At 49.0% G+C, this 288,358-nt stretch overlaps 2 protein-coding genes and 1 pseudogene across 2 annotated transcripts; all 3 read left to right on the top strand.

Moving 5' to 3' along the window:
- The first annotated feature begins 61,541 nt into the window (after positions 1-61,541).
- Add2 (adducin 2) lies at positions 61,542-93,880 on the top strand. Its single transcript, XM_051154855.1, has 14 exons — positions 61,542-61,777; positions 63,453-63,591; positions 66,687-66,838; positions 67,267-67,347; positions 70,394-70,543; positions 72,297-72,440; positions 75,152-75,250; positions 79,578-79,754; positions 80,981-81,238; positions 82,280-82,399; positions 82,795-82,884; positions 84,648-84,812; positions 85,887-86,004; positions 93,569-93,880. The coding sequence occupies exons 1-14, from the start codon at positions 61,595-61,597 to the stop codon at positions 93,874-93,876; spliced, it is 2,184 nt and encodes a 727-aa protein (XP_051010812.1). The 5' UTR covers positions 61,542-61,594; the 3' UTR covers positions 93,877-93,880.
- Positions 93,881-118,431: 24,551 nt separating this feature from the next.
- Tgfa (transforming growth factor alpha) lies at positions 118,432-254,546 on the top strand. Its single transcript, XM_051154664.1, has 7 exons — positions 118,432-118,460; positions 166,912-167,117; positions 202,307-202,360; positions 242,782-242,899; positions 252,412-252,561; positions 253,839-253,948; positions 254,274-254,546. Exons 1-7 carry the CDS (start codon positions 118,432-118,434, stop codon positions 254,279-254,281), a joined length of 675 nt encoding a protein of 224 aa, XP_051010621.1. The 3' UTR covers positions 254,282-254,546.
- A 29,937-nt stretch (positions 254,547-284,483) lies between these two features.
- Positions 284,484-285,467, top strand: LOC127196966 (60S ribosomal protein L6-like; annotated as a pseudogene).
- The last annotated feature ends 2,891 nt before the right edge of the window (positions 285,468-288,358 follow it).

Raw genomic sequence — 288,358 nt, 5'->3', positions numbered from 1 at the left:
ATTTTTATGGTTGGGGGTCACCACAACATGGAGAAGCATGTTAAAGGGTGGCGGCATTAGGAAGGTTGAGAACCACTGCTCTCGACTGTGTCAAAGCTCACTGGGACAGTAGGTAGGTGAGACGCTTGCGGAGCAAGCATAAGTACCTGAGTTCTGACCCGCAGCACCAATGTAAGAGCCAAGCGTGGCAGGCAGCATACAGCAATTTCCAAACTCAATGAAAGATGCTGTAAAAAAAACATGGAATGTGATAGAAAACACCAGAGGTCAACTTCTGGCCTCTATGCATTCACGTACACACACATACACACACACACACACACACACACACACACACACACACACACATACATGAACATGTACACAAATGTCCATTCCTGGGCCACTTTCAGAGATTTGAGTCTTGCCAACGTGTGTTGGAATCTAGAAAGTTGCTGTCAGGAATGCCAGAAGAGCAGGGCTGTCCTAGTCTGGTTTGACATCAGTGGCCAGTGGCTGTTCTGGAGGCTGATAGGCACATAGAACTCTGGGAGTGGCTAACATTTGGTGGTGGGGAGCGGGAAGGGGGAGGAGGAAGCAGGGTAGAGGTATAAGGTCCGGACTGCTTGCAGCATCCTATGGTCCAAGGGCTAGGCCTTAAAGAATCCTGCCACAAGCCTTAGAAAAGGCTCATGGGACAGATACATTAGATTCAGGTCACATGCCTGGCCCGTATTGGCAGGTCTGAAGGTAGCTCCCCACTCAGCCACTGGGGTCTCTCCAGGGAGGAGGGGATAGGGGAGGTACAAGGGGCCAGAGGAAGCAGAGGCAGTATAGGTTGCAGAAGTGAGCCCTCACCCTAGTTGAAGAATTACAATCAGGATCAATCTCTTGTTTGGAATTCAGTCATCCAATTGTCACTAGTTAGCAACACTGAAAGTTACCTCCCAAAGGCAAGATGTCTGAGACACTAAATAAAATAAAACATATCCCGAATGTAAGACCTTTCTAAACTCGGAGTGCAGTATGTCTTGCTGGGGCGTCTCCTGAGGTGCTGGTCCTGCCTTGGGCCCAGGCTGCTGCAGGGCGCGGGCGGGGACGCTGCAGCGAGCCGGGCTCTGGAGGGGGCGCTGCGCACTCGCCCGGCCCTTTGTCAGCACGCACTGCCGGGAGCTCACACATCTTCCAGTCTCCCGCAGGCTCTGGACTTGACTCTGACTGCAGCGCTGGCCTCGGGGACGAGGATCTAGGGCCTTTGTCCCGAGCTGCGGGATGCGCGGGAAGCGCCACGCAGCAGAGTAGCTGTGCGCCAAGGAAGCAGGTCCTACAGCGGAGGAGCGCCGCCCAGTCGTGCTGGGGGCATCTGGGGATGGATGCGAGATCGCCGCATGCAAGGTAGGGCACCAAAAAAGCAGTGTGGGCTCACGCAGGCGGATCCCCCAGGGTGCTGGAGCTGCAAAATGACGGCGAGCTCAGCTTCAGCCTGGGAGTGGCTGCGCCCGCGCAAGAGCGCAGCTGCCTGGGTACACCTGCGGCTATGCGGATCTGTCACACTGAGCTGTGGAGATGGGCCTGCACAAGGACATGGGGACATTCCTGGGTCCGTGATGCCTGCTGCTTTAGCCTTCTCAGAGGGCCTCCCGGGCCGCCGCCCTGTGGGATCCACGCTGGGTGTGCGCTTGCCCAGCTGAGCGCTCTGGGGTCCAGATTCACAAGATTCTCCAACCTGGCTGAGTGCAAAGTGGCTGCAGGGCAGATGCGGGAGGACGAGACACCGGGGGTGGGGGGGCGCACCCAGGGGTTGAGTATTTACGTTGTCTCAAAGCTTAGGAGGAGGATTTGGGGCGGCCGCTGTCCCTGAGGATGTGTTACCAGCTAGCTCATCTGTAGTGCCCACCTTTTCTTTCTCTTGTGCCTCCTCTCCTCTCCTTCTGCACCCCAGGGAGAAGCAGAGAAGGCCACTCTGGGTCCAGGGTCCAGGAGGCTGGGGGTCCAGTACTTGTTTTGAAACCACAACCACAGGCAGCCAGGTGTTGGGGGAAGGGAGGGCAGGGCAGGGCAGGCTGCTTTAGGATGCCAATCAGGTCCGGAACTGGCCTATTGTCTGGCTTTTCAGGCTGCTTTCTTTTCTACCCTCCATCTCCATCCCCTGCCAAAAGTGAATAGATAAACATTTTTTAAAAAAATCCAAGTCTCACCCACACTGTCAAATTCTTTTAAAAATTGTCTTTACGGCTCACAGATCATTACCACCCCCACCCCCCTTCTTCATTCCCACTTCTCCTCTGGCAATTTGTCATCAAGAGCTAAGTGTCTCGAATGAGTTATAAAGCATAGAAATCAAATCTCTGGTTTCTGTGTGGAGATTTCTGACTAACAGGAGGAAGGGATGGCACGGGGAGAGAGTGGCTCAGCTCCTTTCACTGCACTAGGGCTGCTTGGGACTGTCATGTGTTTAGCTTGTGCCATGAGAGGCAACTGCACAAACAGTATTTAAAAGTTATATTTCCCTTACGGAAAGAATACCCGGCCAGCACTTGGAGTAAAAGCGCCTGGACTGAATATGGATGTGGAAGGCAACTGAACTGTCAGACTTGCAGCGCCCCTTCCCATTATCATGAGGATAGCATGCCAGAAATTGTTGCTTGGAGATAGGAGGCTGGATTATGGGATATTTTTGCTCTTTTCAAAATATTACTTGGTGGTGTTGGGGATGGAACCCGTTGAGCACAGTGAGCAGGTGCTCTGCCACCCCCAGCCCAGCCTGTTAGCCTTCAGTGCTTCATTGTGTAAAGCAGACAGACCTTGCCTAGCACTCTCTCTCCTCCCTACCTAAGGTGCTTGTCACTGTGAAGGCAGCCCACACGTTTTGAAAACCTACAGGCTAATCAATCTTTGATCCAAAATCTACAACAGTTTCATGGAAACCCCATGTTCTTTTTTGTCCATCAAATCACTGACTAGCAGCGGGCTTGTCCCATACATTACTGAACTGTGTGTGGATGCTGCTATGTTCACAGGTCCTGGGCATGGGGTAGAACTCACTTTAAACACTATTATATTATTGGAGATAGCAAAGCTCAGCTTCTTAAATTTTTTTTTTGATAAGTTCTCAATATATATCCTATGCTGGCCTCAAACTCATCATCCTCCTGCCTCAGTTTTCTGAGTGACAGGATGTCAGGCTTGCACCACAAGGCTCAGATAAACTGCAGCTGTTTTTATACAGATGGTCGTGTGTGTGTGTGTGTTGGCAGAGGATTTATGTTAAGATTTTAAATATATGTGACATTGGAAAGTATATTTGTTTAATGCCTACCTTGTTTCACAAGGGATTTGAGACAGTTTACAGGGATTCATAAAAATATAACAAGGTGTCCTAGTGTAGAAAAAAGGAAACAGGATAGAATTAAAGGCAGCTGAGGAATCTACCAGAAACTTGGGGAAGGTAGCTGACCAACCCACATGTCTGTGTTTTATTTGTAAACATATCTACTCATTGTTTATTCAGTGAAAATTTATAAGAAGCTACTAGACACTTGGTTTGGTAAGAAGTTCTGGAAACAAAGAGGTGACAGAGGTGGCCATGGACTCCACCCTGGTAGCATTTCACGGCAAAAGCACAGTCACAAAGGAATCTCTCAAATGCATCATCATTGCAAGTGGTGATAAGCATTGTCCTAGGGAAAAAAAACACAAAACATCACTCATCTGGAATATAAAACAGGACAGCTTGTAAAGAGAAGCAGGGAGCAGAGAAGTCCTTGTATTCCAGGACCAGAAGACCCTATTCTCAGACATAGCATGTGGGGCGAGGCTTGATCGGACCTCACAGTCTCTCACATCCCCTGGTGTTCTGAGGTTATACACATTTCCGGGGACCTGTGTGTTCTCTAAAATGAGTCACTTTACCCTACTGATAATCTTGGCTAATTAATAATGAAAAATGTGTTCCAGATTGTCTAGGGCTGGACTTTGGTTCTTCATCACCCAGTTAGAGCAGGGCATAGGCCTGATGAGTCCGTCACAGCGTGGGTGAACGGAGGGGAGTTTGAATAGAGCACTCCGGGGAGAAAGAGGCTGGTCTGCACAGGGCAGTGGTTAGCCAGGCTTAGAGGTAAGGAATGAGAGGGTCAAGCCAACCGCGCCTCCCCATGGACGACTTGGAGCTATTTGTTAGTAGCAGCTGCTGCAGTAGAAGTGTGATGTAGAAGGCGCACCTGTTGACTCTTGAATGCCTGGACTAGATTCCCATTACCGTGATGGACTGGCTCCCACTAAGTACCTTACATCCAGGCAAGTGGGTGCAATGGTGAAGCGGAGCCAGGCACCCAGTCAGTGCTTGTACTTACTAGCTGTGAGAGTTTGGGGCAGTTAATCTGCCTGTTTTCTAGAACCCTCAGGTGGCAACAAGAGACTAAGCACACGATCTCACTTTCCTAAGAACTGATGGGCTTTACACAGGGAAGTCTTGGGACACAGACCGACACTCCTTAGACATTAGCAGTGACTATTTTTATTACTGTAAAATGAAACAGCAACCTGTTTATGTAGGCACTCCAGGGGTGGCTTGGTGGCAGAATTGTAAATTATATCTGATTATCTTCAAGTGGCTGTGTGTTCTGGGGCTATTAGCATTGTTTTGCAGGCGTGCTGTGAGCCATGTCTGTAGTACCGTTGTCAAAGTCAAGTGCAGAAAATGACAGGGAGGTGAAAAATGACCAGAGACATCATTTTTCCATTGTTTTGCATTTTGAGACATTTCATAGCACTAGCTCATACCTGATGCTGGCCTGGAATCACTGTGTGGCCCAGGTTGGCCTCAAACAACCCTTCTGCAATCTGAGGTCACAGGCTTGAGCCACCCCGCCCACTTTTCTATTGTTAAAATCAGAATAGTGTTTTCATTTTTACCAAGATTCTATTCCTTGTTTTAGTAAACCAGATTGTATGTGGGACTGTTTAAAATTTAATTATTGTATTGTTTGGATTATTTATTTATTTATTTATTTATTTATTTATTTATTTATTTATTCTTGAGGCACAGTTCCCCAACATTGTGCCCTAGGCTGGCCTGAAACTCACTGACATGGGCAGCGGCAGGATGATCTCAAACTCATGGCAATCCTCCTGCTTCAGCTCCTGAAATGTGGGGATTACCATGAATGATCACACCTAGCTTGTTTGGCATTAGCGTTTTTATTACACATGTTTAGTGTGTCCATGTGTTTGTGTGTGTGTGTGTGCACAGTGTGCATGTCTAGGTCAGAGAACAACTAAAGGGGTTAGTTCTTCTCTTCCAGCATGTGGGCCCAAGGGTGGAATTCAGATCATCACACTTGTTGCTTGGCAAGTGCCCTTACCTATCGGGCCATCTCACTGGCCCTGTGAGCATTTTAGTGACTTACGAATTACGAGAACACACACATTCAAGGTACATGTTACTGAAGACACCAATGTTCAGCTGGGCTTCGCAATCCCCAGGAAGTGTTGTTTCCCCTCGTGAGGGATCTCTTTCCTATTGAAGCTTTCTGGACTGTGTTCCGGGGCACAGCTGGCATGGTTGAGGTACAATTCTGAATCTCTAAAGGAAATTGCAATGCTGGTATTTGACCTGCCCAAAGGATTAGTCTGAAAGAGTTTTAAGGCCATAGCACCAAACATGACTTCCGTCTTCAACCACCGCACCTAAGTCCCTCACACTCGGATGGTATCCATGGAATGGCAGGAAAGGCCACCTACCCTGGCCTCAATTCTCAGGTGAACCCCTTGGGAATGGCTTGCAGAAGGTATTGAACGAACTGCAAACAACAGGCAAACTTCAGTGGTATCAATTAAAATTAATCTATTGACAGTCTTATTCTTATCTCTCTAGTTTTAAAAAGATCATTATTTCAGTTAGATTAAGTTATGGGTTATGGTGCAGTGACTTGCTCTTACATGGAGTGAGTCACCAGTCAATCAAGATAGTTTGTGTGTTTAGCTCCTGAGATACCTTTTGATTTTGACCACCATGCACTAGCGTGCGTCTTTGTGGGCTCGATATGGCATTCCCACATGTGTCTATGATGAGTTTTGGCAAAACAGAAGCAAGTAATGTTTCCACCCTCTCATGACCACGTGTTTGCAGCCTCCCAGTACCTACCTTTTAACTACTTGTGCACTTGGAATAGGTTATTGCAAGCTGTCATCTCCTCATGGTGCCATGGAAACCGAAACCTGCTTTCTAACCTCCTTCTAACCCTCTGTAATTCACGCATTCCAGATTCTGAAAGTCACTATTGCACAGTTGCATTGTCTTTTTGAAGAGGCACCCGGGCCAGGGGAAGTGACTCAGCTGACGGAGTCCTCGCCTAGGATGCATGGAGCTCTGTGTTTGATTGTCAGAGCTGCGGGCACCGGGTGTGGAGTGGCAGGGACATGCCTATAGTCCCAGCACTGGGCAGATGGAGGCCGAGGGATCAGAGCAGCACTTCACTATATAGTGAGTCTAGACTGAGGCCAGTTTGGGCCACATAAGCTGCCATCTCAATATAAGAAAAGAAAAACAGAAGGAAAAAGAAATGAAGACATCCACACGAAGCACGTGAGAGAGAACACACGGGCTTTTCTGAGTTTTGTAGATTGAGGGTACAGGGTGGCTTTTTGATATAATGGACATGACAGTGCTATTTCCTTTGAATCTGCACCCAGAGCAAGACAATTGGGCCACATGGTAGGGGCACAATTTTTAATTTAATTATTTATTTATGTGTGTGTGCCTACATGAGTTTATGTGCACCATATGTATGCAAATGCCCTGGGAGGCCAGAAGAGGGTTTTAGATTTTCTGGAGCTGGAGTTAAAGAAGGTATGAGCTGCCTAATATGTGGGTGCTGGGAACCAAACCTGGGTCCTCCATAAAATCAAGTGCTCTTAACCGTTGTGCCATTTCTCTGGCCCTAGTTCTTTTAAACAAAATATTTTTAGTGTGAGGTTGGTTGAATCTGGATGCAGAACCTACTGAGACAGTAGGCTAGTGGGTCATCCTGAACAAAACACCCAGAGGTGTCAACAAACATTGCTGGTATTGTGCTGTGTGGGGCACTGGCTGCCCAGCATGGGGTGCTGTGAGGGGCACTGGCTGCCCAGCCTGGGGTGCTGTGTGGGGCACTGGCTGCCCAGCGTGGGGTGCTGTGTGGGGCACTGGCTGCTCAGCATGGGGTGCTGTGTGGGGCACTGGCCGCCCAGCGTGGGGTGCTGTATGGGGCACTGGCTGCCCAATGTGGGGTACTGTGTGGGGCACTGGCCGCCCAGCGTGGGGTGCTGTGCAGGGCACTGGCCGCCCAGCCGGGGGTACTGTGAGGGGCACTGGCTGCCCAGCGTGGGGTGCTGTGTGGGGCACTGGCCGCCCAGCCAGGGGCACTGTGAGGGGCACTGGCTGCCCAGCGTGGGGTGCTGTGCGGGGCACTGGCCACCCAGCCGGGGGTACTGTGAGGGGCACTGGCCGCCCAGCGTGGGGTGCTGTGTGGGGCACTGGCCTCCCAGTGTAGAGTGCTGTGTGGGGCACTGGCCGCCCAGCATGGGGTGCTGTGTGGTGCACTGGCTACCCAGTCTGGGGTGCTGTGTGGGGCACTGGCTACCCAGTCTGGGGTGCTGTGTGGGGCACTGGCCGCCCAGCCTGGGGTTTCCTGGAAGAAGTCTTTCAGGACTAAGTCTGGGACAGCTCCCGGGACATATGCGTCTTGACCCAGAACTTGTGATTCCCGTGTCTTCATTGTAGGCTGAATCTTTATCCCAAGTGATCTTGTTCCCTTGTATGCTTTGTTCTGTCTTAAATTTTACTATGTGATAATGAAAACAAGACCCTTCCTTAAAAAACTTATCTCCCCAGTATGGTGCTTATTATTGTAAATTTTAAATCTTTCTTCTTCCATGTCATTTTTGGGGTTGTTTCAGTGTTGTTAGCTCAGGCTGGCTCTGAGCTAGCATGCCTCCCACCTTAGCCTTCTGAGTGCTGGATGACAGGTGTGAGCCAGCACATCTGACTCTTCCATGTCATATTGATTTTTTGCCTTTTGTGTTTTCCTCCATGCTCAGCAGTGAGCCCTCGGGCCTCATCCAAGTTCCTTACATACACTGGCACTGAGCTAGCTGTACCTTTGCTCTTCTCTATTTTGAAACAACAGAATTGAATTTCTAGTCAATATTAATAATAATAATAATAAAATTAATATTAATTTGTTGTATAGGACAGATTTATTGTCCTAAATGTTTAATTTACATTAAAAAGTTGCAGACTCATTTTCTCACTATTTTTTCCTAAATGCAGCCTAAGGTTTCCTTGTTCTTGGAATCAAAGAGGTTGGGTCTCTGCACTTATTTTGTTACTAGTCTTACTTGATATATATTAATATATTCTTTACGAAATAATGAAAGACTTACTACTTTATTTCTTTTCTGCTTCCCTCACACCCACTTAACTTCTCACCTGAGTAGGCCAGTTGGTGTCTGTTTGACTTTTAACACCACGTGCTTCTATCCATGTTGGTCTCCCAGCTGTGCTCACAGTGGTCAGACTCTGAGTTACACAGGCTTCTCTGCTCACGCTCTTTCCTGTACTCAGTCTTTACTTTTACTTCATTTTCTTTTTGTATTTTTTTCCCTGAGAATATGATGTATGGCTGGTTCCCACTTCTATAAGAATTAATGTTCTGTTCAGAAAACAGTACTTTTATAATTCCTCATCAAATTCTTTCCCCCTTAATACCCTACATACTATTTTTCATATTCTAATGTTCTAGAGACTTTCAGGTTATGGAAGACATATCTCTTATCTGCATCAAAATATAGCTCAGGGTTGAGGCAGCAGTTTGGTGGGTAGAGCACTTCCCACATAAGCATGAGGATTGGGGTTTGCACCCTGAGAATCCACAAAAATGCCAGGTGGATGTGACCCACCCATAAACCCAGAACTGGGGGAGGGGTCTAGAAGGCACACTGGTAAGCTGGACCAGCTGGACTGGAAAACTCCGCCTTCAAATGAAAGCCCACGCCTCAGTGAACAAGGCAGGGAGCTGAGGAAGAGGTCGCAACGTTAGTCTTGTGCACACAAAGCTGCACACACATGTGCACCCACACATGAAAACACTCATGCACACTACATGCTCACCTGCCAAAGGAAAGAAAAAAACACTACTAGAAAGGCCAGGAAATTGTTAGCTCTCCCTCCATGGAGTGGCTAATTAGCTGATTACTTTTGCAGTGTGGGGCCTTGCACATGCTAGGCAAATGTTCTGCCACTGCTACAGCCCTAGTTCTCTGGTGATTATTTATTCTTCAAAAAACTTAAGATTAGAAAACACGAGGGCTGGTAAGAGTGTACACTGTTCTTGCAGAAGACCTGAGTTCAGTTCCCAGCACCAGCAAAAAGGGTGGATCACATCCATCTGCGGCCCCAGCGCCAGGGCGTCGTCTGACACTCTCTTCTGGCCCCCATGGACATGATTCCTACACGCACATGCCCGCATGCATGCCCACACTCATACACATAGTTATAAAATAAAAAACAAACCTTGGAAAATAGAAAATATGGAAAAGTACAACTTATAGGAGTCATAAAATGTGCCTGGGTGACCACTATGCAGAACAACCAGCATCAAAGGGCATTGCTAGCCATGAGCACTGTCTTTCTACTGACCCCATTTTCTCCTCCTGCCTAGAGGTAACCACTTAGCTGACTTCTATAGGAATTACTTACTTGCTTTCTTCTTTAAACTGGGATCATCCCCAAGCAAAGCAGGTCAAATGTACAGCCTTACGCGGTCACAGCTGCACCATTTTTGTCTTCCTACACTGTACTATGTCTAACATCACTGGGGTGGATTCGCCTTTGTAAATTTTTGTTTTATTTATTTATTTTTATTTTATGTGCATTGGTGTTTTACCTGCATGTATGTCTATGTGAGCGTGACAGATCTTGGAGTTACAGACAGTTGTAAGCTGCAATGTGGGTGCTGGGAATTGAACCCAGGTCCTCAGGAAAAGCAGTTAGTGCTCTTGACCTCTGAGCCATCTCTCCAGCCCTGGGATGGATGCTTTTTATATTGTCATATGAGGTTACTAGTCTCTAGCCCTTGAGCAAGTGCTCTTACACTGAGGGATTCCTTCAGTTCTGTGTGTGTGTGTGTGTGTGTGTGTGTGTGTGTGTGTGTGTGTGTGTGTGTGCGCCTGCCTGCGCGCGTGTGCGCGTGCATGTGCATGTTCAGAATGTGTGTGCTCAGCCATGTGGAGGCTAGGAGTCAACCTGAGATGCTGTTTGGAAGCTTCTCACCTTTTCTTTTGAGACAAGACGTGTTCTTGGCCTAGAGCTCTCACCAAGTAGTCTAGGCTGACTGTCCTGAGAGCCTTCAGCACCATCCTCCTGTCTCTGCCTCCCGCGTGCAGGGGTTACGAGCATGCTTCACCATACCCAGCTTTCATGTGGCCTTGGGGGCTTTGGCTCGGGTCCTCTTGCTTGCATGGGAGAAGTCTAGTTGAGTTCTAGAGTGATAAGCCACAGGCTTGGTGCTCCGTGTGGCACAGTCAGTGAGTCTCAGGTGAGGGTGGAAGCCAATGAAATGCGTTTGAGTGGAGTGGTGGACCGGTGTTTTGATGAGCAAAGACTTGCAGCATGCTGGGTTGTAACCTAGCAGCTGTGAGCAAGGTCATCGCTTCAGATGGGGAAGCTGAAAATAGCAATGTTCATTAACAAAGGCTGCTTGGTGCAGGAGTAAATATGGCTGACATACTGGGTCTGACGCAGGCTTTTGTTCCCTGAGCTTCAGGCTTCCCACCACGTTTAGAATGTGTCTGCCCCAAACCAAATTTCACTCGATTTTTTTTTTTTTTTTTTTTTTTGCGACAGGATTTCTTCATGTAGCCTTTGGCTGTCCTGGACTCTCTTTGTAGACCAGGCTGGCCTCGAGCTCACAGCGATCCGCCTGCCTCTGCCTCCCCGAGAGCTGGGCCAAATTTCACTTAATACTCAGATGGTCTTAACCTGGGCCCATCCTTTTATCAGGCTGGGTAATGAATCCCCCTGGCTCTTCTCAGTGGCCGTTCTGCGGACTATGTGACATCCTCTGTGCTCACAGAAGGCCAGTCAGGGCTCGTAGTCATCTTGGGCCTTGCACAAAGAGGGAACAATTCAAATGAGAAGAGAGGACATGTTGTAGCCTGGACAGAGAGATCACAGGGTTCCTTCCTCCCCCATGGGAAGCCTCAGCTCCCAGAAGCGACGCATTAGGTCTAGCTTCCAGGAAACCAAGTTAGACTCTAGTTTCTATGCCAACAAGGCTGCCTGCATCTCTCTTGGCATGCTGGCTGGGCTCTCTTGGGTCTGGTTGGCTCATCTGCTCTTAGCTGGAGCATGGAATGCTGAGGGTGTTGTTCTCCTCCTAATCTCGCCCCCAAGTCCAGCTCAACCTCCCTGGGTCCACACTTGCTCATCGGGAACAGAATTGGACTCTCTTCATTACAGTGTCCAGGGGATGTACCCGGCTGCCTTCCCCCACTTCCACACCCACACCTACACCTTTCCTGAGTTCCACCTGCCTCCTCCTCCTCCTCCTCCTCACAGCCCCTCCCCCACTTTGTGTCCAGCAAGTTCTTTTGGAAAGTCTGTAAAACAGACAAACTTCCGGCTAGGCTAATTAAGACAAAAAGGTGCAAATTTGGAACGCTGGAGGCAGCATATGGAACAATAGGGAGAAGATTTAAAATAGCAGGCGCGTTGAGTTATCTGGTCCCACGTGTGCGAGCTCTTGACAAAATGGGCAATTTTCACAGAAAATGTGAACTACCAATATTGACTTAGGAAATAGAATGTGGTATTTGTGGATGGGAGGAACCACACTGCAAAGATGTCAGTCCCCCACAGTTCCTGCTGTGCTTCCTGGTAGCCCGAAGGGATGTGAAGCTGTTCCTATTTTTACATTCCTTTGGCAATTTTCTGTGGTGCTCAGAAAGGGGAGTTAAATGCCTATGCTCAATTGTGACTCTATATTGAAGGGGGAAATCCATTTGAATGTCACCAATAAATTGTTTTTCTCAAAGAACAGAGTTCTTAAACATTAAGGTGTATGGAGACTTCATGAAGATAATTTCATTTAACTGTGGGTGTGTTTTCCCACTTGTTGTTTTATGACTTTAATTTTCAGCACTCTTGCACTCTTTATTCAGCATGAGACCCCAAAAGATCTGGTTTTCTATAAAAAAAAAAATCTGCAGTGATTCTGGGTGTATAACCAAAGGACTCTATAACCACCACAGAGACACTTGCATATCCATGTCCATTGCTGTTCTAATCACAACAGCCAGGAAAAGGAACCATCTCTGATGTCCATCATGTGCTTCATGTATACAGTGGAACATTATTCAGCAGGGAAGAAAAGTAAAGTATGCAGGAAAATGGATGGATCTAAAAAGTATAATATTAAGCAAGGTGACGCAAACTCAGAAAGGCAAAAACTACTTTCCCTCACCTGTGGATCTTAGCCTTTAATGTACACACACACACACACTCTCTCTCTTTCTCTCTCTCTCTCTTACACGCGCGCGCACACACACACACACACACACACACACACACACACACACACACACACACGTAAACAAGTATAAATGTAAGGAAAGTCTAAAAACCTAGAAGGGAGACCAAGAGTGCAGAAGGATGGGGTGCAGCGGCAAAGGAGCACAGAGAACATGACAGAGGAAAATAATATGCCTCTGTGTGTGTGTGTGTGTGTGTGTGTGTGTGTGTGTGTGTGTGTGTGTGTGTGACAAGCAGGGAACAGTAGCAGGGCATTGCAGAGGTGGGAGAGACCCATAAAAGTACTTGCCTCAACAGTGTCACAATTATTAAAAAATAAAAATAAAAATAGTTTAAATATCTGAAGCTGGGCATGGTAGCACACACCTTTAATCACGGCACTCAGAAGACGGAAGCCAATAGTTCTCGGTGAGTTTGAGGCCAGTCTGGTCTACACAGCAAGTTCCAGACCAGCATGAGTTACACAGTGAAACCCTGTCTTTAAAAAAGGAAAACTTGAAAAAACACTACAGTGAAAGACTCCAGGACCCTCCAGGTGGCTGGGCTATTTCCTCCACACTGTGGGGATGACAGAGCACCTATGTTGGTGACCTCAGCAGCCCTTTATTTGGAATCTGTTCATCTTTTCTTCTGACAGCACATCTCTCTTGGTTCTCCTGCTCTTTTCCCTTATGTGGGTGCTAAGTCAGCCACATGCGTTACCATAGCTACACGATGTGCCTTAACCCTTCCATGCCAGGCTTCCTTTCTGTCACTTTGAATCTAGACATTGCCCTTTCTTTTTCGCCTGCCCTCTCAATGTTTTGTTTTGTCTTTAGACATGGAGTCTCACTCTGCAGATCAGGCTGGCCTCAAACTCCCGATCCTCCGACCTCCCGAGGGCTGATATTACAGGCCTACCTTACTGTACCTGACACACATGCATGAGTCGGACAGGAGTAATGGGGCTGGAGTGGACCACCTGCCCCTGATCATCCCAAACCTTAAGCCAAAAAACAGTTAGCTAGTGCTTTTTGTCTTCTGTCAGTCTCTTCAAGCAAGCCACACATGCCTCTACTTTTAAATTCCCCCTCCCACAACTATAGAGTCGCCTCTGCCATGACTGTCCGGAATGAAGTTTATCTGTGCCTCTCCTCAGATCCGTATGACTGTAGACAAGTACGTAGGGAATTTTCTTAACTAGTTATTGATGGTGGAGGACCCATCCCATTGGGTTGCTGGTCCTGGGTTCTATAAGACAGCAGGCTGAGCAAGCCACGGGGAGCAAGCCAGTAAGCAGCACCCCTCCACGGCCTCTGCATCAGCTCCTGGTCCCAGGTTCCTGCCCTTTTTTGAGTTTCTGTCATGACTTTCCTGTGAAGGTGAAAGCCAAAGCAAAACAAAACAAAACCCCCCAAAACCGCTTTCCTCTCCAACTTTCCTCTCCAGCTTGCTTTTGTTCATGGTGTTTCATTGCAACAGTAGGAATCCAACTAGGACAGTGCATTAGATCTGCTTTGCAATTTTATGTCACTCTATTCAGAACCAACTGAAATTTTAAAAAACATAATAAACCCGGTGAGGATGTGGGGAAGGAGGGACCCTTATTCAACTACTGGTGGGATGCAAACTCTTGTAGCCATTGGGGAAACCTGCCTACCATAAGACCTTGCTATACCGCCTGTGTGTAAACCCAAAGGACTTGATATCCTAGCACAGAGCCACATGCTCAGTTTGCTCTATTTGAAGTCCCTTGCAAGTGGAAGCAGCCTAGATATCCATCAGCTGAAATTATGTTACACAACACAGCTGTATGTGGTGGCACACTCCTATAATCCCAGCACTCGGGAGGCAGAGGCAGGCAGATCTCTATGAGTTCGAGGCCAGCCTGGTCTACAAAGTGAGTCCAGGCTACACAGAGAAACCCTGTCTCAAAAAAAAAAAAAAAAAAAGGAATGATGAAACTTTCAGGAAAATGAATGGATCTGAAAGTGTTATATTAATCAAGATGACCCAGACTAAGACAAAAATAACACATGCCCTCTCATATGCATATTCTACCTGCTAATGTTTGTGTGCATGTGGATAAAGGTGTGTGAGACTCTGCAGACTATGAAACTGGATGGGAGACTCGGGAGGGAAGCTTGCGGTGCTGAGAAGAGTGGATGGGTGTCAAAAGGTCATATGTGACATGAAAATGAAAGGACTGGGGTGACAGGGCACAAGGGGAAGAGAAGAGGAGGAAAATTTTCACTGTGAAATCTATGTATGCTAACAAAAAATAATTTTATCTGGGTATGGTCATGCATACCCCAAATCCCAGCGTTTGGATGGCAGAGATAGTCAGATGTTTATGAGTTCAAAGGATAGCCTGGTCTACATAGTTCCAGACCAGCCAAGGCTACCCAGAGCATACCCTGTCTTTAAAAAAAAATTTTTTTCTTTAATCTTAAATCTGCATTTTGAATATATTAGCCAAGTTCTTAAGGCTGGACACAAGCTTCAGAATTCCAATGCACAGCTTGACTCTGCTAAAGTCTCAGGCTGCGAGACCATTCTGTACTTTTTACGCTTGGTTTCAGGCCATGAATGTATCAGGATTGAGGATATGAAGGAATTGAAACTCGACCTAACATGTCTATTATATCTATGGATGAAGTGGTGTGGCATAATATCTAGGATTTTTTTCAAAGCAATATTTTGCATGAGTTGAAAGGTGAATTACAGTGGACCGTGAGTTGCTGGAACTGAATATATTCCATTATCTACACTCATACACTGTCACGGGGAAGGAGGTACAGTTCATAAGGACATCAGGGCAGGGGCCATGAATGGAACTTAGGGTAAGTGGCCATCTTCTGAAGATGCTACGTGACCGGTCTTTGCGGTCCATTAGAGTCATTCTTTAATTTTGTCTATTTTCTAAAATGTTAAAGACGTCTACTGTCTTACTTCATTTTCTGTTTTATAAACACGAGCTTTTGACATTAACCGGTGATGCTCAGCATTGCCAGCTTTAAACACAACGAGAAAACAACTGGAGAATGTCATCAGAGGATAAACCTATCAAGATGATTTATAATGGGGTATAAATCCATAGATTCTGCAGCCAAGGCATGCAGCAAGCAATGCTCAGTTAAGTCAGTGACTTGGGGGTCCAAGAGCTGTAGCCCATGCAGGAGAAACGCTGTCTCTGCTGGGAACTTGGGTCCTGGGGTGTTACAGATGAACAGAGGCACCCTGAAAAAGACCACGTCCGTTGGGAAATGAGCAGGACTGGGGGCGGGCGTCCCGCTTCAGAGGCGGAGAAGCGGCTATCTCTGTCTGTCTTGGCCATGTGTCCCCAGCTTGGGACTCTGCAGCACTTCTCTGGGATCTGGTGGGATGTCCCTTTAAGAGTGATTCTGGCCTCGAAAAAGGAAGATTGTGTTCCCACTGTGTAAGTTCCATGTTGCAGGGTAAAGTCGTGGAGGGTGCACTAGGATGGGGGCTACAGGAATGTGGCCTGCCTTTTCAAGATGTCAGTCCTTTGGTTCTACCAATCAAAGGGCCCAGGTGGCTGTGGGCCTGGCGTGCAGTTTTGTGAGTGCTATTCAAGGTGGAGCTCTGGGTGGCAGGGATACATAGATGGCTCACATGACTCCTGGACTTGAGGCTGGGCTGCCAGCTGGGTTCTGTAGCACTTGTGGGTTCTGTTGGTTCTCCAGATGCAGGGTGCAGCTACTGTGGGGGTGTAGCTGCTACGGGCCCGGATGCCTGTACTCCTAAGGCAGTTTGCTCCTCCGCTCTATGGCCAACTGTCGCCCCATATCATAGAAACCTGCTGTGTAATCTCCATGCCTGGGTTTAATGTGCCTACCTCAGATTTTATCGTCCCCAGATGTGCAGCTCTGTGGATTTTACAAACACATAGGACCACATAACTGCCATTTCAGTCCAGCTTCAGGGACCCTTCTGTCTCCTCCACCCATCTCATCAGCACTGGGATTGCATTCGTAACCACTGCATGTAGCTTTATGTAGGTCCTGGGGACCTGAACTCAGGCCTCAGGTTTTTGTGCCTGCTCTGCCGTCTCCTTAGCCCACTCGTAGTTACTGACTGTTCTGCAGTGTCTTTCGAAGCAACACCGCAACTCTTTAGATATGTGCCCAATAAGGTCACATGGCCTGGGCAGAGAGCTGTACACCCATAATTCCAGCACTGTGAGGCTGAAGCAGGAAGAATGTTCATTTCAGAGCAGCTTGGGCTACACAATGAGAGACTATCTCAAAAACAGAACGATGAATGACATTTGGGTCATCTTCATTTCAGGGTGGGTATGAAGCTGTTGTTTATGTAGGTATACATGTGAACCTGCGATTTGAGCTGTCTGGGTAAATACCTTGAGGGAAGCATGCGTATTCTTACTGCCATTGGACATACCTACCAACCACCGCCATGTGCCTCTGTATTTGGTATTGTTCTCTGCCTCTGTCTCTGTCTCTCTCTGTCTCTCTGTCTCTGTCTCTCTCTGCCTCTGTCTTTCTGTCTCTGTCTCTCTCTGTCTCTCTCTGTCTCTCTGTTTCTTTCTCTGTCTCTCTCTCTCTCTGTGTGTGTGTGTGTGTGTGAATTTTAACTATCACAGGAGGTATAGAGCTGTCTCTCAATGCAGCTTTAGTTCATGTCCTAATAGTCAGCAATGTTGAGTGTCTTTCTGAATGTTTAAACAATATACTATCCCTCTGTGGTTTACTTGACTTTGATGGGTCACCAGGTTCTACCATTCTCAGGTTAGCAGGTGTGTTCCTTGGTTTCAAAGGGGCTTGACAGGAGGTGCCAAGGGAGAATGCTGGGCATAGCTCCAGAGGAAAGTGGCACACAGACCAAGTCGGGAGCTGGCCCAGGATCTCTGGCCCCTTCCTCTGCGCAGGCTGCTGGTAGCAGGTCCTCACTCTGTTGGCACTGGACTCTGCTTTATTTGTTTACTACAAGTTCTGTTTTATAGTTTAGCTAAGTGAGTATCTTCTGAAATATGTACTGTGGCTGGGTATGGTGGCACATGCCTTTAATGCCGTCTCTGGATTTGGGCTCAGCCTGGTCTGCATAGCTCACTAGTTAAAGAGCACTGGCTGCTCTTGCAGAGGATCCAGGTTCTGCTCCCAGAACACACTGGCTCACAACAGTCTGTAACTCCAGCTACTGGGGATTAGATTTCATCTTCTGACCTCCAAGGGCACCACACACACATGTGGTACATATACACATGTGCAGGAATTCACACATACTCATAAAAATAAATATTAAGAAAAAAGGTGAAAAATAAATATATCTTTGGCTCTAACAGCAGCAGCCCTTGATTGATCTTTTGATTTTGCAGAGAGAGGAAAGGAGGGACACACAAAAGACATCCAAGAAAAGGAACGTTAATTTCACTTGAGATGGGCTGACAACAATAAATGACTTGTCACTATGGCTAGGCTGTGCATACCCATCAGCCAGATAGTGTATGTTCACTGGACCCTGGTGTGTAGCTGTTGCCCCAGGTGTGGGATTGTCTGGCAGAACCAGGCTTCACACTCCAGTCAGGAGAGAGAGAGAGAGGGCTGAGTCTGGAAATAGCAGCTGAGCAGTGCTTGCAGTGCACCTGTGCTGAGAAAACATTGAGGCAGAACAGGGGAGTGACAAGAGGAGGCTGTTCCTGGCTAAGTAGCCAGGATGCTCCATGCTGAGGGAACAAGGGGCTTGCACAGGTAGTTGGTGGGACAAGGTTGGCCCTAGGCATTTTTATTGTTCCATTTGGGTGACTTCATGGGCTGATAATGGCGTGAGGAAGGTGTGCGGACCCAGGGAGATAAGCAGGGGAAACTATTTTTCAGAGAGTCTATACTGGAAAGACAGGCTGCATGGAGTGATTTAAGCAACATCAGAGAGGGATGGAGGGGGTTCTGAAGCCAGCCTCCTCTGGGCAGTTGGGGACAAAGGTCAGCTGCTCAGGGAAAGGTCGGGAGGAAGGTCATAGAAGACTTAGCCAAGGACAGGGTTATTCCAGGTGAGAAGAATAGCCATTAGAGGTGCTGTGCCAGGGGGGCTGGCCCAGCTAGAGAGGAGCAGGGGAAAAAAAGGGCAGTGGCAGTCAGGGAAAGGGACAGTGGCATGCATGTTGAATGGTCTTAGAGGAGACGTGAGATGCGGGTTCCCATGAAAGGGAGGAAAAAAGGGGGACTCAGACACTGGAGATAGGAGGCAGTGTGGGGTGGCTCACTCTGTGAGTGTCAAAGTCATCAAAGCCTACACCCAGTGGGCACACTTCCTCCAGGAAGGCCACACCTCCTTGTCCTTTCTAAACATCACCAACAACTGGGGACCAAGTATTCAAATATCAGAGCGTATGGGGGTGGCATCTCATTCAAACACCATAGTCTCACTTTGCCCAAGCCGGTTTCAAATTTGTTCTATAGGTAAGAATTACCTTGGATCTCTGATCCTCCTGCCTCTACATCCTGAGTGCTAGGAGTCAAATCCAGAGCTGTGCGCACCAGGCAGTCTCTCTGCCAACTGAGTTGCATCTCCGGCATGCAATAGGGCATTTAAAGGAATGGAAACAGAGGGAGGTGGCTGTCCGGTGCAAAGTGATGGCCAAACATCTCCCCCAAACCTCCTTGTGCTGCCCGGCAGTCCGCGGCCTTCACTCTCCCCCTTCCACGGGTGGCAGGTGCATTCTTCTTTTCTCCAGAGCCTCCTCTCCCCTCCCCCACCTGCCTCTGGGTGCCCCTGACTTCATTTTGAACTAGAGCTCCAGGCTCTTCCCCCACCCTGCCTACTGCTGTGGTTGGGTAGCCCTGCAAGTAGGCCTGCCCTTCCTTCTGAGCCAGACCCCCTTCTCTCACCTCAAAAGCACCCCCATAGCAGCTCTTCCTCCCAGTAACATTTCTTTCCACCATCTCCCTTCATGGCAGCACCCCGTTTTCCTCTATGTTCTCCATGTCTCCCTAACCATACCTTTATTTGCACTGACCGGTCTTCTCTATGTCATCGAGGCCGCTCGTATTGAGAGTACCATGGGGGATGATGCCCACATTAACCAGCACAGTGGAAACTCTCTGCTTTATCTTACTGGCCCGGTTGGCAGCACTGCTACAGCTGCCACCAGGACAGATGCTCCCTAGGTTCCCCTTCAAACTTCAGTGGACGTCCCTGTGCAGCCAGCCCCACCTTCCTGAGAGAGTTTAAATGTGAGCGGGTGATAGCGATGTGCATAGTGCTTTGTGTTCCCTGCCAAGAGCTCATCCAGGTCTTGGCTTTAGGCTCTATCTACAAGGCCGTGAGGTCCACGGTCTTCATCTCCTCTGAACTCTAGCCCACTGTTGCCTATGGATCACCTGAGGAAATTATCTAATGCAGATTCTGGTCCCCTAAGTCTGAGTGTGGTCTGAGGCTCCCTATGTCCTGAGGCTCTCATGTGGCTCGATGCTTTGGATCCTTCACAGTGGTTCATATAAGGCAGTAGCACTGTGCGCCAGCCCCTTCCTGGACCAACCTTGCCAGCACTGCTGTGGCCTCAGTCCTCCCAAATGTACTCAGAGTCCTCCCACTCACCCCATGATGACAGCAGAGGCTGGAGCTTTCCTGAGGTCCTCCCACACACCGGGCTCTGTTCACACCATGTGCTCACATTTATATGCATTGAGAACGGAATCACAGCACAGCTCCTTACAGGGAACATCTTATTCTCCGGGTCCGCAGCTGGGTAAATGAGGAAACTCTGTAGCTAAGGAGCTTCATGTAGACCTTCAAGTCTATAACTTTAGAGACCAAATTCAGGCTGAGGAGAAAGTTCTGGGGGGGGAAGGCACTTGCTGCCAAGCCTGGCAACCCAAGTTCAATTCCCCTGAAGCTGTGCAGAGGAAGACAAGAACTGACCCCCACGAGTTGTCATCCAATCTCCACATGTGTGTTGAGGTGCATGCATACATGCACCCCATGCCCCAAATCTTTAAAAAAAACAACAACCAACCCAAATCATTGTTTTCTTTCTCTCACTGTAGCAGTCAATAGCACTATTGGTATACTTAGGAAATCATGGAGACAGTATGTTATTGTAAGGATTCTGTGTCCTTTCTGGGCACAAATTACATTGCAAATGCTCACAGGTGCATGACTAAGGGATTTGCTCAGCACAGAACTGGTAGTATATTTGGCTTTTGACAAGGGCTGCATGTTTTCAAGGCTTCAGAGCTATTTGTGTGATAATTGTTGTGAGGCCTGGGGCCTCAGGCATCTTTGGGAGAAATGGGGAGCAGGGGTGGGGGTGGGAGTGTAACACCTGACCCCCAGAACACTGCTCCTTCCCTCAGTTTCCTTCCTACAGATCAGTTTGAGAACTGCTTGCTCTGTGGTGTTCAGCAGGGTTTCAGTTTCCTGGTTTGGCCTTTGGTGCTGTGATCCCATAATCAAAAGCAACTTGGGTTGGAAAGGACTGACATCATTGTTCACTTTACAGACCATTATAGAGGGAAGCCAAGGTGGAAATGGAAGCAGAAGCCATGGAAGCACATGCTTTCCATGCTCAGCCTACTTTTGTATACAACCCAGGACACCTGCCGTGGGTGGGTCTGCTTGCAGTGGGCTGGGATCTCCCACACAATTAGCAATTAAGAAAATGCCTCACAGGCACATTCACAGGCCGATCTGGTGGGCCAATTCGTAAATTGCAGCCCCCCCTTCTTAGGTATGTCTAAGTTTGTGTCATGTTGACAGCTGATGCTAACTAGGACACAGAGCATGTCAGGAAATGGTTAGGTTCAAACCAAAGCAACCGACACAGTCATAGCACAGGGCCCAATCAGACCCAGGAACCATCTCAACGAACTTGGGTTATTCAGATTGGAGAACTTGCTCTACAAGAAATCATTAGTAAATGTGTCCCTAAGATACAGATATCTTACAAATATAAAGAAACCCTTGGTTTTTATAAGGGACCATTTTCTTAAGATTGGAAAAAAGAGAGACACATTTAGTTTTGCCCTGCCTGTAGGGTGCTCTGCAAATGGTCAAACCCCTCTCAGACCTTTCATTATGTCTCAGTGAATACATCTGCACATACCCCCACAGTCTTTCCTCCAGTGTAATTGTAACATTGGTCCCAAGAAGCAGGACTCTATGACCTGACAGCAAGTCGGTGTGACTTTTTAAACTTAACAATACTGAAGTTTGGCAGGAAACCATACTTTCAATTTTGATCTTTCCCCAAGGTAGAGATATTGGGACATTCTCCCAAGATGTTGGTCAGTGGCAGTGAGCTGCAGTTCCTCAGAGCAGCCTACAGCCCACTCTGCCCTCCAATGTCTGAGGGCCAGTTAATGACACCCAACTGGCCAATACTCTATCATAAAATGGAACTCATGTATGAAGGTACTGCTCCAACCATGGCCTACTATAAGTGTCCTGAGCTCACCATGGGAGGGTGATGCTGAGCTGTGTCAAAGCATTTTCACCTCAGGGACATTTTTGAGTCAGAATGGGCCTGTCAGGGAACACCAGGCAAGCCCATGCAAGTGAATTTAGTGGAGCCCCAAGCATTGCCCAAGGATGGCTACATCTGCTGTTTCATCACGGCCAGTCCTAACCCTCTTTGTGGCCAAAGCAACATGTGTCAGTTGTCATACACATGGCACATTCCCACTAGGACTCTGTGATGTCAAAGTGAGAGGAACCACAGCGGGGCCATTCCAACCCTTACCAAGGGTGGCTCGCGAGAGCAAGGAGGCCCTGGCCACGGCAAACAAGACGCAGTATTCACACCATCTATTTGAATAATAAGCTTTCCCTCCTCATCCTCCCTCACCCATCCATCTCTCCCCGACCTTCTTCCCTTCCCCTTCCATACCTCCTCTCCTGCTCCCCTGTACTCCCATCTCTTTCTCCCCACACCCTTTCTTTCTGACAGATTCTCACTGTGTTGCCCTGGCTAACCTGGACTTTCTATGTAGACCAGGCTCACTTCAAAGTCTCATAGTTCTTCTGCTTCTTCCTGCCAGGTGCTGGGCTCAAAGGTGTGCCCACCATGCCTGCCCAACTTCCCCTTTCTTAATATGAGTCCTTGAGATGCTATTTGAGCTCAAGGAAAACTGACAGGAAGAGTATACAGACACTTCTTACAAGAAGCCAAACTGCAGTGGAGGAGCCTGGGGTGGGGAGGGGTGGGCCCTTTAGTCGGCCAGGCCTTCATGCTGACTCTCAGTGCTCCTCCCTGGAAACAGGAAAATGTTGTAGTGATTTAGCCCTGGTGGTTGTGCTGTTGCCAGGGTAACTTGTTTCCCAGAGTCGCCTCAGCTGGGTACCACAGATGGACAGGCTTAAGATGAGAGCAGCTTGTTGGCTTCCTGGTCTGAGGTCAAGTTGTTAGAGAGCCGGGCTCTCCCATGGGCTCTGGGGTGGGGGATGGGGAGCCTCCCCTGTCTTTTCCTGCTTTGCTACCTGGCCAGTGATCCTTGACTTTTCTCACCTTATCCTTGAGTCATACCAGTCTCTGCCACCATCAGCACACGTTCTTCTTCCTCTGTGGACATCTCCTCTGCGACTTCGGCCATTTGATTTTGCACTTACTCTTACCCACTATGGCCTTGCCTTACCTTGAGTGTGTATGAACCTTATTTCTAAGGAAAGACACATTTGAAAGTTTCAGACAGACATGGATTCTTGATAGACATGAGTCAAGCTAGAATGCGTCCTTGTTTAAACTTTTGCTAAGGATTTATGTTTGTATCCCCTAGGAGGGTGTGCTGTTCCTGCAGTTCAGGATTGGGGTATGTGTGTCAAGAATACCTTTGGGACATTGGGACACATTGGTCAAGCACTGTTCCCCACAGAGGATGTGAGGAATTAAAAGAAAAAAAAAAAAAGGTTCTGTGGTCATCAGAATTTGAGAGGCCACACTCTGCCCTCCTCTGCCATGCAGCTAGAGCAGACACAGTTCAGTGTGGCTCTGTGTTTGCTCTGCAGATCCCAGAGCTGTTGGGCTGGCAACTGTTAACATGTACTGTGCTCTGTATTGACTAAGATTTCTCTCCAACCATGGGAAACAAAAACTCAGCCACAGAGGCTTAGCCAAATAAGGGTTTCTTCTCTGACCTAGGAGGCTAGAACTTAGGAAACAGGCCCATCACCTCACAAGGGCACTAACATGCCAGGCCCGCCTCTGCCTTGATTAGCATGTAACGGCCTTTACTCCCTACTCCATCAAATTAAGCCATCTCCAGCCTTTTATCTGCCTTCCAGACATGGAGGAGAGACCACGTGAGAGAAAGCCAGTGCTATTTCCATTAGGAAATTAGACTCTCACAGTTCTGTTTGCACATTATTGAGCCAATAGCATAGCAAGTAGTTGCTTCTGGCCTTAGGATACGTGGGCATGTGCAGCTTCTAAGTGGGTACATTTGTCTCTGGTTTGACAAGACAGATTCTGCTGGAGAGGCAGAAGTCGAGGTGAACACCACGGAGGTAACAGCACAAAGGCAGTACTAGCCACCCTTCTCAGGATCATGAATCCTCTGTGTCTTATGGATTCCTAGCATTAGCTGCTGGGTTTGACCCCGGTGAACATTTTAGCTGCGCGCGCAACTCAGGCAGTTGGGCTCTTCTCTGAGAGCTCTCTGAATTATTCAGTGGGTTGATGTGTGCTTGTGCTCTGTAGTGTTTCTAATGTGCTCTAATGGAATTTGGAACTTACCTCTCCAGACACCATCCCCCCACCCCCACCCCCTGCCAAAGCTCTTGGACATACTGTCACCATGTTGAACGTGGTCATCTCATAGTAAATCTGAGGAGCCAGGCTGTCTATTCGGGTCAGCATTCAAGACAGTGAAAAGGCATTGACGACACTTGCTCAGACAACAGATGCTGCAGTGTGGCTTTCAGATCTTTGGCTGTCAGTCACCCCAAAGGAGCAAATCTTTATTCCTAGGCAGGAAATGTCCTGTCTTGTATCCAAGGTGGCCTATCACAAGAGCCTGTTGTAGTAAGGGCAGTGGATAGGAAACTCCCTGGCTTTTGGTCTCCTCTCCATTGTTTAACACACACACACACACACACACACACACACACACACACACACACACACACTGTAATGCACCAGCTAAGAGGACAGAAAATGCCATGAGTGACTACTTAAATAGCGTGACTTTGAAGGAACGCAGGCTCAGTATTCCCTAGGATGCTGTCTTATTTAAGGTCACTATTGCTGTGATGAAACACCACGACCAAAAGCAGCTTGGGAAGCAAAGGGTTTGTCTCACTCACAGTTTCATATAACAGTTCGTCATCAAAACCAGTAAGGGCAGGAACCTGGAGGAAGGAGCTGATACAGAGGCCATGGAGGGTGCTGCTTACAGCTTTGCTCTACCTGGCTTACTGGTGCACCCACCATTGGCCGGGCCCTCCCCCATCAATCACTACTTAAGAAAATGCCCTACAGGCTTGTGTGGAGCTTGAACTCATGGAGGTATTTTCTTAATTAAGGTTTTCTCCTCTCGGATGATTTTAGCTTGTGTCAAGTTGACATAAAGCTATCCAGCACAAATGCCTATAGACATATAATTCAGGAGAGGGGAGACAGGCCCTATGAAACGCATCTGGTTCTGACTTGAAATGCTCATATTCCTCAAAATCCCCTGCTCTGACTGTCTTGTTCCTGGTGTCCACATTCGGCGGAGACAAATCACCTACAACTCCAGCTCCAGTGGGACCTGAGTGCTCTGGCCTCCAGGGGCACCAGGATGCACGTGCACATGTCCACACATAGACCTCCACATAACTAAAAATAGAATAAAATTAAAAACAAAATAAACATCACTTAGAAGCCTTCCTAATAGGTGAGAATACAAAGAATCTCCCAAATGGTCCAGGAAACTCCGGTTAGGATGGGGTCTGGATGACCCACCCCTCACACATACAAAATTTTCAGTCAAAACTCAATGTCAGCTCACACACTGAAAGCAGAGCTCAAGGGAACTGCAAGGATCAGGTCTGGTGTGTACCTCAGAGCCACTGGCAAACAAAGGATGCTACCACCAGACACACTAGATGGAAGGAGGGGACGGAAGGAGGGGCAGGAAGAGCATCTGAAAAAGCACTCCTCTTTCTTCACTCAGCAAAGACAGCTCCCAGCTGGAAGGTGGAAGGGAGAGCCTTCTTCTCCCCGACTCCACCCTGACCCGCAGCCAGCCTCCCTCCCAGTTCAAGCAAAGCCTCCACTGTCAGAAAGCTAGCCCACCTTCCCACCATGCAGAGGCAGCTGTTCCTTCAAAAGCCAGAGCATTGCGTGCCATATGATGTCCGAGCCCATCACTCACGCCCATTCCTCACCAGGACACAGCGCCACAGCATTGAAAACACTGATGAGAACAGGCTATGCCAAGAGGGATGTGAGAGGCAGAAAGAGCTCACACGGAGCACAATGAGGTCATAGAACGTGGTGACAATGATCAGCTGGACGAACAGGAAGCTAAACCTTTGCAACACTTATATCAGACAATACAGCTCAAGGTGCACAGCTTAGACCCTGTGGCTGGATGTGGTGGTACATGCCTGTCCCTCCCCCAGCACTGGGAGACACAGGCAGCAGTTCTGGTTCAAAATCATTCTTTTTCAAAACAAAACAAAAGGAGCCAGATGGTTCAGGCCTCTAATCCTTGGACTAGGGAGGTTGAGGCAGTAGGACTGCTGTAGTTCAAGGCTAATCTGTGCTTCAAAGTGTAACCCTGCCCCCCAAGCAAATTCTATCATAAAAAATTGAATAATTGCATACTAAATAACTTAGTGTTGGCCTGTGTTGGAATAATCAGGGAGAAAATAAAATCGCGGATAATGGGCCAACATTAATATGCTTGTCAGTCCCTCAAACATTCCAGGTCTTGGGGCAAAAAGACAGTAAGGAACCTGAACAGCCTGATAAATAGGCCTAAAACCACTCCCCATTACCTCCAGTCTCACAGGACAAGGCCAGCTGACAGACTGCTTAGCAAGATGCCTAGTGAGTATTGACATTACAGTAAGAAATTTCAAAACGCAGCTGAGCAAAATGCCAGCTAAAACAAAAGGCTTTATTAATGCTTTTTCATTTTAGAAAAAGTATTTGTCTAGGGGGAAGGATGGAAATTTAGTTTTGACCTCTTTTTACCTAAGGTTTGTTTGTTTATGGGTAATTTGTTTGGTTGTTTGCCTTTAAATATGAACACAGTGAGTCCCCGCCTCCTTTGTAAGCCACCACCAGCATTTACATAGAAGGTATTAAACAAAGGGAAGGGTTCCATCCCAGCACTGCAGAAACCAGGTGTGCTGGGCAAACCTGGAATCCCAGCATTTGGGAGGTAGACGCCAAAGAGCAGAGTTCAAGGTCACCATAGACTACATAGCACGAGAAACCTGCCTCAGACAACAGTTGCAAAGGTAACAAGAAAAGTTAAGTGATGACCTAAGTGCAGACAAGAAAGCAACAGGAGATGTGAGGGCAGGCAGGAGCACCAAGGAAGCTCCTTGGGCACAGAAAGAAAGCCGGTGCCACCACTCTCCTGGAACAGAGAGAAAAGAGCCAAGTTCTAGACTGAAGGTATTTGGCATTGAATTTAAACACTATGGTTTAAATTTGTGAGTAAGTTAGAAGAATTAGTTAGAAATTTCAACACACTGCTGAGCAAAATGCCAGCCAAAACAAGTGTTTTATTAATGCTCTTTTATTATAGAAGAAGTCTTTGTCCAGGGCAGGAGGATGGTTTTGGTTTTGTTTTTTGTTTGTTTGTTTGTTTTTGTTTGGTCTAAGGTTTTTTTGTTTTCCTTTAAATATGAATGCAGAGAGTCCCTGCACCCTTAGCATCTTCTGAGATGCCCAGGGCTTTGACTAAAATTCTTTTTTTTTGTTGTTGTTTTTTGTTTGTTTGTTTGTTTGTTTCGAGACAGGGTTTCTCTGTGTAGCCTTGGCTGTCCTGGACTCGCTTTGTAGACCAGGCTGGCCTCGAACTCACAGCGATCCGCCTGCCTCTGCCTCCCAAGTGCTGGGATTAAAGGTGTGCGCCACCACGCCCGGCTTGACTAAAATTCTTGCATGCAGAAGAACCAAGCTGAGGAGGAGGAAGGACAGTGCTCAGTGCACGGGTGAGGAGAGTGGCTCAGCGCACCACGTGTTCCCAGTGCACATCCATCCACCTTCTCCTGCAGGAGAGGATCAAAGTCCCCATCCTTTCCAGTTTATGACCAATAAAACATAAATGCAAAGGAACAGAGGGATCTGCTCCTCCAGAGGACTGGTTCCCAGCACCCACAGGGCAGCTCACAGCCATTGCAGAGGTTCTAATGCCTCGTCTGACCCCTGTGGGCTCTGCACACACATGATGCACATACATGTGCCAGAAACGAATGGATAAATAAATCTTTATCCCCACCCTCACTTGCTGAACCCAAGCACCATGAAGATCCCAGGGTGGCCTGAGTGGGGTTACAGTTAGCAGGAGCGATTACTCACGGTAAGGTACACAGGCCAGGTATCCTGTACATTTGTAGTCTCAGCTAGTCAGCCACTGGGAGGCTGAGGTAGGGAGGACTATCTAAACTCAGGAATTCAAGGCCAGGCTGGGGCAGCATCATGAGACTCTGTCTCAAAATTAAAAAGTAAAACGAGGCCTGGGGACTTAGCTTAGTGGTATAACTCTTGCCTAACATACACAAAACCCTGGTTCAATCCCCAGTACTGAAAAAAAAAAAAAGTCTAAAAGTACTTTAAATACTAGAAAGAATAGAAGAAACCTAAGGAGAGAAGAAATGAATTAGAATCATATAAACCAATGAAAAATGGTGATCATGGTGCCTTACATCTCTGCACTCAAGAGATCAAGGCAGGAGGAGTGCACCCTCAAGTGCAGCCTGGGCAACAGAGTCAGTTCCAGGCCAGACTGTGGTCCAAAATGAAATCAGGTCTCAAAACAACACCAAAAAAAAAAAAAAAGAAAAAAGAAAAGAAAAGCCAAAATAGAAAACTAGGGAACCCAAGAGTTGGTTTAAATACAGAGTTGGCTACTGTGGTGGTGAGCATTACCTGTCAACTTGATAGAATCTAGAAGCCCATCGATGATGGGCCTCTGGGATGGGTGGACCGGAAGCCCCACCCACTGTGGACCGGAAGACCCACCCGCCATGGGCGGCACCATCCTCTAGCTGAGATTCTGACTATGTAAGTAGAGAAATGGAGCTGGGCAGCCCCTTGCGTTCATCCCGCTCTGCTTCTGACTGTGAATGGGATGTGACTGCTGCCTCACGCTCTTCCTTTCTCTGTTAAGTTGCTTTGTCATGGTATTTTACCAGTGCAACAGGAAGAGTAGTGAATACAGACACATCTTAGCAACAGTAACGGAGCAGAGAACATAAAATACGGAAGTGGGAATCCCTCTCCAGCTGTAGGAGCTAAAACCACCCCCACCCCATCCCACCTCCACCCTCTCAGTGTGCCTCTCCGACTTCAACTCCTTCCAGCCAGTAAACACACTGCAGCCTTGTGACCAAGGAAGCCACGCCCCATATGATGGCTCATAACTATTGATAACCCAGTTCCAGGGGGATCCAACAGGTACACACATAGTCACATACACGCACGCAGGCAAAACGTTCATACATATAAGGTGAAACAAATAAATCTGTAAAAAAAAAATTTTTTTTTTTTAAAGAAGCAAACTGCTGAAATACTATGACTGCTTTTGGGTAGCACGGCTCACCCAAGACCCCAGGGCTGTGGCTCTGCTCATTTACAGCTAACCAGATCAAAACGTCACAGCAAAGTCACACCTGAGACAAGGTAGAGACCTACTGCCCGCAGAACAGCCCGAACTATCTTTTGACTGTCTCAGCAAGGTGGACAGTGGGCATGAGTGCCTGACACATGGAAGGCCCTGTGCCAGAAAATCTGCACCTGCGTTTTTTATTCCTTCTTGCTGAATTTTACAGCAACTTAACAGCTTCCAGTGAACAAAGATAACTTGCTTAGGCCTTTAATCTCAGCACTCGGGCGGCAGAGGCAGGCGGATTGCTGTGAGTTCGAGGCCAGCCTGGTCTACAAAGTGAGTCCAGGACAGCCAAGGCTACACAGAGAAACCCTGTCTCGGGGGGGGGGGGGGGAAGAAAGTGGCTTCAAAATACTGAAGCTGACACAAGAAGAGAAGACAGTGGCTAGTCCCTTCTCAGTAAGTACATGTCATCTTTTTAAAGCTGTTAAATCTCTGAAAGATTAGCAGAATTTAAAGAAGTTGTGTCTGCATGCCACTTAGGATAAAGGTGGACTCTCAAGAGGTCTGTAGGCTCTTCAAAGCAAGGATTGATTTGCCAAGCAAGTTGAGATATTGGTTTTAAAGGCGCATCCTACTTTGGGCAGTGAATTCTAGAATTTGGGGATTTTGTTGTTTGTTTTTTATAGAGCAGGCCTCTTTTATATGCATGAATACATATATATTTATTCTGTGTGTGTATGCGTATGCAGATGTGTGTATACAATGATGCACATATGTGGAGGTCAGAGGTCAATTTGCAGGGCTTGGTTTTTCTCCTGCCACCAAGTGGGTCCCTTTGGACTCACTTCATCAGCCTTGGCAGCAGGTGGCTTTAAGCTTTGAGCCATCTTGACAGCCTCAATCTCTGTTTTGTTTGTTTGTTTGTTTGTTTTGGTTTGGTTTATTTTGTTGTTGTTGCTGTTTTGTTTTGTTTTTTTACTATAAATTTATTGGCTGTTTCAAGGCAAAGTGTTCAGAGAGTTTGCTTCATTAAGACAAGCGGACTCTCTTGTTTTTCTGATGAGAAACTTTGAACTAAAAACCTATGGGGCATAACAAGAGTGACCTAGTTTGTATATCTTTGGGGTATTTTTAATACATCAAATAATCCCTAATTTGGCAATTTAGGATCATAATATTCATGCTCATAAACTCATGGAGCATTGAAAATTAAAACATTTACACTTAACAGTCCAAGCAAAAATACTTTGGGTAATTATAAAGCCCCGGTGGGTGACAGAGGCGAAAGCTGAGGAAAGATCTAACACTACTGTTGAACACTTGAATAGTATCAAAAGTACATTGAGAAGAATTTTCTTCCAAATATCATTTAATTGGCAAAGAAGCTTGTTCAATCTACAACAATACACGTGTATTAAAGAAACGAACTCTGTTGCCAGATGTTGGCACTTACTTACTGAGAGGGGAAAAGCAGCTGGCAAAACTACCGTAGTTGCAGGCAGTAGTAACCCAGCAAATGTGGGAGTTCATTTAGTTTGGGCAACAGTGCTTAGAACGACAGCATAGTTATATAAGCATCAACAAAACAGGTATGTTCCTTGTTCTCCCCCCCCCTGCTTCCCGTGTGTGTGTGTGTGTGTGTGTGTGTGTGTGTGTGTACATGTACTGTGACTATGCCATGGTGCACATGTGGAGGTCAGAGGACAACTTATAGCAGTTGGTTCCCTTGTTCCACCATGTAAGTCTTGGGACTCAAACTCAGACTGTAGGGCTTGGTGCCAAGTGCCTTTACCTGCTGAGCCATCTCACTGCCCTTGCTTTGGGTTCTTGAAGGAGATTCTCAGCACTTAGCTCAGGTTGGCCTCAAACTCATGGGTTGGGGCCAGCAGGCGTGTGCTACCATGCCTGAATCCTGGAGTGGGGCATGGTCCAAGAAGGGTGCCTCTGGGTGATTACATCACTGTTCATACACGACAGAGTGTCTAAACACGAACTCAATAATGTGAGCTGCTGCACACCCAGGCCTTGTCCCAGCTCATGGGCTATCCACTGGTTAAAGTGTTGCTGTCAGGTGGAGAATATGGCCTCTTCATCAAAGCAGGTAGACGGCCTCCTTGAGGACGTGGCAGGTGAGCTGACCTTGTAGGAAGAGTAAGTAGTGAAGCCGGGGAAAGTGCTGCCCAAAACACTAGGATGTGCAAAGGCCCTGTGAGAGGGTGGAGCATGGTGGACATAGCATCCAAAGAAGGTGACGGGGCAGCATTCACTCTTCACTTGGCACAGCCTAGAGTCACCTGAGAGGAAAACCTCTACTGAGGAGTTACCCAGACCAGGTTGGCTTGTGGACATGTCTGTTGGGGATGGTTTTGGTTGTTCATTGATACAGGAGGGCCCAGCCTGCCATGGATGGCACTATTCTGTTGGCAGATGTCTCTGAGCTGCATGAGAAAGCTAGCTAAGCACGCACTTTAGAGTGAGCTGTTGAGCAGCCTTCAAGTTCCTCCGTGACTTTCTCAGTAATGAACTGTGAGCTGGAAGCGTAAACCAAATGAACCCTTCCTCCCCTAAGTTGCTTTTGGTCAGAGTGTCTTAGCACAGTGACAGAAGTCCAACTATTACAGAAAGCTAGTGCAGTGACACAGAACAAGAAGCCTGGAGAGGCCAGCTGTGGTGGCACAGGGAGCCGAGAGTGCTGGACCACTCTCAGCCATGCCCTCACCAATACCCTGTGTGTCCAGCCCTGTGGGTGCTAGCAGGAAACATTATCAGTCTGAGCCAGAAGAAGCCTTAAAGCCTTAAAGTTCCCTAGATCTCACCTCCAAATTGGGATAAACATCTCTTGCTTAAAAGCTTGGAGGGAACCAAGTGTGGGAGTACATATCTTTAATCCCAGGAGGCAGAGACAGACAGATCTCTCTGAGTTTGAAACCAGTCTGGTTTGAATAGCCAATACCAGGCCAGCAAGGGCTACATAGTGAGACTGTGTCAATCAATCAATAGCAAAATGGGGGGGGGGGTGAGCCTCAAAGGTGGGATTTCAAAGTGAACTGCCTGAGACATATCACCCTACCCCCACCCCACCCCTGATGTGTGTAAGGTTGTGGGATTTGTTCTTATGTTTTTCTTTGCTTCACAAAAAACAGAACTAGAGACCTGTGCCTTATGTGAGGGAGGGGCTTCGTTTCTAAGTCCCAGTCCCAGCACAAAGCCCCATACTGGGGTGAAGGAGGGGAAGCCAGACAGCCTCCCAACCCCCCAGGGAGATCAGCTGTGAGAGCTGCCCTTGTCTGAGAAAGCACAACAAACTCTCCCCATAGAGAGACTGCACTTTTCATGCATGTCTCTCCGGTAGATTTCTGTTGTTAAGAGCGGTCTGGTTTTTCGTTTTGTTTTGTTTTGTTGTTTTTGTCTTTTTGTGTGTGTGATACAAATGTAAATGTTGAAGCGGGGGGGGGGGGGGGGGGGGGGAACCTGTAACTAAGACACATTCCCTTGTCAAATTATAATGAGCTGGTGAGCATGCAGGTATGACAGTCACCTGTCGTGTCTCACCAATTAAAATAAAGGCTTTTGCACTTGAAAGGAGTCTTTGGAGTAGAAATAGAAAGGAGAAGGTTTTTCTGGCCCTGTTTCTGTGCCCTCCCTCCCTTTTGAGGCATTTTCTCTGATCATCAGGGTAGAATTAATAAGCCCCTCCCCTGTGGTCTGCAGCCCTGGATCGCAGGAACACTTTAGAGAGGTGATTTTGGTGGGTGTCTTGGTTTCAGCATCCCCAGGCTCCTCGGCTCAGCTCCCGTTCACTCTGGAGTTTATGGAGGATGTTGTGCATTGGTGGGGCTGCACCAGCAGCTGCTGACACTCAAACCTGGGAAAGGGGAGGGCACGCCAAATGTGGACTATTAATCCTCACCATCCCTTTGAGAAAGTAGGTCACTAAGAGGAGAAAGGAACTCAAGAGAGCCAAGAACACTGTCCAGTCACACCACTAGTAACCAGGGACAACACAGATTCTGACTCAAGTGGCCTGGCTCTGTTGAGAAGGATGAGACCAGTGGCTAGTCAGGTCTCTATTTGGTAGCTGATTCCCCTAAGACACTTGCCAAATCTTCTGGCCTTTAATGTTCTCGTGCCTCACCAGAGCCCTGCCCTTACCCACGCTCACTGATGGGATGGTCCCCTCCTGGGCTCCCAGCCACTGCTCACAACTGTCCACAAAACTTTTAGATAGACTTGTGTGGGCATCTTGCTCTCTCATCCTGCCTTTGTCTTGAACTAAGCCACCATCTTCCTTGTCTATCTTTGTACACATTTTGGGTTCCAGGGTCAGTATGTTTCCGTGGGTCAGTGCCTTGGGAATGATTCACAATTTCAGACTGATCTGTACAAATACTAGTCGGTGATGATGTTTCCTTTGAGTTAGTGCCATTTGATGGGCAGGGACAGCTCCTTACAACAGCTTCCTTTAGAAGCAAGTCTGAGCGTCCTGTGCTTTCTTGGAGATGTGTAATGACACAGATTGAAATGGCTCTTTAACAATCTTAACATGATATTCCTGACTGAGAAACCATTGTTTTCTTGTCTCTTGGTCTTAAGAAGAGCTTGTGTTTAATCCCAGCAGCCATGGAAAATGGCATCAGGTTTTACTTGTAAAGACTATTCCTGGTCTTGCTCGATGGCGTAGTGTTCTTATCAACATGGATCCAGCCCTTCTCTTCACCCCACGTCTCCAGAGGGGAGACTTAAAGCATCACCTGGTCAAATACGGATCAAAGGGGGCCTTTCTGGGAATCTGTGACATCTCCATGTGATCCTGGCCCTATGGCTTGTCATAGTATAGTGAGCTACATTGCAGTCACCGCTGTCCTCCCTCCTGGTCGTGTGTGTGTGTGTGTGTGTGTGTGTGTGTGTGTGTGTAGGCCACAGGTTCACACCAGGGGTTTTCTCAGTCACTCTCTACTTTTTTAGTGTAACAGGGTCTCTTGCTGAATCTGGAGCCCCCTCCCCCAATTGCAGCTAGTGTAGCTAGCTAGTTTTTCCTGGAATCGAACCCCTGTCTCTGCTTCGCAAGTCCTGGGATTAAAGAGGCTAACATGGGACATATCCCTTGGGCTAGTGTCCAGATATAAGTGAGTATATACATCCAGTTAACTTCGAACCCCTACCTAGATCTAGCCAATGGACAGGACATTCTCCACAGTTGAGTGGAGAGTGGGGTCTGACTTTCACACAAACTCTGGTGTCCCATATTTGACCACGTCTCCTGGATGGGGAGGGCTGGTGGCACTCAGAGGAAGGACAGCAGGTTACCAAGAAGAGACTTGATACCCTATGAGCATATACAGGGGGAGGAGGTCCCCCTCAGTCACAGTCATAGGGGAGGGGAATGAGGAGAAAATGGGAAGGAGGGAGGAATGGGAGGATACAAGGAATGGGCTAACAATTGAGATGTAATATGAATAAATTAATAAAATATATTTTTTAAAAAAGAAGCTAGCATAGTTCCGGGAGCTGAAGTCCAGTCCTCATGCTTGTGGTGCTAATCCTTTGTCTACAGTGACATCCCCAGCTCTCACTTTAAAAACAAGCTAAGAATATAGCAGAGTAGATTTTTCTAAAATAAGGAATGTGTTAGTAAGATTTTCAGAGCTGGGCAGCTTCTAGAAGTTATACAATGGGCTAACTAACTGATCTGTCTGTGTAATGGTCTTTAGAAGTGTGGTATGAATGTAGTGATGGACTTCAGAAAACTACCATCATAAAGCCAGGGGGACATTTTACAAAGATGCTTAAAGATGCTCAGCTGGCCCAGGCAAGTGACACTTTCTGTCCTCTTGGCTGGTGCAATACATAAAGTAGTGTGTGAGTGGCCTCCAGGGAAATTGCTGTGGTTTCATTTATTCCACTACTCAGCCCCACACCAGGCCAGCTCTCGCTGGGCGTGTGCCCTCTGGTTCTCTGTTCACTCTTTCAGACTGGTCCACTTCGTTCCCCTCAGAGCTCCTCAGCATCTGTTGGACCATCCTCTGCTTCGACACTCAGTACCCTGGCTGTTTCGATGCCCACTTGGCTTTGTGCACTGTGCCCTGTGCTCTGCGCAGGTCCAACCTCCTAGAGGAGAAGAGCCACGCCTGTCTTGTGTGGTGGAAGGTGGAGGAGGGGGAAGAAGGCAGGGAGGGGAGGTGGTTAGGGAAGGGAGCAACTAGATGAGTTCTTAACACTTGCTTCCCTATGTTGCGGTTACCAGGAGGAGAAGGAAAATAGGGACAGGCCCCAGCGTAGACAGAGGGCTTGAAAGAGGGTTAAAGTTTGGGGAAAGGTCTGTGCGTAGCTGCCTCATGTGGGAAATGGAAAACGACATTTTCAAAAGCCCCGCCTGTCTACTATTCCTTGGGGGCTATTTTAACTGTTCTAGCAAAAGATTCAAGCTTTTAAATTTGGGGTTTGCAGGAACTGTGTTCCCATGACAACGGCATCCTCTCAGGACTGATCCAGGTGCATGTCTGCCTAATTAAAGTCTAGTCCTACTAGACTAAGAGTCATTTTCTTTTCCATTAATCATTATGCAAATTTCTTCCCAAAACCCTGCTGCCAGCAGGAAGACCCCTCCCTTCCCTGCTCAGGTGTCTCCTGGCTTCTTGGTGCTGACAGAAAAAAACAAAAAACAAAACAAAACAAAACAAAAACCCATCATTATCTTTATTAGGAAGAATAGCAGAGCAGCCACATATGAGATGCTACTGGGAGAACAGAATAGTGCACTGAAGAAACCCAGATGAATCTGTTTGGGATTCCAGAGATGACTGTTGCTGAGCATCACTGCAAATCCTGCATCAACTCTCCCTTCTTCCCTTCCTTTTCTTAGTATCTCTTGGAGCCCAGGCTGGCTTCTTTTTTATTTTTATTTATTTTTGTTTGCTTGTTTGTAGTTTTTTTTTTTTTTTTTTTTGAGATATAGTGTTTCTATGTAGCCTAGGCTGGTCTAGAACGCATAGAGATCCTCCTGCCTCTGCCTCTGGGGTGCTGGGAATAGAGGCACGTGTCACCGTACCAGGCTATGCCTAAACTGTTTTGGTGTAGAGGATAGTGATCTTGAACTTCTGATCCTCCTGCCTCTGCTTCTCTGGTGCTGGGATTACAGACCTGGGCCACCACACCCAGCTTGTGTGCAGTGCTGGGGATTGAAGCCCGAGCTTCATGCATGTTAGGCAAGCACTCTACCAACTGAGCTGCACACCCCAACTCCAAATTCTGAACACGTCTGCAGGCAGTTTCTCATTGTCTAGAGTAAGAGATGACCTACTCATAAGCCTCGGCAAACCCAGTCATCCCCCAGTGCTTAACACAGGCCGTTCTTCCAAGGCTGTGTCGTGTGGAAAGATGGGCTAACATGGGATTCTTCAGAGCTCTTGGCTTAAAAGGATAGATGTGACATGTATCAGAATGGGCCTGATGCAGGGCTGAGAGGGCCTGGACGGGAGAGCGACAAACACTGGCTTAGGATGTTCAGAGGGTCAAGCACAGGCATATGCCACTTGATGATGGGGGTGTTCCGAGAAATGTGTGTTTGATGTTTTCATCATGGGCCAGCATCATGCAGCACAGATATGCACACATGGGCACTCTGCTAGGTGGTGCCTGGGCTCTCGGGCAGCCAACCTGCACAACATGGAGATGCTACCATACCAAACACACTGTGCTGAATATCTGTTGTGTCTAGAACACAGCGTAGACTCCACTCCTGCGCTTTGTCACTGGGGAAAATATGGCTATAAAGTACACCACCGTGGATGTCCCCTAGAGAGCCGTACCAAGCAAAGACCTTAATAGGCACCCTCTCGCAGCCTCCTTTACTGTCCCCCCTGAACCTGCATTGCAGGAGCACATTCCCTGTCCTAGCTGCCAGCAGCCATCTTACCGCTACCGTGTGCTGCCCACATCCACCTCCGATTACTTCCATCCTGCCTCTCCCTAAGTTGTTATTAGTAACACTGGGTTTTCTCTCTCTTTCCTCTTATATCTCCCACTACTCCGGAGTCTCTGATAACCTCTCATGGGGCAGTGTTTTGATCCCAGACATCCCTCCCGCCCACACCTTGCCCTCCCAGGAAGCAGTGGGTTCAGCCCATTGGTGGATGCTGTGGCTAAGGCTCAGCAGGGGTTTTGGAGAGAGAAATGTGGGCCAGCACTGAGTGGTAAATCAGTGTTTCTTTAGGTTTTTCTTGGTAATTCAGGTCCTTGGTCTTGCATTGGTAAAGCTGTTGTCCTTGGTCCCAGACTCTTGCCTTTCTGTGTAAAGACATTCATTTCCCCGTGGGCTTATCTGTGTACATGCCTGCTGGGCTGTCACAGGAGTTCCCGTTCCTGCAAAATGCTAGGGATTTTTGCTAGAGAAAGGGTCTCGGAGTGCAGGGGTGTAGTGGCGGAGAGATGGCAGGCTCCATCGGGAGGGGTGGGCAGCGGAGGCTTGGTGGAGCCAAACCCAGGCTTTCTAATTCTAGAGCTAAGAGCAGACTGGTTTCCTTGACAACGGAGCTAAAGTCTGCTCATCTACTGCTTGGGATGGGCTTTTGTGTGTCTACAGAAAGCTCTGGGACTTGGGGACAAGAAAGGCAGCCATTTCTGGAGATGTGCCAAGCCTTTTGTATTAATAATATTTAAAACCTTCCCAGGTGGCCAAAGGACATCAGTTACATAATCTGCACATTAGGAATCTAGGCATAGAATCTTGTTTCTTTCCACCACATTGCCTCTGCTCCTTAAAGGTTTTTGTTTGTTTGCCTTTTTTTGTTGTTTTTTATTTTGTTTTTACCTTGCCAGCCATACTTTTTTGATACTATGGTTTTACAATGTCACTGAAATGAACTAAGCCCTCCCTACCACTCTCAAAGCTAAACCCAAAGCATCTTTCTTTTTCTCAGCTGACAACAGTGTGTGTGATAACCAGCATTTGGCAAGCTGGGCTAGGCTCACACCTGCACTTGTCAGGTGGCATCCTCAGACAAGGCTTAAGGGGCTAATCCCTCCGTCTTGATGCAAACCAGAAGTTGCAGGCATAATGCTGGCCGGTTAGCTTAGCGCGGAAGCAGGGCACCGTGGAGGCGGCACGTCTTGGGTAGTGGCTTGGCGTTGAATTCATGGGTGCTTTCCCTTCCTATGCATTATTACAGCCTCTTTCAGAAGCATTCAGGGATCATGAGAGGAGGCAGCCAGTGGAGGTTTCATATTGTCTGCAGGAGCAGCATCTGCTTCGGGGAAATAATCTAGTGACTTGGAGCCTGTGGCAACTCTCAAGGAGCTGGCCCCAGACCTCAGGCTCAGAGGTATATGGATGTCATATTTCTTTATGTCTGTGTCAGCGTACTGGGTGTTTGAGTGCTAAACAACACAGATGGGGACTGTGGACGAGAGTGGCTGCGATGAGATGGGAAATAATTAGCAGGAGACGGTGGCTTCAGACAAATGTATCAATGGCAAAAAATGCATACCAGACCGGCACCTTCTCCACCAGGCCTCTCAGGGAGCCTGGCTTCTTGTGACAGTCAGAGCTCCAGGGCTCAAGTGTATCTCAGGCATTACTGGGTGGGTGGGTGGGGGGTTTGGATGAACTGAGCAATCTAAAACCTTTTACACAATTCCTTTGTTTCCCTCACCTTTCAGAGAGCCTCTGACTTTCTCAGGCAAATGCTGGGCTTATTAGCCTAGAGGGGGCTTGAGCTGCCAGCATTCTTTGTCTGAAGGAGACCCTTTCCCCTGGGGCTCTGCTCCTCTGACTAGACAGGATCCAGCTCCCTATCCCACCTCCCACCTCCCTGAGGGCCGTCTGAGTTTGGCTCTTTCAGGGAATCGGGGACCTGGCTCCCAGTTGTCTGTCTGCCCCATATTCCTTTCCCCTAGACACGGAGCCCCCTGTTACCCACTTGGCACCCTGGATCAATGAGCCAGAAGTACACCCAGGGAGCAGTGCTTCCTGTTCATGAGGGTGAGCTCTGCATTGGTTCTGCTCCCTGTCAAATCCCGTGCCTCTCAGTTGGGCAGAAGTTAATCATTATCACCCATAGTAGTGTTGGGAAGCTGTGTGGATTTGGGTGCTGGTGGTCCCCGGCTAAACCTGCAGAACAAATGCCTTTGCAAACTGTAAAAACCCAAAGGCCTCACTTTGGGTTTGGGGGATTTTGTTTTTTTTGTTTGTTTGTTTGTTTCGTTTGTTTTTTCGAGACAGGGTTTCTCTGAGTAACAGAGCCTTGGCTATCCTGGATTCGATTTGTAGACCAGGCTGGCCTCAAACTCACAGAAATCCTACCTGCCTCTGCCTCCCGAGGGCTGGGATTAAAGGTGTGCACCACTATGCCTAGCTAGGTCCCACTGTGTGTGCATGCGCGCGCAAGTGTGTGTGTGTGTGTGTGTGTGTGTGTTTACTGCTTCACAACAAGGTTACATGTAGAACCTTGTTCCCTAATCCTGCAGTACAGTAGCTGCCTCTTACTGCATCTTGCCAAGCTCTGAGCCCTGTGTGATAAAGAGGGGAATATAACAGAAAATACCACCTCGGGGATATTGGGTCTAACAGAACATTAGCAGTTTCATTTTGTCTATGGTGATTCAGAAGTGAGGAGTTGAGAACTTCCTAAGGAGGCTCGTGCTGTGCCTTCCGGTGCAGAATCTCTGACGGCGCCTAGGGAAGGTGTTCTCACATTGCCCCCCCCAGGACACGTCGATCAAGTCGATCAAGCACTGCCTAATTAAGAGAGCCACTCAGAGCAGCAGCAGCAGCTCAGCAGAGCCTGTCTGTGGGGTCTTCCTGCAAAGGCCTGTCCATAACTCTGGTGAGAGTGCAAATGCTTGAATGCACAGACGGGAGGTCTAGTGTGCAGCAATGCACTTAGAGGGGCTTGAGGCATCCCCTCTTGGAACTGCACAGTTCCCAGTGAGAACACTCTCGGTGCCTATATGCCTGAAGACACTGTGGGGGTCAATGTCAGGTGAGCTCTGTCCCTTGAGAACCTCTAGTCTAGCATTAGTGACAGCTTGGTCTAGTCTCAGCGGCTTTACGAGTTTCAGTGCAGACGTTTCTGCCGAATTCTCACAGTTCTGTTTGTCTCCTGCCTTCTGCCCACATCTCCTCCCGCAACGAGGAACCCTGTTGAATTGAGAGTAGGTGTGGATGATTGCAGCCTGTTCTAGTAGGTGGACCGCAAAGGCCTTTCATCTTTGGTGCTCATCAGTTTTTCTAATAAGCCCATTGTCCCCAGGGTCCCCTGTGCCATTACAGTAAGGAGGCCTGTGTCCACCTCCATGTGTCTCTCTAGCTGTGGCATGCTGCCCGTGAGTCCCCTGTAACCCTGACGTCATCGGAATGTTAGGAAGAACACCATCTTATCGGGTCACATTGATGTCAGATGGATGAGCAGATGTCTGGCCAAGTCTCCCGAGGACACTGGCTGCCAAACAGACATCTCGTGCTCGAAGCCCAGGGAGAGGGAGGAGGGGTGGGGCAGGTGGCTTGATGATGTCCACGGTAATAGAGCCTGAGACGACATAGCTCCATGCTTCACCCACTGCCTCTAGGGGATTTCGTTCAGGGACTTTCACTCTGGTGCAGTGGGCACGTTTGGCCCTGCCTTGGTGCCAAAAAAAGAACTTCAGGAGGAGTCAGCATGAAGCAAAATTGTATCTCATTAAAAAGAGATTTTAACAGGAATTTAAGCATAGGGGTAAGCCCAGGAAAGGATAAGCCATGCCCCAGTAGACAGTTTTGGTGGCTTCCAGTGTGACATAGTTCAAAGTGTTGTCTCGGGAGTTTTTCTCCACCACCACCTCTTTTAACTCCACCTCCTCCCACCTCCTCCTTCTCCTCCTCCCCTGACTCCTCCACCTCCTCCTCCACCTCATGCACCTCCTCCTCCTCCACCCCCTGCACCTCCTCCTTCTCCACCTCCCCTGTCTCCTCCACCTCCTCCCACCTCCTTCTTCTCCTCCTCCCCTGGCTCCTCCACCTCCTCCACCATCTCCTGCACCTCCTCCTTCTCCTCCTCCCCTGCCTCCTCCACCTCCTCCCACCTCCTCCTTCTCAACCTCCCCTGCCTCCTCCACCTCCTCCCACCTCCTTCTTCTCCTCCTCCCCTGCCTCCTCCACCTCCTCCCACCTCCTCCTTCTCAACCTCCCCTGCCTCCTCCACCTCCTCCCACCTCCTTCTTCTCCTCCTCCCCTGCCTCCTCCACCTCTTCCACCACCTCCTGCCCCTCCTGCACCTGGACTTCCTTCCTTTGGTAGATGATCTCATAGGGTGGGTTTCTGAAGTGTCTTTACAGGATTCTAATCTGAGAAGGTAAAATCATGGGTCACAGGGGCCGCACTGGGGTCTTCCACTATAAATAGAGATTCTCATCTTGCTTGTGAGACTCCTAGAAAATCATAGATTGCCACCTGGCAGAGGAGCAGGCTACACTGAAGGTCATAGATGCTCAGGCCTTAAGCATGGCTCACCGCTGTTTTAAAGTTCTTGTCTAAAATATCTTCCTATAAAAGGAATGTGGAGGAGCCCTTCAGAGCACAGCCTCTCCCATGTCACCTCTCTTTCCCTGCCTTTACTCCTGCCTCAGGGTAGTGATCGGATGAGAAATGTCCCCTGTGGGCACAAGTATCTGAACACTTGGTCCCCAGTTGGTGGTGTTGTTTGTGTGGACTCAGGAGGTGCTGACCCCTTCCTGGAGGATGTATGTCAGTGGTGGCCTTGAGATCTCCTTCCCGTTCGCTCTCTGCTTATGTGTGCATCTGAAGATGTGAATAGTCAGGTTCTGCTCCAGCCGTCATGCCTGCTGCTCGCTGCCATGCTCCCCTACCGTGATGGACTCTTAGCCCCCTGAATTGTAAGCCCAAATAAACCTTTCCTCCTGTGGGCAGCCTTTGGTCATGGTGTTTTATCACACCAATAGGAAAATAACTAAGTTACTCAGTGAGTGTGGAAAGAATGCCCACTACTGTCTTCTATACCAGTGGTCAGCTTGCCTGGCTGAGCCATGATGCCTTCTGCCCTCAGTGCATATGTGTGTGCATGCCTGTGCACGTGTGTGTGTGTGTGTGTGTGTGTGTGTGTGTGTGTGTGTGTGTCAGTGTCAGTGGCTGTTTGGCTTTCTTGCACTATTGTGACTGTCTTGACCGTGTGGCCACAGTGGGGTCTCTGTCTTGAACAGCATCAGTGGCCAAGGACCTGATATGGTGTTGTGCTTTCATGTCACCCCTAATTTCACACGACTTTTCACACGACTTCATTCACACAGTAGGGAACACTGAAATAGTTCACATTTTCCATCCCAGGACAACTATTCAGAAAAGAAATAGAATTTTTTTGACACTATCTTGCACTGGTTACAAATGGTAGCAGTTGCCTGTGGGACTCTTGAGAAATTATGAAGTGTTAATTAGCAGAAGCACTGCGTATTTAAAATGCACGGCATGTTTAAATAACTGTGGAATCAAACCTACTTTGCAATGTTGTAAAACCATCTGGTCTGAAAAATCTGAGCACTTAAATTTTGGTGCATATATTAAGAAACATGTTAAGGCCTTCTGGACGTGGTTGTTTTATAGCTTTTTTTTTTTTTAGTTCCCTAGATGTGGAAGCAGGCCATGAGCTGGTGACAGTTGTGGCCTGGCAAGCTTGCATTGCTCCCTGTGCTGTCAGCCTGGCTAGAGGACTAAATGACAAGGCTCATGGCTGTGATGGGGTATGATGGATTAACATGATGCTGGCACAGGAGGTTATGCCCTATGAGGTTACACTGACAGCACGTCGTGGCCTTAAAGATGGGCACCAGTGGCCAGAGAAACTCATGGTGGCAAGTTGAGGTCTTGTCTTTCTCAACTATGAGATGGGGGAACATGTGGACCACAGCAAGATGACTTATACAACTGCTTTCTTTGTAATTTTCAAAATGTATTAAATGAATGAACTATATCTTGATTATATCCACCCACATTCCCTTCCTCCAGCTCCCTTCAGCCCCCCACCAAATATCGCTCACAACTTCATGTCTTTTTTATAACCCACTGCATCTTATTAGTTGCTGCTCATATGCACATGGGTGTGGGCTTATCCACTGGGGCATGGGCAACCTACCAGTGACCACCCCCCAGTGACAAGTGACTCCCCCTCCCCAGGAACCAATAGCTTCTCAGCTAGTGGCAGGGCCTTGTGAGCCCTTCCCTGGTCTGTGTTGAATTTTTAACTGGGTTGATCGCGTGCAGGTGGCCACAGCTGCTGTGAGTTGGCATGTATAGCATCCATGTCGTGAATAGGAGCCGTCATCTCACAGCTCTCCTCCTTGCTCCCTGGTCTCCCTGCCTCCCTGCCCCCCCGCACCACCACATGTGAGTGAGCCACGGTGGCAGCTGAGGTGATATCCTGTCTGTGCCTGAGCCCTTAGCAGTCTCTTGTGCTCAGCAGTCTTGACAACCATGAGTCTCTGCATCGACCACTGCCCACTGCAACAAGAAGTTCCTCTGACCTGGAAGATCATAGATGCATAAGCCATAATACTTAGAAGGCAGTTTGACATTGTTAGTCTTTAGGCAAAGACACCAATAGGTTCTGTCCCATGGCTTCCCCTAGCTGTGGTTTTGGCCATATTTAAAGCCAAGGCATGAATTCCCTCGCTTTAGGATGGTGGTTCCTAGGGGATGAGGGCTGGTACCTGATGGCTACGGACAGTGCAACTGTCACGGATGACTGTTGTGAAGCATTTTAGAGATGTCACCATGTGTATGAATGGCCTGGGAGGATGGGAGGATACAGTCTGAGGGAAAGCAAGCCACGAGCATCTATCTGTACCATCTGCGTGTCTCTCTTTGAGAGAGTAGAGCACAGGCCATGACAGGGCTGAAGACACTCACTCCATCTCAACCTGCAGCCTTACATCAATGGTTCTTCTCCCACCCAGCACACTTAGAGCCCACTGCCCAGGTGCCTGGGAGCCCAAGTACAGCTCTAGTTTTCTTGGATCAACTTGGATCTTCTTTCTTTTTGGTTGTTTTTCAAGACAGGGTCTCCCTGTGTAGCCTTGGCTGTCCTGGACTCGCTTTGTAGACCAGGCTGGCCTCAAACTCACTTCCTCTGCATCCCCAAATGCTGGGATTACAGGTGTGCACCACCACGCCCAGCTTGCTTTGCTTATTTTTTTAAAGCTATATTTGTTTATTTGTGTGTGTCCATGGTGGTGTGTGGGACCAGAGGACAACTTGCTGGAATCAGTTTTCTCCTTCCACCATATGGGTCCTGGGGACTGAACTCAGGTCATCAGGCTCTGTGTGACCTGCTGTGCCATCTCAGTGGCACAGGTGCTTTCACTTTACAAAAACATCAAGATAAGTGATGATTTATGGGTCAGATCAAACTCATCAAATTAGGGACATAGGATCCTGTCCTTCCAGGAATTCCCCAGGCCTCCAAAAGCCAGAGACACAGAAGTTCTTTTAAATTTTCTTCCTATCAAAACCAGAAACAATCCTCATGGAAATATAAAAGCCCAAACTGAGTGCCACAAGTGCCGTGGCTTCAAGACGGCCATTCTAACTGTACAAACACTTGCTGAGACGTATAGAGTTAGGGACAGCCATTCTAACTGTACAGATACTTGCTGAGATGTATAGCATTAGGGACAGCCATTCTAACTGTACAGACACTTGGTGACATGTATAGCATTAGGGATGGGCAAGTGTTTGAGAGAATTCCTTCTAGCCGTATAATGTTTTCATTTGTGAGTTCATTACAATAGTGTGATTTTTATATAAAAGAAAGTAAAAGAACAAGCTGGCTTTTGATTGACTTGCTCAAGGGAGATGAACTAGAGCCATCAGGACCCATCAGCACTGCCCGGCTGAGCTGCTGTTCAGTTCAGAAACAGGAACAAGTGCCAGGAAGGTCAGTGACTTTCACGCACTGCTAAAGGTAGAGCTTCCACACACTGAAACCCTGGCCTGGTATCTTGGCGGACTGGGTCCCCAGCTCCTGAGTCTTAATATCCTCTGCCACAGGGCACTTCCGGTTCCTTTGTTTCTCTGGTACTAGGCCGGGCACCCAGAGCTCTGCAGCCGCACATGCCACTCTAGCACTCTACCACCATGGTTGTTCACTTTCCCCTTTGCTGTGACAAAAGCAACCTAGGGAAGGTGGAGTTTATCTTGACTCAGTCCATCATGGTTGAGGGAAGCCATGGTGGCAGGAACTCGAGACTGCTGGTCATACTGTGTTCACAGTCGGAGCAGAGAACTGAGTGCTGGTGTTCACCTGCTCTCTCCTTTGTGTTCAACCCAGGGCATAGAATGGTGCTACTCACAGCTAGCATGCCTCTTCCCAGCTCAGTTAACCTAATCTAAGACACCCACAGAGGTCTTTCCCCTTAGTGATCATAAAGTCAGTCAAGGTGACGTGGCCTCCGTGGGCTCATGAGCTTTTCCTCTCAGTGTAAAACAGCTCTCGCTAATATGGTGATGGTATTTTTAGAGTCCAGCTCAGTAATCCAGGATAATCTCATCATGAGATCCTTAACTTAATTACACCTGCTAAGACTCACAACCCTGGAAAGCCCGCAAATGATGTGCGTGGATGAAAGAGCCAGGGAGGGGGCAGACACAGATGCCTCAACTGGGCATGGCATTGCTGGGAGAGTGGTGGCTAATTGCCCTGTTCTTTATAAAGAGGTCACCTGGAAACATTCTTGAGCATTTCTCCTTCGATAGCTGCCATGTTGAGATGAGACCCACAGTGATAGAGGACTTGGCCAAGGTCCCACAACTTCTGGCTCCCTTGTGTCCACAGAGTGGGAGAGCTGGAACAGGGCTCAGCTCTTGGTGGAGCAGGTACCCGGAGCATATACATGCTTATTCCGTTCCAATTACTTTCAGTTCCCACCATATGTGCACACCGTCCCACCAACCCCGTTGACGGCGTGAAGCCATGCACTTGATGCCTGCTACGTGGGCATCTGACGTCTGTCTGTCTCTCCGCTAATTCTTTCCATCTATGCTGCGCCTCATCCTAACACAGTTCTTCTGTGTCTTCCCCTGCATGTGACCCCTCCCTGAATTCACCTCACAAGCTCTCCCCTCCTTTTGTGCAGTGAGAGATGAGGTCCCCTACCCTTGGTCCTCTCTTTTTACCTTGCATAAACCTCAGACTTTGCTTACCATTTGAACTTTTTGGTTTTCTCACACTTAAAAATCTCATCCCTCACTTGTGTGTTCCATTCTTGACTCCCAAGAAAAGCCAGGAGTCCCAGAACACAAATGTGCCAGGAGCTGGTAGAACATAGCCTTTTATACCTATAATAAGTGTTCAGGCCAGGGACATGGAGGATGGGCTGGAAGACCCACAGCCCAGCCTAGAGTACTCAGCAGCAAACAGCATTGCAGCTGGCCCCAGTTTCAGCGACTGTAACAGAATTCCAGAGACTGAGTCATTTATAAGGAATAGAGGTTGTGATATTTAATACTGATTGTCAGCTTGGCTGGGTCTAGACAAGCCTCGGGGCATGCCTGTGTAGGTGTGTCTGGATTGGCTTAACTGAAGTGGGAAGACTCAACCTAAAAGTGGTGATAACTTTCCTGGACTGGATTTTCTACACTGTGTAAAGACAGAAAGCTCAAGCTGAGCACCAGCGTTGGTTGCTCCCTGCTTCCTAAGTTCGGGTGCCATGTGACCAGCTGCCTCAAGCCCCTGCCCCTGCCACTGTGCCTTCCCTGTCATGGTGGGCTGTACCCTCACACTGTGAATCAAAGTAGACCCACCCCTTCTTCAGCACCAGGAAAAGTAGCTATAGCACAGGCTTACATAGCTGTAGTTCTGGAGGCGAAGTCTGTGGACATCCTGCACCAAGGAAGCAGACACAGGCGGAGAGGTCAGCCAACCGCATCCATCCTTTGGATAAGAGCTGGCTCTGGAGACTATGACCTAATCTAAGCCAGTCACGAGCATCTTGCCCTTCTGATCCGACAGTCTCCCGAAGGCCAACCCTCTTAATACCACTGCCATGGAAATTAAGTCTTAACATGAGGAAGGAACATTCTGACAGCAACACATCTCAGAAGGGAAGGTATGGTCTGAAATCTGCCCCCTTAGTACAGAAATCCAGCTGCAGACACTGCCTTTCTAATTTCGTTGATCTCAGACTCAGAATCATTAACTTTCCCTCGGAGGACGGGGGATGAGGCAGCCAGTTCAGACGCGTGCTCACTGGCAGGATGGAGTGTGGACAGTGGTTTGTTTTTATATTTTAAACTGTTAGATTGTCAGTAAGCTACACTAGGCGTGATTAAACAGTAGCCCCCTGGCTTGGGTGAGTCCGTAGTTGTCAGGCCCTGCGCAAGGCCAGAGCTTTCTATATGGTACCTCGGATAATTGTACTTGTGTCCTGTCCACAGTATATGAATGAATAAGCTGAAGTTAGAAAAAGGAAGCTGTCAGGGCCAATGAGTTGTCTCAGTAGGTACAGGCTTTCGACACCAAGTCTATAGCCCAACTTTGACCCTCAGAATCCATATGATGGAAGGATATGGCTCTTCCACTCCAGTTTCCTCTGACGGTCACATGTGGCCCTGACACACATGCACATGCAGAGGCACAGACACACAGAGCGAGGTGGGGAGAACTGAGATCCAAGCCTGAGCTCTTATTTCCAGGGTTCCTGGGGTTAGTGCTTGGGCCCTGGTAGCCCTAACAAGCCAGACTCGGCCACCTGGCCCCAGGAGGCCAGTGGAAGAGACAACAGTGTAAAGCAGAAAGCAGAGATGTGTTCAATGTGACCACACGGGGAAACGTGAAGAGGCCCAGTGACCCCACCCCAGCCAAGGCTGTCTTCAGGTTACTGACAGGAGGTTTAGATTTAAATAGAGGCCACAAGGCTGATAAGTAACCAGCGTTAGACAAGTTGTAGTCCACCCCAATATTGACCTATCACAGCTTCTGCCTCAGTTTCTCCCCCAAGGTAGTCTGGCAAATTCTAAAAAAAAAAAACGGCAAACTCTCTTTCTAGATGATAAACTCTGCCTCAGGCTGGCATTCAGCCTTTTTATCTCTCAGCATGAGATTCCAGGAAAAAGTGCTCATTCCCTGGGGACCATTGTTCCAACAGTCTGTTAGCCAGAGGGGCGCTCAAGAATACCCTCAGCATGGCCACACCCTGACACTGGTAGGTAGACCCAGGCTCTATGGAGTTTTGTAGAAAGACAATTTTGGAGTACTCTAGAAAATGAGGGCTCCTCATTTTTTTCCCCCGTTCTTCCTCCAAAGTTGGAAGTATGTAGTCCAGAAATGAATGGCAGACCCCAGAGGGATTTGGTACGGTCACTGCGCCCAGTGGAGCATCTGCTACACGCTGGGCTCCTCCCCTCCCCTCTCCTTCTCTTCCTCTCCCCCACACTCCTGTGTGTGTGTGTGTGTGTGTGTGTGTGTGTGTGTGTGTGTGTGTGTGTGTGTGTGTCTGGAATCAAACCCAGGGCCCTGTGCATCCCAGGGAGCCGTGTCTCTAGGTCCTCTTGTGTTTTCCTCAGCTCAGCAAATCTGAGTTCCGGGTGGTGGGTAAGTCTCCTCTTCCATCTTGTACTAGGCTCTCCTCACTTATGACCTTGCGCTGCTGTTTCACAGAAGAGAAGTGGCTTCCTCATCAGAAAACAGACAAACAAAAGCTGTGTGAGATCCTAAGCCTGCCCTTGTCCTGGACCTCAGGACGTAGCATGAGGGAGAAGCAGACACTGACAGACAGGCAACATGGTCTGTTTCTCTCGGGGCGTCTCTTAGCCCCTTCACCTGGTAATGACACGCTCCCTACCATGGGAATGTGATGACACCATTTTCTTTTTCCTGTGTGAGCGTGCACGTGTCTAGATCCGTGTGGGCACGCTCTGAGACCCGAGGCTGGTGTTGGAAACTATCCATGGCCACTTTTCCACCTCACTCATTGGGTTAGGGTCTCTCAGTGAAATGGGGGGGGCTCCCTAACGTGGTTGTCTCTGGGGATCTTGTCTCTGCATGTGGATTGCTACCCCCCCCACACACACACAGAACCTTTATTGGGATCTTGGGGTTCAGACATTGGCCTTCATGCTTGGGAGGCAAAGGCTGTAACTGCTGAGCCATCTCCACAGCTCCAGTGACACTGACTTATAACCCGGGTTCCTGTGTTTTATTCCTCCACACCTAAATGATCTCTGAGACTGGGATGTGTCTTCTAACCAAAGGTAACTTATAACCGAGGTGGGGTGGTTTCCTCCTTCAAGCTGTGATTTAGATGAACGTGGTGGGGCTGATGGTTATTTTTGCAGCTTACTCTCATACCAGATTTGATGCCTCCCCTACATCTACCCCGGCTTCTGAGACGAGCATCCATGCTGGCCCCGTGTGACTCACCTCCTGTGTCATTTTCTCAAACAGGAGAGATACCGAAAGTGAGGCTGACTTGAGTCACAGTATCTGTTCTCAACCTTCAACCTGGCCTCCCTAATTTGACTTCTCATTTCTTCCTTCTTTATTTATCAATACTGTGACGGCCTCTTGGGAGTTAAGATGGAAGACCATATTCTAAGGACTGCCTATTTATCTCCTTGTTCCCTCTTGTCTGCTGTTAGGAGCCCAGGCCCCCCATCACTACAGATGAGCTCGGCTAAATTTAGTTTTCCACAAGTGGAACCCCCGTTTCTAAGCTGGGGGTAGGGTGGCCTGGCTCCTTCAACCTTATTCTTTCACGTCTCTACCCTGAGATGGACTGGTCGTGAAGTGATTGCTAGAGCAGACATTGTCCGGAGCTATGGAAGGTTGAGATAATTATGTAAACATTGTTGTCATCCCTGGAGAGCATGTGGCTTCCTGAAAACTTTTGCTAGAAGCTATTTTCCATCAAGGTTGTACCTCAGGGGATTTGATTTCACCTTATCTGAAATTATAGTAAAAGAAAAACAAAAGTTGTGAGGGGCAGTGAGATGGTAAGGAAAATGCCAATGCCACAGCCGGGGAGAGGAAAACTAAGGCCAGAGATTCCACACTTGGATGCCTAGATCCTAAAGGGACTCCCACATCAGTGGAGGGAAGCAGAAGCCTAGAGTTCATAGGCGATTGTCTCAGAGAAAGAGAGAGTGTGTGTGAGAACATTGCTAAGGAAGGATGCCAGCGGAATCAGGCCCAGAAAGTCCAACCAGCCGCTCCATGGTCTGCCCGGCTGCTCCGTGGTCTGCCTTCCATTTGCTGGTTGCATCCATTGCCCAGACTGTTTCATCTGGTCCTCTGCATCCTGCAAGGAAGATACCATTGGAGGAAACATGGGGATAAGGCCCCTGGACTCCCAGTAACTGTTAGCCTGCATCTGTAACTGTGACTTAAACACTTGAGTTCAACCAGCTTAAAAAGAAGAAAAGTCTATTTTGGCCACAGGTGTCAAGAATTCAGCCCATGGCTGAATATTCCCATTGCTCTGGGTCTGCCACTGCTTGCATCATGGCTGGGTACAAAAGAGAGGATCTGACTGCATCCCCCAGTCCCCTTTAAGAACTCACTTCCATGATCTGAAAACCTCTCACCTCTTAAAGGTGTTTTTACAATTTTCTCTTGTGCTCATTTTGTGAAAAACAAAACAAAGACACTACCTATCACAAACCTTGATAAAAAACAACTAAAACATTTTGACCTCCATGTATTACAAGAGTGTTTCTTTCCAGCTGTGATGGTCAGCGGTGTTTGCTCTGTTAGTGGCAGAAGGCATCATGGGCAGCTGCTCCCTAGAGCTCTTGGCTGGGAGCATGGAGGGGTAGACAAGACCTCAAGCAGCACTGTCACCCTGGGCCAAACATAAAAACACTGTGATGTTTGCACTTGGCCAGGGTTTCAAGGTGTGTTTCACTGGGCTTTAGCACTCTTGCCTGAAGGCAAAGGGTAGACAGGGTGACTGCCTCCTAAGGCCTGGATGGATTGCCGATGAGACATGGTGACTCAGGGGAGACTCAGCCTCTGTAGTTATCTGCACAGGTCCTAAGGTCACAGACCCTTTCCCTGGAGGGACCATGGTGGAAAGCTAGTTCCTCCCAATCTCTGCAAACCCAGAGCTTCCCACATGCCCGCCTCCCTCCTCACAAAGGCATGAAAGCCATTTGGTTTTGGGGATCCATAGCAGAAGTACCTATTGTGTGGGTTAAAGCCCAGTGTTGGAGCCTCAACATTGGGAACTGCAAAGCTTCCATGCTGAGAACTGTCCACTTCGACACCACCGCCAAAGATGTAATGGCCCCACCCTTGAGCAAGCCTCTTGAGAGCAGGGGTTGGGGCTATGCTACTAACATCTCCAGCAGCTGGGCAGGGCCTAGCACAGGCTGAGTGTTTCATGAGAAGACTGTTTTTGAGCCCAGGTCTAGTGGAGCCCAGAGCTGACTCCATCTAACTTTGTGAGTCAGCAGACATGGCCACTGGCACCCTGCAGCCCACCGTGTTAGTGTGAGCACCAGAAGTGCCTCCCTGACCCCTGCCTCCTAAGCCAGAGCCAGCTCAGTTCTCAGCCTGTTTGTCAGGAGCAGGAGCCAGACTCCCCCTTCCCAGGCTGAATGCTGGGGCTTCTGTCATGGATACAAAGACTGGGCTTTGGGCTTGCTCTGGCCATTGGCTAATTTCCTTATTCCTTTTATACCACCACCATGACCACCACCACCACCATGACCACCACCACCACCACCACCATCACCACCACCACTACCATCACCACCACCACCACCATCATGACCACCACCATCATGACCACCACCACCACCACCACCACCACCACCATCACCACCACCACCATCATCACCATCACCACCACCACCACCATCAGCACCACCACCATCATCACCACCACCATCATCACCACCACCACCACCACCACCATCAGCACCACCACCACCACCACCATCACCACCACCACCATCATCACCATCACCACCACCACCACCACCACCACCACCACCATCATCACCACCACCATCATCACCACCACCACCACCACCACCATCACCACCACCACCATCATCACCATCACCACCACCACCACCATCACCACCACCACCATCATCACCATCACCACCACCACCACCACCACCACCACCATCATCAACCACCACCATCATCACCACCACCACCACCACCACCATCACCACCACACCATCATCACCATCACCACCACCACCACCATCACCACCACCACCATCATCACCACCACCATCATCACCACCACCACCACCACCACCATCAGCACCACCACCACCACCACCACCACCACCACCACCACCACCACCTCCACCACTCTTGTTGGTCTTTGGCATCTATCCACATTCATTTGAGGGGGAGGTGGATCGGGGAACAAAGAAACAACAAGCTGACGGTCAGTCAGGTGTGTTCAAATCCAGGCCTTCTATGAACCAGTTCAGCGCCCCAGATCTAGTCACTGAGGCTCCCAAGGCTTCAGCTCCTTAACTGGAAAGCCAAGGTTCTGGCTCTTCGTGGTAAGGCAGCTTCTGGGGTTCACAGCTCTGTGCACTGAATAATATCCGTGATTAAGATCTGGGTCTAGACGTTGATTCTCATAAATGTGGACCCAAAGACTCCAGCACTCCGTCCCTAGAAGCCCTGAGCGAAGTATGTTTCAGATCAGGTCTGGCCTTCATTTCCAGACCCCGTATGAGATGACCAGTTAACGTGTCTACATACGTGTTTCTGTGTTTCTGTATGTTATACGCACCCTCATTTTCAATTAACACAGCCTGACTATGGCTCTCTGGAGGGCTGGGAGATGTCTGTCTCTTCTGGGTGTCTTGCTCTGGTATCCAATGTCAGTTCCTGTTTACTCCTGGCTTCTGAGGCTCCTGACCAGTCCCATTGCTTCACAGTGAGAGGAAGCAGACTGAGTCCAGCCCCATGGGAAGAAGAGCTGGCTGTCGTCCACGGCAAGAGGTGGATGGGGGAACTTGTCTACTAGCCCCTCGGGGTGTGAGGCCCTTAGCCAGATGCTCTTAACACTCCTCTGGTCCTCTCCAGAAGAGCATGCCCCAGGAGTGCCGAAAAGTCAGTACTCAGGGGCACCCAAGGCAGGCAGCAGTGATGAGCATCTTTCGGCCAGCAGGGTTTCAGGAGACCGGCGAGGGTTTTGCTATCTCTTTCCTTCATCCTCCTTCCTTCTTTTTTAAGTACTTTGGTCCTAAATGACCACAATGGTTATTATATGCGGGGGAACAGGGAAGAAAGTAGAACCATGTGGTGTGAGAGACTGATAAGTGTCCCCTGGGGTCCTGCCTTTATCTGAACATGGCAGGCAGGGTGTGGCCGAGTCTCTTATTCAACTGCCCACATCCATTCTGAGTAACAGTGGTAAAGCCACTGCCTCTTGCACTTGTGGGAGTCTACAAGGATGGGGGATAGGTGAGTGAGTGTGGGTTCTGATGCTATGCACAAGGCCTGCAGCAAGTGCCTGTGGCTAGCCTTGTCTATAACTGACCTGGGAGGGGACAGGGCTGAGCGTTCAGGCAGCTGAGCCTGTGGTAGTGGTGACCTGCAGGGTGAGGGCAGCTTATGGCTGTTCAAGCTTTGTGTGCCAAGCATACAACTGTCTATTCTGATGCGGAGACACCCCAGTGAAGTGGTCGGAGACAGCCACCCACCTCTTAAGCTACACAGAGCTTAATCTTTAGATTTTTAGCAATGTCTGGCTATATGGGCTCCTCTCTGTTCTTTCTTGTATCTGTTCAGTTCTTTCCAGCCTCAGGGAGCCAGTGCACCTTCCGAGGACCACAAGGGACTTGCTGTTAGTGAGACAGGGAGGAAAATGCCCTTGGCAGTGACTTGCAGCCCAGCTTACCTGTGCCTCCAGCTTACCTGGAATTGTGGAGGGCAGAACAAAGTCCTGGCCACACTGGGAGGGGCATCCAGGGGTCCAGGGCTTCCTGAGCCAACAGCAAAGGGTCCTGTGGGAGACAAAGTTGGGGTAGCGGGCTTTTGGAAAGTGAGAGGGTTGTGGGGTGTGGTTGGACATTTCCTGTTTCTTAGACCCCTGGGGTCTGTGTTGCATGTGAACTTGGACTTGTTTGGCAAGACCAAGGATGAGTGAATGTGGGCTGTGATGCCATGTCTGAGACCTTGAGCAAGTGTCTGTGGCCGGCACGGCTTGCCTCCCAGCATCATTAGTCATATGTTTGCTTAGTCAGCATTTGTCCAGCACCTGCCTTACACCAGCCCTGCACAACACCCAGAGCAGAGACACACCGAGAACTCCTTCCACTTGCTAGGAACTCTGGGTCATAGCTGTTGCCGTCAGGTTACAAGAACAATGAAAAGAGTAAAGGAAAGTGAATGACTGCTGAAGGTTGGACAGACTCCCCAGAGAGAAGGCACCTGAGTGTCAGGAGGCAGTAAATAGGAAAAGGTATTCCTGGACGACCCCACCCTCCTCAGAGAGTCTGCCCATGAATTACGAGAAGCCTCAGAGCATGATGGGAAGTGGGATGGGGCAGGTACTAAGTGTCACATCAGGGTATGATTTCATTTTCTATGTGGCCTCTGCAAGGGGAAGGGGGAGGGGAAGGAGGAAGTGGGAGAGGGAGAGAGACCATGTGAGCACAGACACCATGGCTCCCTTAGTGTGTGTGTCCGGCAGGGGTGGGGAGGGCGGTCAATGAGTTTGAATTCAACACAGGGGAAGCATGCATTTGTTTTTTTAAAAGCAAATTCATAATTGCAGTTTTGTATTTAGCAAAGGCAAAAGGAGGGAACACCTGCTCTTTTTGTAACAGGCCTCAGTTTGGCTAAGTTTTGACTGAAAGAGCAGGAATTAAAGACACCAGCTTGGGGACCCTGTCCAAGGGCACTGGGACTCAGCAGGACCACAACAGGCAGGGGCTAGGTTGCGATTCTGGGACAGTGACTCCAGCAACCAGTTGGACAGCAGTCAGGAGACAAGAAAGGTCACACAGGTCACCTCCCATTGAAAGACAGAGACAGAGGGACATAAAACTAGATCTCTGTGGCTGAAACCCACAGGGCAAAGAGAGGGGAGAGTCATGGCTGGCTTTCTGGTTTGTTTGGGGGCAGTTGCTGGTGGGACAGAGAGGTGGGCCCAGTGCAGGCACAGCCAGGCCATGGCATGCACTGGCCAAAGCCAAGGTCCACTGCTTGTGCTGACATCAAGGCTGTCATTAAAACTGGGAAAACTAGCATTTTTGTGTCTTGGGTGCACCGTCTCTTGTCCAGCCACGGGCTGGAATCTCCTGTGAGACTTTTGGTGCCTCCGTGCCAGCCTGGCAGCATACCTAGACTGGGTGGTCCTGGAGCGCCATGTGTTTGGCCTTCTGAGGCACCTAGCAGTGTCAGGTGTCAAGTGTCTCTTCCCTCCAATTTGAGTGTTATAGCCCACTCTCTCCTTTGCTTCCCAGCTCTTTGGGGTGCTGGAAGCTAAATGTAGAGGTTTTGGGGTTAGTTTTATGTCTGTTGAACACAAGCTAGAGTCACTTACTAAGAAGGGTTCACCACTGAGAAAATACTCCCATTGAGATTGCCTGTAGGCAAGTCTGTATGATATTTTCTTGATTAGTGATTGACGTGGGAGGGCCTAGCCCACTGTGGGTGTTTCTAACCCTGGGCTGGTAGTCTTGGGTGGTATAATAAGCAGGCTGAGCAAGCCACTAAGCAAGCTAATAAGCAGAATCCTTCTATGGTCCCTGTGTCAGTTCCTGCCTCCAGGTTCCTGCCTTGAGTTCCTGTCCTGACTTCCTCCAGTTGTTTTTGGACATGGTGTTTTATCACAGCAGTAGGAATCCCAGCTAAGACAGGGGAGCTCTTGAGGCATGTACTGGGAAGCCACAGGAGCTGGTGCTGCTGGGAGTGCTTTGGCCCATGCTAAGCCATCTTTACACTGTGTGGATCTCCTGCCTGCTCCAGCCCAGTGCAGCCTGAGTTGAAGCTTAAGTTGAATTGTCACCCCAGGATGGTGGGTTACAGATAATGAGAAAGAACTGAAGGAATATTTCACTTTAGTCAGGGGAGACACCATGACCCCAGGCACAGAGCTCTGGGTCACTGAGACAGGTCATGGGAGACAGATGTCTGCCCCCTTGTCACTTCTTGGGTGAATTCTTTACTGTACAATTTAGTAAAGGTTATAGAAACTGTTCAGACTCCAGCAGTTCAAATCTTAGTGGGTCTTAACCTCTGAGGCAGGACTAATTCTTAGGAACAGCTTCAGCAACGGATATCAGCAGCTCCATCATGAGGTCAAGTAATGAAGACAAGGCTCTGGAGGGTGTGACAATGGCTATGACCCTGTTGTAGATAAAATAGTTAATAAATAAAATCCCTGTTCGCTGGTCACCAGTGGGTGCTAGACATGCACATATAGGCCTGGCTCTTAGAAGCATTTCCAGTTCCTGAGGTAGCAGAGTGAACCTTAGGGCTGGCCTTGATTGCAGGGTACCGAGATGTTAAGCTTTAGGCCCACTGGATGGGCTGCAGAGGGGGCTGCCTTGGTGAGCACAGGCATGTGTACCCCCAAATCCATTCTCCTTGCTCCTCACTGAGAGGCCAAGCTCCAGATGGCCCCTTCTCCAGTGTCAGGACAGGGAAGAGTAGAGCCAAGCCACAGCCATGGGTGGGGCACATAGGGGAGGCTGGCCCTGGGTGAGTCGCCAAAACACCTAGGGCCTGGGCAACAAGTCATCCAAGTGAAAATAAAGGCTATTCACACACACACACACACGTATGTGTGTGTGTGTGTGTGTGTGTGTGTGTGTGTGTGTGCGCACGCATGTGTGTGCCACCCATTAATCTTTGAGGATCTTTGGTCCCTGGGTTTTTGCAGGGGTGACTTCCTGTGTCTGTTGAATATCAGTGACTTTCCCTGTTTGATGACACACCCACTCAGTCTTAGCCGGGTCCTTTCCTCCCCTACACTCTATGTGAAGTTATTTGCAGTCGGGGCTCTCCCTCTTTCCTGGGGTGTGGTATCCTTCAGGCTGTTTCTGTCTCTGGGGAGTGATCCTCAAATTCTTTACCCTAGTACCTGTGAGTCCAGTGGCTGTTAGTAAAGTATTTTGGGGACTTGGGCAAGAGGCCTATCTCCTGGCTCCATACTCTGCTTCTCCCACTCTCAGAGCAACTGTAGTGGCTTCTCCCTCCTCCTCTCCCTCTCTCTCCTCCTCTCCCTCCTCCTCTCCCTCCTCTTCTCCTCCTTCTCCTCCCTCCTCTCCTCCTCCTCCCCTCTCTCCTCCTCCTCCTCCTCTTCTCTCCTCTCCTCGCCTCTCTCTCTCCTCTCTCCCTCTCTTCTTCCTCTCCTCCTCTCCCTCCTCTTCTCCTCCCTCCTCCTCTCTCTCCTCTTCTCCCTCCTCTCCTCCTCTCTCTCCTCCTCTCCCTCCTCTTCCTCTCCTCTTCCTCTCTCCTCCTCTCCTCCCCCTCCCCTGCTGTCCCCTCCTTTCTTTTTTTACCTCTTCTCTTTCTCTTCCTCCTGTCTTCCTTATCTCTTCCTCCTCCCCACTTCCTTCTCCCTCCCACCTCTCTTCCTGTCTTCCTCCTCAGGCCTTCCCTGTTCCCCTTCCTCCCTTACCCTCCTTTCTCCTTCCTTTTGTCACTCCTCCCTCAGCATGCACCCAGGAAATGGGGTTTTCAAGGAAGTTTGATTCCAGCTATATAAGTGACCGAGTCTTCTTAACCTGTCAATAGTCATGGTAGCTTTTAAACACCCATTTCCAGATCATTTCTAAGTGGGCCCCAGTATCTGTGCCTAACTCAGGTGAAGATTCTTGGTGGGGATCAATGTGTGCCCGAGTTCCTGACACCTGCACTTTTGTTGGCAGTTCCCACCTGGCTGCGTGAAGTGTGGCTGTGCCAGCCGTCCTGGTCGTGAAGACCTGGCACTGAAGACGGAGACTAGACAGGCCTGGTTCAACCCACTGGTAAGTGGTCATGGCTTTTGGAGACTGTAGGGGAAGTTGACTAAGGGGGATGTTCTAGACACTCAAATCTTTGCTCTGTACTCCCCTATCTGACTGGGAGCTACATAGAATATTGTTAGCACTCCATACCTGGTCCCATCCTTAGGTGCACAGCACCCAGAGACACTGAGTCCAGGAAAACAATCTGCCAGCAGCCCCCCACTCTGCCCAGCCAGCTCCCAGACCAGGAAGCTAGCCTATGCTCTCTGCTCACAAGGTGGCTTAACGGGTGTTGGGGGCACAGTAGGAAGGAGTAGAGGAGTAAAGGCCTGGCCTAGGCGGGGTCCTGTGTAAATAAATGCTGCCTGTGAAACCTCTTAGTGGTGGCTTGTTTCTTTCTGAAAACGAGGACAGTGGCACTCAACACATGGAGAGGGCCTGAGTATAAAAACCACGATGGGAAATAGAGGTTTCCTGGACCCACAATCCCATTTTGGCAAAGGATCCTATGCCTGAGATAACTAGACCACCTTCCGGGTACCAGAGATGGAGGCCCTACCCACTCTCCCTTCTGCCTGGCACGGCTACAAGCAGACAAGGAGGGGAGGGATCCTACGAGCCTTCCTCAGATGCAGCAACTCACTGGAATAACTGAAAACATGCCCAACTGCTGCATTTGCAATCATGGTGTCACCACGAAGGATCTGAGTCAGGGGCAGCCAGTAGAACAGACACATGCGGGGTCTAATGTGGCTCTTTTCTCCCAGCGTGTAGTCCTGTTCACCAACCAGGACGAACCTTCAGGCCCCAGCCTACAGGGAGGTGTTTCTTAAATCAGGGAGCTCATGCTGAGAAGCAGAAAATCCTATCTTTTGAATGTTTAGCAAACTCCAAGAAACTTTTGAAGCTGGTGAAAGGACGGGGGAAGCATCCCGGAAGCTTGCTTCCATCATGCCTGGCCCAGGGAACTTAGCAGCCCCTGTGATCTCTGGGATGCTGCATCATTTTCCTGTCTATGGTCCTTGTGTTAGCAGCACTCGAAACTGAATTGGCTTCTTGGGCTAAAACACTTCGTTATAGTTATTTAGTGTGCGCCTGCTTAACAGATGAATCCTCATGAAGTTCCTAATGAGAGAAGATTCCGCACCCCCGCCCCTGCCAGTTGAGCCTAGGAAGACGAAAGACAACGACTTGGCCACAGTTGCCATGTACCAGGTCTTAAGTATTCGCCTATGCAAACTTTGCTATCCCTTAACTGGTGCTCAGTGCACTTAGGTGAATTGGCCAATGACCACACAGCTTCTAAGTGGCATTGCGAGATTTGAACCCACGTGGTTTTGCTTCAGCATTGCCACCTTTACCCACTGACGATCTGCAGGTAACTGGTGGAAGGGAGTAGCAGAAAGGAGGCTTCATTTCACAGAGTCCCTGTTCCATGGGGACAGCATTACAGCCGTCCTCAGGGGAGCACATCTGGAACCATGGCCAGAGGGCAGCCAGTTGTGACAGGGAAGCTGTGGAGACAGAATGGGCTGAAGTCGAAATCTTGGTGCTCCTGAAACTGGCGGCCTAGAGTCCTGCGAGGGGGCGTGTTGGGGTTAGATAGCTCATATATCCATGGTCACCCCAGGTACACACAGGATGGGGATGCTTGATTCTATTTTTAAAACGCCCAAAGCTTAGGGCTTTGACAGTGCTGTGGAGGTTGGCTTGCTACAGTGGTACCAGGTAGAGCACTGGCAGCTGAGTGGGCAGGGCCCACGGGAGGCTTCTGGCTAAAGCCCAGAGAAGCTGCTGTTCCACCTTCATAGCTTGGATGGGAGGTGCCCTCTACACCTGTCTTCCCGTTCCTTCTCACCCCAAAGGTCCAGGGAGGAGCGGCATGAGCATAACGGAGGCACAGTGTTCAGTACTGGCTCCCGGGGATGATGGGGAGGCAGGGCGTCCCCTTGCTCCACGACACCTGGATCCTCTGTCCTGTCTCTTCTTCATGGGTCCATCTGTCTCCAACTTTCATATCCATGTGTGGTCTGAGCTGGGAGGGAGCCCAGCAGTGGTCATTTTGTTCACCCCTCATGAGAGATGGGTAAGGTGAGGCAGAGGGATGGGTAAGGTGAGGCAGAGAGGGAAAGAGACCCACCGAGCTCATGCAGGTGTCAAGGGACAGAGCTGTTCAAAGTGCAGGTGTCTGACTTCCAGTCCAGACCTGCTTGCCTGAAATGGCCTCAGCCCCAGGCTTCTCTCTTCATTTAGACTATATATGAGGCCCAGGACCGCTATGGACAGATCCAACACAAAATAATGGACTTACTTAAAACACCATGAGTTGTTTTTGTTTTTGTGTTTTTGTTTTGCTGTAACTCAATTGTTAGACTCTCAAGCATGAATGGATGACTGGCTTAGGGAAGCCCAGGGGCAGACGCCCCTGACTTAGATGAAAGGAACAAATCTGCGTTTGGACGTCTCCAAGTGCTCTGCATCTGACTTGCACCCTGCCAAATCTGTTTTAGAACCTTAAGTGATGTTTCCTCCTCCCCCTTCCTCCCTTCTCCCCTCCATTCTTTCCTGAACCCCAGTCCCTCATTCCTCATCTCCTGTTGCCAAACATTTGTTTGATAGGACCAGTTGGTGCCTGTTGCAGGGCTTTTTAAAAGACAGAGTCTCATGTAGCACAGGCTGGATTTGAACTCTGTATGTAGCCAGTGATGACTTTGACTCCTGAGTCCGCTGTTTCTACCTCCTGAATACTGGAATTGTAGGTATGTGCCACCATACCCTGTCTATGTGGTTGAGGGGAGGGCTGCCCCATGCCTGGAGCATGCTGGGCAAGCACTCTATCAACTGAGCTACATCCCCAGTTCCTGGCAGTTCTGGCAGTTGTGTTCTTTTGTGAATTTATTAACCATAGCTTTTGAGGAGGCCTGCAAAAAGAAAGGAATATTTATATAGTTTGTACAGGATGCTGAGCACCCAACCAGTACCTGGATATGCCAGTACCTGAACTACACTCTGGCCCACTACAACGAGACTGGCATTTTATTAAAGTGCCCATAGGTATCAGAGTAGCTTCTGCCCTACTCTGTAAGGGCTTGACACAGAAAGGCTCAGGAAGGTTTGCAGGCCATATTTCCACTTTCCCCAGGAAGTCTCCTCCCACAGCCCAGACTGACCAGTTAACCTGGACCCTTGTTTGCACAGAACCTGAGGGTGCATCAGCATCCCCAATGGGTCATCATCTCAGGAAGCCAGCCTGCCTTCTCACCTGGGAGCAGCCGTAGGGCGTGGTGAATCACACTACCCTTTGCCTCAGCACGAGGTTGGCCTGCTAGGAGCATAGCCTGTGCTTACCCTCTCTCCTTCTTCTGCAGGGTTCTCAGAGTGGACTGAAGCCTTAGCAGGAACATGAGTGAGGACACGGTGCCCGAGGCGGCCTCCCCACCACCCTCTCAGGGGCAGCACTATTTTGACCGGTTCTCTGAAGACGACCCTGAGTACCTGCGGCTTCGCAACCGTGCAGCCGGCCTGCGGCAGGACTTCAACCTCATGGAGCAGAAGAAGCGTGTCACCATGATCCTGCAGAGTCCTGTGAGTGGGCGGGGGCAGGGAGGGATGCTTCCCCAGAGGCCTGAAAGACCAGCGGCTCCTCTTCCCTCATTTGGGATCTTGGCAGTTTAGGCTTGCTGAGTGAGATGGGCCTGGCTTTGTGCGTGTTTGATTTCCACCCCCCGCCCCCATCCCCCATCACTGGCCAAGGGCAAGCCTGGAGGTGTGCGTAAATTCTGGTTCAGAAAGTGGCAGAGAGACAGGACCCTTGCCCCAGTTTCCTATGCCACAGCTGAACTTCGGTTTCCAGTCCTCCTTTCCTGAGACAGGCCACAGATAGGACTGTGTAAGCTGAAGGATGGGCCGCCATGGGGCTGCTCTGGGGTCCCCTGTGCTGAGTAGCACGCGGTATCCTGCTCACTTTAGAGCAAGTAGAGCCTGAAGGTTCATCCAGGATTGAGGAGGAGAGATAAGAGGAGCAAGGGATCAGGAGCCAGCCTGACGTGGATGCCTCTGAGTCTCCAGACCAGGGTGGGTTGGTGCCTGCCTCCCAGGCAGGCAGGACACTGAAAAGGCAGATGGCTGAGGAGGCAAGAGTGCCGCTGAACCTTGGGTAGAGGAGAAAAGCAAAGGAGAGAGAGAGAGAGGTGGAAGAGTGGGAGAGGATAGCCCTTGGGGCTCTGTAGGACACAGGCTGGCAAGCCCAGGGAGGAAGCTGGCATCTCCAGGGCCTTTTTAGAATAGGGCACCCCATGGTCTGTGGGCAATTTTCTCCAGAAGCACACAGAGTGTTCAGAAGAATGGGAGGGAATGAGCCTAGAGCCTTCATGGCACGTGCCAGGGCCCTGGAGGGAGAAGACAGCAGGTGCTTAAAGACCTTAGGGTGAGATAAACCCTAGGCACCCAGAGAATCACCAGGGAGGGGCAGCAGAGTAGAGCAGCACAAGCCATGGTCAGTGAGTGGGGCAGGGTATGGGGATACAGGACCCTTGCTTCTTTAGGCTCCTCAGCATCATATAGTTCCTGCCCTCTTCATGTTTCCTCCTGCCAGCTGGCCAGTGGGATAAGAAGCTCACGGAGCAGTGGGCTGAAAGCCCGAGCTTAACTTAGTACATCTCAGTGGAAGCCATGGCAGAAGTCCTCTGCTCCTCCCGAGCAGAGCCCTGGGTGTGCTAACGCGGAGGGAGGGCAGCACACTTCCTCATGCAGTTAATTCTCTCTGAAGTCAAGTCTTGCTATGCCTGGTATGGCCTTGGCCGTCACTCATATAGGAGGGAGCTGGACTCTGGACTACCGCCCCCCCCCAGAGAAAAGGAGGGTCCCAGGTCCACTACCAGAGTCTCCTTGATTACCTAACCAGCAAAGCTGAGGAGGCACCTGAGGGCCTAGTGAGCCTGCCTCTGGGGAGCCCTCAGGCCCTTAGCCCTTACTGAAGTGCTGGGAGACCAGCCCCCCCACCCCCACTCCCACCCCCACAGGAGCAGTGGCCTGTGAAGGAGCTGCAGGAGGGGACTGGGTGGAGGTCATCTCCTGTGCAGAGCTCAGGGACCAGCACCAAGGGACTTGCTGTGCCCTCAGCTCCTCGGGACCTGCAGGGTCCTCAGTCCTGTGAGGAGCTGGGCACCCATCAGCCTCTTGTGAGGACCTGCTGGGTCCTCTGCCCTCCATAATGAGCTGGCCACCAACCCCGCCCCCCCCCCTCCCTGGCCTGCTGCAGTCTTTCAGGGAGGAGCTGGAAGGCCTCATCCAGGAGCAGATGAAGAAGGGCAATAACTCGTCCAACATCTGGGCCCTACGACAGATCGCGGACTTCATGGCCAGCACCTCCCACGCAGTCTTCCCAGCTTCTTCCATGAGTATGTGGGCGTCTGGGTGTCTGCCAGGAGCAGAGGAGGAGCAGGGAGGAGGGAGGGAAGGGAGGAGGAAGCACCAGAGGCAGCTTGGTTGCTAGGCAATGGCCAAGCTGCAGTTGCATCAGCAGGCCCGAGCAGAGAGATGCCTGGCTCTGCCTCTGATGTTGCTGTGAATTAAAGGCCCACAGGAGAACTGTTCATGGTGCCAGGAGTGGGGAGGCCCGAGGTGACTTCAGGGGGTGAGAAGAGGCGAGTGGAGCCAGGAGACCAGCCGGGATAATGGCTGTTGAGCAGTAAGAGGAGCTAGGGGCTGTGTGTGGGTTCCCTTCCGGGACTATGCAGCTCTGCCCACAGCCCTAAAGCTGCCCTCGCTCCATATGACTCAGATGTATAGGGTAATGGCTGGAGCTAAGTAAAACATCTGAGAAAGAGAAGTCAAAACATATACCACTGTGTTCTGGGAACTCTAAAAATCATTGTTTTATTTTGATGTATCTTTTCCACTTTTTTCTTTTAATAGAGTTTACTGAAATCAAGAATATGAATAGATCATACGTAATTTTAATGGTATAGCAACTAAATTTTTGCACCATAAGTATGATTTGGCGATATAAGTTTTGTGGATGAGTGCTGTTGAATCAGTTGCTCCTTACTTTTAGCTTTTGCTATTATGAAACACAATGGGGTAGACATCCTGGTAAATAAATCTGATGTTCTATGCACAACTGTCTACTAAAGATAAATTATAATTAGACAATAATGAATCGACTGAGCTGCCTTCTGAAGACAAATTGTAAGAATTGCTAAAGGAATGCAAATATGTGCTTGAAGACACATTGTACAATGCAGAGTGTGCCCTCCTGGGGAAAGAGACCTGCCAGCCTTGCTCTCAGCAGAGTGTGGTGGGCCCCGCCCCCCCGCCCCCCACCCCCCACCCCCAGTTTTATCTTAGACTGTTAGTTACCATTTCCTTTCCCGGAGACAGGCTGTACCTAGAACTTCATCTGTGCTTTTTTATAGCAAAATGTTTTTGCCCATACTTAGCCAATTTTCCTACTAGTGTATTTTGAATAGGTTTTTCAAATCTTTAGAAATATTCAAACTGGGCGTGGTGGTGCACGCCTTTAATCCCAGCACTCGGGAGGCAGAGGCAGGCAGATCGCTGTGAGTTTGAGGCCAGCCTGGTCTACAAAGAGAGTCCAGGACACATGTCAAATTATATTACACTTATTTTTTCAGTTTCTCTTTTGGCTTTTAATTTTGTTCACAGCGTTTTTTTTATATTGTAGAATATATTTTTATAGAACAGAGCCCTCTGTTATTTTCCATGTGTCCCTGCTTTAGCCACATGCCTAGACAGTAGGACAAAGGGCCATAGTTAGTCACCAATTTATGTTAACTTCTTGCACAAATGTATTCTATAAAGAAATTTTGGAGTTATGTATGCACCATGATGTGAGTGTGGAGGTCAGACAGCAGCCCACAGGAGTTGTTTCTTTCCTCCCACCACGTAAGTCCCTTGTCGCAAGCACTTTTACCTATTGAGTCCTCTTACTGGCCTTGAGTTTTTGTATATAGGAAGTCACATAATCTGCAATGCTACCATTTTACCTCTGTCTGCTAGCACTTTGCCTTTGGGCTTATTTTTTTCTAGTTGGCTGGGTTTACTCCCAAGGCGTTAGATGATGTTTAATAATTTGCCTTGTATCTGACTTTAATGGAAATTCACCACAGAGTTGGAGATCATTATTCCTTATCATGTTGAGAAAATGTCTTTTTCTTCTAGCTCATCGCAACTCTTTCTCAGAAATAGATTTTTAGGTTTATAAAATGCATTTGGGGCATTGATTCTTTTCTCTCCCTTGAGCAACTGTCACAATGAGTTATAGTAATAGATCTCTGAATGTTGGAATATGCAGAATTTTGAGATACATGAAATAAATCACCTCTAGGCTCTGTGTGTGTGTGTGTGTGCGTGTGTGTGTATATATGTATGCATCTGACATGGGTGCTGGCAACTGAGCTCAGTCTCTGCAATACCAACACCTGCTCCTGACAGCTGACGTGGCTCCAGCCTTGAACTTGTCTGCCTTCCTCTGCTCCCCTAAAGTTCATAGGCAGTGACCATCATGGCTAAGATGTCGGAGGTGCCCATGACCTCCTACATCTGGGGTGCTCTGGGGACAAGATGTCTAGGCCCCTACCCACTGGGGCCCGTTTCCAAGTCTCTCAGCCCTTTCCCTCAAATTCCTAGAGAAAAGCAACACATGCCTTCATGGCGGCCTGTCCTAATAGTACCAGATGTGCGCCACCAGACACTGCAGCTCTCTAGCCAGCCTTGGCTTCTGGGGTCTGTGGCTCTCAAATGTGAGTTGGCAGAAAATTGAAGAACTTTCTTTCTAGATGATGTGACTTTCTATATGTCCTGTATCCAAGCCACATAATAAGTCCTGTTGCACGGTTACTCAAAACACAGCGACAGCAGGCCTTCTGGCCAGCACTTCTCCCCTAAAGCTGTTGCTGACATCTCTACGTATTCCTGCTCAGAAACTTTATTCCACATTTACTCAGTGCCCCTACTTGGGGTTTATGGCAGCCTTGGCATTCCAGGAACACTTTGTTCACAGCTTTGAACCATGATGGGGCTTTGCTTATTTTGTTGCCTCGAGACAGTGTCACATGTAGCCCAGGCTGGTCCAGGGTCCTCCTGCCCCCACTTCCCAAGTGAGTGCTGAGATTACAGATATGTGTCACAACCTCCTGATTTTATGTAGTGCTGGGATCAGACCTAGAGACGTGTGCATGTCAGGCAAGCACTGAACCACCTGCGCTGTGTCCCACCTCTTGGCATAGTTTTCCTCCAGAAGCAGCCCCAGTCTCATTCAACTGAGCAGACAGCTTCGTAAGCCACACATGTCCACTCTACAGCTTTTCTTCCTCCATGTGTGAGTCAAGGGCTGTCAGGCCCTCAGGCAGGTGTCTCCTGTACAGTGGCAGCATCAGTCAGTGAGATCCAGAGGGACACAGGACAAGGACCAGGCTGGCTGGCGGGGACTCCTGTCCTCAGGGAGATGCACTGTCCCCTCCCATCCCTGCAGACTTCTCCATGATGACACCCATCAATGACCTCCACACTGCCGACTCCCTGAACCTGGCCAAGGGGGAGCGGCTCATGCGGTGCAAGATCAGCAGCGTCTACCGCCTCCTGGACCTCTATGGCTGGGCGCAGCTCAGCGACACCTATGTCACGGTGAGGAGCAGGTGCCCTCTGCCCATTCCCCATCCTCCTTTCCCCACAAAACCTGAAGGGAAGACTCCTGACTCTTAGCACAGCTAAGTGCTGTTAGCGGTTCTTGCTTAAAATCCACTCACCTCTTTGAAAATTGCTAACCACTGTGGTCGACAGACTAGACAACCTGCCCAGTGTGTACCTCTTTGATGGGAACCAGCTCCTGTATCCAGGACTGTTCCTAACTGTGTGTGGTTTCCTCTGGAAACTCTGCTTCTACAGTTTAAATAAAAACCAAACCCATGTCTTGTCATGTCTCCATGGAGGAGGGTTCACTGGAGGAGGCCTTGGCGCACTGAGGTGAAGGAGGAAAGGATTTAAATGGTGCCCTTGAAACTATCCCTCTGCTTCTCTGCGTGGCTCTGAAATGCCTATCTGTCTTCCCCTAGCTGAGAGTGAGCAAGGAGCAGGACCATTTTCTGATCAGCCCCAAGGGGGTTTCCTGCAGTGAGGTCACAGCATCTAGCCTGGTAAGTATTGTCCAGCATCAGTGCTGACCCTTACTGAGGCAACAGTACCCGTCTGACCCTTGGGACAGGTCATCTCCACATCAGCACCTACTGCTCTGTCCCTTGTGGAACTTACACTTGCCCTGGGCAAAGATGCACGGGCACAGTGGGTACCTAGGGCATGATGCAGCCAGCATGCAGGCTGGGAGGGAGGAGGGGTTGGGAGGTGTCCTGGAGTCCCGTGTAGACTGCGGGCTTTAGGTTAGACCACAGGTCGTAAGGAAGGCTTCCTTGGACAGGGACACATTGGAACAGGGGCACAAGAGACTTGCAAGTGTGGCTTAGCATTTGGAATCTGGAGGTGGAGGCAAAATGTGTTTCCTTTGCTCACGGATTGCCTTGACAGGGGTGTGGAGGCCAGGAGCATTAGGACGACTGCTCAGTGCTCGCTCGTTCTGTGATCTATGAGGGAAAGGCTGGGCTTGCGTGCTTAGTGGGCCTTGTGATCAGCTGGGTTGGCATCTGAGACTGAATATGAGGAGCCGGGGCGGGGGGGAAGGGGGTTGTTCCCTGAAGCAGAGGCAGTTGGCATTTGGCTGCAGTGGGTTCAGAAGCAGTTTGTCCCCAAGATACAGGCTTGAGGAGGACCACCACCAGGAGGTGGTCTGGAGTGTGGGCAGATGCTGCAGACTGGTGGGGGTCACCAGCAGGAGGTGGTCTGGGGTGTGGGCAGATGCTGCAGACTGGTGGGGGTCACCAGCAGGAGGTGGTCTGGAGTGTGTGCAGATGCTGCAGACTGGTGGGGGTCACCAGCAGGAGGTGGTCTGGGGTGTGGGCAGACCCGGGGCTGCTGTGTATGGATGTGAAGCTCTTACCCTCAAAAGGGGGTGTGGTGGATAAGGGAGAAAGGAGGAGGTGATGTTACCCGGGTGCCACTCCTTGCGCTATCCTACTAATTGGCCTCTTTTATAAAGTTGCACAGCAGCACAGTCTGAAACCCGTGTCTCTGGGGCCCGTGTCTCTGGGGCAGTCCTCAGACTTCTCCTCTACACGGAGGCATCAGATGGGCTGGCCACCATCCTATTAGGCTGAGGGGATTCTTGAATAACAAGTCACAGGTCTTGTTCACAGGAAAAGATGAGCCAGAGATAGTGGCCTCCACAGAGAGGGGCCTCCACAGAGAGGGGCCTCCACAGAGAGAGAGGGGCCTCCACAGAGAGAGAGCGGCCTCCACAGACAGGGGCCTTCACAGAGAGGGGCCTCCACAGAGAGGGGCCTTCACAGAGAGAGAGAGGGGCCTCCACAGAGAGGGGCCTCCTCAGAGAGAGAGCGGCTTCCACAGAGAGGGGCCTCCACAGAGAGGGGGAGCCTCAGAGAGGGGCCTTCACAGAGAGGGGCCTTCACAGAGAGAGAGAAGGGCCTCCACGGAGAGGGGCCTCCTCAGAGAGAGGCCTCCTCAGAGAGGGGGATCTGACTGGGCCACTTTGAGGAACTGGAGAATCAGACTGAGAATAAATGCTTGTTTTAAGGAGTGTGAGCTGGGGGAGCCACTGTCATACCCAGCCAGCATCAGGCCACTCTTGAGACAGGTTCGCTTTGTAAAACTCACTCCACAGAGGAGTTTGCAGTGGGGTCTGTTGGATGTCAGCACATGATGCGCCTCTCCCCACACCACAATGCCTCTGTCTTTTGGTCCTCCATTTGTCTGTGGCTTTTTGGGCATGGGACGTGGGGCCATTTGTGGAGCTGCCTTCAGGGTTAGAGTCTGGGTGTCATAGGTGCTTCTGTTTTGAGGGCCAACATTACAGTGAATTGGCGGGGGCACGTGTTTCAAAACAGGGCTTCTCTGTAGTTTTAACTGGCCTACACTTACTTTGTAGACCAGGCTGGATTTGAACTCACAGAGATCCACCTGCCTCTGCCTCCCTGAGTGCTGGGATTGCAGGTGTGCACCACCACGCCCAGTTTGATTTTTTTTTAAAAAGAAACTAAAATATAGCTTGTTTGTGTGCAAGGAATAATTGTATCCAAGTGAGCCCGGGCTTGAAGGGTGGGGACCAGAGCATATGCTTGCTGAAGTGTTAGGACAACAGTTCTCAACCGTGTGGGTCAGGACCTCTTTGGGGTCACAGATTTCCTGCATATCAGATATTTATATTATGATTCATAACAGTAAGTAGGAACCAAATAACTTGATGGTTGGGGGTCACCACCACATGAGGAACTGTATTAAAGGGTGCCAGCATTACGAAGGTTGAGAACCACTGGGTTAGGAGGGCCTTGCCTCCGAATTCGGCTTTGTGTTGTGTGATTTGGGTACTTGAGGGGTGGGCCTTGAAGTGTGCTGGGAGGGCTGGTGGGGGACATCTTGAGGATGAAACATCCTACCATTTCTACACAGGAGGCCGCTTGTGATGTTCTCTCTCCCTCCCCCTTCCTCTTTCTCCCTCCCCCTCCGTTCTTTCTTGCTGTCTCCTTTACACACATATTGTGTGCGATGTTTCTTAGCCACCTGCTGGTCTCCTGGCATAGAAAACAGGCTAAGAGGGCGGTTTCTTTCCATTGGCTTTTTTCCTGTGGCTGGTGAAAGGTGTCCGGTATATCATTCTCTTTATCTTTGTGTGCTGCGATGTTTCAAAAATGAGATGGCTCAGCTTAGACATGGCTTCCTCTGGGAAGGTTTCTCCTGGCACTCAAGACTCCTCTCAGCTGCTTCTAGAAGATTCTATCACTGTCTCTCTTCTAGTTCATTACTCAGCTTGGGGGTCTAGGGGCCACAGCCTGGACATCATTTGGGAAATTGTTAAAAGTACCAATTCCTCTATGCTTAAAGTCTTATTTTGATAGCTCCCGAAGCAATGCATAATAAAATCAGCGCCACCCACCACCCCTCAAGGTTCACTGCAGGCAGGACTCCCCGTTGCTCTTCCCTAACACCAAAGCCAGTCATTACTCCTGTTGTCTGGAGCGGTGGACACGGGCTGGGGAACACTCTGGGCCCATGTGTGGAAACGGTTAGGAGCGCGCGGTCCGCCACTACGAGTCTGTTCTCCTCTTTACTGCCTAGATCAAGGTGAACATCCTGGGAGAGGTGGTGGAAAAGGGCAGCAGCTGCTTTCCAGTGGACACCACGGGCTTCAGTCTGCACTCAGCCATCTATGCTGCCAGGCCCGACGTGCGATGTGCCATCCACCTGCACACACCGGCCACAGCAGCGGTGAGTAGGGCCTCCCACCCAGTGCCAGGATTCCCATGGCAGCCCGTATCTCCTGAGGAGACATCATCTGGGGTAGCAATGCCATCATTTAAACATTCTGGGACGGGGGCAGCGAGATGGGTCAGTGGTTAAGAGCACTGGCTGCCCTTCCAGAGGACTTTGCTCCCATGTTCCCATTTTCAGCACCCACGTGGCCCTAGTCCCAGGGAATCTGACACCCTCTAGTCTGGCCTTCACAGGCACTGCAAGTATGTGATGTGCAGACAGGCCTGAAAGCAAAACATCTAGACACATACAAATAAAATAATGATTAAAAAATTTTTAAACTTCTGGCAGGATCTGGAATCAGGCCAGGAGAGCAGATGGTCAGTGAAGGACTTTGTTCTAGCTCTCCTTTCACGTACCAAGGTCTTGGTGAAAGGAGACGTGAGGAAAGTGCACTTCAAGGAATCTCCCACTCAGCCAGACAGCTGCATCCCCCACGTGTCCACCCACATGAGTGTTGTGGGGCTTTAGGGCTGCCCTGGCCCCGCACGCCCCAGACCTTCAGAGGAGAGGACAAGGAGCTGGAGAAAACTGAGCTCCAGGCAGCTGAGGTCTGGAGAAGGGTCCAGTAAAACTGGGAAGGAGTAGAGAGAGGGGCACATCACAGATGGCAGGTAGTGCCTGAGGCCACCTCTCCGTGTGTGCGGAGGACCCTGCATGGTCACTTGAGGAATGGAAGACTCTGGGCAAGGCCTTGAGCACCGTTTTCTTTTCTGCTGACACTAGACCACACACCTGTAGGGCAGAGCACATGGCTCTAGCACATTTCACAGGCCAGGAGGGCAGAGACCAGCCAGAATTGGGACCAAGACTCAGTGGTGTTTCTGTGTGGAGGGTCTCTGCAGTCTTGGGCTGATTTGGACCAGTGAGGCAAGAGGGGTGAGGCCCGTTGCACCCCACTATGCTGTTTGCTTTTAGTGAGAGATAGGGTAGGATGCTGTTAGCTTACTTTTTTTTTTTTTTTTTTTTTTTGGTGCTTTGGTGACACATTATGACCAGAATCAGCAGGATTGTAATGCACCATTCAGGAAAGTCAGGGCAGGAACCCAGGAGTAGGAACCTGAAGGCAGAAACAGATTCAGAGGCTGTGGAGGAGCTTACTGCTTACTGCCTTGTTCCCTAGAGATCTCTCAGCCTGCTTTCTTATAGCATCCAGGGCCACCAGCCCAGGGATGGCACCACCCACAAGGGGCTGGGCCCTTCCACATCAATCATCAATTAAGAAAACAGCCCAGAGGCCAGCCTGGTGGGGGTATTTTCTCAATTGATGTTCCCTCTTCTAAAATGGCTCCATCTTGTGTCAAGAGTTGACATAGAACCCTAGCCCACACAAGTACCGCCCCAGGTTTTAGTCCAGGATTCTAGCACTTATCCTGACCCAGGGCCACACTGATGGGGGGAGGGGGCGGTTGGTTGAGGAATATTTCTGCCACTCTTGCCTCCTCACAGAGTCACAGACCAGGAGCCTCCTTGGGTGTGCTCTGCTTAGCAGTCCTCACAGCTGTTGCAGTGATGTGCACATGTGATGGACCACACATAAAGCCCTCAATGGGAAAGCGGCCTGGCTGGTGCGGAATTCTACCTCCCCATGATTCTCCCACACTCCCTGGCCCCAGAGCAGGGCTGACCTGATGTGCTCTGAGGAGAGAGGGCCAGTGCCCCCTGGGGCCTGGGCTGCAGTTGCTAAGCAACTGTTGTTTCCATGTAGGTGTCAGCTATGAAGTGTGGCCTCCTGCCTGTCTCCCATAATGCCCTGCTGGTGGGGGACATGGCCTACTATGACTTCAATGGAGAAATGGAGCAGGAAGTGGATCGAATCAACTTGCAGAAGTGCCTTGGACCCACCTGCAAGGTTTGTTTCTGGGAGGGTGCTAGGCAGTGGTACTGTCCAAAGCTGACACCACAGGGCTGCGGAGACAGCTCAGTAAAGAGCTTGCTGTACAGGACCTGAGTTCCATCCTCAGTGCCCACATAAAAAGCTTCGTGTGGCAGTTATGGGCCTATAACACCAGTGCTGGGAGGCGGATCCCTTGGGCTTGTGTGGCCAATCTGTCTGACTGTGTTCGTGAACTCCAGGTTAATGAAAGACTGTATTTCTTGGCCAGGCATGGTGGCACACACTTCTAATCTCAAGCAGGAGGATCACTGTGAGTTCGAGGCCAGCCTGGTCTACAAAGTGAGTCTAGGACAGCCAAGGCTACACAGAGAAACCCCGTCTCGAAAAACCAAGAAAAGAACCAAAAAAAAAAAAAAAAAAAAAAAAAAAAAGAAAAGAAAGAAAGAAAGAGTCTCCAAAATCATCTGGTACAAAGAGGAGGGGGGGAGAGAGAGACACGGATGGACAGACAGACAGACAGACAGAGACAGAGGGCATTAACATCACAAAAGCAACATCTACTTATTGGAGAATATTTGTTTTATAGCTATTTTTTAAGGCTTATTTTGTGTGTGTGTGTGTGTGTGTGTGTGTGTGTGTGTGTACAATGGATGTTTAGGCCAGAAGGGGGCGTCAGAGCCCCTGGAGCTGGAATTGCAGGTAATTGTGAGTGGCCTGGTATAAATGCTCAGACCTAAACTTGGGTCATCTGCAAGAGCAGAAAGTACTTTCACCGCTGAGCCATCTCTCCAGCCTCCAAGTTTTATATTTTTAAGAAAGAAAAGAGATTTTTAAAAACCACTTCTCCTACACTGTTCTTTGATGTTGATGCGTTCTTTAAGGCTGTTCACACGTATTTACAAAAGCAGAAAATCGGTTCTCCTACCCCTCAGCAATGCACACTCAATGACTTTGTATCTCGTTATTTTCTCCATCAGTCAGACTACTAAAGCGCGCCTCATTTATGAACAGCTATAATTTATCTGAGCAGTCCTCTTTGGTTGAACCTTCCCAGGGTTTCTTTCCACTCCACCTCACACAACCAGGAGGAAGTCTTTCCAGCTAATCGCTTGACTTGAGGAGGCTCCCTTAGACACTTCTAGGGGACACACTTTATAAGTCTGACTTCATATAGTTCAATTGCCTCCCACAAAATTGTCCCTTCTGGCCCTTTCCCCGTGTCTAATATGCAGGCTGTTTCCCTACAGTCTCCCCAAATCTGAGGGCTATATTCATTAATCAGTTCCATGTTTTAGTTACCAACTACTAGCACAGAGTTGGGGTGCCATCTCAGACAGAGTTCCTGAGTCCCTGCCTCCCCATCTCCACCTTGGGGGCGGAACCCTGCTACTTCCCAGCAGCCTTGGGGTGTTCTCAGCAGTGTTGGGAGAAGGCTGAAATAGCGCGCCTCTGTGGGTGTGCTGATCTAAGGGAGGAGGCTCCTATGTGCTCCTTCTAAGCCTCTGGCACTAGAGGGGAAACTCCAGCTATTCTTAGCAAGAGAGGATGCGATGAGGCTCTGAGCCCCGAGGACTCAGCTCTCTGGAGGGACATTGCCTGGCTTCAACCTTGCCAAGGGTAAGACCAACCATGACTGTTTCTTTCAGAGAAGGAAGGAGAGCTTGATCCTTGGGGAGTCTCGATCTTGATCCAAACATATCTCTGGTCTCTTCACCCCACCCCTTTTACTGGATGCCCCTGCCAAATCAGAAACTGTTTCACCGGTAGTCCACAGTCTGTCTCCAGTTTGCCAGGAGACTTCCCATTTCTCCTGACTTCTCTTTCCTCACCTGAAAAACTTATTTGAAATAAACTGTGAGTGCCGGAGCCAAGTCTGTGTAGTACATAACCCACGGGTCCAGGGAGGTGACGTCTGGCTGCCTGTTCCTGCAAGGCCACCTCTCAGAGCACCACCGTCAACTAAGTTACAGGGAAGAAAGTTACTGTTGAGGTCCCGGCCCTATTCGGGGCGTCAGATGATTTTGTTCACAACCTTTTTAGACTTCTGAGTTCTCTAAGGTCCCAAACCAAAGCATTACCCCCCAAAGTCACTCAAGCCACACAGAATCAGATTAAAACGCCCTTTTCTATTTCCTGCAGTTGGATGCACTTGGCTCTGGCCACACTTAGGTTAGCAGTGAGGTTCTTGGTTACAGAGAAAGAGCAGGGAGTTCAGGGAGGGGGCTCCAGGCTTAGCGATGGGGTGGAACCTTAGAAAGATGAAAGTCTTTTAGGAATGGAGCTTTGGCGGGGGGGGGGGGGTTCCAGACAAGGATTCTCTGTGTAGCCTTGGCTGTCCTGGACTCACTTTGTAGACCAGGCTGGCCTTGAACTCACAGTGATCCACCTGCCTCTGTCTCCCGAGTGCTGGGATTAAAGGCATGCACCACCACGCCTGGCTGGAGTGAAGCTTTTTTTTAAGGTTAATTTTTATTGTATATTTTTATTTACTCATTCGGTTTGTATGTGTTGGGGTGTTGGGTGGGGCTTTTAGTTTAAACCGCCACAGCTCACGTGGAGTTCAGAGGATACACAGGACTCAGTTCTCTCCTTCCACCATGTAGGTCTCAGCGATTGAACTAAGGTCTTCAGACTTGGTGGCAGACACCTTTCCCCACTGAGCCATCTTGCTGGCCCAGGAGGGAGTTGCAAAGACTTAGGTTAACTGGCTCTTCCCTCCTCCACAGATTCTGGTGCTAAGAAACCATGGCATGGTGGCCCTGGGTGACACCGTGGAGGAAGCTTTCTATAAGGCCTTCCACCTACAGGCTGCGTGTGAGGTACAGGTATGTAAGGTGCTCTGGGAAGTAAGCTTGGGAGCTGCTTTGATGGGGTCCCTGGAAACTGTGGGCCTACTAGCTATTCACCCCCGCCTGTTACCACTCCTTATGCTGTAGCTTTCCTGCTTACATGGGACCCATAGCCTAGAAGAATCCTCACAACATCTGACTGGTACTACTCAGATCTTGGGGCCCTGAGGCCAAGATGGGGAAACCATCTCAAGGCACACATAAGCTCTACCACACCTGCTGTGTGTCACCTGGTGTGACTGTTACACCAAACTGTACTGGGGGACTCAGAGAAAGGTGTTCTTGTTTTGCCAAGGAGTGGGATGGAGTGAGGGCAGGCTATGTGTGGGCCAGGAGTGTGGTCAGGCATGGAGAGAGGAGTGACAGTGAGCCAGTCAGTGTTGTCATGGCAAACAGAACAGCCAAGACACCCCCAAAGGTATGCAGGGAGTCAGCTCATTTCCCTGTCCCCTCACTGGTTTACAGACAGCTGTATAGTGAGAGTCAGCCATGAGCATGCACTCTGTGGTGATCACGTTGGGTGTGTGTGTGTAGCCCCGGATAGATTCATGGTCCAGCTCCCTCAGCTCCATCATATGCCCTCCATGTTGGAACAGATCAAAGTTGGCTGGCAGGAATGGCCTCTCCAGGCTAGGAGACATGATGACACTGCAGAGGCTGCAGTTCCAGGGCAAGCCAGCTCTCTGTGAGCGCCACATGGTACCCTTCTGCCTTCATTCTGGCTAGCCTGGCACAGAAGGAAGGTCGCCACCTTTCTCAGTGTCACGTGGGGGTAAGACCAGCCCAACAGTGTGGGGGAGGGAGGGAGGAGGAACCTTTGGTACCCACACCGTGGAGCATCACATAGACAGCTGGGAATCTAGAGAGGAATAAACGTTACAGGGAACAGAGTGAGGATCCCAAGAAACAGCAGTGGTCAGAATTAGAGACCTGGATGGGGCCCTGGATCTGGGCTATGTCTCTGCTGTGGTACCTTCTCCCTCTACTAAGAATGTTGACTGGTCTGGCCACTGGCTGGCATCAGAACTGACTGGGCCTTCAAAGGAAGACTCTGTCTCTCCTCAATCTGAACTGTAAAGGGCACCTTTGCAGAAGCTTCTGTGAGAAAACAGCCCACGAGAAAAGCTCTTCTCTGCAGAGATATCCCAGCCCTCTGCACAGATGGAAAGCTGTGTCTCCTACAGGTCTACAGCGAAGGGTCCTCTCCCACATTCAACCCTAGAAGTGGTGCCTTGTCACTTTAACCCTCCGAACTGCAGCCCTAGAGCAGGGCTGTTAGTTCTGGTCTCTAACAGCCTCCCGGCTGCTGTCACTTTCTACTCGGGACTGGCTTGATGATGTACTTTGTCCACCCACATCCCTCTGGCAACCAGCCCAGGAAAGCATCAGTGGCTCCTCGTCAGTTTCACGAACAGAGAGGTTTCTAGAGGGAGGTTAGTCTAGAAGACAAGGAAGATTAGACACCAAGGTTAGGACACAAGTGAGTGCAGGAGGCGCAGCCTGCAGCAACTGTCAGGATTGTACTCAGGCAGCCAGCTCTGAAGGCCCGTGTCCACCGTCGGCCTTGCTTGCTCCCTCAGTAGCCTTGGTGGACAGCTGAACGCGGCTGTGGACATATCAGTGGTCCAAGCCCATGCGCTGCTCAGCTCTCCTGGGCACAGTGTTTTCTTTGCCTATCAGTTTGGGTTTGGAGTTCTGGGGGAAAGTGGGTCATCTCTCACTGAGAGGCAGCTCCCTGCTCTGCTGAGAGGCAGATGGGAAGCACAGGCGGCTCTTCTCCATCTGCTACCCATCGCCATGGAAACTGCTGGAGGAAGAGATGGAGGGAGGCAGCTGGGGCAAGGTTGTGGGTGCTCTCTCCCTCCCTCCTCCTCCATTATCAGCCAGTCTCAGGGGAGGCCGCCTCGCATTCCCTGAGTGTTAACTTAGCAGCAATATCCATGTGCAATTCCTGAGGCTCCAGAACATTCTAAACGCTTTACCATATTACCTTAAAAGATTGGCCATGGGGTAGACCATTGCCGTTTTTTACTCACATGGAAACCAAAGCACAAGGGTGGTAAATAGCTGCTCTAAGTCACATGGCGAGAAGGTGGCATGACGCACAAGTCAGCCTGGCTCCCACCCAGGTCCACCCCTTAAACACACCCTAGCACTGCCTCTCGAGGGGAGCAGGGGACAGTGGCGGGGTTGGGGGGGGGAGGACAATTGAAGACATACAGACACGTATCTTGAGTACAAAGGCATGGAAAGCGCTGTAGTTGGTGTCCTCCTCTCCCAGGGTGACGGGGTTCGCCTGAGGAGGTCTGATGGGCTGACTTTTAAGGATCAGAGTGGGGTCATCTGTTGGCGCAGGAGAACGCCATGTACTGGAGGTGCTGCCTAGACGCTCGGAGACCATTTGCTTGCATCTTTCAGTAAGCTAAATGGACCCTTTGCTCTCTGGTCAAAACAAACATCACCAAAACCACAACTCAAACTCCCAACCCATCCTGAAACTTCAGGCAGCACAGGTTAGAACATCAGAGCCCACCTTGTGCAAGGACAGAACATGCTGCTGTAGTGACATGGCTTAGGTCTCCCGTCCCCTCCCCCAAGACCAAACCTGACTAAGAACCACTAGGTGAGCATGGGCTGGGAAAGGAAGCAGGTTATGTGCATAGACGCTTTTAAGATTTAAATGGCCCACTCTGTACACATACCTCTGTCCTAACAGTTTAGTGTGCTGCCTGAAGCCACATGCACTGCCCCCACCCCATGGAACTGTGACAGTGGGACAGGCTTTGTGTTTTGGGGGAGAGCTGTCTGACGCTGCACTGCACTGCACCTGGCTGTGCCCTGTTGATACTGGCCCTGGTGACTGATCACTCCAGCACAGGCACACGGGCACATTCTGGGTAACAAGACTGAAGAAAAATCTTCTGGCTTCTTCCTTTGCCCAGGGCATTCTTCTGTAGACCTGCTGTCTCTGCAGTAGGTCACACTCAAAGGTTATTGGCCTAAGAGTCCCCTTATTCCTTTCAAGTGTCAGAGAGAGAGACAGACAGACAGACAGACAGACAGGAGTCTTATGTTTCTCACTGTCTTAGTCTGCTTTCTATTGCTGTGATAAAACAGTGACCAAAAGCACTTTGGTGAGGGAGGGTTTATTTCCTCTTATAGCTCTCAGGTCACCATTCATCACGCAGAGACATCAGGACAGGAGCTCAGATCAGGGACTGGAGGCAGGGACTGAAGCAAAGGCCATGGAAGAATGATGCTCACTGACTTTGTATATACTCCAGGACCACCTGCCAAGGGCTATCACTGCTCACAGTGGGTGGAGCCCTCCCAGGTCAATCATTAATCAAGGAAATGCTCCACAGACTTGCCTATGGTCCAGTGTAACTGAACTGAGGTTCCCTCTTCTCATGACTCTGGCTTACGTCACATTGACTTAAAACTAATGAACACATACACACACACACACACACACACACACACACACACATGCTCACACACGTGCATGCATGCACACACGAGAAAAGAAAGAGAATAAGATAGTGACCTAGCCACTTAGACTTAACAAAATGTCTCCAACTATTTTGCTTCAGATAGTTTCCTCTTGAAGAAAAAAAATATCACAAACAATAACTGAAGTTCCTTCAGAACACAGTAGCAGAGGTCTTTAATTCTTCTCGAAGAAATAAAATATTACAAACAATGATTGAGGTTTCAGATGGACACAATAGAAGACATTTTTAATCCCAGATCACAGGAGGTAGAGGCAGAAGAATCAGAAGTTCAGGGCTAGCCTAGACTACATAGCAAATTCAGGCCAGCCTGGGCTACGTGAAGCCTTGTCTAAAAGACAACAAAAAGTCCCCTTTGGAGTCCACCCCAGTGTCATCTTCCCCAGAAACAACTACAGTTCTGCAGTGCCCACCGTTTCCTCTCCTCTGAGGCATTATATTTTAGGTATACTTAGTTCTCTGGGGTGCTATGTCCTAGGTACCATTTTTCTTCTTTCTCCTGGTGTGTTGTATCCCAGATATGAACATCCAGTCCTCTGTGCAGTTTCATTCCTGGGGTTTAACACTTGTTATTTCTTCCTCTCTGGCTTCTCTAAGAACTGAGCCCAAGGAGAAATTATTAATGCTCTGCTCCTCCATCACAAGTCACAGCCAACAAGCATCTAGGGATTTTCCTCAAGCTCCCGAGGCCTTTCTGGACCCCACGTTCTCCTCTGTGGCCCCATTGCCCTCTGGTGCACCCCACAACAATTTAAGGGGTTCATAGACGCCTGCACTCTGATTCTCTGCAGGTGTCAGCTTTGTCCAGTGCTGGTGGAACGGAGAACCTCATCCTCCTGGAGCAGGAGAAACGCCGGCCGCATGAGGTGGGCTCTGTGCAGTGGGCCGGCAGCACCTTTGGGCCCATGCAGAAGAGCCGGCTGGGAGAGCACGAGTTTGAAGCCCTCATGAGAATGCTGGACAACTTAGTAAGTGCCCTGCGCTGCCCCTCACAGCGCTCCATGGAGACTGAGCACCCGCGAACCAGACAGCTCAAAGCACTGGGATGGCACATGAACTGCCTCTCTCATGGTTGAGCTGGTAAAGGCCTCCAAGTTTGCGTTCACTTAAACAACTGTTGTGTTTTCTCCAGTACTCACGTTTCCTCCCTCCGCGAAGGGCTGAGGCGTCCTTGTGTCCGTCCGCGTCCTCCACAGGAAGCAGTAGTCCAGTGAAGTCAGAGTGCCCCCTCCACATGCCCACAGCCCCTCACTATCATCCTCACATCCATCAGCAACTTTACAGTCTTCTATTACAATGAATGAATGAAGCAGCCCATAAGGAATTAGATGGGATGGCTCATTAAAGGACGCAGACGGACAGCCTCCTCCTTCTTGGAAGTAATGATTGGGTTAATAATGTGGAAAATCAGAGGAGACACTTGAGGCGTGAGAGAGGGGGCAGTGAGGAGCTAGGACTTTTCAGAGAGGTGAGAAATGAAACCTGACTTGAGAGCTTTCCTGTTTGGTTCAATGCCGTCACTCTCAAGGCCTCTCGGCTTAGTCAGGTCAAGGTCATTGCAGTCATCAATACCTTCCCTCCAAGTCACTTTTTGCTCTGCTGCTAGGCTGACCATGAGGATGGCTTTACAACAGTGCAGTGTGCCTTCGGTGGTGAGAAGGGAGCTCCTGGCCCCGTCTGCGCGCAGAGTCACTGCCCCTGAGCAAAGCGCCAGGACTTCGTTGGTAGCTTCCTGCAGGAACCCTCGCAAATCTGTGAGGAGCAGCAAGAAAGGAGGGCTCTAGCACAATCAGATTTCACTTTCAACGCTCGGAGTCAGGGTGGGGGGTGGGGGAGGTGCTGGTGAGTGAGGCAGGAGCTTCAGCCAGCTCTGTGCCACAACCAAGCCAGGGCTTGCTCCTAGGATCCAAGGGCAACTTACTATCATAATTATTTTGAGACAGAGAATCGCTAAGCTACCAAGCTGGACTGGAGCTTGCCCTCTAGTCTATGCAGTACCTCAACCTGTCACACTCCTGCCCCAGCTGCCCAAGCAACTGGGATGGCACGGCTGAGTGACCAGGCCCATCGCAACTTGAAAGCCCCGTGACCTAGGCCTGGCCGCTCAGTTGTCTGGTGGATATTTGGGGTTGAACCAACTCCAGGTGTGCACCTCTGTCCCCCACAACACCTGGTTCTGGTTCTGTCTTCTCAGGGCTACAGAACAGGCTACACGTACCGCCACCCCTTTGTCCAAGAGAAAACCAAACACAAAAGCGAAGTGGAGATCCCGGCCACGGTCACTGCTTTTGTGTTTGAGGAGGATGGGGCCCCCGTCCCTGCCCTGCGCCAGCATGCCCAGAAACAGCAGAAGGAAAAGACCCGCTGGCTTAACACGCCCAACACCTACCTGCGGGTGAACGTGGCCGATGAGGTGCAGAGGAACATGGGCAGTCCCCGGCCCAAAACCACAGTAAGCGGGGATGTCAGGCAGCCTGGATGGGGTGGGCTGCATTTGAAAGGAAGCAAGGCAGTGGTCTTCCAGGTGCCTGTAGGCTGTGCTCAGGCCCCAGTACCCCTAACTCCTCTTTCTTGCACTTCTGTATTGAGGTTTGGGGTGTGAGGAGCAGATTTCTACCGAGGGCCGCAGGACGGAGCCACTTCCATCAGCACAGATTCAGGAGAGACTGGGTTCTGTGTTTCACCCCACAGCCACAGGGGGCTTTGGGAAACTCCTGGGAGAGGTGCCGAGCACTGGGCCTGGGGTCTGACACAAACCCAGGGGGACAGGTTGATCACTTGTTGCCTTTCCTCTCTCCCTTTCTCCTCACTCACAAAGTTCCCTATTTGATTATTTTTTTTTTCTTGCCTGTTTTTCACATGTGAATGTGCTTCTTTTTCTTTTCTTTTTTTTTTTTTTTTTTTTTTTTTTTTTTTTTTTTTTTTTTTTTTTTTTTTTTTTTTTTCTTTTTTTTTTTCTTTTTGGCATGTACATGGGTTCACATGTATGTGGCTCAAGGTTGATGATGGCTGGAACCATCCTCAAAGACTCTTCTATACTGTTGAGGATACACCTATAACTTGCTGATATTGTTAAATTCACTTGCCCTGCCCCTGCCTTCTGAGTTGCAGTGAACCACCACGCCCATTCAGGTCCCTGGGCTTAAGTGGCAGATGCTTTAATCACTGGGCATCTCTTCAGCTTCCACCTTATTTAATTTTTTCATTAACAAAAAAGTGGCCACAGCCAGTCGGAATAGGCCTCCACCAAGTGCTGATCCACTTCCTGGAAACTGGAGCCCAGTGGTGGCATGCCCAGACCTCAGCCCCTGCTCCCTGGTGTCCTTTGTGACCCACCGGCCTTCCTTGACATCTGGGTTGTCTGCCACTCATCTCGGCTCTGACCCAAGAAGAGAGAACAACTCTGAATGGCCTGCTGACCTTTCATGCTGGTGGGCGGGACATCCGGTGGCCCGGTGGCCCCACCCCTCACTCGCCTGCCTTGTCTTGTCAGTGGATGAAGGCTGATGAAGTGGACAAGTCCAGCAGTGGCATGCCCATACGCATCGAAAACCCAAACCAATTTGTGCCTCTCTACACTGACCCCCAAGAAGTGCTGGACATGAGGAACAAGGTGAGTCTGCTCTTCCGCCTTGCTTTTTGGAAGGGATCTAGGGTCCCAGAAGTGTGACTGAGTTTCTAGGTTAGGGGGACTCAGCAGTATCCTTGGTGTGACACTGTATATGGACTACATCCTGGGCTCGGTGCCTCATTCTAGACTTACAAGCATGGTCCTCTGTAGTCCATTTATGTAGCAAGGTGCTTGCTTTACGCATTAGGTGTGCCTGAAGACATGTCCGCAGAATGGCCTCTTGTGAGCTCAGTTGCTCAGGGCCAGATGTGGAGACAGCTCCCAGGATGGGCAGATCATGTTAGAGCAGAGAGGACCTTGTTAGGCCCGTCACAGACCTCATTGGACCCCAGAGTGCCCCTCCATGCTCTGACCTCTTCTTCTCCCTCGCCACACAGATCCGAGAGCAGAACCGACAAGACATAAAGTCCGCAGGGCCTCAGTCCCAGCTCTTGGCCAGCGTCATCGCCGAGAAGAGCCGGAGCCCGGTACAGCAGATGCCACCCCCAACTGAAGGGGAAGCTTACCTGCCTCCAGGGACTGGGCAGTGGGACCCCTGAGTCCTCGGGCCCGCTCATCCCATGATCTTAGGTGCCCGGGCTCTCGCTTCATGGTGAAGAGCCACCACACCGCGGGTGGCTCTGAGGTCCAGGGAGGATAAAGCCGGCTCACTCCTGGGTGCACCAGATAGGGAGCAACATGGAGTAGCCTGTCTGCTCATGGGAAGGCCGCTGGCCAGCTCCACACCTTCTCAGTGGCCTGATGAGTTATGGGGACCCAAGTGTTTCTGACCCCTGGGTTGGATGTGGCATCATCTGGCTGGCACTCCAGACACAAGGAGGGAGGTGTGGACAGGATCGCTGTGCTTTGGGGTGGGGAGGGTAAAGAGTAGCCATAAAAACATAGTTAGAGTTAGAAAGCGTGAAGTCACTGATTCTGTGTTTGATGGGATGGCATCCCGTCTAGGGCTTAGTAGCAGAGTGGCATTGCAATTCTTCCTTGTGTGGCATCGTGGCTGTTCATGGCTCATGGCCAAAGGCATGATGCTTTCCTAGACAGCTGCTAACGGGATGTGCCAGGGCCCTTCCTCTCTGTAGAGCATGTCGCTGTGATGTGGTTGCAGATCGGGCAGCAGCAGGTTATGCCCTCATACCTGCCTCCTGACCTCCCCCACCCCACACCCCTTACTCCAACTCAGCCATGTGGGGAACTCTGAACATACCACAGGGTCAAGGTTAGAAATGGCCTGTGCTCCCAGAGGAATGAAAGACAAGCACGGAGCAGCATTGTCTAAAAGCAGTTCAGCCATCCGCAGCAGGAGCGCGTTAGCGTCCCTCCTCCTCCTTGGAATCTGTCTTAGACTCACCTTTGACTCTGAAACTCGTTGCAATAAGCCAGTGGATGCCTCCCTTATGAGTGATGCCCATACGCTGTGACTCTGTGACCCTTGGTTGTCCTGGGCTCACCTGCCTTGAGGCTTCACTCAGCTGCCTCCGCTCCCCCATAGCAAACAATACCTTTGCATAGGCTACAGCGAGGATGCTAGTTTAGGAAAAGGGTCTGTGGTTCAGTCCTCCCCTGAGCGAGGGGGACCAGATGATTCTTGAAGCTTTCAAGTGTCCACCTAGTCAGATCTCAGAGCCAGGGACTTGACCAAGGTGCAGAACAGAGGTTCTGTCAGCGCCCCTGCCAGGGCCTGCAGAACAGGCAGCTGAAGACCCTCACGGTGACTCCGGGATGCACTGCTTGGACTGAGAATGCTGCAGCACCCCCCCCCCCGTGTCTTGCTGTCTTAATGCTGTGTACTGTGGCTTGTGCCGCTGTTGGGGGACAAGGAGGGGGGTGGCAGGGGAGGGGGCCGGCATGCTGCTTGCTCTAGCCAATGCTATGCTTGCTTAGACTCTGTCTGATTTTGGGCCACCAAATGTATGCACAGTCGTGGCTTGGAAGTGTCCGTAGATGGGATTGCAATAAAGGTATGTCTTCTGCTTGGGAGCATCTTTGGATTTCATTTCAAGGGCAAAGGGTGGACCCCTATATTGACCAGGGCAGTTACAAAGTCTAAGTGTCGGGAGGATATAGCAATGGGAAGATGAACACACCTTACCCCAAGTCCCCAAGCTCGGTTCCAAGAAGCTACATGTCCCTTCCCTAGCAAGACAGCTGACTGCCAAGCTAAGTCTGAGAGAAGCTCCAGTTTGGGCCCCAGCACAGCGGTCAGAGAGCAACACACACTCTGGTTAACTTTCAGTCTACAGAGAGCCAGCTGATGTCCAAGGGCGAAGCAGACACCAAAGACGACTTGGAGGAGACGGTGCCCAACCCCTTCAGCCAACTCACCGACCAGGAGCTGGAGGAATACAAGAAGGAGGTGGAAAGGAAGAAGCTAGAACAGGAACAGGAAGAAGGTGAGCCAGTGCGAGCTGTAGTCGCACGACCTGCCAGCCCAGCAGGGAGAACTCTCGTGCCCTGTCACCAAACAGCGCTCCTGTGAGCAGCATATAGCCAAGCCTGATCCAGCACCTCAGTTACACAGGCAGGCACCTTTGGCCTCCCTGGCCCTGCCCACTGGACATGGAGGAGTTAGCACTTGTAAAGTACTTAGAGTTGGGCCTTTGAGCATGACGAAGGTCAGTAAACAACAGCAGGAGTCCATCAGCCTGGTAGCCAGGCTTCTGTCAGCTAACACCTCTCGGCCTTGCTGTGCAGTCTAGAGTCCAGGCTGCCCCTCAGTTGTTGAAGCTCCTGGTATCGTGGTATGCCGGGTCATGCTCTGTTCCCTTCTGGGCTAGCCTGACCCAAGTCGTCTACACCACAGGTTCTACCTCAAATCTCTCTCTGCCTAGAAAGGCACCCTCTCTCCATCCCACTCTGTCCAAAGGAGCTGTCTGTCTCCTCTCCTTTCTTCTAGAGCACCCCGGGGTCTGAAACCCACTTAGACTAAGCTGTGATTTACGCAGAGAGGGGTCCTCCACCGCCACCTCTTCTCACTCAGGGCTAGACATCTTCGCAAGTACTGCTTCCTGCTTTGCTCGGAGTTCAAATGTGCCAGTGGGAGAAATAGAAAACCGTGCTCAGGATTATCTGGAGGGAAGGTGGGAATTAGCTGAGTTAACTAATAAGCTAGCTACTGGGAACTAAGCCCTGGTTGTCCTGAGGAGAGCCAGTGATTGTTGGCCACCCTACCTCACTACCCCCCCCATGCAACTTCCATCTATGCATACGTTCTGTAGCTGGTTCTTTTCAGCAACACCTGCAGCACCAGATGCAGGTCCTGTACATGGCATTCTCTTGCCCCTGCTTCCTTGAGGGAGATGCACCTTGCTTTAACTGCCCACTTTAGTCCTGCCCAGGAAAGAGCAGAGATGAACCTGGGCTAAGGAGGACCCAGTAACTCCCCAGCCAGAAGTGACTAAGTAGAAAAGCACCGGCTTCACACTCACCTCGTCTCCGTGTGTGCTAAGGTGGCTTTCTGTTGTTTTCAGGGGAGAAGGAAGCCACGGAGGAGCCTGGCTCACCTGTGAAGTCCACACCTGCATCTCCGGTGCAGAGCCCGACAAAAGCAGGCACCAAGAGCCCAGCGGTCTCTCCTTCCAAGGCTTCGGAGGGTGAGTGGAGCTGAGCAGGCGTCAGAAGATGCCAGTGTGGGAGGCAGGGTGGTCTGTACACTGTGGAGAACTGCTGTTAGTTGGAAGTGGCATTGGTGGCCACACTCCCATGGGAAATGCTTCCTCTCTGACAGCTCTATCTAGGCAATCTGGACAAGACTGAATTTGTCATATTAGAGAGCCATGCTGTCTAAAACCCTGCCAAGCAGACTGACCCATAGCCCCCAACCCCCACCCCCGCCTCCCAAGCCGGCCAGTTGTCCCATCTGGTCCTCAGGTGCTGATGAGGGGGAAGGAGCTCTTTCAAATGAAGGCTCTGCTCTGTCAGGTCTGAGATGGGCCCTGAGACTCTGCACTTCTCAGGGGCGTGATGCCCGATGGTGTTGCCCGATGGTGTGGCTCTCAGCCATAACTGCATATTGGCATCCTTTGATGAATTTAGGTGGTCCTGTGGTCTGGAGCCCACTGTCAGCACTTCTCCAGGGCACTCTAAAATGTGAATCAGTTGAAAATGGTGTCATTAGAGAGACACTAGTTTAGACAATAGAATTCCAGGCCCAACCAAAATGCTAATTTTAGCAATTCTGAGAACCCTCTGTGCCTCAGTTTCCCTGTGTGTCAAATGGAATTATTAATACTTTTTCCCTTGTTACAGTTCTGTGTCTAAGGGGAGTATTGATGACAGCATACGCTGAAGGAGGTCAGAGCATAATTTAAACACAGGACCTAGTTATAATTAAGACACACATTGTGACAATGCTGCTGTACTTCCATGCCACCTCCATGCTGTTCCACTGGGTTCCCAAAAAAAAAACGCCACCAGATACGGCACTCTGCCACCCAGAGACCAGCCTCTGCTGGGCTGCAGGATCCCTTTCCTAGGTGACTGGTCACCTGTGTGATTCTGGTAGCACCTCCACGCTGAGCTTCCTCCCTAAGCCAACCACTGCCTTGCATATAGGCCCACCCAGCCTTGCTGGAGAAAACCCATCTGCTTGAGGCCAGCTCTCCAAGTAGATGCCCCCCTCCCCTCCACCTCTCCACTGGCTGTGCGTGTTCATTATGTCTCACCGTGGTGTGTTGTCAATCTGTCCACAATGTCTTCCTTTCTCTTCCCATCTGTGCCCTCATCAAAGGACTTTCCTCCGAGTCTGAATACTTGTCTCTGTAGTAAGTATAGAGAGGCCACTCCCTAGCTCACCTGGCACTTGCAACAGCAGGGAGGAACTTCTCAAAAGAAATCTGTTTCCTCCAAGGTTTTCTTCTTGCAGCTCACAGCTCTGCCTTTGAATGTTTCATAAATGTAAAACTCACGACCAATTCCACCTGTGCTGTATGCGTGAACTAGGCTTCCTGAAAAGGACATGGACACACACATTCACACACACATACACACACACACACACACACACACACACACACACACACACACACACTCACTCACTCACTCTTGCATGGAACAAGTCCCATAGAGAGGGGTAGGGAAGTGCAGGAGAGGTCATAGTCAGCAGGAATTATTAATCATCAACCCTGCTTTGATTCCTCTAAGGAGCCTCTTCTAAAACTTTGAGCAGGGCCTGGATTCTCTCAGGTACATCCTAGAGACATGCAAAGGACCTGGCCTATCTCTGTCCATTAGCACACCTGTGTAGGCTGCAGGCACACCTGTGTAGGCTGCAGGCAGGAAGTGCAGGGAGAGCCTGAGAAGGGATCTTAGCAGAAAGGGGACAAATCAGGAGATTCGGTTCCTGAGAGGAGGAGAAAACAGAAAGAGTAGAGGAGCACAACAGTCATTCAGCCACCGCGGGGCATCTCACTCACCGTGGCAGTTCCCGTTCTCTTTGGTCCAGCTTGGCTTGAGTTCTAGAATAACACAAGTTCTAGTTTTCTCTCTAAAGATGCTTTCTGTTCCACAGACAACTAGTAGCACAGCTACCTTGACACAACTTGTTGAGGGTGTGAGCTGCAATGTGGTGGAGCTGGGTGGCCTGGATCAGGCTCCTTGGAGTAGGCAGGTTGGACTCCTGCCCAGTAGCTGTGCCCCCGCATGTGTCTTCCCCGTTAGATGGAGGGTAACTGTCTCCAGCTGTCTGTCACTGTGCTGCAGGTGCTCTTCTGCTGAGTCCGAATCTGAATCCTGCCTCCCTGAGGTCTCCTTCTCCACATCTGCTCACCATGATGTTTCCTTCTCTTTGATTAGGTGCACACAGATGTTATCCCTGCTCAGCCTGGTCCCCAGGGAACACCCAGGGCTATAGACTGAGCTGCAAAGAAATAGCTCGTGTATCATGTTAGTTGTTCATCATTACTTCAAATAAGCCACTCAAAAACATTTCAGAGGGCAGGGGAACAGCACAGTGACTAGAAGGGGCTTGCTGCACAAACATGTGAAATCCAACCAAGCATGACAGTCCCTGGAATCCCAGCACTCAGGAGGCAGAGGCAGAGGAGCCCTAGGACAAACTGGTTAGCTAGTCTAGCCAATTGATGAGCTCTGGGCTCAATTGAGAGACTCTGACTCAATAAATAAAATGGATATCCATCAAGGAAGAGAGCTGATATCAGGTGTGTGTGTGTGTGTGTGTGTGTGTGTGTGTGTGTGTGTGTGTTAGGGTAAAAATGAGCAATTTTGCAATGTGCTCACATAAATCCATTCTGATTATGCACTGTGTTCTTTGACTTCTGAGAACTTACTAGTCCTTGATGCTGTCAACCTCCAAGACTTGAGCAAATTAGTTCTGTAGATCAGGTCACTCTCCAGCCGTGGCCCACAGTGCAAGCCAGTTCTGTAGATTAAGCTGGAGTTGTCTGAGCTTAGTCCAGTGGGTCCTCAGGCCTGTGCGATATCAGCCAAGACCACAGCCAGCTATGAGCATGCCTAGGCCAGGAGTTCCAAGATGGTACACACACATGGATGGTACCTTGGCAGGGACAGGAAGAAGCAGTGCTCACTGGGGACATTAGGGTGGCTAGATTGGTCTTTGTCTCTGTGTCTCACTCTTCCTACCCTTTCTCTCTCCATGTGGTCTCTCTGCATTTCCACCGCTGTCACTGGACTTTATCATTGGTGGTCTAGGTCTCCCAAAGCTGTCAGGCAGAAGTTTCTAGACCTTCTTAGGTCTTTGGCTGAAGCCCAGCTCTGCAGCACTTCCCTGCATTCTGGGTGCTATAGGAAGCCATGGGGACAGCAAGGGCTCCATAGAGCTGTCCACACCTAGAGGCTCTGCACACTAGGGCCTGAGCTCTCCCACATGTCAGCAGTATATCCGGTACTTAGGGGAACTTTAATTCTCAGCCAAGGTGAGAGGTAAAAGGAACATATTCTCAATGCAAATGTCCCACTGTGCAGCCATTGTCCTTTTGTATCAAAATGGCCTGATGACTTGATAAAAACAGGAAGTTAGAGAGTGGCAGAGCACTCGCCTAATATGTGAGGCACACACACACACATGCACACACACAGACACACACACACACACACACTTTGTGACCCACCGTCTGCTTCAGGTCCTAACATGGGGAAAAACTGCATTTGCACAAGTTGAATCTGGATTATTCTTTCAGACCTTGACATTCAGAAATTTAAATGAGGACAGAAACTGGTGCTGAGCTCCACTGGTTTGTCTCCCCGCTCAGAGAACCTCGGAAGGCAATTGTTTGCTGCCCCCTGCTTCCTGCTCTGCGCTGAGTGCCTTGTGGACCTTTGTGATTGGTGCAGCATGGTACCCCAGCCCCGTGTCAGCACTAACCATGAATGACACTTTCCTCCAACCTTTAAAACCTTTCTTTGGCTTCTGCATGCACTGGCAAAGAGCATCCTTTTTATTAGGGAAAAGTAAACCACGCACAGCAGTCACCAGTCTTGCATGCGCTGGGATATAGGTCAGGATTAATCTGGTAGACCCTGACTTGAGCTACCGTACTTTCAGGCCCTTCTCTTAGCTCCCTAGCTGTGACTGCCTAAGTGACAGGCCAGGCCAGCAGTCATGCGCCTTACCCAGGGAGGAAAGATGAGGTCCAAACTCCTCCCCAGACCTACCAGCTGTGAGGGGAGGCCAGGTACCCAGTATGGAACCTGCACCTGACCTCGCCCAGAGAAAGGCTCAAGCTTGTTGTTGCTGACTGGGAAATGTCTGCAGAAAAGTGTGAGAGAGAGAGAGAGAGAGAGAGAGAGAGAGAGAGAGAGCGCTGAATGGAGAACAAAGGCAGCATGTGCTAATGTTGAATGAACACATGGCAGTGGCCTTAGGGGAGGGCAAGGCTGTTGCTAGTCTCAGTGGAAACTGTACAGAGTGTCATTGAGCCCAACTTTGGGGAGACAAGTACTTGGACTGGTGGTCAGGGGTGGGATGGACTGTGTTGGGGTGGAAGCCAGGAGCGGGGGAGTGGATATTCCTGGAGGGGGAGACCAAAGTGAGGCTTTTCAGAGAATCGGAGCCAATGGAGCATGTGTGGATCCGGAAGGGCCATAGAGGCTGCATACCCACCACAATGTCCGTGGGCTGCAAACAGGGAATCTAGACATTTCATTCCCCCCATCAGAGGGTCTGAGGACTGAAGCTTTGATAAGGCAGAAGACAGATGTCATAGCCCAAGGAGAGGGCGCTCTGCCTTCCCCTGCCGGTTCGGCTGGCTGCCACCTAGCCACATTAATAAAGTAGTTCTCCACTCATCTCTGACACTGAGGACTAATCTCTTCCAGAAACACCCAGAATGTTTTCTCAGTTCTTAGCCTGATAGTCCTTAACTCTTGAGCAAAATCAACACAGAACCATCACAGGGCCACTGGTAGAGGTTGGAGGCCATGGGGTGGGAAGGAATCAGACCTGAACGGCAGAGTTCAGGATGCCTCTGTGCCTCCCCCACCTCCAGCCCACAGGGTCTAGGAGTGGCCCCAGCTTCCCTGATTTGCCCTGAATCATCCACTCCCCTGACTCTTCCGTTTTCTCTCCCAGTTTCCTGGTCATTTAGACAGAACTCAGAACTTTCCAGCCTCTGTCCCTTCTACGTCCTCCAAGTGTCCCCTATTCCCTGAGCACCTCCAAACACCCCCACTCAAGCAAACATGAGCTCCACTGCACTTATCTCTTGGGGCTCTCGCCAAGATAATTTTTAACTTCATTTTCTGAGTTGCCCACAGGGGGAGGGGTTGTCTCTCGGAGGCTTGGGGTTCACCAGGTGCTCAGTAGCTGCCCCACCTCTCTAGCCAACTCTCCAGTGGTCTCTGTCCCTGTGGTGGTGAGCACAATGGGCGTGGTCTGTTTAATGTATTCTTAAGACAGCACACACACCAGGTTCTGGATCTGCACACCTGATTGGTGTAGGTGAAGAGACACGGACAGGGCCCTGAGGGACATGAGTCACCACAAGGTCAACAAATGACAGGTTGAGCAGAAAGCAGAGCACCCCTAGCAGACAGTGAAAATCATCTTAGAGGACAGAAGCCATGCTGGAGTTTGAGAAATGTGTAAAGTATGTCACCCGCCAGGCAATGGTGGCACACACCTTTAATCCCAGCACTCAGAAGGCAGAGGCAGGCAGATCGCTGTGAGTTCAAGGCCAGCCTGGTCTACAAAGTGAGTCTAGGACAGCCAAGGCTACACAGAGAAACCCTGTCTTGAAAAACCAAGTGAGATGGAGTTGCAAAAAATTGGGAGTCTGGAGAACCAAGAAGCTGAGGGAGGCAGGGAGGGAGGGAGGGAAGGAGGGACAGGGAGGAGAGAGAGAGAGAGAGAGAGAGAGAGAGAGAGAGAGAGAGAGAGAGAGAGAGAGAGAGAGAGAGAAAGAAGAAGAAGAAGAAGAAGAAGAAGAAGAAGAAGAAGAAGAAGAAGAAGAGAAGAGAGAGAAGAGAGAGAGGAAGAATCAGAGTGCAAATGGTGGCACTTGGGCAGGGTATGTTTGTATATGTGGCTCCAGCCCAACTTAGAAGCCGTGCACTGGGACAGACATGATCGGGGATGAGGTATATGAGATGGCAGAGTTCGATGCACTTAATTACCATGTTCAATGGTCACACATGCGCTCTGCCATCTGTGGGTTGCACAGATACTCCCTGGGCACCTTCCAGGGGCTGGGCACATAACTACACAGCCTTGCCCCCTCTGTGTTTACAGCCCTGGGAGTACACATGGAAGTAAGGGGACAGGAGCTCAGGCTGTGGGAATCAGCACTGTAGATTTTGACAGGCTCCAGTCTGGAAAGCGGATAAACAGGAGGCAGCAGAAAGTTTCCTGTACTAATACTCCCAGGGGATTCTAGAAAGAACTTTGGCATGCTAGATTGAGATGGAAGGAAGGGCCTCGCTGTAAGCTCTTTCCAGGCTGTTGAGCCAGCCTGTTCTGTCTTAAACTCACCCCCATCCACACAGATTGCATTCACAAAGCTCCTCTGTGCCATGGACTCTAGGATCTTTCCTTCACCGACTTCTGCAGCATGCTTTCACCTTCCCATAGAACAGGGCATGTGCCAACCCTGATGGTGATGCTCCCACTTGAAGGTACCCACGGTCATGCCACATACATGCACACAAACCACACACACACACACACACACACACACACACGCACACGCACACGCACACGCACACACACACACACACACACGCACACACGCATATGCATACACCTCACACAGCACATGCCCACACACATGTACGCACACATATGCACACAAACCACACACACATGCACGCATGAATACACCTCACACAGCACACAAACGCACACACGCACAGTCTATACCACACTCAGATACTCATCGACACAGCTGTGCTCAGTAAACACAATACACTTGTACACACACTAGCAGGCCTCGCAACCTGGGCATGGGAGCATGTGGAAGCCGAAGCCCAGACCTGAGCCTGCGCTGTGCAGCTCTCCGCTCTGAGCTGTGAAACAGGAAGGAGGGAGCCAGACAGCTTTAAGTCGCACTCTGTGTTTCAGAGTCTGTGGCATTGTAGTCCCCTCCTTCCTCCTCATACAGGAGTTGCGAAGCCTGCATAGTTGTGGAGAAGGGGCGGCCGGGGGCTTGAGTGCCTGGGGTCTGAGCATGCTGCCCTTGTGTGTGGGGCCTGCGGATCCCCATGCAGGGTAGAGCCCTGAGCCCTGCAATGAAAGGCATCTTGGACTGTTGGTTCTATGGAAATGTTGAGTCCCCCTCCTTCCTACCCCCTAAGTTCCCTGCTGCTGGGTAGGCATGAAGACCTGCGATTGGTTCTGATTGGGGCAACTGGGTTGCTTGTCATGGTGCCTCCACTGAGACGACCGTGACATGCAGGCCCTGGCCACTCTCCTCTCTTGGGTGTGTCTCCTCACTGCATTAAGTGCGTGTTCAGAAGTCAACACGTGTTTCTATGTGTAGACAAGAACCCAGAGTTACCACCTGCCCAGTAGGTGTTCCTCAGGGCAGGTGGGGTGAGGCGAGAACACCGTCCGTCCTCTGTCACAGGACCTTTGCTCCCACCCCATGGCAGCCTGCACATCTGCCCTAGAAGTGGTTCTGTTGAACCCCTTGAACACTCACCTTCGTGAGATCTTACAGGCTGGGGCTTCTGGTCTTTTCCTAGATGCCAAGAAAACGGAAGTCAGCGGCGATGCCACCACAGAGCCTGAGCCAGCGAAACCAGAAGGGGCGGTGGTGAACGGGAAGGAGGAGGAGCCCAGTGTGGAAGAGGCCCTGAGCAAAGGACTGGGCCAGATGACCACCAACGCAGACACTGACGGCGACAGCGGCAAGGACAAAACCGAGTCAGTCACCAGCGGCCCCTTGTCCCCAGAGGGTTCACCCTCCAAGTCGCCCTCCAAAAAGAAAAAGAAATTCCGAACCCCCTCCTTCCTGAAGAAGAGCAAGAAGAAGGAGAAGGTGGAATCCTGATCCATGGATCCCGCCGCACCCCTGACCTCCTTCCTTACCCTCCTTCTCCCAACTCCATCCCTGGAGCACAGGGCCAAAGAGGGATAGGGGAGGGACCTGGGATCCCACTCAGGGGGCAGCTGAGAGCCCGCCTTCCCAGAGCCACCAGGTGTCTTGCCCACAGTCATCATTAGCTGGCGGCAGAGGCCACCCTAGATTTGAGCTTCCTGATTGCCATGGTCATGCTCTGTCTGCCCTCTGTTCAACACTGCCTAGTCCTGGGCTGCCTATGTTGTTAGGACACCGCCTGCCCACCTGAGCCCAGGGCAGGAAGGCCAAGCACCAGGCACAATCACAAATGCTCACTGGCTGAGGCTTCCTCTGAGTAAGCTCCATCTCTTCCCAGGACTCCTGCCTCCTGCTGATGGAGGTGTCTCCCTCCACAGCAAGAAGCCATGCCTCTCTCTTCCATTTTGGGTCCCTTCTCCCTGCTCAAAGTAACCAGGCAGACTGACCAGTCTCTCCCCGCCCAATAGAAGTTAACTTTTGATCCCCAGGCTAATGGCTTAGCTTGCACTTTCCCAAACACTAACCCTGAGCTTTCTCCGTGGAACCCATTGAGAGATGGATAGAAGAACCCCGAGAGCCAACAGATAGAGGGCAAGCCAAGTCAGTCTGAAGGGTGGGCAGGGGTCATCAGTCTATGAGCCCAGGAATCTGACCTATCTGACTTGTGCATCTCGCAGGCTGAAAAACTAAACCCAACCGTAGCATAAGAAAAAGTCTCCTGCTTGGGGCAGAAATTATGGGAAATCTAAATCAGCTGCTGGGATCCATTGTGCAAGTAGGTCAGTGACCACTTTGGCTTTGCGTGCTATGCAGGGCTGTACCTGCCTCACTCTTGCCTGGCAGCCAAATGTTCCTTGGCTTTCCCACATGCCCAAGAGCCCTTGCCCACAGATCATCTTACTCTTGGCCCTTGACCTTGACTGTCTGGGTCCCAACTCTGAGTCACAGAGGGTCCAGCAGAAGGCAGTGAGAAATGAGTTCTTTGGGGCTAATTCTCTTACCAACTTTCAAAAGCATGGCTGACATTCACAACCCAGTAACTCTCTTGCATCCTGGAGCTGCTGGGCAATAGGCAGAGCTGTTATTTTAAATGCCAACATGGGTTTTTTTCCATATCCTCCCAAGGAGTAGTGTTGATTAATGAACACTTCTGCCTCCGAGACAATCCATCTTCCTTAAAGCACAGTGTCTTCAAAGAGTGTTTCCCTCTTTCTGTCCTGATTCTTGTAAAGGTATTTTTGAAATTTCTTGACTCATCTTCTTTTTTCACTTTGCACACTTGTGTCTACAAACACTGTACATGCTTTACCATCTGCCTTCTCGGTACTCCATTCCTCTCTGCTTATGATAAGGAACCTGAACCCCATCAGGAATAATTGACTTGCAGGGCAAGATCTGAAGGCTGGCTTCGAACCCAGGTCCATCTGAGCTGAGTCCTGCCTCACCCTAGCTGTGGAGATGAGCAGTGGCTTTAGCCCATTAGCCATCTCTGTGACTGGTCTTGGCTGGGTAGTGTTAACACTTGACATGAAGTAGAGAGGCCACCTGTTGTCACCCTCAGTAGTGCAGTCAGCTCTTGGTGAATGTGGGTAGTGTCTATGCCTCTGATAACAGAAAACTGGGCCCTCTGGTTGAAGCAGGAAATCCCGTCACAGTTGGCTGTCTCTCAAACAGAGACAAAAGCCTAGTGCAGATGTGGGGCTGCTGCCCAGGCCCCAGTTTTGCTCTGCTTTCTGGTTGGGTCAAGTCTTATGTCCCTGTATGCAAATGCTCAGAGATTTCTATCCTTCTGTAGGAGATGCCTTCTTAAAAATAAGATTTTGCATTTGTTCATTCATTCTCTCTTAATCTTCATTAAGCATCTACTTGTGTCAGGCATTTTAAAACACATGAGAGGAGTCGATCCTACAGAGGTGGCATCTGTGTGAGCTGGTGCTGAGAGATGAGGTCTGCCACCTCTGTCCAATCTGGTCTCTTTATTCCCTTTGTAACAGTGAAGCTTGCGTAGGCTAACATGTCAAAGCTTTGCTGGAGTGGCGTCCTTAGGGTCAAGGCCACGTGTTCAGCTCGTATCCAGCCTCTGTTCATTCCTTGAGCATTCAGAAAACCCTCATCTGTAAGCATGTGAGGCAGGCAGACAAATTACAGGGTGGGAAGAGTTCACAGATGGCCCAGGACATCCAATCGTCCTGGGGATGGGCACAGGGAAGCCATCTGGAAAACTGATGGCTGAACTAGGTTTTAAAAACGGAGAGAAACTTTTAGAAAAAGGAAAGTCAGCAGAGATAGACAGACGTCAGAGCTTGGAACTCCACACCGTGTGCGTCCTTCCGGGTCAGTCGGTATTTCCCGAGCATTATGTAAAAGGTGACAGGAAGTGGTTCATATCCTGGAGAGGGGGCGACAGGGGCAGGCTGGGTTGTGAGGACACTTGTAGACAGTGTGAGAGATCTGAATTTTACCATGTCCTGAACACTGAGGACAGTTAATTAAGGTAGAATCATAAATAGAAAAGTTTTATGGAGTTCCTTTGGTGGCTGAGTGAGGGTGTATGGGTTAGCATTGGCTCGCCTCACACTCTGTATTCTCCCCCACTGCACGACGAAAACAGCTGAAGAGGGTTTAACTGAGATAATAACGCTGGGTTCACAGCCTCAGGCCCTATTTTGCTTTGGGATGAGATCATAGTAGAAGCGTAGGGACATTTTGTCAATTTCCTTCTTCCCTTGTGAATAAGGGATGGGATGGGCACGGCTCTGTGGGCTGTAGCCATGGCTGTGCCGCCAAGGCAGGACATTTCTTTGCCTGGCTCAAAGTTCAGCTGGTGAGGAGGGATTTTGAAAACTCAGGCTTTAGCGGTCACCAGCTTGTTTCTTGCCGAGCCACTGCACTTGCTGCAGAGAAGGGGAGGATGGTTGAACTGGTTCTACTGCATGACCAGCCGATCAGAACGTGAACCGGCTTCTCAGCCTGTTCCCACACGCAGTACAGTAGTGCAGAGAGGCAATCCTGGCTCCTGTGATGTCATACACTGGGAGTAGTTGTGATCTGCGAGGGCCACCCATTCTGTGTGACCATCCCCCAAACTGGAAAAAAGACCCCAAAACCCTGCCCAGAGATGCTCTGCACCCCAGTCTGAATCTAGGCTCTTTGCAGCTGACCCAAGGTCTGGTCCCTGTTAAGCCATGAGAAGAGCCAGCTGACACTTGGTAATGACTGTGAAACCCTTGCTCCGTGGACAGAGGATGTGAGGGCTATGGATGAGGACCTCAAGTCTCTCACAGTCCCCATTGTAAGGCACTGCTCTGAGCCACCCAACCACTCATCAAGACAGTGCCTGAACCTAGCCCCTGTGGGATGGCAAGGTGGCAGACACCCGGCCTTATGGTGACATGAGCAGAAATGCTGGGATGGATCTGAAATACCCATTCACTCCTGAGAGTGTAAATGGTTAGACCTAAGTTTGGACTTGGTCAGGAAGTCCAAACTTGCTTAGGGACAGGACATGGCCCTGTATAGGCCAGGGTGCTGGGCCTTTTCGTAAGAGTGAATTTTATGTCTTAGTTCTAGGCCAAATGTCAGGAGCTCTTGATAGACAAACAGGACTATTGAAACACTCGTTCCTCAGTTTACACATGTGGCTCCACAAATAACCTTGGCTCTTGGCGTAGTTGCCAACAACTGTAGCCAGAGAGGCCTTGGAGCTTCTTCCATTGTTTCTTATCACTGTGTCTAGTTGAACTCCCTACGACCCCATATAATTCACAAAGTCTGAGGACTGAGGGTAAGGCCAGATAACTGCTCTCCACTCCTGTGGAAAGGGCAGGGCACCTCACAGCTTAAAATGTCATAGGAATGCATGCTTGAAATGGGTGATTTAACACGAGAAGGAAGGATCCAGAGGCATCTGCAACCATGAGACACATCCATTTTAGTGTGTGTGTATACATCCTTTTTTCAGTGTGAAGAGGTACATTGATGCTCTGCACCCCAGAATACTGTGATTACTTCCCAGAGCCCTATAGAACCAGGATGCGGTGCTATTCCTGTCAGAAATGAGAGGCTCTATTCTCAAGGCGCCCAGCTGCCCCTCACTGAGGAAGCCATCTTGTTTAGAAGTCTGTGGGGATCTCACCCGATGGGATGCCCTTCAATGGACAAAGCGCCTCTCACTCCTCTCACTCGCTGTCTCTGCACTGACAGCGCCCTGCAGAGGGCGGGCTTCTTTCCATGGTAACAATGAACAAGACTCAGTATTTGGGTGTCCCTAGAAAGGATGGAAGTCCCGTTCTGCCTCATTCACGTGTGGGTGATATTAGAGTTCTGCCAAATTGGCTTTTGTGCCACTTGTCTTCAAGTTTCTCCCACAAATTGAGTCATCAGTTTGAGAACTTAGGGCTGGAGATATAGGAGGTCCTTGATGCTGGGAGGGCTGGGGTGCAGGCGAGCCTCAGAAGGCAGAGTCTTCTATAGAGGTCAAGTCCTCGGCTCCTCCCTCATCCTGCCTGCCCCAAGCACCTGGGTGGGGCTGCAGCCTGTGGGTATCTTTTGGGTAGAGATGACATCAGCAGAGCTCAAGGGATGAAGGGAAGGATCTGAACTCATCTCCTCTCCAGCAAACCAGCCTGTATATCTTGTGAAGGCTCCTTTAATAGGAACCAGGGTGGCAGTTGGACCTAAACCAGGGGGGTCACACTCAGGAAACATCACAGACCCTTATATGATGGCCATATGTTTGGGGAAGGCCAAAGACCCTCATTTTACTGCCGCCTTGCGCCAGTGGGTGCATTGGCTCATACCACCAGATTGTCCTGTCTGTAAATTATTTGAACTGCTGAAAGTGATGTGTCCCAGGGTTCTCCCTCTCAGAGAAGAGGTTAGCCAGAATAGGTGAAGCAGGTACCTAATGGGACCCATGGGGTGCAGGGTCATAGGAACCCAGGCTGACCAGGGCGTGCAGTGTTTTGTAAGTAATGCTGTGGGTGGTTTTGGTGAAATGTCTGTCTGACAATCGTCACACCAGAGTGTGACTCACTGTCTTCCCTTGTATATAGGCTGTCTGTGTTTGGCTTTTCCTAGTACTGTGAGGTTTCTAAGAGGGGTTCCATGTCATACTCTGTGCTCTGATATGCCACTCTCCCCCAAGGTCACACACCATCCCCACCAATGGTTCTGCCTTTCTGTATGCTAACACATTGAGCCACTGATATGCCGTTGGATGGCTAGGCTCTTGGGTTTTATTTTGCAATTTTATATCTATAATATATACATATATAATATATATATTTATGGGTTGGTTTTATATGGTTTTCTGTTTGAATCTATGAGCGACAAAGTTGCCCTTTGATTTTTCATGAGAACTTTCCAAAGGCCTTTTGCTGCTTTGGTGTCTGACTGTGTTTGGGGTGGACTCTGCCCGTGGGTTTCTGTGTGTGTGCTGTTATTTCACCTGCAGATCTTACCCTAGTAAACCAGATGTGCTTGGCTTCCCACTGTGTGTGACCCATCTCTGTCGGCTACGTGGGGGCCTCCTGGGGAGGTGGACATTAGGGGGGTTAGAGGTGGACATTAGAGGGGGGTATGTATGGAAATCCACACAGAGAACTTTAACCTTACTTTAACACAGAAAGATGAACACATGTATTGCTGAGCTGTGGTGTGGGAGGGGAGGTTGTGAGACAGTGGCCTCCGAGGAGAGAGAGGCTAGGTGGCTCTGACACAGCTGCAAAGACTGTGCAGCCGAAGATGAGATGAGGAGCAGCAGAGACAGCTGGTCCTGCACTTGCAGGTGTGAAGGCCAGAGTGGAGGAAGACATTAGACCACCAGCAGAGAGTTAGGGAGAGACAAAGTCACTCCAAAATAGTAAAGGATATGAGGTTAGGGTGCAGAGTGGAAGGCGAAAAAAATCAGTTTGCCACCTCTGTATTTAAAAAAATAACAGAAGAGGGACTAGGGAGATGGCTGAGCCGGTAAAGTGTATGCCATACAAGAGCGAGGACCAGAGCTCAATTCCTAGCACCTACATAAGGACCTGGGCAAGGCGGATGTGCTGTAACCCAAGCCCTGGGAAGTAGGAGATAGACTGCTGGGCCTTGCTGGCCAGCCGCTCTAGCTGAATCTGAGCTCCAGGTTCAGTGAGAGGTGATGACTCAAAAATAAGGTGGAAAGTGATTAAGGAATAGGCCTGATGTCAACCTCCAAACTACATACACACACGCATGCACGCGCATGTGCGCATGTGCACGCGCACACACACATGCACACATACACACACACACAACCCCACTACCACCAGTGTCACCAGGGGATGTTCAGCCCTTATTGAACATACACACACACAGGCCAGGTACTATCCAAGCATATTATGAATAGCATCTCATTTTAGCCCTGTAAGCCCAAGGGCAATTCTGCTATGGCTATTTGCTCCTAAGATGGTGACAGCAGGCTAGAGAAAAGGCTGTGTGGTTAAGAGCACTTGCTACCCATCCAGAGGCCTCAAATTCGGTTTCCAGCACCCACATCAGGCAGCTCACAATTGCCTGGAGCTCCAGCTCCAGGGCATCTGACAACGACGATGACAACAACGACCTCTTCTGGCACCTGCATTCATGTGTACACACACACACACACACACACACACACACACACACACACGCACACACACACACGTGGTTTACTAGAGGAGGGGAATAGGGCGGAAGAGGGAGGGAGGGTGGGAATGGGAAGACAGAAGTGAGGGGATAACATTTGGGGTGTAATCTGAATAAATTATAATAAATTAGAATTTTAAAAAATATCTAAGGATGGTGATAGCCCCCTTCTCCTCGTGTTTCCCTGCAGTTACTAGATGGAAACGGGAGGAGAGCCTCCTGTTCACTAGAAATAGAAAGGATAAGGAGGCGTGTCCAGTGCAAGGAAGGAGCAAAGGGCAACCAGCATCTTACTGCAACCTTTGACTAAAATATCTACCATGTTTTAAGGAAGGACACAGGCAGTTGGTCATGAATGAGGAAAAACATAAGACATGTCTAGACATGGGTCCCAGGGCCACCTATGAACACCTGCCATTGGGACTCACATGACTGAGAAATCAATATAAACACCCCAGAAATTAAAACAGGTTAGTGAGCAATTTAAATGTGCGGCCAAGTCTAATGTCACAATTACAGACAAATGCAAGCATTTTAAAAGTAGTTTTTGGAATAAATATAAATAATAACTTAGAGGAGTCTGGAGGTAAAATATGCTAAGTTTCTTATTGAGAAAATAGTCAATACATTATTTTAGTTTTTAAATTGTTATAAGAGCACTGGATCAATTCATCTCAACCTATAAATTTAGGAGTTCATGATAATTATTAGCTTAGAGATGACATAAAGATGTAAAGTTGATCTTTTCTAAAAGGCTACTCAGCTTCCAAATCATAAACATGAAAAACAAATCAGCGTGCTGGGGAATGGCTTGGTTGGTGAGGTGCTTGCCAGGCGAGCATTAAGATTTGAATTTAAGCCTGCCACACACATTAAAGCTGAGGGTGACTGCACATGTGTCATCCCAGTCCTGGGAGGTAGAGCAGGCTCCTCTGCCTTCATTAGGCAGTCTCACCAAGTCCATGAGAGACACTGTCTCAAAAATAAAGATGGAGAGAGATGAAGGAAGACACGCAATGCCAACTGTTGGCCTCCACCATGCATAAGTATACATATTCCACACACACGCACACAACATACATGTACACAAGTGCACACATCACATACAGGTGCACACACAGGTGTATGCATACATATGCATGCACACCAACATACCTGTGCACGCACATGCACGCACACACAGAGAAATGCATGCGTGCACACCTACCTGTGCACATGCACACATACACAAAGTAACAACAAAAAGCCCAGAGCGTACATCAGAAATGAAGAAATTAAGGGTCGTTTCTTGTTGGGAAGAAAGACAGGAAGAAGACTGGAGTGACATCGTCAAAGGACTGGACAAAAGATACCAACCTCGGCTTTTGTGGCGGTGCGAGCTCTCTCAGAATGGAGGGAAGGGCAGGGGCTCGGTGGGCAGAAGCTCCTGCCTCTGAGACTAAGGAGGTGAGTTCTAGCCCTGGGTCTCTCACATGGTGAGAGAGAGAACAGACTCCTGCAAGGTGTCCTCTGACCTCCACATGTGCACAGCGGCACTCCTGCCCACAATATAAACAACTGTTAAAGAGAAAAAAGAGCTGATTTTTTAAATGAAGATAAAATAAATGGGAGTGTGGAAGGTAAAAGAGAAATAACAGCGTTAGACAAGACGTCTTATGCGTCTTCACCTCTATACCAAGTAGATAAAAAACATACACAAATACGTACATACACACAAGCCTGTGCGTGGATATCGCAGGTTTGATTAATACAGTTGTAAAAACATATTGGTTTAATGGAAGTGCAAATAGCCTATAAGAAGAATGTGAATTCCTTTAAAACAGCTGTGGAGTAGATGGAAGGAAGGAAGGAAGGAAGGAAGGAAGGAAGGAAGGAAGGAAGGAAGGAAGGAAAGAAAAGACAGGTAAGGAGCCCAGCCGCCAGCCCATTCAATTCCCCAGCACTCCCCAAGATTCCCACCAGATGGCAGCAGCTCCTTGCTTCCTTGGGTTTTGTTTTTACTCAGCTTCCAGCAAAAGTGTCACTTACTCTGGTGCCTCACATTTGACCATGTCCCCTGGAGGGGGAGACCTGGTGGCACTCAGAGGAAGGACAGCAGGTTACCAAGAAGAGACTTGATACCCTATGAGCATATACAGGGGGAGGTAATCCCCCTCAGGAACAGTCATAGGGGAGGGGAATAAGGGGAAAATGGGAGGGAGGGAAGAATGGGGGGATACAAGGGATGGGATAACCATTGAGATGTAACAAGAATAAATTAATAATAAAAAAATTTTTTAAAGTGTCACGTGCAGCTTCTCTCTCTCTTCTTTTTTCTCCTCACTAGCATTAGGACTAACTGAAAACACTGGGCTTTCTCACTCATCTCAGAACAGACCAGATACAACATGATACCCGGTACCCACCTAAGAGTAGTCACCCCAATGGCCCCAGCTCAGTGTAGACAGGGTGCCAGACCACTATACAGGGATGGAGGGGCGGTGGGGGTGGGGTTATTCCAAAATCATCCTCAGTGGTATGGGACGAGCCCTTAGATCACCTGGGTTGGACTTTCCCTTCGCCGTCTGTACAATGGAGAAACAATACCTGGGCTGATCAGAACACGGGGTGGGGGGTGGGGCCCTGGGCAGAGACCCCATGGCCTCCTAAAGCCCTGGGGAGAGGCCAGGTCACCCTGAGAGCTGCTGAGAAGGCCAGCGAGTCTTTCCAAAGCTTGGTCACACGCTTGCATGAGAAGTGCTATACGGTGCAGGCCAGACAAATCAGCTAAAAGAGATCAAAGCCTGCTGTTGAAATGGCTCTGCACATACCCGGAGTCACTACAATGCTGCCAGAGGCATCCTGGTCACAATCTTCATGGTGAGCCATCTAAACCTCCCTGGTGTTGGCTGGGGGTGGCTGATCAGCACAGATGAAGAGCAGTGCTGGGCCCCTGACTGTGTGGTCACTGCCCTTCTGGTGTTCCTTCTTGGAGGGACACAAAAGTGCCATTCACGTCACCCAGGGTGACCCAACTCTTGGGTACACTTCTTTCCCCTGTGGGTTGCATTTGAGAGTGCCACTTCTGGTAGCACATAGGAAGGTCCCTGCATCGTGTTGGTTGGCATGTCCCCTGACACTGGGGTTGCTTCTGGGAGTCTGTAGGAGGTCAGTATGGCATCCCTCCCACTGTGGGCAGTGGTGTTTGCTGGCACAGCCTCTTGCTCTGGGCCTCCCCTCCTGTCTATGAATATCACCCCAGATCCACCTATTCAGTTTGGAATACAGATAGGATCAACTCTCTCTCTCTCTCTCTCTCTCTCTCTCTCTCTCTCTCTCTCTCTCTCTCTCTCTCTCTCTCTCTCTCTCTCCTCCCTTTCCTTTTATTTATTTATTCTTGAGTCAAATTCTCACTGTATAACCCTAGCTGGTCTTGACCTTGCAGCAGACCTCCCTTCCCTGCCTCACAAGGGCCAGGATTACAGATCTGTGCAACACACCCATTATTTTCTTTTCTTCCCATGCACTGTTGACCACGGAGTCACATTGTAAAGACAGCCTGGGTTTCCATAACTCTTCCCCAGAGGCATCGGGGACTGTCCTAGCACACATAGCACACAGAGGGGACTGCATATGGCATTCGGCTAACAGGAACCTGGGGCAGAGGTCTCTACCACTCACAGACTCATAGCCACCATCATTCTGAGAGGGGCTCTTTAGCACCCCGGGGTACTGTCCTAACAATCACTATGCTATTTCTTCTCCCAGATCCCAGCTTCCCTAAGGAAGACTGCACCTAGTTACAGGTTTTCCCTGTGGGAGTGCAAGCTCCACAGAGGGCTTTTCTCTCCCCTCAAGCATCAGGCCCTGCAAGAACCTTGCCCCCCAGCATGGCAAGGCTCGGGTGTGTGTTAAACAGCCTCAAAGCAGTGGGACAGAAGAGCTGGGGGCAGCATAGCATCTAACCACCTGCTCCCCTTCCTCCAAGCTACGGGGGGCACTGAGGTAGGTGCAGCGCAGGCTCCCACCCTCATGCCAGCTCCTAGCTTCTGTAGGTTCTCACCTTTTGGGACAAAAAGACTGCAACAAAATGCACGTGCTCACGAAGACTGGCATGTCCAGTCTCGTGTGAGAGCCTCCCTGCATTCAGGGGCATGGTGCTGCGAGGTGCCCACAGTCTCGGACATTATACATAATGGGAGGGGAGGGAGAGAGGTCAGGGGTGGGGGGAAAGGCTGAGGGAGCTCTAGAGCCATGCTGCCTGAATTCAAGGCATAGAAATGTCTTTACCAGTGACCTGGCCACTCAGTGTCTTCCCTGCAAAGCAACGCTAACAGTGGTCCCCGGCTCACCAGGATTCTACTGCACTGAACACCCCAGGCTGTTCTGAGCCCACAGAATACAGCAGAACAGTGTTAGTTGTTATTATCACCACCACAGGCACCCCTGGGTGTACATCAACAAGGACTTAGAAGGAAAAAGGACCCCGGGAGCCCTGGTGGGCATTAAATTGCATCTATTCAGGCTTGGTTATGGCCCTGCACTTTAACCACAAAAGGTCTTTTGAAAATTCTTGCTTTCTGTCATCAATTCTCACTGGCTGCACAGAATAGTCAATAGACAGCAATTTGTCTAGCAGAAAATTGACATAATGGTTAAAATTAACAGGTGCCTCTCATGCCCAGTGGATGGGGCAAGCCTTGATACCATGCTTGGGGACATAGCTAGGGCCTGGTACTTTCAGGAGGAGAAAGGCCCAATGTGGCTCCAAGGAGCTTACATTCATTCCCACAGGGGGAAAACTGTTACTAGGTCCATCCTTCCTTCGGAAAGTTGGGATATGGGAGAACAAACTGCACAGTGGTTGTTAGGACAGTACCTCAGAGTGCCAAAGGAGGCAGAGTGGCTTTTAGAATGACCATGGTGACCATGGAGTCTGTGAGTGGTAGAGACCCATGCCCCAGGTGCTTCTAGGACTCACTGCACTGCCAATCTAGAAATGCCCCCAAGCCCCCCTCCCCAAGGACTGCTTGCTCTCCTGTGACGTGCCTTGCAAGGATAGCTTTTGGATCTGACCTTAACTGCCTAGCCAGCCCCACCTGCTGGGCTCAGGACACTGTGTCCCATGCACCTATCCCTCTGCCTGATCCTCCAGTGTAACATCGGCTCTTTTGGATCTGCCTCTTCCCAGTGACCTTAGAAGGAGCGAGGAAGCCCAGGGACAAGCTGATTCACAGGGTCGCTTTCAGAGCAATGCCCATCACACATTACTGCTCATCTTTTCAATATTGACCTAAGAAAAGACATCCTTTCCCAGTCCCCCAACACACTCCCACACCCCTGAATAGCATTCCTCAATCCCTGGCAAGGGGCTGCAAGCAACACACAGCAGAATGCTGTTTTTAAATGACTCTTGTTGTCCCTGACCAAATTGAGGTTAGAACAAGTCGGCTTTTCCTAGACAGGAGGTTTCGGAAGCCATTGTGGGGGTTTCAAAGGAAAAAAAAAATAACATTTTAATCTAGGACAAACTATGCTGTTCTTTCCACTCTATCAAGTCCCCAGAAACCTTGACTAAACCTGTGCAAGCACCAGTAACCAGGAAGTGGGGCCCATGGTATCACAGCCTGAGGGCTGGCAGGGAAGGTAGGATGGCCTCCAGAGACAGGGGACAGGAATTTTGTTGTCTCCCCCCCCCCCCCACCTCCATCCCCTGATGTTCTAGTTCTGTGTGAGTGAACTCCCTGAGGAACTCCTGAAATCTGTGGCGTTAGATTTTCTTACATGTGGAGTCCTGGCTACCAGCATGCAGCCCGACCAGCCTTCTTCCTACCTCACGATGCTGAGCATCCGGCCTGCAAAATGGAGGCACTGTCTTCCTGAGGTAGGTGCAACCCTCGCACCTCATCTTCACCAACAGGCACCTCACAGGGCACTATTATTACCACTTACCCCATTTATCTTTAAAAAAGGATTTATTTTTATTTATATGTGTGCTCTTGGTACATATGTGTCCAAGGCCATGCCGGTGTCTGTGACCGTGCATTCCTGGAGGCCAGAAGAGGACGTCAGCGGGTTCCTGGGACACTGTCTGCCTATCCCTGTGAAACTGGCTCTCTCTAAACCTCAGCTGGCCTGAGAGCCAGTGAGCACCAGCCATCCTCCTGCCCCACTCAGAGCTGGGGTTCAGGCTTTCAGGAGAATGCTCAGCTTGTTACGTACGTGCTGGGATCCAAATCCCATAGCAAAAGTTCCTAACTGTTGAACGATCCCTCCAGCCCTCAGTTCTCTGATTTAAAAAAAAAAAAAGTTATTACACCTGCTTTATTTGGGATGGGGTTATGTGCCTCAGCACACATGTGGAAGTCACAAGACAACGTGCTGGAGCTGGTTCTCCCCTACCCTGTGCGTCCTGGAGATGGGACTCAGGTCATCAGGTGTGGGGGCAAAGTGCCTTTACCCACTGATCCACCTTGCCAGCCCAAGTTCTGTCATTTTTTAATAGAGTGAATCCAGGTTAGGGAACCACCATAGGAACCATCACACTGACAGGGTTGAGGCTGGACCCGATGGAGCTCCTGGTTCTAGGACAGTGTTGGTACACAGGGAGCTGAGGTGTCCTATCAGTGACAAGCACAGGGGAGGAAGATGTAATTAGTGTATTTAAGAGATTCTAGATGCTCGGATGAAAGGAGGCGCAGCCTACCCTTACGTGCATTCCTCTTATCGTGGTCTTTGAAGCCTGTTTGTAGGACATGAGGTCTGGTTGGGGTGGGTGCCCTCACCCTGGGCATCCCCCTGATGCTTGCTGGGTAGGCTGTCCCCCAGGTAGCAGAGGGGTCTCTGGGAAGAAGCCAGCTGTCCACACACATTCTGAGCAGTTTGTGGTGAACTATCTAGACTCCTCCCTCCTCTCCTTGAGGAAGATGTCTTGGGTGCCTCCCATTGCTTGCTGGAGAACAAAGACTCCCAGGCCAGGTGACACCAGTTAGCACACAGACATGGGCCATTGTTTTTGGAAGAACTGGTGTATCTTGTCACAACTGAGAAGACAGCAATAGCTGCGGGGAGGCGGGAGGACAAGGCAAACTTCTTCCTCACAATTACAGGGCAGAGTGAGTCATTAAAGAGTGATTCACAATGATCCCCATGCCTTTTCAAATAAATACACAGGGCCTCCGGGACTCCTGCCCTTCTCCCACAAAGCCTCCAGGCTCAAAAACAAACAAACAAACAACAACAAAAACCCCAGCACATTCCCACCCACAAAACTGTGTCATCCAAACAGTGAGGCCGCTGTCTCTTTCTCCCATAGCAGGAGAGGCATCTGTGGCTCTGGCCTTCTATCTCTTGTGCCTCTGTGGGCTGGAGTGGGTCACAGGAGCAAGTGGAGGGGAATCAATCACTGGGTTCCCCAAAAAAGCCAGGCCCAACCTGACAGACAGTGGACGAGCAGCTCAGGCCAACTGTAATCCCCAGCCTAGTCATGGCTGAGAGTTCTGAGGAGGCTGAGGTGTGAGAGGAGCTTCATGGACACAGGGCATTCTCAGGGTGATGAGTGTTGCTGCTACCCATAAAGCACTCTGACAGAGGCAGGGAGGATGTTGTTACCCAGAATGCACTCTGACTCTCTCAGAGGCAGGGAGGATGTTGTTACCCAGAATGCACTCTGACTTTTTTTTTTAGTTTTATGTATATGTGTGGGTGCCGGTGTGGACAGAGGCCAGAAGAGGGCGTTGGATCCTCCAGAGCTGGAGTTACAGACCATTGTGAGCCACTGGCCCTGGGTGATGGGAACCAAACTTGGTCCTCTGCAACAGCAAAAAATGTTCTTCACCTCTCTAGTGCTGATGTCTGATTTTCGTTTTGTTTTGCCTTTCTTTTCGAGACAGGGTTTCTCTGTGTAGCCCTGGCCGTCCTGGAACTCATAGATTACTCTGCCTCTGCCTCCTGAGTGTTGGAATTAAAGGCCCACCAGGGCCCAGCAGTCTTCTTTTTTTGTTTGTTTGTTTGTTTGTTTTGTTTGTCTGATTTTTAAGAATCTTTTGAAATACAGATTGACCTCCCAGTCGACTTACTGAGCCTTCTTCCTAGGAACTAGCTGGGAGAACTGCCTGCAAAGAGTTGTATAGAGAGGCGGGTAAGCCCTCTTGCCTGGGAGGCGGGCAGTGGTGCCAGGGAGAGGGAGCAGTGGTGCCAGAGAGAGGTAAACCCGCCAGGCCAAGGACATCTGTTTTCCATGCTGTTCAGAGCTGAAGTGTTTCCTCCTAACTCCTACATTCAAGTCTGAGCTACAGCAGCCTGGTTTTCAAGTAGAGCCCTGGCAGATGCAGCTGGGTAGAGCAAAGTCCAGAGGGCCAGATGTGGCGCTAATCTACCAGACAGTGTCTGTAACACACTGTGCAGCACAAAAGACCACCCTGGGGAGACACAGACCCCACCAGACCAGACTCAGAGGAGGAGGCGTGTGCAGGTGGAGGCAGAGACCAGCGTAGTGTCGAGGGACTCCCAAGGCTGCAGGATGGGAAAAGAAGGATCCTGTGCAGAGTGTTTGTGGGGAGCACAGCCATGCTGCCCCCTCGATTTGGGGGTGCCATTCCTCAGAACTGTGAGAGAGCACAGCTCGTTGTTTACAGCCAGCCATGCTGGGGTTCTATTATGGCAAGCTGAGGTCACGTTAGCTTCCACCTTGGAGTCCCCTGAGTGACGCAGATGAAAGAAAGCAGGCATCCTCTCGCTCTGTTGGGTGCGTTCTGTGCCAGGGTTAGGGAGATGAGCAAGGCTCCGCTCTCAGGATCGGGGTGTTCGTATCTCAAAGGCAAGATAGACACAGGCTGAAGCCCGAAGTAGCTGGTGTCTGTGTGGCCTCCTGGAGCAGATTCCACGGCCACCTATGGGCTGAGAGTCAGACTTCTAAGTCTAAGGTTTCTTGCAAAGTGCAAAAGGAAATGAGCTACATGATAAGTTACAGTGATTGGGTGTCTTGGATGTTCCCTGAGGCCTATGCATTAATGACTTGGCCACAGCCCCATGGTCCTGTTGCAAAGTGGTAAAGCCTCCAAGTGAAGGGTTCATTAGGGAAAGTTACATCACTGGGGTGTGTTGTTGATGGGGATACTGGTACCCAGGCCATCCTCTTCCTGTGTTTTTTTGCTCCTGGACCATCATGAAGCAAATGCCTTGTCCTTTGCTGGCCTGTATGCTCACCGTGATGTACTGTGACACCAATAATCAGAAAGCAAGCATGACTAGACCTCAAAGGCTAAGCCACAGGAAACAGCTTCCCTTATTAAGTTCGCTGTCTCGGGTATTTTGTCAGTGCAGCGGAAGGTTGACTAATACAGCAGACATTTAGGATGTTGTCCAACTTCCACTTAAGTGCTTTATTTGCTTATAATTTTCTTGCCTATGGATCACTCTCTCTGTTTGTCTCAATACTTAGAATAGACACATACTATACTAACATACAATAAATGGCACGTTTTAACACTTCTATAGAAAATTAGAAGGTAGCTTGGAAAGAGTTGCCATTATTTTCTGGGCCATATACTGGGCCGTGGCCATCATAAAAGGCAGCGCAGCCTCAGAGGCAGACACAAAATACCCGCTCCCTTGAGGAAAACAATATTTTAGTCTTTTCAGCTAATTTTGTCTTATTAGGGCACAGGGTTTGAAACATCCAGTTGATCCAATAGAATAAAATACACTCTCCTGCGCCACTCCTCCCTACTCACGTGCTCCCGGTCCTAGAGGCTGCCACTTTGAACTGTTATTTTCACGAGATTACACATCCCTGTGTGTGAGCGCTGTGGTCTTCTATTTGAGCCTCTGACTTCCTGTGGCTGTCGATGAGAATCTGTCTCTCTTCCACCATCTCGTATCTCTACTTCCCCTCCCCTCCATGTAATTAGCACAGTCCTGGGACAAATCAGTGGCCTCTGCTTGTGTTGTCATGCCTGGATAAGTATTACTCACAGCTAAGCCTTGCCCGGAGGTGAGGCTTCCCTCTTTACTTTTTGTTTTTATCTGACGTTAATAATTGCCTTCTTTTTTATTTACTCAATTTTTGTAATTATTTTCACCTTCCAGAAGTTACTCAGAATAATTTTCTATAAAAACTATGAGGCACATAGACCTTTTCTCTATATAATTGCCCCCATGCATTTTGCTACAGTGGTAGAAGCTAACTGACACAATCTGTTTTTTTTTTTTTTTTAATTGTTCTTCCTCTCTGAAAGCTTGTGGGATCTTCCTGGTGCCCTGAAATTGTGTAATGGTGTACCTTCATCTCAGTTTACTTTTAACCAATTTTCTGCATTCCAAAAGATCCTGTGAGTCTGGAGAGCCAGGTCCTTTGGTTCTGGAAATTTTTCTTAAGCTGTTGTTAACTTCTCGTTCTTGTCAGTCTTCTCTGCTCTCTGAAACTGCGTCTGGCTGTAAGGATCTCTTGGTTTCTTCTGTTCACCCTCTGACATTTGTATGCTGTCTTTCCTGCTTTCTGTTTCTTTTTTATTATATTTTCCCGAGAATATCTTCCAAGTTTCAAGTGTTCCTACTGCGTTCTCATTTCTGTCATCACATTTTAGTTTTATCAGTTGTTCTGTGGATGTTGTAGACATTATCACAACCTGTCCTCTTCTGGTCTCTGTGAGTACTTGCATACATCTCACACACACACACACACACATACACACACACACACACACACACACACACACACACGTACGCACGCACACACATGCACATGCACACACACACACATACACGTCTGTTTATGTACAAAAGATTCAGCATTATCCAGTCTTCTAATTTTTATTTTTCACTCTCCATTCCACGGTCCAGTTTCACCACTGTGTAGCTTTTGTGTTTTATTTGTCCTACCCTTGTGAGGATTTATTTGATATATTATATTCAGTCCAGCACCTGGATGCCCCTGTGGCTAATCTCCAACTCCAAGTACAGCCAACTTTCATCAATTACTTTTTAATGGCTTGTTTTTACTTTTGTGCGCCATGTACTGCATGTGCCGTTCGAAGCCAAAGAGGGCATCAGATCACCTGGAACTGGAGTTACACGTAGTTGTGAGCATGATGTGGGTGCTGGGGCCTGAACCCGTGTCCTGTACGAGAGCAGCTTCTGATCTCTTTTATTGGTTTCCCCGTTGCTCTGTCTAGAGGCACTCTGCTCTTGTTTTTAATCCATGGCCTCACAACATCTCAAAAAGACCCTAATTGGAGGCTTGGGTCCCAGGTGTTTTTAGCTTCTGTGTTGAGACACTTCTTTCCGTGGACTGTTTGTGCGCCTCTGTCATTTCACTCACGGGGTTTTTGGCTCCTCCCTGGGGATTGTCCCATCACCCGTAATGACACAGAATGGCTTTGGTCTTCCTCCAGAGCCATCACGGGGTGCCCTCCCAGGGCGGGTCTGTTGTTCTCCCCCAGGCTTTCCTGGGATGGGGCAGCTGACCAGAGGCCTGCAATGTTGGTGCAACTCTTAGGAGCTGGCAGGTAGGTTGCCGGCGTGAGGTTGGGGTTCCTCAAGTGTTTCCGCCGAGAGCTTTCCTCCCAGGGGCTCTCACTCTGGGAATCCTCTTGGCCTCGCATGTAAGTTCGGCCTCTCAAGGGAAGAGTCCTCCTGTGCCTGGGCCTGAGGGACAGCTGGGATTCCTGTAGACAACTTTCTAGTGACCATGCCAAGGGGAGGGGACTTCAGATCAATCCCTTCAGTTGGGTTCTTTCTCATACCTGTTCTCCTTCCTTCCCACCAACTGTGACAACTGTGACCAGGTCTTGGAGTCTGAGACAGGGAGGACTGGCATCCTCCTTTGAGGCTGCTCCCTCCTGCATATTCTGGGATATTTTGTTTCCCCTCAATTTTTTTCAACTAAAGTGTGCATGCGTGCGTGCGTGCGTGTGTGTGTGTGTGTGTGTGTGTGTGTGTGTGTGTGTATGTGTGTGTGTGTAGTGTGTAGTGTGTTAGTGGTGCTCATCCATGCACACACATGTGGAGATTGACATTAGGTGTCCATCTCTTTCGCTCTTCGTCTTATCTTTTTGAGACGAGGTCTCTCGCCGAATCTGAGGTTCACTGATTGGCTGGCCAGCAAGCATCTGAGATCCACCTGAGTTACGCACATATGCAGCCACACCTGGCTTTCCTCCAGAATAAAACAACCCCCAGCTTCTTCACTTTAGCCACTGAGCCGCCACCTTCTCAGCCCTCGCTCACCAAATATCTGACACTTTCTTTTACTTTGAAGCCGGGAGTGCTGGCACATGTCTGTCCTCCCAGCACTTGGGAAGTAAGCAAGAGGGATCAGGAGGAGTTCAGGGTCATCTTTAGGTACATAGCAAGTCCAGGGCTTACCTAAGTTACATGAGACACTGTCAAACACACACACACACACACACACACACACACACACACACACACACACACACACACACGGCAAATTAAAAACATAGAAAAGAAATATGTTGAACCTTCCTTCTCCCCTACCAAGGATCTCTTTCCTGGTTCTTCTATCGCACAAGTTTATTTCTGCTGTGATTTTTCTGGAATCTCAGGTGGACTGGTAAGAAACTGCACCCAGTCTAGCACAGCGGACTCTACAGCCTGGCTCCATCCACAGTGTACACAGAGTCCTACTGCCTCACACACCTCCCACGCCCCACACATCACATCCTCTGTCTTCTCTGAGGTCAGATTCCTCTTATCTGGCACCATGGAGCATACATGTTAGGGGCCTTTGTGCTCCTGGCCACTGGTTTCAGACTGGCCTTTCCCTCCACAATCAGAGTCTCCAGGCGACTGTACCCTTCGCTCCCTCCCGCTGTGGCATCTTCTCCCACCTGACCTGATTCCTTCCATCACTACAAGACCTCAGCTCCTGGCTCTCACTGTCTCCAGCACCTGGGAACTCAGGACTTCACCTTGTCTCTTTCTGTGAGCATGGCCTTCATCATTAATCATTCCTTGGGCCATACCCTTGACCTTGTCATTAGCAACAGTACCAATTTCAAGCACCCGTTCTGATCACCCTGTGTAAATATCCGCCTTAGCTCTGGGACCCAAACACCAGCAGCTCTGACCGGCTCTACTGGTCCATCGGTTCTACAACATTCCTACAGCGTTGTTCCTACTTTGTGCTGTGCCCAGTGCATTGGTGACTTCCCTCAGTGCTGTGACCAAACACAGAAACGCTGTGGGAAGACTTTGTTTGGGTTCATGATTTCAGGGGATACGATCCGTCATGGAGGAAGAGGGGTGGTGGCAGGGGACCCATGGCGGTGTGGGAATGTAGCAGGGACCTTTTCCCTCACCCCTTAGGAAGTGGGCTATAGACCTCAAGGCTCACCCATCAGCGACCCTCCAGCCAGCTCTATCAGCGGCTGGGGATCAAGTGTTCCAGCATATGCGCCCGCGAGAGACATTGCATGGTCAAAACATAACAGTTTACATCCGTGATCCGATCTTATGACTTCTTTTAAAAATCCTCTCGTTCTGTTTCCCTTCATTGTACCATCACCAGAAGGGAAAAAAGCAAAACAAACAAACAAACAAAACCACCTACTTCAATCTTGTTTTTCTCTGACCACACGATAGGTTTGAGGTGGGTGGCTGTAGGCATGAAAGCACACCACCTGGACTTTCACAAATCTGCTTCTCTTTGCTGAGGTTTGTACTCCTGCCTGGGCGTGACAGCTGTGCCTCGGCAGCGTTTCTTGAACACTCGAGAGTGTCAGGTGCAAACGCTCCGGGTTTTACATGCGCTAGCGAGGTCAAGGTGAGCGCTCCTGCTGGTCTGTCTGTTTGTCACTAAGGAAAGTGGAGTTCGCAGACTCTGCCTGGATTTGTCTGCTTCTCCGTCTGCGGTGGCAGCTCTCGGGAGTATATTGTCAGGCACATGCACGTTCAGTAGTTATGTCCGTCTAGACCCGAACACGGAGCTCATTTGCTTTTGTGCCCCTCTTTTCATCCTTTTATCCATCCCTTTGTATATGCTCGTTTTAAAAGTGGGTTTCTTTGGAGCTGGAAAGGTGGTTCCAGGATTAAGCGAGCTTTGCTCTTGCAGAGTACCCAAGCTCCCAGCCCCCACACCACGTGGCTGACAACCACCTATGTCTCCAGTTCCAGTGCATCTGATGCCCTCTTCTGGCCTCTGTCCGCACCTGCACACCTCTCCCTCCCTCCCTCCCTCCCTCCCTCTCTCTCTCTCTCTCTCTCTCTCTCTCACACACACACACACACACACACAAACACACACACAGATAAACCTCTTTAAAAATAGGTAGTTTTCACCGCCAAGGGCACATCTACATGGAAATGAACTTTACCAACATAGCCCTGCAGCACATGACAGACTTCGCCATCCAGTTCAACAAGAACACTCCCTTGGCCATACATACTCCACTGATGTCAAGCCAGAGCATTGATGTCTCTCTGCCTCTCAACACCTTGGGCCCAGTCATGAAGATGGAGCCTCTGAATAACTTGCAGGTGGCTGTTAAAAATAATATGGGTGTCTTCTACTTCAGCTGCCTTGTCCCACTCAATGTGCTTTCTGTAGAAGACGGCAAAATGGAGCGCCAGGTCTTCCTTGCAACATGGAAGGATATTCCCAATGAAAATGAACTCCAGTTTCAGATTAAGGAATGTCATTTAAATGCTGACACAGTTTCCAGCAAGTTGCAAAACAACAATGTTTACGCCATTGCGAAGAGGAACGTGGAAGGGCAAGACACGCTGTACCAGTCCCTGAAGCTCACTAATGGCATTTGGATTTTGGCCGAGCTACGGATCCAGCCAGGAAACCCCAATTATACGCTGTTGCTGAAGTGTAGAGCCCCTGAGGTCTCCCAGTACATCTACGAGGTCTCCGACAACATTTTGAAAAACTAATAAATGGATTCTGTACTCGACAGTCAAAAAAAAAAAAAAAGTTTTTTTTTTTGTCAAGTGGCACAAAGTTGACCATTTAATTTTTTCATTTTTATTTTGTTTTTTTCACAAATTACATTTACTTATTTATAGTGCGTGGGAAGATGTCTAGTGTTTGTGTGCGTGTATGTATGGGTGCACTTGTGCCCAGAGGCCAGAGGAAGAAATCAGATATCTTGCCTTATCGCTCTTTTACCACCATTTGGCGAGGTTGCTTTTTTTTCTGAATGTAGAATTGTGAGGCAGTCATTTTCTTCCAGTGTTTGAATGATGCTTACCACTGCCTCCCATGTCCCCGGCCCCAGAAGAGAGTCGTCTGACCCTCATACCTCACCCTTTGCCTGTGATGCATCCTGCCCCACTTTCCTCCCCAGAAGCTCCCTTCAAGGTTTTCTCTTAAATCTTGTTTACATCAGTTAGGCCTGCTATGTATCTGGCAGTGTTGTTTGTTTGTTTGTTTTGTTTTTGACTTGGGCTTATCCATATACAGGTAGCGGTCTATCATTTGAGGGTTTCTGAAAATTTTGGACCTATGCTTTGGGATTTTGTTTGTTTGTTTTGTTTTGTTTTGTTTTGTTTTTCAAGACAGGGTTTCTCTGTGTAGCCTTGGCTGTCCTGGACTCCCTTTGTAGACCAGGCTGGCCTCAAATTCACAGCAATCCGCCTGCCCCTGCCTCCTGAGTGCTGGGATTAAAGGCGTGCCCCACCACGCCTGGCGGAATATCATATTTTTTAAATGGAATTCTCTTAAAATATTTCTCTTGTCCAATTCTTCCTGCTCACCAATAACCTTTTCCATGCCTGCCCACCAGGGGGCGTTTCTCCAGCTCTCCCTGTCCTTCACCTTCCTGTGGGGAAGCCTGTGAGGGAGTGCTCATTCCCGGGGCTCAGATCCCTGCTCTCCCAGATCCAAGCCCACCTGTGGCTACCTGCCCTTGATTTTGTCTTTTGTTAGTTTCTTCTTAACCACTTGCACCTGCTGTTTTGCTTCTGCCCATGCTGTGCCACAGGGCATATGGCTAAGGAGCCCCCAGTTCTGCTCACTAAATCTTCCCCCTTTTTGGAACTCAGGCAGCTAATTGTCTTGTGGTGTCAACCCTCCATTTCAAGAAAAGCCTGTGCTTATATAGCAGTTTAGGGTACGGTAAATTTTTCTTTCTTTCTTTTTGTTTTTGTTTTGTTTTGTTTTGTTGTTTTTAGTTTTTGTTTTGAGACAGGGATTTGGGTAACCCGGGATGGCGTCCAACTCCCTAAGTAACTGTGCATGACCCTGAACTTCTGATTCTCCTGCCTCTGCCTGCCAAGTGCTGGAATTATTGGTGCGCACCACCACGCCAGGTTTGTGAATGCTGGGGATGCACCCAGGGTGCCACCTATGCCTGTCAAGCACTTGGCCAGCCGAACAGCATCCAGGCTCCCATCTCCCTACTTCTTAAGTGGGAGTGGCACCTGCTCCGCTGACACCACTTTAAAATCAGGATGTCAGGCAGTCTTGTCGTGTCTCCCTGAATGATCATTTCCCAGGCCTCCTGGACAGTAGTTACAATGCCCCCTTCTCCTGAGGCAAGTGCATTGTCAGCTGACAGATCAAAAGAACCCTTCGCCATCCCCCGCCATGACACCCACCCACCTTGTATGCACCTACTTCCTCCCTGAGCTGGACGAATGGCCACAATCCAAGTAGGGGCTAGCGACCTTGTTTGTCCATCAGATTCCAGTCACTCACTTCCCCCCAACATTGCTCAGCAACCCCCAACCTCATTGTCACTTGCTCATGTTTTCCGGGTCATTCACATAAGCCAATAGTTATAAAATATACTCAATCAAAAATACCAAAGATTGGTCTATCTTTCTTAAGCTACTAACTTTCCTTAAATCCACAGCAAAATCCCTTTTAAAAGTTGCCTGTCCACAGTCCTTCCATTTTTCTTAAGTCCAGTCAAACCTGACTAACTCAGCCCTCTGACAAACAGTGACCTCTGAGCTGCTAAATCTGAATTTAGTTCTCAGTCCTCACGTTAATTGGTCATACATACGTCTCCATATGCCCAGACAACCCTACTTTATATCCACGTCTTTTCATAATTAAGAGTGCTTTCTTTTGATCTCAGAAGTGTCACACATTGTAGAAAGTATATTGTCACCCACTGTCCCTAGCAGGTAACACACTTGATTAATTGATTGATTGATTGATTAACTGATGGTTGACTGACTGACTTGACCTTGGGGTGCATATATGCCACAGCATGTGTTTGGAGGTCAAAAGACAACTTGAGGGAACTGGTTCATTCCTTCCACTGTGTGGGACGAGGGCACAGGACTTGGGCTCAGTGGAAACACCTTTACCCACTGAACCATCTTACCCGTGCAGTACCATCTTCCTTAACGCATCGCCTTCCGTTTAGCCTCTGGTCACCACTTCCTTGTCTTCTCCTCATCGCTGTGCAACCATAGAGACTAATGGCACGAGATGTGGCTCCTCCAGCCCCACCTGTTGGGTGGCATTCACTACTATGCTTAGTTCTGCGATGACACGATTAATGTATTTACCCACCTGTCACCACAATAGCGATACACAGCAAAGACTCTTAAAATTCCCGTGACTTACAACCACAGTAATTTGTTTCTGCATGCTGGGCAGGCCGTGCAGGCTGTGCCAGTTGATGTGCAGGCGCTGGCTTGGACCCAGGTTGGACGGTCTTTGCTCACACTGCTCTGCACACACTAGCCTCCCAGTTCGTCCTTGTCACAGCATAGCACCCGTGAACCTGTGCTTTGCCACACTCTCTAATGTGTGCACTTTCCGTGCCTCCTAACTGACAGGGGTGGGGGGACAGGTTGTGTATCAGTTGTTTCTGTTGACAAAGTACCTTACAGAGGCAACTCGAGAGAGGAAAGACTGGGTTTTGGCTCACAGTTCAGAGGACACAGTCCATCATGGCGGAGGAAACACAGCAGCTGGGGTGGTGAGGTCTATGGCAGGTTCCATCCCCTGGTGCCATATGGTAGAAGGAAAGAAACAAGGGATGAACTGTGGATGCTTGACAAGACCAGACCAGAAGTGGGGCTAGCTTATAACCCTCAAAGGCCCACCTTCAATGACTCACCTCCAGCAACCAGACCTCCTGCCCCAAAAGTTCCACAAAACAGTAGCACCTGCAAGGAAGCATGTGTTCAAATATTATACAGTGTGGGGCACATTTCACATCCCACAGTAACAGTTTCGTTCAGAGGCTAATTTATTCATGCACAGTTTGGCTAATATTGATGATTGACTATTATATATCCATAGTTCTGACAACTCCTTACACAGTGGGCTATACCTGTGTTTACAGTTACACCATTGATACACTATTGCTTTTTTCAGTCTCTTGGGGTGGCAATGTTAACTCTTGTAATCAAATCACTAAATCAAATTTTGATGAAAATTAAGGCAAACATAATTTATTACCTTGTAATAAGAGTCTCAGTCAACTTATCTCCACAAAGAAATATCCATTTGTCAGTGGGACTGGGATAAAACTGAAGCTGCCAACCAAGGGGCAGCATTATCTGCTGACAGCTCATCAGCTACAGAATCGGCCTCTGTGCTCTCTTTCCAGACTGTTCCAGGCACCTGCTGCCCAGGCTGATAAAGTGAGTTTGATCCCCAGAACCCACATAATGGAAAAAGAGAGAGTCAACTTCCACAAGTTGTTCTCTCGAGTACACACATGCCATGATGCACACACATGCATGCATGTGCATATGCACACACACACATATAATAAATGCAAGGACTCAGGTTCGAGTCCCAGCACCACTATGGCAGCTCAAAACTGTAACTCCAGTTCTAGGAAATATGATGCCACCTCTGGCCTCTATGGGCACCGAGTACACAAAAATGCATACACATAAAATAAAAATAATTTAAATGGTCCAAATTATCAAAAGAAATGAAGGTGTACCTCATAAGTTTCTATGAGCTTTTCTTCTTCACCTCCCCAGTCTGGGGACTGACCCCGGGGTCTCACACCAGGCAAGCGCTCTACCAACTGTCTACCAACTGACCTTCGTCCCAGACCCCTTGAGATTTGCTTAATCTCTCAAATTCCATTCCTGCGGCCTCCTGGCCAGCAGATGGCGCCCTCCTCCTGCTGGCCTCCTCAGGGAAGTATGCTCCAGACTCTAGGGAGCTCCGATATGGGAACTGGGAATCTTTTGTTCTGGGCTCTGACATTCCCAGTTCCCCAAACAGACACCTGTTGGACTGGCATTTCCCAGCATGCACCCGTGGTAGCATATCTCTTTGTTGGCTGAGTGTGGATTAAAGTTTGTTGCTTCACAGTCAGGTCTCAGCGCAGAGGCGAGAAGGATAAAAACAAGTTCTTGAGCAACGTGTACTAATAGGGTGTTAATTAGTAAAGCGCACTTAACTTTTTCACTGCCAACTCAAACAGGCCAGCCTTGATTTTTGGCTGTGTGCCATATAACTGCATCTCAAAGCGCTCTATAAACACTCATTACTCCACCCCTATCCCTTCTGTGACCATCCAAATACTGGGCGCCATCAAACTTTTTCCAAGGCACAGAAAACACATTTTGCTTTAGACTTGCTAGTTCGTGGCTTACTGAAGGCAAGGGCCAGCCTTCCCCAAGCAAGTCGCCCTCTTATTCCCAGACCATGTGGTTTGCAACCCCCTTCCCCCCCCCCCTGTGCCCCCCCCTCCAGTTGTCATCAAGCACAGCGCCTGCACTTCCGGCCCCGGTGCACCTCAATCCATCCTTAGTCAGGCATTCATCTCCCTGCATGCTAATCTCCACTTGAGAAGATATGATCTTCTGGGTCACGTCACGCTCAGAATAGCCTATTAGGTGAGCATCCCTCAGTAGCTGTTGAGCTGTAAGTGTCCTCCCCGGGTTGTCCTCTGTGGTAAAAGGAAATCTTGTCTTTCTATCAACCATGGCCCCCAGGTTTTAGGTCACGGGGCTGGGTTGGATGTTGATATGGGCATAAACTGAGGAAAAGCAGGTTTCTTCTATATTTTCAAAGTGCTTCTCACCTGCCCCCTACCCCCAACCCCCCCCAAAAAAAAACCACAACCAAACACACAGAGTACCCAGATGCTAGGAGTATTCCCTGCTGGTGTGCCTGAGCAGCCTCCTGCTCTGCCCTACCCATAATGCAGTGGCTCCCAGCAGGCCACACCTCATGTCTGGCATTGGAAACAGCTCCCTGCCAGCTGTGAGGTGAGCCCCTCCGAGCAGCACGCCCCAGCGCATGGGCACCCCCTCCCCTCTCCCGTGCCTGTGGCTTTCCTCCTGACTTCCACAGGTGACACACACACACACTCCATTCATCAGAGTGCCATCCTGGGGATGTGCTAATTCCACAGGTCCCAGCTGCCTTGTGGGGAGGGAAGGGTTTCCACAGGGCACACATATTCAGTGTTTCATCTAGGAGCGGGTCACAGTCATTCCCATGGAAACTCCAGCTTAGGCCCATCCATGAAGAGAGTGTGTTTGCTCGGCCTCTCACCTCTGGCCAGGCTGGAAAGCACCCCAGAGCTTCCACAACCTGCCTGCCTGCGTGCTGATGACCCAGGAAATGGACTTTATTGATGTAGTTGCTTTCTGGTTGAGCCTAAGCCTGCTGTTAGTTGAGCTCCTATGACTCAGCTTGTGAAGGGTTAATTACTTCTGGGGGTTCAGCTCTGCCTTGGCTTAAGGAAAGCAGGTGAAAGGAAGGAAGGGCAGTCTCAGTCTCCAGGCTGTCCAGCCAGGAAGACACACACACACACACACACACACACACACACACACACACACACACACACGCATGCACATGCACCCCCCCACCCCTGGCTGCAGCAATGATTTCCCCAGAGATCACAGAGTTGCCCCTTGTTCAGCTACCCAGAGGCTGAGGGGCTGCCAGTGAGCACTGTCCTGGAGGGAAAGCCGAGTGTGAGGGAAGCACAGCCACATCCTGGGCTCAGGTGATTCGTGAACCATGAAAGCACTTCTGGAAATTCTCTGCTAACTCAGCAGAGAGGAACGGTTGGTTAGCTGGGTCCTGACCTGGGTGTCTGCCAAAGCAGCACAAGCCAGCCTGCTCTGGCCTCTTGGCAAGTCCCAAGCCAACAAGAAAACGGGTGTGTTACAAAGAGAGGGTGAATCTTGAGAGGATGTGTATTTGACACAAGCACAACCATGTCAAGGCCTCTAATGCTTCTGAACCACAGGAATGGCAAGGCTAAGTCAGGCTCGAAGCCTTCTGCCTGCTCTGAGTACAGATAAGGTACAAAGTATGGACCACAGCTTCCTCCTCCAGGACAAATGCAGCCTGAGCCCTCTTCCCCAGAGAGACCCTGCCTCCCACGAATAGCTAACCCACCTCCTCTGTCAACTGCAAACAATAAACCTGCCCAGTTTCCAGGCTGCTGTGTGTCTCCTTCAGAGCACATGGCCCGCCTGAATCCAGCTTCTGTAGCTTCTTCATTCCTCATCAGCCCAGTCAGGTCCATCCCAGGCAGTATACGGCCCCTAAGAAGACTGACCTCATGCCCCGATACATCATGGACTTCTGCTGGGACCTAAATGTGAAATATGGTCACAAACACAGGGGCTGGTGTGTTTGATAGCCAGCTAGTTTTAGCAACAAGGACATATGGTTAACCATGTTCATAGCAGCCTTATTCATAATAGCCAGAACCTGGAAACAGCCTAAATGTCCCTCAGTTGAAGAATGGAAAAAGAAACTGTGGTACATTTACACTATGGAATGCTGCTCAGCTATTAAAAACAAGGAAATTCCTAAATTTGTGGACAAATGGATAGAACTAGAAATGATCATACTGAGTAAGTTAACCCAGAAGCAGAAAGACTCACATGGTACATACTCACTTATATTTGGGCACTAGCCCAAAAGGTATGTCCCACAAAAGTCTTCAATTACCAGGAGATTGGGATAGATGAGAGGACATCCTACTGGGACTCTAGGAAATATAGGAGATGGGGAAATAGAAGGATCCAGAGGGTCCTAGAAACCTACAAGAAGAACATCATGATGGGTGGATCGGGGCACAGGGGGGTCTGCTCAAACTATTACACTAACCAAGGACCATACAAGTAGTAAACATCAAACCCCTACTCTGATCTAGCCAACGGACAGGACATTCTCCACAGTTATGTGGAGAGTAAAGACTGACTCTGACATGAACTCTGGTGCCCCATATTTGATCACCTTCCCTTGATGGGGAGGCCTGGTGGCACTCAAAGAAAGAATAAGCAGGCTACCAAGATGAGACTTGATAGCCTATGACCATATAGTGGGGGACGCGGTCCCCCTCAGTCATAGACCTAGGGGAGGGGAATAGGGTGAAAGCAGGAGGAAGGGAGGAATAGGAGGGTACAAGTGATGGGATAACAATTGAGTTGTAATCTGAATAAATAAATTAAATAATAATAAGAAATAATAATAAGAAAAGAAAAGAAAATAGAGCCGTCTTGAGGAAATGAGTCACTGGGAGTGGGCCTTGAGGTCTGATCACCCAGCCCTACTTTCTGTCTCCTCTCTGATTCCTAATGGTGGACACATTGTGACAAGCTGCCCCAGGCTCCTACCATCAGGCCTTCCCAATGAAGACAGACTGTGCTCCCTAAACTGTGAGCCAAAACAAGCACTCACGCTCTTGAGTTGCTTCACATCAAGTGCTCTGTCACAACAAGAAAAGTCTAATACAGTTTCTAAATCACAAGACCCAGGTCCTTTTCTGTAATAGCTGTGCGCTGACAGCTGCTTGGAAGGCTATGCGGTTTAAGGAAGGACCTTCCTCTTGCATATATATGCATGTGTGATGTGTATGTGAATGCATACGTGTACTTGCATGTGTGGGACACTCGTGTGCATGCAGGTGATGTACATTTGTGTGTATGTACAGGTGGAGGCCAAAGGTTGGTGTCGGGTGTCTTCCTGTGGATCACGCTGTACCATATACATTAGGAGAGGGTCTCTCAGTTGAACCCTGAGTTTACTGACTCAGTTAGTCCAGCTATCCATCCTGCCCATGGATCTCCTGTCTGCCTCCTGAGTGTTGGGATTGCAGGTGGGCTGCCACACCCACCTACCATTTATGCAGGTTCTAAGGACACACACTTCAGTCTTCATGGTTGTAAGGCAAGCGCTTCACACGCCGAGCCATCTCTCAGCCTTCCAGATCTCTCTTTAGCAGAAGGGGGAAATGGCATAGGCCCTGTGACCTGGACAGATTCTTGTGCAGCCTGGACCTTCAGACTTTGCTGGGCTCCTGGGTTTGCCTGGGCGAGCAGTGCGTTAGTTATCTCTTCTCACCGCTGTGACCAAATGCCTGATAAGAAGCAGTTTAATGGGGGAGATTTGTTTTGGCTCACAGTTAAAGGGGACACATTCCATTATGGTAGCAGGAGCATAAAACAGCCACTCACATTGCATTCACAGCGAGAAGGCAGAGAGAAATTAATGCTGGTGCCCCCACTTCCAAATCTCCTTTTCAGTCAGTCCAGGACCTCAGCCCACAGGAATATGTCATCTCTCCCCCACCCCACATAAGCCAATCTAGAAACTCTAAGCCAATCTGGAAACTCTCCTACAGACACATCCAGAAGCGTGTCTTCATGGCAGCTTTAAGTCTCACCAAGGCGATCTCCACAAGCTAGCTCAGGTCTTCCCTGAAACAGAACTGGGCAGTACATTTCAGCCCCCAACTTGGAATATGCAATCTGTCCCACTTCCTTCCTCTCTCTGTAGCTCATGATTGCTGGTAGAAAGTGGCTGTAGACCTCTCTCCATTGCTCAACAGTTCTTGGGGGAGGGGCAAGATGTTTACTTGGAATATGGGCAAGGCTACCTTGCCATGTTGGTTCATTGTGGAGCTCAGTCTTTATTTCTTGGCAACCTCCTCACAGAATGGGTGGGAGTTGGCTCTTTCTTGCCCCTCTATGCCCAACTCCGCTCAATGGAGAGCTGTCCATCCATCTTGTGTCCAGAGAAACTGTCATGCCCCGAGCACAGTCCACCTGGACTCTCACCTCCTAGGCTGACGTCAGCCTTGCCCTCCCTGAAGGTCCCTCAGGCTGGAATCATCAATGCTTGTGGTGTGAGGAGCAAAGAACGGATGTGTCGTCGGTAGCATTGTGCATCTCTGATGATGTGTAGGCCAAGGACCGTTGGGTCACCAAGCCAAGTGCGGAGTTGGCTGGAGTCCTTAGATTCAGAGGCCAGCCCTGGGTGCCACACAAAGAGGCACATTGTCTGGGCAGCACGAGAGATGGTTTGCTGGGGGAGGTCACTGGTAGGACTGCTTATTGTCATGGGGCCTCGGTGGATTTTGTGCCCAAATAGTGAACTACAGGCAATTCCCGGAATTCCTTCCTTTCTTTCCACAGCAATTACAGCTCTCAAGCCCTGCAAGCCTGCCACTGGTGTTTACAACCAAGTTGCTCATAGAGTGAATCCCCTAGTAAAATCACTCCCTCTGCACCATCACCAAGATGTCTTCTCCTTGCTGTCTTTTTTGCCAGAAAACATATATCTATTCTGACTCCCATGTCACCCGAGAGAACATGGGTGAGACTGACTCAGGCAGTCCTATGGAGATGCTGGAAGATCCATGCATCCAGGCTTAACTGGATGCTCCGACCTGACCAACAGCCCTTCAGCTTTGCCACCGTCAGCCTCTCTCCGGAGTCCTCATCACTCTCTCTCTCCCGCTCAACCCTGAGCTGTACCTCCAGCAGGACCTCCAGCAGAGGCCTGTCCATGTTCCTCCTGTGAGACTGGTCCTCACTTCCTAACAGGAGCACCAGAGACTCAGTAAACAAGGGGAGGCAGTTTATTCTACAGCCTTGCGAAGTTGAGTGTCAGCCTAGAGAAAAGGCAATAACGGCTCCTGATTTGGAGCCTTGTGTTTTTTTGTTTGTTTGTTTGTTTGTTTACAGCTTTTTATAGTTTCTGGTCATCTTTCCATGTCCCCTCCAATCCTTTCTGTCTGAGTTCTTCTGGGAGGTACAATCTTCCTCTCTCTTTCATAGCCCCCACCCCAAATTGCTCACCCTCCTGGAACTTAGGTTCCCTCCTCTTCTGATATGAGACCCAGTCAAGCGTCACACTGCCTATAACCTGTCAAGCCCAGAATAAACTGAGAACACCGAGACACCCAGAAACCGATTCCCAGCCTTTTTCCCAGCCGGGGAAGACAGGAAGACAGGAAGACAGTGTCTCCCGCTTGTCTGCGATCTTCTAATGAGCTCTGAGCTCACCTCACATGAAAAGCGGTCTGTTGCGACTTCTGAATTACTCCTTACCTAAAGATGGGCCCTTGCCCCTCATCTCACCATCTCTCCGAGCCTGGAGGACCCAGGAGTCCACACTGCGGGCCACTTCCGTAGGCCTGGCTCTGCAGTCAGCTCCTTGTACTGTCTTGTACCCTCAATATCCTTAAATTGCCTTTCCCTGTTGGCTCTTTCCCTTCACCACAGCATAACAATGTCTCTCACACTCAAAGTGAGTGCAAACGGAAGCTTGTCCACACACACCCACCTCGCCTAGCTTTCTCCTCTGGGCACTGGGCCCTAAGACACAGATCCATGCTATGGCTCTCTACTTGCGGCCCTCGAGTCCTCCTCAGCATGCAGATCCTGCCTGGCACCATACTGCAGTGGCTTTAGGCAATTTTTCCAAGCTTCTGGAAGGTCGGTACTTGGGCAATCCATGTCCTCAGCTCACCAAGGTGACCTCCTATAGATCTGATACATGAATCGACTCAGACTTTCCTTGCTTGCGAGGCACCAGGGTCTCCTTAGAGTTCCTTGCCAATCTTGACTTTCTATCTCTCTCCCCACTCGGGCCTCATTTTTCTGCCATGTTCTGTTGGGGACACTTAGAGCCAGCCCTGGCCCTCCCCCAGGCATCTTCACATAGCTCATCAGGCATCTAGCACCTATTGTCTCTAAAGCTCACCTGTGGCGCTTCCCGTCACACACACCCACCTCTTCCTGCATCCCCAGCCTCCTAATATGTTCACCATGTTCAATCCAAAACCACAAAGCACTTCAGTGGAGATTCTCCTTTCTCATTCCCATACATAAAAACAAACCAAAGGCCAACTTCTGGTCCTGCCAGTTTTGTTGCTAATTATTTTAGGATGGGACCTTTCCCAGTACTCTCTTGTTTTTATTTCTGTCAATAATGCTTGAATGTACTGAACTCCATCTGGGCAATGCTCAAAGCTACTGAGCGTACTGCTCCTGGAATATTGTGACTCGTCTATGTGGCAGGAACAGTCAACAGTTATGTGTAAATCTTTTAATGATATATCTGCCTTCTGCTTCCAGGAAATAGGTGGCTATACTTCTCATTCCTCCGTCGACAGTATTTGAAAAAAAAAAAATCAGAAGATTGTGTGTTATGGTTATTTTTTGTAAAACTGTATTAGTTTCTCAGTTTCTCTCTTAACTTGACTACCACACAAAATAATTGAGACTCTACTATATTATTTAATAAGCTTCACAGTGCAATCTTGAGCAGTATTAACTCTATTCTTAACCCTCTAGGATAATATGGTTTCCTTCCAGTGTACATCCCAGAGATACTTGTATCTTGTAGCTTTCCTTGCTGAGTGTGCGCTCTCTCTCGGTCTCTGTCTCTGTCTCTGTCTTCTCTCTCTCTCTCTGTCTCTGTCTCTGTCTCTGTCTCTGTCTCTGTCTGTCTCTGTCTCTCTCTCTCTCCCTCTCTCTCTCTCTCCTCTCTTCTCTCTCTCTCTCTCTCTCTCTCTCTCTCCCTCCTCGTGTCTCCTGGACCTCTGCCCGTGGCTCAATCCCTGACTTCTCCTCTGACTCCTCCTTCCCTGGCTGGCAGGAAGTCCAGCCCTATTCTCTCCCTTGCTCGGTGACTGGCTGTAACCTGCTTTATTGGCATTCAAGGGGACAATTGGGGAACTGTGTTTACACAACATTGAGACAGGAGATTCTCAGAACAAGGATTGCAACCAGATATGTGAGGTACAGAAATCAGCATTTGAATTACACAATAACCTTATGCCTACAATTGTGAAGTAGTGAGAGACAGCAATCCTTTGTTCTTGGACCTGAAAGACCAAATGGGAGAGACAAAATGGGAGAGAAATTGTCACACTGAGCTTAGAATAGACAAAGAAGTTTCTATATTGAATAGCAAAGAAGCAAATAGTCCAACTAGAAATCAGCAAAAACCAGGCTGACGGATAGCTTAGTGGGTAATGTGCCTGACTTGTAACCATGAGAGCCTGGGTTGGGGTTACTCACATAAAAGCTGGGCATGGTGGTACACACCTGTAACCACAGTACTGTACAGGCAGAGTTGGGGGGAGATCTTGTGGGCTTGCTGGCAAGTCATTCTAACTGAAATAGTGAGGTTCAGAGGGAGACCCCATCACCAAAACTGAGATGAGCAGAGATAGAGAAAGACACACAGTGTTGACCTCTGACCCTCACACAAGTATGCACACATGCCTATACCACACAGGAGACAGAAAGAAGGGGCATGTAAGAAGAAAATGTGCCAAAGCCACAGAAAAAAAGTTCACTGAAGAGAATGCACAGCAGCAAATAAGCACACAGAAAGGGTTTAGCATTGTTACTGTCAAAGGATGGAAATTCCACTGGGCAGTGGTGGCGCACGCCTATAATCCCAGCACTTGGGAGCCAGAGGCAGGAAGAGCTGAGTCTGAAACCAGCCTATTCTCCAGAGTGAGTTCCAAAAGAAAGGAAGGAAGGAGGAAGGAAGGAAGGAAAGTTAAAACCACAGTGAGTGTCGCACACATCTCTCACAATGGCTACATAAATAAAGCTAGTACTTGCAGAGATGTCAAGAAACAGCATTGCTCAGGCATGGGTGGTGGAAGGGGAAAGGTTCACTGACCTAGGAAAATGTTTGATGTTTTCTTTTCAAATCAAGCACTGACCTACGATGTTACCTGACGATTACACACCTGGGTACCTGTCTCATGAGGTCACATTGAGAAGAGAAAGATGCAGCAACACCCTGGACCTGGCATCTCCCCCGCTTGTCTGTAACTTGAACGAACTCTAAGCCCACCTCATATTGAAAATGTATTATAGGCCGGGCGGTGGTGGCGCACGCCCTTAATCCCAGCGCTCAGGAGGCAGAGGCAGGCGGATCGCTGTGAGTTTGAGGCCAACCTGGTCTACAAAGTGAGTCCAGGACAGCCAAGGCTACACAGAGAGACCCTGTCTCAGGGGGGAAAAAAAAAAAGAAAAGAAAATGGGTTATAACCATTTATTACACATACACACACACACACACACACACACACACACACACACACACACACACAGAGTCTTCCCAGTGTAGCCACATTGTATGAACCTCCTTTATTCTGCTTTCATCCTTAACTTGGCTTTTTAAATCATTAGCTTATTGAGATGGGTGGCAAAATCTGTTGTGTTGAGAAGCAGGCTGTGACCCCCCCCCCCAAGTCTTTAATAGGATCTTACATAAGCTAGACTAGGGATGGCTAAGGAGGCACGGCATGTGTCCGGGCTGGGAACCGGTATCCTGCAGAATCACCCCGTGTGAATGGAGGCACAGCTCCTACAGACAGTGGGAACCTCAGCCGTCAGGCGGTCAGAGTGGATGTGCTGCCTTGGCACGTTCCGAATCCCTGTCTCACTGCAGACACCCGTGGCCACGCACGTCCAACCGGTGGTTAGACTCCGTTCCAAACTCTGCAGAAGATCCTACAGGCTGGAAGTGAAGGAGGGAGAGAGGGTGTGCGAGGCCCCGCCCCCGTAATTACGGTGGGCGGGCGCAGAGCCAGCCAGTGCAGCTCAGCACCAGAATGCCTGCCAGGCCCGCAGCTGAGTGGAATCCAGAGCTCCCCGCTACAGAGAGGGGAACGCAGGAGGAACTAAGGGCCATTTGGCCAGTTCATTTAAGGGCATAGCTGACAGCAGTGTGGAGAGGCAGGAAAAGCTGGCTCTGACCTGGGCATCCAGGGATGGTCATGTTCATGAGCCTAGAAGCTAAATTTGTTCCGCCTGGGGACTGTCAATCACAAGGAAGGCGGGAAGATAGAGTCCTTGAGCACCTCCCGGAAGACTTAGAGAAGCAAACAGTGAGGTTGGGGCCGGGGCGGAAGCCGGATGTAGACCTGGCCTCACGGTGATGATACAGGTGTGAGTCAGCCTGCTGAGGTCAGGGCCTGGTCAGACAGGTTCTGGTGGGCAGGGCTGACCTGATGGAGGTGAAGGGAGAGACTGCTTTACAGGAGAAAATTCAAGGGGAGATGGAAGAGGGTGGGGATTTGAGCAGCCGTGGGAAGTGAAGTCAAGCCTTGTTCTCCCAGGAGTAGGACTCCCTCCTGTGTGACTGTCCTGGATCAGCCACCCGGAAAATGCCCTTTGATGTTTTTGATGTCAAAGACTTCAAGAACACTCACTCGGGGCTGGAGAGATAACTTAGGGGCTAAGAGAACGGAAATTCAATTTTCAGCACCCACATGGCATCTGACAACTGTCCGCGCCTCCATTCCCAGAGGGACCAGCGCCCTCTTCTGGCCTCCTTGGACACTGCACACACATGTTACACATACCGGCAAAACCCCATATATATACACACAAATATATAAAGAAGAATCAGCCCATTGGAGGCTTAAACAGAAAGTATTCCATGTGCACATAGAGGTCAGAGGTCAACCAGAGGTATCATTTCCTCTTGTCTTTCTGAGAAAGAGCCTCTTGCTGACCTAGAGCTCATTGAGTAGGCTGAGCTGTCTAGCCAGCAAGTTCAAGAATCTGCCAACCTCTTCTACTCCGGTGCTAAGATTACAAATGCACACCTCCATCCACGGCTTTTAGCATGACTTCTGGGAATCAAGCTCAGGTCTTCACGATTGCTAGGCAAGCACTTTGCCTTTTCCTCAGTCCTTAAACTAAGAGTATTTCTACTTTTTTTTTTCAATAGCCACTTCCCAAGGAGAAGGGGAAAGGGAGTCATTCTCACACTCCTTACAATAAAGGATGTGGGAGACAGACACGTCATTTTAGGCTCCGGAACTGACAGTGTTCTGGGCTCAAGGAGAGAGCCACTATGGGCGTCTTAGTGAGACCTGAGGCTGGCCATTCAGGAGGTACATGCTGGTCCCAGGTCCCCCAAGCTCTGAGTGTCCAGGTAGAAAGAAGCACCACACAGCTCTGCATCCATAGGAGGAGACTGTGTTGTGCCCTGGTGCTTCCAAAGGAGACTTGGGTGTCACCTTGGTCAGCTTCCTGCCACCAGCCTGCTTCAGTAGCCTGGTCCTCCGGGCTGGCCATCGCTTGTCTCGTGCACCATTTTAAGTTTCCTCCTCAAATGTGGATTTCACTCACGTTAGCAGAGAACTTTAACTGGTCATCAAGAGTCCTGGACAAGACATTTAAGGCATTTGTTGGTAAACAGGAATTTATCCTTCGCTTGAAAAAGGTGTGTGTGTGTGTGTGTGTAAATTTGCAGATGTTTTTATTTTACCTATGGACATAGTCTAGACATATTTATTTATATGTTCCATTATAGTTAATTAATAGTAGAATAAAGTTGGATGTAAAGCTTACATACGAAAAAAAGATAAATAAAAATTGGCCTGCACACCAGTAGAAAGCAAAGAAAGGAGACTGCACATGAGCAGCAAAGTAAAGCTGTCAGTCAGCAGCTGTGATGGGTGCGACTTGCAGTTTGAAATAGAAAGGTCCCAAGAGTTCTCAAGGTTGAACCCAGCACTATGTGACAGCTTTGGTAAAATTTAGTTGGGCCTGTAAGCTCCCCTCAAGGTGGAAATGAGTGAGGTCCGTGTTCTTCCTGCTAGAATGAAAACAAGGTTGGGCAGAGGGGACATCTGTCTCTGTGTTAGGGTCTGGCCCCAGATTTGAGGAGCAGGAGGCTGCCACAGTGGTTTCCTGACTTGGTAGCAGATTTGTTCCCAACAAAGCAGAACAGGTGCCCATCTCCTCCAGCCTCCCCGGGGCTTTGTCAGTATAAGTCTGTGTTAAATCCCTTTCTACTTGTGACTCACTGGGTGGTTTCTATAAAGAAAATATAAAATAAAGTGACCCCCCCCCAAGAGAATTATTTAAAAGAAGATATGAGGGCTGTGGAAATGGCTAGAAGGGACAGATGTTTGCCTTGAAAACACCAGGACCTCAATCCGATCCCTAGAACCATGTCCAAAAGAGCTAGGTTGGTGGTGTGTGGTGGCAACCCAGAGCTGGGGAGGCAGGGCAGGAAGGTCCCTGGGGTCATTGGCCAGCTGTCTTAGCCTCAGGCCAGTGAAAGACCCCATCTCAAAGGGGAAAAAATGGATGGCACTCAAGGAATACATCTCAAGGTTGACACGCATGTGCATAAGCACACACTCATGTAGGCAAGCACACCAGTACACACACACGCGCACACACACACACACCAATAATAATAGCAAGTAAAATGTTTTAAAAGATCCCAAGAAGAAATGGATGAATCCACTGAAAACAAAAGAACCAAGCAACAGCTTCTCAATGAGTCCGTATTCCTTTAAAATGGCTTTGGGTCGCCAAGCACAGTGAAGCACACATTCTGCCCCAGCACCTGGGAGTGAGAGGCGGTTGAGCCGATCTCTTTAAGTTTGAGGCCTGATCTACATAGTGAGTTCCAAGACAGTCAGAGCTACACAGTGAGACCCTGTCTGAAAAAGAAAAAAAAGACTTTGAATCATTTATAAACAAAGATTTTTAAAAAATGAAGCAATAAACAAAATGTCAGTGACTTCTTAGCTGTAAATTACCTTTGGTCATCATCCAGCAATACAAAGAATCCGTGAGGGAAAATATTAAATAGTGGAATTCTAATACCAGGAAGTTGGGCAATATCCTTCTGAATAAGTCCTGGGTAAGAAAGGAAGTGGGGACTGTCATTAGATGCTGTCTTGAAAATAACAGTCCTATAACAACACAGATTTCAAAACCTCTGGTGGGTGACAAAGCCACACTCAGAAGAGAAGTCACACTCTGACATCTATTATTATTCTAAAGGGAAGATAAAAATAAGCTAATTACTCATCTCAAAAAGAAATATTGTAAATGTAAAAGAAATGTAAGAAAGAGTTACTAAGAAGCATTAGTCCAACAAAATCTGAAAGTGATTACAAATATATATTTTTTTTTTCTGAGACAGAGTTTCTCTGTGTAGCCTTAGCTGTCCTGGACTTACTTTGTACACCTGGCTGGCCTCAAGCTCACAGAGATCTGCCTGCCTCTACCTCCCCCAAGTGCTGGGATGACAGGCATGCACTACCACACCCTGATAAGTGATTAATTCTTAAAAAAAAAAAAAACAGAAAAACACCACTAATAATGTCATCTAAAATGGTTTTTATAAAAAAAGAAAAGAAAACAGCAGGATCTGTTACACGTTTTAGAGTCTGGCCCCAGTGAGGGCTGCACACGGATGGTTAGAAGGCTTGTCTGGTATACAGGAAACCCTGGGCTCCATCCCTAGCACTCCATAAATGGATTGTAGGGGTGTACCACCACAATCCCAGCACTATGGAAGTAGATCCAGGAAATCAGAAGTTCAATGTCATTCTTGGCTACATAGGAAGTCCCAGGCCAGCCTGGGCTACCTGAGACCTTATCTCAGAAACAGAAGTCAAAACAAACAAAAAAGCTTAAAGTCCGAGATGGAGAGGAACTGTATTGGTGCATTTGAGGCTTTTGGTGAGATGGGCTAATTTTTGAAGGCACTGGTAAGTTGTCAAACCAAATTCAGTGAGCAACAGAGAACCTAATCCAAACTTTTAAGGGCGCAATAAAGACAAAAGAAATCTTCTGACCTCCGTGTGGGATGTCAGGTGCCGTGTGGTCAGCAGGCCACTTTTTCTCCCACAGCCACCACCAGGGTTTCTGCTCAGTCCTGGGGCAGCCTCAGTGGTACCCACTGGCACAATTGGCTTTGCCTAGACCCAAGACTTCTTTGGCCCTCTTTAAAAATACATACACATAAGCTAAAAGTAATATAAAATAAAAAATATTCCCAGAGAACATAAAAACAGAAACATTTTTTCACAAGACTTGGGAGGTGGAGTCAGGAAGATCAGGAGTTAAAAGTCATCCTGGGCTACCTACAGAGTTCATAGCCAGCCCAGGCTGCTTGAGACTTTCTGTGTGTGTGTGTGTGTGTGTGTGTGTGTGTGAGAGAGAGAGAGAGAGAGAGAGAGAGAGAGAGAGAGAGAGAGGGAGAGGGAGAGGGAGAGGGGGAGAGAGAGAGAGAGAGAGAGAGAGGGAGAGGGAGAGGGAGAGAGAGAGAGGAGGGAGAGAGAGGGAGAGAGAGAGGGAGAGAGAGAGAGAGAGAGAGAAAATGTTCAGTGACTTTTTGAACTGTGTGTATACAATATATATATACATTCACATATATGCATATTTTAAGGCCTTATTCTAGGATATGACTCTGCTTCAACAACGAATAGCTGTTAGAATAAAGTACTTCAGGAAAATGACAAAAAGACATTGAGCAATCTTTTCTTTAAGGTCTGTTTTTATTTGTGTGTCTGGGGTATGTGCACATGGCAGCAGGTGCTCTTGTGTGTCTGGGGTATGTGCACATGGTAGCAGGTGCTCGTGTGTGTCTGGGGTATGTGCACATGGCAGCAGGTGCTCATGTGTGTCTGGGGTATGTGCACATGGCAGCAGGTGCTCGTGTGTGTCTGGGGTATGTGCACATGGCAGCAGGTGCTCTTGTGTGTGTCTGGGGTATGTGCACATGGCAGCAGGTGCTTGTGTGTGTCTGGGGTATGTGCACATGTCAGCAGGTGCTCGTGTGTGTCTGGGGTATGTGCACATGGCAGCAGGTGCTTGTGTGTGTCTGGGGTATGTGCACATGGCAGCAGGTGCTCGTGTGTGTCTGGGGTATGTGCACATGGCAGCAGGTGCTCATGTGTGTCTGGGGTATGTGCACATGGCAGCAGGTGCTCATGTGTGTCTGGGGTTATGTTTGCACATGGCAGCAGGTGCTTACGTGTGTGGTCTGGGGTATGTGCACATGGCAGCAGGTGCTCGTGTGTGTCTGGGGTATGTGCACATGTCAGCAGGTGCTCATGTGTGTCTGGGGTATGTGCACATGGCAGCAGGTGCTCGTGTGTGTCTGGGGTATGTGCACATGTCAGCAGGTGCTCGTGTGTGTCTGGGGTATGTGCACATGTCAGCAGGTGCTTGTGTGTGTCTGGGGTATGTGCACATGGCAGCAGGTGCTCGTGTGTGTCTGGGGTATGTGCACATGTCAGCAGGTGCTTGTGTGTGTCTGGGGTATGTGCACATGCCAGCAGGTGCTCTGAAGGTCAGAAGGTGCTGGAACTCCCAGGCCTGGAGAAACGGCTCAGCGACTAAGAGCACTTACTCCTGTGGAGGACCTGGGTTTTCTTTTTTCTTTATTTTCTTTTTAAGTTGCACATAAAGGGTTTATTTTGAAGGTCTTAAGGAAGGATAGAGTTACATAATAATTATAAAAATTACTTACAGGATTAACAGAGTTGTACTGTGTATATTTCTAAATGCAGAGAACAGGGAACTGTCTACACATATAAAATGAAATTAAAAATGAATTCAAACTCAAAAAGTGAGGCTGCTTATCTAGTTTTAAATGTGAACACAAAGACCTTTGAACTCCACTCATTCATTCAAACTGCACCAATCCCTGGGACCTGGGTTCTAGTAGCACCCAACTCACAGCTCGCAATTGCCTGCTGTTTGAGTTTCAAGGGAGCAGATGCCTTCTTCTGGCCTCTTTGGGTTCCTATGGTCATGCATGCACACTTGAATCCATGCAAAGAAATCTCAAAAATGCTTTTTAAAAGGGTTTCCAATGACCACAGCTACAAAAATAGTCACATATTTATAAACTTCACCGAATCAAGTCCATTTTTTTTCTACCAAGCATTAGTCCCTATGTGATGGCTTGAATGGGAACTGTTCTCCCACAGGCTCAGGCATTGGAATGCTCAGTCCCTAGCCGGTGGCTTTGGTTAGCCTGGTTTGTATGGTGCATCACTGGAAGTGGGCTTTGAGAGTATATAATCCCACTCCCGGCTCACTGTGTCTGCTCGGTGCTTGTGGATAAAGAAGTGAGCTCTCTGCCTACTGCTCTGGTGGCCGCCTACTGCTGTGGTGGCTGTGCCCAGCAGCTGCCATACCTCCTGCCATGACTGTCTCTTAGCCCTCTGCAACCATAGGCAAAATAAACTGCTGCTTCCACAATTTGCTTCTGGTCAAGCTTCTTATCAGAGTCACAGAGAAGCTGACCAAGATGCCACGCCGTGGTGCATGGCCTTCTTCGAGGTAACTCGGAAATGGCATAGTCTGGGGCTCTCAGACTGAGGAAAAGAAATGGAAACCCAAAGACAAATCCAAATCTACATAAGATTTTATTACATGATCAAGGTAGCTCTTAAAACCAAATAAAGGAAGAGTTAAACTTCAGACTGGGGGTATAGCTCAATTTGTAGAGCTTACCTCGTGTGCACTGAAGCCCTGAATTTGATCCCCAAAACGTGATAATCTGAGTGTAGTGGTGCACGCCTGTAATCCCAGCACTTGTGGGGTGGAGGCAGGGCAATCAGGAGTTCAAGACCATCTTGCTCTGTATATTCAGTTCAAAGCCAGCCAAGGCTACTCGTCTCACAGCAAGCAAACAAACAACAAAAATAAACTTTCAGTATCTGGTTCAATGGGTAACCACTTGAAAAAAAATCCCACATTATTATGTGAAGATCCTACCTCACATAATAAACCAGTGTCAACCACAAAGAGCTAAAGATGTAAAACTGAGCCGTAGAGCTGGGGAGGAGCACTTGCCACCAAGCCTGATGACATGAATTTGATGCCAGGACCCACATGGTAGAAGGAGAAAACAAAGTTGTCTTCTCACCTCTATGTGTATGCTGTGGAAAATAATACGCTCGCGTGCACACACACACACACACACACAGACACATTTGGGTGTGGAAGTTCTAAGACTCACACTATGCTATAAGGCTGCACTACAGAACTGTCCTCAGAGTGAGATCCTGTCTTAAAAAACAAAAAACAAAGAAATTTTGAAACAGAAGCTCTGAGCTCAAGCTCCAGAACTTCCAGATAGGTAAATAAACAGAGAATAGAAACAACCTAAATCTACAAAAGGAAATGATTAACTATATTAGTATAAATTTGCATATTGATATATGGCACACTAAGCATATATGCTAATGTATAGTATGCATTAGCTAAAATACAACTTGATTTTGAGGTAATCTTTTAATCATCTATATGTTGTACACTGCAATGCTACATGACTGTGATAAACACATTTTCAAAGTATGTTTAGTGACTTGAAAAGACCAGAGACTATTGCTAAATACAAATTAGGTTATTAACACTTTTCTTTTCATTTAATTTTTTTTTTAGAAAAACATTACAACTTTAGTACAAAGACTTTAAAAAAAAAAAAAAGACAGCATGCATGGAAATGAACAAGATTCAAAAGTTATTTTTTTCTTTTTCCAAAACAATATATTTCAATATGATTGCAAATAAAGACTGTAGAGAGTTATAGAGACCAAATACAGCACACACTGTAAGGGCTTTGTGCTGACAATGGCTGTCACTGGTGTGTGAATTGCAGTTCATCTGTGTTGTCTTTCATTGCTTTTTTCCCCTCTAAGTTTCATACAGGCAACATAATACATTTATAATAAAAACAACAACATCATAGATGCTAAACAAATAAACCCTAAAACACTGCTCTAACATTGCACCCCAGAAGTGTCTAGAATTTTTTCTGTTGGCCTTGCGAAGGGACTGGAAGCAGAAGTGGCGAGAGGAAATGCAGTGAGCGGTTATTACGCTCGCATTAATCACTGTTATCAAGGAGGAGCAATTGTAGTCTGCCACTGAGTTCCTGTTATTCTTCTGCCAGAGTCTTTGGGAGTCTGATCTTGGGCCCCTTGATCAGCAGATCTCTAACGGAGTCCCACAAACATCCCCATCCTGTAGTGTGGCAGAACCACCAGGGTTCCAGATGGGGACCAGGATTTGACACATCCTGAAGGCAGAAACTGGAATGGGCAGAGCCACCCGTGGAGGCTTCCTCCCACTCCCATTCCTCCACCTACACACACACACACACACACACACACACACACACACACACACACACACACACACACACCACTCAGTGCAGAGACCTCGGCTCTGTCCCTGGTGGACCACACAGCTTGAACCTGGGCAGGGAGCACAGGAAGTAGCTACCTACTCCCTGGGCCACTGTCACCAGAAGGCAAATGTCAGCTTGTGTGGATTCCTGCCTGGGATCTAACACGCTCTGAGCCCATCCAGGCTGGCCAGACATGGACTCTGTCTACAACAGCTGTCAGCTGTTCCACCATCAAGCCAGAAGCTTCGTTGTGCTGTAATTTTTCTGCCGTCGTGATTGTTACTAATTTTAATGATTTTGATAGATCTATGAAGCATAACTATAATCTGATTTGAAACGTTCTCATCACTTCCAAAGGATGCTTCCACGCATGGCCCAGATGTCTGTCCCTTCTGTCCCCTGTCTTGATTTCTTCTTCCTGCAGGGCCACAGCTACGAACTGGGAGAGGGGTTAGAATGAATGTGCTTGTGGATGTAGGTACACATGTACCTTGTGTGTGTGTGTGTGTGTGTGTGTGTGTGTGTGTGTGTAAGTACACAGTCCAAGCACATGTACCTTGTATACACATGCACACGTGTGTATGTGTGGGTATGCATGTATAAGTCCACATGTATGAATGTAAGTTCATGTGGAAGCTGGTGTCTTCACTGGGCATCTGTGTTCCTCAGTCACAACCACTTTGTTTTTGAGACAGAATCTCTCACTAATTCTGGATCCCTGGGTCACTGCTTCGCTTCCCCAGCACACACCCACCATGCCTGAGTTTCTTTGTTCTGTTTTTGTCTTTTTCCACGTGGATTCTGAGGAACTGAACTCCAGTCCTCACGCACTTTCTGAGCTATAACACTTGACCAGTCTCCCCAGCCCTTATGGCCGTGTTTGACCACAGCTTTGACTCCTGTCAACGTTCCTCCCCTTCTATTAGGCTCAGTCCTGAAGCACCAGACAGAAGGAGACTGAAGGCTGGGCGGCTGCCACCCCCCCCCCAGACACACACACACACACACACACACACACACTGCACTGTCCCACATGTGACTTAGCTCAGTCTTCCAGGGCAGAGCCCTAGGGAGGGCAGACACAGGATCCCTCTTTGAACGCTGCTGATAGTTTTGGGGTTTGCAGTTTGTTGTTTGTTTTAATGAGTCCCCCTACTTCATGCTCTTACCAGATATGATGATTCAATGACTCAGTAGGACTTCAGGTCCAGGTCACACTGAGCCAGGAGGGAGCTGTGTGGCTCAGACACAAGTCCATAACGTAGTATTGGGAGCCTAAGGAGATCTTCTCAAATTCATGTCTGGGACGTTTAGAGACTCTGTGCAGGCAGGGAGAAGCCTATAGATGTTTAGAGATTCTGTGCAGGCAGGGAGAATCCTACAGAGATGAAGCCTTTGGATTGAGCTCTGAAACTGAGGCGTGTGCCCTGGCCAACATGTCCCAGTTGCTCCCTCAGGGCAGATGGCTTGTGATCTGTTGGCTTAAAAAATAAAGGAAGCAGCTGGGCGTGGTGGCACACACCTTTGATCCCAGCACTCGGGAGGCAGAGGCCGGCAGACTGCTGTGGGTTCGAGGCCAGCCTAGTCTACAAAGTGAGTCCAGGACAGGCACGATAACATAGAGAAACTCTGTCTCGAAAAACCAATAAATAGATAAATAAAATAAAGAATGAAGGAAGCAGAAGCTTTGCAGCCTGAGACCTAATTTCACGGTTCGTCTCTAGGGACAGAACTTTAAACACTGACAACACGTATGTAACATGTTCATTAGCCATGTGGATCTTACTAATCCAGCCCGCTCATCTTGCTCCCAGACTCATTCATTTCTTATTAATGTCACCAAGCAAGTCCACCACCTTCTGTCCCCGCACCACCCCCCACCCCCACCCCCGCCCCTCATGCGTTCTGGTTCTGCTTTGAAACTGCCGTTCCACAAACAACCATGTCAAAAACTAAGATGTTTCTGGTCTCATACAGTCCTGGATTATTGAAAGATTGTTTTGCCTAAAACTCCCAAGGAGTCTCAAGAACAAAACGAAGTAAGATTGTTCCATCACTGTTTCGCTACTCTATGGTACCACTTTCCCTGGGGTGTCAGGTGCCCTTAGCTAATGTAAATGACGCATCGAAGCAGGAACAGTGTCCGTGACACAAGCTGAGCACAGCAGGTCAGATGCAACCTGACCCTGCCTGCCCTGGGTCATATGGGGATGTGGGAGGGAACCATGTTGCTTTCACAGCCATCCTAGCTGAACACACGACCGCAGCTTAGAGGTTTGTGGTATCTTGCCAGTAGCTATGCTAATACCAACCTAGACTAACTCCAAAGCAGTTGTCTGCTTCTGGTAGGTGTGTGTCACCTCCAGAGGCCCTGTGTTTGCTGCCTTCTTCACTGGCACCAAGGGGCCACTCAGAATGTACTGGAAAATTGCTACCGCCAGGAACAAAATGAAATGCCCAGGAGAGATTGAGGAGTGGGTGTTCGGAGACTATTTAGAGTCGGGCAGAGCAGCCAGGCTCTGTAATCCCAGCACTTGAGAGAATGGGGCAGGAGGATTGCTTCAAGTTTGAAGCCAGCTTGGGCTATAGGATAAGACCCTTTCTCATTAAAACAAACAAACAAGAAACAAGAGTGGGGGTAGAACCAAGGGAAACTGTCACAGAGATGAACCTGGGGTACACTCCTGCAGAGACAAAACTAGCTGCCTAAGCCTCCAGCGGAGCATGCTTGGACCAGGACGTGAAGAAGAAATCAGACCATCCAATGGGCAGGCCGAGGGGCTCATCGGCCCTGCTGTTTCTCAACTGTGTTATTTGCTTTTGGCTTTGCCCTCACCACCCCCCAGCAAATGAGAGCTGACCACAGAGAGCACTGGCGGAATGTGGGACGTGGCTGCATTCCTAAGTCTCAGGTGGCCGTTTCACCCGCTTGGCTGCCAAGCTGCCATCTGGGTTGCTCTTAATTGCAAGCTACTGTCGTGTCCTGGAAAGCTGAGTGTCTGCCTTTAGTTCCATCTGCAGGCTCTGCAGGCCACAGAGCTCAAGGCTGAGGCTGTCGCCACACGTACATCCATCACTACCACCACAGGCTCCGGCAGAGTCCTGGCCCTGACCGTGGCCCTTGTGATTATTGTTTTTTTTTTTTTTTTCCTTAAAAAAGAAAGCAAAACAAAATCCTAGAATAGGTGGATACTATTAAAAGCTTCCCAGCTTGTCTCTGGGATGAGTCCACATCCTGTAGCAAGGTCTACAGTCTCTAAGTGACACCAGAACGTGCTGGCGTGGAGGTGGTTTTCAGTTGTATCAGTGTGATTCTGGCAACACACTAAGTCACAGCAGTTACTGGACACTGAGGTGTTTCCAGGCGGGGTTGTAGGTGTGCTTGAGTGTGGTGCGGTGTGTATGTGTGTGTATGAGCGTGTGTGTGTTTTCATTTGCTTGGGTTTTTTGCCTATGTGTGTGCACACACATATATACATGCGTGTGCACAGGTCCAAATGTATATATGTGGGTACAGGTGTGTGTACATATATGTGTGTGCACACGCATGTGTGCATTTGCTTGTTTTTTGCCTGTGTGTGTGTGTGTGTGTGACCACCCATAGTAAGTAGCTCACAATGACCTAACTCCAGCTCCGTGGGCATTGACTTAGGTGCACATACTTACACACACAGACATACACACATGTACACATAATTAAAAATCAAATTAACCTTTTTTTAAAAAGTATAGTGCTAGCCTAGTTACTGATGAAAGGACAGGGGAATCCCAGCCTTGTCCCTTCAGGTGTTCACAGTGGTCGCGTGATCCATTTGCCTTCATTTTAATTGATTCAGTCACTGTGACCTTCCTAGTCATTGTGTCCACTAATCTGTGTATCATTTATTTACTACAGTGCCGAGGTGGAACCCAGGGCTTTCTGCACACTGAGCCAGTGTTCTGCCTCTGACCCCCTCCCCACTTTCCACTTAGGATGTGATGCTATTGAGCAAAGGTTCAGAGAAATATGCTGACTTGAAGTTTACATGGTCAAAAAACACAGTCTTAACCACATCAACTGTTTAGAAGTTAGATAAAATATTTGCGTTTCTATTCTGTTTTGTTTTCAGAGAAGAATATTTTATTACTTGTGTGATTTAGAGTTGTTCATGAAAATAATAATTCAAAGCCAATGGGGCCCAGGTGGTGGCTATGTCTGTCATTCCTGCCCTCAGGAGGAGATGGAAGAATCAGAAAGTCTAGGTCAGCCTCGGTTACACAGTGAAACCCTGGTTTAAATTTCAACTTGTTTGTGTTTGTTTATTTGTGCATTTGTTTAAATAAAAAGGCAGCAGGCACAGTGGGTTGATTTCACCTCTGTGGAGCCATGATTAGGGAAGTGGAGGCAGGAGGATTATAGGTCAAAACCAGGTTAGGCTACATGAGACCCTGTCTCAAAAAGAATTAAAAATATTAAGAAAATAAGTTTTTTTAAATGAATTTTTTAAAAAATGGCAGTAGGTTTTTATTCAGTCTACCCCTGTTTTAAGATTCTATAAAGTAGCCATTCGCTTTGTCCGCACAAGGTCATCCCCATAACTCATCCAGCTGGTTCTTATCTACATAGAAATTTGATCACACGTTTTCTTGTTGTTTTGGTTTTGAGACAGGGGCTCACTATGTAGTCCTGTCTGGCCTAGAACTCACTATGGAGACCAGACTGTCCTCAAACTCACAGAGATCTGCTGGCCTCTGTCTCTGTCTCCCTAGTACCAGAATTAAAGGTTTGTGCCACCAGGCCCAGCTTATCCCATATTTTAAATTGATATATTTTCCTCTGCCTTTTCAACCCAGGCATCTAATTTTTCTAAATACTATATTAGTTAAAACATTCAGGAAAGTGAATGGAAGAATTATAAGGCCATGTTTGGATGGGACACCTTCCATTAAGAATTATACTAACCGTTGGGCCCATCGTTGGCTGGCCATTCCCTCGCTTTCCGAACCCTCTCTATCCCTGCACCTCTTACAGGCAGGAAACACTCAGCTGCACTTACAGACAGGTGGCTAGCATAACTGTCACCTGAGTGGCTTCACCCAGCAGCTGATGAAAGCAGATGCAGAGACCCACAGCCAAACATTAGGCGGAGCTCGGGGAATCTCACAGAAGAGAGGGAGGAAGGATTGAAAGAACCAGAGAGGTCAAGAACACCACAAGAAAACCTACAGAATTAACTAACCTGGGCCCGTAGGGACTCATGGAGACTAAACCACCAGCCAGAGAGCGTGCATAGGACAGACCTAGGCCCCTGTGTACATATGTAACAGATGTTCAGCTCAGTCCTCATGGGGGGGGGGGGCCTTTAAACAAATGCACAAATAAACAAACACAAACAAGTTGAAATTTAAACCAGGGTTTCACTGTGTAACCGACTCTGTTGCCTGCCTTTGGAGTGCTTTTCCCTAACTGGACAGCCTTATCTAGCCTCAATAGAAGATGTGCCCAGCCCTACTACATCTTGATATGCCAAGGCATAGCATTAATTAATTAATTAAAGGTAAAGTAAAATACATTTGGGATGCATAAAAAAAAACAATAGCTGGTTTTGTTTAAATATAGTTCATTATATAAATAAAGAAGCCCTGACTCTCCGTTTATGAAATTAATCAAAAGTATATATCTACTTTGGGTTGGTTTTTTTTTTTTTTTTTTTTTTTTTTTTTCCAGTGAAATCACAGAAAGAGCATGATTGACTTGATTTTTTTTTTTTCATTTTCCAAAACTTTATTTAAGGTCTTTTGATGCACTATTACATGCTCTTTATAATATATTCCTAGAAAAACTAGTTTCTTCTGCAAAATATTTTATTTATTTATTTAATTTATTAATTTATTCTTGTTACATCTCAATGGCTATCCCATCCCTTGTATCCTCCCATTCTTCCCTCCCTCCCATTTCCCCCCTCTCCCCTCCCTTATGACTGTGCCTGAGGGGGACTCCCTCCCCCTTTATATGCTCATAGGGTATCAAGTCTCTTCTTGGTAGCCTGCTAGCCTTTCTCTGAGTGCCACCAGGTCTCCCCCTCCAGAAGACATGGTCAAACATGAGGCACCAGAGTACGTGTGAAAATCATACCCCACTCACTCTCCACTCAAGTGTGGAGAATGTCCTGACCATTAGCTAGATCTGGGTAGGAGTTTGAAGTTTACGGCCTGTATTGTCCTTGGCTGGTGCCATAGTTTGAGCGGGACCCCTGGGCCCAAATCTGCCTATCATAATGTTCTGCTTGTAGGTTTCTAGGACCCTCTGGATCCTTCTACGTTGCTATTCTCCCATGCTTCTCTCATCTAGAGTCCCAATAGGATGTCTTCCCCTCTGTCCCAGTTTCCTGGTAAGTAAAGACTTTCATGGGACATGCCCCTTGGGCTAATACGCAGTTATAAGTAAGTATATACCATTTGAGTCTTTCTGCTTCTGGGTTAACTCACTCATTATGGTCATTTCTAGCTCAATCCATTTGTCCACAAATTTCGGGAATTCCTTGTTTTTAATAGCTGAGTAGTATTCCATAGTGTAAATGTACCACAGTTTCTTTATCCATTCTTCTACTGAGGGACACTTAGGTTGTTTCCATGTTCTGGCTATTATGAATAAGGCTGCTATGAACATGGTTGAGCATAGTACTTTGGGATTTTTAAATTTTTATAAGTGTGTGTTTGTGTATGAGTGTGTGTGTGTGTGTGTGTGTGCGCGCGGGCGTGTGGTGTGCTGAACATCCAGGTGTCCACAGAGGCTAAAAAAAGGCATTGGATTCCCTGGGGCTGGAGTTCCGGGTGGTTGTGAACCATCCAATGTGGAGGCTAAACTCATGTCCTCTGAACAGCGAAGCTTCTAAGCCACAGAGCCATCCCGCCATCCCGCCATCCTCCCACATACCAGACTTTCATAGACTTTACTCTTGACATCTGCTAGTATCATCCTTTTTTGTTTTGACCTGCTGTGACTTTTAATGGTCTATAATCAAGGATGAGAACAATTTGAGACCCTGTTTGTTTGTTTGTTTGTTTGTTTGTGATTGAGTCTCACGCAGCCTGGGCTGGTCTTGAACTTTAGATAGCAGAAGATAAACTTGAATTTCTGATCCTCCTGAAGGCTGGGATCACACTGCTGCACTACAATACCTGTGCCATTTGGTTGATTGTTGCTCGTACGTTGTGCAAGGTTTGCTTTCGGGGTTCTGTCAACTTTGAGAAGTACAGGAGGAATGTTTCAAATTGCCTCGTTTGAAGGCAGGTTAAACAATAACACAGGAATCTCCTGGCCGACTTCTCTATGGTCTGTGACTAGAATCCGTTACATTGCGGTTAGAGTGTGTGGGGTTTCCTGCCTTTCAGATTGGAGATTTTTACTTTTCAGAACTTGGGTTTTTCATTGCGTGATTAATGTATTTCCTCACTCTAAAATGTCTGTGTCTCTGGTTGTGATGATGTCATAATTTTCCCAGTTATAGTCCGTGAAAATGCAGTGTACAGCTTTGAAGAACGGGCTCAGCTGTTAAACAGGAAGGGAATGTCTTCTTTGGTCTCATGCAACCTTCATATGTTTTGGAAATGGACTTATACGGAGTGTATGTAAGTCCCGTACCCACCAGGACTTACCGGCTTTACCTCCTGGGCTCATCATTCGGCGTTTGATACCCACACATGCTGGTGTTTGGGGCTCTAATCGATTTGTTTGTTAAGTGTGCTGTGACAAGTGTTCACTACGCACCAGCTTTGTAAGCAGAAGCTGGAGTGAGGGCTCATAAAGCCTCATGTTCAACTTCCCTGGCAGCATAGTCAAGCCTCCCAATCCTGTCTACGAGCATTCCCTCTGCCCCACCTTCCCTAAAATAAGCAAATCCCCAAAGCTACTCCAGTAGCCCTGCACAAAGCCACGGTCTAAATGCAATGCCCTGGTTTATAGTGGGACTCAGGAAAGGTTGTGCTGCACAGTCATTCACAGATGGAGGCAGATGGAACCTGCTGTTGCTTCTAAGTTCTCTTTGGACATCACTATCCAGCTTGGTGGAGAAGGGAAAGTGACTTTTGTTTGTTTTTTCTAGCCTTGGCTGTCCTAGACTAGCTTTGTAGACCAGGCTGGCCTCGAACTCACAGCGATCCGCCTGCCTCTGCCTCCCGAGTGCTGGGATTAAAGGCGTGTGCCACCACGCCTGGCTCGGTAAAGTGACTTTTAAACTACACTAGCCTGGAAACTACGTGTGATTTCAGTGATGAGAACAAGGAACAGACGGCTCAGCAGGTAGATGTGCTTGCTGCCGTACCTCATCGCCTGAGTTGAACCCCAGAGCCCACATGGTGGGAGGAGAGAACTGACTTCTGTGTAGTTGCTCTCTGATCTACACACACACACACACACACACACACACACACACACACACACACAAACACAAACACACACACCAAACAAATGACATCAACAATGAAGATTAGTTGCCTGTGCAAGAGACAGGAGACACTGGCAGAAGTGGTTCCCAGCAGGAGGCTGGCTGCCACCAGCTGTCCCCCATGCGGCTGTATAGGAGTTGCAGTGGACACACGACCAGCTCTGCCCTGAACAGGATTCTGTTCACGAATTCGGAGCAAGAAGCAGATGATTTTCCTATTGCCCTGTGGCATTCAAACACTTTCTTCTGGTATATCTGTCTTTGGTTATCTCCAGTCCTTTGTTCTGGCTCTGGTGACATCAGCCAGTTACCATATCTCTGTGCCAATCCATCACTTCTCCCACCACGGTAGTAATTTGCCTCTTTCCTCAGAACTCTGAGTCAAATTTCCCTTCTATTTTATTTTTAACACGGATTCAATTTTATTCATCACCTGTCCTTTCTTTTTTTCCTTTAACACTCAACACAAGGTAACTCACATTACATTTTAGTTTCCATTAAAAGCATCCTGGCATCTTTCTTATCCCTTCTCCTTAAAAATAGGGAACTGGTATGGCCCAGTTTTTCTCAAAACCATCTGGCATAGTTTTCCTTCCTGTATCCTGGGGGTGTAAAATGTGAGCAGAAAACACTAATCCTCGGTGTGCAGTTTCGTGACTGTTTACAAGTGTAGTTTTCTAAGGGACCAATGTCCATGCTGAGAAGCAGAGAGCTGCTGGGCTCCTCGGCTCCCATGCCCCTGCCCTGAGTAACTGCCATTGTGACTGCTCGGACACCAGTGAAAACATGGTCTGCATTCTCTCCTGTTCCGTACAGTTTGAGGTTGGCAGGCTATGCTTCCTATGGCCACCTAGCGCCCCATTTATAAGACGGAGGGTGTCTGGCTGACTTTGGTTTGACTTTACAGATAGCACAGACACTGTAGTGTATGTGGTCAGTAGAAACTACATCACCATCTTTACCTGTCTATAAAGACTACTGGGAAGTTCTGACTGGGTTGTGTGTTGTATCTTTGGTGTTCCTGTGTGCAAATCCTCTGGCAGGGTGTTCCATGAGCATCTTCCCTTTTGGTTGTTCCTTTTAGTGAACAGAGACTCTTAATTCTAACAATTCAATACAATTATCTTTAAATGTTTGTGGGGCAATCTTTTCTGTGTTCTGATTAAGAAATCTTTGGATACTCCAAAGGCCCTGTTCCAACTTATCTTGCTGTACAATAAACTGCCTCAGGCCGGGCAGTAGTGGCGCATGCCTTTAATCCCAGCACTCAGGAGGCAGAGGCAGGTGGATCCCTGTGAGTTCGAGGCCAGCCTGGTCTACAAAGTGAGTTCATGACAGCCAGGGCTACACAGAGAGACTCTGTCTCAAAAAAAAAATTATTTAAAATTAAGGGAAAAAACTGTCTCAGAACACAGTTACTTAAAAAACAAAAAACAAAAAACAGGTGTGTGTGTGTGTGTGTGTGTGTGTGTGTGTATGTGTGTGTAGAACAGAATTCAACTTTGAGTATCTTCCTCTGTTTCTCTCCATTTCACTTTTGTTTTGTTTGTTTGTTGTTTGTTTGTTTGTTATTTTTTCCAGACAGGGTTTTTCTGTGTAGCCTTGGCTGTCCTGGATTCATTTTGTAGACCAGGCTGGCATTGAACTTCCTGAGATCGGCCTGCCTCTGCCTCCCAGTGTGCTGGAATTACAGGTGTGCACCACCACACCTGGTGTTCAGATAATTATTTTTAAATGAGGTAAAAATACTATATTAGATAGATAGATAGATAGATAGATAGATAGATAGATAGATAGATTTGCAGGGTAGTAATGGTGGCACATGCTTTTAATCCCAACACTCAGGAGGCAGAGGCAGGAGGATCTCTGTGAATTCTAGGCCTGCCTGGTCTGTAGTTCACAACTGAGTGTCCCTCCAGCTTCAAGGGATATAATACCTTCTTCTGGCTGCTTTGGGCACTTGCATACACACACACACACACACACACACACACACACACACACACACACCATACACATACACACACAAACTCTTAAAACTAGAATAACTCTTTTTTAAAAAAATAATTAACCTCATTAAAGTCCCTAATATTCTTAATTGTTTCTACATCCGGTTGAATTTTCTTTTTCTTTCTTTCTTTCTCTCTTTTTTTTTTTTTTTTTTTTTTTTTTTTTTTTGTTGTTGTTGTTGTTGTTGTTGTTGTTGAATTTTCTACACCCCATTTTCCAACCCGGTGTCGGGGCAGACATGCCTGAATGCAGACCAGCTTTGTAACTGACAGCAGGCATACAGCCAACACGTAGAACAGGGACTCACTGAGGCAGCACATTTCCTGTCTGGTTCTCTGTTCCTCTGACCCACTGAGTCACCTGCAAACCTGCACACCGATAGTGTGTGTTACTGTCGGCCTCGCCCTGGCCTGTGGTGTTTAACTTGTAAATAACATTCACCCCAGGATACGCTACAAAATTGCTGGCTCTCCTCCTTTCTGCCCTTCCCCCCCATACACCCACTTTCTGACTCGTTACTTCCTGGCAGCTCTGCCACCAAACAGACATAGCGTTAGTACCTGTGAAAGAGGGGGTTGAGGAGGATGCTGATCCCCATGGTTTCCAGTTTGTCTATGCCTTGGATCCTTGGATCCCTGGGTCCCTGGCCACAGTCAGGAGCGCCTGGCTCTCCACCGCCCACTGTTGTAGGAGGAGGCATGAATGGGAAGGGTTTGTACCAATCGGATGTGTCCCACCTGTAACCGGTAAATATGTTCGGGAGACTAGGGGTTAGCCGGCCCCTGGGGCCACGCCCCTGGGGCCACGCCTCTGGTGTCCCCCCTTCTCTCCTTTGTTTGACACAGCGTCCTGTGTGTCACACTCACTCTACAGCTGAGGGCGAGTTTGCAAACCCAGTCCTCCTGCCTCAGCCTTGAGAGTGCTGGGTTGCAGAGACTGCCCTAGAGACTCCCAGGCAAACGACCTTTAAGGACACAAGTTATTCATTGTGATGACCTAAATTTTTTTTTATTTGTTCAGTCATTCGCTTATTTGAGTTGTGTGTATGTGTGTGTGTGTGTGTGTGTGTGTGTGTGTGTGTGTGTGCTTGCCTGTGTGTAGATCACTCAGAGCTAGAGTTACAGGAATCTTCAGGATGCCTGACTTGTTACATGGTTCCAAATTGTGGTCGTCATGATGGTGCAGTATGCGCTCTTAGCCCCTCCCATCGCACTGACACCCATGTCTAGATACGTATTTAGATCTGTCACTATGGGAGATAACATGTTGGAAATTTGAGTCGGGCACAATGACACAAAGAAAGGGTCCACATATCTGAGAAGGCCTTTACTTTGTCACCCGCAGGAGGTGGTGTAGCAGAGATGTTGTTTCTCTTTGTACACCAGATGCCCCATATTGACTTCAGTGTGCAGGGATTCCTCCCCGTCTCTGGTCTGTGGTCGTGTTTGCTTTAGGTCTCAGAACACGGCTCCTGTTCTGGAGCCCACTCAGGACTCCCTCTCGCTGGTGGAGACTTTAATCTCAGCCACTTATCTCTCAAGGACAATTCCTGGATGTAACTTTGTAGGCCACTTGATCAGACAGTTGTATAACTCTAGCAGGACACCAAGGATAGGGCTGAGGTTCTAAGACACAGAACCTTCTGGAGGCTGGGTTGAAACGAAAAAAGTACCGCTCTTTCTGGTTTAGTTTATGTTTTCAGTGTTGCGACTGCATGTGTGTGTGTGTGCATGCGTGTCTACATGCCTGTGTCTGTGTGTGTATGTACATGCATGTGCTCACAAGCACACACAAACCACCTTGCTCGTGTGGAGGTCAGAAGACAGAGTTGGTTCTTTCCTCTCACCATGTTGGTTCCAAGGACTAACCTCAGGCCATCAGCCTTGGCACCTGCTGGATCATCTCATCCGCCTACGTAAAACAAACTTTTACCAAAAATATGTTTGATTTTGGGAGCTAGGAGTGTAGCTCAGTCGGTGGAGTGCTTGTCTGGGCTGAGCCACATAAAACTGGGCATGGTTGAGGCAGGAGGTTCGGAAGTCCGAGAGCATCAAGACCAACCTGAGCTGCCTAAGATCTGGTCCAGAAATAAATCAAAGTGACAAAGCCAGCTGGAGGTTCTGATTTTCCAGGCTGATGTAGATTCATGATTTTGTTCTTGTAAAAGCTTTCAGGGTGGATTTGGGGATTTTGGCAGGTTTAAGGATCTTTCTAAACATTCATTCACTCACTCAATGAGTGTCTATTAAGAATCAGTGACCTTCTAGATTTTTCTGGAAGGTATAAAACTTCGAACAGGGTGGGGGAGACATAAGGCCAGCCATCTTGGAAATGTCCCAGACATTGTGATTGTGTGTTAATGGCAGCCACGGTGTTAAATGAGAGAAACGATGCTTTATTCTTCCAAAGTCTAATTAAATTTGGCTGTGTGGTGACGTTCTCTCAGATGGTCGGTGCTAGCCTTGGATTCATGGGTCCATGCTGTGGAGTGGAGCCTCTCTCTGGCCATGTGGCTTTCGCTCTGGCCCTTACCTACGCCCTTATCGCCACTGCCCGTTCTTCAGACGCCTCTCTCCCTCACTCCAAGCTTAGCCACAGTGATCCACACACACACACACACACACACACACACACACACACACACACACTGAAGGACCCGGGTTTGCAGGCTTCACGTATAGATGCCACAGGGTGTCTGCCATTGTCCGTCCAGGATCTTGTCACTGCAAAAAAGACCTTGCTGTGTAGTTGAGACTCCAGGATGAACAACTTTCTCTGTGGTCCCAGCCACATCTTTCTTCTCTTCTTGAAGCCCACCGAAAGAATCCCTCAAAGGATTCCTTTGCTAATAGTTCAGGATACTTGAAAGGATGAAAGGACCTGGTAAGAGATCCTGACATGAGTGGGGACCTCCACCAGCACTATAAAGTCAGCTAAACCTCTATTGTTCAGCCTGAATCCAAGAGTCAATCATTAAGCATGTTCCAGAATGCTCTGTATGGAATTCTTTCAAAATCAGTCATCAACACTGAACATGCAAGAACATGCCCAGTGTTGTCATCCCTTGGTGAGCACACACAGAACCTTCCAGAGGATTCTTCTTATTCCTCATGCCTTAGTCATCAGTGCTACCCAGCCCTACTTTTGTCTCTTCCTCTCATTATGTCTACAGGAAAACATCCCATCCACTCCTTCGCTCCCTCCTCTTCCTCCTCTCCCTCCCCTCCCCCCTCCCCCAAGTTTTTTTAAAATAAGATGTCAACGAAACCAGATTTCTCTTCACAGTAAAAATACAAAACAAACAGGAAGCTTGGAGCAGGAAAGAGATTAAATTGGTAAAAAAAATGCTTTCCTCATGTTCAGAGGGACCTGAGTTCAATTCTCAGACCCACGTTAAAGTCAGGTATCATTCTGTGCTCTTCAAATCCCAGCACTGGGAAGGTGGAGGCAAGTGAATTCCTGGGGCAGCCTGTTTGGTGAGCCCCCAGATTGCAGTAGGATCCTGACTCTTCGGGAAAGTGCAGTGCAGGAAAAGTCTCAGGCCACACAGATACTGCAAAGGTCACCGCTTGAGGAAGCATGCCCACGGCCAGCACCCTGGGCGGATAACAAGCATTGCATTCTCTCCCTCGAAAGAACAGCCCAGTGTGCTTAACACTCCCGGTTTCTCCTTGTGTTCATCTGTGAGCATAAAGACCTCCACGCCCCCTACACTCTCTCTCTCTCTCACACACACACACACACACACACACACACACACACACACACACACACGCAGACACATAGACAAGCATATGTGCATACACACATACAAGCACATGCATGCCACTTTTTTGAAACAGGAAACTTGCAGCACATCATAAGCTAGAGTGGTACAAGTGATACAACATGCTTGGCATGGTTTACAACTTTCTGGGTGCCGTCTATTATAACTTGGCCCATGCTCCATTCCCTCTGAGCCAGTTCCATTGCATGTCCCTGCCTCCTGAATGCATGGCTCACAGGTAGAAACCACCGTGTCTTGCTAATGTGTTTCCTAACATTTCCTCTAAGCTGTGGTCATGCCTCCTGCCCGCAGTCCTCGCAAGTGATGGGGACTCTTCTCTTTTGCAGAAAGAACATTACGCAGCAGGCTCATCTGCTGCTGTTCTGAGCTCAGGAGGGTCTGAGATGAGACACTAAAGAAGGACAGTTGTCTCCATTCCTCCTCATCCTGGTGAGCATCTCACGCCTGAGGAGATGTGCTCTGGTGAGCTTAAAGGCAGGTACGACGTGAGAGTGCAATGTTTCCCACACTACATGAACCCCAGTGCTCCCAGGTTTCTAACCCTTGTTCTGATGCTTTCCAGCTGTGGGACTTTAGACAACTCACCCATTTGCTCCAGGTCTCGGCTCACATCTGTAAACTGGAGATCACAATGGCTCCCCACTTGCCCCCCCCTCAGTCTCCACTTCACCCCCACTTCACCGATGTGAGATCACATGAGGCCAGTGTGCCTCCGGAAGTTCTTTGTACGAAGGGGAGGGGAATTTGGGTTATCTCACTCAGTGTGATCCAACGGCCACCCCGAGGGACCTGTCCCATCCAGGGGAATTCCAGCATTCTGTTCTGCCCAACTGGAGAAACAGGTTGCTTAACTGACAGGCTGGCGTGGACACATGTCTGTGACCACCAGCCTCCAGATCTCCTGTGATATTTAAATGGAGGCTGGGCAGATGCTTTTCTCAGCTCTCAGGTGCAGTTCCAGGCCACTGGTGAATGCTGTGTCATGACCTGAGTTGGATTATGCTGAGGAGCTTCCTATTAGGTTTGCAAACAGGCCCAGTCACATTTGTACAAATGTTCACACGGAAACTTTGGTCCTCAAAGTCCAGGTAACTGAAGGCAAGAAATAAAAGGCAGCTTAAATATCTTCACAAGAGCCAAGAGCTCATAGGGCTGGGCTGAGAGATGGCCCAGTGGATAAAGAGCCTTGTGACTATAAAGACCACAGTCCGGTCCCCAGATCCCACTCTGTAAAGCTCTGCTGTGGCACGAGTCAGTAATCCCAGCACAGCAAAGGTGAAGACATGTGCATCTCTCGAGTTTGCCAACCAGCCAGGCTATCTGAGTTGGCAAGCTACTGACTCAAGTAAAAGGCCTGCCTCGAAAAACAAGGTGGACTGTTCCTGAGTAACAGCTGAAGATGATGTCTGGACTACACAACACACACACACACACACACACACACTCATACACAGTCTCATTCTCATGCACACATACATTCGTATGCTCTTTCTCTCTCAAACACATATACACATAGTTTCACACACTCTCTCTCTCACACACACACACACCACACACATAAACATCTTCACACTCACACCTCTCACAAAAAGACCTCAATGGGCTAGAGAGGTGGCTCGGCAGTTAAGACTATCTACTGCTCTACCGTAGGACGTTGAGTTTGGTACCCAGCACCCAAGCTGGGCAGCTCACAACCACCTGTTACTTCAGCATTAGGATATTTGGCATCCTCTTCTGGCCTCCGAGGGCACTGTACTCACATGTACACACACACACACACACACACACACACACACACACACACACACACACACACACACACACACAATTTAAAATAACTGAAATATTTTTAAAGAGGAGGAGGAAGAAGTAGAGAAGGAAAAGAAAAGGAGGAAGAGGAAGAGGAAAAAAGTCAGAAAGGACATTGTAGATATGCCAATTAAATGTACACACCACTACGGAGGCTGAGAGTGCCAGTGCTGGCATCTGCTACTGAAGGTCAGGAGAGCCAGCGGTGTCATCCTAGTGAAATGGAGCAGCCCAAGAACCAGCGAAGAAAGTGCTGGGAGTTCTGGTCTGACCCAAAGGCCTGGGATCTGGGAGTGGACTTCCTGTTCAAGCTGGAAGACCTGAGAGCCAGGAGCAGCCGAGTCTAAGGACAGGAGGAGGGTGCTCAGCTAACGTGGAAGCAATCCTTTCGCCTTTTGTCATTTGATTCCTTGCTTTAAACAGAACGTGCATGGGTATTTTTCCCTGTGTGTATGTCAGTGTCCATGGAGGCCAGGGAAGGGTGTTGGATGGCCCAGAGTCACAGATGATTAGGAGCCCCACATGGGTGCTGGGAAGCAAACCCAGGTCCTCTGCAAGAACAGCAAATGCTCTTAACCTTGGAGCCACCTCTGCAGTTCCTGTCTTTGTTGTTTTAAGGATTTATATATATTTTTATCTGTGTTGGGGGGTGAGGTGGTTGGATGCCCTCAGAGGCTAGAAGAAGGTGTCGGGATGCCTTGGAGGTGGTGGAGTGACAGGTGGGTGTGAGCCACGCAACATGGGTGCTGGGAAATGAACTCAGGTCCTTTGCAAGATCAGCAAGTGCTCTTAATCTCTGAGCCATCTCTGCGGATATTTTTCTTTGGTTTTGAAACTGGCTCTCATGTAGCCCAGGTTGGCTTTAAACTCATTAAATAATCAAAGGATGACCTGAAACTTCTGATCTTCCTGCCTCTACCTACCTAATGCCAAAATTACAGCTGTGCATCTCCGCACCTGGTTTATGCAGTGCCGGTAATAAAGCCGGGCTTCCGGCATGCTGGGCAGGTTCTCTACCAACTGAGCTGCATCCCCAGCCTCTTCCACTGTTTTCATTCTATCTGTACCCTCAGTGGACTGGACTCACTCCACCCACCCTGCTAAGGTCGATCTTGACTCACTTTTCCCCTTTCAAAGCCTATGTCCTCCCCATACACGCGCGTGTGCGCGCGCGCACACACACACACACACACACACACACACACACGGGGTTGTTCCTCCACCACTTTGCTGGTTGTCTTAGTTTCCTTTTATGTTGCTCTGATAAAATACTCTGACAAAAGCAACTTGAGGAAGGGTGGTTTAAGTCAGCTCGCAATGCAAGTGTGCAATGCATTGTGAGGGCAGGTCAAGGCAGCAGGAGCCCAAGGCAGTTGCCCATGGTGCGCTTCTCAGGAAGCAGACCATGGTGGTCTTCTCAGGAAGCAGAGGGTGATGCTGCTGCCATTTGTACCTCCAAGGATCCCCTCCAGGTTCCACCCTCAGTGGGCAGGGTCTTCCCACTTCATTGAATACCTGCCTTCCCACAAGCTCATCTCTCCAGAAGATTCTAGACTCCGTCCAGTTGACAGCTCTTAGCAGTACACCAGCTCTCTGAGCGTCCCTTCATCCAGGCAAGCGCATACATGGAATTAACTTCTACTCTGAGACACCCACTGTTCCACATATTGTCTGCAATGAGCATCGGTTAGGGTGGCAGAAATGACAAAATGGATCTAAATTAATGTCTCAGGCCTCCCTTTGCTGGCCCACAGATGAACACACCATACCCCTGCCAAGAGCACCCATCTCTCATCTCAGTGTAGGTAGCCATACCTCAGTGTAGAAGTGTCAGCTGCTGAGCAACATCAGACATAGAGGACCAAGCCCCACCCCCAAAGCTTCTGTTCCTAACCCCCACAGAAGTCCCTGGTGTCACAGGAATAACTCAAGAACAAGCCAGCACAAGCCAGAAACCTCTGCCCAGTGAACTTCCATAGTGCACTGCCTATGTGTGCACTGAGCTAGCCCATCTTCCTAAATTAAGCACTCTATGGTGTTGACAGATGGTGGCCAGTGAGCCAGCCTCCGTGCACTGTTTCCTGTGACAGGCTCAGACTCAGAACCTGCAAGTCCCACCATCTCATGTAACCTTCACAGCAACTCTGTGCTAGATAGAACAGTGGCCCCAGTTTTGCAGGTCAGTGAACTGCCAAGAGGAAAGGTTCAGAGCATTAGCCTGTCTGTTAGTGCAGAACTGAGGTCTGACTTCAGGCTCCTATCCACACGCTTTGGACCATGCTACAGAGGTCTTCAAGGACTCATTCCCCTGAGCCTCAGGCGGTTTTTCAACACAGGACCACTTTGACCTTCATGAATTACAAAATGCTGTGTTGGAAGAAACCTACGCCCCATGGTAGGCCCAGTTTTCTCAGAGAGATTTGATTGACAACACACATCCATCCCAGTGTGTGGGAGACCAGACTGGAGACAGAGCAAAAGCATGAAGGGTGACCGTGATAATGTGTTGCTTCAGCCTACAGGGAGCTTATTGCAAAAGGTCAAAGGTCACTTGGCCCAGCTGACCAATGGGCTGGGAATGCCCCACTTCCTGGGAAATGAATGAACAATTCAGGGGCCTCTCCAGTCCTTTTTACTTCTTAATCTTTAAGCCTTAAATCTAAAGCAAACCATAAACAAGGGAGGCTCTTTAAAGCTCCCTTGGCCATTGGGTTGGTTGACTGATGTTTTTATTTGCAGAAAACGCCAAAGACATCCCCAACTCATGACAATTTGTTTTGTAGGAAACCAAAAAGAGGGGAAAGTCAAATGTTTTTTCTGTCTTTCATTTGGACAGTTCTAATCCAAGGTAAACAAGAGAGCTCTGTCCTTTGTGCCGGACACTGGCAGACACAGGGCTCTTGTTCCATCTTTGAGCATGATTGGCCCTCCTGCCCCGGGCTCACACTGAGGCGCCTATGTGCAGGAGTGAGGTGCCCTTAGCGGCCTCAGATCCCTGCCCTGCTGGGGCAGCAGTGCCAACAGCTGACACCGCAGCTTAGCTTGTCCTCGAGCTCAGGACCCTCTGTAAGTCTGCAAAAGCATAAACTCTCTCCCCCGCCCCACTCCCTGCAACCCAAAACCCACCCACGACCCTCAACACCCTTCCTTCTAGAACAGAAATTCTTGCCAAAGCAAGAAGCGCTTAGTACTGAAAACTTCATTAAATCTATCTACATTTTTAGTGTATTTATAACCATCTATTTGTCCAGGTAGATATATTAACACAGTTATGGGGAGGGACAGAATGTGGTCACAAGATACATTTTTTAGATTTGTATCATAAACAGCTACTGAGATTAACTTCTATTTATTAGAGAATAAAATATAAAGTTACAGCTGGGTGTGGTGGTACACACATGTAACTCCCTCACTTGAGAGGCTGGGGACAAACAATATTCAAATGGAGGCCAGCCTGGGCTACAGTGTGAGTCCAAGGCCAACCTGGGACCACAGGGTGAGACTTTTCCTTCCAGCCTCCACAAGAAAAGTAAGGTTCTGGGGTAAACGTGGATGGACATACATTTTAAGAGTTATCACTGCAAGCCTCAAAGAGCCTTTTAGCACTGATAAGATAATCTGTATTTTTGTAGAGATGGAGACACATATCTAAATGCAAATCTAGGGAAGCAAGGAAAACAGTTCATAGTCTTCCACATGTTCTTCAGGATGTGTGTCTCAGCTTCTCTGCTACTGCTGTGATAAAATACTCTCACAAAAGCAACTTAGGGGAGAAAGGTTTTACTGTAATTCACAGTTCATCGTGGTAGCCAAGTCAAGGCACCAGGAGCAGCTGGTCACATGACTTTGGCAGTCAGGACAAAAGAGCAACGAATGCATATGCATGCTGGTGTCCAGCTCAGTTTCTCCGCCCTTACACAATCCGGGATCCCCTGCCTAGGGAATGGTGCTGCCCACAGTGGATGGGTCTTCATCTCAGTGTAAGCAAGACAATCCCCTACAGACAAGCCCAGAGACTAACCTAACCTAGACAATCCCTCGGTAGGACTCCAGGGCACTCTGACTTCTGTCACGCTGACAATTACGACTAACTACCACAACGTGCGTGGCCCTATGAAGTGATAATTCATATGAATCTGGACCACTGTTGGAATGTGGATTGGGAAAAGTTTTCCATAGGGAAAAACAACTATAACCAGATTATAAAGTCAAAACAGTATAAATCAGTGGGAGGTTGGGGTAAGTTAGGGGGGAAAAAAGCAAACATAAACTGTAAAGGGAGGGCTGACAGTGTGGTGAGGTGTTATTTCAATCGCTAGAGAAAGGAAGGAGGATGGTAGGGTCAAAGAAAGGGTGTCGTCAGCAAGTCAAATTATTTGGGAGCGTACTAGTAGTGCACTAGTGGCCAAGTCAGCATCCTCACTGGCCTCTTCCATAACCACTCCCAGGGTTTTAATATGAAAAATGTGTCTTCAGTGATGCATCTGACATCTCACTAACTAAGAACTTGTCCAGTGGTTCTAGAGGTAATCCAAGTTTAGTCTTGGATGTCTGTCTGTCTGTCTGTCTGTCTGGTTTGCATGTTCAGATGCATGTGGGCATGGGGAGGTCAACATGAAACTCTCCTTCCACCATGTGGGTCCCAGGGATTAAACTGAGGCCAATACACTGAGTAGCAAGCATCTTTCCTCAATGGCTCATGACTACTTGAACCTTCTAGAAAGCCTTGAAAGAAGTGTGCTTGTATTTACGGAACAGAAAGGTTGGGGTTATGTGTATTAAATTCACTGAATTGAATTACTGAACTTCATGGTCCCTTTACCACTTCCACCCCTCTGAGGGGCCCCTGATAGAAAGGAACACTGCCGTTTCAGTCTGTTCCTCGTTTGCTGCTGTGTGTGTATGCCAGACTGAGAAGTGGGCCTTTGAAACCGACATTTTACAGTTCCTCCCAGCCCTGAGGTTGGCAGGTTTGATCCTACAGCCCAGTTCTATGGGTCGGCTGGGGACCGAGTTCAGCAGGGGGGTGGGTGGAGCTTGCCTCTGATTCTCATGCCTCCCGTGTTCTGCCGCAACACAAGGTCCAAGATGGCAAGCTCTAAAATGGATGTGCAAAGAAAGTCACATGAGCAGACCTGGCTTCCTGTATGAGGAGATTGAGGAGGGCACAGGAAAGGGGAAGTGTGCTTCAGTGGGGCACAAGACCCCCAGGAAGAATGAAAGAGAGAGTGGTCCCCTTGGTTCTTCTAGTTCTAGCAGTTTTAACCAAAACAATCCTGTTTAAAGAGCGCTTTCTCTGGCTGCAGACTCAGCTCTGCACCATGAAGAGGAAAGAGGGATGCTACTTTTTGGTTTGCTGCGATTTTCCCTCACAGTTGTCATGCCCCTCCGCCAACCCGTGATGTTATTATTTTAACTGTTAAATGTTTCTTCAAAATCCTCCGATCAGATTCTTCACGTTAAAAGAAGAGCTGGGGCTTGCACAATGGCTCAGCAAATAAAAGTGCTCGCTGAGGAAGCTTGAGGGCCTGAGTTTGATGCCCTGAGCCCGCTTTAAGATGGAAGGAGAGTGCCTTCTCCACAGCACTGTCCTCTGACCTCCACGTGCACAAGCGCAAGTCACACATGCACCCACACAAGCATAAAATATTATGTGCTATATAATAATATATAATAATTATATATAATATATTATAATAACATAATAATATTATAAGCTAATTTTAGAAAAAGAGACCTAGGGACTGGGGATGTAGCACAGTTGGTAGAGTCTTTGCTTAGCATGCGTGAAGCCCTGGACTTAATGCCAGCACCATAGACTCTGGGCTGACCTTAAACCCAAGGAACGTCACTCGTCCTGGGAACACAGGTGTGTGCCACCAGGCACGGATTATTATGGGTTTTCTTTTGAGAGTTTCCTTCAATGTCTCAGACATTTAATCATACCACACAGAAAAGATGGCAAGAGTGGCCTGGGGAGACAGCTCCATCAGCAAATGGTCACCATGGAGACATGAGGACCAGAGTTTGACCACCTCCCCCTGCCACCCCCCCCCCCCCCCCCCCGCACCAACAAAGAAAGTCAGGCCTGGTGGAATCTGCCTGGACTCCCAGCACTGGGAAGATGGAGACAGAAGGACGCCTGGAACTTACTGTCCAGTCAGTCAGCCTAGCAGAGTTAGTAAGATCCAGGGAGACCTTGGCTCAAAATATAAGGTGAAATGAGATTGAGGAAGGTACCCAAGGTGGCCTTCACATGTATGCACACACACACACACACACGCACACAGAGTTAAGAGAAAACAATGAGAGATGTTTCAGCAGCACTTCAGTGCCCAGCAGACAGCTCTCAGATTTTCCTGGATGCAGATGTAGTGTTAGAATCTAGGCTCCTTGGTCTTCTTACAGGCACGTTACTACGACATTGTGTGTGAGCCCTTAGCTAACAGGGTCAGCCTTTCTCACTTGGGGAAATGATTTTACATCAAAGGAGTATCCGAGGCCACACTTTCTGCCTCCTGAGATCCTGGCTGCCAATCTTGTGGCAAAGGAAGGAACCCATCCATGCTATGGGCCACAGCACTGGGCGCTACAGACATTAAAGATGTGAGTTGGGTCAACACCAGGCTCATGCTTGTCATCATCCATCAACTTTTGCACTTGCTTCTTCCACGTCATTTAGTCTGTTGTGGTGACCTGGCTGGCACGTTTTCTTCTGCAATGTTTTTTAGTCGGGGTGATACACTGGTGGTTGACACTTTTACAGCTTCTTACCTGAGCTATCTTGATAAAAAAACTGTGTCCCAGCCATTTTTCCTCTCTAAATTCCTTGGCAATGGCGTTGTGGTCTTTGGCACTATCTAACAAACATCAATATGATAAGTCTCATTTGGAAGCGCCCCAATTCGTCTTCCCCACAGTCCCCCACAGAGCAGAAAGGTTTGTCCAATGCCAGGTGCCTGGGACACAACAGGCTCGCAGAGAAAGCTGTGTTACAAAGATGAAAGAACACAGTGAAGGGCCGTTGCCTGCAGCCTCCTGCCACGGGGACTCTGAGCATTCCGGGGTTCCCTGCAGCACCCCTCTCACCACGAGCTGGAAGGCTGCCAAGCCTTCTCTTCAGCTGCCCTCATTTGCACCTCTGTCTGATGTGCTGGTAGGACTCCTCCTCTCTCAGCTTTGGCCAGTGCCACAGGCACTCCACTCTGTCCTTACTCCCCACACGTACTCCTCGTAGGGTTTGAAATGACCATGAGGGCACACTTGCCTGTCGCAGAGTGTAGATGTGCCCTTGTGTTTGCAGTCTTCTTGAACAAGAGCTCCATCTCCCATGAAGCTGGGGGATGTGACTCTCCCCCTCCTTCCTGCTCCCTCTGGTATGGGACAGAAGACCAGACTCTGCTCTGTCAACCTCTGCTGTCTTTCTCAGCAACCTGTAAAAATATTTTGACATTGTTGGCTTCCTCTGTCTTCTGTCTTATCTGTCCTGTTTTTCATTCCCGCTTTCCTCTGACCTTGGGGAGAATTTATTGAGTTTATCGGGTAGGCAGAGCCATTATTGAAAAGCAAATGAGCAAGTCCCACTTGCCTTAATTTCTCTTTTCGTTATTCTTTAGGGGTGTGTGTGTGTTCATGCACATAACTGTGTAAGGCAATCTTAGTTCCTGGGGTACTGTGTATTCTGTTTATTGAGACAGCAGGGTCTCTCACTGGCCTGGAACTTCACAAGTAAGCTAGACTGAACGTCTAGAGAGCCCAGGGACCCAGCTCTCTCTATCTCCCCAGCACTACACACACACATATTTTACATATGTAAAATATACAAACACTTTGCATATGTACATATATTTTATATATATAATATATGATATATATGTATACACATATATATGAGAGAGAGAAAGAGAGACAGATTGTGTGTATATGGGTTCTAGAGAGGGGCTCCAGGTTTTCAAACTCGCATAGGAAGAGCTTTGATGACTCAGCCATCTCTTCTGCCCTCTTTATACTTCCACTATCCCTACCATCTTACTTATGAGCATCCCTGTTTTCATCATCATCCTTAGCCGAGCCCTGGTTCCTGGCCACTGGATTTGGGATTTACCCATAGGAACTGCTAAGAATTCCAGAGGCCATCTTCGCAGTCGCCAGAAAGTGTGACAGCAGCAAAGACAACGGGCTCATAACTGGATTTCCAGTTGAATCACCCTCTGCCTCTGAGCATGTTGAGACTGAGGCACTGCCACATGATATGCTGGATCCAGAGCAGGTTCATCTGCATTGCATCCAGGTCCCTAGGAAGTTCGCGAGCTGTGCTACATGACAATGCCCCTGCAATGGAAGCCGGTGGTGGTCCAGAGTTTCAGAGCATCTGACCCAGGGCCTTTACCAGCCTGTACCACCTATAGGTATGAACACCCAAGCTTCTACACCAGACTTTGGGGACATTGTAGTCTAGGATGGGAGGATTTGAGGTGACTCACATGTCCAGTGTCCTCATCTAAGGTCAGCCAGAGCACCAGGAAGGACACAGGACACAGGGGGCACATCAGTTCTGAACAGCACTGGCAATGAAAATCACTCAGGTGCCTAAGGGAGAGATTGCCTCCATACAGGGAAGGAAAAGTAAAAAAAATGGGCCAGCATGGGTCCTCTTCTTTGTCCTTCCCTAGAGCTGGGGACACACTGGCTGCTGAGGCCCTCGAGAGGCTGAAATTTAGATAATTCATCACTTTCCCCTAAATCCCTTGTCATGGTAGCATCTCCTTATTCCACCAGAACTCAGTTCCCAGGGTCCCCCATGACCAATGGCCTCTGACCTCTACCATCTGCCAGTGCCTCTGCTACTCTCCCTGTCCCTTTGCCATGTGTTGCCTCCCAAGGGAAGGCCCCGTACATGCAGACGCCAGCAGGCCAGCCATTTTTCCTCTCACAGCCATGGCTGCTGTATTTCCTTCCTCGAGACCTTCTAGAAGCATCTGGGACCATTTACTCAAGGCCAGCTCAGCTGACTACATGCCAGATGAAAGCATTGGGACTTGAGACCACCCAATAACCAGGAATGAGGGGAAGCTGTGGAAGGTGGGGAAAGGAGCTCCCCCCTCCAAACACATGCTCAGAATTTGGACAAAAGGCACCTGGGCTGTGGCTTGGTGACCTCTGCTCCAGCTCTGCCAGCGTTCCCTTGTTTGTTCAGGGACAGGCGTGATTGGCTCTGCAGAGTGAATCACCCTTGCTTGATCTGGGGTATGTGCCTATGAAGAGGGCTCTGCGTGCAACACAGGAATGGAGACTCGAGGAAGCAGGGGGCAGGGATGGGAGGGTCTGCAGGAGAAAGGAGGACACCAAGGCTCCCGCAGTCTCAAGGACAGCACTGGGATTCGCTCAGCTCAGAGAGCAATGAAATCTGTATAGCTGACACATATGGCTATACAGGTGTGTATGTGTATAGGGACATAGGTGTGTGTGCAAGGATGTGTATCCATGAGCAAAGAAACTGACGTGGAAGGATTAAACAAGGGAAGTCTAGGGAATATGGAAGCGGGGAGGGGAGGCAGTCCGCCCCAGGTGTGCTTTAAGAACTAGCTTTGTTCATACGAGACACTGCTAAGCAACCAAACTCTGGCACCTAATTCTCCTGCAATGCCAGTGAGTTAAGCATTATCTTTAATAAGAATGTGGGAAACTGAGGCAGTGGAGCAGAGAAGCCTTGGAACAAACTTTGCTTTCAACATCACTTTTGCCCTTTGCTGCTTCCCAAATCTGATTGTCTATTCACATAAATAAACTGGAAGGAATTTGGAGAGGCTGCTCAGTGGTTAAGCACTTGCCACTTGCTGTGCAACCACGAGGAGTGGAGCTCAGAACCCCAGAGCCCACGTAAACACTGGGTGATGTAATAGCCTACCAACCTTGGGATCACAGAGCAAGCTGGCCAGCCGACTAGCCCGATCAATGAGCTCTGGGTTTGATTGACAGGTCTTGCCTCAATAAACAAGGCAGAAGGACAGCCAACAATAATTCAACCTCTAACCTCCACATGTATACACAAACATGCGTAGGCACCCACACACATCCAAAAATGCATATACACATAAGCATACCACACATACACACATAAAAATGGAGGAAAAAAAAAACTTGGAATGTTCTAAAACCACATTGTACCAGCTCAAGAAAATCTTGAGTGATAATGAGTCATTTTCAAGCATTGGAGTGTACCCTAAGCCAAGCATGATGGCACGCCTCTGTTGTCAGCACTGAGAGGCTGGGGCAGGAGAACTGAAAGTTCCCAGCTATGTAATGAGACCCTGCCTCAAAAAAGAAAGATAGGGGAGCGGGGGCCTGGCGGGGGTGGAGATAAGAAGGGGGGCAGAAGGAAGGCAGGAAGGAGGGAAGGAAGGAAGGAAGGAAGGAAGGAAGGAAGGAAGGAAGGAGTAAAGACAGAAAGAATGCACTTGGAGTTGTCTACTTTTTAGTTTGTAAGCCAGAAAAGTATCTTTTTTTTTTTCTGTTCAAGAGGTTTTTAAAAATTATATTCATTCATTTTATTATATGTGTGGGTGTTTTACCTGCTTTTGTCTATGTGTGCCATGTGCATGCTTAGTGCCCATGGCCTAGGGTCCTGGATCCCCTGGAACTGGAGTTACGGATGGTTTGGAACCACCGTGTGGGTGCTGGAAATTGAACTCCCGGCATATATTTTGTCCACTTCGAAAGTAGCAAATGCTCTTAACCCCAAGCCACCTCTACAGCCTCACAAATTATCTTTTGATTAAAAATATGTTCCAGCCCTCCAGGGGACCAGCCTACTTGCTTGATGCTGCCAGCCCCAACAGCGTGTGGGCAGTGGGCACAGGACAGTCTGATTCCCAGAGGACTAGCAACCAACCACAGCCTTGCTGCTCTGCGTGTGTTCCACAAGGGCACAGCCAGTCCCCAGGCCTGATTCCTTGCCTCTTGGAGCCAAGGAAACAGGTAAGGCCCAGGACAGACCCAGCTCAAGCTGAAGGAAGTGAGAGCCATCCCCCCACCCCCACCCCCAAGGTCATAGGAAGGCTCCATGCAATGGGAGGAGGAGATGATTGACAGGAGACGTCACAAGCATAAAGAGCTGAAGGAAGCACAATACTTCCTAGTCAGTGTAGAGAAGGGAGGGTTTCCTATGTAAAGTCACACCTCTTTCAAGATACTTTTTTGTACCTTTTTTATAACAGAGCATCCTGTGTGCTATGGTACGGATCTTAAATGTTTCCCCAGAGTTTGGTTGCTTAGCAGTGTCTCATATGAACAAAGCTAGTTCTTAAAGCACACCTGGGGCAGACTGCCTCCCCCCCACCCCCCCACCCCCCCCTCCCCCCGCCTTCCATGTTCCCTAGACTTCCCTTGTTTGATCCTTCCACGTCAGTTTCCTTGCTCATGGATACCCATCCTTGGTGGGACTGGAGAGATGGCCCAGTGGGTAAGTGCACTTGTTACTGTTGCAGAGGATCCAGGTTCAGTTCCCAGCACATGGTAGTGCATAACCATCTGTAACTCCAGTTCCAGAGGATCAGACACCATTCAGGCATGCATGTAGTAAACACATGTAGATACAGTCAAAACAGTCATGCAAATAATGAAAATCAATCCTGTTTTCAAATAAGGCACTTGGAGCTCGGCGTAGCTGTGCAGGCCTTTAGTCTCAGTACTCTGGAAGTAGAAGCAGTCAGTTCTCTGTGAGTTCAAGACCAGACAGAGCTACATAGTGAGAGCCTGTATCCTACCACCACCACCACCACCACCAAAAAAAAAAAAAAAAAAAAAAAAATCAATCGATCGACTGATCAATTAAAGCAAAAAGATGCTTGGGATTAACACCTTTTCCACCTAAAAGCTCATTTGTTGTTTGCTTGGGCCCCCAGTAGGCGGCGCTAGTAAGAAATGGTGGAGATTTCAGTAGGTGGGGCCCTGTTGGAGGAAGTTAAAACACAGGAGTACCCTTGAAGAGGCTATTGGGACCACCTTCCTTGCTTTTGGGCTGACATATGCTCCCCACTTTTATCTTCTTCCTCTTCACAGACCCAAAGCTACAGGGCCAAGTCGCTGTGAACTAGAACAGAAAAGCAAATCTTCTGGTTTTAAGTGGCTTATCTCATGCGTTCTGTCTGATGATTTAACACCATACCTACAAACTGACTCCAGGGGGGCTTGAGCCTTCTTTTGAAATTGAGGTCCCTCTGGTTCTTAAAATAAAATGGAATTTTCAATCCTAAAACTTTGAGCATCCAGCTAAAGAGACATCAAGTGAATCCCAAGGCCAAGGCACCCTACCACCAACGCTCCACCCGCAAGCAGAGTGGGTCTTCCTTGGGGCAGCTGGGTGGGTGCGGGGGTGGGGGTGGAATTCTATAGCTAGTTGTGATCTCTCAGGAGCTACTGTCCCCTATGGATGCCCTCCCCAATACCCATGATCCATCTTTTATCCACCCAGAAAGTGTCCCCTTTTTGTGTACTAGTAGTTCAGTATCAGAAGCCAGCTCTAAGTCACAAACCCTGAAAGTGCCAGCTAGCTGACCCCGACTACCCACTTCTCCTTTGTCCTGCACTTAATTGTATGATAGCCTGCTCTAGTTCCGACAGTGGGACAGCAGAGTTCATGCTGATCTTCACATTTCTTGTGGACGCAGGGAGGCTTTGTCCTGGTTGGTGGCAGGCGTCCCAGAGCCGGAAAGGATGGGGGCACAGGTGGAAATTTGAGTTTAGTGAGTGTTTGGCTGACTCTTTCGAGAGCGCTTTTCTTGGATCAGGCCCTGCCTGGCTAAACTCGCGGGTCTCCAGGCTCCTAATCTAGAGTGTCTTGGAGAAACCCCAAACACAGGTGATTGGATCCTAGGCGACTCCGCTCCGCCGCCTACAGCCTGGACCGGGCTACTGCGTAGGGGACTCGGGCGGCGACCCTGGGGAGCGAGCACTGCGGGGAGGTGTCTGAAGCCCGGCGCTTCCTGCCTGGCCCTTGGCCCAGGGTGGTGACTGGCTGTCGCGATCAGGGCGCAGGTCCCCGCCCCCCCCGGCTCCCGGTCCCCACCCCTGCGCCTTCAGGGGCGCCCCATCGCGGGAGGGTGGTCCGCCTCTCCTGGGTCGCCTAGGGCAGAGAGGTGAAGAGAACCTCCACCTCTTTCCCGTTTCCGCCGCAGGCAGCCGCCGGCCAGTGCCACCGGGAGGCGCGGTCGTCCCTCCGCCCGCGCGCCGGGGGCCGGCCCTGCCGCCTGCGCCTTTTTCCCCGCGCACACCGCGGCGGCGCGCGGCCACTCGCCAACCGCAGGGAGCGCGGTGGCTGCAGCGCCCTGCTCTCAGAAGATGGTCCCCGCGGTCGGACAGCTCGCTCTGCTGCTAGTGCTAGGTACGTAGGCGACGCCGCGTTTCCCCGGGCCCGCTCCAGCCTGCTCTTTGCGGAGCTTCGGGGTCCGCTTAGGAGAGAAGAAGGGCCGGTGCTTGGACTGGGTGGGAGCGTGCGAGCCACCGGGAACTGTAAAGCGGGGGACAGTCCTGCCGAGGTGACCGCCCGGAGGTGCGATCCAGCTTGAACTTTACTCTTGGCAGCGGCGGCTGCTCGCTGGTGCCCACGCCCTCCTGCCTACCTGGCTGTCGCCAATGCCGGGCTTCCCTAGAGCCGCCTAAGCGCGGGTTTTCCGAGTGCGACCCTCTAGGTGGCTCTGGCCTGACCCCCTTTTGCGTCCCCGGCCCGGTAGCCCACGTTGCGCACTAGAGACCTTCGCCTACGACTTGAAGCTCTCCTAGGCGTTGGAGTGGGTTTGTGATTTTTGTGCGGGATTAATTGTTCTGTTAATGCGCTTCCCCGGGAGCCCTGTTAGAAGAGGCGGGAGTAACCAGTTTCTTCGGAGTTGGTTCTTGGACATAAACGCGGGCGGGGGAGGGGACACGCGTCCCCTCGTGTCTCGGTGGTGAGAGAGATTTCCCGCTGCGAAGTTCGCAGGTGTGTGTTCCGGTCTCTGCTTGAGAAGTGTATTCCCATCGCAGCATCCACTCTCAACTACCTCTGCCGGCGGGGTCTGTGATGGTTGACAGAGTGGACTGAAGTGTGCCGGTGTCCAGGTCACTGCTGCCGCCTTGTGAATCTGTCTCATATCTTCAGCATTTAAAACCCTGTAAAGAGGTTGAGATTGTAGGTCAGTGGCTAGAAAACGTTAGGGACCAAGCGCTATGCGCCCAGCACTATGTAAAGCCAGGCATGTAACCCCAGTGCTCAGAAGGTAGAAGCAGTCGGATCATAAGTTCAATACCACCCTCAGCTATATAGCGACTTTGAGACCAGCCCTGGGCAAATGAGAACCTGGTCTTAATTCATTATTAATAATTAAAGCCTTGTAAAGCAAGATGCTTGCCACAGGGTCAGTAGACCCCAGAGGGAAGTTTGGAATGTTCCTCCCCCCAAAATATGCCCAGAGCTGCAGCGTGTCACAACCAAGGTGAGGGAGGGCTCACAGGTCCCTGGCAATCCTTCTCTGGAACCCGCTCCCTCGGCAACAGGAGGGAACGCATTGAGACGTTCCTAGCTGTAGCCTGGAGTGAGCTGAGGCCAGATTTCCACACTTTTTGCAAGAACTACCCTTTGGGTGTGTACTAACTTCGGCTTGCCTGGTGTTGCAAAGAACCACTGCCCTAGATGGCCCACAAGGAGTGCAGACGTGGAAGGTCACCTCACTTGTGGCCAACATATTATTAGTCCCATCTCCGAGGTTTGGGATGTGGCTTTGAGGAGAGAACGGAGAACTCACTGTTAGGCTTCTTGCGGCTGAGCCCTAGGGTGGCAAGGTAGTTTATTCGGTGAAAATGAGAGGCAGGAGAGGCTCCCTGCAGCTGTTGACAGCTGTGCTCCCCTTTAACGCACTCATGCAAGCAACATGGAGCAGCACTCACACTGTCACACTGTAATTTTCTCTTCTCCCAAGTGCTGTATCTAGTTTGGTCTCTGCTTGCTTCCGAGAGAGAGAGAGAGAGAGAGAGAGAGAGAGAGAGAGAGAGAGAGAGAGAGAGAGAGAGAGATTATAAACATAAAATTGACCAATCTAGTACTGTTCCAGAAAGAGTAGGGTTGGTTTTTTTTTTTTTAAGTGTGCTGTATGGAAGGGATTAATTTACTACACCAGTGAGGGTTCCTTTTTATTTAATACCCTTTTAAAAAAAAAAATCACAGCCGTTAGGTCTGTGCTTTTACTCAAACGGCTGCCTCCCACGTGTCTTTAATTTGCGGTATTTCCTCTGAAGCTGTTTGCCTCTCTGATGTTTCTCAGACAGCTCCAGGCAAATCAGCCAGTGTTTCATTGATAAACACGGTCTTTAAAACCCTCCGCTGGTCTGAGAGAGACCTGGCTGTTAGTGCCGCCACCAGTGGAGGCTTAGGGTTGTACCTCGACATTTATTCCTGTTCTGAGGGACAGAGTAAGGGGAATGTGGCCCAAACGGCAACTTTGGGAACATGATCCAGGTTCCTGTGATGGTTGGCATCCCAAGCAGGGTTTACCTCCTGGGCATGGCACCTCCTCTGTGCCCAGAGAACAAATGGTGGAGTTCTGGGCATTAATCCGCCTTTCTATGCCTTGTTTTTCTTCTCTGTGAAGTGGGGATGGATGGAAAGAGGGCTACTGGACAGACTTGATGCCTGCAGTCTGTATGTAGCCAGAGCTTAATTAACCTTAACACCACCCGCCCCTTGTTGTTGGTAGTCGGAGCCCTGGAGAATTCTGGGTGTCATGGCGGGTAATGTGAGTTTTATGACCCAGGGGTCACCACCTGAGCTTGCCTCGAGCTCCTCACCCTGTCTCTGCCAGAAACCCTACCTGAGTGATTTCTAGTCAGTGCCACCTGACAGAAGACAAACTCAAGCAATCCTAGGCGTTCTTCTGTATATTACAAATCCCCTTTTTTTTTAAATGGCAAGCATTTGTGCCTGCTCTTTAGTACTCAGTGGCCAGTTGTTTTCTCTTCTCTAAAGTGGGAAAAATAAAACCAGCTCCACCAGGTTGTTGTGAAATCTGAATAGATGGTCAGCAGATTTACACACCATAAAAATAACTATGCTCGGGGTATAGCTCAGCGGTAAAGCCATTTGCCTGGCGTGCACAGCACCCTGGGTTCCATCCCTACCACTGCAAAGGAAATAAGTAAAGGCTACGCTGAAAATAAAATTGATTTCTGTGACAGAGGTAGGCTTTATAATACAGAGATAAAGCTTGCTTTGGCAGCACTTCGAATAGATGAAGACGGCCTATAGCCCTCAGAGAAGGCTTCTAGAGACAGGAGTCTGAGAGTGTTAGGTGATCTTTGTTTTTGGATTCGTGTTGACGGGTATGTAGAGGTTTCTCCATTACATGGAAGTGTCGACTTCCAGGCTTTCACTGTCGGCCTGTGGAGGATTCATGCCTTCTGTACGACAGTTAGGGTGTGCTTGCTGGGAGTGAGGGCTGGAGAGGTGTAGCTAGATGTTGGCAAGCTTGCTGACCCTATTTGCACTTTCAACGTTTGGCTTTCAACATTTGGTGGTCTTTTAGAGAAAGACTAACGCATAATGACTCTTGCAAGGGAGACTTTTCTTATAGGAGTAAATGATGCTTTGCACTATTGTTACCATGGTGACACATGACAAACAGATGACTTCTCCATTGGACCAATTTCCAAGGACCTTTCAATATGTGTCTGGAACAAGGCCCTAGTCACCACACTGCCATCTAAAGCAGGCAGGCACTAGGTCATCCCACACAAAAATCCTTTCCAGCATCTTCTACATCAATATGCTTGTGTCAGAACCATCTGGAGGCCTAATGAGCACAGGTGTTGGGGGTTTGGGGGTTTGCATGCTCAGCAAGTATCCAGGTGCCACCTATGTGGATGGAGGGGTTCCTCACGAACCCCTGCTCCTCAGACAGGTACTGTGAGGCCCTTCTGCCTGTGCCCTGTACCTCAAAGCCATCCTCAGGCTTGTAAGTGTGGCTGATGACTCAGGAGCTGTCATTAAAGCTGCTTCGGCCTGTGCTACTGGCCAGGGCAGAGTTTGAACCTTACTGGGAGTTCACAGTTTTTCTGCTCTGCCTACAGCCTGGTCTTTTAGGCATTAGCTTACACCACTAACCATTTCGTACTTTCCATTTTTATATATTTTTTATTTATTTTTATGCCTATGGGTGTTTTAAGCAGATGTATGCCTGAGCACCTCATGTATGCAGTACCTGAGGAGGCCACAAGAGTTGTCAGATCCCCTGGGACTGGAGTTACAAAGGCTTGTGAACTACCTACCCTATGGATGCTGGGAATGTCACCAGAATCCTCCACAAGAGCAGCCAGCTTCCCATGCCACACCGTGCTGTTAATTGCAAAAATGACTCACTATATGGCTTTTTCCAATATTTCAGATCATGTTATTTTAAAATATAAACTTAATTCTGTGCTAAAGAATTAATATATACAATTGTTTTTGGATAGAGGGGGTTTTCTAGATAGACTTTTCCACTGACTTTTGGTTTGGGTGATCTTTTTTATTAAAAAGAAATTTAAGTGTGTGTGTGTGTGTGTGTGTGTGTGTGTATTTGTGCACATGAGTGCAGTGCCCACAGAGACCAGAAGATGATGTCGAATCTCCTGGAGCTGGAGTCACAGGCGTTTGTGGGCCACCTGTTGCGGGTCCTGGAACTGAACTCAGGTCCTCTGTAAGGGCAGTGAGCTCTCTTACCTGCTGAGTCATCTCACCAACCCTTGATTCACTTTGTAGTATCTCCTGTGGCAAATGACAAATGCAAAACTATTTCCTAAAATCAGAAAAGCCAGATGACTGGCTGGAAGAACTGCCTCTGGGCAGCAACTCAAATGCAAGGATGTGTGCCGCCTTGAGCCACATGCTCACATCTGGGCACCCCAACCCTCTCTCCAGGATGGAACTCACTATGTAGATCTGGCTGGCCTTGTGCCACCACCCTGGCAAAGCAAATTCTTCTGAAGCATTATGAGTGTGTTGTATTAAATAAGACTTCAGGAATAAAAGCTGGAGATGGAGACATGGCTCAGTGGTTAAAAATATCAGCTGTTCTTCCATAGGACCCAGGGTCAATTCCTGTCATCCACATGGCAGCGCCCAGTTGTCTATAACTCTAGGGCCAGGGCATCTGACACTCCCACACAGACATACATGCAAGGGAACCAATACAAATAAATTTTTTAAAAAAGTTTTTAAAGGAAATAAAACATGCTACCTGGGATTAGGAAACACCCGAAGCTTATTGAAACCGAACTGTGCTCCATTTACTACTGGTTTGCTTGTTCATAAGCCTGAGGAAGCAATTTTTAAAACATGGAGCTATCTCCTAGCCAGTGAATTCTGTGCCCTGCTGCATTTAATATTTTTGGAGGGGTTGATGGAGACAGGATCTTCCTATGTAACCCAGGAACACAGCATCCTCCTGCCTCAGCCTCCTAAAGGCTGGAGTTGCAGGTGGGTGCTGCCTTGGCTAGTTTTGCAGTCAATTGCTTGGAGACCTCTTACCACAAAAGGGCTTTCTGTTTTCTGCACTTGGGCATTTGGCTTTTCAATTACACAAAGACGGTCGAGGGTTCCTCAAGAAAGCCTTGGACGTGGAACTCCTCCGTTAGCTTGCTGGTGCGTGGCTGCTGATTAGAATCTTCCAGCCTTCACCTTTTCTGCCTGGGAAACCAATGGCAGCGTCTCAGCCTGAAAGTCTGACTTGGCTCATGTTGGCCAGTGCCTCCTCCTTCCTCTTCCCTGCTGAGTCTTCAGGCTCCACGTTCAGCACCTCTGCCTTTGAGAACCTGTCAGCATGACATCATGGAATGTCTACCCAGGACACTCCAAATAGACCTCAGTTGCCAAACACCAGCCTGGTTGTCAACGTTCATCCCAGACAGCTCTTTATTTGATAATCAGGGGTGGAGTGGCTGCATGCAAATTGCCACATCGCTAATGCCGCTCTTCTTTGGGGTGTTGTTTTCTTGTTGTCTTAAGAAATAGATTATGGATGCAAGGAATGAGATAACAATTGAGATGTAATATGAATAAATTAATAAAATATATTTTTTTAAAAAGAAAGAAATAGATTATGGGGCCAGTGAGATGGATCCATAGGTAAAGAGTGATTGCTGTGAAAACTTGATGAACTGAGTTCAATTCCCCAAACCCATGAAAGATGGAAGAAGAGAACCGAGTCCTGAAAGTTGTCCTTTGACCTCCACGCTCATGCCACGTGGTATACATACACACACACACACACACACACACACACACACACACACACACACACACAAACACACACACGTGGTAATAATAAATGGATTTTTTTAATCGGAAAGGTAGATTTGGCACTAGGGGGATGGCTCAGTTGGTGAATAAAACAGTTATCTTGTACATTTGAGAACCCAACTCCAGTCTCAGCTCTTACGTAACATGAGCAGCGTGAGTCTGTGACCACAGCCCTGGTGAGGCTGAAAGAGGTGGCTCCCGTGGACTCAACGCTCAGCCACCCTCACCTGCTCAGTAAGTGCCAGGCCAGTGAGAGACTCTGTGGAAAGAGATATGGAGTGTCCTGAGGATGGCACCTAAGGGTGCCCTCAGGCCTCCACATATTCACACACACACACACACACACACACACACACACACACACACACACACGTGCATTCACACATGCATAAAAAATTCTGGCACGTCTCTAGGATTGCACAAACCTATTTTTTCCTCTGGAATAGTTGGAAAATTCAGGGAAGAATGAGAGGTATTTGGATAGCCCTCGGCATAACCACAACTAACCCTGTGTTAGAGCCCACTGTGGGGTGTGGGTCAGTGTTAAGAGCGTGTGGGAATCCCAGTGGGCTCATGATATTTTTATTTGTTTGAGTAGCTCAATCGTTTATAGTAAATGCTTTTATATGACTCCTGAGTGGTAAATACCAATGTCTAGTGGCTGGTGGCTGAGCCTCTCTGTCTCTGTCTCTGTCTCTCTCTCTCTCTCTCTCTCTCTCTCTCTCACACATACACACACACAGACACACACACACACACACACATACACACACAAACACATGCTCATAACTATAATGTGGCCAGCTTTAAAGGACACTGGCCTCATGAATTCTTATCCCCTGTTGCTCACTGTTAAAGATAACCCGTATGTTTTGTGTTGGGGATATCAAGTGATACAGCATTTTCTGGAAGTCACTGTAGTCATTGTGTCCAATCAGCTGCAAGTGGCCATCACTTGAGAATGCACCTGCCCACTTAACAGCCTGTGCTACAGGGATGCTTGTGAAGACAATTGCTGCCTGTTGAACTTTGTGGTAGTGAGGACTAGGCCCAGGGCCTCCTGCTTATGTCCTCAGACACTGGTTATCTTTTAATAACAATCCTATGTTGGATTTATTAAATTAATTTTAATTAAAATGTGATGTCTGAAGCTGGAGAGATGGCTCAATGGTTCATGTCATCTGCTGCACTTACAAAGGACCCCAGTTCAATTCCCAGCACATACGCCAGGCAGCTCACAGCCACCTGTAACTCCAGCTCATGGGGATCTGACACTCACTTCTGGCCTCTGAGCACATACCCAGACAGAAACACACAGGCATGCATAAGCATATAATAATTAAAGTCAAGAAAGTCAGTCACACAACACACATGTTTGCACAGAAATGCTGGATTCATCTTTGATTATCTCAGATAAAGTCCCAGAAGTTGGCCCTGCTTCCCCCTCATTCGCAGAGGCCCACGTCCTTCAGTCTTCTAGAGTGTCACAGATTAGATTTAACATTTGTGGGAGAAAAAGATCTCCTCAGCCAAGTTCTCAGATTTGCTGTTCAGTGCGTGGTAAGTTCATGCATTCACACACTGGCCATTTGTTGCCTCCATATTTACGTATTGGCATTTTTAAATCGCCTCTGAATTGATCTGTCACTCTTCGTGGGGCTTTAGGAGAACGCACTCAGACCATAGCCTTTACCGGCCACGAATTACAAGACTCCATCCTTGTCTCTTACTCCTCTGTTTAGGGCATCTTGATTAACCTACAGCCTTAGTCTTCCCTGTGATGCTTAGGTCCAGTATTTAGGGGGAAAAAAAAACTTCCTGAATTCTAAGATAGCACAAGTATTTTCTTACTTTTCCTTTCTAGCTCTGCAGTGGAATCAGATCTAGAACTTATTCTGTGGTAGATGTGAGGTGTGACATGTGACTTGTCTTCTACCTGTTATCTATCATCTACCTATCTATCCATCCATCCATCCATCAGCTATCTAGTATCTGTTTATCTTTTCATCGTCCATCAATCCATCTATCAGCTATCTATTGTCTGTCTATCTATCTATCTATCTATCTATCTACCCATCTCTCTGTCATCTATCTATCTATTTATTTGGAGACAAGGTTTCACATAACCCAAGTTAGCCTAAAACTCACTGTGTAGCCAAGGATAGCCTTGAACTTCTGACCCTCCAGCCTCCACCTCTTAAGTGCTTGGGATCGCCATTGTCTACCAGCACAGCTGACTTCATAGTTTTTCTTTTTTTTTTTTATTTTTTAAAGCCTGGTCGTTGCCTTGGTTTACCCTACACCATAATCCACCTTGCCTCTGTGGTCAGAAATCCCACTGTTTCAATCATTTGCTAATTGCTTTCATACACACGCACCAAACTGTGAGGTTTCATTTTGGCTCCATAACTCTGCTTTTTTTTTTTTTTTTTTTTTTTTTTTTTGCCCTAACTGTACACTTGTTTATTTTGTGTACCATTAGGCAGTCTGTCTGGGCCCGAGGTCGGCCATGAGGGAAACAGGCCCTGTCCTCCCATCCCTGCCGCATCAAGGCTCTCAGGTGTTTCCCTGCTGTCTACTCTGACACATGGCGGGCTTTTGTTCCCTGCGTATTTATGGCGGACTCTGGCAGCTCTAAGATGCCGTCAGCTGATTCTTTTCGCCTTCTCAGTCGCTGGTCATATGTCTTCTTGACTAAGAAAATCCCGCCCCTTGCCTCTCAGCCCCCTTATCAGTCGTTTGTATCCTCTCTTTAATCTATGGTTCCAACTCGAATTTTAAGAACAACATTTAAAACTTTAGTTACATGGAATTAATTAACTAATTAACCCACGCTCACTTGGCCTATTGTGACTGTAAGGATTAAAGGACAGCTTGTGGGAGTCAGTTCTCTCCACTTTGTGGGCCCCGGGTTCAAACTCAGGTCTGGTTTGGGAGCAAGCACCTCCACTCAGCCATCTCTCTGGCCCTGAAAAGCAACATTTTTAAACAAAATAAACAGCAGTAGGTATTCTTGGGTATTTTTCATAGGTTTACTAACAGTCTTTATGCATTGAACAGTTCAGTATGGGAATGAGATTTTGGTCATATAGATAGTAGATACATAGATAGATATCACATTTTATAGTCCACTAAGATTTAGCATTTTTTTCCCTTGGTTCCCAAAGCAAGAAGAGACAATTTGAGGTGAAGTTCAAATATTTTCTGGACACTTGACTCAATTATGTCGAAGCTATCTTTCAAATCTTGGAGTAAACATTACCATCGGTATGACAGTGTTGTCTGTAAATATTGCTAGCTTTGATGCACCGTGAAGCGTGTCTGCATAGCTTCATTTTTTTAAAGACTTAAATAAGTCTTTGTGTTTTTATTTTTATGTGAATGTGTGCTTGCATGTGCCATATATGTGGTACCCATAGAGACCAGAAGAGGGTGTCAGATCACCCTGATGCCTGTAACTAAAGTTACAGGTGGCTTCGAGCTGCCATATGTGTGTGCTGGCAACTGAACTAAGGTCCTCTGTGAGAGCAGCCTCTCACACCCCCACACACACACACACATCTTGTTTGTTTGTTTGTTTGTTTTGTTCTCCTTTTGTTTTGGCATTAACTTTAAATGACCTTTATAAAACAACTTTTTAAAGATTCCATGTAGAGAGTGACAATCCCATCAAAGAGTGAGGTAAATAGCAGTGAGAATCCCATGAAAATGGCAGATTCATGTGGCTCTGGGCCCTTTTTTAGTGATTGACTTCAGGGTTTTATTTGGGGGGAGGGGGTGATTAGAATATGAATAGCCACCATAAGCTTATATATGAGTGCTTAGTCACCAGGGAGTAGAGCCCTTTGAAAGGATTAGAAGGATTAGGGGGCGTGGCCTTGTTGGAGGAAGTCTGTCACTGAGGGTGGGCTCGGAGGTTTCCAAAGCCCACGCCAGTTTCTCCTTCTCTTCCCACCCCCTCCCCGCCCCCACCTGTGGAGCAGAATGTGGCTACATGAGTGCTGTCATCCTCCCATCACGCCACAACTAAGTGCAGGAGTTGCCTTGGCCATGGTGTCTCTCCACAGCAATAGAACAGTGACTAAGACACACACTGTTTCTTTTCTTTTTTTTTTTTTAAGACACTATTTCTTAAGCCAGTTTTGATAATTATGACGTTTGCTTACCACCTATTCAACTTGAGTTTCTAAAACTTTAGGATAGATTTACAAATAGTCTTTTAACGGTTTTCCTTAGAAACGACCTTTTAACAAAGTAAAACAAAGTGAACAAATAAAATAGATTTTAAGGTTTGTTTCTCTTGATGATATGTGAGGAGGAAACATCTTTTAGATCATTAAATAAAATTCGAGGTAAGTTTTCATTGTTGATGCAGGTAAACAATGATTTTGTTTGTACGAAGTACTTAACGGAGTTGTTAGCCAACTACTACCTCTGATTCGGAGGGCGCCTGGCATGACGATTTCCAGCAAAGATTGATAAATAACATTTGGATGCTTTAAGCCTGGATGTCTGTGTGCTGGTACATGTGGAGGTCAGAGGTCACCTTTGGTGTCACTTAAAGATTTTTTTAAAGATTTTATTTTTATTTTATGTGTATGAGTGTGTATGTATGTGCACCACATGCGTGTGGTGCCTGCCAAGGCCAGAAGGGGGTGGCGTATCCCCTGGAACTGGAGTTACAGATAGTTATGAGCTGCCATTTTGGTATTAGGAACCGAACCTGGGTCCTCTGGAAGACAGTGAGTGCTCTTAATTACTGAGCCATCTCTCTAGCCCCCACCTTGTATTTTGAGGCAGAGTTTCTCTCACTGTCCTGTGATTAGGCTGGGCTGGCTACCCAAGAAGCTCCAGGGATCTTCCTGCCTCTCTGCCTCGCCATCACTGGAATTACAGGCGTGCATTAATTACCATCCTTGGCTGTTTTTACGTGGGTGTTTGCAAGGCAGGCGCTTTGCTAACTAAGCCGTCATCTCAGTCTCACCTCAAGCTTTAAAACGCTTAGTTCTCTCTCCAGACGCTGCAGGTTCTGTTGGACACCACCACAGCACAGCCAGGGTTGGGGTGCGCGCGTACCGCTCATTTGTTTGTTTAATTTCTTTTATTGTTGTGATCAGTGCCTCCAGGCACAAATACTGGGTCCTTGAAATGAGGGTCCTGTCTTTAGCTTGGGGGTCCCTCGGGGCCTTCAATCCGAGTTTGAATGAGGTGAGTCAGCAATTTTCTGGGCACCAAGAGGATAGCTGTGTCTTTACCAGCCGTTCGTCATGGTGCCCAAGCTAAAGCATTTTCTGGGTCATTACTGTACCTCTTAGAGGTTCTAAGGATTATCTGGGGCTCATGGCATAGTGACCTAGGACCTGTCACCACCGATGGAGAGGTTGGCAGGGGTACCCAGCTCCCTTCCCAATATTGGGCCTTGGTAACTGACAAGAAAGACGTACTTAGGGGACTGTTGTTGGCTTCAGAGAAAGAGCTTCAGACCCAAGTCTCCTCACAGCGCTGGCCCTGAGGAGCTGGCCTTGCATGACAGCAGAACAGGATCGGTCCCACTGACCTGCCCCCAAGCTTGAGGTCTGAACACTTCTTGCTGGCATTGGTCTCTGCCCTACTGGTTTTGCACCAGGGGGAGGTGTCCTCAGGCCTGTTTGTGAGCTGTACTCGCTCCTTGCAGCAGACTTAAACAATGGCAGATGTTTTGGGCGCATTGCAGACTTGGGTGTTACAATTAAGGTTTAGGGGGATGAGTCATGGGTCCCTACACTGGGGATGAAGGCCAGTCTGGAGCCTGAGCATATTTCAGCCGCGTGAGATCAACTCATAGGTCACACAGATGAAGACGCCTTCTGGATGGACTCTCTCAGCCTCAACCTCCACTTCCTTGACCTCTAAAGGAAACCCCCCCCAAACACACACATTCCTGCTGCTAGCTATGGTGTAAGCCACTTCCAATCAGTGGTACTCATGTCCCTGTGGCTGTCACCTCCCAGGTGGGCTAGCAGGACCTCTCCTCTGCCATCCTCATTAAGTCCTGCTGAGTCATTTTCCAAAAGGAAACAGAAACGGGAATCCACAAATAAGGGAATCTAAAAACATCCCACCATGACTCTCCAGAGACCCCCCAGGTCAATGCATTTTACTACCTGCCCTTTTCCTGGACACAAATATAGATATCTGTAAATTCACTTGTTTTCCTCAAAATGGCACCTGGGGGATTCTGTTTTAAAATCTGTCACTCACAGTGCTCAAGGGCAGTGATTCTCCTGCAAATGTCAGATGTGTCTGTAAGTCCATTTGATGGCTCTTAGGTGTTCTATCATTTCTACCATTTAATTACCTGCCCCTTACTGATGGACGTGGTGGGGTTTGTTTGTTTGTTTGTTTGAAGCTTTTAAATATGCAGACCTGAAAGTTCCTGCAGTTAAGTTGTGAGCCATCCAAGTTGGGCACTGGGAACCCAACCCAGGTCCACTGCAAGAGCAGCAAAATGTTCTGAACTGCTTGCCCATCTCTTTAGCCCCCAAGATTCACAATTTTTCTTAATGCGATCTGACAACCTGGCTTCCAGGAGAGCTGAACGAATTTACTTTCCCATCGCCTGTGTGTGAACGCCTGCTTCCCAGCCAAGCCGTCCATAGGGAGCATTGTCACTTCTAAAACATGTGAAACGTCATCAGATGGTTTCCATCCATCCTTTATTGGGCGTTGGCATGGCTGGGTTGGTTTTCTTGTGTCTATGTTAGGGTTGGTCAGTTGTTTTCTTACTGACCTATAACCCATTTTCTAAGCCATGCATTAAGTGTTTTTGCCATCTTACCCATTAGGCTCATGTGTTGTAGTTAGACTTATAAATGTGTGGCTTTGTCTTTGTTTTGATTTATGGGGAATCTGCTCATGATTTCTGAGTGCTTTCTGCTTTGGGAAGCTCAGAGCTGAGGGGGGTGAAGGGATTTTCTACGGCTCTTTCGTGTGTCATTTTCTCTTGGGCTTTTATGATGTTCATTTGCTGGTCTTGAATCTTAATTTTTTTGGAAAACGCGTTTGGGTTTGAGGTCAAAGTCTAATTTTTTTTTTTTTTTTTCATTTTTCTCAAATAATGTCTCTGCTGTTCTAGGCTGCTGGATAATTTCTTCTGCGTTTATTGGTTTCAAATTCCATCTTGCTGATTCCTTCGTAGGAGATGCGGGTCTGTCTGTGGTGTTTCTTCTGTCCCACGACTCTGAGGGTTGGGACTATATAATATACCACCCTTGTAGGGACTGCAGTGTGTGATTGCTCCCAGGAACTGGGGCATGAGTAAGAACTGAAAGGTGACACCAGCGTGTCACAGAGGATGCCCTTCCCTGCTTATCCTGGTTCATCTCTCTCCACCTCCATGGTGCTGGTTGGATGCGTCCCAAACTTCTCTTCCCGGGGGGAGGAGGATCATTCCAGCCTGTTGATTAGCTACAGGCTGGTAGACATTGGCTCTCATTGCCCTGAAAGACCCAGAGAACCTGGTTACGGCCCTGCTAGTCTTTCTCAACATTGGGCTTTCTGGGAATTGGAGGCCGTGTGGCAGGCCTGCCACCCTCTGTAAGACATTCTGGAAAACTGAGGCTGTTTCCCTTTCCATATGCTCCTCCACTGAGAGCATGCGGCATCCGCCCTGGCATCCTCGGGACCTCAGCCCAACCTGGTACATCTTTCTGCAACATGGGTAAACTGGGCCTTCAAAGGGAACTTAAGCATCTTAAGTCATGATACTGCTTAAAGCAAATTCAGATACATTAGTGAACAGAAAGCAGGACTAAAAACACTAAGGTTGGTTTGTAGGTTAAAACAAGACTTCAGAAAAATTGTCGTCTCCCACCCCTGCCGGGTTAGTTATGAGCCTCAGAGGGATGGGTATGCACCTCATCTCTTTGCAATTTGGGGGGTGTTGGTGGAAATTCTGGAGAAGTCTGATCCTACATCAATGGCTAATTTTCAGAAACTTAGAGGGAAAGACCAATCGAAACAAGGTCATGATTCTTGTGTTCGTTTGGAATTTCGTGTCTCCCCCTCCCTCTCCCCCTCCCTCCCCCTCCCCTCCCTCCTCTCCCTCTCCCTCTCCCCTTTCTCCCTTTCCCCATTTCAGGAGACAGAGACCTCCAGGGCCTGCTTTCCACCTTCCTCTGCGGACTCTGCAGTCAGCACTACACTCCTCCCTCTGAGTTCCGCCTTTGCCACAGCCTGCAAACCACGATGAGCCCCGTCCTCATCTGCTTCAGAGCACGCTTAGCTCCTCTCAGCATTACCTCTTTGCCCCGTGCATCTGGTTAGGAGCGTGCTGTTCAATCTCCAGGAAATTGAGGGTTTCCAGCTATTTCTAAAATACCTTTATTGCTTTTTAGTTATGTATACATGAGGGGGTGGCAGGTGCATATGAGGCCAGAGGTATAGGATCTCCTGCGGCTGCAGTTACAGGTGATGGGAGCTGAGCTCAGGTCCTCTGCAAGAACAGCAAGTGCTCTTAACCCCAGAGCCACCTCTCCAGCCCCTAGTCGTTTTTCTTATGTTGATTTCTTCCCACTGATTGTATTTAATGTCTCAGAGTATGGTCCATCTTGGTGAATGCTCCACATAGGTTTGAGAAGGTTGTATGTTTGGTTATTGTTTTCAGCGTCATCTATAGATGTTCATTACATCAGTTGATTGATGGTTTTGGTTGGTTGGTTGGTTTTGTTTTTGTTTTTGAGACAATATCTCTTGTAGCCCAGGCTAGCATTGCATTTGTTATGTAGCTGAGGCTAGGCATGAACTTCTGATCCTCCTGCCCACATCTCCCTCTCAAATGCTGAGGTTGTGGCATGCACCGCCACAGCAGGTTTTTTCGGAAGTGGAAACAAAGTCAAGGATTCACTGGTGTCGGGCAAGTGCGCTCTGTCGACAGAGCTTCATCCCCAGCTCGACTGATGATATTTTTTTTTTTTCGATCAACATTGTCTTTCTTGGCTTCTGGCCTAGGATTTTCAAAGTCTCCAACTGCCACAGTGACATCCACTTCCCCTTTCAATCTACTGATTTTTGCTACATGGACTCTGAACTGCTGTTAGGCACACAGCAACACTGGAGCAGACGTGGCTGTATCCTTCGTGCGGTTGAGGAACTGTCTTAGCGTCTGTCAGTGCCGAATCCTGCCTATGATGCACATCTCCACGGGCGCCTGTGGGTGGGAACTCCCATGAGTACGGCCCCCTCCTCTATTATATTTTTATGTTCTTTGTAAAGAAAGAAAGAAAAAAAAAGAACAAAAGGCTTTATCCCAGCTTCCTGGACTAAGGCTCTATTCAGGTTAAGGTAGTGGGATAACGGACCAGTTCTGCACCAGTGAACCACTTGAAAGCAGAGAGACGCACCCTTAGGAAAACAACATCAACTCATTATGTAACGTGAGCTTGGTTTCCTGTGAACAACCCCGTTCCCATAGTGTGCAGTGAGGGAAAATAAACAGAGCAGCCCTTTCAACTAAATTGGATTTTTCTGGACTTCGGATTAAAGGGAAGAAAGAGCTCGCACAGCTGCCTTCCCAGGTAGAATCCATCGACGTAATCGAACAGCCTGTGTGATTTCTGTGGCCCGCCTTTAATGTGCCCTTTGGCATTTAATTACCCAAAATAGTTATTTTATTCCTAGTGTATGATAGGCTAACCACACACATAGAGCCAGTCAGCATGAAGTGAAGTGGGCGTCTCTTCAGGCTGTCTCAGGGGTTATCACAGCAGTTGGCACATCGCTATGTATTGGGCTGGGCTTGGCGATACTGCAGTGAGAACAGTGCCCTGGCCCTGGCTCCTCCCCCCAGCCATGAAGTTTTCTGCGAAAAGTGGCATGGGGGCTTTTACAAAAGGATATAAAGGATAGAATTGTGCTCAGAGCAGTGTTGCATGAGTGCTGAGACAGCACCCTGCCCTTAGAAGGGCACTGGCAGTCGGTACGTCCTCAAAGTGCTTAACCCGTTATACAGAACCTTCTAGCCCCACCTAGCAGTTCTGTGAGATGTGGCAAGTCTCCCAATTTCATAGTTGAGGAAACTGAGGCACTAAAATATTAGGTAACTCGCTCAAGCCCCTGTAACCAGCAAATGCCTGACCCAGGATTTGGACCAAGGATGCTTCTCAGCTCTCCTGTTCCCCTAGCCACTGTTTCCGGTTCTCTGCATCAAGTCACAGAGAGAGAGCCATGCAGGCTGAGGCGTTGGGCACTGAAGGCTGTGGGGACTGGGGAGCCATCACAGAGGCCTGTGGGCACCAAGACCCTGGTCATGTGTGAGGAGCCAGTCTCTGGCTGACCGTGGTCTGTGTTGTCAGGCTTTCAGACCGCCCTGTTCCCTGCATTTGCACCCATGCAGAGCAGCTTCCCTGCAGGTCACCACGCTGGCTGCAAAGAACAGCTGCTGCTGCTGCAGCCACTGCCACCACCACCACCAAGGCGAGTGAATATTATAAACAAGCACAGCAAAGGCTTTCTCCTCCTTCTGTCAGGTGTTCCGGTTCAGGGGACAGATGCTCACCTGAGGTACCATTTGAAGTGTGTATTGTACCCGGGGAACTTAGAGTGGGATTCTCTTTGCAGTTCTACTCTGAATTCCCCACCCCCCCCCCGGAAAAAAAGTGTTTGTTTGAAAAGACGTGTTTTTCCACTGGTTTATACAATCTGCCTCCCCCCATAGGACACACACCTCTGTCCAATGAATGGCAACAGAATTCACAGGGTGTGACGTGCAGGCCCTGTGCTTCAGGGCTGGCCTCCTCTCTCCTGCCCCTACCCCTACCACCCCTTTAGTCAACACTTCCTCAAACCATATCGGAAGCCAGAAACTACTTTAACACCTTTATAGGAACACGTGCAGTCCAACTAAAGATAAGCCCTGTCCTAGCAGGTTTGCTAATGGCTGCCTTCCTTTCAGACCCTTCAACCCAACCCCAGCGATGCCATGCACCCTGCAAACGCAGCACAGGCACTGCTGTTGACTTGAGCAGCAGATGAGAACAAAGGAACAGGTGTGCTCACGCCTACATAAGCGCCTAGTCCAGCTGGTGGCGGTTTACTTGTTGTTGTTGTCATTGTTTTGGACAGGCTTTGCATATGCAAATAGACACATAGTGCAGTGTGTGCATCCTACAAATGTTCATTAAAAGTGTTTCAGGATTTTTATTTTTGGTTTTTGGTTTTTGTTTTTTTTACTTTTAAGCATACATTGGCAAATCATGAAGAGGCCGGACCTCTTCACAATGAGTGAATGTCTGGAAAAAAAACAAGAGGTTTTTAAAAAAAAAAAAATCTGAATCTTGGGATAGGAAAGATGGCTCAGCAGTTAAGTGACAATGTTCAGATTTCTAGGCACCCACAGCAGGTGGCTTATAATGGCCTGTAACTCCAGTTCCCAGGGCATCTGACACCTTCTTCTGGCTTCCACAGGCAGTGTACTCACGTGCACACACTCATACATGGACACACGCAGACATACACACACACACTTAAATATAACAAAAATAAATCATTTTTTAAAGTATTGATCTTTGGTCCTAGTAATTCATTTCTGGATATTTAACCATAGGAAAAAAAGTAATTAAAACTTGACAGTACTGATACATATACATGTACCTGGGTGGGCACACACACATTAAACAAACAAACAAATAAATCTTTAAGATTCAAATCTCATACATGCTTGTAGTCCTAGCACTGAGGAAGCCAAGAAAAAGTTTAAGGCTAGCCTGGGCTACATAGTAAGACCTTCCATCTTATAAAAGAAAAGGTCTGTATATTTAAAGGACCTTATGGTTCTCTGGGACTATCTCCCTTAAGTTACACATTCGGCTAAGGTAGGCTGTGTCTGTTGCAGAGGTAAGAAGCTGGCTTGCTGATTGGTGGCTGTGAGCAGAGCCCACCCTCCTGGCCCAGTGGGAAAAGAGGAGACGTTGTCAGGAGTGAACACTTACCAGCCTCTGGAGGCTGAGCACACAGAGAGTAGCTCCTTCTAAGATGCCATTCTGCAGGAGCAGGGGGCTCCCCCGCACCCTTCCATCTCTGCAGGTCTGCCCCATGACTCTACTGATGCCCATGGATTGCTTGTGTCTATGCATTTCTCTGTGACCTTCTCTGTGACCCTGTCCCTTCTTCCTGGCCAATTGATACATCTTCTTCCTGGAGGGAGGAAGAGGCTTGACTTTTTGGAACAGAACAGTTCCCATTGGTTGTAGCCTTCCATCTTTCAGCTAGCACTTTGGAACCCAAATAGCACAGGGCTGCTGACTTCTGGGGAAAGAAGGCTGGCTGAAATAAGACTCGCTTCCAACAAGGAGGAAGGCCAGCCAGCTTCCCAGCTGAGATGCTTGAAAGATCAAGAACAGGGCTTCCCTGCTGGCTCCCATCCGCTGTGGGGAATGCCTAAGTCCAGAGAACAGCCTGTAGCCAGACACAGTCCGTAGGCCAAGGACGGAGGCGGACTGTCCAAGGACAGACAGTTTACTGAGGCCTCAGCCTTGAGAACCGGAGTGCAACCATGTGAGGGTTCATTTCTCACCCCTCCTGTATGACGTGATGTGTGTCTTCCCTCGTGTGTGCTTCCTTGCACAAGGAGGGCATGGTCTGCGCATGTGAGTGTGCCTGGTATCTGGATGGCAGTTCGCCCCCATCCTGACCAGTCTGGCCCTCTTTCCTGGAGTTGCCAAGCAACCCCACCCCCACCCCAGCAGCTGGGACTGGCCTAGCCAAGGATGCTTTCTGGGGCCATGATGACCTCTGACTCAGCTGAGAGTCGACCAGAAGTGGATCAGTGGCCATCCCACTGGCCTTGAAGATAAGGTCATTTGGTTTCTGTGGAAAAGTATGCTTAGACTCCAAGAAGATAATCCCAATGCTTAGAGCAGTGGTGCGGGTGTGCCTCTCACTCAGCGGCGGCGTCTGCTTCAGTTTTGTGCATAAATGGTTCGGGCGCTGTTTCACCTGTGCTGATTGTCACCTGAGGAGCTATTTTCGGAGGTGTCAGGAGTTTCCTGAAAATCTAGAGCTTTGTTCTATATTTAAAACAAAAAAACTTTGCTTTGGAGAGATGAGGAAACCGGCATGAATCACTACTGTGTTTGGCCCCAGCAGCTCCCTGTGTTGGGGGCGGGATTAGAAGAATCCTCTTTCAGTTTGCAATTATACTGCCAGGTATGTGAGTGACCCAGGCTGTCTGGGAATATGAGGAACAGTTAGCTTTTCTTCTGTTTCTATCCTCAGCTTTCATGCTAATGCTTCATAGTTGGCCAGCATTTACCCCCCAGAGGCTTTCTCCATCTTCCTCTCGGCCTACCCCCTCCATCTATGACTCCCATACCACCAGCATAGCAGCAGATATTTTTTGTCTTAGCACACTTAGGAAACAGTTTCATCTTCTAGGCCAGCCGTTGGAAGTGACTGCTTAGAAGGCTCTCTGGGAGCTGTAGTTGAAGTCTGTGGGAATTCTGTGATCGATTAGTAATGCCTGCTGGGGATTCAGCATGGAGGTGGCTCTATGTGTGCAACCTTTGTATCACACACGAGTGTGATGAGAATGAGAAAAAGACGTATTTCCTAGGCCTAGAGGTATTCTTACTTATCTTCCGTGCTTTCCTTGTTTGTCTCTTGGTTGTGGTGATTAAACACTAACCAAAACAAACCTGGGGAGGAAAGGGTTTACTTGGCCTACACTTCCTGATCACAGTCTATCACTGAGAGAAGTCAAGGAAGGAACTCAAGATAGAAACCAAATCAGAAGGCCGGGCGTGGTGGCGCACGCCTCTGATCCCAGCACTCGGGAGGCAGAGGCAGGTGGTTCGCTGTGAGTTCGAGGCCAGCCTGGTCTACAAAGTGAGTCCAGGACAGCCAAGGCTACACAGAGAAACCCTGTCTCAAAAAGAAAAAAAAAAGAAAAAAAGAAAGAAAGACACCAAATCAGAGACCACAAAGGAAGACTTCCCACTGGCTTGTTCCTCAAAGCTTGCTCAGCCGCCTTTCTCAGGTATCTTTCTTATAAAGCCCAGGACCACCTGCCCAGGCATGGCACAGCCCACAGTGATCTGGGCCCTCCCACATCAATCAGCAATCAATAACATTCCCTTCAGACATTCCTACAGGCCAATCTGATGGCGACAATTCCCCAATTAAGATTATGTTTTAGGTGGGTAGTGGTAGTACAAGCCTTAATCCCAGCACTTAGGAGGCAGAGGCAGAAGGATCCTTGTGAGTTCAATTTCAGCCTAGTCTACAGAGCAAGTTCAAGGATAGCCAGGGCTAAATAGAGAAACCCTGTCTCAAAAAGCAAAGCAAAACAAAGAATATTACCTCTTACCAGAAATTTAGGTTTGTGCCAAACCTACATTGACAAAAACTAGCTATGACACCTTGTTATGATTTTTTTTTTAAACAGTACTTGGATTCTTTAAAGTGTTGTCCATAAGTGAATACTTGATCCATATAGAGGTGCCTATGAGGGGGTGGCTGTCCTCAAAGTCCAGAGCAGAAAAGGGCAAGGAGGCTGGGCAAGAAGACTGCTGATCAGATCTCTGGTCTTCCCGAGATAACAGCAGGAACATTCTGAGGCCTCGTACCAGAAGGGAGTCTGGGCTCCACCATTTCTGGACAGAAGGACTTCTTTCCCTCGAGGACACGTAGTATTCCCCGAGCAGGGATGGCTGTCTGTCCAGTTCTCTCCACGTGCACATTTCACAGGGACTAGAAGGAACTAGAGACCCGCACTGGCTCCTAAGGGCCTGGAGGCTGTTTCAGAGCCAGCGACTTTAGCACAGGGACGTGCAGAGCACAGCCTTGTCTCCAGGTCTGTGAGTCTGCTGCTGACTCAGCTGGTTTGCCATGTTCCCCCTCCCCCCCTCCCCTGAGTCTCAGCTACCAGCCCACGGTGGCCCTGAGGTCGCCACCAAGCAGGATAATATCCTGGGTGAGCTTCCAAAAAGCCTTAGGGTTGACATCTTTTTGCATAGGGAGCCTGGCCTGGGTGTCCCTGGGGGATCTCAGAGGGCAAAGAAAGTGCCAAAAGTCTCCATGGCCATGGCTCATACTATGATGAAGGCTATGTGGGATGCCCACCCAGGAGCCCCTCCCACACTCAGCTGGGGGACCAAGAGGTTAGCTAGCTACTGCTCCTTGTCACTGTGTGATGACGACAAACATAAAACTGCTGACCAGGTCCTGAGAAGGAACGTGTCTAGCATCCACCACTGTGTAGTGTGAGAGGCCACAGAAAAAACAAGGCCTATGGCCCTGGACCAGGATGCTGGATTATTTTGGTGTGTCCAAGGCTGCTCAGACGCCTGTCTGTGCCTGTCAGCCTCCACACTGGAAGGCTTCTCCAGAAGACTCATTGCATACATACCTGCCCCGATCTCCCCTCATCTCTTCCGGTGCCTTTCCTGTGCCCTATGTTCCTAGTGATAGGGGTTTTCCCCGCCCCCTCTCTTCTGACATGTTCTGTGATCGAGGGTAGGGGATGGACGGTCCTGCCAATGGGCATGAGCCCCCTGCGGAGGCTGGCCATCATTATCAGGATTCCACCACAGCAACAGCTTGCTGAGCACAGGCTCCAGAGTGGCCCAGGACCGACGGCTGGTGGCCAAGGCTTGCTCACTGTTCACTGTTGGATGCTGAGTGGAATCTAGGTATAGCTCAGGCTGGGCCTGTCTCCACCTCGGCCAATGGACCAAGATGCCTGTGCATTTCCCCTACGTGCATGGGGACATCTCCCCGTGTAGGGTCTCTGCAGGTCTGGAGAAGGCCGCTCCAACTGTTCAGAACATGTAGCCTTCTGAGGAGAGGGGCATTTGGCTAAACATAGGACATGAGAGCAACTAGACAGGAGGGGAATCCCCTTCATCACGCTGCCGTTACCAGGGGATGATTTTGCTTGGTCTGGTGTATACATCAATAGGCTATTATTTAGAACACTCTGGGGTTTAAAGAGAAATGGAACAAGAATCCCAGAGCTCCCACCCGCTCTCTTGCTTCTCCTGCTACCAGCCCCTTTCATTAGCTGGTGTATCTGTTACAGTTGACATGCCCATGCTGATATGTTACTACTAAGTTAATAGCATGTAACTAAAACCACTTTAGCAATATATTTTATTATTTAAGTGTGTGTGTGTGTGTGTGTGTGTGTGTGTGTGTGTGTGCCTGAAGAGGGTGTTGGTTCCCCCAGAGCTGGAATTATGGACAGTTGTGAGCTGCCCAGTGGGGTGCTGAGAAACAAGCTCAGGTTCTCTGTAAGAGCAGATGCCCTGAGCCACTTCCCCCAGGACAACTTAACTACAATTAAATATAGGTCATATGTCACTCATTGACATGAGGCTTCCATGTGGCGGTGTATGTTACATGGGCTTACAAACATTTATAATGATTATGGTCCGCTATTATAGCATCAGCCAGAATGGGTTCAAGGCCTCAAAGGGCCCCTGTCTCCTGCTGACCATCCCTTTCCTAACTTCTTAGCCACCATGGATCTTTTCAGACCTCCACACTTGTGCCTTTTTCCAGTTCACAGAGGGCATTCCCAGCCATTTGCAGCCTAGCTTCTGTTGTATCTGGGACCTTATGGTGTTGAGACTTCCCGTCTCCTGGTAGCTTCACAGCCTATTTGCTGTCATGCTATATGATAGCTACTCTGTGACACCATTTACCAGCCACCTGTGAAGGGCGTCTTTGTGGTATCTAGGTCTCAGCCACTGATGACCAGCTTCTATAGACACTGTGCTGAAGGTCTGTCTTCAACTCTTTGATACGCAGCAAGGGGGCGCTCTGGCTTGACCCCTGTGGTGCCCGAGCTTGCAGTAGGCTCACCTCAACAGCTCCGCTGAGATGGGTCTGGCTGTTAGGCTGCGCTCCAGAGCACTCTGAACGGGGAAGATCCAAGACCCCTGTCCCATCGCACCCTTCTCTGGGGCTCAACATGGAATCCTGTCTCCCTGCTGCTGTGAGATTTGAACCCTCCCAGCAGCAAATGTTCTTTTTTTCTTTTTTCCCTACTCCTTCTTCCCTCTCTGTTCTTTCCCAACAGAAGCTGAAAGGATAAGTGTGGAGAAGACGGAGGAAGGATTCAGGTTTATGGAACTCAGCGCTACAAACAACTGTAGCTCTGTTCTCCTTTTCAATGTTCTAAGCTGACATTAGCAAAAGGCGCATGGTCATCTGTCCCCAAGCTGAGTGGGCAGTGTGCCCAATTCCCTACTAGGGTCTCCGGGGCCCACAGATGAGACTCGGAGAGCATGACTCAGAGAACTCAAGGCACCAAACGGTGTTGCTGCGTGTAGCCATGGCAACCCAAGTAGCTACACCAGGACCCCCAAGCTAGGCTGTAGACCAGGAGAGCAAAATAACAGCCTTTGTCTGTGGCTAGTCAGCCTCGGTGCTATACAGGCAGGCTTTGTGCCGTTCAGCCGGGATGCTGTCAGTCCATGAAGAAAAGTCAGACAGACGGGCGCGGACAGACAGACATGGGAGCTGGCAGGAACAGGAGCACCCGAGGCCCTCCAGGGCAGGCTCTCCTTTGATGAAGGACTTGTCAGATCATATAACTGTCCCTAATTCCTTTCTCCTGCGTGCTGGCTACTTCTGCCTGGGCGCAGTTGGGGGCTAACAGTCCTGGGGTAACGGGACTCTCCCCCTTTGTGGTCTAGAGTGTCTCAGGCAGAAGCGCCAACAGCATCCTAAGGGGGAGCAAAGCCCTATGCGTTACAGAAATGTAGTGTCCCTGGCCTACCCACTGAATACCAAGAGTGGCCTTTGTCAGTGGCACAGAAATGAAACCCCTGTGGAGTTCAGATGACCTCTGCAAGGTGCACTGCCAGTAGGAAGAAACCCTGGCTGGAAGTGGGGAGAGGAAGGTGGGGGGTGCAGGGGGGTCTTCTGGTTAGACTCTCCTAGTGGAAGGCAACAAGCCAGCCATACCCCACACCTCCTCTCTTCCTTCCAGCTTTAGGTTTTTTTTTCACCTGTCCACCCTCATACACACACACACACACACACACACACACACACACACACACACACACACACACTGAGTAACTCCTGCTTCTCACTTCTGGGACCCCGTCAGTCTGTAAAGTGAACCCAGAGAGCTTCAGGGTGCCCCCTGCAAGCTGGTGACCCTTCTAGGGACTGTTTGTTCCTCTCTGTGGGCCACTTATCTCAGCATCTCTTCTTCTCAATTGCCTTCAACAGCCGGGCTCATGAGTTACACTTGCATCTGTGTTGGCCCGAAACACCTCCCGCAGGGTGATGCCAGGGCGTCCTGGACCTTGGGGAGCGGTGGGAAGAAATGTGTTTGTCGCTCACTTGGGAAATAGAGCAGGGTTCAGGGACTATTTGTACACTCCCAAGGAGTTGTAAGCCCCTGGCCAGATGGGATCTGTACACATGGGCTAGCCACAGAGAAGGGAGTAGACCCAGGTAGCTTGGGGCTACCTGTAGGCTAACTCTGCTGGCCGGTGTCGGGCTCAGAAGATGATCTGGACCCCCACAGGCCAGGGAGGCTGAGATGTCCCAGTGGACCACCCAGATGAGGAAGGGACTCATAGCATCCCTGTGGACCTTGCAGAGTGGCAAAGGCTTCCACAAACGGCAGCAGCAATGTACTCTGTAGCAGCAGGGACAGATGAACAATGCCACCGTCACAGCAACAGCCAGAGAGAATCCCCTCATTTTTTTTTCCCATACAGGCGACACCAGATCCTTGCCTTTGACACAGGAAAGGATTTCAAGGTGAGCCAGGATGAAGCAGAACTGGGGTTCTTAAAGGCATTTTAAAATAGAGATTTTTTTTAAACACTGCAGTTAGGCGAAGGGTGCTCACAAACCGAGACACATCCGAGAACAGGGGTGCGGGCTTCTCCGAGAGAGAGCCCCCTTCTTTGTTTTCACAGTAGTCCTGTGTAGGATCTGGGTGGTTTTGAGGTTGTTACCATCTAAGGCACCAGGGTGAGGTCACGGGTGGTTCCCGAGGACAAGATCACACTTGATAAAGGAACGGTGAAGATCATATAGGGCTGTAGGGAGAAGGAAGGCGGTGGCCAGGAAAAGTCTAGTTCACAGGGCTGCCGGCACTCTAAACAGTCTGCTTTGAGATTCCCAGAAAATGGAAGAGTAGTGCAGTCCAGGCCTTAAGCCTGGCTCGCCGCTCTATTTACTTGTTATAGGCCTTCCCGGCAGACGTCGCTCATCACACCCAAATGCTTGCTTCTCACCTAGCTGGGCTCCGAGGCCCTGGACGCCATGGCTGGTACTATGGCACTAACCTCCTGACCCCCATCAGGCTGCTGTTCTTCATCTTTCTAGGACCCTTGAGGTCTGAACCAGCGGCAGCTGGCTGGCACGGGCTTTCAGAGCACTCATCATGGTACAGTTGCCTTGGCCATTTCCGAGCTCGGTCGTCCCTGGGAGAGCCTGTTGGTGACTCAGCATCTGGGGACTGCAGCCAGCCCTGATACCTTGCAGTTCCAGGAACCCAGATGGGGGTGGAGGGGATGGGGGGGGGAGAGGCCCCCCTCAGGAAGAGGAAGCTTGACTCAGGACCCATCCCAGGTCTTTGATAAGTGTGACTGTACGGAAGAGATCCAAAGATGGCCTCCCTCCTGGCAGAGAAGGGAAGGTGTGGCCCAGATCTTGCAGATAGGCCTTGCCAAGAACCCTTCTTGCCCCAAGACACACACACACACACACACACACACACACACACCTCTGTACCCTGGCAAGTACTGAGCTGTGATGTCAGGCCTCTGTACTGTGTGCTCCGAGGAATAGCATCAGCAAGCAGCATTGTGAGCTGGGATGCTGAGTAGTTGAAGGGTCAGAGCAAGGAGAAGGGTGATACGTCTCAGCTCACACATGTGGCCTTAGGAATGATACAGGTGTCTCGGTGGGACAGGGTGGGTCTCCTGCAAGCCCCTCTCTGGCTTTCTCATTAGCCGGGTTTCAGCTTGTTTACCTTGGGAGCTTTCCAGCACGTCAGGGCACATCACATCTTTTTGCAATCGGGTCAACTCTCTGCCGGCCTTGTGTCTGTGATGTCAGTTTTCGGGATTTTTAATTAATTAATTAATTAATTAATTAATTAATCTAAACAGCTCAGAATACTCTTTGCTAAGCAGCTTTTTATAAATCCGAGACTACAGGGAATGAGGTCTGGGCTGTGAGAGGGAACCCCCAGATGGTCCATGTGTGTGACCATGTGTGTGAGCCAAGTGGGATCCATCACTGGCCCTGGCACTAATGAGTATCCAGTAGCTCAGGGAAGTCAAAGGCCATGCCTGCTGGAGTGACAGGCACATATGTGGTAAGAAATGGGGGGCATCTAGCTGGGCTTAGAAAACTGGATGGAACATTTGAGCTCGTGTACTTAGGTAACCTGGACAGGTAGACGCCCCTGAGAAGAAAGAATATCAGGACTGAGAGCCTCGGTAGACCTGGCAGGAACTCCCTGGTGCTTCAACTGCGGCTCCCATCTGGTGTGTGGGGGGGTCCCTCTTCTGTTTAAAGAACCTGGGCACACACTAGTCAGACTGGCTCTCATGGGATACACTTAGGCCTCCTTGGAGCATCCCAAATGAGCCAAGATTGAGAAAATAAAAACAGGCAGGCCAGTTCCACAGCCCACCTAGAGGAGAGCCCCTGTGTCATGATTTTCTCTGTCAGGTGAGACAATTTAAGAGCCATTTGGATTTCTACTCAACGCTAGGTTGTATCTGTGGCTGGTCAGCCTAGTCATTCCACAGGCTGGCTTCGCGCCTGCAACCCAAATGCTTTGAGCGTGAGCAAACCGTCAGATAGACGGGCACAAGCAGCTAGACACGGCACGGTGAGAAGACAGGGCCAGGAGCACTCTGGCTCCGTGGGAGGCAGGTCAATTGCCTCACACCCCCTTGAGCTCGTTTGGGGACCATTTCTTGTGTTCATTGTGATGGCTTTTAAGAACTGGAAGAAGGGGATCTAGGAAAAGGACCAGGTGGGCTGTGAGCGATGTGCCTCCTGTCCCCCATCTCTCCAACACCTAATTGGCCATAGTAATAGACAACTCGGTCACCACCTGAATGAATGAATGAATGAATGGTCAGAACTCAAGTGTACTCCATTTCCCCCGAAATCTGAATAAGAAAGAAAACCTAGAGATGTAAGATGAAAAAAATCTAAGCAGAGAATTATGGGAAAGCAAGTTTCTGGGCTCCCCCTCTGTAGGCTCCCCATCGTCACCTCCAGCTCCCTTCCCAATAGGGGACAACTCCGTCCAACCAATGTGGGCACCAGACAGACGTCAGGCCAAGCACGGGATAGTAGACACAGTATACTGGGACAGACAGATACGTGGGAAAATCTCAAGCCACAAGGTGGAATAGGTGTGAGCCGGAAAAGGCATGCTTGTGTTTCCCACAGGTGAGATGGACTCAGAGGGGCGAGGTGTGCCAACACGAGAGAGCGGCACTCTAGACAACGCTCCCTGTCCACACACATACACCATTCACACGTATGCCAGGGCATGACGTGACGCTTTGAAGCAAGCGGCGGCTGTGGTGAGGGTGAGGAGCAATCTAGCACCCTACACAGCTATCGGTCAGTGCAGTCAAGTGTGGCGTGGAGGGGCCAGCCTGCGTCCCCAGCGCTAGGGAGGTGGAGGCAGGCGGAGAAGGAATTCCAGGTCGTCCTTGGCTACTTAGTAAGTTGAAGGTCACTCGGTGCCCCTGCAGGCTTCCGATAAGTCCTGCGTTACAATGGCTTTGTCCAGGATATGGAATAGGTGACCTTTCACAGTGAAGGAAGACGTTTCCAGGGTTACACAGAGGTCAGAGTTGCAAGGACCCCAAGCTTTGTGCTGAGTGAGAGCCGTGGGGTGCATGGCTGCAGCTGGGGTAGGCAGTGGGCGTCTAAGTGCTAAAGAGGTAGAGGTGCAACATCTGAGGCCTGGTGGCTGTGTGTGTGTGTGTGTGTGTGTGTGTGTGTGTGTGTGGTGTTTGGAGACTTGGGGTAGAACCTTGTTGCTCCTTTGGGAGAGGCTGGCCTCAAACTTACAATGACCTAGAAGGAAGATGTTCCTCCTTCACCCTCCTGTACCACAGCCATGCAGCACCATGCCAGGCTTTTCAGGCTACGTGTTTTAAATCTTGCTCAGGACTCCAGCCTGGGTTGTGGGGTTGTGAGTTGGGGAAGGAACTGGTCCAGAGCGCTGGCTCCTTCTCTCTCTCTCTCTCTCTCTCTCTCTCTCTCTCTCTCTCTCTCTCTCTCTCTCTCTCTCTCTCTCTCTCTGTCAATAGCTCAGGCAGCCAGAGTAAGGGCAGAAAGGCCTCAGAAGAACCGGTTTGGCAACTGTTGTGCTGCCTAGAGAGGTGCTGAGGCCTGGGCTGGGGAGGCCCTGGATCCAGGGATGGATGAAGTGTCCCTGTGGGGGCTGGCTGTGTAGGAGGGCTTGGTTTGGAGGGAGGGGCCGACCTGGTCCTCAGCCCTGCCCAGAACAGAAGGAGGCGGAGGAGGACTTTAGTTTATTTTTGACCTTGTGACTTGGGGAGCAGGCCCTGTTGGAGGGTGAGGCTGGAGATGGTGTTTGGGGCGGGAGTCAGGACAAGCATCTGGGATGGTCTTGGTGACATGAGCAGCTTACAATGTCTGCCTGTGCCCAGTGTGATAGTGGGAAATGCAGCCACTGCCCCCATGTGCCTCAGGATATTGTGAGCCACCTGATGTGGGTGATGGGAACTGAACTCAGTGCCTCTGAAAGCAGTACTGGTTCTTAACTGCTGTGCCATCTCCACACTCACACTTTCTCCATCTTCCTTCCCCCCCCCCTTTTCCTCTCCCTCCTTCCTGATGCCTTTCATCCCCCACCTAGCCTGACCCTCTTTCTCTTCTTTCTATGTGTTTGTTCAATGTTTGATTCATTAACAAAAATGGTCTGTGACATTTTAAAATCCTACAAGCAAGGTCAGTGCCCTGGGGGACCAGTGGGCTTTAGCAGACTCTGGGTCTCCAGTGGTCCTTTTGTTGACCTTGGGTGGTCTTTTCTGGGAGTTCTGAGGGAGAGTCCAGTGAGCAACTGTTGCTCCTCCTCTGAATTCTGGTGTGCAAAGAAGCAACATCGGGTTGAAGCAGGCCGGCTGCCAGGGCCAGTGGGCATACATTGCTCTAAGAAATGGACCCGCTTCACTTCACCTTTGCCATAGTCCTCTGAGGAGATCCTGTTCTTGTTTGGCAGAGGGACTCCATGGATTAGCAAGCTTAGAATGTGTCAAAGTCTCCCAGTTTCTGACTGACAAAGACACAAAAGCAGGTCTGTGGCAAAGTCAGAGCACAGCTGAATCAGAATTCAGAAACGGCAAAGGCTGAGATGCCCAACCCCTTTGTCACTCTCTGCCTCCCTGTCCCTGAGGGTCTCTTCTAGACCTAGAAGGATGTGGAAAATTCCTATGTGCTTTTCAAGTGATGCTGGAGGGTAGGCTGTGGCACCATTGACATATTGTCACCAGAAGGTCACCAGAAGATTAGACTCACCAATATGAAATCAGCCACTTAAGGGGACCCCAAAGGTCAGTAGGACAGGCAGCCATGGGACCCAAGCTCACCAGCTCTTATGGGTACTGACTTCCAGATGGATTACTATACTTTTTCGGACCATAAGATGCACTTCTCAAAAAAAAAAAAAAAAAAAAAAAAAAGTGGGGGAGGGCGATTAGGGTGTGCCTTATGGTCCAGTGATTGTTTTTACTGTTTTTCTTGTTTTACTCCTCTAAAAACTGGGTGCGTCTTATGGTCAGGTGCATCTTATAGTCTGAAAAATATGGTAGTAAACCATCAAGTCTGTACTGAACATAGAGAAGTGCCCTGATTTAATGTGTCGTCCAGAGAAGATAGTTTGTATAATTCCATGGGAAAATGGAAGATAAAATTTCATAAAAGCACCGCTTGCTGAGACTGTGTGCAGGCAGTCATGACTGACCCAGTTCCAGGCAGAGGACTTACTCGGAAGGGGTCATGGTCAGTTGTGCCCAGCTGGCTGGCTGAGAAGGTGGACAGCCCTCTGTCTTCACAGCTGTCTGTAATCTAGGGACTTGGCCAGCTGAGACAGGAGGATTGTTGTGGATTCAAGACCTGCCTGAACTATACGGCAGAAAGGGGGGAGGACCAGGAGAGAGAGGAAAGGGAGAGGAGGAAGGTGCGAAAGAAAACACAGCCCTAGACTAGCCTCGGCTCTGGGCTCTTGTCTGCCTGCATCCCCCAGCCGACTGAGAATGCCTGGCCTTAGCCAAAAGGGAAAGGGACGGGATTTTGGGGGGCTTTGTTTTTTCTTTTGAGACATGGTCTCAAGTGGCCAAGCTGTCTTTGAACCCCCTAAGAAGCTGAGGATGGCCTTGAACCTCTGATGCTGTCACCCCCACTTCCTGATGCTGGGGTTACAAGTGTGTGCTACCACACCTGGTTTTACCTACTGCTTGGGATGGAGCCTACAGCCCGGCACTATGCTGGCACCTTCTCACCTCCAAAACAGGAGCACCATACAGGCTGTGCGTCCCTAGACTGAAGTCCAAAGTCTGAGCAGTTTTAAGTGCCTGTGTGAGGCTCCAAGTGGAAGATTCCACATCTGACCTTCTGGATGGAATGGGTCACCATCACCAGGCAGACACCCTCAAGTCACTGAACCAAATGACACTGAGCCTATTCATAGGACATACATATGACACAAATTAATCTTCTGTTTGGACTTTGCTCTGGTTCCCAAGATATCTCGACATCTACATACAAATATTCCAAAATAAAATTCCAAAAAAAAAAAAAACATACATACACACACTAAAAAAAAAAAAAAATACATATATATATATATATATATATATATATATATATATATATATATATATATATATATATTACGTGTGTGTGAGGCTAAGGAGATTATTTGGTCATTAAAGTGGTTGCCCTGCAATCATGAGGACCTGAGTTTGACCCCCAGAGCCCATGGAAAAAAACAGGTCTAATGGTGTTCAGTTGTAACCCAGCATAGGGAGGCGGAGACAGGCCGATCCCTGGGGTTCACTGGAGTTCCAGGCCAGGCAAACGCTCTGTGTCCATACAAACTAACAAGCTGGAGAGATGGCTCAGAAGTGAAGAGCACCTGCTGCTCTCCCAGAGGCCCTGGGTTCCGTTCCTAGGACCCACATGGCAGCTCACAGCCCTCCATCCAGTTCTATGCTGTATGAGGCCCCACCTCCTGACACAGCACTGACCCCTGCCTGTGAGTCCCCACCAAATTCTCTTCCTGGATGTCAAAGTCCTACCTGTGGTTTGTAAGACTGCTCTGGAGGTACAGTGTCTACGGAAAGATCCCTCTGTCCTGTGGAGCCATCTGTCTAAGTGACTCATTCTCGGGTCTCTTCTCTTTCCAAACACCTTGCCTCACTGTCCCCGGAGTTCTCTCTGTCCTGTTTGGCCAGTTCCTCCAAGGTTCCTCAGCAGCTTTGCCTGATGTCCTGGGCAGCTGGTGCACGGCACCTCTGGGAGCAGGGCCAAGTGTGAACTGATGCCTCTTCCCAGGAAAGACAGGGGAATTGGTAAGGCAAGATGCTCACTGGTCTGTGCTGGCAGGGCCTAGGGTCTGAGTCACCCATCCGAAGGTATGCTTGTACCGCTGGAAGCCCTGGAGACCTTGTGTCAAGCTACATAGTCCCACTGGGAAACTAGTCACATCTTCCTTGGTTCCTCCTCTGTCCCTCATCGTTCTCCACTTCAAATGACATAGAGGAAGAAGGGGAGGCTAGTAGCCACACCCACACACTGCTCATGTGTCCTTCTGCCCCACTCTACCCACCTCCTGCCAACGCCCCCCACCTGTGCTGTTCTTTTTTTGTTAAAGATTTGTTTATTTTATTTATTGCATATGAGTGCTTTATCTGCAGAAGAGGGCGTCCGATTACATTATAGATGGTTGTGAGCCGCCATGTGGTTGCTGGGAATTGAACTCAGGACCTCTGGAAGAGCAGGCGATGCTCTTAACCACTGAGCTATCTCTCCAGCCCCCCATACTGTTCTTGAACCCTGAGCATCTGCACCCGAAGGCACCTGCTGTGACCATGATCCACCTCCTCATCTTTTCTTGACCCCAGAACCTCACCCAACCTTGCCCTTCCCTCTGAAACCAAGCAAAGAGGCCCAAACACGGGTGAGATGTAGAACTCTTGCTATGTTCCCACTAAGCCATTCAGTGGAGGAGGTAGGAGCCTAGGAGCAGACACAGACTGCAACAAGGGCAGGACATGCTCACCTCTGCTGGGGGCAGCCAGGAGTCTGAAGATGCCCCTCTCAGGCCAGGGCACTGCTGCTGAATATCTCCAGAAGAGGTGACCACCAAGCAAAAGCACAGCTTGGGTCCCCGTCCATAACTGTCAATCTCAGTCAGCAGTGGGGCTCAAGTGTGGATGCCCCTCCTCTGGGATCCAGGGGGAAAAAAGAGTGTCCATCCAGCCTCTCTCAGTGTGGTATTTCCCACTGTTCCATCATGGACAGGCTTGGGGTGGCTTCCCTTCTGCAAACCCCTAACACGTGGGTTAGCTTTGCCTGTCGCCTTGTTTCTATCAGAAGTTTCCAAACAGCAAACAGCAGTGTTACAAGCTTGGAGAGCTCACCGTGCCCTGAAGGCAGGCCTGGGTCCCAGTTCTGTGTTGGAAGCAGAGACCAGGCTTCCCCTAAAGATACACTTCAGTTGTGTGTGGCTTTCCCGTCAACACCACGCCACTGCTTACCTTTTCTTTCTGAAGCCTGCAGTTGGGGTTTCCCACTTTGGAGCTGTTTTAGACAAACCTGAGAAATAGACCCTGGCAGGACAGCCTTGAAAGGATGCCTGTCCCCGAGGGAGGAGGGCTGGCCCCGTGGTGGCCCTACAGGCTGCCTTCCCACCCTCAGGATCAGTGCCAGGTGGCTTTGACACTCAGCCTAGAGGGACCCACGGCTCCTGCCTGCTGCCGATTCTGAGCCGGAATCTGGGCTGTATCTTTCTGAACCCTGGTGGTGACAGCCAGCTCTGTGGTGGCCCCTTGGCTTCTCAGAGCCTTGTGTCTGCCAAGGCCGCATGTTCCTAGAAGGCCTTCCGACACCAGGCCACATGCAGGGGCTGCTGGCTCCCCAGCGTTTGCAGGTGGAGAAACCCTCGGGCCTGGCTTATGGGGAAACTGAGGGCAAGGAGAAAAATCCCAGGAGGTGAGGTTGTGGCCTCTGAAAGACCTCTGGGCCTGCCAGGTTTGTTAGGCCAGGAGGGTCATACCAGGTGGAAATACACCTGCTGGTGTGACATGACCAACCAGGGCACATTTACTCAACAACATCTTGCACATTGCAAGGGAACAGACTCAAGTCTTAATTTACAATAGGAGATTTGGGCCGATTTCTGAATCTTTCTAAGCCTCTGTTTCCTGGGCATCCCCAGGGGCAGGGGGCCTGGGAGAAACCTGCATCTAGGGTTGTGAGAAGGATGCTGTAAGACCCTCTGCAGAAGCCTGTGCAGGTCGTGGACCGCTGGTACCCCACCTGAGAAGAGAGGCAGAGCTAGGGCATCATGGGAACTGAGGGTTCTAGAATCATAAATAAAAACAAAGTGTTGTTCATTCCTCAGAGGAGCATGTGTTCTCTGTAGCCTGTTAATTAGTTCCTGAAATGCCTTCATGAGTTTGGCAATCGACAGCTGACAGGTGAGAAGCAAAAGAGAAACGGGGGCTTTGTGCCAGGTGGGGGACTGGCCCCAGCACACACACGCCGGCTCCTGTCTTTGCTCTGGAAGCTGGCAGGGCCAGGCTGGGGGCTGGGTTTGTGCTATTTGCCCTGGCAGGCAGGGGAGGCAGTGTAAGAATCACTCAGTGGTTTGGGGACAGTTGCTGACAGGCTGGTCATGCTCCTTGTCCTGAGGTATGCCAGGCATCTCCATGTCAGCCTTGACTGATTACGGGTCATTGACTGGCTTCAGCCCAGGGTGGTTTGTGGCAGTGCCCACAGCGTCAGGATGGGACTATTCCACATGTCTGAGGGCGCAACCCCCAACCTTGTCTGGCTCTGGCAGGAACTGAACCCTGGGTGTGTGCGTGGCAGATGCCCCTTTGAAATGTGTCTAGGGAATCCTATGAGCATGTGGGCTGTAGGGAGGAAATGCTTCCTCTGAGAAACAGGAACCCACTGTTGCACCCTCATGGGTCCTGTGGTAGAGAGGGGAGGACAAGACCTATCTTGATTTCTGCAGTGGCTTAGGAAATCAGCCTTCTAGAACAGTCTGCCTGAGGCTCAGCCTTCTCTGCAGGGCTGCCCAAGGCATCCCTCCGCCTTTCAGTTTCGGGCAAAGCTTGCAAGAGCTTCCTTTTTTTTTTTTTTTTTAAAGTGAGAACTTACTGCTCAGTTTCCAAACACTTCCACCACTGTAACATAAGAGCATGTATGGGTCACCTGTTGGCAGAGGTGGCTTTATGGGTCACAGAGAGGCCTTGCTTGTGGGTTTGACGCTGGGCTGTTTTGGAATCCTCGTAACTACATTAGGATCTGTGTCTCGTGAGGGGAGTCGATGGGAGCCTTGATTCCCAGGGTCCCACCTGCTGCCATCACTGGGCTGCCGTTTATGGGTCATTGTCCCTACCATACTCCGTACCTAATGGGGCCCTGGACAAACCTGAATACCCCCCATGGCCTCCCAAGGAAGAGTGAGGTGACAGTTCTCCCCATCTGTCCTCAGTCAGGCTCCTCAGCCATCCTGGCTGTGGTGGTGCAATGCTCTGAGGCCACCCTTCTCCTTGTCTAGGGACAGCCAAGCCCAAGGAAGCTGACATACCTTCTAGACCGCAGCTATGTCTCTCAGCATAGCTTCAGCTAGAGGAAAGTCTAACCATCACACAGGGGCCCTGTGTGAGTATGGGAGGTGCTGTACTCGGCCCATGAGTACCCTCACTCACAAAAGGCAACAACAGCACACCTAGAAAAAAAACCCTCCACAACAGGTGGAGAGAGACGACAGCCAGAGGAATACACTGATAGTTCCCTCTGCTCCCTCCCGTATTTCTCCCGGTCTCAGCCTAAGGGACCCCTCTCTCATTTTGCACTGGGCCCCTGCTTTCATCTTGCACTGGGCCCCTCAAATAAGGTAATCAGACACATCTGTTGGCCCCTTCATGAAGTTCTGAAGTCTTTGCCTTCCAGAGCGCCTGACCTCCAAGGAAGTCCCTTCCTGAGGAGATACTTAACCATCCTCTCTGCTTCCCTCACAGGTATTGTGTTAGCCGTTGGCCAGGCTCTGGAGAACAGCACATCTCCCCGGAGCGGTGAGTCCATCCTTCCTGGGTGTGGATGGATGGGGTGTGGGTCCTGCCTCCCATCTGGAGAGCTCCCTCCCCGGGGACACTTGGCTATCCTTGAACCCTCTGTATCTCCTCCAGGCAGGCAGAGGAGAACCTACCCGAGAGCATTCCCCATGGGCTGTACACACTCCCCTCAGGGGCTGCCCATTCACAGAGCCCTTCACCTGGTTAGACACCCAGAGTGGGCAGGGGAAATGGGGCCTGCAGGAGGAGCCTGAAGCTGTCCATACTTTACCAGCTCGTGTGATAATTAGATTTCTGAAAGTCTTGTTCATTTCTGTTCTTTGCTTAGTTATACCTAGTCTGTCTGTCTGTCTGTCTGTCTGTCTGTCTGTCTCTCTCTCTCTCTCTCTCTCTCTCTCTCTCTCTCTCTCTCTCTCTCTCATCTCACTGCTCCTGTTTCATAGGCTCCTAGCTAGTGGCTTCTGTTTGTGCACAGTAAATGGTTGTCTTAGTGATTTCAATTCCTGCTTTTTTTTTTTTTCTTCTGTGTGTTGGGACAGGGGTGTATGGGTGTTTGTGTGACAGGCACTTATCCACTGAGCCATCTGGCAAGTACCAGATGCCATAGCAACACTCACAGCCTGGACTTGGGCGAACCCGGACATGAAGCTAGGCAGGAGGTCACTTGTTCGGGTACCTACCTGACGGAAATACCTCCAGGCCGCTCTAGGAGGCTGAGATGTTGTGTATGTGGCTTCGCTCTGCCTTGCACACTTCTAGACGAAACTAGGCACCATGCAGGCTTTGGGGCTAGGCCAGCCAGGTGGAATGGAGACCCGCAGGCTACTGAGTCACTCTCTTGAGACAAGTTGGAGTGGTGGCAAGTGCTGCTGTCGCCCAGTGGGAAGGGCAATCTGGCTATGTTACCTCCTTCCGGTCTCATCTATTCACGTAGACAGAGTCTGAGTCGGCCTGCTTGAGTCTGCTCCCTCCCGGCCCCGGAGTGGCTGGTGCTGAGCCTCTTTGGAGTGCTGTAAGTCCACTTGGCAGACCCTAGCCTTCAGCCACAAAATGGGAGTCCCTACCCCATCTAAACCCCCACTTCCTTCTTTCCCTTCTGGATGCCCCCCTGTGGGAATGTGCCCAACATTGTGAAACATTTAGGACTTCTGCTCCTCACACAGAGGCCCCCAAATCTAGTCAGTCCCCTGCTGTGCTGGCTGGGACTCTAGCAGCTGCCCATTGCTGGAGACTCGGGACGGCAGGACAAACCCTGCACTGCACAGAAGGCTCTGAGCAGCTTCTCCTCTCGGGTCAAGGGAGGTGGCTCCCTGTCTGGCCTCTGGCTGCTCTCGCCTGGGTGGATGATTTAGATGCGGGACTGGTTCTTTTAGGTTTTGCACACTTTGCAATCTGGGTCCTGGCACTCACGGGGAGGGGCCAGCAGTCAGGTTCAAACAGTGGTGACTGTGTCCTAGTGAACTCTGCATAGGTTGGGTGACTAACGAGACCTTGTCCGCCTCACTTTCTCTTCTTTTAGGTGACCTTACCAAAAGGATTTCTCAGTCTACCCCCCCCCCTGCTCTGCCACCCCCGGGGCTGAAATCCTGAGGTGGGGGCAGCTCAAATGTGTCTGTGCATGTTCAGGCTCATGTGTGCATAAGTGCACATCTGTTCACATACACGTGGAGGTCAGATGGCAGCACTGGGTATCATCCTTGGGAACATCGTCCATCTTTTTTTGAGATAGGTTCTCTCAATGGTTTAGGGCACACCAGTTAAGGTAGACCAATTGGTCAGTAAGATCCTCTTGTCTCTGCCTCCAAGCACTTAGATTAAAAAGCACTCAAAAAAAAAAAAAAGCACTCAACAACATCCTTCTTTTAAAGGCAGGTTTTGGGATTTGAACTCAGATCCCTGTGGTTGAACAGCAGGCACTTTGCTGACCCAGCCCTCAGGGTTTTATTTTGTTTTGTTTTCCGAGACAGGGTTTCTCTGTGTTAGCCTTGACTATCCTGGACTTGCTTCGTAGACCAGGCTGACCTCAAACTCACAGGGATCCTCCTGCCTCTGCCTCCCAAGTGCTGGGATTAAAGGCGTGCGCCACCACTGCCTGGCTAAGCCCTCAGTTTTAACTTGTGATTATTTTGGTGTTCTCTTATGTTTTTATACTTATGTTTCTCCTCAGGGGAACACTGTTTTTGGAAATGTTTTCATTACATACTAAGTGACTTCAATATCTGAGCTTCTCCCCCTGCCCCCCCCCACCCCGCCATGCCTGGGTACTGGTGGGCTCATACACTAAGTTCCAGAAGGACCCACTGGGTGTCAAGATGAGGAATTTCAGGACAGTAGCAAGTGGGCGTGGCTCTCCACTCTGTTGACCGGAACTAGAAGCAAATGAGTCTACGTTCGGTTTTGATATATTCCCCAGTGACAATGCTACAGCAAGGGCCTCTGGCACCCAGTAGGGTGAAGCTCCAGCATTACAGAGCATTGTGGAGAGAAAATTGCAGACTCCATGTGCCAACCAAGGGTGGGACACTGGCTCAGGGGAAACACACGGTTTGTTCCATGGGCTTTTTTTATGCATTGGGAAAAACATGCACGCCATTAGAGCAGACGGTTGTCCTTGGCCTTTCTTGGTAAGATCTTATTTTGTTCCTTTCCCTTAGATTCCCAAATATGGAGGGTGGAGGGTGCCAGAGGCGTGGGAAACTGGGTTGCATCAGCGAAGGCTTCTCAGGCATTTACTTTGGGTGGGACAATGGAGAACATGGGGCCTTGGGGAGGAGGCCAGGATTCTGCGGTGGGGCCCACTTGGTTTTAGACCTTCCAAGTTCCTGAGCAGGTTAATCTTCAAGTGTCTGCTTAGCTTAGTTTCCTCCTCTGTGGGATTGGGCTGAGAAATAGCCTGAGAATCTCCACGTGCTGCCCCAATGGACAAGGAGAGGCCTTGAAGGCCTGGTAGGGAGATGGCGAGGATGCCTTCGGGTTTTTAGGGGGCAATGTAGTCAGCGATCAATTGGTAATGTCTGCCGTGAGCTGGGATAGGGAAGGGGGGGTGTGACTGCCATGCGAGTTGACTCTCGATATCTACATCTTAAAAGTTAAAGGATAAATGGATCAAAAATACCTGGAAAAAGGACAAGGATTCTGAACAAGTTACAGACTTCCTTCCCCAAAATGTTTACAAAACAACAGTATGTTGTTTGGTGCATGCTTTTAATCCCAGCACTTGGGAGGCAGAGCCAGGTGGATATCTGTGAGTTCAAGGCCAGCCTGGCCTACAACATGAATCTAGGACAGCCAGGGCTACACAGAGAAACCTTGTCTCGAAAAACAAAACAAAACAAAACAACAACAGTATAGCCACTGTTTATGCATTGTTTTGTGTATCATAGTAATGATGTAGTAATTTTAAATGTACAGGAAGGGTTAGGGAGATGGTTTGGTGAAATTGTGAAAATCAGAGTTCAGATCCTCAGGACCCACACATAAAATGGACAGGCATGGTGGCTCCCGGTAATCCCAACACTAGCTGATTCTTGGGGCCAGCTGGCTAGCTGACTAGCTGAAACAGTGAGAGACCTTGCTTCAAAAGATACAGTGAAGAACAGTGCAGGAAGACACCTGATGTCAACTTTGGGCTTGCACACACACACACACACACACACACACACACACACACACAACAACAACAACAACAACAACAAAAACCTAAAAGGAATATACATGCAATGTCCATGTATAATCTACACCATTTCCTGTAAGAACTTGGGCATCTGTGGGTTTCAGTATGGACGGGTCCTTGCTGGATACAGGACAGCTACATTTGATTCTCTTGGGATGTTGCATTTCAAGGATGCCCTTGTATCCTCAGATCCTAACCCTCTGGTTGCTGGAATCCTACAAAGAACTGGCCGTCTCTGCCTGGCCCTCCAGGAGCCCACCCAGCAGGTGACTACACAGTCAGTGTGCCATTTAGACCATGAACTGCCACAAGAGTGAAGCCAATGTTCTGAAGTTCTGGAACATGAACCTTCATCCTTGCTGGCTGTCTGTTTATAAAACTCACAGAGAAATATCTGCTGGAGGCAGGTGAGGTTGTTGGCACCCACAGCTTAGTACACCGGCTACACCCTCCTCAGGAAAGAGCTCTGCCCTAGCTCCTAAAGCGCTTGTGAATGCCCCTTTTAAAGGGGACAGAATGCACCCAGTCACAAAGCTGTCAGACAGCCGCTAGCCTCGCCCTCAGCTGCACCACACGTTCCCAGGCTCATCTGGCTCTTTTCTCATGAGACTCACTGGAGTGGCCAAATAGGTGTGGCGAGGGCCCCTCTGGGCCCCTCAGAGCCAAGTTCCAAGCCACCTGTACATTCCCCAGATCAGCTGTCTACACCTCTGACTCCTCATCCTCCCCCTTGGCCAGTGTCTACGGACACCCATATGGCCTTGGTGTGTTTGCCAGCTTGCTTAATTTAGTACCTGGAAGACCATTCAAAAAGGATGAACAAAGAAGCATCACTGTGGGGTTCTTTGCAGGGCATATCACTGTCCTCACTTGCTTGGGGAGATGGTGCCCAGGCCGGGCATCAGCAGGGGCTATGGACTCCGATGTAGTGAGATGAGCATTTGGGGCTGGACTGCACAGAAGGCGGGCAGGTCAGATTAGAGGGGAAAGGCTTTGAAGGCCCTCCCTGCTTGTTTACAAAGCAGGCTGACCGGTGGGCCAGCCACAACCCTCCTCTTTCTCGCTCACCTCCCTTAACAAAAGCTTTTCAGAACTTCAAACTGCTTCCCTGTCCCATTGTCTGCAGTTTTCCCATGTGTGGAGCTGAAGTCATTCTAAAATTAGAAGGCTCACGTGTCTGACCCAGGCAGGCACACGGTTCACCTGTTTCAAATCTGTGTCTCTCGCACAAGAGGGCTGCTGTGCCACGGTTCTCAATAAAACGGCACACACCTGTGTGTGGTTGCCTAGCACTTGCCGTGGCACGGAATGACAGTCTGCTGCCTGCCAGGGTGTGTCCCTGTTGTCCTGTACTTCCTCATCTTACCTGCTTCCTGTGTGTGTGTGTGGTGTGTGTGTGTGTGTGTGTGTGTGTGTATGAGCGCTCTGCATGCCTGTACCCATTCATGTGTGTGTGCAGGTGTGTACGTGATTGTGTACTTGTACGCATTGAGACAAGAGGCTGACACATATGGGGTGTCTTCCTCATTTGCTTACCATCTTATTTGGGTTTGGGTTTTTTGTTTGGTTGGTTGGTTTTTTGGCTTTTTAAAAAAGATTTTTCTCTTAATTTAAGTACATGTGCCTGCCTGTGTTTGTTTACTGTGTGCATATAGGAGTTTGCAGAAGCCAGAAGAGGTGTTGAATCCCCCAGAACTGAGTTACAGATGATTGGAAGCCACCGCATGTGGGGATCAGGAACTGAACCCTAATTTTAACCCCAGCCTTAACCAAGACTGTAAGCATCCTTAACTGCTGAGTCGCCCACCTTTTTTTCCCCCCCTGAGGCAGAGTCTCTCCCTGAACCAAGTGCTTGCTGATACAGCTCTGAGTGGCTGGCCAGCAAGCACCAGGGATCTACCTGTCTCTGCCTTCCTAGGGCAGGGGTGTTTACAGGCTTGTATCTCTGCACCTGGCTTTTTGCATGGGCGCTGAGGATCAGAACTTAGATCCTAGTGCTTTCACAGCAAGCCCTTTGCCAATCTGTGTCTGTTGCTTTCCAAACAAAGGCTTCTCCAGGAGAAAGCAGAACACAGACCGTGGCAATCTTCTGCTCCCCAGGCTCGCTGGCTAAGAGGCATTTACAGAGTCCTTCACCTTGGTTTCCTTTCCGTGAAATAAAGGGATGGGATTAAGTGGGTGACTTTTCAAACCGTGAGTTACAGAATGACTTCAGTAAGGGCATGAGCAACATTTCAAAGGCTTTCATGGAATCCCTCGGAAGAAAGGCATTCAGGGTGCTTTGCAAGGACTTGGGTGTCAGTCTGAGTCTTTCCCCTGTCTGAGACAGGTCTCTGTGCTTATTTCTGCTGTGTGCTGGGCTAACTGGCCCATGGGCTTTCAAGGATTCTCCTGACTCCACCTCCCATCTGCCTCTCGTAGGAGCAGGACGGCAGATCATTTTTAATGCTCTCGTCTTCATCAGGCCTTTCCAAAACCCTATCTCACAGGAACAGTAGCTCTCTCCTCCTCTCGTGCACAATACATAATTAATTTATGTAATACAATAATGAGCACAACTCACAAAACCAGGTTGGAGGACAAACACAGTGGGCACATGGTACACACATAATCTAACTGGTAAGAGCAGAGATAGCCTGTCAACTATGGCAGCCACCTGCCTCAGCTTGTGAGGGCCGAGGGCCTTGATCCAACTATGGCAGCAGGGGAAGAGAATGCTTGGCACTGGGTGTGCTGGGACATGTTTTAGTAGAGTGAGGATAGCAGGGCAGCCGTCATCTTTGGAGGAAGCAAGGCAAGTGATGAAATCCATAGAATTTCAGACTCTAGGCCTGCAGCCGCCTCACCGTCTTGTTCTTAGTGTGTTAACATTCGCTTTACACACGTCGGTTGAGAACGTTCCGTGCACCACGCATTCGCTGTATCCGGCCCTGAAGAGAACTAAATGTGTTCCCTGTCAAAGAAGGGATGATGATTGGTCTGGTTTTGTTTGGTCTCTGGGGACAGGGGCGTGTGTAGCCCAAACTGCCCTTGACCTTAAACCAGATATGCAGATGAGAGCAGCCCTGGACTCCTGATTCTTCTGCTTCCACTGCCCCCCCCCCCTTCAAGCTCTGGGATTGCAGGGGTGTGCCATCATGCCTGGCTGGTGATGATGGCTATGACACCCCAAATGCTGACAAGGCCAGGACAGACCAGGGTAGACAGCTTTGAAGACTCGGTTTTCTTTCTTTTTTTTTTTTTGGTTTTTCGAGACAAGGTTTCTCTGTGTAGCCTTGGCCATCCTGGACTCACTTTGTAGACCAGGCTGGCCTCGAACTCACAGCGATCCGCCTGCCTCTGCCTCCCGAGTGCTGGGATTAAAGGCGTGCGCCACCACGCCCGGCTCGAAGACTCGGTTTTCTTAGCCCAAGTTCCCAACTGCATAGTTTTCATCTATTTCGTTCCTAGAGGCTAAACTGGCTCCCAGTCTGACTGGCCACTCTCCCAAGCTGTGGCTGGGGCATAGCCAAGGAGAGCATTTCTCTCAGGCACCAATCCTGTCTGTCACAAACAGAACCCATGTCCTACAAAAACAAAAACAAAAATAAAAGCAAAAACAAACCCAGCACCTTCCCACCACCCACCTGTGGCTGCTTAGAAGGAGTTGGCCTCAGAGTCCTGTTGAGAAAGTTCTGGGTGCCCCGGATGGCCCAAGGGATCATTCTCGGCCTAGGCCTTTACTCTGTCCTCTGTGCGAACATCCCAGGCTGGCCATTCTGCGTCTGCTTTAGTGATGTCTGAAGAAGAATCTGGTTGGCAGAAGCAGGAGAGGATGCCTACAGGGTGGCAAAGGGCCAGAGGGCAGTGCAGTAGATTCTCTAGTCAGACCTGGAAGAGAGGAGCCCCACATCTCAAGTCCAAAATGACCTGGGAATCCACACAAGATGTTTGTTGGGCAAGTCGCTGCCTTCTGGGTCCTGATTGTCCTAGCTAGTGTTAGCTGTCAATTGGACACAGCCTAGAATAGCCTAAAAAGACCTCTAGCGGGGTGATCACTTTTTAATTAGGCTGGTCTGTAGGCCTGTCTGTTAGGGTTGTCTTGATTATTAATTGACAAAGGAGGGGGCCCAACTTACTGCCACTCCCTTTGTCCTTGGTGTCTAGCAGCTCTGATGGTCACCATCGCTAGTCCACCTGTGCTGTCTCCCAGGGCAGGGCCTCCCCTGCTAGCATTGTTTACGAACCTGTGCCCTGTGCTCTGTGCCCTGCAGCCCGGCCCCAGGTCCTGATTCCCGACATAGCAGTCCTCCTGGCCCCAGGTCCTGATCCAGCCCTCCCTGTGGCCTCAGCATCCAGTTGAGTGTTTCTCTAGCAGTGAGCTTACCTTAATGGCCCTGTGGCTCCCAAATCACAGTGCTCTCTGCAGAAACTAAATGCAGGGCTTCCCAGATCGTGATAGCTCAGCTCCTAATCTTTTTGCTTTACAACGCCTTGTGCTTGGTAGCAGTGGATGAATCACAGAGGATATTTAGCACTTCTTAAGAACTTTACCCACAATGTGTATGCTGTTGGAGCATGTACATGCTACAGCACATGTGTGTGCAAGTCCAAAGACAGTGACAGTTGGTCCTCAGTGATCACCTTTGCGTGGGACTCAGAGGTCAAACTCCAAACCTCAGGCTTGCCTGGCAAGCCCTTTACCAGTTGAGCTGTTTCATCTACCCCAAGATCCTCAACACGTCATTATAAAGTGGGTCCTTTGTCAGATGGCTTTGCTTGGAGGTAGGCTAGGCTAAGCGCTCTGAGCACATCCAAGCTCAGGTGTCCAGCAGCTTCGTACGTTCAATGCATGTTCAACTTATATTTCCCATGTACCATTCATTGGGCAGTCACCTCCTTGCCACTGGAGGAGTTATATACAGGAAACCTTAGGTTGAACAGAGAAGTGGAAGATGTTTCTGCATCCCCAACCCTAGGGACATCTCTCATCTGTGAAGACAGACTGAGGACAACTGGAAGGGTGATGTAGCTTCCCTGTGTCCCATTTCTTCCTTGGTGTCTGTTCTTCTTCTGTGCTGTAAGGATGAGGTTTTCGCTCTGTGTGTGCATGTGCTGGAGGCGTTCCTCCCATGTCCTCCCTTTCTGTCCACTGCTGTCCTCCATGCTTTGCATCAATTGCTGGAGAAGCAGATCCTATGAATCAAGACTGTCTTCATGAGGCTTGCGGTTGAGTGCTGAGGCAGTGGATCTGACACTTCCGTACCACGACTGTCATCTCACCGAGTTAAAAAAGAAACGTAGCCCCAAGTTCCCATCAGCACGAGGCCTATGAATCTGCGTTCTTAGGCCCTGGTCACTTTTCGCTAGAACTGGTGGGAAGCAGGTGCTTGCTCTTACAAGCTAAGATGCTCTCACCTTTGAGTGACAGTTCCCTGTCCCCAGAGCCCTTGCTTCTCTTCAGCTGGATTCTAGAATGAGGCAGGTCTGCGTTTGAAGTGAACCAGGGCCCTCACCCCAAAGCCCCCCTTCCCCTTTGGGATGTCATCTCTGGGATAACAGGAAGGACACAGTGGCTCTAAGGCAGGATGGTGGCTTTGCTTCCTTGGGGTCTCAAGCCAAAGTGGCAGTTTCTAAGCTGTGGAGTCACCAGAGCCTGCAGTTCACAGATTCACCCTGAGTCTAGCCCAGTGCTTCTCTGCCTTCCTAATGCTTCGACCCTTTAATACAGCCCTCACATTATGGTGGCCCCCCTCCCCAACCATACAATTATTTTCACAGCTATTTCATAACTGTAACTTTACTGCTGTATAATGTAAATAAATATCTGAATGTAGGTGGTCTTAGGCGACCCCTCTGAAAGGGTCATGTGACCCTCAGAGGAGTCATGTCTCACAGGTTAAGAACCACAGGCCTGGTATCTTGTCTTGAAGTCATGGTCCAATTCCCAGATGTTTCACACATCCAACCCTTCTGTGGCCAGCGTCCTTTGGCTAAAGTGTGTCTTGAACTCGGGAGCCTGGGAGAAAAGGAGCGAGATGGAGCGGAGGCCCGGCTCTGTGCAATAACCCTGCACCTGGAGCCAGAAGGAACATCTTTTCTTTCCCCTTTGTCATTGAGAAGCTCATAAGCAGCCCCCTCTGGGGGCCTCCTCCCATCTCTACCCTGAGGCCTTGGGGGGCTTGGGCTATGGCAAGCACCCTCCAAACCTTGCCAGCAGATCTAGGAAGGTGCCACGTGCTACTCTGAAATCTGCCGCAAATGAACCTTCCCAATACTGTGACAGGCTATGACATGCCTCTATAAAAGTCTGGTATCTTCTATTAAAGTCAGTTTTCAACACTTTGAAACTGACACCTAGTTAAATAGAAGCTGGCACAGAGAAGGCAGAATCCTGAGTCCTGACCACGGGGACCACTGAGGGTAGCTTCTGAGTCAACCCTGGGTCAGTACTTCCCAACCTTTTCAGGATAAGCCCTCTCTCCCTCTTTCTCTATAGATAGGTGGGTGGGTGGGTGGATGGATGGATGGATGGATGGATAGATAGATAGATAGATAGATAGATAGATAGATAGATAGATACAAGGTTTCACTCTGTAGCTCAGAATGGCCTTGGCTGACTTTGAATTTGTAGCAATCCTCCTGCCTCAGCAAAAAATCTAATTTTAGTATCAAAAGCATGAGCCCTGCAAATAGTAGCTTTATTAATTACATCTTATTAAATCAGTATACATAATGTCAAAACCTGCTGTGAGATTTCAACATGTCACAAAGACCTTGTATTTATTGGTCATATTAAAGTCAGGTAGTCCCAGTGTGAACTGACAGTATTGTCATGTTAAAGGTACATAGCCTCGGTGTGAACTGACAGTATTGTCATGTTAAAGGCACATAGTCCCAGTGTAAACTGACAGAATTGTCATGTTAAAGGCACATCGTCCCAGTATGAACTAACAGTATTGTCATATTTAAAGTTAGTCCCAGTGTGAACTGACTGACAGTATTAGCCAAGTGCTGAGTACTGGTCCTTCTAGCATCATTTAGTTCTGTAGCTCAGAGAAGCAGGTGACTTTTCAGCCCATCTTACACTTGACAAAACTGAAGCATGGGAAAGTTCTGAAACTTGCCCAGGGTCACTAGAAAGTGGGGGTGGGGTGGGGGTGTGTGGAACTCAAACTCAGGTGATGATGGGTTGCGGGTTCTGAGTACCCTATTGCTGCTATTTTAACCTCTGCTTGCAAGCGCGCACACACACACACGCGCGCGCGCGCGCGCGCACACACACACACACACACACACACACACACACACCCCTCATCCCAATACATGGTATTGAAGGGCAGGATCAGACCCAACACCCATCCACTGTGGTTCCTAGTCTCTTCCTTGTGCAGTACAGATCGGGAACTGCTCTCTTAGTTTTTTTTTTAAAAATCTTCTGTTTCATTCAAAATTAGACTTGTGGGCCAGAAAAAAAAAATGGTTAAAGGCGCTTGCTACCAAGCCTGACTACCTGAGTTCAATCCCTGGGTACCATGTGGTGAAAGGAGAAACTGACTCCCAAAAGTTGTCTGCCGACCTCCACATGAACACCACAGCATCTTGAAAGCACACACACATGATAAATGCATGTAAAATGTAATAAAAATTAAAATTAGATATTCATTTTAAAGCAAATTGTGTGTGATCACATATGCATGTGCATGCATGGAGAGCAAGTGCACATGGGAATACCATGTGAGCACATGGGTCTAGCAGCAAGCAATAGTTCACTTCCTTCTTATCACAGAGCTGTATAGTCTTCCTCTGTCTGTCGGTGCTGCCGTTCAGCTGAGGCCAGCTCAGGTCCTGTAGTGGGTTTTGTACTTAGATGTCAAGAGTCCGTGTGTTTGCAGGAGTCAGGTCAAGGGTGCTTCCTGACAGAACTCTTGCAGATCCTCATGAGGCGCCATGTCAGGAGACCTGTGGAACACGGGTGACCCTGTAGATTGTAAAATCAGTTGCCAGGAACAAAAGCAGCATTCTCCTGCCTCAGCTTTATCGTGTGCAGTACCCCCTGTCTGCTGGGCGCCTCGGATGACCACAGTGCAGGAAGTTTCTAGATCAGCAGGAGAGATAGAAAATCAGGCCTTCTCCCCATTTCTCCCTGACTTGTTGAAAAGATGTCCGGCAGGAAAACCACGGCCATTTGATAGCACTGAGAGCCTGGGAGCCTGTGTGTGACGTCACCTTTAACCTGGGAGCCTGTGTGTGACGTCACCTTTAAAGGCGTACATAGCATAGCTGCTGAGTGTCCATCCTCAGAACCTGTATTTAGTTCCCAGGTCCAGCGGTGGTCTCTTCCTGTAAGAGTGTTTGCAGGGGTCTGGTCGTGGGGGCTTCCTGGGAGAACCTTCTGGTGAGGCGGCTATGTCGGGACAGTGAAACGTGGAGGAACCTTGACAATCACTGTATTTTAATACATTGTCATTTTTGTGTATGTGGCCATGTGGCGCTGGGGATCACATCCAGGGACTTGGGTGAGGCAGATAAGCACTCTATGACCGAACTACTGAAGTATAACACACGCCCCAAGTCACCCCCTCCTCTTTTTTTTTTTTTGTTTTGTTTTTTTGTTGTTGTTGTTGTTGTTTGTTTGTTTTGTTTTGTTTTGTTTTGTTTTTTTTAAAGACTGACATTGTTTAGTATCTGGCTCAGGCCAGGAGTGGTGGCACTCAGGAGGCAGAAGCAGGCCTGAGGGTTTGGGGCCAGCCTTGTCAACTTAACAGGCTTCAAGCCAGCCAAAACTATATAGTGACACGGTCTCAAAGAAGGAAAAATAATCTGGCTCAATAAAGGCTTTCTTTTTAAGTGAAAGAGTCCTTCCTCTGCTGCTCAGGCCATGTGAGTGTGTGCTGTTCCCAAAAGGAGACATCTCTGAGAGATTCTGGCCAGTGTGTGGAGAAACACACAGTCCCATGGGACTGCCACACACTGCCGGGAGAGCTCGATACATGGCTAGTCCAAGCCAAGATGAGTTGGCATTAGACAAGAGATCATGGATTTTATAGGTTAGTGTGTTTAGAATGAGTATCCTATGACTAAGTGTGTACACTGGTCATCTTTATTTTGATTACTGTGGGTCAGACCCACTTCACCACTGAGATTTCACTGGGATTTCCCCCACCGTGCTTAATAGTAACATTTATTCCCCTGGTTAACCTAGGCCTAGTTCTGGAAGCCTCCGAACCTAGGCCTAAAATGTTTTCAGCCTCTGAGACTTCCTGCTAAATAAGCTCACCGTTTGTTCTTTCTGAGCTCTGGGCTGGCTGGTTCAACTCGGCTGTTCTGGCTCAAACTCTGAGCTCTGGCTTCTCTCAGTCTCTCTCTGAATTGCTCTGCTTGGCCTCATGCTAACTTTGGCAACATATTCTAATGTTGTGACTCGTTCTCTTCAATCTCTCTCTCTCTCTCTCTCTCTCTCTCTCTCTCTCTGTGTGTGTGTATGTGTGTGTGTGTGTGTGTATGTGTGTGTGTATGTGTGTGTATGTGTGTGTGTATGTGTGTATATGTGTGTATGTGTGTGTATGTGTGTGTGTATGTGTGTGTATGTGTGTGTATGTGTGTGTGTGTGTGTGTGTGTGTGTGTGTGTGTGTGTGTGTAAATTGCCTCCTCTCTCTCATTGCCTGTGCTGTTCCCTTAAGTAGCTTCCCTTTCCTCTCTTTTCTCATAAGACTTGGGTCAAATTTTCCTCTGATTCATCACTTTGTCTGCCACCCAATTAGGCATCACTTTCAAACATGGGTGCTTCCTTCTACAAACTAATTTTACATTCACTGTTTGGGATTTAAGGCGTGTGCCACCACGTCTGGACCTAAGCTTCTCTTTACCTGAAATTTGCTCCATACCAGGCTGGCTTTGAACTCAGAGATCTGCTTGCCTCTGTCTCCTGGGATTAGAGGCATATACAACCACTGTCCAATGTGTCTGAATTCCAGCCACATCACACAGACCTAGAAGGTCTTTGGGTGTGATCTCTTGCCAGAGCAGCCATGTTCTGAATTAAAATCCCTCTATATGAGTGGTGCTCTTAACCCTCCCATGGGGCTCTCGAATGCAGCCACAGTGAGAACTCTTGGGCAGAGCCCTGAGTCTGACACAGATGGAATCTTTAGTGTGTATAACTGTCAGTGGCCATGAGGACCCAATGGAGGTGAAGGGACCTACTCCCTGTGGCACCCAGCAAACAACAGCCATCACGCCCCTGGCAGGTGTGGACAATGACTGTAGAAGTTCCCATATGTAGAGATGTCCATCCCACCCCAAAGCCAGAGTAGGACAGAGGACATCCTCCACACCTTTGCACAGGCCTCCATCGTCGCTGCCGGTTCCTTTGTGCTCCATCCCTCCACTTATCTTGGTAGTGAATTGGCAAGAGATCAGGGATCCCCTTTCTTTGCCTCACTCCCCATCTCTGTAGACTGTCTCCGAACCCTGAGCCTGGAGCTCTATGCTCTTCCCTGTGTCTCACCCTGACATAGGTGTCCCACATAGCCGCTTCCCCACGGCCCATTCACCAACTGGTGCGCCTGGACCCCCAGAAGTCCCATGCCAGCTTCATGGGGAGTCCATCTGCAGGGAGCCCCTAGCGTTCAAGTTTTCTCTCCGCTGCTGTGATGGGCACCACAACCAAGGCAACTCTTACAGAAGGAAAGTGTTTACGTAGGGCCTGGCTTACAGTTTGGGAAGGCCAGTCCATGGTCATCATGGCGGGGAAGGGACAGTCATGGCACTGGAGCAGTAGCTGAGAGCTCTATATCCCAATCCACAGTAGCAGGCAAAGAGAGACTGAGCTTCTAGGGTCCTTTCCACACCTGCCAGGGTGTGATGGCCAGTGTTTGCTCGGTGCCACAGGGACTAGGCCCCTTCACCTCCATTGGGTCCTCTTGGCCACCGACAGTTACACACTCCAGTGACACGCCTCCTCCAACAAGGCCACACCTCCTAATGGTCCCCAAACAGTTTGTCAACTGGGGACTAAGCTTTCAAATGTATGTGCCTATGGTGGTCGTTTTCGATCAAACCACCACCGGGGAGGAAAGAGTTTGTTTGCCTTGCAAGTCTCCATGCCAGTTCATGACAGAAGGAAGTCAGGGCAGGAACTGAAACAGGAACAGAGGCAGGAACAGTAGAGGAAGCTGCTCCCCGGCTTGTTCCCCCTGGCTTGCTCAGCCTGCTTTTATACACACACACACACACACACACACAACTCAGTGCCTGGCCAGGGGTAGCACCATGCACAGTAAGCCAGGCTATCCCACATCAATCATTGATGGGTGAAATGCCTCGAAGGCATGGCCCTGGGCTGATCTGACAGAGGCAGTTCCTCAGTTGAAGGTTTCTCCTCCCAAGTGACCCGAGTTTGTATCAAGTTTATAGAAGTAACACATGGTGTCAGCACATCTGTGCCTAGAACATTGACTCTGGCTCTAGGTTCTACCTTTCCATCTTTCCAGCATAGTGTGTGGTATGGAAAGCCAGTTCCCAGAAGCAGTGACCAAGTGACATTCTGCTTCCTGTGTAGCTCTAACACACACACACACACACACACACACACACACACACACACACACACAGAGAGAGAGAGAGAGAGAGAGAGAGAGACAGACAGACAGACAGACAGACAGACAGACTCACTCTAGGTATGTTGGAAATTGCCCCCAAAGTGAATTTTGATATTAAAAAACAAACAAACAAAAACCAAAACAGCATTCTAGCCTCGGCAGAGCTAAGAGTCAGTGGTAAAATAAGCTGATTTTAATTATTTTTCTCCTCATGCCTAATACTTTTTTCCTCACTGCAAATAAATGCAACAGCATTTATAAAGGATTTGTGCACTTGCTATGAATTGGCCTTGAAAGTTGATGGAAAGAGTTGCTCAGCCTGGACAGCTGGCACATGCCACCTTCCCGGGGATTGTCTCTGGCTGTGCTGACAACTCAAACAGCCAATGGCCGTGACCTTTCTGAAAGCCGGTGACTCCCTCACCTGAGCCTCTTTTGGTTGGGCCTAAGTAGAAAACATCAGGGCTGGAGTGGGACACACTGAAGGGGGTGAACAGGGCAAAGGGGGCAGTCATGTACGCTGTGCCTCCTGTGTGACAGGTGTCTTAGTGGCCTTGGGATTCTTCGTGGAAAGCTTTGCCACCTCTAAAACCACTGCTCTGGGCGCACACTCTCAGGGGCAACCTAAGCTCCCCCCGGCTCTGCAGAATTTGGCAGAAAGAAGATTTGCCCCCAGGCCTCCCGGCCTGCACAGGTCTGTGATGGAGTCAGGTCTGAGCCTATGGTTCACCTTCTTCTGTCTTGACAGCTATGTGGGTACAGAGTGTTTTGGTGAGTTTTCTTTGAGGAACAGTTAGAGGGGCTCGCATAGCACAAAGCTTTTCACCCACCGCCTTTGAGATGGGTCCTTTCTCCATGTTTTCTGCACGATAACTCAGGAATAACAAGGAAGGTTCCAGTAGGAGTGTGTTTTGGAGGAAGCAGAAGTTTGCTTGAGCAGGAGAGTTGAGGTGATTCCTGCTGGAGGAGGAAGACCTTCACGTCCACCCAGTGGGTCTGCAGGCTACACATGGACAAGGGCAGCTTTGAACACCATCCAACATAAAATTGAAAACTTACTTGAAACAGTAAGGTAATTTTTGTTTGTTTGTTTGCGATTTTGAGTTTCTTGTAATTTAGTTGTGTAGTTCTCCAGCGTGAGCTGTATAGGAAACAAATCACCTTACAGAACAAAAGGTCAGACACAGCGTAAGACTTCAAGTCTGGGTTTTGGAAAACAATAAAAATATGTAGCAGTGATCAGCACCTCAGCAGTACCTCAGCATCCACAGTTTGGGTACAGGGAGCTCTGCAGTACTGCCGAGACCAAGGCGACAGCCTGCTCCATGCTCACTTAACCCTGGCTAGACCAGGGTGACAGCCAGCCTGCTCTACTGCTCACTTAACCCTGGCTAGACCAGGTGACAGCCAGCCTGCTCTACTGCTCACTTAACTCTGGCTAGACCAGGGTGACAGACAGCCTGCTCCATTGCTCACTTAACCCTGGCTAGACCAAGTGACAACCAGCCTGCTCCATTGCTCACTTAACCCTGGCTGAAAAGAAGCTAAATTACCACTTTCACATGTGAAATAATTACACCCCAGGAAAACACCCACTAGTCCAAATACGAAGAGCAGAAGCTAAGGAGATGGCTCAGTGGGTAAGGCGTTTACTATAGTCATGAGGATCTGCAGAATGCCTATTAAAAACAGTGTGTGTGTGTGTGTGTGTGTGTGTGTGTGTGTGTGTGTGTGTGTATGTGCTACAATGCACACATGTGGAGATCAGGGACAGCCTTGGTTGTCAGTCCTTGTCTTTACCTTGGTAGAGGCAGGGTTTCTTTTCACTTGCTGCTGCATATGCCCAGCTAGCTGGCCTACAAGCCTCAGGGACTCTCCTGGTTCTGCCTCCTGTCTCATTGTAGAAGCGTGGGGATTATAGCCACAAGCTGCTGCTTTACCTGGGTTGTGTGTGCTCTGAGAGGGTGCTTCCAAGCCAGTTACTCTGTAGCTTATAGAGGCAGGGGAGATGTTGCCTTAAGTTAGCACATGGCCATCTTACCCTCCTATCCCAGAGTCACTGTGGCCTCACCTGGCTCTTTCCCAAAGACGTGGAACACCATTTTATCCCAGCTCAGCTTTCTGTATGTGACTAGGTCTGTTCTGGGGCTTTCCATGTTAGCTTATAGAGGTAACCCTTCTCGTGCCAGTGTTAAAATGCTTTAATTATTTATGTTTCACTGTGTCTGTTATAATATTTGATGATACAAATCTATGTTTAAAGAAACATTGTGTCTTTAAAATATCTCGTATCTTACCCTTAATGGTGAACCTAGTGTTGTTTAGTCAAGTTCTCCCTTTTCCTGAAGGTTTTGACTGAGTAACTGGGTCTTCCCTTGATGGCAAATGTGTGAACGAGAACAATTTTATAGCAATGTGCTTTTTTCATCAAGGCATAGTTTCTGCTAAGTAAATTACCTTAAAAGGAAAGACCTGTGCCGTTCCACAAATAGATCCTGAGGACACATTTTGCAGATTCTTCCCAAGCATTCTATAGAATCTATATTTCAAAATCTTTGAAGGCCATTTTTTCCCAGAGTGTTTTTAAACTGTTTCTATAATTGTTGTTATTTTGGGAACTTTTTTATCCTTAAAATTTTACGTATACAACACAACATTGTGAATTATCATCTTCAAAGATTTGTTCTTATTTACATGTATGTGTGTGGTGTGGGTGTTGTGTGTGTGGGTACAGGTATCCATAGAGGTCAGAGAAAGCATCAGATGCCCCAGACCTGGAGTCACAATGGTCATGAGCTGCCATGTGGTTGCCAGGAACCAAACTTGGGTCCTCTGCAAGAGCAGCAAGCACTCTCAACCAGCAGTGCTGGGGATCACACGGCACGTCCTGGGTAGAAACCCACCCTCCCCCCCAATTCCTATATACTCTAAATTGGTTGCCATGGCTTTGAGGCAACCACTGACCTTCATCCTGGCACTGGGTACTCTTCAAGACCCCATCACACATCATCACAAACTGATGTGGGATGCAGTGGTGAATCGCATCTCTAGGTAGAGCACAGTTCACATCACAGTGATGCTGATACAGGAGGGTAAGCATCTGAGACAAACAGATTGAGGTTTGGAAGCTGGGTGACATTTTAAAATAAACATTAGCAGGTTTAAATAGTTCAAAGATAGAAGCATAAAATTTCTCTAAGAAAATTTGGAGAGGCTGTAAGTGTAGCTCGGCTGGCATAGTACTTGCCTAGCATGCACAAAGCCTGGGTGTAATCCAGCACTGTGTAAACCAGGAGTGGCAGTGCACACCTGTAATCCCAGAACTGTGTAAACCAGGAGTGGCAGTGCACACCTGTAATCCCAGCACTATATAAGCAGGAGTGGCGGTGCACACCTGTAATCCCAGCACTGTGTAAACAGGAGTGGCAGTGCATACCTGTAATCCCAGCACTGTGTAAACAGGAGTGGTGGTGCACACCTGTAATCCCAGAACTGTGTAAACCAGGAGTGGCAGTGCACACCTGTAATCCCAGCACTGTGTAAACAGGAGTGGTGGTGCACACCTGTAATCCCAGAACTGTGTAAACCAGGAGTGGCAGTGCACACCTGTAATCCCAGCACTGTGTAAACAGGAGTGGCGGTGCACACCTGTAATCCCAGCACTGTGTAAACAGGAGTGGCTGTGCATACCTGTAATCCCAGCACTGTGTAAACAGGAGTGTCATTGCACACCTGTAATCCCTGCACTCGGGGAGGCAGAAGCTATAAGATCAGTAGTTCAAGGTCATCCTGTGCCATATGGCGAGTTTGATACCACCTTGGGGTGTATCACAAAATATGTTTGTTATATTTGTTTTATTGTATTATATTTATTTACTATATATTATATTATTAGGGGCTGGGAAATAGGGTGTTTGACTGACATTCATGAGGCTCTAAGTTTTATCTCCAGTACCAGAAATTTAAAGGAAAAAAAAAAAGACTATTTATATGACAAAAAGAAAGAAAGGAAGGAAGGAAGAAAGAAAGAAAAGAAAGAATAACTAGAACCTTGAAGAACAAACAATACAGGGGGCAAGTGTGGTGGCACACGTCTTTAATTCCAGAACTCAGAAGGCAGAGACAGGCAAATCTCTGTAAATTCAAGGCCAGCCTGGTCTACAGAGTGTGTCCAACACAGCCAGAACTACACAGAGAAACCCTGTCTCAAAACAAACAAACAAACAAACAAAAACAAAACAGGGCAACAGTTATAAAAAGAATAGTTTTTATGAGAACCACCAAAGAAGTCACTACAAGAAAAAAAAATCCATAGTCAATATCTGTCCATTCTTTAATCCTAAAAAAGAATTCATATCCTTAGTATCGCTCAAGGGGATGGGGAAAATCTTAATACCTCACTAAGAGAAGGGGCAGATCATTTGAATCAGTATCTTGTAAAAGAACAACTCCCCAGGCCAAGAAATATGTCCAGGCTCGAAGCTGCCAGAGAAATCCAAATCACTGTGAGGAAGCACTGGTGAGGCAGGCAGGCATCCTCCCTGTGAGGAAGCACTGGTGAGGCAGGCAGGCATCCTCCCTGTGAGGTAGCACTGGTGAGGCAGGCAGGCATCCTCCCTGTGAGGCAGCACTGGTGAGGCAGGCAGGCATCCTCCCTGTGAGGAAGCACTGGTGAGGCAGGCAGGCATCCTCCCTGTGAGGAAGCACTGGTGAGGCAGGCAGGCATCCTCCCTGTGAGGAAGCACTGGTGAGGCAGGCAGGCATCCTTCCTGTGAGGCAGCACTGGTGAGGCAGGCAGGCATCCTCCCTGTGAGGAAGCACTGGTGAGGCAGGCAGGCATCCTCCCTGTGAGGTAGCGCTGGTGAGGCAGGCAGGCATCCTCCCTGCTGTGTAACATGTGACCACTTTTTAAAGCAGACTGGCAGCACTCATCACAAGGCTTGAAGGGCAGCCCTACTCAACCACCCTAAGGAAATAAGCACTGGGGGAGTTTAGGTTGAGGCCTAGCTGCCGGCTGAGGTGGGGGGCTAGCTAACAAGATGGCTGGGCGGGTCAAAGTGCTTGCTGCCAAGGCTACCAACTTGAGTTCAATCCCCGAGGACTCACATGGTGGAAGGAGAGAACAGACTTCCACAAGTTACCCTTTGCCCTCCACACATCCCAACACAATACATGTGCACTCTCCACATGCACACGCGTACACACACACACACACACACACACACACACACATACACACACACGAAGAAGGAGAAGGAGGAGAAGAGTTTTATAAGGAAACACAAGTGCTGTGGTGATAACTGCTGCTGGGGAAGGGCTGGAGTTGCTGTGGGATGCAAGATTGGATAGACACGAGGTGGGGAAGAAGGGGAGGGGGGAGGGGTTGTGTGCCTGAGACCCTGGTGGAGGCTGAGAGCGGCTATGTGTAAATAGAGCCAATGCTTCTTGGGTTCTTACACTTCAAGTTCCTCTGAGTCTGGGGTGAGGTGTCTCACCTCTGGTTTTCTCGTTGCAGCTTAGGTTTGTGTGGTTCCGGCAGACTGAGTTATGTGTTTGAATTCCTGGATTCTGTTAGGTGTGGACTGTGATCAACCACACACACAAGAACTTTAAGTCTCTCTTCTCTTCTTGCTGCCTTGCCTTTTAGAGGGGCTAGAGAGAGGACTTAGCAGAAGGGGGGGGGGAGAATACTGGCTGTCCTTGCAGAGGAACGTAGTTCAGTTCCCAGCACCCGTAAAGCAGCTCAACCAGTTTCAATTTATTATTTCAATTTATTATTAATTATCGCAAGGCTCTCTTCTGACCTCCAAAGCACCAAACACATACATGGTACCAGACAGACATGCGGGCAAAACACTCTTACAAAATACAGATAAAAACGTATGTTTCTAAAAGAAGGGCCATCATAGTAGAGACGAAAAAGGAAACTCTTTCCACATGGTGTGACAGACTGAAGCCCAAAGATGTCTACTCCAAGCCCCTAGAAACCGTGACTATGGCATCTTTGTGGTCAAAGGGACTCTGCAGAAAGCCTGCAGGATCTTGGAAGGGGGATTGTCCCAGGAAGATGGTCTGATTGTAGTCTCCATGTCCCTTACCATAGGAAAACAAGAGGGCGGGAGGCTCGGTGGGACCTGTGGTGACAAGAACACAATTGCATCTCAGGCTGGAAGAACTCAGGAAACTTCTGGAAACTGTCGAGAAAGCTGGCTGGTGCAGTTGGTCATGCTTGCTTGATTCTAGCCTTTTGACACTCATGTCAGCTTGTGGCTCCCAGAGTTGTAAGATGATAGGTTTGTGTGGTTTTAAAGTCACTTAACTTGCAATTTTTTGTCATAGCGGCAATAATAAATAAGACATTTGGGAAGAGAGCACAGACTGAAATTGAACTCGAGCCTTCTGTGCCTCTTAAGGTAGTCCTGGTGAGAAGCTCAGGGACCCAGAGCCATCACAGATGGATGGAGTCACCTCTCCGGTCTCTCTCCTCATCCTTCAGGCTCTCTCCTTGCCCTGGAGTTCTAGTTACCCCACCGGGTGCCTGCTGTACAACACTGATAGATGCAGGTGAGGCTGTGGAGGAAATTTTAGCTGATTTGTCTCGGAGACATTTTCCTTTTTGGGGGGGGGGGGTATGTGCTCACATGAGTGGCACAGTCCTCCTGTGGAGACTCCCAGAGTTCTTCTTCTGTGGGTGCTGTGCAGGCAAACAGGATGGATCTAGGGGTTAGATGCCGTCAGAACCAGAGGCCACGGTGCGCTGACCCTGGGCAGGGGACCCTTCAGCTTACCCATGGTGACCCTAGAGCTTTCTAAATGTTTCCTACAAGAGCCTTCCTGCTCCAATTCATATCGTAGACCATTGCAAATTTACATAAAGAAAGAAGTTTGAGACTTGGGGTTGAAGAGATGACTCGGTGGTTAAATGAGAATATTGCTCTTACAGGGGGACAGAGCTCCATTCCCAGCAGCCATGTGGGGTGGGTCACAATTGCCTATGTATCCAGCTCCAGGGGATGCGATGCCCCCTGGCCCTTGCAGCACCAGCAATCACACACACATGCCCACATAGAGACCCAGACATGGAGACATAATTAGAAATGATAAAATAAAACATTTTTAAAAAGGAATTTTGAAACTCTAGGATCACCACAGGGCCATCGGGCTGGCATTCCAAGTCTCTTGAAACCACTGGCCCATAGGAGGGGGTGGGTCCCACTTCCTGTCTTCCCTGGCCCACCGGAAACATTGCAGGAGGAAAGAAGCACTCTCACTCAGTGCTAGGTAACAGTATGGAGATATTGTGGCTTCCTACAGTAACAGTTTATAATTATGTTTTAATTTTTAAAAAAAACTCATGTATGCCTTTCCTGGATACACAAATGCAGACGTAATAATCAGTATCCGTTACGGCTGGAGTTTGAATCCGTTAAGCATAAATATACAGACTCTGTTCTCAAATTTGTGTCTGCAACAACAGACTGAATCAGTCTTAGAACCACTGTGAACAAATGACTGAAGCGTTTCAGCATCCACACAAAAGCCAAGTGTTTTAATGAGGGGATAACATGAAAGACACCTTTGTCCTCTGAGCATACTTGCAGTACAAACGGTGATTGAGACGCATGTTGGGGGGGGGGGGGGCGCACAGATAGCTTGTTAGCCCAGCATGCGGAAAGGGTGTGAAATTGGTTAGGGATGTGAAAACCCCTCACTTTCTACGAACGTGGTTCATAATCTAAAGGAACAACACAATAAATGAAGCCTGGAAGCAGCCGCTTAAGAAAACAGGGCCGGAGGGAGGGAGGGCGGCGCAGCCTTGAGTCCACAAGGGCCCTGGGCTCTGACCTGCTCCTATGCCAACCAGCAAAGTGGCCTTAAACAAGTGGCCCGACCTCTCCATTTCCTGGTCTGTGAAATGGGAAGATAATACCTGCTTGTCTGCTGATGGTGAGAAGTAGGACAAAAACTGACACAGGCAGCCAGCCACCTCATCTCATCCATGCCTGACCTCAGAGGACACGCCGGCAAAGATGCCAGGGCCATCCTTAACTGACCATAGTCCAACACAGAGCCCAGTTGTCCCATCCATCCTCTCCCCTTGGCCCCACCTGGGCCAGGTGTGCAGAAGGAAATGTCACACATTCAAGTACCTGTTAAGGTGTCCTGTAGGGTGGTGGAGCAGCTAGGATCAATGTGGCACCAGCTTGCCCTCTCTTCCTCTCTTTCCTAAGTCCTTGCATTGGGTCCTCATGTTGAGTCTCTGGTCTTGTTCTATTCCCTCCTCTCTCCTTCCCCCTCCCCCTCTCCCTCCTCCTCTCCCTCTCCCTCCTCCTCTCCCTCCCTCTCCCTCTTCCTCTCCCTCCCCCTCCCCCTCCTCCCCTCCCTCCCTCCTCCCCTCCCTCGCCCTCATCCCCTCCCTCCCTCCCCCTCTCCTCCTCCTCCCCCTCCCCCTCCTCCTCTCCCTCCCTCTCCCTCCCCCACCTCCTCCCCCTCCCCCTCCTCCTCTCCCTCCCTCTCCCTCCCCCACCTCCTCCCCCTCCCTCCCTCTCCCCTCCCCACCTCCCTCTCAGTCCCTTTGTTTTTCTTCTCCCTTGACTCTCCCATCAACAGGAGTTTGGGTACCAACCTCCCACAGTCTAACGCTTGTTTCAACACATTTCTTTCCTGCTGCATTGAGGCAGACTTGGGGTGGGGGCGTAGGGGGAATAGATTTGAGAGCCTCATCTACAGACCCTGAAGATGCACAGGTTCCTCCCTTGGATCTTACATGCTCTTTCTCAAGCCCATGTGGACTAGTGTCCTGAGGCTTTCTAAGGAATGAGGGTAGGAAATGGACGGGGCTGCAGACTCCTGCACAGCTAGCTACACAAGGAACTCGGCAAAAGCAAGCCCCTCCAAGATGGAGGCAGAGCCAACAGCGAGGGGGCCTGACTGGTGGACAGAGTGAGAGGGCCTGTCTCAGCGTACACTCGTCTCTTTTGAGGTAAAGGAAATGATTTTTTTTTATTAAAATATAATCCCATCCCTTTCCCACTTCTTTTTGTCGCTCCCTTCTTCTGCTCTCTCTCTCTCTCTCTCTCTCCCTCTCTCTCAAACTTTATGACCTTTCTAGATAGATAGATAGATAGATAGATAGGTAGATAGATAGAAGGTAGATAGATAGATAGATAGATAGATAGATAGATAGACAGATAGAAGGTAGGTAGGTACCCAAATGTACAAGTACAACCTTCTCAGTATATAATGTTACTCGTATATGATTTCAGAACTGACCACTTGCTATCCCTGCCCTGGAGAACACGATTTCTCCCACTCTCAGCATTCCTTAGTTGCCTGGAGTTCTTTGCCTAGGGTTAGCGTCCATGAGATTTCTCCTTCCATGATAGCATGTCTGTGGGTGTTGTCCTTTACAGGACCACAAAGCCATGTTGATGAGACTTCATGGATGCATCTGCTCTGCTATTCCTAGGAGACGGAAACCTCTCAGTAAACTGGTTGTTCTTCAGGCTCTACAGTCTTCGTGCCCCCTCTCTTCTGCTATGAACACTTTCTTAAACTTAAGCTTCCAAACTCAGATATGATGCCGCAGATTTGGGATCCAGGTGCTGGGAAAGCAAAGCCAGGAAGGTCCCTGGGGCTTCCTGACCAGCCAGCCTAACCTACTTAGAGAGTAGCAGACCACTGACAGCTCCTTCCTCCCTTCCCCCACAGAGAAGTGCATGGCACCTGAGGAACAACACTGAGGTTGTCTTTTGACCTCCACACATGAATGCACACATGAATGCAAACAGAGAGAGAGACAGACAGACAAAGAGACAGAGAGAACATGTGACCCAAAGGAATCTGACAGGCACTGGCGGAGCCCTCTTGAACCAAGTGGCTGCTTTTGCACTTGTACCGTTGGGGTTACTTCTGGCTTGTGCCATTCTGGAAAGTATGGTTGGGTTGTTGGGGCCATGTAATGCCATCCAGGATTTCATTACTTTCCTTGTCCTATTTCCCACACACTCACTGGGTTCTTCTGGGGTCCTGGGAGCTCCCAAGGCTTTCTTTGGGGGTAAGAGATAGGAAGGGTGTGGCCTCTCACAGCCTCCAGAGTGGAGCGTGGAATACTCTCCTTATGTGAAACTCCAATACCCTCGGAGCGCTTGTGCCTCCCCAGACTTCATGAATGGCTTGAATTCAAAGGCAGTGTGCTAACTCATCTGCATACATGTACGCTTTGTCGGAAAACCCCAGAAGCCGATAAAGCTGAGGCTTGGGAGGCCCAGGAAGCCAGTCACAGCTCAGGGGGCAGACAGCCTGCCTGGGTGTCCTGCCACAGCTCACCGATGAGTTGAAGTCAGAGAGGGCGATTGATTCACAGACCCTTGATTATTTACTCTACAGGATGCTGAAAGCATTTGTGTTCTTTGGAAGTTCTGTCCCTTGGCACAGAAATAAAACCTCCTTTCTAAGCTAGAAAGATTGATGCCCAACTACAGAAAAGGAGCTTGTGCGTCAAAGGAGAGTCTGTGTTCTCTGGGCGAACACTAGACCTTCCGTTCTGCCCGGGGAACCCTAGGAATACACCGCATGTTATCAGACTAAAATCCTCTATGCAGAAATCAAACCAAGCTAAGAAAACTCACACACAGAAACGGGCCGTTTCATCCGTCTTTGAAAACCGTTGTGTGAAAAAGCTGTTGTTTTTTAAGATTTATTCGCAAGGAAAGGATGAGGGTGGGTGAGTGGGAGGCGACGCTACTTTTGAAGTACACCGAGGGACAGGTTTCAGTGAGTTTAGTTCTCGTGAGTTCACTGACACCGTATGGTGGAGTCATATCCGATGTGCCTTTGGTCATATGTTCAGCTGCTTCTCAGTGAGGTTTGCTGTGATGGTTCACACATCTTTCTGTGACTCCATTAATAGTCTGGGAAGAGCGTCTCCTTTATGTTTTTCTTGTTGTTTGTTTGTTTGTTTGTTTTAACCTATTTATATCGTCTCTTGAACGTCTCTGCACAGTAGACACCCCAAGGAATAAGCTACTGTCCTAGCTCCACCTCGGAACAATTAGGTCATTATCCTGGGTACGGGGGTGGACACAGGCCCGGTACTTTTCCAAGATGATTTCTCCAACCTGCACACAACTGAGGCTGTGGAGCAGCATGCCAGGGCATCCCTGGCTGCGACACGCATGACACCTTTTCTGGAATGGTGAGGACACAGCTCTGAGTGGAGGGGACAGCCTAAAATTCTGTGTTTCCGACAAGTGTCTAGGCTGCAAGAGCCCACACTATGCAAGACAGCACACAGCTAGACAAGAGGCCATAGACAGCCATCCTCAGATGCCTCGCAGGCTCTTACTTGTCCCTTGGCTGCTGTCCTCGGCTCTAATAATCAAATAGCGAAGCCACTGGGACATGAGTCTTCCATTTCTTCTCCCATGAGGTGTGTTTGGAAGCCTCCAAGGGAAAGCCAATTTTCCTCTGGCATTACCTGCCGGCTTTCTTGTCCCTGACAAGGTCTGTGCCCTCCAAGGTGGAATCTGAGGCCTTCTGGCCTGCACTGGGTATTATGGGACGGCCACACAGTGGTTCTGTGCCCTGTGGCTGCCAGGTTGTGGGAATTTTCCCAGGAGGCCCAGGGAACCCAGGTCTCGTGCTTCCCCTGGTGGGGGAGGGATTTTAGTAAACACTGCGTGGGAAGAGGAATGAAATAATGAAATAGACAGAGAAGGAGGTTAAGGAACGGGTGTGTGAAATGCCAGGCTGAGTGAGGCCAGGGCGGCGAGGAGCAGCATTCCAACACCCACCCCTCTGCAGCAGCTGGTGGGAGCAGACACTCACCTGGCGGGGCAGTTCTGCCTTAGGCTGTGAAGCCAGGTCCTGTCTCCAGGGGCTCAGGCAGGCAGTGCTTGGGCACTGGGGCATGCCTGCCTCCTGGTGCAGCTTTGTGCACAGCCCAGACAGGCTTCCGTCTGGGTAGAGATGGAAGGGGCAGCTACCTTACAACCAACATCCCTCACACTCGGTTCCTTACGGAGGGTCCATGGCCTGGTCTGTCTCCTGGAACGGGGGAGTCCATCCTCCTCTGTCCTTCTCTTGCCCTCTTTACCTAGAGAGATGAAGCAAGGCCAAGGTCTCCAAGGAAACCTCAGGGCCCACCTGGGCTTTCTGTGTGAGGGCCCTCACTGCTTTGAGTGGGTGGAAGTTGTTGAGGTGCAGCCAAAGATGTTGCTAAAAGGAACAGACTAGGAGCCGGGTGCGGAGCAGCAGCGCACCTGTCACCCCAGCACCCTGTGGGGCTGAGGCAGAAAGCATTGCTCAAGATCGAGGCCACGGGGTCATCCTGGGGCTACAGCATGAGTTCAAGGCCAGCCTGGGATAGATAAGGAGACAGTCTCAACAAAGGAAGGCGAGGAAGGGAGGAAGGGAGGAAGGGAGGGAGGGAGGGGGGAGAGGAGGGAGGGACAGATGAGAAAGACTTATCCCAGCTTAGCCTTCCTGCGCTGTCACTCTCTGATCAAAAGTCATCTGAGGTTTATGTTGTTCAGTGACAAGGGCAGGGTGCTCATTTGCCTCTCCGTCCCACCTCTTAGCCCTCCCTGCACACTCCCTCTACAGAGAGAAACTGAGCCCACATTTTCTGTGCCTCAGAAGCCATGTTCATATTGCCCGCCTGTCTCTGAAGCAGGGACCTATTCATAACCACCTAGACATTCATCAATACCTCCATGCCTGTGGGGCTTTGCCCGTCGCCCACTGGGAATGGCTCTGCCCGCCATCTCTGGTTTGGTTTGTTTGTCTTTGAGACGGGTGGGGGGGGGTCTTTGCTGGCTAGTTGTTGTTTGTCAACTTGATACAAACTAGAGTCATCTGGGAAAGGGGAACCTCAATTAAGGAATTTCCTCCATCAGATGGGCTTGGCTAATGGTTGGTGTGGGAGGGCCCAGCCCACTGTGGGTGATGGCACCCCTGGACTGTATAAGGAAGTAGGCTAAACAATGTATAGGGAGCAAGTCAGTGAGCAGCATTCCTTTGTGGTCTCTGCTTTAGTCCCCGAGTTACTGCCTTGGCTTCCCTCAGGGTATTAGACACATGCGGTATATGTTAGCCAAATCAACCCTTTCCTTTCCAACTTGCTTTTGATTGTGGCATTTATCACAGCAGCACAGAGGTGAGCTCGAACAGTGTCTTCCATAACTGTAGCCCAAGCTCAGCTCAGGCCAAGCCTCAGACTCACTGTGTAGCTTCTGGTCCTCCTGCCTCAACCTCCCAAGTGCTGGGATTACAAGCATGCAGCGCCACACCAGGTTTTGTGCCATGCCCGTACTGGAGAGGGAAACCAGGGCTTCACGGAGGGTGCGATTGCCAATTGAGTCCCACCAGCCCATCTCAATTTTGATAGACTTCTAATGTGTAAAGAACCTTCTCTGTACAGGCAAATTATCTCATTTTTACAAACATACAAACAGACCCACAGGAGGCAGTGACTTGGTCAGAATCATCAAGGGTGAGTGTGGCAGAGCCACCACTGGGCCAGATCTTTGGTTCTTATCCCAGAAGCCTCTGGCACTCAGCACTGCGGTGCCCATGATGGCTCGAGGCCTCAGCAGAGTCTATCCAAATGGTTAGCAAGACCCCAAGGCCGTGACCTGGAAGTAATAACACCACCTATGTGATGAATCATCACAGTAGATGCACAGCTGAGCCATGGTCAAGTGGAAAAGCCCCTTGTGTCTCTAACTTGAAACGTCCAGCCTCAGTTCTTTCCCCACCCCACCCCCACCGCCAAAAAAAAAAAAAAAAAAAAAAAAGATTTGGAAATCAGGGAGAATCCTAATATAGAGAAAAAATAAATAAATGAAAATATTCTGTTTTTAAAAATAAGGAGTGAGGGGGCTGGAGAGATGGCTCAGAGGTTAAGAGCACTGGCTGCTCTTCCAGAGGTCCTGAGTTCAATTCCCAGCAACCACATGGTGGCTCACAACCATCTGTAATAGGATCTGGTGCCCTCTTCTGGTGGGCATGAAGACAGTGTGCTCATGTGCATAAAATAAATAAATCTTAAAAAATAAACCAAAAAAACAAATGTTCTTAACCACGAAGATATTTTAGAAAAAAAAATAAGGAGTGAGGTCAGGGGCCAATGACAGATGGTGTTTCCAGCTTAGATCCAGCAGTGTCTTGGTATCAGGGCCCACAGACTCTCCGTGGACCTGGAGAAAAGAACCAGGAAGTGCGTCCTGATGGGAGACAAAGTGGCAGTTCAAATACAGTAAGGACACGATGAGCTATTCAATACGTGGTCGGGGGCAACTGGAGGACCATTTAGAAAATAACAAAGCACAGTTTGACCACTAAAATAAATTACAGATGGCTTACATTTGTGCAAACAAACCAGTGGTAGAAAACACAGGTAAGTGTTTCTATAATCTCAGGGAAGGTACTGTCTCTAATTACAAGGTCAAGGTGTCTCCTGCATAAACAAAATGAAGACTCAAACCACAAATTATTTGTAGTATACATAACAGGATGCAGAATTGTTATTCTTAGTAGTTTAAAGAGAGCTTATTAAATAAACAAGAAAGGGTGTGCCCATGGAAAAACAGGCACAAGATAGCCGGCTAATTAAAGTCAAAAATGGAGAAGCCGAAAATCACATGAGAAAATGTTTGCATCCCAAGTCACAGACCTGGTGCTGTGAAGATTCCCACAGAGACCTAGCGAGGGGCTGGGGTGACAGCTCACAGGCTGAAGGCACAGACTGCCCTTCCAGGGGACCTGAGTCCAGTTCCCAGCACCCCCATCAGACAGTGCGCAACTCCAGGTCCGAGGGATCAGGAATCCCCTTCTGGCCCTTGAGGGCACCCACATACATTTGCACATAACCACACATAGATGCATACATATTTAATTTTTTAATATTTTTCTAAGACATTGGCCAAAAGGGATCTTGAAAGGTAATAGGCAATGCTGGCAGGATGGGGAAGAAAAAACTTCATCCTTTGGGGGTGGTCACTTACTAAAGTGGCAGCAGTTTGACCAAATAGCTCAGAAGTCTTATTAAGGGACGGGGGATCGCTTGTCACACTAATTTTTCTCCCAGGAAAATAACCATTAATGCACACAGAACTGTATAGCAAGTTCTGGTGTGTGCCTCCAAGTATGTCCCAGCCCTTGGAGGCAAAGGCAGGCCAATCACTGTGAGTCCCAGGGTACCTGGTCTACATAACAGCCGGGACCACACAGTGAGACACTGACTCAAAAAAAAAAAAAAAAGTGCTGATGGTTGTTCAGTTCTGAGTTCTACTGGATGGAGGGTTTGTGGGGCTCAAAGAAGACAGATATGTCAAGGGAGATAGCCACTAAAGCTTCCTCCTGTGGTTTAAATCTAGAAGGCCTCTCACAAGCTCATGCGTGGAGTGCTCCTTCCCCCACTGGTGGCAGTAATTTGGGAGCCTGTGGAATCTTTGGGAGGTGCCCAGCGGAAGGAGCGAGCCTGGGAAGATTTTGGCACAGCCCCCACCCCCACCTGGTTCTGGTGCACTGTCAGCTTCCCTATCCACCTCGATGTGAGGAGACTGCCACATGCTCCCGCTGCTGTGACTACTGAAACCATGATTCCCCAATAAGACTTCCTCCTTCAAAGTTGCCTTGGGCAGGTGTGTCACCGCAGTGACATGGAAGGCGAGGCAGCAATGCTGGTCGGTTCTATCTACTTCCTGTTGGAGCCGCAGGAAGCACAGAATGAAGGCAAGCTCTGAACGAAGGGCTTCCAAGTGACTGAATTTTGGTTTTAGGTTTGGTTGAGTTTTCTTCTTCTTCTTCTTCTTCTTCTTCTTCTTCTTCTTCTTCTTCTTCTTCTTCTTCTTCTTCTTCTTCTTCTTCTTCCTGCTTTTCCTCTTGAGTCTTCTGCTTTGAACACATGTTGTCTTTGCATTTTCAAGTTAGTAAGATGGAAAATAAAGACAGGTGGTGCAGTTAGTCTTAAGAACACAGGTGAGACTCCTTGGCCACTCTCCAGAGAAGACTCAGATGGCTGTGTTTGGGGTCTGAAGCCGCTGAATCGGCTCTAGTCGGTGATAATCCAGATACTCTCGGAGCCAGGGTCAGAACTTACAGATTCCATTCCAGAACAGTCACTGCTCAACCTGCCAGACCCAGAGCCACCCACTGAAGAAGAAAGCGCAGGGAGAGAGGCACCTGGCCGTGCGCGTGAGCTGGTGTAAACCTGTAGAGCAAGAAGCAGTTTGCTAAAGGAAAACCTGGACGCTTTCTGCTGGGAAGCCTCAGATCGACAAATGCTGATCAACAGAGACATGGGTGTTTGACTTAAGATTTTAAAAATCAAGGGCTGAACCAGGAGCAGTGGCACATGCCTCTAATCCCAGCACTCTGGAAAGCAGAGGCAGGAGGATCTTTGTGAGTTCAAGGCCAGCCTGGTCTACAGAGTGAGTCCAGGACAGCCAAGGCTACACAGAGAAACCCTGTCTTAGAAGAAGAAGAAGAAGAAGAAGAAGAAGAAGAAGAAGAAGAAGAAGAAGAAGAAGAAGAGGAGGAGGAGGAGGAGGAGGAGGAGGAGGAAAAAGAAGAAGAAGAAGAAGAAGAAGAAGAAGAAGAAGAAGAAGAAGAAGAAGGAAGGAAGTAAGTTAAGGATTGAGGAAATGGCTCAGTGGGAAAGAGTGTGTGTGCCTGAGAGCCTGCATTTAGATCCTCAGCACCTACATTTTTTTAAAGGGGCATGTCACAGCTCTGGTGTGTGATCCCAGTGGGGGTGGGAAGGAGACAGGAAGATCCCTGGAGTTCACTGTCCAGCCAGCCAAGTAGGATCAGTGATTCAGTGAGAGACCCTGTCTCAAAACCTAAAATGGAGACCAAGAGGGGAAGGCACTGGCATCAGCCCATGGTCTCTACACACATAGAATGAGAGGGAGGGAGGGAGGGAGGGAGACAGACAGACAGACAGACAGACAGACACAGAGAGGGCAAGAGAGAGAGAGAGATTCTTTGGAGCAGGCAACATAAGGTTAGTGGAAGGCCAGGAGAAGGCTATTGCCTGAGAATTTTCTGTCAAGACAAAGGACACGACATAGAAGCCTTGCACAGGTCACAGGGAGCGACCACCCAAGGTCAGGATAGAATTTGCATGTCGGGGGTCCAGACAAGCTTTGCCTCAGGGCCCTGGGGAAACAAGAACAGATGCCCCATCTCCGCTGGTGATTTTTAAGAAGTAGCAAATATAAATGATTGCTCGGAGAGTTGGGAAAGATAAATCTGTTTCTGAGTTTAAATCCATAAAAATTCCTGAAGATTCTTTAACATATAGATAAGAAAACTTGATATTCCCAGAAAAGTCCTAGACTCTTTCCTGGCTTCAGGCCCTCGACTCTGGGTGGAAAAAAAAATTTTTTTCACTGAAATACGAAGTCTTTGTCTGTGACCCAGCAAGGCTTGGAGAAACAATTAAGCATTTACGTGTCCCTTACTTGGCTGGGATCCCCCCAACATTTATCCTTTAAGAGCAAAGGCTGGACTTAGAGAGGTGGCTCAGTGCTGCAAGGGGGTTAAAGATGGCATACTGGGGCTGATCGACCAGCCAGTCCATCTGAAATGGAGAGATCTTGGGAGAGAAAAATCTGTCTCAGTAAATAAATAACCAAACAAACAAGGTGACTAGCTCTTGAGGAACGATATTCAAGGTTGTCCTCTGACTTTCATACAAATGGACATGTGTGCACGTGAACCTTCCCCCACACATGACCTGTGTGTGTATATACTTATACATGCACACGTGCGTGAACACACACATGACACAAGTATAGCTAGAAATGGAATCGCATAGGTACTGTGTTCTTCGGAGCCTGTTTTTTGGTTGGTTTTGTTTTTTTTTTTTTTTTAAAGATGATTTAGTATGCCAGCCACATGGATGCAGGTGGCCTGGAGGCCAGAGGAGGGCATCAGACTCCCTGGAGCTGGAATTCTAGGCGGTTGCAAACTGTTGAGTGTGGCTGCTGAGAACAGAGCTCAGGTCCTCTACAAGAACAGCAGGTGCTCTTACCCACTGAACCCTGTCTCCGGCCCCATGGCCAACCCCTCTCATCTGAGCAAGCATCTCTTATTCTGTCTTCTCTAAGTAATTACGTGCCCTCCACATCCGTGGACTCTGCCCTACAAATCCAGCCAACCTCCACTCAAAGATACTTTGGGGAAAAAGAAAGAAAGAAATTGTATGTGCACTGAACCCATAAGACTTCCTGTCACCGCTCCCAATTGTGCCTCCCTTCCCCTGGGCACTGTGTGCAGTCTGGGAGCAATCCATGCACACCTGACGGCATTGGGGGGTTATGCTCAACTGCCGCCGAGTTCACCAGGGCCTTGAACATCACATGCATAGGTCTTAGTGTAGCCAAGGCTCCTGGCTGATGGAGCGGCCATACCACTCTTCAGCACTCTCTCTTAGTGATAGAGCCTGAGGGAGTTACAGGGTCTTTTTCCTTCATAGTCAATTCTAGACTCCTACAGCCCAGTCCTCTCTAAGCCTACACCCTTGAGATTAAAAGAGCAAAAATAAAGCCAGGCTTTGAGACCCAACCCCTCGGAGTTTGAAGCTTCAGTGTTGTTTCAAACTTAAAGCAATCATTTTTGTGAAATATTAAAAAAAAAACTAAAGAAAAAATAATTATCCAGCATCCGCTCCCAAAATCCCGACTCCTCCCCCGTGGAACAGGATCTTGACGGAAAGGCTTTCACCTCAGGCAGCTCCTCGACACCAGTGGCACACTCTAAAGGACCAAGGACCACGTGTGTCTGAGACTGAAGGCTCTCCCACCTCAACAGTTGTTTTATTTTGTTGAGACAGAGATAGGGACTTACCGGGTATCCCAGGCTAGCCTCAAACTCATGCCCCACCCCACCTCAGCCTCCTGAGTGCTGGGTTATTACACACTTGCATCGCCATACATGGTCTCACTCCTAAAGTTTTTATTAGGAGTATTATTTATATTGTGTCTGTCTGTGTGTGTGTGTGTGTGTGTGTGTCTGTGTGTGTCTGTGTGTGTGCGCGCACGCCATGGGACATGGGACATGTGTGAAGCTCAGAGGACAACTTGTCTCCTCCCACCATGTGATTCTGGAGATGGAACTCAGGTAGTCAGTCTTGGTAGCAAGTACCTTTACCCACTGAGCCATCCCTACAGCCCTGCTCCCCGTGGTGGTGTTTGGTGTGGTGGTGGTGGTGTTTTGTTTTGTTTTGTTTGTCTTTTGAGGCAGGGTTTCTCTGTGTAGACCTGGCTGTCCTGGAACTTTGTAGACCAGGCTGGCCTCGAACTCTGAAATCCACCTGCCTCTGCTTCCTAAGTGCTGGCATTAAAAGTTTTCACCACCACCACCTCCCAGCTTACTCCTGGGTTTTTTTTTTTTTTTTTTTTAAGGCTTCTGAGTTGCCTCCAGTTCACCTCATTATGCCTCAGTCTCCTCATTCAGAATTAGGCACATTATCCACCCACGGAGACTTTGTGTTCAAATTACGTAAATAAGACATCTGTTGGAGGTTCTGAGGACAGAGGGTATGGCTCAGTGGTAGAGCATTTGCCTCAAATGCACAAGGCCTTGGGTGCGATCCCCAAAAGTTCTGAGGACCCAAAACACTCTAGGAAAACAACCATCTCTGTAGTGTTTATAATCCTTGATGGGGGGGTGGGGTGGTTTGAAGGGATTAGGGTTCAAAGACTTAGCAGAGGGGAGCATTAGTCCTCAGGGCTGACTGAGGGTTTCCACCAGCCACTCTACCTAACAATTATAAAGAGAATAGACACTCACAGAGCTGGCAAAGGCAGGTAGCTCCAGGCTCTAACGGGACTCTTCAACAAAGCTGGGACAGAATTCCCCAGCTGGCAGGGCTCACCTGTAGCTCCCAGAGCCCCCTGCCCCCCACTATTCAGATCCTGAGGGCTCTGTACCGGTCTACCCTTATGGACCACATGACTGACAACTGAGGGTGAAGTGTTTTCAGAACGCTGACTGGTGCCCAAGAACACGAAATTAGAAAAAGGGGCTTTCTGGTTTGAAGATAAGAAAGAAACAGTCCTTCTGTTTGAAATCAAATGACTAAAATGCTCAGGTGGGGGACGTTTGGCATATGTCTTCAAAGCAAAACCATGAGCTGTTTCTTTATTTCCTTTTTTTTTTTTTTTTCTCTCTCCTTGAAATTACCAAGGCTTTGGTATAGATAAAAAGAACAAACTGCAGGCTGAGCCCAGAGGCTCATGGAGCAGTAACAGTCGTGGGAAGAGAGCCATCTGTCCTCTTTCGTCCCTTTAGTCCATATTATAAAACACAGGCTGCAGGCTAGAAGGGGACAGGCCTTCCCTGCTCTGCGGGAAGTAAGGTTCCCAGCAATACTCAGGTACAGGTAGGCGGCGGCCAGCCTAAGTCTGCATATTGTGACATCCTGTGGGACACACAGAGGCAGGTTCCATCCCCAGCGTCACATTAGCTCACTGTCTATTTTATTTTAGGCTCCTAAATCTTCTTTGCTAATTAAAGCCATTTGCCTTGGGCATCTCATCCCCCTTCAATCCTAAAATGCTCCTGAAATGTTGTGGTAATCCAGACTCAGTCTCCAAATGGATCATCTGGGTGTGATGGTGCCCTGTAAGGGTTCCTTGCTTCTCTGCTCACATGTTCACACCCTGAAATGACAGTCAGGTGTCAGAAGAAGAGCCCGAGAAACCACCCGTAAGTTCTGGTCTCAGCTCTGCCATTTACTGAGTGAACGACATTGAACCAGTGTCACCACCCTCTCTCTGCTTAAGCTCCCTCTGGTAGACGGAGCAGCAACGGCCTCTCTCGTTGCACCCGAGTGTGACACCTGCAGTTTAGACGATCCCTCCATGGCTAAGGGCAATGATGTCCAGCACCCCTGTCATAGTCCAGCCTCAGAAAATCCAACCGGATTGAGCCCATAAGCGCAACTGCCTTAGCTGCAGCAAGGTCCTGGAAAGAAGACTTGTCTGTGCTCTGATTTTCTTCTTGAGATAGAAAGAGGTTTCAAACCTGATGGCCACTCTGCCTTGACTTTAAAGTCAGCACAGCAGGGAGCCCCTCCCCACTGTGGCTCACCAGGACGGTGTCTTTCTTGACTGTGTCTGGTTTCCTAACACTATGGGCTGTCAGTAGCCAGAGTCTTAGTATGGAAGTAGAACATGGCGCCTGTCTTTGAACTTGCTTCAATCACATCTTCTTGATTTTTGTTTGGAGTGAGAAATGAGCAGGGGAAATAAAACTGGCCCAGATGTCCCCTGGGTTGCCCCTACCCCCCCCCCCATGATCACACTTCATGGATGGGGCCCCCAGCCCAGCCCAGCTACTTCACAGCGGACAGTTGCTCAGCTCATGCGTCCAGAAATCTCTTTTGCATCTGTATATGGTTCTGGCCGCTGTTCCCTTGTGGGACTGAGAAGTCGCCGTCTTCAGTTTCCTCCTCTTTCAAAGAGCAGAATTTCCTCGTTTCTCCTGGGAGTATCCCCTCTGCTGGGAGATGTTCCTGTTGAGCATTCCCTTCCTCAGCGTTCGCCATCCCAGACCTGGGCGGCACCCTCACTTCCTACAGCTCTTCCTCTGCCGAGAGTCAGAGAAAAACAAGCTAAGTGTTTGCAGTTCTAGCACCTTCTAGCCATGTGCTGTCTGATTGTCTAGTTTCCGCATCTGAAAGACTCTAGTCACAGGGGTACACTGGGGTGCGAGGTTTGTCAGAATGATGAAGAGCCCTTTCTCTTTAATGAGAGGATAGGGCCTGGTGGTTGCCCCAAAATCAGTTTACAGGAGAAATGAGGGGCCTAAGCAGGGGAAACAGCCAGGACAGAAAAAGACAGGACAGAAAGATCTAGAACGTCTGTGCCCTGGGATCCTGTTACAGGTAACACTTTCTACCTTTCGTATGTATGTATGTATGTATGTATGTATGTATGTATTATGTATGTATGTATGTATGATAAGGGTGCTGAGGGAGTGGGTACCACAGGACATGTGTGATCAGACAACTCCCCTCCCAGCCCTGTAGCCAGGCCTGCTGCCCTGAACCCAGCTTCCTTCAACCATGGGGCCTCCAGCCCAGCCTCAGGGGAAAATACTAGCCCTGAAGGGGGCGCCCTTCTGGTGTCTGCGTTTTCCCTGGCTGTAGTCAGCTCTGCTATTGTGGCCTCTGACTGCTATCCTTGGCTGGGCAGCCCTGCTAGATGTCAAGTTGGAACTATTGGAAAGTTACTTGGGCTCCTTGAGGAAGTGATGGGAGAGCTATAAATGACGTCAGCTTTACAAGTGACAAACACAACATCTGGGGGAAAGTGAAGAGTCACAGCCTGGTAGCCCCCCCCCCCCCCGCCATCCTCCACCACCCGCCCACCCGCCTACTACTAGCTAGACACACAGGCCAATTAAAGCTGTTCCTCAAAACTTCTCTGGGGGCTGCAACCCTGGAGCTCCCCGACTCCAGCTCCCAAAGACACAGCAGGCGGTGCCTGCCCAGACTTTTGAAGCCCCTGTGGATTGAAGCAGGGATTTCCTCATCCTGTGATTCCTATTCCAGACTCTTTCTGTGAGCTGAGCCCGGGCTCTGGGCCCTATTAGTGGGTCTGTGGTCTCCCCTTCAGAGCCTCCCGAGAGAGCAGTGATGTCTGTAAGATGATCGTTGGGTCTCCAGGACGGAGGGGGCCTCTCATCAGCTTCAGGACAACAGGAACTGGGCAGCTTTGAAGCTCCAGCTGCTAGCCAGCACCTGGTTATGGGCTGCTCCCCAGCCAGAACGTTTGCTTTTCCTATCATCCCTGGAGTTAATCAGACATGGTGCCTGCATGAGACGGCCCAGGGTGGGGGCACTGGGCATGGCCTGCCCTTCAAGGCACCGCCCTTCTTTGGATGTTGCCCAGTACCCTTCACCCATCCTTTCTACCTGGCTGTATTTTCTAAAACTTTCCTTCTGTCTCTTGATATGTTACCAAGCTTTTAGAAAGAGAAGAAGGGGGCGGTGGCAAGGGAGGGGGATGACACAAGTGTGATGGTACACACCTGTAATCCTAGCCCTCAGCTAAAGTAGGAAACTTAGTGTGACTCTGGGGCTAGCCTGGGCTATACAATGACACCTTTTTGTTTGTGTATTGAAACACAGAGACAGGGTTTCTCTGTGTAGCCTTGGCTGTCCTAGACTCGCTTTGTAGATCAGGCTGGCCTCAAACTCACAGCCATCCACCTGCCTCTGCCTCCTAGATGACATGTTTTTTTGTTTTAAAGGACGAGAAAGGGCTTGAGATATGACTCAGTGCTTAAGATCCCACAATGCTCTTCTGGAGGACTCAGGGTCAGCTGCCAGTACTTGCGATCGCAAGCACACGCACCCACACAGCTTTTAATTAAAAGAATAAAAAGAGAAAAAGAAGCTGAGGGGCTCAGTCTTGGGGGAAGATATTGGGAGCTTGGAGTCCTCTCATAAATTACTTCAATAAACCAGAAGCGATGTCGCGCCTCCCCAATGAGGAGATGGTCCCCAGGCAAAGCCCATCTTTGGTCAGTTACCTGCCAGGCCTTAACAGCGAGTAAAGAAAACTCCTGGCACACAGCAGAACCCTCCCCAGCCTTACCCACCAGTAGGAATGCCGAGGTGCCCTAGGTGGCCACAGACACTTTTATGGGTCCCAGACAAGGACAGTTTCCTAGCTGCAATGCACTTTGCAGTTGACTTTTAGGACAGAAATGTAAGATCCCGAGTATGTCGGTGTGTGGTGTGTTTCTATGCCCATCAATGAGTTGGGGATTAGAGATTCACTCTATTCTCTGAGATGGTTTATACTATATATCTGTACTTTCAGTGGCCTATTTTTATAATTCAGAAATCTGTTAGGCTTCTGATAAAGCTTCAGAAGTAATTGGAGCAAAGTGTATTTTGTTTTTACATAAACTACCATTTTAGTTGTTGTAACATGAACTGCCCTTGCTCTTCCTTCATCCTCTCTGAGACTTTTGGCCTGAAGAGGACAGAGGACATTAGAAAGGACTGGAAGCGAGCAAGCATTCTAGGCAGCAAGCAGATAGGTGCCTGTATGAAGGACCAGACGTGCGCTAGAGATGAAGCCAAATTGTCGAGTGCTTACCTGCTTTCAACCCCCAGCACTGCAAAAACCAGGTGTGGTCTCACACTCCTGTAACTCCAGCACTTGGGAGGCGGAGGCAGGAGGATCAAGAGTACAAGGCTAGCCCACCTACATGGTAAAGTCAAGGCCAGCCTGGGCGACAGTGAGGCTCAAAAGAACAAAGAAAACAGGGTTCTCACTCTCGCCCTGTGAGAGCCACACCTCTGTGTCATCTGCCACCACTGCAGTTATGGGCAGCTTCTTCAGCTTTTTGGCCTGTGTGACGACACAGGAGGGGGGACACTGGCAGGCACCTCCTCTGCAGGGATCCTTGGGACATTGCTGAGGAGCTTGTCTGCTGCTGTTCGAGATGACTCCTTCAAACGCTCTCTCTGAACACTGAGGCAAGAGAGTTGAGGCCATCCTGCTCCGGTGTCCATGTATTTCTTTTTGTTGTTGTTGTTGTTGTTTTGTTTTGTTTTGTTTTGTTTTTTGAGACAAGGTCTCTCTGTGTAGCCTTGGCTGTCCTGGATTTGCTTTGTAGGCCAGGCTGGCTTCAAACTCACAGCATCCTTGTTTATTCTGTCACAAGTCACAGAGTGCTGCTTTCAGCAGTACAGTGATCCCTCAGGGACCACAGTGCTGGAACCGCAAACCTTAACTGCAATGTGAGTGCTGGAGCTCAGTCTCAGGTCCCTTTGCCCGCTGAGCTATTCCTTAGCCAAGTTTTGGTTTTTGAGACTGTGGGATCCAACAGGCCTCAAACATAAGGATTAGGTTGGCCTTGAACTCCTGATCCTTGTGCCTCTACTTTCTGAGTACTGGGATTAGAGGTGTGTGCTCTAATCAAGTCTAACCAGCTGTCTTTGAATTATGCCAAAGCCTTTGCGGAAGTTGTTTTGTTTTCTTAGAAAAAGACCCAGACTGCTTAATGAAGACTCCAGGCCCTGACTGGGCATTAGGGAGTGAGGGTTTTGCAGGGGGCATTGGGTGGGAATAGAAGTCCCCTCCGAGGATGAGCTGTGCCGGGTCTGACCTACGTCTCTTCGCCCCCACAGACTCACCCGTGGCGGCTGCAGTGGTATCGCATTTTAACCAGTGCCCGGATTCCCACACCCAGTTCTGCTTCCATGGAACCTGCAGGTTTTTGGTACAGGAGGAAAAGCCAGCATGTGTGTAAGTACCCCCCTTAGTCTCCAGAGGGTAGTCAGGCACCCAACTCAAAGAGTGTTTACTTGGAGAAGGCTGGCTGTCCATCTAAGACCCAGAGGGCTGAACGAGTTGAGGCCTGGGAACAGCCAGCCAGATGCCCAGGGTGCAAGAGAAGTCCCAGGATATTGGAGCTGGGATGTATTTTTTTTTTTTTTTTTAGATCTATTTACTATTTATACAGCACGTGTGCCTGCCTGACAGAAGAGGGCACCAGATCTCACTATAGGTGGTTGTGAGCCACCATGTGGTTGCTGGGAATTGAACTCAGGACCTTTGGAACAACAGGCAGTGCTCTTAACCTCTGAGCCATCTCTCTGGCTGGGTGTGTATTTTTTTAATAGCAAACACTGACTAGAATTTAGTTCACTGCTTAGAGTTCCTGGAGGAAGGCACTGGCCTGGGTACACCTCCATAATGAAGCTGCCATACATCACTTTGTATCCAGCCTATGAAATAGCTGGAAGGACCAGTACGCACATCACACCTTGGTGGCTCCCATCTCCCCAGAGCCTCACAAAATACTGCCAAGTGCCACACAGGCACCGAACCTCCTTAACACATCACATACGAGCCAACCACAGGGCCTGGGGAGATGGTTCGGAGGGTCAGGCACTTGCCACACAAGCCTAATGACCTCATTTCAGATCCCCAGAGCCCACACAAAGAGCCAGATGCAGTAGGGTGCGTGTCTGTAATCCCAGTGCCTCCCCTACCAGGAGATGGGGCCAGAGGCAGGAGAATTGTCAGAAGCCCAGTGGCCAGCTGGCCTAGTGTATGCAGCAACAAACGAGGGAGACCTGTCTCAAACATGATAGAGGTAACGACCAACAATCAAGGTCACCCTCTGACCTCCACATGTGTGTCACAGCATATGTGTGGGCATGAGGCTGGATACACACACACACACACACACACACACACACACACACACACACACACACACACACACGTAATGGAGTGGCCAGTGAAGTTAATGAAGAAAGGCCCTGCAGGAAAGCCACTCGGCAGATATAGGGCTGACCAGTGGACAAGCAGAAAAGTGTCCAGTCCCAGGGTGCCAAGAGCTCTTGTGAGTCAGAACCCACAGCAGGTAGGCAGGAGATGCAGATGGAGGCTAGTACCCATTGGGAGGGAGCCTTTATCCTCTGGACAGTGGGAGCCGTGTAAGTTCAGAAAGATATGTTTGCAGATATCCATCTGTCTGTGGTGACTGTGACAAGATGGATCTGTCACAAAATTCACCCCAAGTCATCAAGCTCCTCTGTTTCCTAGGATAATCAGGGCATTTTACTCTGGCAGGTGAACCCTCCCCCAGAGAAAGGTCAGGGTCAAGGTCCCAGCTGGCACTGCCCACCTGGGAAAGCCGAGGTGTGGAAAACAGCAGCCGCCTTCTTCTCTTAGTTTCCCTATTGGATCTTGGTGGCCATGGGGCAGTATTCAGCCCACAGGCATGTTAATGTGACAGGTGGTGCAGTGTGCTCTTCTCTGGTGGCCCTAAGTCCTCGTGTGCATCTTGGAAGTTGGGGCTTCACACTTCCCAGCAGATGCTCAGCCTCTCTTGACTCAACAAAAGACACAGTGTCACCCTGACCCCCCACCACACACACACACATGGGTGTACTCACATATTACCCAGACAGGGCTGCCCTCTCCTGCTCCCTGCAGAATGATAGTGTCACATCACTGTTCACTTACAGTCACATGCTGGATCCTCCCCACCCCCCCGGCATTGCCATGACCCCTGCATCAGAGTCTGTGGGGGATATGAGGGCCATGCCCTCTCCTCTGTGCAGCACTCTGGGGGCCATGCGGGAGAGCCAGCATGTCTGAGTAAGGCAAACTGTTGGGCCTGGAGACCTGGTAAGGTTTGCTTCTCTACACCTTGTGGCGTAGCAGATCTGGGAGACAGGACCACACCTAGCACCTTTTTTATATTTATAGTAACCAAAAGAATGTCCTAGCTCCCTAATTCCCACCAGACCAGAAACTCCGAGTCTCAGCAGAGAAAGCCAGAACATTCTGTTCCTGCTGTTAGGAACCTCCCGGCTTTGAGGAGCTGACACAGGCACAACATTCTGGTCAATAAAACTGACATACCTGAGGTAGGGCCCCATCTCTCAGGGCCTCGTAAAGAAGCCCCAGCAGGTTGAGAATGTTCTGCAGAGGCAGGCACTGCTCCTTAGCACCCTCTCTCAGAAGAATAAAGCCTTTAGGTTGCCAGAAAACCTAAAGCAAAATTTCATACTCTAAAACTAGGGAATAAAAAAACATACCACTGAGACACTGAGAAAAATTATCCTTAAACATGTCTGCCTCAGATGAGGTTAAGATTGTTCGTCTGAATATTGTAGAAATCTCCCTGGAGCCCAACACCTGCCCAACCATGGCAGGAAGATATGCAAAAAACAGAAATCTATGGAGATGTAAGGTCAGAGGCCACTGTTAGTCTGCTGCCTAAAGGTGGCAGGGTCCACACAGGTGACCAGCATGAGGAAACACAGGGGACTATTTGCAGTTTCCCACCTGTCCTGAATGTTCCTGGTGACTGAAGACCCTGACAGTGACCCCCAAGAAAACACATCTCTGTCAGTCAAACATTCTCTGTCACCCTGGCCTCCCGGGCCACTCTGGCCACAGTGCACGCCAATGAGTCTGAATAACCAGACACCTAGAGAGAGTAGACCACAAGTGCCATTCCAGCACGGGCAGGCAGCCCTGCAGCCACAGAGATCAGATCCAGATGGGGGATTTGCTTTTTGCATAGGAACCCCCACAGGCAGGTCCATCAGCCTCTGAATACCTGTGGGGGAGCAGGGGAGCATGACAACACAAGGGGGGTCATGGTATGACATCACACCAGGGAGCAGGGTAGCATGACATCACACCAGGGATTGGGGTAGCATGGCATCACACCAGGGATTGGGGTAGCATGGCATCACACCAGGGATTGGGGTAGCATGGCATCACACCAGGGATTGGGGTAGCATGGCATCACACCAGGGATTGGAGTAGCATGGCATCACACCAGGGATTGGGGTAGCATGGCATCACACCAGGGATTGGGGTAGCATGGCATCACACCAGGGATTGGGGTAGCATGACATCACACCAGGGATTGGGGTAGCATGGCATCACACCAGGGATTGGGGTAGCATGGCATCACACCAGGGATTGGGGTAGCATGGCATCACACCAGGGATTGGGGTAGCATGGCATCACACCAGGGATTGGGGTAGCATGGCATCACACCAGGGATTGGGGTAGCATGGCATCACACCAGGGATTGGGGTAGCATGGCATCACACCAGGGGGTGGTGGTAGCATGGCATCACACCAGGGATTGGGGTAGCATGGCATCACACCAGGGATTGGGGTAGCATGGCATCACACCAGGGATTGGGGTAGCATGACATCACACCAGGGATTGGGGTAGCATGGCATCACACCAGGGATTGGGGTAGCATGACATCACACCAGGGATTGGGGTAGCATGGCATCACACCAGGGATTGGGGTAGCATGGCATCACACCAGGGATTGGGGTAGCATGACATCACACCAGGGATTGGGGTAGAATGGCAATCACACCAGTGATTGGGTAGCATGACATCACACAGGGATTGGGGTAGCATGGCATCACACCAGGGATTGGGGGTAGCATGGCATCACACCAGGGATTGGGTAGCATGGCATCACACCAGGATTGGGGTAGCATGGCAATCACACCAGGGATTGGGGTAGCATGACATCACACCAGGGATTGGGTAGCATGGCATCACACCAGGGATTGGGGTAGCATGGCATCACACCAGGGATTGGGGTAGCATGGCATCACACCAGGGATTGGGTAGCATGGCATCACACCAGGGGGTGGTGGTAGCATGGCATCACACCAGGGATTGGGGGTAGCATGGCATCACACCAGGGATTGGGGTAGCATGGCATCACACCAGGGATTGGGTAGCATGACATCACACCAGGGATTGGGTAGCATGGCATCACACCAGGGATTGGGGTAGCATGACATCACACCCAGGGATTGGGGTAGCATGGCATCACACCAGGGATTGGGGTAGCATGACATCACACCAGGGATTGGGGTAGCATGGCATCACACCAGGGATTGGGGTAGCATGGCATCACACCAGGGATTGGGGTAGCATGGCATCACACCAGGGATTGGGGTAAGCATGGCATCACACAGGGATTTGGGGTAGCATGGCATCACACCAGGGATTGGGGTAGGCATGGCATCACACCAGGGATTGGGTAGCATGACTCCACACCAGGGATTGGGGTAGCATGGCATCACACCAGGGATTGGGTAGCATGCATCACACAAGGGATTTGGGTAGCATGACATCACACCAGGGATTGGGGTAGCATGGCATCACACAGGGATTGGGGTAGCATGGCATCCACACCAGGGATTGGGGTAGCATGGACATCACACCAGGGATTGGGGTAGCATGGCACTCACACCAGGGATTGGGGTAGCATGGCATCACACCAGGGATTGGGGTAGCATGGCATCACACCAGGGATGGTGGTAGGCTAGAGAATCACACCAGGGATTGGGGTAGCTGGCATCACACCAGGGATTGGGGTAGCATGGCATCACACCAGGATTGGGTAGCATTGCATCACACCAGGGATTGGGGTAGCATGGCAATCACCCAGGGATTGGGGTAGCAGGCATCACACCAGGGATTGGGGTAGCATTGCATCACACCAGGGATTGGGGTAGCAGGCATACACCAGGGATTGGTGTAGCATGGCATCACCCAGGGATTGGGGGTAGCATGGCATCACCACCAGGGGATGGTGGTGGTAGCATGGCATCCACACCAGGGATTGGGGTAGGCATGGCATCACACCAGTAGCATGGCATCACACCAGGGATTGGGGTAGCATGGCATCACACCAGGGATTGGGGTAGCATGACATCACACCAGGGATTGGGGTAGCATGGCATCACACCAGGATTGGGGTAGCATGACATCACACCAGGGATTGGGGTAGCATGGCATCACACCAGGGATGGGGTAGCATGGCATCACACCAGGGATTGGGGTAGCATGGCATCACACCAGGGATTGGGGTAGCATGGCATCACACCAGGGGGTGGTGGTAGCATGGCATCACACCAGGGATTGGGGTAGCATGGCATCACACCAGGGATTGGGGTAGCATGGCATCACACCAGGGATTGGGGTAGCATGACATCACACCAGGGATTTGGGTAGCATGGCATCACACCAGGGATTGGGGTAGCATGGCATCACACCAGGGATTGGGGTAGCATGACATCACACCAGGATTGGGGTAGCATGGCATCACACCAGGGATTGGGTAGCATGACATCACACCAGGGATTGGGTAGCATGGCATCACACCAGGGATTGGGGTAGCATGACATCACACCAGGGATTGGGGTAGCATGGCATCACACCAGGGATTGGGGTAGCATGGCATCACACCAGGGATTGGGGTAGCATGGCATCACACAGGGGGTGTGGGAGCATGGCATCACACCAGGGATTGGGGTAGCATGGCATCACACCAGGGATTGGGGTAGCATGGCATCACACCAGGGATTGGGTAGCATGGCATCACACCAGGGATTGGGGTAGCATGACATCACACCAGGGATTGGGGTAGCATGGCATCACACCAGGGATTGGGGTAGCATGGCATCACACCAGGGATTGGGGTAGCATGGCATCACACCAGGGGGTGGTGGTAGCATGGCATCACACCAGGGATTGGGGTAGCATGGCATCACACCAGGGATTGGGGTAGCATGGCATCACACCAGGGATTGGGGTAGCATGGCATCACACCAGGGATTGGGGTAGCATGGCATCACACCAGGGATTGGGGTAGCATGACTCACACATGATTGGGGTAGCATGGATCACACCAGGGATTGGGGTAGCATGGCATCACAACCAGGGATTGGGGTAGCATGGCATCACACCAGGGATTGGGGTAGCATGGCAGTCACACCAGGGATTGGGGTAGCATGGCATCACACCAGGGATTGGGGTAGCATGGCATCACACCAGGGATTGGGGTAGCATGGCATCACCCAGGGATTGGGGTAGCATTGCATCACACCAGGGGTGGGGTAGCAATGGCATCACACCAGGGAATGGGGTAGCATGGCATCACACCAGGGGGTGGGGTAGCATGGCATCACACCAGGGATTGGGGTAGCATGGCATCACACCAGGGATTGGGGTAGCATGGCATCACACCAGGGGGTGGTGGTAGCATGGCATCACACCAGGGATTGGGGTAGCATGGCATCACACCAGGGGGTGGTGGTAGCATGGCATCACACTAGTGGCAGGACTGGAGATTATCATGCCAGTGTATATAGAAACTGTGTGGCTAAAGAGTCCTAAAATATTTCCCCTCCTTGAGTGGTGTGTGTGTGTGTGTGTGTGTGTGTGTGTGTGTGTGTGTGTGTGTGAGTTAAACCCGGGGCTTTGTGCATGTTAGGCAAGCACTGTTCGTGTACATCTTCACCCTGGCAGAACTTGAGATTTTGGGTTGTGGCTTCTTTTTTAATTCTTTTGTTTGTTTGTTTTTATCTTTTTATCTTTTTTTAAAAAAACTGTTTTATAGTTTCATACATTTATGTAATAAATTTTAGTCTCTCTCTCTTTCACACACACACACACACACACACGTGCACCCAGACACATACATTCCCCTTTTATCTGCCTGCCAGAGGTAGACACAGCAGCAGAGTGAGGGCATGACTCATCTGTGGCCAGGTGAGGTGACACTCCTCCCTCCTTGTGTGACTAGCGCTTAAAATAATCGGCATAATTAAGTCTAATATTAGAAGACTAGGAGTTAAAGAGAAGACAAGATGTCATTTTTTTGTTTTCTTCCCCAGCTCATGGAGAAAGAACTGCTAAGTAGAAGGGCATTTTGTAGGTCAAGGCCTGCCCTGCAGGACCAAGGGTCCTGGGGAAAGGGTGTCCAAAGATGGACGGGGTCTGGAAGGCGCTGAGTGGGCCATGGGAAAGTGGGCAGGCTGGTGAGTGGGTGAGCGAGTGTGTGTAAGAAGCGCGTGGTGTTTAGAGAATGTGGTCTGGGGAATGCAGAGTGGGGAGAGTAAGGGACAGTGCTCCAGGTGAGAGGTCGCCGGACTTGAGATGTCCAGGCACCCATGTGCAGCCACCTGGCCATACACCTATCCACGGATCCACATGAGCCACTCCAACTGGCAGGATGTCAGGGAGAGTCGGATAAGACTCTGCAGTGAGATGTCAAATGCCACAGAAAGGATACCCGTAACTCGGATGGCCTCTGAGAGGTAGGGACACCTGGGCCCAGAGGTAGACCCTGAGGATGGGCTGAGAGACCCCGTCTCAGTTGTCTAGACGTGGACAACCCAGATTGTGTGCGGCCCAGGCCAACATCTGGTTACCAACCAGCCCTGGGGTCTGTTCCATGCTCGCCCCTCCCCCCCACCCCTCACCCCCTGTCATCTGCCACCAGGGGAAAGGCCAGTGTCTACCCAGTGAGCCATGTCTTCTCTCTGCCTCCCCTCAGGTCTTTTGTTTTTGTTTTTGTTTTAACTAGACAGACTCTGTCTCCATCCTGCTGCACTGAGCAGGAGAGTCGGTGTAGATAGCCCTACTATCTAGAACCTTCTGTGTTCTTTTGGTTTTCTGTTACCCCTCCCTGGCTTCCTTACTTCCCAAGGACAGGAGCCCTTTATACCACCCTTGGCTTTACCGCTAATCTTTTCCAGTCTTTCCAGATAAGAGGCTAAACCATTAAGCCTACCATCCCAGCAAAGGGGAGGGAGCCAGATCCCAGCTGTGGACTTGGCACGAATGTCTTTCAGGTCCCCAGGGGAGCAGGTGTAGGGAGAGCAGGTGAGTCGACTTTTTCATGGCAAGATAAAAAGAGAAAGCACAGCAAGCAGAAAATCACACCGACTAAAAGGACAAGTAGCCAAGCCTGGTGCTGCACTGCTGTCGCCAGGGCATTCGGAAGCTGAGGCAGGGGGTTGTGAGTTTGAGCTAGCCAAGGCTACATAGCCAGACCCTGTCTCAGAAACAAAACAACAATAAAACTTAGGTACCTGAGTTTCAACTGGTAACCACCTTGGGCAAGTCAGGGAAGGCCGTGTATCCTCGTGCCTGTAGCTTCTACAGAAGCATCTCCTGCTCGTAATTAACACTGAATCCCTACAGCACATGTCCCTTCACCGTCTCCATGGTGATGCTTAAGCCCCGGACAGAAGGCATGATCTGGCATATGCTGTCTGTCCCATAGCTCCATGAGTCTTTCTGAGAGCAGTGTGGACTTGGGGATCCCACCTGGCATGGCTGTGGGGCTAGCCTGGCACAGTGGCAGGTGCCCCAGTAGGGCCTGTAAGCTCAAGATCCTTTCTGTGTTCTTTGTTCTTTATATTCCTCTTACCTGGCAATGCAAGTTATGAGGCAATCCAAGCACTGCCTTTAAAAACACTAGCTACCTTAGCCACGGCTAGGAAAAAGGGGAAAAAAAGTGTGTGTGTGTGTGTGTGTGTGTGTGTGTGTGTGTGTGTGTGTGTGTGTGTATTTGTGTGTATAATATATATTTGTGTGTATAATATATATTTGTGTGTAATATATATATATGTGTGTGTGTGTGTGTGTGTGTGTGTGTGTGTGTGTGTGTGTGTGTGTGAGAGAGAGTTCAAGGCCAGCCTAGTCTACATAGTGAGCTCTGGAACAGCATAGAGTTCTAGGACTGTATAGAGAGACCCTGTCTCAAGCAAACAAATCCACATGGATTTGGAGCTGAGGAACTAGCTCAGTTGCTTTCCACAAGACTATGAAGGCCTGAGTCAGAATGACAGCACCCATGGTAAAAACCAAAACCTGGTGTGTAGAAGCCATGGCTGAGGGGGCAGGGGCGGGAGGATCCTTGGGAAATGGTGGTCAGCCAGCCTCACCATATAGTGAACTCCCGATACAGTAAGAACCATTGTCTCCAAAATGAGGCAGAGATAAAGGAACTCAACAGTTGTGACTTGTGTCCTTCACAGATGTGCACACACCCATGCACCTGCATCAGTGTGCACACACACGCACACACACACACATCAGTGTGCGCACGCACATGCATACATCAGCATGTGCACACAGAGTAATGATAAGCAGGAGCCTCATCACCTATCAAGATGAAATTCTTGTCATCCTCGCTGCCATTAGCACTCAAGACTTAGCCCAAGGACAGTGATCACGAGTGTACCCTTGGTGAAGCAGGGGATCAGTTTCCCCTCCCCGTCAGTGAACAATGCATTGGCAGGGAAGTCGGACTCACTACCCGACACCTGTGTCTCCAATCACAAAGGATGCAGCAGCCCTTTGGGGCTTGTCCAGCGGGCCCCTGACCCTTCCAACTTAGCTTGGGAGAGGAACCTCTGGGTCAGGAGCAGGCTGACATTCCTTTCTCCCACAGCTGCCACTCTGGGTACGTGGGCGCGCGCTGCGAGCATGCAGACCTCCTGGCCGTGGTGGCTGCCAGCCAGAAGAAGCAGGCAATCACTGCCTTGGTGGTGGTCTCCATTGTGGCCCTGGCTGTCCTCATTATCACCTGTGTGCTGATCCAGTGAGTATTTGTCACCCCTGAGTTTGTATCCCCCCACCACCGCCACTACCTGCCAGCTCCACCTGAGGCATCGGAAGCATAGCTGCACGAAAGAGCTGCCAGCTTGTTGTGACGTGAGAGTGATTTCAGCTGAGCTAAGAGGGCAGAGTTAATGTCTCTCCACACAGCATCAGGCAAACTGTGCAAATGCCTGGAGCATGGGGTGGCTGCTAGCAGTGGTTCTGAGTTCTTCTAAAAGCCATGTCAAATCAAAGACATGCTTCACCACTGTCCTCGAACCCAGAACCTTCTGAACATTCATGATCTGGCCAGGGGCTGCAGAGAGAGCTGGAAATGGCTCCCACCCCACCCCTTGGACCACAGCAAAAGTGCTTCCTCCCTGCAGAAAGCACTTGACAAATTCTGAAGTTACTCCAGAGACCCCACCCATACTGCCACCCCTCTTTCTCCTCCGCCACTCTCTCACCCCCTGAATTGCATCCTCCATGAAGCAGTGCTGAGCCCCAAGTCGAGGGAGAGAGATTCTAATGGCGTGTCTTATCCTGTTAGCCTGCCGATTGCCACCCCTGGAAATACGATGCTGTATTCCCAGCAGCAGACACCAAGCCGGACTTACTCCCTAGGATGGTTAAATCTAATTCAAAGCACTCAGAGGGTTCCCCCTAGTTTGAAGTGGCACAGGGCGCTCTTGGTCAGTTAAAGGCAGCCTGTCAACACAGTCCACTCAAGACTGGGATTGCAGGAAGCACAAAGGCTATTTCAAAGAGGCTGGGTGTGACAGCAATGCCAGGCTTTTGTTCTCCGAGGCTGGCCAGATTGCACACAGACCAATAAGTGGCTCCGTTCTCGTGAGTTACTGCTGTTGGGACATCTGAGGCATAAGCCCAGTGACACTTCTGAAGGGCCAACTTCCTGAAGCATCATGACCTCCAGCCCCAGGGTCTGTTGGTCCTAGTCTGTTGAAAGGCCATTGATAAACTGGCAGAACTACTCAGCTGTCCCTTTATAGAGACAGCAAGCAGCTAAGTGACTGGCTTGTCCCCTCAGCCTGCAGGGGAAATCTGGAGCCAGTGACCAGGGAGTCTAAAACAGAGCTATAGAAGCAGCATCCATACTTTGCGACAGCCAGCAGGTACTTTGTGGCTGGTCAGTATCTGTCCCTGTCCTCAGTGTCCTGAGGTAGATGATGCTCTGGAAGGCTGAATGGGCATCCAGGGCTGCCCAGCTGGGCTCTCCTGTCAGGTAGGTGCAGCTCAGCCTGTCCCTTCTGTCACCAGCTGCTGCCAGCTCCGCAAACACTGTGAGTGGTGCCGTGCCCTGGTCTGCAGACACGAGAAGCCCAGCGCCCTCCTGAAGGGAAGAACCGCTTGCTGCCACTCTGAGACAGGTACAGGGCGGCTTCCCCCCCTTTTCTTTCTGGGGAGGGGCTACCGTAGGGTGGAGAGAATAGCCACCGTCTTCCAAGTTGGCACAGAGGTGCTGAGACAAAAACAAGAGGGAAGTGGGGGACTGTTTTCTCCTACCACCCCTTACAGGGGACCTGGCCACAGGTGTGGTTGAACTGCAGCCCCGCCACCCCGCCACCCCGCCAGCCCCCACCTGTTACTGGCTGCTGAGAGGAGCCAGTGTCACCTCAAGTCTCTCTCCTAAGCTCCTCTCCCCAGCACAGCTCTGGCACCCCCATTAATTATCCTTTTTTCCTTTTCTGCCAGTGGTCTGAAGATACCAGAGGAAGAATTTGACCAGGTGGCCCATGACAGCCCAACCAGGGAAGGGCTTCTCAGGAACCACCACCACCGGCAGTGCCCAGGCCCCTGGGACATGCTGGCAGACCTTCCTCCCTCAGTGCACAACCGCCTGTTTCGCCTTCTGTCCTTTAAAGGCCTTCAAAACTGTGTGATAACGCTGCCTGCTGGGCTTCCTCAGTGCACCCTAAAGAAGAGGCCAGTGGACCACATTTTAAAGACACGTCGAACAAGAAAGAACCTCAAAAGGCTGGCCTTCTTGCTAACCCACACTCGGCAGGCACTTTGGTTGGTGTCTCCTGCCAGCCATGGATTCCGGGCGGTTTCTTCTCAATGGGCCATCTGCCCCCAGCAGAGATTCCATGGTTAGTGTACAGAATGGACAAGGGGAAACGTATATTGTTATGTGAAGACACGGCGGCCTCCCACGAGCCCTGATATCTCCTCAAGCTGTTTCCAGGTTGTGTGTATTATTTATTAGATGGATAGCAGTTGTCTTTAGTCTCTTAAGTCCACGTCAGGCACCCATGTTAATGACACATGAGCGGCTGGCTGTGAAGTTACACCAAATAGAACCGTCCAGCCCCTTTGATAAAGTAAGGCTGCAGGGAAGGGAGCCTCCCAGAGGCTGTAGAGACAGAATTCAAAGGAGGCAGTGCCCTTTGAGACAGGAAAGTCCCTGTATTCATGCTGTGGCAAAGTTAGCAAGTCCAGCACATAGAAAGCCCCCCACAATGGGAGAAGAGGACAAGAGAGCCTGTGTGGGCACCTCAGGAGGAAGCACACACACACACACACACGCACAGCCAGCTCATGACTAAGTGGATTAGCTTCCTCGTGCGCCCAGCTCCGGCGTTAATAGTGAGCTGTGGGCCAAATCCACGAAGGGGACCAGCCTTTTATTTTCCATGCTGTTGCCTTGGGTTTTGCTTTATTTTTAAACAGGGGAAATTTAATTTTCAAGCATTAGGAGAAATATCCCACCGTTTTGGTTTGGTTTGGTCTCCCCTCCCCCACCCCCTTTCAGAATGTTGGTATTATTAACGAAATTGCTACCAAGCCTCTCTACTCTCCTCTCCTCGAGAGAAGGAGACGTGCTCCCTGAGGGTGCTCTGACCCATTGGGCCCACCCTCATCCCTAGGCTGCTCCATACTGTCAGGAGACAGGATGACAGTAAATGCATACATAAAGCTGCTTACTGAGGAGGCCGGCCTCAGAAGTGAAAAGTCCGCCTTGCCCCACCCTCTAACTTAACGCACTGGGAGAAGGGCATTTGACAAACCAAACTGGTTTGAAGTTTCTGTCAGGAAGTTCCACCTCGTCCTCATTCTTCATCATCGGTCCACTTCCTTCTACGAATTTTCCCCTTCTCATCTGACCTAGGCACTGGTCTGCCCCATGTCTTAACCCTGGCCGTCTTTATCCACAATGCCTGAAGCCCCAAGAAAAGAAAGTGGGCCTGTTCAGTGCTGTCCCCTAACTACTTAGCTGACACAGCTCCAGGCAGAAGTCACCAGTTTGGTTATTATTATTTTGGCTTGGTGTTTTATTTTGTTGTTTTGTTTTGTGAGACAAGGTCTTGCTGTGTGGCCCAGGCTGGCCTTAAACCCAAGACCCTCCTGCTCCAGTCTCCCAAGGCCTGGCCTTCAGGTGTGTACTACTGTACTCGGCAGAGTTTTTTTTGATTATTAAAGAAAATAGGTTAAGTTTATTTTCCTTGGGTCATATGTGTGTGGGTCAAGGCCAAGTGTAGCCTGCTGTTTGGAGACCAAACACAATGGCACCAGACTTTAGACTTCTATTGTTTCTATTGGTCCCAGTGCTCCCAGCAGACCCTGCCTCAAGTTCTGGCTCACAACTGGGGGGGGGGGGGGGGATGGAGGGAAACACATGCACAAATGGAGGCTCAAGGCTTGTTTTAATTTTGCTCACATTGTTAGCCTCCGAGGGCAGATCTTTTCTGGTCTGTTAGAAGGTCCTGGATGTCTGACTGCTTTTAAAAAGTTTGAGGCGATATCAACATATTACTGGGAACTTCTTCACCTAATGTCCCATCCTTAAAGGTGTGACCATCCAAGACTCAGCAGAGGGGGAAAAAAAAAACAGGACAAACTCAGGATAGTGAAGGCAGAGGACCCTCAGGGGCACCTCAGCTTTAGTGTCTGCACATTGCAGTTTAAAGTTCAGCCAGACACAGCAGCCAGTACCACACCTCAGGGCCTGTCCACAGATGCAGCCAGCCCAAATGCCCTCTAGAAGTGCCTTCCCCACCACGCCCCTTGCAAAACAACAGATCTGAGAGTCAGAAGCTGAAACCAGACTGAAGCAAGTCTGGATGGATGCGGTCCTGGCCCCCGCATACGACATCCTTTCTTCTTTGGTGACTTTGATTTTGGAAGACAGACAAATCCTTCTCGTGCCATCTCACAGCAGATGTGGGCCTGGTTAGCTGTGCCAGTGTCCTCTTGTCAGCTCACACTGCACACCCCACAGCGCCTTCCTGTCAATTCACACTGCACACCCCACAGCGCCTTCCTGTCAGCTCACACTGCACACCCCACAGCGCCTTCCTGTCAGTTCACACTGCACACGCCACAGCGCCCTCCTGTCAGTTCACACTGCACACGCCACAGCGCCTTCCTGTCAGTTCACACTGCACACCCCACAGCGCCTTCCTGACAGTTCACACTGCACTCCATACAGCGCCCTCCTGTCAGTTCACACTGCACACCCCACAGCGCCTTCCTGACAGTTCACACTGCACACCCCACAGCGCCTTCCTGACAGTTCACACTGCACTCCATACAGCGCCCTCCTGTCAGTTCACACTGCACTCCATACAGCGCCCTCCTGTCAGTTCACACTGCGCTTCCTGGCCCTCTCTTGATGTTCAGCACAGCTATAAATAAGTTGCACTCCTTAGCAGCCACACAAGGCAGTGGCACAGCACTTCCAGCGACTCGAGAGACTATGAACATCCCTGCTGAATGAATTGAAATTAATTCCAGGGACGCCGAGATAGCTTAGTAGGTAAAGGCACTTACCAGCAACTCTGAGACCCTGAGTTCAATCCCTGGAACCCACATGGGAGAGGGAGAGAGCCAACTTGCCCAAGGTGTCTTCTGTTCTCCACAAATACACAACACACACACACACACACACTATCTAATTTTTAAAAATAAAAATGATTTCTAGAAAGACCTCCACACCTGAAGCTATAACTTTAAACCTACCACGGGACATATCTTCTCCATAGAAAAATATAATGACCACTCCAATCTGAAAGACAGATTCCAGGTGGACATACATGGACCCAAACCATGAGTCGGTTTGCTGTGTATCCCAGACAAGGGTGGGAGCTACAGTCCCAAGGTCCCTTTTCTCCCACAAAAAGGCGGTGGAGAAGGAGGCAGGGTTGGTGCCCACTCACTCACACTGGTGAGGGAGGAGGCTGTGTCTCTGAGTCTCAGATGGTGGATTGTTCTCTGCAGGCACAGAAAGTGGCCTGAATCCCCAGGCCAGGTTTCCCAGTGCCTGAGAGCCACTGGATGGACCAGCAACATTCTAACACTGCCTACAGGCCCCAGTTGTGTGTGGGTTCTAAGCTTATGTCTCTCCCAGGGCCAAGAGGAGGCCACACTAACACAGGGTTTCACTCTATAGCCCCGGCCAGCCTTGTACCCATGATCCCCTGCCTCAGCCTCCTGGGTTACAGGTGTGTGCTGCCATGCCTGGCTTACATTTGTTTTTAATGTTCTTGTGTAAGATGTATTCCCTGAAGCCATTCATCGATCTTTCTCAAAGACACAGTGTTGTACACACACATGTGCACGTGGGCACACACGTGTACCCATGGGCACACACAGAGTACTGGAAAACAACTCCTCTCCACAGTGTGATTACTTTATTATAAGGAACCTGATGCTGTTTTTAGAACTCATCAGTCTGATTTCTGTATATGATGCACTGAAGGTTAAATATGTGATGTTTTAATTTATTTTATGTGGTAAGTTAATTTTGATTTCTGTAATGTATTAATGTGATTAGAAGCTTTTTTCCTTAATATCTGAATTATACTTAAAGAGTAGTGAGGAATATAAGATACTGTTATGTTTTTCAGAAATGTGTATTGTTACTCAATTGTATTGTACTGTTTGAAAGGATGAAGGAATGAACTTTTTTTTTTTCCTAAATGCCAAGACTGATGTTTTTCTTTAATGTGGCTAAAACCAAATTTTCTTTGCAAATGTGAATGAAAAAGATGTATAGGGGGATTTTTCTTTTATTTTTTAGATTTATTTTTATTCTTAACTATGTGTATTTGTTCACGTGTGTCTATGTATGGGTATGTGCACATGAGTGCAGTTGCTCTCCATGGCCAGAAGAGGGCATTAGATCCCCTGAATCTACAAACTAAGCTGCCTTACATGGGTGCTGAGTACCCAGTTCAGATCTTTTGAGAGAGCAGCAAATAATCTTAAGCTCTAAATGATCCTTGTAGGAATCCTAAACCTGACTGTACTGGACCCCTATCTGCATAAAGAAATGAGTTCTTCCTAACACCCAGAGGAAAACAATGGCCCTTCGTCCAGCACAGAGAGGAACTGAGACCTGGCTTGGGAGACATAATGGCATGCAGAAAATGCCCCTGGGTTGTTTCCTGACAGCAGTCCTAGAAACCATGAGATTTTAAGGTAGGGTGTGGTCTATGTATAAAATTCCCTAGAACTGTTAGGAATGCAGAGCTTGGGACACAACCTACTAAACTCTAGGGGTCCACTCCTCCTCCTCTGATAGCCTGGTCCTGGCTGGGAACTGCTGTGCTGAGGAGCCTAGGAAGGTTTTTGTGTGGTATTGTCTTTAGGGAAAGCTTTGCAGAGTCCTGCTGAGCAGGGAGACTCAGTCACCCTGTGGGGCATGTTCTGGTTTCCGTCCTGTTGTGATACAAAGCAGCTTACAGGAGAAAAGGGCTTCCTCCGCTTCCGAATCACAGCCCATCACTGAGCGGTGGTCGAGCAGGGACTTGGAGCGGCTTTCACATGGCAGTCAAGAGCAGAGAGGAGCTGGGCAGTGGGGGCGCACGCCTCTAACCCCAGCACTCAGGAGGCAGAGGAAGGAAGAATTCAGTGAGTTCAGAGCCAGCCTGGTCTACATACCAAGCTCCAGGACTCCAGGATAGCCAGGACTCTAAAAAGAGACCTTGTCTCAAAAAGCCAGGGGGTAGAGGGAGGGCGGGAAATAGAGCAGAGAGGAACACAAAGCTGCCTCTTGCCTCGAGATGCTTCTGCACGGCTGCCTTACTTCACTCTTGCACAATTCAGGGCCGGCCTTGGTGCCACCCACATCCAGGGTGAATGGGTCTTCTCAAGGAACAAACAAGACAATCCCCTACAGACATGCCACTGGCCAGTCTGACCCAGACAACTCCTCCTTAGGACTCTCTTCCCAAGTGATTTTAAGTTGTGTCAAGTTGACAGTTAAAAACTAACCAGCAGAGAGCTGCAGTGCACAGCAGCCCAAATACCAAGGCTACATCTCCTTGGATCCTTCCTGAACAGCCTGGTAGAAAGGGTGCAGGGGCCTATCTATCTCTCATATGCTCCATCCCTTGGTACCCACTGTCAGTCTTGGATTGCAAGGAATACTTCTAGAACTGTCCACCCAGTCCCTGTAAATCTTTAGCAACCCTCTCTCTAGTTCACGGTGTGGCGTGTACAGGCTCAGAGGCTCACAGCCAGGGAGCAGGAGTCAAAGACTTGCTGAGTGACATGGAATCTTGCTTCAGGCGCTTTTCAGTGAGAGGCCGAGCTACGGAGGTCCCTGTGTGTGGGGGTTCCAGGGGCTACTCCCTAGATCAACCGACCTTGGAGAAAGATGGATGCTCCAACAAGGAAAGCCATGCTCTGCACAAATGGACCACAGCTTTACAGGAATTTTACTCTTGGGCATAAAAATAAATTGAGTTTTGTTCTGAGATGGAAATGGAGGGCAGCCTCTTTGCAAGAACACTGGGGCTGATGAACACTTCACACCCAGGTGTGCAAATGAATGCTTCACACCCAGGTGGGCAGGTGAACACTTCACACCCAGGTGTGCAAGTGAACGCTTCACACCCAGGTGGGCAGGTGAACACTTCACACCCAGGTGGGCAGGTGAATGCTTCACACCCAGGTGGGCAGGTGAACACTTCACACCCAGGTGTGCAGATGCCCCAGAACTGCAAGAGTCCTGCTGCTACCTGCACCCTCTGCCTCAAGTCCTGCAGGAAGCCCCCAGGGAGAGAGGGGAGCTGGGGCACTGCCCAAGACCATGCACTGCTAGCATATGACACCTGGCAGGGCAGGATTGTGGAAATGTGGGTGTCAGCACAGCAGCAGCAAAAACGCCAGAACAAAGACAGAATGGCCTTTCCACCTGTGCTGTGCCCAGCCCCCACCAGGGCACAGGGCTTCTGGATGCCTGTCAGGAAGGGGACGCAGAGGCCAATCCTAGGCGTGCGTCCAGCCCCGCTTCTCCTCAGCTTGTCACCCTGGAGCCTTGCTGCTCACTCTGAGCCTCCCATGCTATCCGTTCTGTTCCCCAGCTGAGCTAGAACAGTCTGCGTGCACAGTCCGGTTCTTGGAATGAAAACCTAAATGTCTTGAGTATGTGCTCCAACTCAAGCTCCCAGCCTCTGCTGACCCTCAAGGGGAATGAAGGCATGGGGGAGGGGTGTCAGGAAAAGGTGATAGAGCCCGGGACCTGTAGGGCCACATGACACAGATGATGGTGTCATTATGTCACATGTGAAAGTGGTGACGGGACTGAGGAGATGGTTCAGTGGGTGAAGCCCTTGCCACACAAGTGTGAAGACACAAGTGCAAACACTAAGAACCCACATAAAGCCAGGTTAAACATCTGTAATCTCACTACTCCTAAATGAGATGCCGGTAGAACCAGAAGAAACTCTGGAAGCTCACAGGCCAGGGAGCCTGATGTGTGAGGTGGCATGACCGAACACATATCACACACGCAAACACACATGCACATACATATGCATGCACACACACACACATATACACATGCATGCATATACACACATGCATACATGGACACATAATTATAGACATGCACATATAGACACACACACACATATATACATACATGTGTGGAGACATACATATACACATGTGCACACATATATGCATGTGTGCGCACATACACACATGCATGGACACACATACTTACAGGCACATGCATGCACATGCATGCACATATACACATACATGTGTGGATCTGCGGCTTTAAAGATCCCCAAGTGAGTATGACTGGCTAGCCAAGTAGACAGGGCTTCATTACCGCTGCTCCCAGGCCTTACTTCAGTGCAAACTCTGGTGCATCCTGGGAGATTTCCAGGATGGAAAATGTGAAAGACTGGACTCCGGCAGAGGCAGTTAACCTTCCATTTCAATGCCGTGGCTTTTAGTTGGTCTCTGAGAAGACACAACCCACCTCAAAAGCATTTGGACTGTGTCTAGAGGTTTCCTTGAAGGTCTACTTAAAACACTGATGTATGAGGGAAGGCAAATCTCAAAATCTGGTCCAACAACTTTCACAAAACCACTCCTTTTTTTTTTTTTTTTTAGACAGAGTTTCCCTGTATTCCGGTAGGCCTAGGGCTTACTGTGCAAACCAGGCCAGCCTTCAGCTCATTAGAGATCTATGTGCCTCTGTCTGCTGGGTGCCTGGATTAAAGTAGTGGCCTGCCGTGTTGGACCAGTTAATCCTTCCTTTTTCTCTCTCTCTCTCCTCTCATATATTGTGGTGTCCCGACCACAGTTTCCCCTCCCATCCTCCCCTCTCCTCCCCCCCCACCCCTCGCCCAGAGTCACTCTTCCTCTCTTTCCCTTCAGAAAAGTCCAGGCCCACCCCACCCCCCCGGGGACACCAGCCAAGCATGGTGTACCAGACTACAGCCCAGTCACTGTGAAACCGAGAACACTTCCAAGATAGCATCTCTCACTGGTAAAATTTAATTCTCTAAAACAGATAAAGTGAAGCTAGAAACTGATTCTATGAATTTAACTGACTACAACAGTAACATTAGTAACAGCGACTTACTGTTTTTTTCCAACTGTAATGCAGAGATGTCAAATAGAAGGTGATTCAACTATTAAAATATTATCAGGGATCTTATGGGATAGCGCAGTGGCTTAAGGCCCTTCACCAAACCTGACAGCCTGGGCATGGTCCTTGGTAGAAGGAAAGGAAGCCGACGCCTACAGCCTGTCTTCTGCTTCCATTCTTTTGCCATGGTGTGCAACACACACACACACACACAAAATACTTACAGAAAAATTACATACAGTCCTCCTAATGGAAAAGATACGGTCTCTATTGTTTCTAATAATTGGTTACTATTCCAACTGTGGCTAGGATGTAAGCTAAGACACCTGCTATAATTTTAGGCTGTGGCTGCTCTGCCCTGGGCATGGCTGGACTTGCCTCTAACCACACGGCTCTATCTCTCTTTTCTGTTTATGTTCTTTATCCACTCTGTAACTGTTTTATGCTTGGAATATAGTCATCGTCCATTCTGTGTGGGATTGCTTCCCAGGGAACAAAGAGAACAAAGACTTTTGGGCCTTAATTCACTACTGGACTCCCCAGGGCTAAAATTAGTATCTACCATGTCAACTACCTAATAAATATTTCTGGAGTGAAAAGGAAAAAGAAAAGGTGAATAGGGGCTGGAGAGGTTGCTCAGTGGATAAGGGCGCTGGCTATTTTTCCCAGCTCAGTTCCTAGTACCCACATGGTGGCTCGTGACTGTCTATAATTCCACCTCAAGGCTATCCAATTTCTTCTTCTTAGCATTTGCACACAAGTGTACATATGTGTATATAGACACACACATAAATAAAAATAAATCTCAAGAAGAGATGAATAACTTTGGTCAAGCAAAAGGCCAGTGACAGGTGTCCATTCACTTAGCTTCTATTCAGCATTTAATGAAAAGTCTGGTCAGATAAATTAGGCAAGAAAAAAATATCACCACTAGCCATCTTCAGTCAGAAGTTACAATCAAAATCCGAACATTAGCTGGCTGAAGCTCAGAAGTAAAATCTTCCCTGTTAATTAAATTAACTAAAGAACAAACAAAATAACTGAATATCCAACTCAATAATTTATTAAAAAGAACCAACCAACCATCTAGAGAAAGAAGAAAAAAATAAAACAAAAGAAAAAGTGAGGAAACTGGAAAAGCATTTGAACTGATAACTCAAGAGCTCTTTCTTTGAGAAAAACAAAAAACAAAACCAACAGCAACAACAAAACCCTTTTGATTCTAGGGTCAACCAGATGGCTCAGTGGGTGAAAACTTTCCCCATTGGGCCTGAGAGCCTGCATTTGATCCCAGGTCCCCATATAGTGGGAGGAGAGATTCGCTTCTGCAAATTGTCCCCTGACTATCGCCCAACATGCATGTTTGTGCACAGACACACACAATGCACATAAATAAAGGAAACATTACAAGAAAAGCCCATCAAACCCAAATGGGAAAGGAATAAAACAAAAGATCCCCCAAACTCAGGACTGGAAATGATAGGTTTCCAATCACTTGAGAGACACAGCTCTACTCATGATTTCTAGATCCTCACAAAATGGCTGACTCACCACCAAAAAACGAAAGTCACGAAAAGTATTTCCACAACAAGCAGAGACTTTAAGTAAATGAGAGGCCATTCTGTCTAAGGCACATGTCTCTCACAGTCCCCTTCGGTGGACATCAGGTCCACGTTAGCTCACCCGAGACCCTGCTTTTATGTCTCTCCTTCTCGCTGGCTCATGATGACGATCAAGCAAAGGATTAAAGTCAAGAATTTATATGGAACTCAAAATACCTTGCAACAATAAAAAAACCTAAACCATTTAACTTTAAGATGACTAAACAATTTGAATAAACATTCCCCCAAAAGATGATACACAGAAAATCGAGACGCGCATGAGAAACTACTTGCTGTGGTCACTGTTAGAGAACTGCGAGTTAAAACCATGGAGAGCTACAAACCATTCCAGACAGGCGTAGTGGCACATACCTTTAATCCCAGCACTCAGGAGGCAGAGGTAGGGGAATCTGTGAGTTCGAGGCCAGCCTGGTCTACAAAGTGAGTCCAGGACAGCCAAGGCTACACAAAGGAACCCTGTCTTAGAACATACACACACACACACACACACACACACACACACACACACACAAACATTCCACCCAGTCTAAGTGGATACTTTGGAAAAGAAAACGCTCACACAGAAGCATGCTGGCAAATGTGCAGAACAAAGGGACCCACACACAGCTGTCAGAATGTAGACGGATACAGCCATGTGGGTAATGAGGGACTGAAACACAGCTGTTGGGGTGGAAATGGGTACACCCACTGTAGACAGCAGCATGAAGAGTCTTCAAAGAAACAGTTAGAAAAACAATTTTAAGCCAAGTATGGTGGCACACGCCTGTAATCCCAGCACTCAGGGAGGCAGAGGCAAGTGGATTGCTGAATTTGAGGCCAGCCTGGTCTACAAAGTCAGTCCAGGACAGCCAAAGCTACACAGAGAAACCCTGTCTCGGGAAAGAAAGAAAGAAAGAAAGAAAGAAAGAAAGAAAGAAAGAAAGAAAGAAAGAAAGAAAGAAAGAAAGAAAAAGAAAGATGACAAGCAAAGGAAAACTACTTCAGCCTCCCTGTTTGTTTGACTGCTTTGGAATCATCTGGAGAGACACTCTGGGTGTGCTGGTGAGGCTGTTTCCAGGGAGGTTTAGCTGAAGAAGGAAAATCCACCTTGAATGTGGGTGGCAGCATCCTTTGGGCTGACGTCCTAGACCAAATAAAAAAGAGAAAGCACCAGTGTTCACTACCTTCGCTTCCCAACTGTGATGTGCACACACAGACACCTACATGCACGCACACACACACACACACACACACATGCATACACAAACACACACAGGCACACACACATATGTAAACAGGGACACACATAGACACATAATGTGCACATGCGCACACACACACATAAATAAATACTGTATTTTTTTTAAAAACATATTAATCCCAAACATTAAAAAAATTTTAAAAAAGACTGAGTGTTGAGATGCCTCAGCTGGTGGGGGACGCAGACTACAGCTCAAACTCATTAGAAATGGTGATTTTAAAGTTCTAGGTAAAGCTGGGCATGGTGGCGCACGCCTTTAATCCCAGCACTTGGGAGATAGAGGCAGGTGGATCTCTGTGAGTTCGAGGCCAACCTGGTCTACAAAACGAGTCCAGGACAACCAAAGTTACACAGAGAAACCCTGTCTTGAAAAACCAAAAAAAAAAAAGATCTAGGTAAAGATTCAGATTTTTTTGGTTTTGGTTTTGGTTTTGGTTTTGGTTTTTCAAAACAAGGTCTCTCTGTGTACCCCAGGCTGTCTTGAACTCACTTTGTAGACCAGGCTGGCCTTGAACTCACAGCGATCCACCTGCTTTTACCTCACAAGTGCTGGGATTAAAGGCATGCACCACCACTGCCCGGCTCAAATAGAGGTTTATTTATGTATTTTATGTTTAGCATGTACACCTGAATGGCAGAAGTGGAGATCAGATCCCACTAAAGATAGTTGGGAGGCACCATGTGGGTGCTGGGAATTGAACTCAGGGCCTCTGGAAGAGCAGCCAGTGCTCTTAACCTCTGAGCCATCTCTCCAGCCCAAGATTCATATTTTTAAACTAAAGTGCGGGCAAAAACACAGGGGTCAAGGAGATTTATCTTTGAACCACAATGACACAAATATCAAAAACATGCTTTACATAGCCCATCTTGGCCAAATGCATGGCCAAGTGAATTCTACCTCTACACTGTGTGCCCTTGGTAGGCAGATTAACTTCTCCAGCCTCAATGTCTTTGTAGTAAAGTGAGCACACTGGTGGTATCTAACCGGGGAGGCTTTGATCAGATTAAACAAATTGTCACTTGGCAGTGGCTCAGTAAATAGTGCTCAGCCTTAGTCAGTGACGTAACCTGTATTGCATCTGTCGCCTTCAGCTGTATTGACCCCTGGGCTCTGTGTTATATGCACACAAAGTAAAGACTCACTCATCGCAGGTGGCCAGCGAATGAGCTCACGGGCTGGTTCCCACTAGACCACAAGTGTCTGTGAAGGGAATACAGGGGAGACATGGGTAGCCAAGGGAGGGCTGAGCCAGCCAGGTGTCATCGTGCCACCTGCCTGGGACGTGCATTCAGATCATGTGCCAAGCCACTGAGTAGTCATTGCACAAGGGGCAGGAGAACGCCCTAAGAGAGACACAGGTACTTACAAAGCAGGCACAGTGTATGTGCCAGAGGGCAGCAAGGTGTGACAGACACAATAATGAGCTCAGAGGGCTGCGTGACAACCTTTTTCCCAAGATGTCCCGGCAGTGCTCCTCATAACGCCCTTTTCCAGCTGGTCCCTGAAGCCACAGCCAGAGTTAATGGGAGTGGCTACTGGCAGCAGGAATACCCACCCAGCTGGCATCCTGATGGTCCTCACAGAGCTCGGCACCAGCCAGCTGCACAACCCTCGCATCCCTACTCAGGTCCCCTGGGAAGGAGGGAGCAGTGCAGAGGCTCCCTTCCGATTCCCCAGGAGCCCGGGAGATGCACTTGCATCTGGGAAGAGGCTGCGTATTGGTGAGTTATTCTTATCCAAAAGGACTCACACTCAGGGCACAGCTGGACGGAAGGTCCACTCCCACATCTGCCATGCCTGGTTCAGCCTCCCTCCCTCCAGATCTCTCTCCAGGTTAATTCCATCCTTTGTGACACCTCTAGACAAAAGGGACATGGGTGAGGTTACACTGCAGAATGACAAGTGACAGTTCAGCATAAGACAGGTGGAACAAAGCAAGGAAATTCAGGGCTGCAGGAGACACGGCCTGGCCTCGTGCTGGGTGTATGGCCTGTCGTTCCTATGCTTTTAGAGAGCTTGTAATGACTTGGGGAGAGGAGGGTGAAATAGAGAGGAAAGAGAAAGTCTGTCAGAAAAAATAAATAAATAAGTAAATAAATAAAAGCAAGTGGTTTTCCTATAAACAGAATGGCCCAAGTTTCGTTTTCTTCCTTGCATTTTCTAAGCTGTGTGCTTCATCGTTTTATGTATATGTGTGAATGCCTCTGTGTGTGTGTGTGTGTGTGTTGTGTGTGTGGCGTGTGAGTGTGTGTGTGTTATGTGTGTGGATTGTGTGTGGAGTGTGTGTGTGTGTTGTGTGTGTGGAGTGTGAGTGTGTGTGTGTGTTGTGTGTGTGGAGTGTGTGTGTGTGGAGTGTGAGTGTGTGTGTGTGTGTGTGTGTGTGTGTGTGTGTGTGTGTGTGAACCACAGGTGTGTAGTACCACTTGAAACCAGAAGAGAATATCAATGGATAGATTTCAGAGACCTGCTGAGCCAAGCCCACACAGATGTGTGGACAGTGTGAGGGAGTTGATGCTTTGTTCTGTGGCTCTGATTCCTCTGACTGCGTTGCTCTCTATGTTGGGGTACAAAAATATACTCCCTAGGAAGTAGGAAAACGAGCCCAGTAATGAGACTGGGGTCAGACTGTTGTGCGGACGGGGTGCAGAGTATATACCAGCACGGCTGAGATGGGGCTATGTCCTGTCACTGGAAACTGCTGCCTGTAAGACACCTGACCAAGCCCTGCGCACAGAAGGGGCCTTGCAGATGCTATTCCCAGAGTCAACATCCAAGCAGAGGCAAAGCCCCTTAAACGAACATTCCAAAGCCTGGGTCTCAAGGTGCTGGGAAAGCAGGGACGGTCTGTTCAGACACTACAGTACAAAGTGAGTTTGAGAGTCCTGAGTAAGTGTGTGTGTGTGTGTGTGTGTGTGTGTGTGTGTGTGTGTGTGAATCTCAGGCACCATCCACCTTTTTGGTTTTGCTGGTGAGAGAAGGAAGCCACTCACTCCAGATAGGCTGGAGTCAGACTTAACACGGTGTTTCTTACAGAGACAGTGCTTGTCCCCCTACAGTCAGCTGTGCCACTTAGAGTTTTTTTGTTTTTTGTTTTTTTTTTTAACTTGGCCCAAGCTAGGATCACCTAGAAACAAGGAGCCTCGATAGAGCAAAGGAGCAAACACCCCAATAAGACTGGCCTGTAGACAAGCCTGTGTGGCATTCTCTTTAATGATTGAGGTGGAAGAGTCCAGTCCACTGGGTGATGCCACTCCCGGCCTCCCAGCAGTTTCAAATTAAACATTAAAAGAACAAGATGAGAGAACCATGGGGAATAATGCAGTAAGTTGCTTCTCCTTATGCCCATGGCCTCTGCTTCTGTCCTTGCCCTGAGTCCCTTCATAAAGGACCACAAGCTGTAAGTTGAAATAACACCTTTCCTCCTCCAAGTTGCCTTTGGTCACAGTGTTTATCACAGCAGCATAAAGCAAAGTGATCTTACCCAAACACTGGATCCTGCATGCCACACTGCAATACCGGCCTATGGTCAAGCTGTGCCCATTGGTGCAATAGTGGCACAACCATGGTGTGGCAACCACCTGCTTTCTCATTGGACTGGAGGCCTCCTCCTCAGCAGGGAAGTCATGCATGGTACTATGAACTGGATTTAAAACAGGTGGCCGTGGGGATCATAAGCCTTGGGGGGAAACTCACTATAGTTGTTCTGATAAACAGTCACGTTGGCAAACTGTTTTCTAAATATTTATGGCTTTGTAGCCATTGATTTCAGCAATCTCAAGCTGGATCAGAGAAGCTCCTTACTGCAGTGGTTAACACCAGAACTCACACTGGCCACGGTGCTGATAATCAGTGACTGTGAATGCCCAACCGTAGCTGGGACATCCAATCAACTTCCTCCAGCCGTGGCTCAGGAAACACCAAGGGAATAAAGGGCAGAGAGAATGTAAGAGCAGGAGACAGAGATGGGGAAGGGGGGGGACCTGTAACAGGCTGTCCTCTGAACATGGCATGGCTGTCACACACCTGAACTCATAGATTCTGTGGCTACCTGCACAAAATTCAACTAGGTGAAATTGCAGCATGGGCAGGGGAGGTGCACTGGAGGCCCCACCCATCCCAGACAGGAGCTATCGATAGCTGGTGGCTGCTGGAGGAGGACGAGCCACTCTTCGCTGGGGATGTGACCGGTGGCAGACTGCCTGTGCCCCAGGAGTTGGCCTCACACCCGTGCACACACGGGAAGCACTAACTGGACTCACTGGCTTTTTGGTTTTGATTTTTAAAAGAAAGAGTTGAAGCCAGGAGGTAAATATTTTGGGAGATCCTAGAAGTAGCTTTGGGAAATCCTAGAAGTAGGGGGAAAGTAGAGATTAGATATTATCAAAATACCTTATATGTGTTAAATTTTCCAGAAATGAATAATATATGTATATATATATATAATTTTATGAAGAAATCTTTTATTTCTACTTTCCTGAGTGTGCTTACTTTTATTCACTTAGTTTTTGAGATTGTTTATTTTAATTATATGCATATAAATGTTTTGCCTGCATGTATATTTGTACACCGTATGTGTATCTGATGCCCACAAGATTTGTCATTGCTCTTAATCACTGAGCCATCTCTCCAATATATATATATATATAATTTTAAAAGCTGTGAGTGGTGTGATGGCTGTAATCCCAGCACTAGGAAAAGCAGATCCATGGAGCTCATTGGCCTTCCAGTTCCAGACCCACTCACACATGCGAGCACACACACACACACACACACACACACACACACACACACACACACTCAGTTCACACATATACACACAGATGCACATGCGTATGAGCATACATTAACACTAAGCTCACTGGGACCATAATTCTTTTTTTTTAAGATTTATTTATTTATTTATTATGTATACAGTGTTCTGCCTGCATTACACTTGCAGGCCAGAAGAGGGTGTCAGATCACATTATAGATGGTTGTGAGCCACCGTGTGGTTGCTGGGAATTGAACTCGGGACCTCTGGAAGAGCAGTCAGTGCTCTTAACCTCTGAGCCATCTCTCCAGCCCAGGGACCATAATTCTTTTGATGTTGAGTTTCACTTGGAGTCAATCCTCTCTCACCAAGTACTGCACCTCATAAAACCACATTGCAATAGGATTTGCAAGAGGGAGTTAGGTAAGTAATTGAACTGAGTCATATCCTTCACTTAATTTTTAAACTTTGCTGAATCCTTAAACGTTTTTGTAAATCACTTCCTTTGAGTATTGTGTCTTAGAATCATTGTGTAGCCATTGTATAGCGCTGCAGAGACCCATGTGAGGCCTGCATCCACCTACCCACTCTCCTGCCTACGGTTCTCTGTGTATATAGCATTGCTGTCCCCTTCCCCCTTCCTCCTTTCCCCTCTGCGCACTCCTCCCCCACCCCCTCTTTCTCTCTCCTCCCTTCTTTCCTCTCTTCTTTTCTCTTGCTCTCGCTCCTCCCACCCTCTCTTCTTCCTCTTCTGTCATGGGAGGCAGTATGCAGGGGACCATCTTGGAAGTGATGACCAGCCCTTCCCTCACTCCAAACCCGTTGGTACTTCGCAGCCCCCGGAGCTCTGAGCCTTCCACGTCTGCAGCTGTGAATTACCCGCCTGGGCAGCTGCTGTAAATTCAGAAACAAACAGATGCTTGCCAGAAACTCGGGCTCCCTTACCCATTCCTTTTGTTCCATTTCCTAAACAGTCTCAGCTCCTTTCTGTTTTTCTAGAACCAGCCGTTTCTCCTCCTGTATGTGGCTTCTCCAGATTACTTCTGTGGCTACCCAGGACCCAAGCTATACCCAACAATGTAGAAATTACCAGTGTATTTTTTTTTTCTGCTGCTCTGGCCTTCTGTTCTCCAGAAAGCACCGGATGTAATCAAGTGGGTCATAAAAGAAGAGACAGGATGAGTCCAAAGTAAAGCTCTGGAGTGACGCCATGCAGAAGCAAACCGGAGGTACCCTTACCTGTCCTGCTCAGAGAGAAAGGACTGTCCGTACCATGGGAGGGTAGTTCGCAAGCTCCGCTGGTAGAATAAACCTGGGAATGGACTTGTGGGAAGAGGCTTAACCCAACAGTTCTGTGTGATTTTATGATATTCGTGTATGCTCCTCGGCTTTTTGGCTAAGACTGAGAAGATGTGGGGCTGGAGAGATGTCTCAAAGGTTAAGCGCACTGGCTGTTCTTCCAGAGGACCCAGGTTCAATTCCCACCACCCAGATGGCAGCTCACAACTGTTTGTAACTCCAGTTAAAATAAAAATGAATAAATTAAAAAAAAAAAAAAGAAGACTGAGAAGATGCACACATGCTGTGACCCACCTGTCCTACCTCTCAGTTTGCTGGAGAGATGGGTCCGTGGTCAAGAGCAATTACTGCTCTTACAGAGGGTCAGGCTCAGTTCCCAGCACCCACATAGTGGCGCACAGCCATCTATAACTTCAATTCCAGAGGATCCAACGCCCTCTTCTGTCCTCTGAGGGTATCACACATGCACTTGGTGCACAGACATCTACACAGTCCAATGCTCATATGCATAAAAGAAAAATAAATCCATTTTAAAAACATAAGTATTAGTGTAAGTGCAGGAAGGGTGTTATAGCACTGCAGTGAAGAAAGCAGGGGGGGAAAATCTATTCCACAGCAGAGAGAGTTAAATGATGTGGACTTCCATTGTTGTTGTGTTGCCGTTGTTTGTTTTGTTTGCTGTTTGTTTGCTTGTTTGTCTTTGAAAAAGAATCTCATGATATGGCCCCCACTCTGGCCTGGAACTTCATACACAGCCCAAGATGGCCTCAAAGCCATGCTCCTTCCGCCTCTCTTGAACTGCTGGAATAATATATGCAACCATCCGCAGGTCCAACAGTCAGTGGAATTTATGCAGCCATCAAAAAGAGACTAATGGCCACCTCTCATGGAGGCTCAAGTGTAGGCTTTGAACACAAAACTGATCTCTAGAGGCCAACAAGATGGCCGTGGTGGAAAGCCTGAAGAAAACCTAACGCCCTGACTTCAATTCCTGAAACCCACACAAAGGTGGATGGATAGAACCGACTCCACAGAGTTATCCTTTAGCCCCCATAGTCACACTGTGCCATACACACACACACACACACACACACACACACACACACACACACACACCATACAATGATAATAAATAAATATTTTAAACATATATATGGAGAGAGAGGTAGAGTACACACAGACCTCGACATGTTGTGGTTCTCACAGAAGGTTCCCTGCTCCAGTTGCAGCCTGATCTTCTTTAAAAAATTAGAAATTGATTAGAATATAAATTGTCTGTCAGGACCCCACCCTGCCACTTTACTGTCCCTTCGGGTGACGTTCAAAGTCCTCAAACCATGTCTATACAAAATAGAAAGCACTGGTTGGGACTGGAGAGATGGCTCAGTTCATAAAAGGCACCTACACTGAAACATACACAGTACACACACACACACAGCGATAGTAAATAAATATTAAGTTCATTATATATGCAAAGGCATGGACGCATGTGGAGTACACAGAGAATCCAATACCTCTGTGCTCAGCCTGAAGGAAATTCTGCATGCAGCTGGGCACGGTTGCACACGCCTGTAATGCCTAGACTCCAGAGGCTGAACACAGGAGGATTGGCATGAGTTCAAGATCACTCTGGCCCATACAGAACGTGCCAGGCCAGCCTGGGATGTGTAGCAGGACCTAGTTTAAAAGGAGAGGAGGGAGCCGGGTGTGGTGGTGCATGCCTTTAATGCCAGCACTTGGAAGGCAGAGGCAGGTGGATCTCTGTAAGTTCGAGGACAGCCTGGTCTACAAAGAGAGTCTAGGACAGCCAGGGCTACAGAGAGAAACTCTGTCTCAAAACACAAAAAAATAAAAAATAAAAAAGGAAAGGAGGGAAAAGAGAAGAAAGATGAGAGAAATAAATGGGAGGGGATAGGAGAGAAAGATGGAGGGAGGAGGGAAATCCAACTTGTGATTGGTTTCCGATGGCCTCCACAGGCAAGGGCTCGAACACCAAACAACTTCTGCCACCATGGGAACAAACCAGCCTTCCTCAGAAGGCTGAGGAAAGAACTTTTATATTTTTAAGGTTTACTTATTTATGTACATGAGTGCTCTGTCTTCATGAATACCAGAAGAGGGCATCAGATCCATTACAGATGGTTGTGAGCCACCATGTGGTCACTGGGAATTGAACTCTCGACCTCTGAAAACGCAGCTAGTGCTCTCAGCCATTGAGCCCAAGACTTCTTTTTTGAGCCTTGCTCGCCTGGCTTATACCAAGAGGGCAGCAGCTGCTGTGCACACTTGTAGGCCGTGAGGAGTGCAGGTGACATGCAAGAAAACACACTGCTCATTCCAAGGGCACACAACAGTAAGACCAACTCACCCCATATTCCAAAAACATCACTTCATAAAACTGGCCCTCCTAGAATCGGCCTTGACACATGCCTGCCAAAGTGGCTTTGTGTGGCATTCTCAAAGATTAATAAAAATATTGATTTAAAAAATACATTTGCCAGTTGCCATTATTTTCAGGACTCAGGAGGCAGAGGCAGGAGGATATCCATGAGCTCTGGGCCAACATATACCACACAGTGAGCTTCAGGCTACACAGTGAGATCCTTTCTTGAAAAAAAATTTTTTTTCTAAAGATTCTTTGATAAGAAGACAAGTTGACAACTGGCAACAGCCAGCCTACCTCAAAGAAGATGAGTGATGAGCATCAAAGAACCTCCTTATGGAGATGGCTTCTAGTGTGGCAGACAAGCCACTGGGCAAAATGTCCTCATTTCTACCACAGACAGAATTTGCCTAAGAATGGGCAAGCTTGGATGCAGGCAGAGTCGACAGGCAAACTCTGCCAGACATGGTAAGCAAGTCCTCAACAGTTCCTGTCTCGCAGGTGTGTCAGTCAGATATATTGGGCCAGAAGGCTGAAGATGATGCTCCAATGTTATAGAGAGTCTTGGGTGACTGTTCAAGCAGAAAACTGTCTCAGTCGTTTTTTGGTTTTTTTTTTTTTTTTTTCATTTTGGAAGCTGCTAACCTGTACTTCCTGTTTACTCAGGTAATTAAGTTTTGTTCCTTCTCAAGTCTCTGATGGGGTTGAAGACCAGATAGTTTAGTCTTACAATTAAACTTAGTCGTTCAGCGGTTAAGATGGTTTTAGATCTAGATAGATGTTTTAAGTTAATACAGATGAGAAATTATAGATATTGATTTACATTCCGAATTTTAGACCCAGCAAGATAAGATGTTTACTTCCAGTTTGCCAAATACAAATAGCCAAATCACTATGAATGTAACATTTATATAATCTCTGATTGTTTCATAGTTCTTCCTGCTGTATGTAGGGTTTTTTAATGTGTAATAATATAAATGTATATGTTAAAAAAGAAACATAAAATAATGGGAAAATTTATATTTAGAAGGTATCTGTCTGTCTGTCTGTTCATATGCATGCGTAGGCTCTAATTTGGGGGACATAGTCTCTCATTGGCCTGGAGGGAATTGAGTACACTAGACCAGCTGCCCAGCACATCCCAGGACTTGCTTGCCTCCCCTGACAGGTTTAGGGTCACAAGCAGATGACACCACACGCAGCTCTGTAACATAAACTCTGGTGGTTGAGCTCCAGGTCTTGGGCTTGTGTGACAAGTACTTTACCAACTGGACCAGCCCCACCCCCAAGACAGCCTTCATACAGAAGCATGCAGAACCTTGCCTGAGCTGGCAGAGAAGTGTCCAGGACAGTTTCCAGGCCCTTCCCCAGCTCTCCTCCACCTCCATCCTGCTGTGTGTGGACTGTCTCTTTTATGGTCTGTGAAAGACTTTCTCCTCACAGCCTTACCTCCCTGGCCTCAGACAACAAAGCAGGCTTTGCTGTTTGCACAATGTGCCCGTTGCTGTCTTGATCCCTGAGAAAGCCAGAGCGCAAAGAACAATAGCGCAGGCCTTTTTTTTTTTTTTCTCCTTCAATAAAAGAGAGATGACACAGAGGCCCGGGGGCGGCAGCTCCCCAGAGTGTGTTTTGACAAAGAAGTCGTTACTGTAAGCACACAGTAAACAAGCGCAGGGCCCGTCACTGTGGCCCTGCATAGAGCTGGGTGCCTGGAGGAGCTGCCAGGCACTTGGCTTTCCATTCGCCTCAGAGCTACCTGTAGTGGGCAGAGGTGCTCCAAGAGTAGAGACACTGCCTGGTCCCAAGCCTGGCCCACGAGCCCTCCAAATGTTTCCATCTGGGGCCTGGAAGCTCCTGGGAAAGATTCTGGTACATTCTGTTTTTCCCTTGAGGAGGGGGCCTGGGGTGGTTCTGTGCTTTTGTAGACTTTAAGATTTTTTTTTTTTTTTTTTTTGGTGTTGTTTGTTTATTTGTTTGTTTTTCCTTTCTGGATGAATTCCATGAACAGCCAGGTTTAGGAACCTGCTCAAGAGACCTGTAAGTAGTTCCCCTTCTCTGAAATCTTAAACCTTCTAGACAGAGCCAACGTCACCACCCACCTGGGCCTCACCTCAGCTAGTCCTAGGGACCTTCTAAAGGAGCCCATGCCGACCTGAAATCAGTCAAGCAGCATGTCTGGTGCCTGAAACCAGGGGTAGTGCCAAGGGGCAAGTGTGTGTGTGTGTGTGTGTGTGTGTGTGTGTGTGTGTGTGTGTGTGTGTGTGTGTGTGTGTGTGTGTCTGTCTGTCTCTCTCTCTCTCTTCCTTCCCCGCTCCCCTCTCTCTCTCTCTGTCTCTATGTCTCTGTGCGTATGTGTATTTGTGTGTGTCGTATATATGTCATATGTATAGTTTTCTTTTTACAAATGCATTTCATGGCAAAGTTTAACATAAATTTTACATAATAGATTAACAAGCAGCGCTCTAGAGAGATGGCTCAGCAGTTCAGAACAAAGGACCCGAGTCCAGTTCCCAGCACTCACACTGGGTGGCTCAAAAGCCACGAGTCTCCAGCTCTAGGAGACCTGATACCCTCCTCTAGCCTCTGCGGGCAGCGCACTCATGTGTACATAACCCCGCTCCCAACACACACATAAGTTACAATAATAAAAATGAGTCTTTTTGAAAAAAAGATTAGCAGACAATAATAGAACAGATTACAAGCTAATGTAAACTATGTTACACAAATATGGTATTTCTCTAAGTATACACTGTACTCCTTCTTCTTGGGAGCATGTGAGGACAAGATGTCTGCCTGTTGGGGTGATATGACAGTGCTAGACGCCATGAGAAGGAGGGTTGTGAAGCCGCCTGTGGACTGCTCAAGAATAAGTGAAAGCTTAAAAAGTAAAGCTAAGCCAGGCAGTGGTGGCGCACACCTTTAATCCCAGCACTCGGGAGGCAGAGGCAAGTGGATCTCTGTGAGTTCGAGGCCAGCCTGGTCTACAAAGCGAGTCCAGGACAGCCAAGGCTACACAGAGAAACACTGTCTCGAAAAAAACAAAAACAAAGTAAAGTTATAGCCAGAAGAGGTGTCTGTACCCCATCTCCAAGGTTTCTCACCCCTCAGAGTGGGAGAAGAGATGAGACCAACAAGGCCCCTCTATAAGCTTTGCCAGGCACCAGTACAAGTCCCAGGGAAACTGACAGACAGTTGAGCCTTGGCCTCTGCAGCTGCAAAGTGGAAACCATACTCTCTACCTAGGCCAACAGGGAGGGCAATGATGGACAGGAAGGCTGGAGGCATGTGCAGAGCCCCAGCACAGCTATGCTGATCACCCCCAGGCCTCTGCACAGAGTGTCTTCTCATGTGGCCCTCTGACTGGCTACTGGCCTTTTGGAGACCTCACAGTGATCAATAGTCCCAGCTTCCATGCAGTCACTCCTCTGGGTGTAAAGGAGTGGCCTAGTTCCATTTCTGTTGCTGGGATAGAATGTCCTGACAAAAAGCAGCTTAGAGGAAACAGGGGTCTTATATGCCGCATGGTTACTATTTACAGCCCGATACTATGAGAAAACCAAGACAAGAGCTTAAAGCAGCACACAACGTGCACCCAAGCTGCCTGCTAGCTTTCAGCAAGTCCCCCCAACTCTTAAACAACCCAGGACCCCCTTGCCTAGGGAACAGTGACACCCACAGTGGGCTGAGCCAAATAATAACAATTAAGACAGTCCCCCAAAGACCTGCCTACAGGCCAATCTGGTCTACACACCACGATTTCAACTGAGACTCCAGTTTCTGATGAGTCTAGGTTGTGTAGGTGACAGTTAAAACTCATCAGCACTGTCAGAGGAGAGGGGAGGCCCAGGGGGTGAGAGCCTAGCGGGAGGAAACCACTGGATAGAGGACTCCACCGTTGTCTCTGCCCCAGGAGAGTTCCTTTAGTAAAACACGCCTGTGTGAAAGTAAGCAGGCTGCAAGGGAGAGGTGTGAGGACTGAACTATCTAAATGTGCCCTGAACGCCAACAACACAGATCTAGGCTCTGTGTAGGAGTCACTGATGTCTTTTTTTTTTTTTTACCTCAGATGCTAAATATTCATTTCCATAGTGTCCTCACCACAGCGCAAGTTCCCGTCATAAAACCTCAACGTCCCGTCATCACTAGAGTTTGACCACAACCTCAAAGGAACAAAACACAGATCTTTATCATTTTTTAAAATATCTTTACGGCAGGCGTGGTGGCGCACGCCTTTAATCCCAGCACTCAGGAGGCAGAGGCAGGCGGATCGCTGTGAGTTATAGGCCAGCCTGGTCTATATAGTGAGGCCCTGTCTCAAACCTTAAGTAAATAGACAAACAGACAGACAGACAGATGATAGATATCTAAAAATCCATGTGTAGCCCTGCTAAAAGTCCCCCCCCATGTCTCTCGTGTGTGTGTGTGTGTGTGTGTGTGTGTGTGTGTGTGTGTGTGTGTGTGTGTGTGTGTAACCTCAATTGGCTTTACACTCATGGAAATCCTCCTGTCTCAGCCTTTCAAGTGCTGGGATCCTGCATATAAGCCACCATATCCAGCTCCTTCTGTGGTTTATAAAGGAGAATTGCTTTCCTGTTCTTACGTACCCTGTTATAAGCTGAGCAACCCATCTCTGAGTGGTCGCTAAGTGGTCTCTAAGTGGTCTCTGAGTGGCCTCAGAGTACTGGACTATAAAGACTCTGCTCTAGGCTGGGGAAACATTCAGTCAGTAACTGACTGAAAAAACACCTAAAAAGCTGGGGCTGTGATGTGCATTTATAACCTCAGTGCTGAGGTGAAAACTGGCAGATCCCTTGAACTCCTTAACCAGCCAGCCAAGCCTGTGTGGTGAGTTCTGAGCCAATGAGAGACTCTGACTCAAAAGAGCAATGAGGGCAGCTCCTGAGGAATCCCGAAATCATTGACTTGATTTAAAGGGTACTCAAAGTTGAAATTATATTTAAACAGGGCTGGAGAGATGGGCTCAGCAGTTAAGAGTACTGGCTGCTATCGCAGATGGCCTGCGTTCAGTTCCCAGCACCCATGTGGGGCCTCACAATCACCTATAATTTTAGTTCTAAAGGATCTGTTGTCCTTTTCTAATCTCCACAGGCATCAGGCATGCACACGGTGCACAGACATATAAGCAGCCAAAACACACATAAAATAAAATAAATCTAAAATTAAAATTTTAAAAACATATCTGGTTTTAAGGTCTTCTACCAGTAAACTTAAAAATAGTTTCTTTAAAACTTCCAGCTGTAATTATATGTCTTACATTTTGGTTCCATCAGTATTTTCTTTATATATTTTGAAATACTGTTGTTAGTTGCATATGTATTGGTGTTAGGTCCTCTTAAGGAAGCAACCTCTTTAACGTGATGCAGTGTCCGACTTTACAGCTAGCTGGCAAAGCCCTGCCTGGTCTGTTCTCTCACATGTGCATGCAGACACTCTCCCCTTCACTGAATTACCATTTCAAAGCATGTCTTTCAAAGCATCTTTCCATGTTTCACCTGAGTACGTCTTTGTTTTGTTTTGTTTTGTTTTGTTTTGTTTTGTTTTTCTTAAGATTTACTTATTTTTATGTGCATTGGTGTTCTGCCTGCACATCTGTGCAAGGATGCCAGATCCTATGGAATTGGAATTACAGACAGTTAGGAGCTGCCATATGCGTTCTGGAAATTGAACTGGGGTCCTCTGGAAGAGCAGCCAGTGCTTTTAACCACTGAGCCATTTCCCCAGCCCCCATCTTTATTTATTTTTATTTTTTATTTTTATTTTTTTGGTTTTTTGAGACAGGATTTCTCTGTGTAGCCTTGGTTGTCCTGGACTCCCTTTGTAGACCAGGCTAGCCTGCCTCTGCCTGCCGAGTGCTGGGATTAAATGGCGTGCGCCACCACTCCCTGCTCCTCCATCTTTATTTTTAAAGTACATTTTCTGTGGACAATTTTATAACCAGACCTGTTTTCTAATATGATCATCTCTGCTTTTATTTAGAATAGACATTTACACTTAATTATAAATGTAGCTAGTAATATTATGTATACTAGCTGATACTTTTTCTCTAGTCCTCATTGAGTGAGTAAGTGAGTGATTTTGTGTTTGGAGACAGTAATTCACTATGTAGCCCTGGCTGACCTGGAACTCACTGTGTAGACCAGGCTGGCATCCAAATCACAGAGACCCACCTGCCTCTGCCACCCAAGTTCCGACATTAAAGGTGCGTAGCACATGATCAACCCTCTTTTTCCTGTTGGGGGAATATATATATATATATATATATTCCACTTCTGTGTTATACTTTTGTACTATTATTTTTTGTTTAGAATGTCTCCAATTATCTTACTTAAAAGAACAACAAAAAAGGGGATGTGGCTCAGAGGTAGAGTGACTGACTAGCATATATGAGGCTCTGAATTCAATTCTCGGGGGGGGGGGGGGGGGAAGAGAGAGAGAGAGAGAGAGAGAGGAGAGAGAGAGAGAGAGAGAGAGAGACAGAGAGAGAGAAGAGGCCATAGAACAGGGCCAGAACCTCCCCCACAGCATCCCTCTGTGTCCTCCTTCCATCCTTGGTCCCACTGTCACCTCTTACTCCAACACTTGTAACAAGCAGGTTTCCTTTTCCTCCTGACTCTTGCATCCTCTCCTGGACTAGCAGCAGCAGTATTTACCTAAGGCTGGGCCATGGGAAACCCACCTTCCCACTTCACAAAGCCCATGCCCTTTGCCTTTTGAGAGGGAAGAACTGGGGAAGCAGGTAAGCCACAGACAGTATGCACCATGCTATCTAGGGTCTCTGCCCTATCTACCCCAAGAACAGAGGAATGGCTAGGCATTCATAGTGCATCTGTTCTCCCAGTATTCGGGAGTCAGAAGCAAGTGGATTGCTGTGAGTGCCAGGACAGCCTGATCTACAAAGCGAGACCAGGACAGCCAGGGCTACCCAGAGAAACTCTGTCTCAAAAACAAGCAAAACAACGGCCCCCCAGAAGAATGGCTGTGGTCTCACCTGTGAGCTAGGCTTTCCAGGAATTCCAAGTTCTCCCCCAAACCCACCCAAGACCCTGAAAAGCCCATCAGAAGTTTGTCGTTGTTTCTACCACCTGGGGTTGGTTTTCTGACTTTGGAGGTGAGATTTCCCTGTATGCATGCACAGATTTGGGGTGGGGCCAACACACACACACACACACACACACACACACACACACACACACACTAACATACACACACACACACACACACACACACATGCTCCCCAGCTTGAACTTGTTTTCATGCCCTCTGGCCATCTTCTCAGCACAGAGACTGTAGGTTTTGAGCTGGTGAAGCTTCTATATTCTAAGGGGACTCCCCATGGCATTTCCCTGTTGGAATAGAATTTAGGCAGTGTGGTAGTGCATGCCAGTAATCCAGGACTCAGGACTCAGGAGCCTGAGGCAGGAGGACCACTGTAACTTAGAGGCCAGCCTAGACCTCAGAGTGACAGCTCTGTCTCAAAAAAAGAAAATAGAATTTCAGAAATTCTCCCTAAGCCAAACGTGTTAGGCAAATCTTTCGAGGCAACTTTATTAAATGCATAAAACACCCCTCACCCGAGGCATGCCATGCGGACGATGTGATCCACTTTCTAATCTTGTGTGTGTGTGTGTGTGTGTGTGTGTGTGTGTGTGTGTGTGTGTGCGCAAACATGAGTGAGCATAGTTGTCTGTGGAGTCCAGAAGAGGACGCCAAATCCCTTGGCGCTGGTGCTGGAGTTAAAGGCTGTCAAGAGCCACCTGACACTGGTACTGGGAAGCAAACCCAAGATCCTTTGCAGAGGTGCCAAGCACTCTTAACTACTAAGCCATATCTCCAACCCCAGCTGTGAATTGTAAACAATGCTTTCTAAACATCACTGGACAATCTCTGCACTCTTTTTCTCACAAATGAATCCTAATTTTTACCATGGTTTTCTGTCCACGTCAGCCAGCAAATCCGGACACGCTCAGTGTCAGGAAGTGTTCACCCAGCAGCCAACAGTTTCTTTGCCTTTACTAGTACACACACACATACACACACACACACACACACACACACACACACGCATACACACACACACACACACACACACACAACTTCAATAGAGACTTTAAACATTTACTACACTGCTTCTATTTTATTATATTTCTTTGTGGGTTTGTGCACATATCTGCCACGGGATGCACATGAAAGTCGGAGGACAGCCTGCAGAGTCAATTCTCTCTTACCCTCAGGGTCCTAAGGGTCCAGCTCAGGCCATCAGGCTTGGGTGTCATGCACCTTTACTGACTGGCCCAGCTTACTGGTCCCATTTTGTGACATCATAAACACTTACTGGCCAGACACGTGGTGTATACATATTGTCACGGCACTCGGTAAGCCGAGGCAGGAGCACCGTATTTCCCTTGCAGTGAGAGACCGGGTCCCACCAAGTGTACACCAGAAACGCACCCTTCCTTAACCTGCTTCTTGCCAGGTGTTCTGTCTCAGCAATGGGAAAATAAACTAATACACTTGGGGCCTACAACCTGCTTCAGAAAGTGTAAGACTCACATAGCGGGTCTTGCAAGGCAAACATGCTTGAATTAAGAAAGCTCTTGGGGTGCTATCCAGTCCTCAGCCGCTTAAGGAAGGAGCCAAAACAGTGTGTCTCTACATGCAAGAGCCTCATGGAGAAGCAGGAAAAGGGATTTATCCCAGGGGGTGCTTGAGAACCTCTACTGCTGGGCAAGGCTATGTTAGACCAGAGTTGAGGACCAAGGGGTGTGTCACAGAATCACGGCCCTGGGTTCCACGGAAGGTTATAAACCATGGACAATGTAACTGAAGGAGCTTCCACAGAACCCCAGAACATTCCTGAAGACACATTGTCTGGGAAAGAGGTGCCGAGGACTCTAACGGGACCCACCTCATGCAGGCAACGCTACCAAGCAAGAGCATCAGGGACGGTTCTCCCTCGGACCCCCAGCAACACACACTATCTGTCACTCACGAGTGCAGCTCTCCAGCGTGTGCTATCTGAAAAACACAGAGGTGAGACAGGAGGATGGCAACTTGGAGGCCAGACTGGACTACAAGATGAGCCCCTATCTCTGAACACAAACAAAAGGCAAACTGGAGCAAAGCCCACCCTCGGGGCTCCTGCACCTTACTGGTCCTTTCGGCAATGGCTCTCGCTCAGCCTCCTCCCTGCGGAGGTCCTCGGCACTATGGCTCCTCCGAAGGGCAGCCTGACAGAGAGTCTCTGTGCCCACACAGGAAAGCTCTGTGTGTCCCACTGCCCACCACAGCCTTCGATAAAGCCACACTGGGAAAATCTCTTCCAGGTAACAAGCGTAGCTGGGAGAGTGTGGGTTGGCCTGGAGCAATCCCCAGATGGGGAGGCTCTGCCTCCTCCTCGTCCTGCAGCCCACTTCAAAAGCACAACGTAAATAACCGCTTTCATGTTGCACTCTGACGGGAGCCAAGATCTGGGAAGCTCCCGGCTTCTAAGATGAGGCTTTCCTGCTGTTTTCAATGGGTTAGTGTTCAGTGGGTTTCACGGACCCAAAGCCAAGCTATCAATCACCAAAAAAATGCACTGAGCACTTAACTGCTTCTTTTCTTTGCCATGGATTTTTTAAAAAACATATTCACGTCTACCCAGGTACCAGTAAAAAAGTCAAAATAAAAGAGATAAGGGGGAAACAGAGACCTAAGACCCCAGAGCTGCTAGGTCTGTAACTTAACTTGTTTCAAGGCTATAAATCCGAGACCTTGAAAGTTAGCTTTGGGTAGACCCAGTGATCTTCGGAACATTGCAAGTTGATATCGGGGCTGAAGAGATGACTCAATCAGCAAAGGTTTTACCTTGCAAGTGTAAAGATGTGAGTTCAAGCTCCAGAACCCCCCTTTTTTTTTAAAAAGAGAGAGAAAAAAGACAGGTAAGCTGAGCTTGGTGGCACACATCTTTAGTCCCAGCACTTGGGAGGCAGAGACAGGTGGGTCTCTGTGAGCTCAAGGCCACCCTAGTCTACAAAGAGAGTCCAGGACAGCCAGGGCTCTGTGTAACAGAGAAACCCTGTCTCAAAAAACCAAAAAAGAAAGAAAAAAATCAGGTAATGGACTGAAGCAAGCACTGCCCTTCCAGAGGACCCTGGTTCGATTCCCAGCACCTGCACTGAACAGCTCATAACTGCCTGTCCCTCCAGCTCAATGAAACCCAACCTCTGGCCTCCACAGACACCTGCACTCATGCTCGCACACACATAATTTTACAAATAAAATAAATTTTAATTTTTTTTAAAATTTTATGTGTTTGAGTGTTTTGCCTGCATGTCACCACATGCATGCTTTGTGCCCATGGAAGCCAGAAGAGGGTGACACATCCTGTGATGGCTAGTTTTGTGTCAACTTGACACAAGCTAGGGTCACTGGAGAATAGGAAGCCTCAACTGAGGGGGAAAAAAAAATGCTTCAGGCTGGGCGTGGTGGCACACGCCTTTAATCCCAGCACTTGGGAGGCAGAGGTAGGCGGATCGTTGTGAGTTTGAGGCCAGTCTGGTCTACAAAGCAAGTCCAGGACAGCCAAGGCTACACAGAGAAACCCTGTCTCAAAAAAACAAAAAACAAAAACAAAAAAGCTTCAGTAAGATAGGGCTATAGGCAGACCTTTTTTAAATTACTGATTGATGGAAGGAGCCCAACCTATTGTGAGTGATGCTGGTGGTCCTGGGTTCTGCAAGACAAACAGGCTGAGCTCTTTCCCAACTTTCAAGATGGCGAGTGAAAAAGCCAAGAAGCCTGACACAAAGAAGAAATCCTACACAGCCAACACGGCTGGCAGTGATGCTGCTGCCGCTGGCACCCCGGCCACCGGTGCAGCCAAAAAGAGTGACCCAAGGGTTAAAAAGCCCCACTACAGCAGCAATCCTGTCCTAGTTAGAGGAATTGGCAGGTACCCCGGATCTGCAATGTACTCCAGAAAGGCCTCGTACAAAAGGAAATAGCCATAAACTCCACTGTTGAAAAGAAGAAGAAAGCCGGGCATGGTGGTGCACGCCTTTAATCCCAGCACTCAGGAGGCAGAGGCAGGTGGATTGCTGTGAGTTTAAAGTCAGCGTGGTCTACAAAGCAAGTCCAGGACAGCCATGGCTACACAGAGAAACCCTGTCTCGAAAAACCAAAAAGAAAAAAGAAAGAAAGAAAAGAAGAAGAAAAAGAAGGTCCTTGCTACTGCCACAAAGATGGTGACAAGAATGGTGGTACCCAGGCAGTGAAGCTTTGAAAATTGCCTAGCTATTACCCTACTGAAGACAAGCCTCGGGAGCTGCTGAGCCACGGCAAAAAGCCCTTCTGTCGGCATGTGAGAGAGCTGCGTGCCACCCCTGGGCACCACGGGAGCAAGAGAGTGGTTTTCCTGAAGCACCCAGGCAGCAGCTTGCTGCTTGTGACTGGACGGCTTGCCATCAGCAGAGTTCCTCTGCTATAAACACACCAGAAGTTTGTCATCGCCAACTTTACAAAAGTTGATATCAGCGAGGTTAAAAATCCCCAAACACCTGACTGATGCTTATAGCAAGAAACAGGAGCTGTGCAAGCTCAGGCACCAAGGGGGTCCCTTTGACATAGAGGAGAAATACAAGATTACAGAACAGCCAAGGCTGATCAGAAAACTGTGGACTCGCAGATTTTTGCCAAAGATCAAAGCTGTTCCTAAGCTACAGGGCTACCTGCGATCTCAGTTCTCCCTGAAAAAATGAGGTATGTCCTCACAAACTGGTGGTCTAAATTGCTAATGGCTTAATTAATCAGCTTCATAAGTTAAAAAAAAAAAAAAAGGCTGGGCAAGCCATGGGGAGCAAGCCAGTAAGCAGCACCCCTTCATGGCCTCTGAACTAGCTCCTGCCTCCAGGTCCCTGCCCTGTTTTGAGTTCCTGTCCTGATTTCCTTCAGTGATGAACAGTGATACGAAAGTGTAAGCCAAATAAACCCTTTTCTCCCCATCTTGCTTTTGTCACGGTGTTTGATCACAGCAATCGTGACCCTAACTAAGATGATTGATCCCCAGGGACTGAAGTCTTGTGGGATGGTTGTGAGGCACCATGGGGGTGCTGAGAATCAAACACGAGACCTCTGAAAAAGCATCCAGTGCTCTTAACCAGTGAGCCATCTCTCCTGCCCTAAAATAAACCTTAATTTTAACTTAATTTGCTGTTATTTGTGTGTATGGGTGTTTCTGCCTGCATGTGTGTGCACCATGTGTGTCCCTAGTACTGCGGCTCAAACCTGGGTCCTCTAGAAAAGCAGCTTGTGTTCTTGACCACTGAGCCCCCTAAAATAAATTCAAGGAGAAGAAGAAGAAGAAGAAGAAGAAGAAGAAGAAGAAGAAGAAGAAGAAGAAGAAGAAGAAGAAGAAGAAGGACGACGACAAGGAGGAGACAGTTGAATGTGGTGGTACAGTCCTTTAATCCCAGCACCCAGAAGGCAGAGGCAGAGGCAGAGGCAGAAAGATCTCTGTGAGTTCCAGGCCAGCAGGACTACAAATCAAGACCCTTCCAAAATAAAATAAGATGATAAATGGGAATCAAATCTATCCCATCCCTGGCAAAGTGGAGAGAGGGTAGTCCCTGGGGCTGGCTGGCAAATCTGTGAGCTCCAGGTTCAGTGACAGACTCTGTCTGAAAAGAGAAGGAAGAGTGTGATGAAGGAAAACACCAGTGTCCACTTCTTTCCTCTATGCGAACAATATGCGTGTGTGCCCACACCCTTGCATAAACACACACGTGCATAGACACAGGCAGAGTGAGGGAGGGGAGGGAGGGAAAGGGGAGGGAGGGTGAAGGGAGGGAGGGAAGGATATTCAGAGACAGAGAGAGCTGAGCAACAGCATTCTTCGCCCTCCCTCCCTCCCTCTCTCTCCCTCTCTCTCCCTTTCTCTCCCCCTCCCTCTCTCTCCCCTTCCCTCCCTCCCTTCCTCCCTCTCTCCCTTCCTCCCACCCTCTCTCTCTCTCTCTCTCTCTCTCTCTCTTGTCTTCCTAACTGTAGATGCGATGCCTTCCCCCCCTCCCACCCCCCCGTCATGATAAACTGTACCACAGCCGTGAGCCAAAATAAGACCTTCCTCCCTTAAGTTGCCTTTGGCAGGCATCTTGTTCCAGCATCAGGAACCGTAACTAACACAAAGACCTAAAGTCTCTGGGCCTGGTTGCCAGGCACCAGCCTTGGGGAACTAGAGCAAGGTTCCCAGGGTGTAACTGTCTATTCTCAGATTCAGAGGTGCCTTCTCTCTCCCCCAAGAGAGCAAAGCTGCTGGGTCAATCTGCCGTCACATGACAGGAGGGCCCTCCTTGATCATCCACACAGCTACAAAGGCTGCTGCATCCTGAGCTCCCCACTACATGGCTACAGAGGATGAACAGCCGCTTCAGCTGCAGCACCTGGGGATCCATGCAGCCTTTGCAAGCCACGTGCTGTGCAAACTACTCTCACCAGTCATGTGCACAAGGGACTGAAAGCAGGGCCATTTTGCCTTACAAAGGACTCTTCAGGCAAGTATGGATAACCTTCCATCCATCCCACTAAGATTTTCTCAAAGCTGTACCACCACTGGAGGCTGTTCCTAGACAGTCCACTTCTTCCATTCTCCTGCTTTCATTAGCTTAGCATCACTGAAGATTCTCTCAAGTACCATTCCTCCCCCCCGCCAAACAACCCAGGCCCCAGCAGGAAGGACCAGGAATGGCCTTCACCCATGGTCCACATTCTAGGGGGTGATACCTGAGGCAAGAACTCTCAAATGTCCCTAGAGCAAGGAGGGGGGCAGGGTGTTCTGTGAGGAGGGGGTGGGGTGTTCTGTGAGGAGGGGGGCGGGTGTTCTGCTTGTGTGTATGTGTATCACAAGCTTGCCTGGTGTTTGTGGAGGTCAAAAAGGGGCATTGCGTGCCCTGGAATTGGAAACGCAGGTAGTTGTGAGTCACTGGAACTGGAGGGATAGTTGGTTGGGAGTCACCACATGTAAGTGCTTAGAACCAAATTCAGGTACTCTGCAAGGACAGCAAGTGCTCTTTAAGCCCTGAGCCGCCATCTCTCCAGTCCTGTCAAATGGCAGGTTAAAACTCAAACACAGTTACACAAAATGTGAAGATAGGCAAATTTACTAACTACGTGCGGAAGAACGATGGTAGGGAGATTGCATTTTCAGAGCCAGTGAGATGGCTCACTGGGTGAAGGTGCTTGCACCAAGGCTAAGGACAGTAGTTAATCATTCTAGAACAAAGGGTGAGAGGAGAACTGACCTTTGACCTCCACACATGACTTGTAGCATGTGACTCTCTCTCTCCCTCCCTCCCTCTGTCTCCCTCCCTCCTTCTCTCTCTCTCTCTCTCTCTCTCACACACACACACACACACACACACACACACACACACACACACACAGAAACATACACACTGTACATATACACATAGTAATAATAAGTAAGAGTTTATATATTTGTCAAGGAATGGGCCTGGGGGGAGCTGAGAAAAGGGTGAAAATGATCAAAATACAATGTTCGAAATTCTCAAAGAATTAATAATTTTTTCCATAATCATAAGCAGTAAATAGTTGCTGGGGAGAGAGAGTCTTTCATGGAGCTGTCTTCTAGTTGTGC

This window comes from Acomys russatus, chromosome 13 (assembly GCF_903995435.1).
Source record: "Acomys russatus chromosome 13, mAcoRus1.1, whole genome shotgun sequence".
In the NCBI taxonomy this organism is placed as follows: Eukaryota; Metazoa; Chordata; class Mammalia; order Rodentia; family Muridae; genus Acomys; species Acomys russatus.
This window is presented reverse-complemented; position numbering and strand designations above follow the sequence as displayed.

Bases quoted from the DNA above. Each gene is read 5' to 3' on its own strand.
- Tgfa (XM_051154664.1), top strand. From the start codon at position 118,432: ATGGCGGAGGAAACACAGCAGCTGGGGTG. The intron at 242,900-252,411 runs GTAAGTACCCCC...TTTCTCCCACAG, and splicing joins GAGGAAAAGCCAGCATGTGT to CTGCCACTCTGGGTACGTGG. The intron at 252,562-253,838 runs GTGAGTATTTGT...TTCTGTCACCAG, and splicing joins ATCACCTGTGTGCTGATCCA to CTGCTGCCAGCTCCGCAAAC.
- Add2 (XM_051154855.1), top strand. From the start codon at position 61,595: ATGAGTGAGGACACGGTGCCCGAGGCGGCCTCCCCACCACCCTCTCAG. The intron at 66,839-67,266 runs GTGAGGAGCAGG...GTCTTCCCCTAG, and splicing joins TCAGCGACACCTATGTCACG to CTGAGAGTGAGCAAGGAGCA. The intron at 81,239-82,279 runs GTAAGCGGGGAT...TTGTCTTGTCAG, and splicing joins GTCCCCGGCCCAAAACCACA to TGGATGAAGGCTGATGAAGT.